Below are 288358 nucleotides of genomic sequence, written 5' to 3' on the forward strand. Positions count from 1 at the left end.
ATTCTCAGCTGTGTAGGAGAGCTGACTTCCTTCTAAAATGATAATTAACACCTAGACACATTCTCACAATATTGAATTTGTGAAGATAATTGGAACAGTTTCCTAAGGAGACAGATTATAAAACCACCTTCTGGGGACTGTATGGGACAGATTTGTTTGGCTGGGTTTTTTTGGTCCACAAGGTTCCTTGCAAAAATGTATGTATTTTATGATCAATAGCTTTGTAAAACTTCTTGTATTATAGAAAATATAATGAACCTTTACTTATTTCTGTAGGTTATTTTAGAATTCTGCTATTTTTACTTAACATTTAAAGATCAAAGTAAATAGGGATTGCAGAGAATCTTGTTCTTAGAGTATAATAAAGTAGCATTTCTTAGCCCTGTTTTATAGAGATTAATTTGTAAGCTTGTTGTATTAGTTAGGGTTCTCCAGAGAAACCAAATCAATAGAATGTGTATAAATATAGGTATTATAGACATCGATGTTTATTTTAAGGAATTGGCACACATGATTGCGGGGACTCAGTTTCTGTTTGAGTCCAAAGGCAACATGCTGGCAGAATTCCTTCTTGCTCTGGCGAGGTCAGTCTTTGATTTATGAAGGCCTTCAACTGATAGATAAGGCCCATCCACATTATGGAAAGTAATCTACTTTACTCAAAATCCACTGGTTAAAATGTTAATCTTATCCAAAAACACCTTCGACAGAACATCCAGAATAATGTTTAACCAAATACCTTGTACCACAGCCCAGCCAAGTTGATAAATAAAATAACCATTACAGCTGTTCTATTTCTTTACATCATAGTCTCAAAGTTGCAGGGGATCTATATGGTGAAATAGTTCAGCCCTCCTCCACTTGCAGCTGCAATGCCTGGCACAAAGTAAGTGTTTAGCAAATATATGCTGATTTGAATTCAACAGAATGTATGTGAATTGAATTAAATATCCCTAGTGGTGGCTAGGTTCTACCAGGTTTCCAGTGCAGTGCTGCGAGATAATGGAAGATAGAGGTTAAGCACAAGCTCTGGAGTCAGATTGCTCAGGTTCAAATAATGAGGTTCCCCTGCTTACCGTATATGTACCTTTGGATGAATAAATTTTTCTAAGCCCCCATTTCTTTGCCTGTATAAAAACAACAGCCTTAATAGCTATTTATGATACATACTGCTTTGTTAATCAATATTTACTTCTCTTTTCTTACTGGGCACACAGTGGAATGACTGTATTCCTCAGCGACCCTGCAATTGAATGGGGCCATGTGACTTGGTCTGGCTAGTGAAAATTGTAGAATTTATGTGTGTCACCTTCAGGATGTGGCAGTAAAAGGTCGATATGAAATTCTTTTCTTTCCTGACTGTGGCAATCATGAAAAAGGATTCATGTTAAGATGGCAGCACCACAAGGTTGAAGCTGTCTTGATTATCATGTCATCGCATGGAAGACAGTTGCCCCGAGAGTTGCCTGAAGCCAGAGCTAACTTTTTGTTAAACATTTACTTTTCCTCCCAACTGCAGCATAACCTAGACTATTCTCATGTATTGTCTCACAGAGTTGTTTTGAAGATTCAATCAGATATTTTTTCAAAGGAAACTGCTCATCTGACAAGCCATAAACACTCAAATGTTATAATTTGGTTTTTTTTTTTTTGAGACAAAGTCTTGCTCTGTTGCCCAGGCTTGAGTGCAGTGGTGTGATCTCAACTCACTGCAACCTCTGCCTCCCAGCTTCAAGCGATTCGCCTCCCCCTCTCAGCCTCGAATAGCTGGGATTACAGGCTCCTGGCTAATTTTTGTATTTTTAGTAAAGACAGGATTTCACCATGTTGGCCAGGCTGGTCTCAAACTCCTGACCTTGTGATTCGCCCACCTCAGCCTCCCAAAGTGCTGAGATTACAGGCGTGAGCCACTGCACCCAGCCTGTAATTATATTTCTTTGCCTTGATCATTATAGCAATTCAAAACTCAAACAATAAAATTAGAGTACCAGGTAACTTTAAAGCGTTAGTATTCTAACTCTTTAAACTTCTTGGAACACTGCCTTGCACACAGTAGTCATTCATAATTAAATAAACCATTTTTTTTTTTCTGACCTTCTGATCATTGTTATCATTCTTTGCTGGGATTTTTTTTTTTTTTTTTTTTTTTTTTTTTTTTTTAAATTTAAGACAGGGTCTCACTCTGTCACCCAGGCTGTAACACAGTGCTGCAACCAAGGCTCACTTTAGCCTTGGGCTAAAGCAATCCGTCGGACTCCCAAGACACTGGGATTGCAGGCATAAGTCACCACACCTGGCTTCTGGGATATTTTATTCCCTTATTGTTAGACTGGCAAGATTTAAATTTGTTTCTTTCTTCTCCTAGACCTAGGTTCTCATTAAACAACTACTTTTGGTTAGAGTTACCTGTTAAAAAATGTGTTACTATCCTATCATTAACGGGGCTTAGACAGTGATAGCTCCTCACACATCTTAACTATTCTCTGAATTCAGACCCAATTGATAGGAAGCCAAAAAGATAAAAGATCAACTTCTAGGCTTGGCACGGCGGCTCATTACTGTAAACCCAGCACTTTGGAAGGCCAAGGGTTGCCTGAGTCCAGGAGTTCAAGATCAGCCTAGCATAGGGAGACAGCCATCTCTACAAAATTTTTTAAAAATTAGCCAGGCATGTGGCATGTCTGTAGTCCTAGCTACTTACTTGTGAGGCTGAGGTGGGAAGATCACTTGAGCCCAGGAGGTAAAGGCTGCAGTGAGCAGTGATATTATGCCATTGCACTCCAGCCTGGGTGACAAAGTGAGACTTTGTTTCAAAAAAACTTCTTAAGATAAAGCTGATTGGATAGTATGAGTTCATGTATTATAATATGCAGCCACAACCAGGTTTTTCAGTATTTCTTTTTTTTTTTTCTTGAGACAGAGTCTCACTCTGTCACCCACGCTGGAATGCAGTGGAATGCTCTCAGCTCACTGCAACTTCCACCTCCCAGGTTCAAGCAATTCTTCTGCCTTAGCCTCCCGAGTAGCTAGGATTACAGGCACCTGCCATCACACCCAGCTAATTTTTGTATTTTTGGTAGATACCAAGTTTCACTGTGTTGGCCAGGCTGGTCAAATACTTCTTAAGTCCAAATGGGTAATGACTCAACATAGGAGAATTTGAATCTGCAAGATGGATAGACTTATCTATAATCACTGTTTCGCGCTTGGTAAGGTCAACAGCAGAAAGAATGAGTTAGGCTTCAGGCCTGTTCTAGAAGATAAGCATAGTCACTGATCCATAAGTTTTCAGTTTATGACATATATTGAGGAACTGAGCAGAATATAACTTCTTGGGGGTGGGAAGATTTGAAAAAGATGGCAAGAAAGGACTTGGGTTTTATGTTTTTCTCCCCAAATCACCAATTAAATACAATACTCCTTCCATTTGGGGAAACCGGCAGAAACAAAAATGAAATTTCCTCTTAACTCTATAGCTCTGAAAGAAACATATTTCTATTTTAAGAACCAGGTAGGAAAACTGTGAGGTAGAGAAAGAGTTCCTTTTAATATAAACAAATAAATTATTGTTGTTATGGTCTGAATGTTTATGTCCTTCAAAATTCATATGTTGAACTCCTCACCTCCAAAATGATGATATTAGGAGGCAGGACATTTGCGAGATAATTACGGGGCTACTGCCCTCATTATATTATGGGGTTACTGCCCTCATTAATAAGATTACTGCAGGCTGGGCATGGTGGCTCACACCTGTAATCCCAGCACTTTGGGAGGCCAGGGCAGGCAGACCACAAGGTCAGGAGACTGAGACCATCCTGGCCAATATGGTGAAACAGCATCTACTAAAATGCAAAAAAATTAGCTGGGTGTGGTGGTGTGCACCTGTAGTCCCATTTACTCAGGAGGCTGAGGCCAGGGAGTCGCTTGAACCCAGGAGGCCGAGATTGCAGTGAGCAGACATGGCGCTATGCACTTCAGTTTGGTGACAGAGCAATACTCCATCTCAAAATAAAATAAAATAAAATAAAATAAAAACAATAAGATTACTGCCATTATATAATGGGCCTGAGAGAAAATCCTCAGCCCTTCCACCATGTGAAGTTAGAATGAGAAGGCAGCTGTCCATGAGGAAGTAGACCCTTCCTAATAGATAGAGGAAGGGTTTATGAGGAAGGGTGTACTACCAGACACCGCATCTGCCAGTATCTTACCTTAGACTCTTAGCCTCCAGAGCTTTGAAAAACAAATCTCTGTTGTTTATAAGCCACTCACACTGTGGTATTTTGTTATAGCAGCATGAACGGACTAAAATACTTGTGATATTCTTTAAAGATTTTATATTCTGAAGTTACTTTTTTTTTTTTTTTTTTTTTTTTGAGAAGTAGTCTCACTCTGTCGCCCAGGCTGGAGTGCAGTGGTGCAATCTGGGCTCACTGCAACCTCCACCTCCCGAGTTCAAGCAATTCTCCTGCCTCAGCCTATCAAGCAGCTAGGACTACAGGTGCAGACAGCCATGCCCAGCTGATTTCTCTTGCATTTTAGTAGAGACAGGGTTTCACTAAGTTGCCCAGTCTGGTCTCCAACTCCTGAGCTCGGGCAATCTACCCACCTTGGCCTCCCAAAGTGCTAGAATTACAGGCATGAGCCACTAAGCCTTGTATAAGAAATAGAGTTTTTATGATATACTAAAAATCAATCAATTAGTATAAAAATTAAAAGTATCAACAAGAAGTCACATATGCTAACATTTTTAGAGATAATTTTTCCTAACTTTTCCTCCCATTTTTTACTGGTAATAAAGTTTTCCTAATTTTTTTACTCATAATAAACTGATCCACAAGAAACATTCAATTGTAAATCATGTACAAATACTAAGCACATACTATATGCAAAATACTTTGCCAAATAATGGGAACAGACATTTCAAAAATCAGTCCTGATCTTACAGTCTAGGAAAAAAAAAACAGATTTCAAAAAATACATTTATAATATGGTGTGTTAAGCTATTCAAAGTACAATGAACAGACTGTGACAAATTACCTAGTTAATATCCATTTTCTGCTTCTTCCTTAGTAACAGAAATCCAATTCAAGTTTGGATGACAATGTAAACTTAAAAATCCTGTCTCTCTTGCCACTAAGAGTGATTATATAGGTAGCATATTTCTTTTTAAAAGAGATAGAAGTAGAAATCTGCCAGGGATTTTGGAATAAGTTGTATCAATTCAAGTTTCTTGATACAGGCATTATCCTCCCTTTTATATTTAAAAAAATTGGGGGGTAAGAACACTTAACATGAAATCTGCTCTCTTTTTTGCTTTTCTTTCTTTTTTTTTTTTTTGAGACAGAGTCTTACTCTGTTGCCCAGCTGGAGTGTAGTGGCATGACCTTGGCTCACTGCAACCACTGCTTCTTGGGTTTAAGTAATTCTCCTCCCAGAACGTCCTAAGTAGCTGGGACTACAGGCACACACCACCACACCCGGCTAATTTTTGTACTTTTAATACAGATGGGGTTTCATCATGTTGGCCAGGCTGGTCTTGAACTCCTGACCTCGTGATCCACCCTCCCCGGCCTCCCAAAGTGCTGGGATTACAGGAGGGAGCCACCACGCCCAGTTGATCTACCCTCTTAACAAATTTTTAAGAAAATAATACGTTGCTGAAATTGTACAATGTTGTACAGCAAATCTCTAGAGCTTATTTACCTTGCTTCACTGAAACTTTATGCCCATTAATTAGTAACTCTCCATTTCCTCCTTCCCCCAGCCCTTGGAAACTACCATTTCACTCACTGATTCTATGAATTCGATTATTTTAGATGTCTCATATAAGTGGAACCATGCAGTATTTGTCTTTCTGTGACTGGCTTATTTCACTTAGCATGATGTCCTTAAGGTTTATCCATGTTGTCTCATATTGCAGAAATTCTTCTTTTTAAAGGCTGAATAGTATTCTATTGTATGTATTGGCCCACTTTCTTTATCCATTCATCTGTCAATGAACAGCGAGTTTATTTCCACATTTTGGTTATTATGAATAGTGCTGCAATGAAAATATGAGTGCTAATGTCTCTTTAAGATCTTGGTTCCAATTCTTTTGGACAAAGACCTAGAAGGGAGATTGTTGGATAAATGGTAGTTCTACCTTTAGTTTTTTTGAGGGACTTCCACACTGTTGTTTATTTTGCTTTTGTTGCCTGTGCATTTGGTGTTGTGTCCATTATGAAATATCACTGCTAAGACCAAAGTCATTAAGTTTTTAACCCTGTTTTCTTCTGGGAGTTTTAAGTACTGAATTTGTTTACTTTTCTTCTGGGAGTTTTTTTATTTTGAGTCTGATATTTTAAATCTATTTTTATTTTTATTTTTTTTAAGAGACAGGGCCTTTCTATGTTGCCCAGGCTGATTTTGAATTCTCGGGCTCAAGTGATCTTCCTGGTATAGCCTCCCAAGTAGCTGAGATCATAGACACCACCACTTCGGCCACATTTTGAGTTTGCTTTGTGGATGGTGTTAGATAAGTGTCCAATTTCATTCTTTTCATATAGATATCCAGTTTTCCCAGCATCATTTGTTTAGGAGAATATCTATTCCCCATTGTATTATCTTGGCACCCTGTCAAAGATCTGTTGACTGGGCCAGGTACAGTGGCTGATGCCTGTAATTCCAGCATTTTGGAAAGCCAAGGAGGGAGGATCACTTGAGGCCAGGAGTTTAAAATCAGCTTGAGCAACAGAGTGAGAACTCCATCTTCACAAAAAAATTTAAAAATTAGCTGGAGCTGGTGGCACATGCCTGTAGTTATAGCTACTGGGAAGGCTGAGGCAGAAGAATCCTTGAACTCTGGAGTTCAAGGCTGCAGTGAACCATGATTGTGCCACTGCACTCCAGCCTGAGCAAAAGAGTAAGACTCTGTCTCTAAAACAAAATTAAAAATAGGCCAGGTGCAGTGGCTCATGCCTGTAATCCCAACACTTTGGGAGGAAGAGGTGGGCAGATCGCTTGAAGTCAGTAACTTGAGATCAGCCTGGCCACCATAGTGGAACCCTGTCTTTACTAAAAATACAAAAATTAACTCTGCATGGTGGTATGCACCTGTAATCCTGACTACTTGGGATACTGAGGCAGGAGAATCACTTGAGCCCCAGGAAGCAGAGGTTTCAGTGAGCCAAGATTATGCCACTGCACTTCACCCTGGGTGACACAGTGAAACTCCATCTCAAAAAAAAAAATTAATTAAAAACAAATAAAGTTCTGTTGACTGTGTCTGTGTGAATTTATTTTGAGGCTTTCTATCCTGTCCCATTGGTTTATGTTTATCTTTATACCAGTACCTAAAGTGTTAATTACAGTAGCTTTGTAATATATTTTGAAATCAGGAAATGTAGTGTTTTCAGTTTTGTTCTTTCTCAAGATTGATTTGGCTATTTGTGGTCTTTTACAACTCCATATGAATTTTAGAATTATTTCTTCTATTTTTATAAAAAATGCCGCTGAGATTTTGATAGGAATTCAATGAGTCTGTAGACCATTTAGGGAAGAATGAACGTTTTATATAATATTAAGTCTTCCAATTCATGAACACGGGATGTCTTTCCATTTAACTGTGTCTGTGTAACTTTTTTCATCAATGTTTTGTAGTTTTCAGATTCATCTCCTTAGTAGGTTGTTCCTATGTATTTTATTATTTTTGGTGCTATTGTAAATGGGATTGTTTTTCTAATTTCCTTTTCAGATAGTTTATTGTTACTGTATAGAAATAAAATTGATCCTTGTTGATTTTGTATTCTACAACTTTGTTTTTGTTTTTTTCTTTATTTTTTTTGTTGTATTCTACAACTTTACTGAATTTGTTTACTTGCTCTAACCCTTTTTTTAATTTTTTAATTTAAAAATTTTTTCTTTGTGAGGTAGTTGCCAGCTTTATTTACCACCAACTAAATCAACATTGTGCTCTGTTACTTAAACTTATATTAATATAAGTATATAATAATATTTCTTGGCCTATATGCCACTATTTCCATGAATATTCAGAAAGAACAATATGTCGATATAGTAACATACTACAACCTTCTCTCAGCAAGCATTTACCTTCCCTGTCTACTATTTCAGGTTCTTTGTAGGTACTGGGTAAACAAACATGATTAAGACATGTTCCCTGACCTCAAAGTGGACAAATTATCTGGATATTTTCTTTTGAAATGTGCTGATATTGTTGCTACCCCAGAGTTATGGTTGTAATTGTGTTTTAACCTTTTTAAAAAGTCTTTGGGTTTTCTATATATAAGAGTATGTCATCTGCAACCAGGAACAATTTTACTTCTTCTTTCCAATTTTAAGCCTTATATGTCATTTTTTTTTTTGAGACGGAGTCTTGCGTTGTTATCCAGGCTGGAGTGCAGTCGTATGATCCTGGCTCTGGCAACCTCCGCCTCCTGGGTTTAAGCAATTCTCCTGCCTCAGCCTCCCAAGTATCCTGTCACTGCACCCAGCTAATTTTTGTATTTTTAGTAGAGATGGCGTTTCACTATGTTGGCCAGGCTGGTCTTGAACTCCTGTCCTCAGCTGATCCACCGGCTTCAGCCTCCCAAAGTGTTGGCATTATAGGCCTGAGCCATTGCACCCACCCTATATTTCATTTTCCTGCCTAGCTATTCTGGCTAGCATCTCCAGTACTATGTTGAATAAAAGTGGAAAGAATTGGCACCCTTGTCTCATTTATCTTAGAGGAAAAACTTTCAATTTTTTTACTAGAGTGTGATGTTAGCTGTGGGCTTTGCATTTATATTTTTATCATGTTAAGGTCATTTTCCTCTATTACCATGTGTTGGGAATGTATATCAACAAGGAGTTTTTATCAGGTTGAATTTTGTGAATGCTTATGTATCAATTGAGAGAATCATGTGATGATTATCTTTTATTCTGCTAATATGCTCTATCTGATTAGTTGATTTCATACATTGAAATCTTTGCATCTCAGGCATAAATCACACTTGGTCACGGTGTATGATCTTTTTAATGTGCTGTTGGATTTGCTTTGCAAGTATTTGTTGAAAATTTTTACATCAATATTCTTCAGGAATATTGACCTGTAGTTTTCCTGTGGTGTCTTTGTCTGTCTTTGGTATCAGCATAAAGCTGACCTCATGAGTTTAGTACTTTCCGTCTTCTTTAATTTTCCTGAAGAAGTCTAGAAGGATTGGCAATCATTTGTCATTAAAGTAGAGTTCACCAGGGAAGCCTGGTCCTCGACTTTTCTTTTTAGGCAAGTTTTTGATTACTGAATCAATCTCCATACTAGCTATTGGTCTGTTTGAGCATTCTATTTCTTCCTGATTTCAGTGTTGGTAGGTTGTATAGTAATTTATCCATTTTTCCCAGGTTATCTAGTTTGTTGTCATATAATTTTTCATAGTAGTCTCTTGTGATCTTTTGTATTTCTGTGGCATCAGTTGTAATGTCTATTCTTTTATTTATGATTTTACTTATTTGACTTTTCTTTTTCTTATTCTAGCTAAGAGTTTGTTAATTTTAATTATCTTTTCAAAAAACCAACTCTTTTGTGTGCTGATTTTTTTCTATTATTTTTCTATTTTCTATTTCATTTATTCCTAGTCAACTGTTTGTTATTTTCTTCTTTCTGCTAATTTTGAGCTTACTTTGTTTTTCTTTTTCAACTTCCTCAAGGTATAAATTTAGGTTATTTGAAATCTTTCTTATTTTTTAATGCACCTGTTTATCACTATGACCTTAGTACTGCTTTTGATGCAGCCCATAAGTTTTGATATGTTGTATTTTTGTTTGTCTGCAGGAGTTTTCTAATTTAACTTTTGATATCTCCTTTGACCAAGTGGTTGTTCAGAAATGTGTTAATTTCCATGTGTTTATAAATTTTCCAAATTCCTTCTGTTATTGATCTCTATTTGTTTTCATTATATTCAGAAAAGATACTTGGTATGATTTCAATCTTTTTTTTTTTTTTTTTTTTTTTTTTGAGGCACAGTCTCACTCTGTCTCCCAGACTGGAATGCAGTGGCACGATCTTGGCTCAATGCAACCTCCACCTCCCGGGTTCAAGCGATTCTTGTGCTTCAGCCTCTCCAGTAGCTGGGATTACAGGTGCTTCCCACACCTGGCTAACTTCTTTTTATTAGTAGAGATGGAGTTTTACCATGTTGGCCAGACTGTTCTCAAACTCCTGACCTCAAGTGATCTGCTTGCTTTGGCCTCCCTAAGTGTTGGGATTGCAGATGTGAGCCACCGTGCCCAGCCTCAATCTTCTTAACGATGTTAAAATTAGTTTAGTGATTCAACATGATCTAGTCTGAAGAAAGATCTGTATGTGCCTGAGAAGAATGTGTGTTTTGCTGCTATTAGGTGAATATTCTGTATATGTCTGTGAAGGCCATTTGATCTAAATTGTAGTTCAAGTCCTGTTTCCTTATTAATCTGTCCAGATGTTCTGTCCATTATTGAAAGTGGGTATTGAAATCTCCTATTATTGCATTGCTGCTTATTTCTCCCTTCAGTTCTGTCAATGTTTGCTTTATATGTTTAGATGCTCTGATATTGGATGCACATATATTTACAATTGTTATATATTCCTGGTGAATTGCCCTTTTATTATTATACAACACTGTGATGGTAATACTGAGTGTTAACTTAATTGGATTGAAAGATGCAAAGTATTAATCCTGGGTATGTCTGTGAGGGTATTGCCAAAGGAGATTAACATTTGAAATAGTGGGCTGGAGAAGGTAGATCCACGCTTAATCTGGTGAGCACCATTTAATCAGCTGCCAGTGAATATAAAGCAGGCAGAAAAACATGAAAAAGACTAGTATAGCCTTCCAACCTACATCTTTCTTTTGTGCTGGATGCTTCCTGCCCTCAAACATCAGACTCCAAGTTCTTCAGTTTTGGGACTTGAACTGGCTCTCCTTGCTCCTCAGCTTGCAGACACCTTAGTGTGGGACCTTGTGGTTGTGTGAGTTAATACTTAATAAACTTCCATATATACATATATATATGTATGGAAGTTATATGTACACAGATATATTTGCATTTCAATTATTACACTTAGGTCCTACATCAAAACCAATTGTAACATTTTATACATATGTCCAAATGTATTCCAATATTGAAGCAATGTTGCCTTCTGCCATGATTGTAAGGCCTCCTAGTCATATGGAACTGTGAGTCAATTAAACTTCTTTCTTTTATAAATTACCCAGGCTGAGTTATTTCTTTATTAGCAGCATGAGAACAGACTAATAGAATAAATTGGTACCAGTAGAATGGGGTGCTGTTGAAAAGATACCCAAAAATGTGGAAGTCACTTTGGAACTGGGTAATAGGCAGAAGTTGGAAACGTTTGGAGGGCTCAGTAGAAGACAGGAAAATGTGGGAAAGTTTGGAATTTCCTAGAGACTTGTTGAATGGCTTTGGCCAAAATGCTGATAGTGATATGCACAATAAAGTCCAGGCTGAGGTGGTCTCAGAGGGAGATGAGGAACTTTTTGGGAACTGAAGTAAAGGTCCCTCTTGCTATGCAAAGACACTGGTGGCATTTTTCCCTGCCCTAGAGGTCTGTGGAATTTTGAACTTGAGAGGGATGATTTAGGGTATCTAATGGAAAAAATTCTGAGTAGCAAAGCATTCAAGAGCTGATCTGGGTGCTGTTAAAAACATTCAGTTTTATGCATTCACAAAGATACAGTTTAGAATTAGAACTTATGTTTAAAAGGGATGCAGAACATAAAAGTTTGGAAAATTTACAGCCGAATGATGCAAAATTTAAAAAAAGACCCATTTTTCTGAGGAAAAATTCAGTACAGCTACAGAAATTTACATAAGAGGAACCAAATGTTAACTGCCATGACAATGGGGAAAACGTCTCCAGGGCATGTCAGAGGTCTTCACAGCAGCCCCTCCCCCACAGGGTTGGTGGCCTACGAGGAAAAAATGGTCTTGCGGCCTGGACCCAGAGGCTTGCTGCTTTGTGCAATCTTGGGACTTGCTGCCCTGCATCCCAACCATGGCTAAAAGGGGCCAATGTACAGCTCAGGCCATTGCTTCAGAGGTTGAAAGCCCCAAGCCTTGGTGGCTTGCACTTGGCATTTGTCCTGTGGGTGCACGAGCCAAGAACTGAGGTTTGGGAACCTCCACCTAGATTTCAGAGGATGTGTGGAAATGCACAGATGTCCAGGCAGAGGTGTGCTGCAAGGTCACAGACCTCATGGAGAACCTCTGCTAGGGCAGTGTGGAAGGGAAATGTGGGGTGAGAGCCCCTACACAGAGTACCCAATGGGGCAATTCCTAGTGGAGCTGTGAGAAGAGAGCCACTGTCCACCAATAGCTTGCACTGTGTGCCTGGAAAAGCCACAGACACTCAATGCCATCCTGTGAAAGCAGCCAGAAAGGGGACTGTACCTTGCAAAGCCACAGGGCAGAGTTACCCAAAGCCTTAGGAGCCCACCTCTCGCATCAGCTTGCCCTGGATGTGAGACATGGAGTCAAAGGAGATCATTTTGGAGTTTTCAGGTTTAGTGACTGACCTATTGGATTTCAGAGTTGCATGGGGCCTATAGCACCTTAGTTTCAGCCAATTTCTCTTACTGGGAATGGATATATTTACCCAATGCCTGTACTTCCATTGTATCTAGGAAGTAACTAACTTGTTCTTGATTTTACAGGTTTATGGGTAGAAGGGACTTACTTGCCTTGTCTCAGATAAGACTTTGGACTGTGGACTTTTGAGTTAATGCTGAAATGAGTTAAGACATTGTGGTTGGAAAGACATGACTAGTTTTAAAATGTGAGGACATGAAATTTAGGAGAAGCCAGGGTGGAATTATATGGTTTGGCTGTATCCTCACCCAAATCTAATCTCAAATTGTAGCCCCCAAAATTCCCATATCTTAGGAGGGACCTGGTGAGAGGTAATTGAACCATGGGGTTTGTCATTCCTGTGATGTTCTTGTGATAGTAAGTCTTACATGACCTGATTTTTGTTTGTTTGTTTGGAGACAGGGTCTTGCTCTGTCACCCAGGCTAGAATGCCGTGGCACGATCTTGGTTCACTGCAACCTCCACCTCCTGGGTTCAAGCAATTCTCCTGCCTCAGCCTCTCAAGTAGCTGGGATTATAGGTATGTGTCACCACACCCAGCTAATTTTTGTATTTTTACTAGAGATGGGGTTTCACTGTGTTGGCCAGGCTGGTTGGTCTCAAACTCCTGACCTCAGGTGATCCACCCAAAGTGCTGGGATTATAGGCATGAGCCACCATGCCTGGCCAATCTGGTGGTTTTATAAAGGGGAGTTCCCCTGCACATGCTCTCTCTGTTGCCTGCCACCATGGAAGATGTGACTTTGCTCCTCCTTAGCTTTCCACCATGATTGTGAGGCCTCCCCAGCCATGTGGAACTGTCAGTCAATTAAACCTCTTTCCTTTATAAATTACCCAGTCTTAGGTATGTCTTTATCAGCAGTGTAAGAACAGACTAATATACATTCCATGCAATCTCCTATAGGATATGACTTCTATTTACTTCTTCAACTTAATTTCCAGCTATGCCAGTTTCACTCACTATAGTATATATTTCAGTTTCTAGCATAACCTGATGCTCAGAAGATGACTAATAACTATTGAAAAATTAATGCATAGAGATTGAGTTAAGTTTTATATATTTTTCAGGTGAAATGTCTAACTGAAGATTATAATAATTCGTGATTATATACATGACTATGTTCTTCAGGAGACAGAACAAGGCTAGAGAGATCTGTTTAAGAGATTAACAAGAATTAGAACATAAAATGTATTCTTTTGTCTCCTCCCTTTTTTGGGAAAGAGATATAGAGTGAAAAGAAAAGACTGAGTATGGAATTGTGGGGCAATTAAAGAAATTGTAAACTTGCAAAGGAGACTGATAAGTCAGAAAGATAGGAAGAAAACCAAGAGGATACACAACTCAAAAACTAAAGAAGGAGGTAATTTTTGCCCAAAAGCAAGCCAAGAGACAAAGAAGCTGCCAATTGGTAAGGGCTGCCAAAGTGAAAAGGCTATGTGGATCTAGTGCTAAGGTAATCTTTGAGCCATGGGTAAGATGCATAAGGAAAGGAAATCAGTAGGCAAAGAGAGGCTTTGAAGAACAACCAGCTGGGCTGGTGCCCTGGCAGCCTCCCATGCTGGAATGTGCCAGTCTCATGTTGATGGTGATTCAGAAGCTACATCTTGGCTCAGTGAGAAATAGTGATTTTCTTTTCAAAATAACCTTTTATTATTATAAAACTGGCATATGTATGTAGAAAGCACCAAACTACACATAAGCAAAGTAGAAAAACAAAAACAACCATATTCCCCATTCGAGAGATTAACAGTTTACTGTATAGCTTTCCAGTCATTACGTATCCCTATATATGCATATAAATATGTAAATGTATTTTACCAAAATGATACCACAGTGTGTGTAGTTTTGTAACCTATTTAATTTTTAAAATTAACAATCTTTACCTTTCCAAATCAATACATTTTTTATCCTATCTAAAACCCAAATTCAGATTTTTCCATTGGTCTCCAAAATATATTTACTTTGAAAATTAGTAACTAAAAGCAAATAATTATTATTTACTTTTCCTTTCCAGTAGGAATCACATTTCAGGGTAACCAAATAATTTCAGGTAATAAAGGCAAGCTCTAGGTTACTGAAGAAAGTCGGAATGTAGAAGGAATAATATATTTATAATTATTTTACAATTCTTACTGAAATTATTGACTCATGTAAGAGTTTTCAACAGGTGTTAAACCACAATGTTTATGTTTGAACAAAACTGGACATCTGTATAGTAACAAAGCAATGCCATACAAATGACTTCCCGTCATAACTTATAGTGGAGGGATGAGCCTGTCATCATATTCAATTCGGTTGTCAGTCTAAATAACAATAATTGTGTATTAACCAAATAGCATGAAAGATACTATATAAAAATATATAACCTATAAGTATTCTATTCCCAAGTCTTTAAGTTGAATTCTCCCAAAGTCTTTACATCTATATGTTTCAAAGGAAGATTTCAAACAAAGATTTCAAAAAGCCATTTTTACACCCAAAATCATAGATAAGATGTTCTGGGTTGCTAAGCAACACTCTGAAGGCAAAAGAATAATAATAAGGATGTATGCATTACTCCATCATCCTTAGAGGTAAGTTTTGTTTTTGTTTTTTATTTTTAGAGCCAGTCCCCTCTTGCTCTGTTGCCCAGGCTGGAATGCTATGGCACAATCATAGCTCATTGTAGCCTCAAACTCCTGGGCTCAAGTGATTCTCCAGCCTCAACCTCCCAAGTAGCTAGGAATTACAGGTATGTGCTACCACACTTGGCTAATTTTTTTGATTTTTTTGTAGAGACAGGGTCTTGCTATGTTCCCCAGGCTGGTTTTGAACTTTTGACCTCAAGTGATCCTCCTACCTCAGGCTCTCAAACTGCTGGGATTATAGGCATGAGACACAGTGCCTATTAAGTTTTATTTACTGTAAGTTGTTATACTAAGAAATAAGTGTGGTAAGAGGAAACTGGCTTAGAATGCTAACTCCATGTATGGTAAGAGGAGATCTGATTGGAGATTTACTTGAATGGAAAACATAACTGAAATGTAGTGTTTCCTGGTTGTTAAGAAAGTGGCTTTCATTTTTATATCACATGAAAGATCCTGATATTTACATAGTAGGGGTTGTATAGATTATTACAATAAATCTGCATAATGGCCTGAAATTGTGCCTGGCCATGTATCGTTTATAAATCTCAGAATCATACCAGTTGCTACAAAAGCCTTGGTAACAATGAAAGGATGGTAGAGTGTATGGTCTGTGTGTAATTTTCCTCCAATTGAGTGTAGTGAAAATGCAGTTAGTAATATTGTGTAGAATATAATATTCCTAAAAGGTAGTAACCATAATAGTTTGTATTTCTTGAGTTTGCTAATTCTTTTAATATTATAAAAGAGGTTTTTGTTTTTTAACTCCTCTTTACAGATGACTTTACAGATGACAGCATTCGTAGTAAATGACGAAGCTAGGATTAGAACTGAGATCTGTCTGACTTTGGTGTGAGAGCTCAACCACATTGCACTACACTACTTCAGTGAATCAAATCTGTATTATGAACTTTGTAATATTGGTTGAAATGTATGTTGAGGTTTTCTGTGGACCCAGTAGTAATACTAACTTATAACAATTTCTGGGCTATCACTGCTAATTCAATGGACATATATATGTATGAAATGAAAGTACTTAGTTCTTGTCGAATATTAGCACTGAAGAAATAAAACATTAACAGAATATTTCAATTATTTTTTTAAACACAGTCACTGCTATTCTAGGCAAGGCCTAATTTTTTTTTTTTTTTTTTGAGACAGAGTCTCACTCTGTTGCCCAGGCTGGAGTGCAATGGCACCATCTTGGTTCACTGCAACCTCTGCCTCCTGGTTTCAAGTGATTCTCCTGCCTCAGCCTCCCAAGTAGCTGGAATTACAGGAACCCGCTACCATGCCTGGCTAATTTTTGTATTTTTAGTAGAGACAGACTGGTCTCAAACTTCTGACCTCAGGTCCTCTGCCTGCCTTGGCCTCCCAAAGTGCTGAGATTACAAGCATAAGCCACAACACTCAGCCCTAAATTTTTATTTGAGTTTTTTTCTTTTTTGCTACTTTTTAGGAATTTGACAGTTGTGCATTTGGAATCTGTTCAAATTCTATTTGTAGCTGAATCATGTGAATGCCTATGCCAAGGAGATCAGTACATCTGCTTCTTAGCATCTCTAGAGTAATCTGTATTTACAGAATGCTTTATATAAATTTGAACATGTTAGCATGTTCAATCAGATTTATTTACCACCAGTCTTATGATGTTAGGCATTTCATAGTGGTTTAACAGATGTTTGGAGCAAATACCAGGTAGGCAGCATGGCTTGCTTTTGATTCAAATACTTTTATGAAAAATAATCTTAGATATGATAAGGAAATGATGACTGTATTTTGTTAAGGGTAGAAAATAACAAGTAGTAGTTGTAGAGTACTTTCCCATGGAATTGACTGACAGGTATAAAAAAGAAAGTGACATACTCTGAAAGTTTTTTTTTTTTTTTTTTTTTTTAAATCTAAGGTAGGGACCCAGTTACGTTTTAGAATGTCTTTAGAAAATGAGACATTAAAAAAACAAAAACCATAATCATGTACTATTATCATACTTAAGACAATTAACAATAATACCTTAATATCCTGTAATATCTAGTTGATATTAAAATCTTCCTGATTCTTTCGTTATATCTTTTTGTAAGTTTTTGAGTCAGAATCTGATAAAGGTAAAGGTCCACATATTGCACTTGGTTGATATATAGGATGAGTCTATTATAAATCTCTAACAGTGCCCTCCCTTTTACTCTCTTGCCTTTATTTGTTGCATGAAGGTCATTTTTCTCTGAAATTTTCCCTGCCCTCAGTTCAGATAATTGTATTCATTTGGTGTACTAATTTAGCAACTTAAGGAAGGGGTGGAGGGTTAGGACACAAAGAATGTCAGGTCTAAGTCTATTTTCTGATTGCAGAAGAAAGTGGGGAGTAAGTAACAGTGTGGGATCACAGGGTGGAGTTGGTGGCCATGTCTGGAAATGAGTTGACATTCAAAGATAAAATCTTAAATAAAGATGTATCAATTCCAGCCCATTACCAGGAGGATATTACAGGAAATAAGGGTTAAAGGAAACAAGGGAATGAGACTGGGAGTCTGGTCTCAGCTGTACATGCAAGAATACCAGACAAAAGTAAGGCTCCTGAAGAACTGGACTGGAAACAATGGGGGGAGAATATTAACAGGGCCTAGAACAGAGGAATGAACCTGACAGGAATGTAGTGGACAGACGCTATTTTATAGAGGGTAGGCACCTTCCTTTTCTACCGTATCACTTCTGGGTAACAGTATTCTGTAGAGGTAAAAAACACTAAATACCTGGGAGATTTGGCAAAAGACATCTAGGTAGTACCTGTGGCTGGGACGAGTGAGTAGATGGTTGCTACCTGATAATGCTGTAAGCGAATGTGGCACCTTCACTCCCAGAACGGCAACAATGAGTTTTGAAATACTGTTGGTTTATAGGGTAAGGACTCTTGCTAGCTTTATACTCATTTCAGGAAAGAGGTAGAACATCATACAGATACTTGATACTTTTTTTTTTTTTTGTAAATGAGTATAGGACCCAGTACAAACTGATAACTTATTAAATTGAAAGAATTAATATACAACCTGGTTTATAAAAATTTAATTACTGTGACTTCTCAGGAATTTCATAGACTTGTATAAATACAGGTTGGACAAAGCTAACTGGAATAACCTTGTAATTAACTAGTAACCTAGTAGTATTTAGGAATACTAGTAATATATAAACTTTTACATATATTAAGAGATATTAATAACAGTCATCTGGACAGTCTTCAATGAAATTATAGATTTGGTTTTATCAAGAAAATATTCTATGGTGTGGTGGCTCACACCTGTAATCCTAGTGATTCAGGAGGCTGAGGAAGGAGATCACTTGAACCCAGGAGTTTGAGACTGCAGTGCATATCACTGCACTTCAGCCTGGCTGACAGAGTGAGACCCTGTTTCTAAAACAAAAATAAAGTAGTTGCATATCACTGCACTTCAGCCTGGCTGACAGAGTGAGACCCTGTTTCTAAAACAAAAATAAAGTAGTATATAAGTAAATATACTTTGAATCATCTCATGTGGTTGAGGAAAAAAGAGTCAAGCTCTTATTAAAAAAAAGTAAGGTATAATTTATTTGCAATATAGTTACTGCTTTGGAAATCTAAGGGATTATATGTTACATGCTTCCCATATTTAAATATTTATGATAAACTTAAAAAATATACTCTCCTAAAATTGAAATGAAAAACACATTTATGATTAGAAATTTGTAGTCTAAGTAGCAATCAGAAAGAAATGGGTTCTTCTTATTATCAGAATTTATTTTGAGTTTAAGATGTCCTCTGAATTGAGTTAAAACTCAGGAGTCAATCCATACACTTGGGCACAAATTTCTAGCTATTTCCAGAGATGCTGTTAAAAGTCATAGCATGCACCTAATTTTGAATAGGCAATGTGGGTGGAAAGAGTAGGCAGAGCTTTTGAATAAGACTTAATAGTCTTTAACCTGTGAATACATAATTACATAATTTGTTATGATGAACTTTCATTTATAGACTTCTCTGGAGGGAATCATTAATACTTCATAGTTAAGTGAAAACAGTACATAATTCTGCTTTTTATTACTCTAAATCATAATCTCCTAAATATATGCTACTTTCTTAGTCTAATTATATAATATATAATCTTCACTGGTACATTATATAAATTTGAAATAAGAATGTCATTGTGAAGAAAAACACTTAAAATGCTGTTATTTAAAAAGACAATACCAATAATATATTTACACAATTTGCCTCTATGGATGAGAAAAGAAGAAATGCATTATGTTTTTGCTTTTAAAGATACATATCAGATGGAGATAATAGTATAAGTTAGTAAAATACTTGGTTTAATGAGGTCTGTTTATAGTAGGCATAAAATGCACATTTGATTGGGCCTATTTCTAATGTTAGGTATGTGAATGATTATTTTTTTCTTTAAAAAAATCTTATTAAAATTATTTTAACAATACTTATTGTTTGCATTGCCAATTTTATTTAGATTTAGGCAAATATCTACTGCTCTTATTATCAACTCTCAGACTTTTCATTTGGGTTCATTTTCTCCTCCTTTTTTCTGAGACAGGGTCTCTCTCTGTCACTCAGACTGGAGTATAATGGTACGATCATGTTTCACTGCAGCCTTAATCTCCCAGGCCCAAGCAATCTTCCTATCTCAGCCTCCTGGGTCAGGACCACAGGCACATGTCACTACGCCCAGCTAATTTATTTTTAAATTTTGTGTAGAGATAACATCTCAATATGTTGTCCAGGCTGGTCTCAAACTCCTGGGCTCATGTGATCCTCCTGTCTCAGCCTCCCAAAATGCTGGGATTCACAGGCATGAGCCGCTGTGCCTGGCCTGGGATCATTTTCTTTCTGTCTGAAGAAAGAAATTTCTTTAGTCTTTCCTTGAGTGAGACTCTGATAGTAGCAAATTCTGCTTTTGCTTGTTGGAAAATACCTTTATTTTAGCCTTATTCTTGAAAGATTTTTTTCACTGGGAACTGAATTCTAGGCTGATAGTCATTTTCTTTAAGTCCACTGAAGGTATTATTCCAGTCTTCTGGTTTTCACTGGTGCTGATGAAAAGTCATTTACCTGACACTTTGAAGATAACTATATTTTTTCTTTGTTGCTTTTTAGGTTTTCTTTTTTGTTTTGGTGTTCTGCAGGTTTCACTGTGATGTATCTTAGTGTGGTTTTATTATTCTTTTTTTTTTTTTATTGCATTTTAGGTTTTGGGGTACATGTGATGAACATGCAAGATTGTTGCATAGGTACACACTTGGCAGTGTGCTTTGCTGCCTTCAGTCCCCTCACCCGTATCTGTCATTTCTCCCCATGCTATCTCTTCCCACCTCCCCACCCCCCCGCCCCTCCCCCATTTCCCCCCAACGGACCCCAGTGTGTAGTGCTCCCCTCCCTGTGTCCATGTGTTCTCATTGTTCAACACCCGCCTATGAGCGAGAATATACGGTGTTTGATTTTCTGCTCTTGTGTCAGTTTGCTGAGAATGATGGTTTCCAGGTTCATCCATGTCCCTACAAAGGACGTGAACTCATCGTTTTTGATGGCTGCATAATATTCCATGGTGTATATGTACCACATTTTCCCTATCCAGTCTATCATCGTTGGGCATTTGGGTTGGTTCCAGGTCTTTGCTATTGTAAACAGTGCTGCAATGAACATTCGTGTGCACGTGTCCTTGTAGTAGAATGATTTATAATCCTTTGGATATATACCCAGTAATGGGATTGCTGGGTCAAATGGGATTTCTATTTTTAGGTCCTTGAGGAATCGCCACACTGTCTTCCACAATGGTTGAATTAATTTACATTCCCACCAACAGTGTAAAAGTGATGGGGAAAGGACTCCCTGTTTAATAAATGGTGTTGGGAAAACTGGCTAGCCATGTGCAGAAAGCAGAAACAGGACCCCTTCCTGACACCTTACACCAAAATTAACTCCAGATGGATTAAAGACTTAAACATCAGACCTAATACCATAAAAACCTTAGAAGAAAATCTAGGCAAAACCATTCAGGACATAGTGTAGGCAAGGACTTCATGACCAAAACGCCAAAAGCAATGGCAACAAAAGCCAAAATAGACAAATGGGACCTAATCAAACTCCACAGCTTCTGCATGGCAAAAGAAACAGTCAGTAGAGTGAATCGGCAACCAACAGAATGGGAAAAAATTTTTGCAGTCTACCCATCTGACAAGGGGCTGATATCCAGAATTTACAAAGAACTAAAGCAGATCTACAAGAAAAAAACAAACAAGCCCATTCAAAAATGGGCGAAGGATATGAACAGATACTTTACAAAAGAAGATATACAGGAGGCCAACAAACATATGAAAAAATGCTCATCATCACTGGTCATCAGAGAAATGCAAATCAAAACCACATTGAGATACCATCTCACACCAGTTAGAATGGCGATCATTAAAAAATCGGGAAACAACAGATGCTGGAGAGGATGTGGAGAAATAGGTTTTATTATTCTTTAACTGGCTTGGGATTTGGGAGGCTTCCTAAGTCTGTGAGTTGGAGTCTTTCATCGATTATGGAAAGTTTACAATCATTACCTTGTCAAATATTGCCTATGGCCCACTGGCTCTTTCCTTTTCATCTGAAGTCATAATTAGATTTTAGAGCTTCTTACAATGTCCTTCATGTCACTTAAAGTCTCTTTTATTTTTTCAATTTATGTTTTCTTTTTTTATTGCATTTGAGATAACTTCATCTCTATCTTCCATTTCATTGGTTTGTACATCTGCTGTATCAAACGAACTATTAAATTTGTCCACTGAATTTCTAAACATTTATATTTTTCAATTCTTTCAGTTCTATTTGCTTGTTCCAAAATCTTCAGTACTACTTGAGTTTTTCGTTCTCTGCACATATTTTCAAACTTGTCTTTTATTCCTTTTTTTTTTTTTTTTTTGAGATGAAGTCTCACTCTGTCACCCAGGCTGGAGTGCGGTGGCGCAATCTCGGCTCACTGCTACCTCTGCCTCCCGGGTCCAAGTGATTCTCCTGCCTCAGCCTCCTGAGTAGCTGGGACCACAGGCGCCTACCACCACACCCGGCTAATTTTTTTTTTTGTTTTTAGCAGAGGCGGGGTTTCACTGTGTTACCAGGATGGTCTCGATCTCCTGACCTTGTGATCCGCCGGCCTCAGCCTCCCAAAGTGCTGGAATTACAGGCATGAGCCATAGCACCCGGCTGTCTTTTATTCCTTTACTCATATTTAATATAGTTATTTACAGTCTGTGATTTTTTTTTTTTTTTTTGAGGTGGAATCTCACTCTGTCGCTTAGACTGGAGTGCAGTGTTGCTGTCTTGGTTCACTACAATCTCTGCCTCTTGGGTTCAAGCGATTCTCCTGCCTCAGCCTCCCCAATAGCTGGGATTAGAGGTGCATGCTTCCACACCTGGCTAATTTTTTGTATTTTAAGTAGAGATGGGGTTTCATCATGTTGACCAGGCTGGTCTTGAACTCCTGACCTCAGGTGATCCGCCGTCTTGGCCTCCCAAAGTGCTGAGATTACAGTTTCGAGCCATTGCACCTGGCCCAGTCTGTGATTTGTAAATCCAGGATCTGAAGTCTTTTAGAGTTTGTTTGTGCTGTCTTAAGTCTGTACTGTTTCTCACTAACGGTGTCTTATACCGTGCTTGCTATTATTATTATTTTTTTTAAATGTGAGCTACTTATTTTCTTTAATATTGTATTTATAGTCATTCTTTATGGCTTAAGATGAAGGTGAGTTCCTCCACAGAGGATTGGCATTTACTTCTGCCAGGTGTCTGAGAACATTATCAGTCAAAAATTCTTAATTACGGCTGGCACGGTGGCTCCCGCCTCTAATATCAGCACTTGTTGAGAGGCTGAGTTGGGCAGATCACCTGAGGTCAGGAGACCAGCCTAGCCGTCATAGTGAAACCCTGTCTCTACTAAAAATACAAAAATTAGTTTGGTGTGGTGGCATGTGCCTGTAATCACAGCTACTCAGGAGGCTGAGGCAGGAGAATCGCTTGAACCTGGGGGGTGGAGGTTGCAGTGAGCCGAGATTATACCACTGCACTCCAACCTGGGCAACAGGGTGAGACTCCCTGACCAAAAAAAAAAATCTTAACTATTAACTTGAGGTTTTTGGGGATGACCCAGGTAATAAGAATTCAAGCTACATTTTTGTGTGAGAATTGGATTGTGGTTCCCAATTCTCAGATATGATTTTGCTTTTTTCCCTGTCTACTAGGTGTCAAGGTTTAAGATGGCTAATTGTCTTTGTAGACTCTGGAGGATGGTGCCTATGCTAGTAAGGGGTAAGTTTATTTCTAGTATATCCTTACCCCAAATGAATAATCCTTGGAATTACAGGTTTTGTGTGTGTGTGTATGTGTTTCTTTGTGTGTGTGTGTGTGTGTGTGTGCACGCACGCGCATAATGCAGGTCATGGGTTTTCTGTCTTTCTTACAAGGCCATGAAAGCTAAAGCTCCTAGTAATTGGGTTTAGCACATGCCCTTGAGATAAAGGTTGGCTGATTCTGCTAAACCAGGTGTCCCCAAACTTTTTACGCAGGGGGCCAGTTCACTGTCCCTCAGACCGTTGGAGGGCCGCCACATACTGTGCTCCTCTCACTGACCACCAGTGAAAGTGCCCCTTCCTGAAGTGCAGCTGGGGGCCAGATAAATGGCCTCAGGGGGCCGCATGCGGCCCGTGGGCCGTAGTTTGGGGACGCCTGTGCTAAACTCTCTAGGTTCCGACCTTCATTTAGTTTTTTAACTTAATAATTTCTTACCTTATTGTCAGTTAATCAGTATATTAAACAAGATTTAAAAAATGTTTTTTCCAGGGATTTTGTTTCCAGTGTGACCAGTGTGACCTAGTCCTTGATATTTCTAGAAACAAAATGCTATATTCTCCTTATACTTTATTATTCAAATTTTCCTCAAGGGATATTTAAGACAAATAATACTCAACAGAAATATTTAAAATCAATATGTAAATATCTTACATGCAAATATTTTGCATGCAAATCTATAGATTTTATAAAGACTACTTCTTAACATAAATTTTAGGCAGATGTTTACCAAACATCTGGTTGACTAGTTTGTAGTTTATTACTTATTTTGTTAAATAGACACTTAAGTATTATTGTTCCATATAGTACATTTAGCCTTTGACTCATGAATTTGTTGGCTCAAATTCACTTTAGATGATTTGCAAGATTCTGCTATGTAACAAACAATCTAAAAAATATTGTGATTTACAACAACAAATATTTTTGTTTTACTCTTGTTTCACATTAGTAGCTGTATGTCAGGAGATGCAAGTCAGTTGCTGCAGTTCTGTACAGGGTGAGAGTTTCAGGTCTGCTCCATATATTTTCTTATTTTGAGATCTTATCTGGAACACACCTTTCTCATGGCAGGCAGCACAAGAGTAAGAAATTGACCTGAATTTTGCAATCAGATTTAAAGCTTCTGCTTTGATTTAGCATTTAACATCTGCTCACAAAGCCCTGGCTAATGCAAATCACATGACCAACAAGAATACAACTCTTCAAAGCTATGTTGAACACCTTATTTATAGCTGAGGTTGCTCTTAATCTAAATTCTCTTCCAGAAAATGAGGATTTTAGTCTAGAATCCTGATTAGTAATTGTCAGCAACATAAATGTCTAACGGAACAAACAAAATGGAAAAAAGAAAACCACTTCAGGTCACATTTCTGTCATTCGAGGTCAGGGTTGAAATATACTCTGTGGGAAAGGCTGTCAAGCCTGTCAGTGTTCAAACTAATTTGGAAAGAACTTTTCATTCTTAGAAATGTATAATTAACTAAGCAGTAGGCAAAGGAGACGAATTCTCATTGGAGTTAAAATTGGATAGCTATAATAAAAAAGCTTTATTTCAAAATGTCATTCTTAAAATCATTTTAAGAGTAGCAAACTTGCAGGGGATCGCTGGGAGTTACTGAATATTTTTCAGTTACAGTGTAGGATCACTTATTAGTTTCTGTTTATGTTGTCATTACATTGAAAATGCTAGATTGAATTATCATTTCCGGGAATCACAATATTAGATTTGAAAGAATCTAAAAAACTGATTTTTGAACTGTGGCGCATTAACATATTTTTGTGTTGCAATCAGCTAAGTATGTCAAAATCATTAGTGATACATGACAAGTAACTATATACTAGTGATAATCATAGAAGACTGTGAAAGATATACTTACATTTGTTTTGCAATATCTTCACTTTCGATTACTTGCATTTTGATTTTCCTTTTTTTTTTGATTGGAGCTGAAAGGAGTTAAACCTAGGCGGCCAGTAATTTGCATAATCCTGAGTATACCATGGCTGTTTGTTTCAAATATGCTTGCAATCCACTGGAAAAAAAAAGGTTTAGTATCATTTCTTAAAGAGCATGTAGTCCTACCTTGATCAGAACTTGAAATGCAGAGAGTAATCTATCTAGACGGCCAGGTGCGGTGGCTCAAGCCTGTAATCCCAGCACTTTGGGAGGCCGAGGCGGGTGGATCACAAGGTCGAGAGATCGAGAGCAACCTGGTCAACATGGTGAAACCCCGTCTCTACTAAAAATACAAAAGATTAGCTGGGCATGGTGGCACGTGCCTATAATCCCAGCTACTCAGGAGGCTGAGGCAGGAGAATTGCCTGAACCCAGGAGGCGGAGGTTGCGGTGAGCCGAGATCGCGCCATTGCACTCCAGACTGGGTAACAAGAGTGAAACTCCGTCTCAAAAAAAAAAAAAAAAAAAAATCTATCTAGTCACACAACTCATTTGCTAAGTCTGTATCCCAGGCTTCCTTGCTTCCAGTACATTGCTTTTTCCAACAAAATGATCAAATTTTCAAAAGTAAATGCATGAAATTGGGGCTGAGGCAGAAGAGGCAATTTGCCACCTTTTTCTAATCTTTAGTCTCCAAAGTAAAAGTACCAGGGAAATGTCCAGATGGTGTATTTTGCATGTTATCTATGATCTAGAAACATTCTTTTTCAAATCTATTTGATTGCAACGCACAGTAAGAAATTGTTTAAACCACAACATAGGACATACTCTCACCTTCCACTATATTTGAAACAAAAAGGTTCATGAAGCAATTTTTGCCCTTACTAGATATTTTGCACTCTGATCTTTTATATTGTATTACATTCCAGCTAATTTCATATAAAAATAAAACGGATTTTTGAGTTGTAGTTTGAAAAACATGCAACTCCAAAGTTATTAGCTTTGCTGAAATAATGTCACAGAATAATAAACTTCCTTCACATTTATTTGTACTACAGTCTCTCAGGCTTCAGAACAGAACCTGGTAGAATCTTTTCCTCTTTGGAACACCAGTTCATGACAACATCTCAAGAGATTTAAGACTCATTGTTTCCCACGTTTACATCTCTGAATTCAAGATGTGTCTCAGGCCAGTCGCTGTGAGCCACCACTTTGGGAGGCCGAGGCGGGTGAATCATTTGAGGTCATGAGTTCAATACCAGCCTGGCCAACATGGTAAAACCCCCTCTGTACTAAAAATACAAAAATGAGCTGGGCACGGTGGTGCAGTGCCTGCAATCCCAGCTCCTTGGGAGGCTGAGGCAGGAGAATCGCTTGAGCCTGAAAGGAGGAAGTTATGATGGGCCGAGATGGCGCCACTGCAGTCCAATCTGGGCGACACAGTGGGATCCTGTTTCAAAAAAAAAAAAAAAAAAAAGCAATGTGGCTTAAAGGTGCCTTACATATCAGTGGTAGGGCAGTTTCATAGGCGGCCTTTGTTTACTTTCTTGGGTGATATACAACGGTAAGTCTATGATTTTTTAAGAACTACTATAAAATATATTAATAATGATTATATAGGTAATACTCTATTGCTTATTTATTTCAATGTAACCAGCTTATCAGAATGCCTCTGACTTCTTGTCAAGAAAATGTAATGAGATGAGAATTGCTTAAGAAAAAATCCTTAGTTCTGGGCTACAAGGGAAAATGAGTTATGAGCCCAGTTTAATTATTACAGAAAACTTTCTCATTTGCCTTCATTGTGATCAGGATGAGTATGATCTTTCACTAGTCTACCTCCCTTACTTCTGAATAGTTATTTCATTAGGTGGCTAGAGGGGTCTTCAGATCATGGCTAAAAAAGAAAGCAAAAGGTTAAGTCTTAGAGTTAAGGCATTAGGAAAAAAGCTAAGGCTTTAGAATAAAAAACAAAAACAAAAACAAGAATTCGGCTTTATTTTAAAAATGGAACGAACTGCCAAATTCCTGTGTACCCGTTTAAACTGTCACCAACCTAACACACTGTAAAACTTAAAACTGGCAGCAAGATCCTGAACATAACAAGGAACAAAAATAAATTTGCTAGGCTGTTTTCATCCCAGCGTGATTGAAATACACCACTGTTTCTACAAAAAAAAACAAAAAACAAAAAACAAAAAACCTCTCTAATGAGGAAAGCAGTAAATTAAATGCCACGGTGAATATGCTACTAGAAATAGGAACAAGTAGTTACTGAATGCTTCTCGGGCCAGAGTCTCTCCACACGAAGCGTTCGTTTTTCTTTGTTTCGCTAACGCTTTCACCAAGCCTAAGGGCTGGGGAGGGGGCCTGACTGAGCCCCACGCCCTACGGTGCAGTCTCCTCAGGTTAGGAAGGGCCCGGTACCACCGGTCCAGAAGGCCCTAGCCGGTCAGTAGGCGCTGGGCCGACGGCGGTGGGCTCGCTTCCCGAGGCCGCCCTTGGGTATGCGGAAGCGGACTGGCTGGTGGTAACACCCTGGCGAAACAAGGTGGACACCGGCTGCAGAGCGGTTCGCGCCCGCCTGGCAGGGGAAGCAACTCCACCGCCGCCTCGGCTCACCGTCACGTGACGGGAAGAGGGCGTGGCCGCAGCCCGCAAGCCGGGGGGCGGGGCCTCCGGGGGAGGGCGCTAGAATGTAAAGGATCTTGGCGGTTCTGGGTGCCCAGAAAGGCGGCGGCGCGGCGGATGACAACATTAGGCCGCGACACGCTCCTCGCCAGGCGGCGGCTGTAGTGTTAGGTTTGGCCGCAGCAGTAGCCGCTGCCGGTAGCGAGCAGACGGAGGGAAGGTGGGGGTCCGCCCTGGCCAGTGGGCCGCGGGGCTGAAAGTTCCCGCCCGGCTCGGGGGCCGAGCCAGCAGTGTGCCTCCGCGGCAGCTGGGCAGCGCCCTGCGTCCAGGCTCGCGCCCCAGCTGCCGCCGACTACAGCGGCCGAGAGAAGTTGGGGTCCGACTGGACGCGTACAGGGCCCGGGACCCCAGCGCCGCGGCGACCCCGGAGGAACTGGCTTCTTGCGTCCCGCCTCCCTGGGAGCTCCGCACTGGTGAGTGGTGCTCCATTCTTGAGGTGGGGGTGCTGGGTCCGCACCCCTCAGGGCGACTGCGCACCCTAATTGCCACGTTCTGAGCTCGGGCTGTCGGAGACTCCTGGCCACTCGCGCCGAGGAGTTCTTCGGCTCCTTTGTCCCCTTTTGGAGTAGGGGTTTGGAAACGCTGGCGGGGTGGAGTGTTTTGGGGCCCACAGTAGGTGCATCTGCAGCCTTACAAAGCCGCGGCAGAGGAACAGGGAGCGGGAGGCTGTAGGAGCATTTCGACCGCCGCGGGTGTCTGTCCGTCCCGAAGTTTGACAGGTCGATGGCAGGGTCTCGTGGGGAGCCCCCGCGCCCGGGAGAGCTGGCGCTTTGTCGCTCGGTGCGGTTGAGGCGAGGCTCCTTTTTTCCTGTGACAGCACCAGAGGAGGCTGTGCCGCGCACCGCAGACCGCACCCGCCTTTGCAGAGCCAAGCGACACGGTGTTGTTCCTCTAAGCTTCAGTTCTCCCAGCCTTCTTGTAACGTAGGAGGAAAGGCAAGCCTTTGCTGTGCTTTTAAATTTAATGTTTGTTTCTCTCAAGAGTGGAATTAGGTTCCAAGGAGCTTCACATGGAGCATGCTTTAGGTTCATTGAGCCGCCCACTCAAGACTGGTTGAGGCGAAGCAACAGTATATGCAGATTTTCCATTCACAAAAGTCATTTAATACTCTTCTTTATGAGAGACATGTGCGTTGCAGAACGTAACCTAATTTCATTTTATTTAAATGCTTTCTAAAATAATAGGTAACTTGGACTTCTACGTAAATAGATGAGTAAACTCTGGTAATGTAAGTATATGTGCGTTAAATAAAAAAATGTAATGATGTTTTTGCCTTTCTGCTGCTAGAAGACTTAAATGATGCCTGAGTAGTATTACAGTGTCTTCTGCATGGCAGTTAAGTTTTTCCCCAAATTAGTGCTGCTTTTGAAATAATCATTTAAAACAGTTTTGCCTCCCTTGGTATCTAGAGAGAGCAAGAATTGTGGAGAATAGTGGGTGAATTGATTGTTAGATTTTGCCAGTTTCCTAGGGTTTCATCTCAACTTGATCATGCTAAGAGGTTATGATCAGTGTCTATGCTTGCCAGAACCTGTTTTGCAGTGAAATTATTAAGATCATGGTAGTTTAATAAAACAGAAAAGGAAGAGTCAGGCCATGCAATTTAATATGTCCTTTATAAAAGTACAACTAATTTCAAATGTTTGTTACCTTTTCTTTTTTTGTATTAACTATGTATGGAGTGACTGTAACATGCCTGCTCAAAGGTTTGGGAAAGGGAATAGATGAAACTTAAGCTACCTTTAGTTCTTTAATTATGGAGATTGAGTTATTGCAGTCACATTCCATGTTAACCGTTTGAGCAGCAGTACCATGTGCACAGGTGCTTAGAAATGTCTGTTTAATTAAAAATGGTCTTGGTTAATTTGTCTTTGAATCATAATAGTTATTGGATCACTGATCTGTGGAAAGATGCTACTATATTTTTCAGTTAGAATGTTATTGCATTTTAGAGGCAGTCAAATATGTTTTTTTATAACACATTCAGGATACTTACACATTTGGCAATATTCAGTTCCTTGGTTCATTTAAAAATTGAAAGCCTTAAAATACAGTTTGGAGATAAATTTACTATTGTGTGTAATGAAGTTATGTTTTAGTTTGCTTTCAGAAAAATGATAGTATCAATTTGTAAAATATGAATTACAAAAATATATTTTTTTGAGACAGAGTTTCACTCTGTTGTCCAGGCTGGAGTGCAGTGGTGCAGCTTGGCTCACTGCAGCCTCTGCCTCCTGAGTTCAAGAGATTCTTATACTTCAGCCTCCTGAGTAACTGGGATTACAGGTACGGGCCACCATGCCCGGCTAATTTTTGCATTTTTAGTAGAGACAGAGTTTCACCACATTGGCCAGGCTGGTCTCAAACTCCTGGCCTCAAGTGATCCCTCCCGCCTCAGCCCCCCAGTGTGCTGGGATTACAAGTGTGAGCCACTGCACCCAGTGGTGGATCTTTTAAAGTATGAATTGCAGATTTATTTGTTTATTTATTAAGAGACAGAGTCTTGCTCTGTTGCCACAGGCTGGAGTGCAGTGGCATGTTCTTGGCTACCTGCAACCTCCACCTCCTGAGTTCAAGCCATTCTTTCTTCTCAGCCTCAGAGTAGGTGGGATTACAGGCATCTGCTATCATGCCTGGCTAATTTTTGTATTTTAATAGAGATGGAGTTTCACCCTGTTGGTCAGACTGGTTTTGAACTACTGACCTCAGGTGATTCACCCGCTTCCCAAAAGTGCTAGGATAGGATTATAGGCGTGAGACACCATCCCTGCCGAGATTTTAGATCTATCTTTCTTTCCACCTTGGTCTCTATCCCTCATAATATCCTCACAAAGTCATAAAATTCTCATGTGGAAGACATGATAAAAGGAATTTTTCTTGCTGAAAAGTGTTATCAAACTTGCAAGGGAGAGAGCTATTTTGAGAGACCTTATAGGGAAGAAATCCTAGTCCTAGAGCATCGTATTCTTATACCCTGTGTTATTTTTACCTTTGTTGAAGATCCAGAAAATGTAAATGCTCCATGATAGCAAGGACCTTGTCTGTTTTGCTCACCATTGATCTCCAAAGGCTCAATAGTTAATGAATGAAGAAAATCTAGTTCCAGATATATGACTGGAGAACAAAAAGAGTATCTGATAATGTAGTCCAAACTAATGCAAGCAGTGAAGTGATAAAGGAAGGATGTTAGCATGGGAGAAGGGGAACAGGTCATTTAATCTGGGAAACTTTCTTGAAGGAGGTGATTCTCGAGTTAGGTTTTGATGTAGGTTGTGTGTCTGAAGATAAGTGGTGTCTAAGGGGGTAGACAGTGTGCAGCAAAGCATTCAAATCAGACTGAATAAATTGTGTCAGATTAAGCACAGTGAATCTTTTTTTTGTAACATGAAGAATTTTTCTTCTCCCATCACAATTTTCAACTCTCCCTAGATAAAAAGATTAGCATGTTTTACTAGAGCAGACATTTAGAGTACTTGAGTTTTGGAAATACAATGAGGGTCAGAAAATTTGAATTGGCGTTCTGACTGAATTTTATATAAGTATTGTTTCCATCAGCAAATCACTTGGCCTTAGTTTTCTCATTTGTAAAATCAGGATGATAATCCATGGTCGTTGGGAGAACAGAATTACATAATGCATGTGAAAGTGCCTACCTCAATATGAATGTGCCTACCTCAGCGTGTGACACATAGGAGGACTTTAGCAAATACAAAATTATTTAAAATGTTTGTCTCTAGATCTTTAAAAAATATTTTGATTCATTTATCATAAACTCTAATATTTGTTTGACTCATCTAGCTGACTTATGGTATTGTGTTTAAATTGATCAGAATCAAAATTCTAGATAATTTCCTTTCAGTCAGTTTAATGTTTTCTGATATAAATGAGGCCTAATTGAATTACTGCTTAATGTTACAGATCACAAGGAATGCTAGAAGCCTCAAATTTTTGAAGCTTGAAGTAAGAGATGTATGTAGCTAAAAATCTGAGCCTTTAAGCTTTTTTTCTCTACAGAATTTGTTTTTGAAGAAATTGTCTTTGCTTGTAATGTCATTTATCCATTGTTGTGACGAAATAAGGGGTTTTCTAGTTAAGAAAAAATTTACCAAAAATATTTTCAATGTTTTTAGTGATATGACTGTAAGTCATGAATATCTCTACTTTCTGTATTTTATTATAAAATTCAGTATTTCTTGAGCAAACGAATAGAAATCTGCATTATTTCTTATCTAAGCTTTTTGTGCCAGTAGCTATTTGTTCATTTATGAATCTTAGAATTTCATTATACTTTGTGAACTCTTTGTAGTGTTTTTGATCCATGGAGCAGTCTGTCCTTTGTATAATATTTGGAAGAGAATTTTATTATAAAAAGACTAAGAAGAGTCTTGAGTCATCAAATGATAAGCCAGTTAGCTACTAATTTCCATATTCAAAAAGGACTGAACAAAAGAGGGAATGATTTCAGAGCTTGACTCTTTTCAAGTAAAAAGGGGAAGGCTTTTGATTTAGAGTTGTTGCAAACATGATAGATTCAGAGGGGAATTGTTATAGGTCATATTAATAGCTAATGTGTGTTGACTGCTGTATACCAGGTACTGTACTGTTCCAGCAGTACTTGACATGTCATCACATTTAATCCTTACAACCATCCCCCAAATCAAGCTATTTTCTTTTTTTAAACCTGAGCAACTGACAGATGAAATAAATGGTGGGGCCAGTATTTGAACTAAACCTGAGGCACAGAGAAGTTAAGTAGTAGGTGGTGGAGTCTACCGAAAGGATTTAAACCTGAGGTTTAACCTGACCTTTGACTTTGGAGCCTATCCTTTTAACCATCATATTATATACTGCCTTGTATAATTTATTTGCAATTGCTTCTTATGATAGATCTTGACCTTGTGATCTTCCTGAGTCTATTTTGGTTGGTGATTTATAAAATGCACTTTACTTTCTAAGAAGATGGAATATAGCCTTGATTTTCCCCCTTGTTTTACTTGTATTTGACTGACATCCTATTTTTAAATCTTAAAAATAATTGGAGTAAAGCAAATATTTATTTTATTGTTCATCTGGTTGCCATTTTCTAACTAGGAAATTTCAGAGTAACTGGAAATAAAATAACATGATTAATAACAGCATTTAAAGCTAAGTTTAGAATTAAAAAATTGTTTTAAAGAATAAGGCTGATTCATAGAATTGGCATGGATGTTTTTTTTTTAAAGAGGGAGTCTCACTCTGTCACCCAAGCTGGAGTGCAGTGGCATGATCTCGGCTTACTGCAACCTCTGCCTCCTGGTTTCAAGCGATTCTCGTGCCTCAGCCTCCTGAGTAGATGGAGTTACAAGTTCGTGCCACTACACCTGGCTAAATTTTTGTATTTTTAGTAGAGACAGGGTTTTGCCACGTCGGCCAGTCTGGTCTCAAACTCCTCCTGACTTAAAGTGATCCACCTGCCTCATCCTCCCAAAGTGCTGGGATTACAGGCGTGAGCCACTGCATCTGGCCGTTATTTTTGAGAAAAGGTCTACAGCTGTCACCAAGGATGGAGTGCAGTGGCACTACCATAGCTCACTGCAACCTCAGCCTCCCAGATTCAACGGATCCTCCTGTCTCTACCTCCCAACTAGCTGGGACAACAGGTGAACACCACCAACCTGGTAATTCTTAAATATTTTTTTTTGTAGGGACAGGGTCTCACTATGTTGCCCAAGTTGGTACTGAATTCCAGGGCCTCACTATGTTGCCCAGGTTGGTACTGAATTCCTACCCTCAAATGATTCTCCTACCTTGGTCTCCCAAAGTGCTGGGATTACAGGTATGAGCTGCCATGCCAGGCCTATTTAGTGATATTTGAGGGATGCAAATCTATATCGTTGAAATCTATCCTATTGAGATGACCACCAGTAAGGTAATTTTTGCTTTTTGGCTGCCAAATGCCCACATATTAGCAGGAATAGTTTATCAGTTTGCCTAATTTTTTACGGGAAGGCTGGGGACCATGTGGAAATCATGGAATCTGTATTGGTATATTTTGATGGGATGGAAGTATGGTAGATCTGGAAAGAGAGAAGTTCAGTCTAAGTAACGTTATTACTGGGCAGAGTAATGAGGTGGGATGTCATGGATGTGAGGGCATAGGTACATTGTTCAAGTGGAGAGTAGGGTGAGGGACTTCTGGAGACTAGCTTTTCTTATTTTGTAATTTTGCACATTGTTATGATTATAACATATAAGATCAGCAATTTGGAAGTAAAGAAAAGCAGTGTTGTGCATCATAGTATGGAGTTTGTAATAGTTCCTAGGCTGCTTTGCAAGATGTAGGTGCTTACAAATATCCATTGGTAGTAACAGAAGTGCGCTCTCTTATCACCTATTTTAGAAGACTGGAGAGGCAGAATAGCACAAGCCCTGGAGCTAGACTGCTTAAGTTCAGAACTGGTACAGCCGTTTACTAGTCTATTGCCCTGGCCCTATGCTAACTTGAGGTGGCCAAAAGGGAAGAAAACAGTGTATCTAAGCAGAGAGGGGGCCAGAGATAGCACTTTGTGAGTTTCCCATGGTTCTTACATGGTCTGAAAGAGATCTGGATGTTCTCACATATGCCTAGTGAAGGGAATAAGTTAGAGTGAGAGCCAGCAAGCCTGTAATGAGGCTGCTATTGTGAGGGAGGGACCATGTAGAAGATACAGGTTGTGGAAAAGGCAAATTCATTTCATTGCCCCACCAAAATTTGTGCTCCCTCTTGCTTGCAACTATTTTTTTCTTTCTTTCCTTTTTTTTTTTTTTGACATGGGGTATCACTCTGTTGCCCAGGCTGGAGTGCAATGGCATGATCTTGGCTCACTGCAACTTCCGCCTCCTGGACTCAAGTGATTCTTATACCTCAGCCTTCTGAGTAGCTGGGACTACAGGCACTCACTACCATGACTGGCTAATTTTTTGTATTTTTGGTAGAGATGGGGTTTCACCGTGTTGCCCAGCCTGGTCTTAAAACTCCTGAGCTCAAGCGATCCTCCCACATCAGCCTCTCAAAGTGCTGGGATTACAAGTGTGAGCCATTGTGCCTGCCATGACTGTTTTTCACCAGTGGAATGTGAGTTGAAATAAATTCATCACTTCTGGGTTGAGGTGGCAGAAAAGTGGGTATTCTTTCTTCACTTTCTCTTTTCTAATTAAAGGGCCAGATGCAGAGGCTTAGGCTCTAAGGGCTGGTAAAACCATAGGATTAGAAAGATCTGCAATCCCTAAATTTACCATGTGAAAGAAAACTGTGTACCAAACGGGAACATCCACAATGGATTGTAGTATTAATGAGAAATTTTAATTTTGCGAAGCTACTGAAAATCTGGGGTTTACTTGTTAAGCAGCTAGTGTTGCCTTAACTATAAGCCAGGGACTGGATAAAGGAGGTAGTTGAGACTGTAATAATAGCCTTACCAGCAGGAGCTGTGGTGGGTGGGGCCAAGTTAGGAGATCCAGTGATACTGTTCCAGTGTACTCATCAGCATGTGCCATTGTGACTCTGTGAGGGCCAATAGCCAAACTTCAGAGGCCTGTGAGGATCCCCAGGGCAATCCATGCGTCTGTATTCAGACTAATCATAAGACTCTGGATGCCCATAAGAGCTTTATCTTATGCCCAGTCACCATGATAAGAATGAGGAACAGAGAAAATCTTGAAAAGTCTGAAGAGTTCTCTTAAAGTAGGGTTTCTTAACTTGACTCTGTTGACATTTTGGGCTGGATAATTCTTTGTTGTGAATTCCTGTGCATTGTAGAATGTATAACAGCATCACTGGCCTCTACTCACTAGATGCTGGTAGCACCTCCCCTAATGGTGACAATGAAAAATGTCTCAAGATACTGCCAAATGTTCCCTGGGGGGCAAGGTCACCCTCAGGAAAGAACTATTGCTTTAAAGACAGTGAATCTGAAAGAAATGATTTTAAATGGAAAGAAACTATTACCCTTAATTAAAGAACATTTTCCTTTTTTAGGAGATGGGTAAGGTTCATGGGGAGAGGTTCATACCTGTATATCCAATAAAGGAAGCTATGTTGTTTTTTATAAAACATCCTAGTTTCGTGTGTGTGTGTGTGTGTGTGTGTGTGTGTGTGTGTATGTATTTTTTCCTCTCTCTTTCTCGATGTACTATATATACGTTTGTATTTTTTTTACGAGAGACTGTCTCCTCTTCCTGTCACCCAGGCTGGAGTGCAGAATTCCTGAGGTCAAGGGATCCTCCTGCCTCAGCTTCCCCAGTAGCTAGGACTGTAGGTATGTGTCATTGTGCCTGGCTACTTTATTTTTTGTACCGACAGGGTCTCACTATTTTGCCTAGACTGATTTTGAACTCCCACCTCCCAAAGCATTGGGATTATAGGCATCAACCCTAGTGCCCAGCCTTAATGTTGATTCACCTTTCTCTTTATCAACTTTAGAAATTACTTGAATTTTCCATTTATTACCTTATTATTTTTTCTTCTAAATTGTTAGCTGTACTTTTTATTGCTTAGACTAAGCTTGTCCAACGGATGGCCTATAGGCTTCAGGCCGCCCAGGACACCTTTGAATGCGGCTGAACACAAATTCATAAACTTTCTTAAAACATAATGAGATTTTTTTTTTTTAAAGCTCATCAGCTATGATTAGTGTTAGTGTATTTTATGTGTGACCCAAGACAATTCTTCTTCTTCCAGTGTGGTCCAGGGAAGCCAAAACATTGCATGGACATCCTTGGCTTAGACAAATAACGATTTTTTCCCCTGTAAATTTTTCCTAAGCTGTCATGTCCACAGGTTGTCTCTAAATGATAAAAACCTATAAATATTGTTGATATTATGACTGTGTAAGTATTATTTAATGCTGAGCCAGATAGTATGCTCAGATTGTGATTCCTTTTCTGTCTGGGCTACCAGGAGAAAAATGTTGATGATATAGAGGATTAATCGATTTTATTTATCAATTCTGACGATTGAATTAAAAAAAATTGGATATGACCAAAATCTAACTTTGAAATTAAAAAAAACTCTGAGTAGGACTTCCTGTTTTCCTTAGCATCTTAAATTATCCTCTTTTCTTGTACTATATGCCCTTATCATAGCCTCCCCTATACTCCAGCCCCCTATACCCCAACTCTTGAGCATACTGCCTTTTGTACTGGTTCTCTATTTCCCTGCAGTTGTCTGTAACTCTGCCTCCATTTGGACTCTTTTAGGTTTCTTCTTGTAACTTCTTTTCACTTTACTCTTGAATTGGATCCATTCTGTTATACATTTTTTTTCTTTTCATTTTTGTTTTTTGCATCTACTTAATCTGTTTGTTGGAGTACATCTTCAGGTAACTCCTTGAAAAAGAAGTAAGTATGAGAGGCAGATTTTCTGAATTCTGTGTAAAAAAGTATTCATTCTGTTCTCACAAATGATTGATAATTTGGCTTGGTACAATATTGTTAGTTACAAATAATTTTCCATTAGAACTCTGAAAGCATTGCTCTCTTCTAGCATCTAGGGATGCTGATTAGAAGTCATATATCCATCTGATTCACTATCCTTTTAAGCTGATTTGTTCTTCATTCTGTCTGAAAGCTTTTAGAATTCACTCTCTTGTATCTTCTACAAAGTCATAATGAGGTGTATAGGTCATTTTTTGTTTTGTTTGGTTATTTGTTCTAGATACTCAGTTGCTGCTCTTAGAGTCTGAATCAGATTATTTTTCCAATTCCAGGAAATTCTCTTCTGTCTTTAGTAATTTCCTCCATTCATCCTCTTTTTTGCTTTTCAGTAGACAATTGTTTTCTGTCTTGAATTGATCTTCCTTTTCTTATCTGTTATATTTTGTGGTTCTCTTTGCTTTATGTTCCGGGGATTTTTTTTTCCTCTTTAGTATTTTGACTGATTTTCTTAGGGGTAATCTATAAATTTTGTTGTTGTTTTTCTTTTCCTACCCTTTTAAAATTATGCTGTATTATCGTCCTGAGTCTTAGAATGTGTAAATTAGATTTTTTTAAAGATGCCTGTGTCTCCTCGTGTCTGTGTAATTTATCTCCTTTTCTCCTCTGGTCAGTTTTTATGTTTGTTTTGTAATCATTCTTCTTTGATGCTCAGTTTTCCTTATGTGCCTGATAATTCTTGGTTGTCCATTCATGGTTAAGAAAGACAAGACTAGGTTCCTGGTCAGTCTCCCTCCCCTGTTCGTTGGTTGTTTTTCCTGTTAGATTTTTTTTTCCTCTTTGAGTAGGAATTCTGGCCAGCGCACTTTGGGGATCAAGATAGTACAGAGTAGTATCTGTCTCTTTGCAGACTGTTTTAGGGTAAGAGAGAGAGGAGCTAACTGCCAGGCTATTTATGGGCTCTTTAAATGCTGGATGAGATGTGTTTACTCAGTGCCACACCTCCACTTAGCTTTCCCTAGGTGGTCATTCACCTTCTTTAGGGAAAAGCTGACTTATCTTTTTGCCTGGAGGTAAAATGTCAGTTGTTTAGGTGTAGCTTGGAAATAGGGGATGGGAGATACAGCTGTCCCTTATAGTTAGTCACTAAGTTCTCCTATTTTTAACCCTGCTATTTATTTCCACCCTCTGCTGTACCATTTATTTTATAATCATGCTTTTCTGGGGGTCTTGTCAGGTGTATTGGTTCCCATCCTTTCCGTGTCACTCTTAAAGGGTATAATGAGACTGTGGCTTGTTATTTCCGTTAATCTCATGTATACTTTCATCTCTCAGAAATTTGTAGGATTTTCTCTGTAGGCTCAATTTAAATTTCTTTGCTCTTATGGTTTTCATTCTTTAATGAATTGTTTTTATTTCAGTGGAGTATCTGGAATAATGGGAGGGGGAGTTTATATTTAGTGCCCCGTTTTTTATTAGAAGTCTTCTTCAATTTCTTAAACAGATGAAACAGAAACGATTGAACTGTTTTTTTTTTGTTAATTTATTTATTCAGAGAATAAATTTATTTATAGAAATTTATTCATAGAAATTATGATGATCATGATACAGTGTTAAAGTACACTCATGTCCCTTCACTATTGATTTGTGTAGGTGTTTGTGCCTTTATGCCACTTGGTCCTAAAACTTGAACTCTGATGTTTTACGTGCTTCATAATTTTTCTGTTTCCCCTTTCCTTGTTCTCTACCCTAACTTGCAGGTTATTATGATTATCTTGCCATTTCTTGTTTGCTACTTAGAAATGGAATGAGACTGTTTAGAATTGTGTGTAAAATAGTGACTTTGCTCCAGGGAATGACATTTAAGCTTTAAACACAAGACCCTTATTTAGACGTCTTTTGTTCTGTTTCTCAACTATATCTAGATGGTGAGGTGTTAATCTTTTTCATTTACTTCTCTGCCTCACTCTGGTGATAGCTATTTTGGTTTAGTGGTTGATATTTTTTCCTCCATTACTTTTCCTTCTCTTTGTTCTCTTCTCTTCTACTGTGTTATCTTTGGTACTTTAAATGTGGAGCTTAGTTGTCCCGCAAGTTCACTGAAAGCCTTAATTTTCATTTGATGCTTTCATTTTCTACTCATAAAAATTTCCTAGCATTGTTTTATTCTTTCTTATTGTTTTGTATTTTTTGTGTTTTTGGTTCCTAGCATTGTTTTAAACTTTTCTTTTACTTCTTTTCCCAGACTCCTTTCCATAATCTTCAGGCTCCATGTTGATTGAGCTTAGAATAGTATTTTAAATTAACCTGTTTAAATAAATTTAAATATATTCATCTCTTTTCTCTCTCTTCTGTGATATTTCTGCCTTGGCAGAATGCAAATCTTGTTTAATTCTGCTCTTAATCTTGTTTAATCTTGTTCAATTCTTCTCTCATAAGACTAAGAAGTTTTTCTCCCACAGCTGTGGTTTTGACTATTGGAATGTGTGTCTTTTGTAGTTGGAGTTACAATTTTCCTGCAATCAGAAGTTTTTACACTCCAGATTTTAAAAATGCTGACTACTTTGAAGTTGAAAACCCTGTCAGAGGGGTTGTGACTTGGAAGGCCTGATTATATATGATAGAACTTATATAGTTCTATAGTAAATACTGTACTTGTGTGAAATTGAAAGCTTAGAAAATAATTGACTCTTTTACAGGTTTTCTTTTATTTGCTCAATGTCCAGGAAGTCAAAGTTTTAAATATTTTTTACTGTAGTGGACTGATTACTGATGATTTTATGACCTTTCTCTGTAATCTATGAATGTCTTGATTTTAGAATCAAGAGACTTTTAGAATCAAGTGGTTAAATCTCTTGCTTTACCTTTTGGAGGTGTTCTGAGCATTTTCCCCTCTCAGGTATCAGTTGTCATGATTAATTTCTTCTTAAGTGAACCCTTTATTCCTTCTATTGTGTTTATAATTTTGTTACTTTTTTCAGTATCCTTGAAATTTTAAACAGAATCTTTAGACATCAAGTTGTACATCTTAAATATGTACAGCTTTTAATATGTCAGTGATATCTTAATTAATGCTCCTAGAGAATAGAATCTTCAGCATTATAGAGATAATACTTTGACTATTTTAAAATATTTGATTATTTGGGAAATTATGGCTCTTATTATTTTCCAAAGAATTTATGATTAGGTTGTAGGAATTTAAAAAAAATACCCTGTCATCACTGAGGCAAAATTTCTCTGTAAAACAGATCCATGTAAGAGATTGATTGTTTAACATAAATTTAACATGCATTTTAACTAGCAAGATGTTATTTATTTGGTTATTTTGGAGGAACTTCTTCATAATTCATTAATAGAGATTAATAGTAAATAGTAGTAATTAGTCTTTCCTGAGATTTTGATTATGCGGAAAATATAGTTGTTTCTTGCTATATTGGGCAAGAACCCAAAATCCATGCATGCAACTCCCATATTTGGCCCTGAGGAACCTGCGTATTGTAAATGTCAGCCCTCCACTTATGTGGTTTTCACATCTTACGAATCCACTGTTTTCATTCCTTGTTTGGCTGAAAAAAATCTGTGTATAAGTGGACCCAGGCAGTTCAAACTCCTGTTGTTCAAGGGTCAACTCTGTATGCTTTAAAAAATATTCACTAAAAGTTTTTTCCTTGTCATGTTGACCAGAGTCTTTAGAAATAAGCTTTCAATATAAGAGTTATCTCCATAGTTTCTCATTTTTTGGTAGTTATTCTTAATTCACAAATTATGTTGGTTTTCAGAGTTTCTGTTTGAATTGACACACAGAAGTGTAATTAAGTGTCTTGGTTACTTATATTGTAAATTAGAGATGATGACGCCTCTGATTGTGGTAATTTATACTTAGAATTCAAAACCCAGAAGCATCTAGGCCAGAGGTAGGCACTTAGATACTCATTTTTGTTTCATGCCCAAGAAAGAAAGCCGTTCTTAGTCTGTATTGAAATATGAAGAAATCGCTTTTGGAATTGAATATCAGTAATAAAATTCCTTGAGACTGTCTCGAATTTACTTTAGATCTTGGATTTCAAGCTTTGATCCTAAATAATGAACCCTCAGCTTAAGTATGGTGATGATTTTTTACTTGTAGAAAACTGGGTAAACCCTTCTGGCTTCTTATAACCAAATATCATACTTAATACATGAGAAATTCATTAATTTTTTTCTAATATCTTAATTTGGGGCAGTATTCATATTTTTCTTGGAAAATAACCTTTTAAAAAAACAATCGAAATTTATGTAGTGTCAGGGTGGTTTTAGCTGTAACGTAAAATATATAACTTTAAAAACAGACATTTAATACTAGGACTAAATTATTAATATATGTTTGCCAGTATCATATTTGCAAGCATTATCCTTAAAAGGCCTTGAGTTACTCTTTGAGACCCTTTGTCACAATGTGACCTAGCATTACAAACACCGACTGATTTAGAGAACAGATAGATGCACTGGGAAAATAAACCTGCAAGAAGTTTTGTCTTTCCTAGTAAGTGACTGTGTGACCTTGGCAAACAACTTCGTCTCTCTGGGTCTTAGTAAAATGCAGAGTTTGGAACCAATAGCCTTTTAGGTTCTTTTGAGAGGCTAAAATTCCAGTGTAATCCTTATAATAGCTCTGAAATAAGTAGATGGTATTCTAACTGTTTTACAGATGGAATTATTCCTGTTTTTTGACTCAGTGTTTAAGTAACATGTTCAGTCATGTAGCTACTAAAGAGCTAAGTGAGAAGTTGAACCTTGGCCTATTTCACTCTATAGCTATGTGTTCTCTTTAGTGTAATGTACTGCCACCCAAGCCATGTTGTTTATATTAGACTACCAGATCTATCTTATCCTTAAAATTTGTTGCATTTCTCAATCTGAAGTTTATAATAAATGTGCTTTTGCTTTGTAGCATCTGTCATTCAGGACAATCAGAAGTCAGATATCGGGTATGTCTATGAGTTGTGCCAAAGTAGAAATATGACCAGTTTCAAAATTATTATACTAGAACTTATGTGTCCTCTAAGGGACGGTCAGTGTATTCAAAGTTACCTTAAGTTTATTTCAGTAATATCACTATTCTTCTAGAAACACTTTTGGAATAATTCTTTTGATATTTCTTTAGTGTCTTCAACTTCATTCTTTTAGCCTACATTCTGTGGTGACAAATTATATCTTTTGAGAACGGATTTGGTATTTGGTATTTGGAAAAGGTGGCAAGTTTTTCTGAACCAAGCCTCACACATGTAATTAAGGATCAACACGAAGAATGTCAGTTTTAGTATAAATAAGCAGTGGCCAAGGGAATGAAACCTATTCTTTTATCATTCATAAGGTAGCTAAGAAATTGGTTAGAAAAGCGGAGTTCCGAAATTGTTTTGTGAAATGGCAACTTGAAGCTAGTCTCTGAAAGTGACTACTCTGAATGGAGATGACCTTTATTTGTATATTAATTCTGCTATGCTAAAGTTATATTCTGAGTGTTACATCTGTTCTGTTTTCCACTTGTTGGTGCTACCCTGATTTGGCACTGTGATGCAGAGAAAAATGTTGGTGAATGAATTCTTCTTTGTATTTTAAAGAAGATCAAAATCTATACAACAATATTTGCATATATTTAAATGATAATTTAATTCTGGTTTATATTAATATTTATTATGTGATTTGTAGTTATTCCTGGGTAAGTTTAATTCTGGGCAGCTATCCTAGCAGAGTATGCTCTTTGATGCAGACTTACATTTAAGTTGAACTTTTTGCAAATAATTATCTTAGCTTATTTAATTATTAGTTGTATTAATGGTTAGTATGTAATTTCTGGTTATCCATAGCTAGGTTTAATTCTAGGCAGCTGCTTCATTGGAGTGTACTCTTTGATGCAAGCTTATATCTAAGTTAAATATTTTTGCAAAAATTATCTTACGCTGCATTGTATGTGATTGAATGGCTTTTGGATATAAGTGCTATACTCGGTACAGATAATGAGCCGTAACATATTTATATGTCTTGTTGCAGAGGAGCTTGTGATAGGAAGATTTCATTTTCTCTTTTGAAGGTATTTTTCTTGATTTAAACTCCCAGATGGTAAGTTTAATGAAGTGTCCTCAATTTGTAAAAATCAAAGGAGACTGAAAAATGCCTCTAGCACCTTTTTAATAATGCTTTCCCCTTTGAGGTTCCAGAATAATGTAATGTTACAAGACCATTAATTCAATAGATTTGAGTGCAAGTCACTATGTAAGGGGCTGAAAATTCAGTAGGAGCTGGGCAGATGTGCTATCTGGCCTCTTTGAGCTTTTGTATGAGGAGTGGTAGAAAATAGACAGTAAACTCCTAATTGCACAATTCACTATGTCATCACCATTGTGGGAAGTGCTGAGAGGAAGAAATATAGGGCAATATAATAATATGCTGACCTAGTGGGGTAGGGGAGCTAAAGAAGGTGATGATTTGAGGGAGAAAAGAATATTCCTTGCAGAACATCTTGTTTAAAGATCTTGGAAGATCAAGGAACTTGGCCTTTGCTGGGCACTGAAAGAATCCATGGTGACTGGAGTGTTTTTAAAAATATGAGAAAGATAACCCTGTGGTACAGGAGGTAGGGACTGAATCATATGGGGCCTGAGACCATGTTAAGGATTTTGATTTTTGTCTTAAAGTCTCTTGAAAACTGTTAGGGAATTTTAAACAAAGAAGTGAAATGGTCAGGTTTAGATTGATTTCTCTGGATGCTAAGTGAATAGTGGTTTCAAAGGTGAGGAGGGTAGATGCTGGGAAACAGTTTAAAGTACCTATGGTTCATCCAAGGGGAGAATCCTGTAGGCAAGTGGTTCTAAAAGTGCACCACCTGGGAACTTATTAGAAATGCAGATCCTCGGACTCTACCCCAGACCCATAGAATCTGACACTTTGGGGATGGGTCTTAGAAATCTGTTTTGGAACCAGCCCTTCAGATAATTGTGATATATCGTAAAGTTTTTAAAACTTTCCTGTATGTCATTAGATACATGGTTTTTGAATGCAAGAGAAAGTTCTAGGCTGGTGATGTGGAGAGTACCTGCACTGAAGGTAGTAGTTGAGCATGTGGGGAAGAGAAGCATCTATACTAGAATGAAACCCTAGTGAAAGAGTCAAAGGATTTGTTAAAGAAATAGAAGAACTAGAAGTTCAGGAGAGTCTTTAAAGGGAGGGAGGGGCAAAGTAAGCATTATGCTCTTTTTTTTTTTTTTCTGAGACAGTCTCACCATGTTGTCCAGGCTGGAATGCAGTGGTGTGATCTTGGCTCACTGCAATCTCTGCCTTCTGGGTTCAAACAGTTCTCCCTGCCTCAGCCTCCTGAGTAGCTGGGATTACAGGCGTCTGCCACCAAGCTTGGCTAATTTTTGTATTTTTAATAGAGATGGGGTTTTGTCATGTTGGCCAGGCTGGTCTCAAACTCCAGAGTCGTTGAGGTGATTCGCCTGCCTTGGCCTCCCTAAGTGCTGGGATTACAGGTGTGAGCCTCTTTACTGGCCTATGCTATATTTTTAATGTGATAAAAACTGCTAAAGCAATATGCATTTACATCTAAATAATTTTATTTATTATTTAATTTTAATTTTAATATTTTTTGAGACAGTCTTGCTCTGTGACACTCCTGCCCTCATATGATACACCTGCCTCAGCCTCCTAAAGTGCTGGGATTACAGGTGTGAGGCACCGCACCTGGCGACATCTAAATAATTTTTAAATTGCAAATATTTATTTATTACAAATACTTTCTATTACTGCTGTAGAATTACTATTATGGTATAAGGAATTGTGCCATCTTCTTGCATTATGTGTATTAGAGAAGCTGGGGTACTAGGGATAGTAGCCATTGGTATGAATGAGACCAGGAGCTGTGCTCATTACTCTTGAGATATTTGCTATGCTGTGTTTTCTTTTTCTATTACTATTATGTATCTAAAGGAAAAATATATTTAAATTCATTTTGTAATTTAGACTATTACTTTTCTTAATGACTCTAACTTGTAAAATAATTTTAACATGTTAAAGTTTTGTTGTTCTTTTTTTTTTTTTAAAGACGGGGTTTCACCATGTTGGCCACCATGTTGGCCACCATGTCTAACACCTGACCTCAGGTGATTCGCCCACCTGGCCTCCAAAGTGCTTGGCGCCTGGCCAAAATTTTGTTGTTCTTAAGGGAAGACCACATTTGATGTGAAGACAAAGTAGTTTGAAGGTTAATCTCGATTACAAAATAATATATTTGGAGTTGTATGCATGTGTGTATGTGAGAGATACTTAAGCCATTTTGAGATAATTTTCTGGATAACCTGTGTTTGCTTATCTAAGTTTTTTAAAAAAATTTTATTTTACTTTTTTTCCTGAAAATTAAAGCAATTTTTTTTTTAAAGAAAAAATATGGTTATTGTATCAATATGTGTTCAGTGTAAAATCCAGCAGCCATAGAAACTCTTTAAGTTGGCTTCTGTTGCCATCGCTTTATGTCTGAAATAGCCCACCTTGTTAGCAATTTGGTGTCATTCGTCTAGGTTTCTCTGCACGCACACGCACGCGCGCACACACACGTGCACACGCACGCGCGCACACACACGTGCACACACACACGACTACATAATTTTTTAAAAAACAGAATTAGGATTCTATTATAATTCTGTTTTGCAGTTTTTCTACCAGTCAATACATCTTAAATCTAAAAGTCTGTTTTCTAAACATTCCTCCCACTTATTGTGTATTTTATTTTTAGAACGTTAGAATTAGACTCAAGAGACCTTGTTTTTGGTTTCTTGCCCTGTGATCTTTGGTAAGTCACTTAAGTACTCTGTGTTCATTTCTTGATCTTGAAAATATATGGTTATTGAGAGGTTGACTTGAAGTGTCTTGATAGCTCTAAAATGCAGTTAAGGAATGGCAGGATGTCAAAGGGTAGACATTTTCTAGAATTTTATATGAAAAGTAATGATCTCAGTCTAGCTGAGAACACTTAAGGGGTTAAGCTTTGAGAAGTTAAAAAAGCAATTGTGGGAGGAGGAAGGATGTTAGAAACAAGATTCAGAAAGATGATTTCTTATCATTTGCTAGTATACCCAACAGGCAAGCCTGCTGCTTTTAAGATAGTAGTGACTTCAAAAAAGAAGCTTCCTTGAAGCTGATTGTTTTCTGACCGAAAATTCAGACTACCTTTTTAGGGGATATGGGTTGTGTATGGGTCTATGTTTGGTTGTAACCATTGACTGTTCATGGGAAGTTAGACAAATGGGACTTATGGCCTGCTCAGCGTTCTTTGAGGGAGTATGCTATCTTCTTGCATAAGTGTCTTAGAAGAGCTGGAGAGAAAGGGGTAGTAGCCATTGGTATGACCAGGAGCTGCATTCCTCACTCTTTGACTTTTTATTGTGAGATTATTTGCTAAGTAAAGTTTTCATGAAAAAACTTAGGAGGGAAAAGCAGTCTTTGCTTAAGAGTCTTTGGGTAATCGTGTTCATTTTTTGAATTAGCGTTGCTACATTATTATTATGTTGATTGAAAGATGTTTGATTTAAAATGTTTCATAATTCTCACTTAAAAAATGATAATCTTTAGCTGTATCACATTCCTAAAGTCTCCTTTCAACAACAACAACAACAACAACAATAAAACAAACAAAAGTTAGTGGCAGGTCTTAACTAGTATTTTATTACTAATCTTATTATTAAGAACTTTTTTCCCAGTTTGTGTTTCTTAAAATAGGAATAAATAAGTATTTTTAGTGAGTATATAGTTAGTGCTTTTAAAAAGTATTTAATAGCCTAAAATATTATCATTTAAAGGAAAAATATTCATGATTCTGAACTATATAACACATCAAATTTTTTTTTTTTTTTTTTTGAGACGGAGCTTCACTTTTTGTTACCCAGGCTGGAGTGCAACGGCGCGATCTTAGCTCACTGCAACCTCCGTCTCCTGGGTTCAGGCAATTCTCCTGCCTCAGCCTCCTGAGTAGCTGGGATTACAGGCACGTGCCACCGTGCCCAGCTAATTTTTTGTATTTTTAGTAGAGATGGGGTTTCACCATGTTGACCAGGATGGTCTCGATCTCCTGACCTTGTGATCCACCCATCTCGGCCTCCCAAAGCACATCAAATTTTTTATGTGTTTGTAAATATTATAGTGGACTACATTGATGTATAATATATGGGTTGAGAAAAGCAAAAATCGGTAACGTTTTTCTTTAACCTCTACATTCTCTACTCTGAGTCAAGGTCTCTAATTGGTATGGCCTTGATGTAGATGGAGCAGTTAAAACCTTGTTAGTTAGCTGTCACTACATAACATCTTTCTTAATAAAGAGACTTAAATTAGTTTAATCCTATAGTTTTGTTGTCCTCAGCAAGCTCCATTGCTGCTACTGTGTTTAAAGGTCAGTAGTATTGTCCTTTATTTATTTTATTTTATTTTTTAGAGATGGAGTCTCATTCTGTTGCCCAGGCTGGAGTGCAGTGGTGTGATCTTGGCTCCCTGCAACCTCTGACTCCTGGAGCGATTCTCCTGCCTCAGCCTCCTGAGTAGCTGGGATTACAGGTGTGATTTTGGCTCACTGCACCCTCTGCCTCCTGGGTTCAAGTGATTCTCCTGCCTCAGCTTCCTGAGTAGCTGGGATTACAGGTGCTTGCCACCACACCCAGCTAATTTTTGTATTTTTAATAGAGACAGGTTTCACCATGTTGGCCAGGCTGGTCTCAAACTCCTGACCTTAGGTGGTCCACCTGCCTTGGCCTCCCAAAGTGCTGGGATTGCAGGCCTGAACCACTGCACCCGGCCTATTGATCTTTAATATTTTATTTCTTGGCCGGGCGCGGTGGTTGACACTTGTAATCCCAGCACTTTGGGAGGCCGAGGCGGGTGGATCACTCAGGAGTTCGAGACCAGGGCCAACACGGTGAAACCCTGTCTCTATTATAAAAAAAAAAAAAGATTATTTCTCATTGTGAATCTCTTTTTCTTATTTTATATTTCTGTATATTTCTCTCATTCAGAGAACTAAATTTATTCGAGTTATTACTACTTATCTTGGCTATCTCTTCCCAGAAATAAGACATTGAAAATAATACTTTTCTGTTCTGTATATGAAATAATGTTTTATGCAAAATCTTAATGAAGGTTTAAGTTTATACATCATAACAATGGTAACCCTGCATTCATTAACTAAACATGTTTAAATGTACAAATGTAAAAACAGTTTAAAGGCTGGGCGTGGTGGCGTGCGCCAGTAGTCCCAGCTACTTGGGAGGCTGAGGCAGGAGACTTGCTTGAACCCAGGAAGCAGAGGTTGCAGTGATCCAAGATTGTGCCACTGCACTCCAGCCTGGCACCTGGTGACTAAGTGAGACTCTGTCTCAAAAAAAAACAAAACAAAACAAAAAAAACACAGTTTAAAATGATAAATGCCCAGGAATCCTGATCTTGGTCATGTTGTCTTTTGAAATACATTTTAGTGTTCTGATACCTTTTAAGTAGTATACTATGAAATAATTCTTGTGGTAGCAATTAGTTATTTGGGTAGATTTTCTTTTTCTTTTTCTTTTTTTTAAGAGATGGGCTTTCACCATGTTGGCCAGGCTGATCTTGAACTCCTGACCTCAGGTGATCCACCCACCTCAGCCTCCCAAAGTACTGGGATTATAGACATGAGCCACTGCAGATTTTCTTATGTCTTGTTTTCCAAATACCAATCATTTGTAGAAATCAGACTTTGCAAAGTGTAAAGGCTTGCATAATTTCAGAAGCACAGAGACAGCTGCACAGCAAGTCCATATGTTGCTTAGGTATAATTATATCTTAATAATTATAATTATGTTTTTCTGTTGGGAAGAACTGTGGCCAACCTCCAAGAGACTGAAGCTGGCAATTGTAAGCATTCTCATTTTTTAAATACAAAGATAGAACTTTTTATTTTTCTCTGTTTTAAACAGTTGAATATATTTATCATGTATCATAGCATCCACTGGATGAAGTTACATTTCTGGGTTCTACTGTAACATTTAATGAATGTTTGAGTCAGATGGGAAGATTACCCTTTTTTTTTTTTTTGATACGCCCATATATGGATTTGCTGCCACAGGCATGCTAATTTTATCATCTCCTACATATGACTCGCTCCTTTCCGCCTCCGTTCTTCTGCACGTTACCATTCCTTCCACCTGTAGGTCTCTCCTGCCTTTCCACCCATTTCCTTTTCTCTTTTAAAAATTGGCATCTTAAGATAATTTCCTCTAGAAATTCTTTCAGAATTTATTTAAGTAGTATAGTATTAATATTAACTATCTCATCGATTTTTCACAGCTATCCTGTGAGTTATTCCCATTTTACAGATGAAATTACTTAAATTCTCTCAGTTACACTCTTAGTTTTAGTTGTGCTAGATTTTTTTTTTTTTTTTTTTTTTTTTTGGTATTTTTAGTAGAGACAGAGTTTCACCATGTTGGCCAGGCAGGTCTTAAACTCTTGACCTCAGGTGATCTGCCCACCTTGGCCTCCCAAAGTGCTAGGATAGTTGTGCTAGATATTTTACTTTTTTTTTTTTTTTTTTTTAGACAGAGTTTCGCTCTTGTTACCCAGGCTGGAGTGCAATGTTGTGATCTCGGCTCACCACAACCTCCATCTCCTGGGTTCAGGCAATTCTCCTGCCTCAGCCTCCTGAGTAGCTGGGATTACAGGCACGTGCCACCATGCCCAGCTAATTTTTCTGTATTTTTAGTAGAGACGGGGTTTCACCGTGTTGACCAGGATGGTCTCGATCTCTTGACCTCGTGATCCACCCGCCTCGGCCTCCCAAAGTGCTGGGATTACAGGCTTGAGCCATCGCGCCCGGCGATATTTTACTTTTTTTCTGATTTTAAACATTGTTACGTATGTTGTCATTCTGCCTTTCTCTCTTTATGCAGTCTTTCCTGCTTTGCACCTCTCACCCCACCAGTATCACTTAAAAAAACAAAAACAAATCCCAAACTACTTTATTCAGGTATAATTTACATCTAAATAAAATGAACCCATTTTAAGTGTATATAGTTTGATGCATTTTGACAAATGTATACACCCATAGAACTTTCCATCAGTCCCCAAAATCATCTTGTGCTCCTTGCACTTAATCTTTCCCTTTCCTACTCTGTGTCAGACAATGACTGATTTGGGTTCTGTCACTGTGGATTGCTTTTATCTGTTCTAGGATTTCATATGAACGGAATCACAGTGTATGTGCTCTTGCCTGGTTTATTTTGCTCTGCATATTTTTGAGATTGTTCCTTTTTATTTTTGGATAGTATTCCCACTGTATAGGAATGCTATTACAGTATGATAGTGAATATCCAATTTTTTTTATCCATTCCCACCTTTTGATAGCATTTGACTTGTTTCTAGTTTTCGGTTATTGTAAATGAAGCTACTATATATCCATGTACAGATTTTTGGATGGACGTGTTTCCATTTTCTTTGGTAAATACTTAAGGGTAGCTATAACATTTTTGCATCTTACCAGCAATGTATGAGAGAGTTCCAGTTGCTCTGCTTCTCATCAACACTTACATTTTTAGTTAAAAAATTTAATTAACATTCTAGTGGTTGTGTAGTAGTATCTCATTGTGGTTTTCATTTATATTTCACTGATGATCATGGTAGGAAGCATCTTTTCTTGGATTTATTAGCCATTTGTATCTTTTTTGGTAATTGTTTAAATTTTTTATTTATTTAAAAAATTGTCTCTTATTTATATAAGCTTTTTTATATACTAAGAATGAGTTGTTATGTGTTGTACGTATTTTCTTGCTGTCTGTCTCTTGTCTTTTTAAAATAAAACTTTTTAAAGAGGAGAATAATTTAATTTTTTGAAATTCAGCATATCAGTTTTTTCTTTCACAGTTTGTATGTTTTGCATTTCTAAGATTTTTTTTTTTGCCCTAAAGTTGCAGGGTAGACAAATTTTTATTTTCCCATTTTTATTCTAGAAGTTTTACAGTGTTGGCTTTTGTATTTAGATTTGTGATTCATTTTGAGTTAATTTTTGTTTAGTGTAAAAGCCAGGCTGCTGTGGTTGTTTTTAATGAATATCCAGTTCTTTCTTACTGAAAGTATTTTCTTTTTCTCAATGAGTTTCCTTGGCACTTTTGTTGAAAATTAATTGACCGTATGTTTATGGGTCCATTTCTAGACTCCTTATTCTGTTCCATTTATATATATGTGTGGTATGCCAGTACCACATTATTTTTGATTTTTATAAACTTTGAAGATAGTGTAAATCCTCCAAATCAACATCATCTCGAAAACAGAAAAAAAAAATCTTTTTATAGTTTACTCTCTTGATCTCATTGCTTGTGTGTATGTATTACTGATTTTCATTTTTCATTTGCTTCTTTTTGCTAGTTTCTGCTTTCAGAGATGTTGCCACCACCAGGGACTTCCTGCTTGTTATTTTTCAGTGAGATATTGTATATATTAAGAAGCTAAGTACTTTCAGCTAAGTCAGAAGGCGTTAGACAGCAATCAGTATTCTTCTTTAGCTCATTATTGGTAGTAAGCAACTCTAGATTTCAACAGTATAGGTATATGATTTTTGAAAAGGCCAGTATTGGGCTTGCAATAACAAAAGTGTGTACCAGAAGCCAAGTGTTTAAATACCAAGTCTGATACTTGACAGGTAATAAAATAGTAACACTTTTCAATTTAAAATTGTGTTTCTTTTCTTTTCTCTCTTATTCTTTAACAGAAATATTCCTATCCTTGCCTGAAGCAGTCTTTTGCAGGAACATTTGAGGTACTGTAATGGCAGTTGTCAAACTGTAGTATGTGCTAATTGGGAACATGTTGAATTGAAGAAAAATGTTAGATAAAAATTGTGTTTAATTTCTTGTCTAATTACATATAAATGAACATTAGAAAGATCTCAATAATGAGTACAGTTCTTGGTTTCAAAATAGCACTCAGATATTTTCCCCTTCTTAAACCACTTTAGTTTACTGTAAAAGTATTAGGAAAAAAGGTAAAATGTAACGCACATTCAATTATAATATTGATTATATATGAGTATTTTATTTGACGTGTATTTTTAGTCTTTCCAATTAAATTGTATGCTTTCCTAGATAGGGATTTTATCTTCTGTTTATTTTATCTCATTTCTCACATAATGGAAATGATGATGGATGTTGGTTATGCATTTGATTTAACTTGGTTTTTTTTTTTTTTGAGACAGAGTTTCGCTCTTGTTACCCAGGCTGGAGTGCAATGGCGCGATCTCGGCTCACCGCCACCTCCGCCTCCTGGGTTCAGGCAATTCTCCTGCCTCAGCCTCCTGAGTAGCTGGCATTACAGGCACACGCCACCATGCCCAGCTAATTTTTTGTATTTTTTAGTAGAGACGGGGTTTCACCATGTTGACCAGGATGGTCTCGATCTCTTGACCTCGTGATCCACCCGCCTCGGCCTCCCAAAGTGCTAGGATTACAGGCTTGAGCCACCGCGCCCAGCCGATTTAACTTGTTTTGGTGAATAATGTCCTAGGCTGTAAGAGGAATATATGTGTATTTTTTTTTTCTATTGAAATTACATTTCTCCTTTAAAAGACGTTTCTTAGCTTTGCACTTGACACAGCTTAGAATTTTGGAAAGTCGGTAGGTAATGAGGTGGAGATGAGGTTAATAGTCTTATTTCTGAGTGCTTGAGTTTCTCCCGCTTTAAGTTGTTGATATAGACTGCTTGTGGTCAAGTGTTTCTGGAGGGCTGGTCTTCACTTGTTTGTGTTTACTCCTGTATTTGCTTCATAAAGACTTCAGTGGATTGTAAGATCAGTCAGACAAATGGAAATCTCAGTCAGCTGCACAAATAGATATTTTTAGAAATGTTTCTCTTCTTAGGCCTACTCGTGTAGTTTACCACAAATCCTTCATTTGATAGTGAATAAGAAGAAATGAAGCAGGAGCTCCAGAGAAGGCAACTTGAATAGTAAGATCCAAATGAAAATTGAAGAAGAGATTATATTCCTGAGTAAACATTTTTTTTTTTCCGTAGGATTGTCAAAAAAGCCTGATATTAAAAAAACAAAAACAAAAACAAAAAAACCTGGTCTTATATATGGTTATAGGGATAGGTCTTATGTAATGGAGTTTAAAAACCTAGCAAGAAACACATAAATGAACACTATGCAATTGTATTTTTTTCTTGTTATAGCATATATGGTGTTTTAAATTTTTCTAGGTCTGGCATGGATTTTACTTTTGTAAATTCATTTAAAAATATTTTGAAGTTAATTTTTATTTTATTTCCTTATTCAAAGGTAGACTATTATGGTTACAAATGTCTGAAATAGTACCCGTATCAGTTTAGGGTTTTTTAGTTCAAGTAATAGAAAACTTTGGCTAACTTAAATAATTTACTGGAATGATAAGCTCATTTTCTTAAAAACTGAAGAGTAGAGTTTTAGAAATAGTAGACATTTCAACAGCTTTAGGGACCTAGACAGCAGAAAGCGATGGACAATCTTTACGGAGCCCCCATTAGGATAGTTTTTTGTGATTGTATTTGAAATTGACGTGGTCACCCTGCTCATGATTCACATTTCTCAGAGAGTGAGGCAGATACGGACTGATTGGCCTGGCTCAGTTTTTTTGGTCCATTTTTTTTTGTAGGAGAGGGTGGAGTACTAAGATTGTGTATTGTTGGAGGGAGGATATTCCTTTCCCAAAAGATAAAGATGCATGCTATCAGAGGAAGGGGAAATGGATCTGGACAGGTCAAAACAAAAATCTACTACTGCTGTAGTTTCTAGGTAGATATAATATTTTTTAAAAATCTTATAATACAGTATTAACTATTTATTGGCTGAACCCAAGCCTTTCTGCCTTTATAGATTTGCCATGAACATAATACATATAAGCATTCATTGTATTCATTATGAATTAGTTTGTAGATTCATTATTGTGTGATGAAGGGAGATGATTTTTAACAAATATAAAGTGAAGGAATCTAGTTTTGCTGTGTTGTTTGAGCAACATCAAATAGTTTTGCTTAAAATAGATAATTTATAGTGATTTTTTTCACTATAGTGTTTTCTGAAATATATGAAGTACTTTTCATTTTCTGATACCACCTAGTTTAATTGGGATGAATATCAGAGAAATTAGAATGTTATTTCAGCTTAAGGAGCATAGTTTTTTTTTTTCTCTCCTTAGAGTATATAGTGCCTCAGATACAGTCCACAACAAAAATTTTTGTTTAGGAAAGAAATATTTTAAGGAACAGATTTATCAATTTCTGTGTTATCTTTTGGTCAGTTTTTTAAAATGCCTGGTACTCAATTACTATGCCTTCAAAACTAAACAATTATTATACCTTCAAAACTAAACAATTTACTATACCTTCAGGACTACTGGATTTGATTTTAAGTTTTACCACATGTTCTACTAACTTAGTTATCCCTCCCCCCATCCACCCATGTTGAAGGCTTTCAATGGTTTCATGTTTGTATGTACACAATACTCTTTCCATATTGTCACAATTTGGTATGTCTTATTAATATTTTCCACTCTCCTCACTCTCCATTTGTTAAAATCCATGTAGGTTTGTCAAAAAGGTTCCTGTAGAAATGTGCAAGCAATTGGTCTGAAAGGACTAGTTTTTATATCCTGAATTGTACCTAACTTGAATGATGGAGGGAATACTTTATCACCATTGAATTACTGCAAGTCAAATTTAGCTTGCTGATCTGCTTGGAAGCTAACTTAAAAAAAGGAGAATGGTGTCACTTAAGTAACGCAATTTGTTTGTCTTTGTGCTTGCTTTATGATACTAATTGAGTGATAAAAGGTGATCCGATGACATTAAAAAGCACTTCTGATGGTTTTATAAGGCAGTTTTCCCTGCTGTTGCTCACTCTTCACTCTCCTGCCACCATGCAAAGGTCCTTGCTTCCCCTTTCCCTTTTGCCATGATTGTAAGTTACCTGAGGCCTCCCTAGCCGTGTGGAACTGTGAGTCAGTTAAACCTCTTCTCTTCATAAATTACCCACTCTCCAGCAGTTCTTTATAGCAATGTGAGAATGGACTAATACAATGGCACTATAAAATTTGAAGATAATGCTGAAGCTTCAGCAAAAGAAATTTAAGAAATTAAAACGAATCCTTGCTATTTTTTCCTTCTTGGGCACTTGTTACTATCCCCTTCCAAAAACAAATCAGTTACTGAGTGGATTTGTAGAAACTTAATAAAAGCTTAGAAAGTATGTCAGATTAAGTTGCCTTATGTTGTTCCCCTGCCACTCCCCTTCATTTATTACTCTAAAGACAGGTCCTAATACGGACCTTACAGTTGAGATGGTACCGTATAACTTAACATTCTCTTGCATTGCAGTGATTGTGTCATCGATATTTAGACAGCAGGTAAAACTGCTGAGTGTCAGGTTGTAGAATATTAGAATTTTAAGGAGTCTCAATAATTGCCATTTTAGTCTCATAATTTTACTTATGAGGAAACTGAGATCCAGAGATGTAAAGTAATCCACATTTTAAGCTCTGGACTTAAAATGAGATTTTACTGGTGGGGCATGGTGGCTCACACTTGTAATCCCAGCACTTTGGAAGGCCAAGATGGACGGATCACCTGAGGTCAGGAGTTTGAGACCAGCCTGGCCAAAATCGTAAATCCTATCTCTACTAAGAAGTACGAAAATTAGCTGACCGTGGTGGTGTGTGCCTGTAATCCCAGCTACTCAGAAGGCTGAGGCAGGATAATTGCTTGAACCTGGGAGGTGGAGGTTGCAGTGAACTAGGATTATGCCACTACACTCCAGCCTGGGCGACAAAACAAGACTTCATCTCAAAAAAATAAAATTAAAAATAAAAAATTGTAATTAGATCTCGAGTCTTGGTATGAATAAATTTTGATTTTTTTTTTTTCCTTTTTTTTTTTTGACAGAGAAACTTCATAGTGGTATATACTTTGTATCAGGAAGTGTATAATACCTGGTTGTTCTTTTTTTGTTTTTAAAACAAAAGCAGCACTCTTCAATTATTATACCCATTTTTTAGGATTTTGTGAAGATCAGTGATGATGTATGGAAAGCATTTGGGAAGGGCCATGCCATTATAAAAAAATTTTGTTGGTCTTACTACTCTTATTTGGTTTTCCAAATTAAATTTTTAGTTGTACTGTCAGTAGTTATAGGTTGCTAAAAGGCCAGCAGATTTGAAATTGCCACCTCCTAACAAATAACTTATAATCTTTTGAAGATTTAAATTAATCTGTACATAGTTTTGTCAGTGAAATTTTTGTGCTTGCTATTATTTTGCTTTCATAGACAGTTTTAAATTTAGGGTTATGATTTAGTGCTTATGGACATTTTCATTCCTTATATCTTATTTATCTCCAATTTTATTTATCATGACAATAGTCTGTTAACAATGAAGGATTTATTCACCTTAGTGCCATTGTTTTCTCTTTCTTCCGTTCTTTGTTGTATATGTATGTAATTTAAATGATTCTAATTTATAGTACTTAAATACTGTGTTTTGTTTTCTAAAAAAGTTAATATAATCTCTTTTCTATATTGCTTTATAGTCATCATAGACTTTTAGAGTGGAGTTATGCTTTTCCATTGAGAAGATTTGTCATATTCATAATTTCTTTGTTTTTTGAGTTAAATGAAGAGTTATATTGGCCTTTAAAAAATGCTATGTAAATTTTCTTTTTCTTGGAAGTGAGTACATGGATCTCTAAGTCTGCTTGGGCTTCTGTAACAAAATACTATAGATCAGATTGCTTAAACAACAGAAATTTATTTTCTACAGTTCTAGGGGCTGGAAAGTCTAAGAGCAGGGTACCTGTATGGTCAGGTTCCACTGAGGGCCCTCTTCCTGGCTTGTGGACAGGTGTCACCTTGCTGATTCCTCACATGGTGGAAACAGAGAAGCAAGCTTTATTGTGTCTGTTCTCATAAGGGCACTAATCCCAGCATGAGGGCTCCACCCTCATGGTATGATTATCCTCCCAAGGCCCTGTCTCCACATGTCATCACATTGAGGATTAGGATTTCAACATGTGAATCTTGGAGAGGACACAAATATTCAAATCCATAGCAATGAGGAATCGGCTTTTTATAAAATACTTGTTGTTTAAGAGCCCTAAATTTTCCCTTTGATTCTATGGATACCTGCTGTATTCTCTGTGAACTTTACCCTTATTCATCTATTAGCTTTGGTTTCCGGGAAGAGAAATAACTTTAGAAATGTGGAAAGAACAAAACAGTAAACTCCCCTTATTCCCCTTTAAATTTTGTTTTCCTCTAAAATATGTAAAAATAAGTTTATGGTTAATTTTTGAGCAGGTAATAATAATTTCATACTTGAAACTCTAGATAGGAACCTGGCTGGACATGGTGGCTCGTGCCTGTAATCCTTTTGCTTTGGGAGGCTGAGACAGGTGGATCGCTTTATCACAGGAGTTCGAGACTAGCCTGGGAAACAGAGCGAGACTGTCTCTACAAAAAATCAAAAATAAGCCAGGCGTCTTTCCAGCTACTTGAGAGGCTGAGGTAGAAGGATCATTTGAGCTCATTCACCGTGAGCTGAGATCATGCCACTGCACTCCAACCTGGATGACAGTGAGACCCTGCCTTTAAATAAATAAATAAATAAATAAAGATAGGAGTCTACTATATTTTAGTACTTTAAATACTATTGGCTTGAGATATTATCTGTCTATTATGTGTCTTAGTCCACTTTGTGTTGCTATAAAAGAATACCTGAGGAAAGAGGTTTGTTTAGCTCATTATTCTTCAGGCTGTACAAGAAGTATGGCATTGGCCTCTGCTCAGCTTCTGGTGAGAACTTTGGTGCCACATCAGAACATGACAGAGAAGCTCAAAGGGAAAGAGGGCACATGTGAAGAGGGACCAACTCACTTTCCTGGGAACTGATTTATTCCCTTGAGAACTCATCCCATCTTGCTAGAATAAGAACTCACTACTTGAGAGAATGACACCAAGATACTCATGAGGAATCTGCCCCCATGATCCTAATGCCTCCGGATGGCACGACCTCTCGACACTGCCACACTCTTTCAAAATGAGATTTGGGATTTGGTAGGGACAGACAAACCATATCTAAACCATAGTACCATATCACTTTTTTTCCCTTTCATTTTTTGGATTTTATTGAAGCACCTTTTTTTCTCTTTTAAAACTTTGAGTTCTAGAACTAGTTAATTCATGAGTTGTCCTTGTAGTCCAATATAGGGGTGACTTTCCACCTTATGACTTACTTGTATTCTCTGCTTGGAATGTGTTTCTTGCCATAGTTTTTTTAGCTAACTGCCACTTAACCTTTAGGTCTCAACTTAAACTTCATAAAGATAAACCTATTAGCAGGAAAGGTAGGTTCATTTATTCACAAATGAGATGAGATCATTAATTTTTAAGTGATTCGGTGTGAATAACCAGCACATCATAGAAGGGGATCACAGTGTTATATAATTGATTTCATTCTAATGGCACCAGGCCAATTTGTTGTGTTTGACGCAAGTTGATACGTCCTCAATCTGATCTCGAATTCTGTATTTCTAGACAGATAAAATATGCATTACTTTTTTTCCCAATCATTTTATTATGGTAAAATACATAAAATCATCTTAACCATTTTCAGTTAAAGTTCATTGGTATTATGTACATTTATATTGTACAAGCATCAATATCATCCATTTCCAGAACTCTTTTTGTCTTGCAGAATTAAAACTATATGCCCATTAAACAGTAACACTCCATTCTCTCCTCTCCTTCTCCCCTGGCGATCATCATTTTACTTTCTGTCTATAATTTTGACTACTGTAGGTACATCATAAAAGTAGAATCAGAGTATTTGCCTTTTTGTGACTGGCTTATTTCACTTAGCATAATGCCCTCAATTTTCATTCATGTTATAGCATATGTCAGAATTTCTTTCCTTTTAAGGACTGAACAATACTCCATTGTATTTATATACCACATTTTGCTTATGCATTCATTTGTTGATGGGTTGCTTCCACATTTTAGATATTATGAATAATTCTTTTGTGAACATGAGTTTACAAGTATCTCTTCAAGACTCTAATTTTGTTTTTTTTTTTTTTTTGTATACTTACCTAGAAGTGGAATTGCTGGATCATATAGTAATTCTGTTTTTTATTCTTTTGAGGAACCATCATACTGTTTTCCGCAGTGGCTGTACCATTTTACATTTCCACCTGCAGTGCACACAGGTTCCACTTTCTCCACATAGCATCCATCACTTTTTAATATACTTATTGTGGTAGGGAGAAACATTAGTCTTGTTATTTACACCCCTTTGTAGTCACAATATGTTTGCATAATTAGGAATTGAGTTTTGACTGTTGCGAAAACCCAGGGTATGTGTTTTGAACAGTTGAGAGTATTATTATTCACACTGTGCTGAATGATGAGTTAGTGGGTGTAAGAAAGATTTGGACCTTGCTGTTGGATTCTTAAAATACAAGCAGTGTATTTTAGGAAGAAAATGGCTGCATAACTAAGGTAATAGAAAGAAATACTTTGTTCTTTCTATCTGATACATTGTTCTTTTGAGTACTTTCTTGTTATAGAGCAGAGGAATGTTAAAATTTTATCTACTCTAATTGCTTTTCTTCCACAGGTAGGGTGTCTAGGTAGAGAGCAGTGAGGCAAGAGAAATAAAGGGTAACCAAATAGGAAGAGAGGAAGTCAAACTACCTTTGTTGACAAACAATTTGATTCTATGTCTAGAAAACCCTGTAACCTCGGCCCAAAAGTGTCTTCAGCTGATAAACAACTTCAGGAAAGTTTAAGGATGCAAAATCAATGTACAAATATCCCTGGCATTTCTATACACCAAAAACAGCCAAGCCGAGAGCCACAACAGGAAAGCAGTGTCATTCATAATTGCCACAAAAAGAAAAAAAGATACCTAGGAATATAGCTAACTAGGGAGGTAAAAAGATCTGTTTAATGAGAATTATAAAACACTGCTCAATGAAATCAGAGAAGACGCAAACAAATGGAAAAACATCCCAGGGTCACAGATAGGAAGAATCAATATTGTTGAAATGGCTTTACTGCCCAAAGCAATTTACAGATTTGTTGCTATTTTTATCAAACTACTGATATTCTTCACAGAACTAGAAAAAAATTTTCAAAAATTTACATGGAACCAGAAAAGAGCCCAACAGCCAAAGCTATACCAAGCCAAAAGAACAAAGCTGGAGGCATTACATTATCTGACTTCAAACTGTGCTACAGGGTTACAGTAACAAAAACAGTATGGTACTGGTAGAAAAACAGACACATTAACCAGTGGAACAGAATAAAGAGCCCAGAAATAAGGCTACACACCTACAACCATCTGATCTTTGATAAAGCTGACAAAAACAAGCAATGGGAAAAATCTCTATTCAGTAAACTGTGCTGGGATATTCACAATAGCAAAGGTATGGAATCAAACTAAATGCCCGTCAATGACAGATTGAAAAAAAAATGTGGTACATATACACCATGGAATGTTATGCAGCCATGAAAAAGAACTAGATCACATCTTTTCTGGGAATATGGATGGAGCTGGAGGCTATCTTCCTTAGCAAACTAACTCAGGAACAGAAAACCAGATACTGCCTGTTCTCCCTTATAAGTGGGAGCTAAAGGATAAGAACTTGTGAACACAGAAGGAAACAACAGACACTAGGGTCTACTTGAAGGGGGAAGGTTATATGAGGTAGAGGAGCAGAAAATATAACTATAGGGAACTGAGCTTAATTCCTGGGTGATGTAATAATATGTACAATGAACCCCTGTGACATGTGTTTATCTATGTAACCTTCATATGTACTGGCAAACCTAAAATACAAATAAATTTAACCAGTAAAATGACACTGGGATAATTGGCTAGCCATATGCAGAAGATTGAAGCTGGACCCCTTGTACCATATATAAAAATGAACTTTGTGTGTGTGTGTGTGTGTGTGTGTGTGTGTGTGTGTGTATAAAATATGTATTTATATATTATGTATTTTATAGTATATATGTACATATATTTATATATAAACATATTTTTTATATTACACACACACACATATATTTATTTTTTGAGATGGAGTTTTGCTCTTGTTGTCCAGGCTGGAGTACAATGGCGTGATCTCGGCTCACCATAACGTCTGCTTCCTGGGTTCAAAGGGTTCTCCTGCCTCAGCCTCCCGAGTAGCTGGGATTACAGGCATGTATCACCACACCAGGCTAATTTTTGTATTTTTTAGTAGAGACAGGGTTTCTCCATGTTGGTCAGGCTGGACTCAAACTCCTGGCCGTAGGTAATCTACCCACCTTAGCCTCCCAAAGTGCTGGGTTTGCAGGCGTGAGCCACTGTACCCAGCCATAAATAATATTTGATGAATGTGTTTTGAGCCCTACAAAGGACATGTAACTGATGGTGAAGCAATGATAGGTATTCAGGTTTATAAACCATAAATTTTAAGAATGGTTGATCCAGAGATAATGGGAAATGAAATTTCTTTTGTACCTTGAGAATTTTGGTAGTAAATGATTTTCTGTTTTTTATGGAACTTAGGTTAGAATTCTGATTTCCTCGGGGTAAAATGCTAATGATACAGTTTTGCCTGAACTCTACATAAGGAGTAGGTATTTATAAAACAACAGATCATGAAAATGTTTAGTCCATTTCTCTCTTGTGCATTTTTTTTTTTTTTTTGAGACGGAGTTTCGCTCTTGTTACCCAGGCTGGAGTGCAATGGCGCGATCTCGGCTCACCACAACCTCCGCCTCCTGGGTTCAGGCAATTCTCCTGCCTCAGCCTCCTGAATAGCTGGGATTACAGGCACGCGCCACCATGCCCAGCTAATTTTTTGTATTTTTAGTAGAGACGGGGTTTCACCATGTTGACCAGGATGGTCTCAATCTCCTGACCTCGTGATCCATCCGCCTCAGCCTCCCAAAGTGCTGGGATTACAGGCTTGAGCCACCGCGCCCGACTTCTTGTGCATTTTATTAGTAACTTGTCGCTGGTTTGGATGATTGTTGTATACATATGTATCTGTCTAAAACAGTACTTCTGTTTTAAGTTTTTAGTATTAATAGACTTGCCAGATTTGGAGATATAAAAAGTTTTTGGACACTCTTCTGGTTCAGAATTTAAGTCATTTATTGGGCTTTAATGTGTGGCTAGGCAGTCATGAAATAAATGGAAACTAAATTATGATGAGTTTGAAATAGACACCTGTAAGGACAATAATATATATTTATTTAATGTCTGTGAAATAAAGTGGCTTTTTATGCAGTGTTTTGGGAAGAGTGTTTTTGGATTGTCTACTTACCTCTGTGCTCCAGAGTAATCAAGATAAAGGGAGTTGTCTAGATTTTTTTCTCTCCTTTTACCTTTATATTTTTAGATAACTTGCTATGCTTTTTCCCCTTCCCTCTGATAGTTGATATTATTAGTTTACTTTGTTTCTTCTGTCTTTCCCATTGCATGTCTTCCCCGTCTATCTTCCTAAAGTTGCACACAGTGGGATAACTTGCATGGCACACCCCTAATCCACTTCCTTCTTGTCTGTCAGTGTCCAACTTTTTGTTTGCCTCCCAGTCTTCCATTATCATCATCATTATTTTTTCTATTTTTCTTACTATTATAGTAGTAGTATTAGAATGGAAGAAATATTAACATGATTCATAGGTGCCAAATATTAGTATACTCTAGGAAGCATATGTACTATACCATTTTGAAATAATTTTGATGAAAGCCATTTGGATAGACTGCTTTCATCAAGCAATTCACTTAGATTTTTTTCTTTCAAAGTACATATGAATAGGATGTTGGTACTAGCGTGATATGTGGAAACTCACATTTATATCATCTCTCATTATATTAGATTTTCTTTCAGGATTTAATCTATGTAGATACAGTCATGGGTCACTTAACGACAGGCACACATTTTGAGAAATGTATCATTAGGCAATTTTGTCATGTGAACATCATAGAATGTACTTACTAATACACAAGCCTAGGTGGTGTAGCCTACTACACGCGTAGGCTATATGCTATAGACCGTGATATAGTCCTAGGCTACAAACCTGTACAACTTGTTACTATACAGAATACTGTAGGTAATTGTAACACAATGGTATTTGTGTGTCTAAACATAACCAAGCGTAGTGAAGGTACTGCTTTGCACTGTGAACTTGTTTTTGGAAAGGGGTCCTGATCCAGACCCCAAGAGAGGGTTCTTGGATCTCATTGAAGAAAGAATTTGAGATGAATTCATAAAGTGAAAGCAAGTTTATTAAGAAAGTAAAGGAATAAATAATGGCTACTCCATAGGCAGAGCAGCAGCATGGGCTGCTCATCTGCTTATACTTGTTACTTTTTGATTATATGCTAAATGGGGTGGATTATTGAGTTTTCTGGGAAAGGGATGGGCAATTCCCTGAACTGAGGGTTCCATCCCTTTTGGACCATATAGCGTAACTTGCTGATGTTGCCATGGCATTTGTAAATTGTCAGACACTGGTGAGAGTGTCTTTAATGTGCTAATACATTATACTATAATTAGTATATAATAAACAGGATGACCACGGGTTACTTTCGTTACCATCTTGGCTTTGGTGGGATTTGGCCAGCTTCTTTATCACAACCTGTTTTATGAGCAAGATCTTTCTGACCTGTATCTTTTGCAGACCTCCTATCTCATTTTGTGACTTAGAATGCCTCATCTCCTGTGAATGCAGCCCAGTAGGTCTCAGTCTTACTTACCCAGTCCCTATTCAAGATGGAGTCACTTAACGCCATCTGCCTAGTGAGGCAATGGTAGATTTTCAGCTTCATAGTAATCTTAATGGGACCACTGTAACACATGTGGTCTGTTCTTGACTGTAACATGCGGTGTGGCCAATGACTACTATAGTGTAGATTAGTTCAGACTAGCTAAACCAGGTTGTTCTTATTTACAATCTGATTTCTTTTTTTAGTCAAAATTGCAGAGTGAAATTAAGATAAGTGATGTAAATACAATGTTATCTTCCAGTATTATTCTTCTTTAAAGGGGAGTGTATTCATGGCTCAGCATTTTTGCTTTTTTTTTGAGATTGAGTCTCACTCTGTTGCCCAGGCTGGAGAACAATGGTGTGATCTTGACTTGCTGCAGCCTCAGGCTCCTGGGTTCAAGCGATTTCTTCTGCCTCAGCCTCCTGAGTAGCTGGGATTACAGGCACACACCACCATACCCAGCTAAATTTTTTTTGTATTTTTAGTAGAGACAGGGTTTCATTATGTTGGCCAGGCTAGTCTCAAACTCCTGACCTCAGCTATCCACCTGCCTAGGTCTCCCAACTGCTGGGGTTACAGGTGTGAGCCACTGTATCTGGTGCATTTTTGCTTTTGAGAATCCCTTTTTTTTTTTTTTTTTTTTTTGTTATATATGAGTTTAATAAAACAGAAAAACTTCTGGGGCATCCTGGGAGATAGGAAGCCACAAATTTCTTGTATACAACTTGTTGCCATAAGAGACAACCATTATTAATTATTGAATAATTGAATGTTCAATATTCAGTCACTATCATAAGGCTGTTATGATTAGGCATGTTTAAAGCCATTAGCCTCACCTAGTAGGTGCTCCTTCCTTTTCTGGTGACTGAAATATCTATTTGTAAATCCCAAATAGAGAATAATTTTTTTAAAAATTATTTTCTTTAGGAACTTTGTTAGGGTAAGTATAGACAGTGAGCCAGGAGTTCCCCAGCATCTAGAGTACTGATAACAAAAAGAACAAAAGAGAGAACATTGTCTTCTTACACACTTCTAATTCAACTGGTAATTAAGTTTAAATTAGGATGCAGGCCTGGCTTTAGCTTGGCAGTTTTGAGAAATGAGTCATCAGGATTGTCAAATGGCATATTCTTTTACAAAAAAGTTATATGACTTTTTAAAAATATACAAAAGCAGCCGGGCGTGGTGGCTCAAGCCTGTAAGCCCAGCACTTTGGGAGGCCGAGGCGGGTGGATCACTAGGTCAAGAGATCGAGACCATCCTGGTCAACATGGTGAAACCCCGTCTCTACTAAAAATACAAAAAATTAGCTGGGCATGGTGGCACATGCCTGTAATCCCAGCCATTCAGGAGGCTGAGGCAGGAGAATTGCCTGAACCCGGGAGGCGGAGGTTGCGGTGAGCCGAGATTGCACCATTGCACTCCAGCCTGGGTAACAAGAGCAAAACTCTGTCTCAAAAAAAAAAAAAAAAAAAATATATATATATATATATATATATATATATATATATATATATACACAAAAGCAGTATACACTGTTTAAAATGCTTAAAACAGCAGAGACGACTATCTTTTTTTTCTCTAAGCCTATTCCTTAGTGCCTACTGCCATTAAGTTTGCTTTTAATTACTGTTTAAACTTTTAAAAAATGCTTCTATATTCTCAGATTTATTATCATTTAAATGTTTTCGACTTTAACCTCTAAAGGATGAAGAGATTGGTGTGCTTTTACTTTAAGCCCCCAGCCACCTTCTCCTTTCAGGATTTTTTTGTTTCTTAATACTGTTATCAAAGGTGAGGAATTTAGGGCATTTGTCATTAATTTTACCTTTCCGTCATCTTGCTTCCTTTTTGAGTTAGTGATTTTATCATTTTTTATTTTGTGTTTTCTTTGTTTTTTATATAGAGTAATTCTCTTTTTGTATAGTTATATAGAGCAATCCTGAAAGTTGAAAAAAAAGTCTGGATTTATTAATTCATTCATTTTATAAATATTGATTATTTAATATTGGAGTATCTCAGGGCTCTGATCTTGAGTTCTTTTCTGTCTGCAGAGAGTTCCAAAAAGATCTCATTCAATGTTACGGTTTTAAATTCTATTCATATGCTAACTCCTAGTTTACATTTTTTGGCCTGACCTCCCCACCTCAGCCTCATATCTGCATGTTTAGCTGCCTCCTAGATATCTGTATTCAGATGTCTAACTGGCATCTGAAAGTGACCAAGTCCAAGAGGAGCTTCTGATATCCATTCCTTTCTTCCCCAAGTCTTCTTACAATGTATTGCATACCTGCTAATGGCCCCTTCATTTTCTCAGTTGCTTCAGGCATAAACCCCTGATTAAGTTCCTGCCTCTTTTTTAAAAAATGCACATCTTATATCTGATTGATCAATAAATTATTTTGGCTTTATATTCAAGGTATAGAAGAATTTGGCACTATTCATCACATCTCCTACTACTCTTCTGGTGCAAGTCATCATTGTCTGTTGCTTGCATTATAGTGATAGCCTTCGACTTTGTAATCTCTTCTCAAGCCTGAATGATACTACTGAAGTAAAATCCTATCATTTCTCAAATTTCCTTTGAGCAGTAGCTTCCCATCTAATTCAGAGTAAAAAAATTGAAGTCCTTCTGTCCTATGAAGCTCTCTGTGATTTGCAACTTCATTATCTTTCGGTTCTCTTTGCTCATTACCTTTCCCTATTCCACTTGACACAGTAGTCACTTTGTTATTCTTTAGATACGCCACGTGCTCCTGCTTCAGAGTCTTTGTGCTTGCTGATTCCTTTTCTGCTTGAAAGGGTCTTCTGGTCATTTGGGCTACTCACCTTCTGATGTTACTAAGATCTTGACTCAGAGTCATTTCAGTGAAGCCTAAAGGCCTTTTCAGGCAGTCCTATCTAAAATTTTACCTTGTTTTTGTGACACATCAGACAACTCCTCTCTTACTATTTTTTCTTCTCAGCACTCATTAGTATCTGTTATAATATACAATATATTTTAATTGTTTAAAAAAATTATCAGGTCAGGTTCATTGAGGAAAATAAATTACTACAGGTACTTAAAGCAAAAAGAAAATATTAAGAGGAATTAGATGGTGATAAATTGATCGGAAAAGCTGGAGGAATGGATATGGATGGCTATTCCCAGCTTTCAAGTTAGTCACTGCTGCTGATCATTGTAGCTGCCTGTTGGTACTAATATAGGTAGTGGGCAGTGGAGTACTTGGTGATCACTGTAAAACCTCTTGACTGTCAAAGCTTACTGTCATTATAATTGCCCAGGGGGTTCTTCTTGCCCACTGCCCAGATGAAGCCAATCTATCAACATAAGGAAATTGCAAAAGGAAAAAAGTTTAATATATGTAGAGCTGGTTAAATGAGATACTGGAGTTTTATTATTACTCAAACCAGCCTCCTCTATTGGAGGCTAGGATTTTTCAAGAACAGTTTGGCTGGCAGGGGCATAGGGAATGGGGAATGCTGTGGTTAGTTGAGGAATGCAGTCATGGGGTGTGGACAAATAGCCCTCATGTGCTGAGTCCAGTCCTGGGTGAGAGCCGTGAAGGAGTCACTGATCCAGGTGAGGCCATTCAGTCATCAGAAATGCAAAAGCCTGAAAGACATCTCAAAAAACCAATCTTAGGTTCTATGATAATAATGTTATTTACAGGAGTAATTGGGGAAGTTGCAAATCTTGTGACCTCTGGAACAATGACTGGCAAAGGATCAACTGTGTCTGGATCTTATAAGAATTCAGGCCACTCTCATACTCCTAACCTTGTGACCTTTCATTAGTTTTACAAAGGCAGTTTAGTTTTGGAAAGGGCTGTCATAATTTAAACCATAGACTAAATTTTTCCCAAAGTTAACTTGGCCCATCTCCAGGAATGACCAAGGGCAGTTTGGAGGCTTAAGGCAAGATGGAGTTGGTTAGGTCAGATCTCTTTCATTGTCATAATTTTCTCACTGTTAAAATTTTTGCAAAGACAGTTTCACCATTAGAAGATGAATGGTGTGGTTTCTGTCTCTCTTCCACCTTCCAAATGCTGTGCAAATGCATTGCTTTGGCTGAATGTAAGTCACATCTCGAATCCCCGAGGCAAAGACATTTGCAAAATGTAGTTTCTGTGCTTTTAGCTTCTATGATACAGAGGAGAGCACAGAATGAATGATAAAATAAATTTATACATATATTGATAAGATACGAATGTATACATATATATTGGATTAGTCAGGGTTCTCTAGAAAAACAGTACCAACGGGATGTGGGGACACACACACACGCACACACAAAATGGGGACTAGGAAGTGTGAAATTTACAGGCAGGTCAACAGGCTGGAAACCCACAAAACTGCTGATGTTGCAGTCTTGAGTCTGAAGGCAGTTTGGAGGCAGATTTTTTCTTTTGAGGACCTCAGTTGTTTTTTTTTTAAGCCTTTAGCTGGTTGGATAAGATCCACCCACATATTGAGGATAACCTGCTTTACTCAGAGTTTACTGATTTAAATATTAAGCCCATGTAAAAAAAAGTCTTCACAGCAGCGTCTATACTGGTGTTTAACCAAACAACTGAGTCTCATAGCCTAGCCAAATTGATACAGTAAATGAACCATTATAATCTACCACTTGTTGCATTGGCACCCACCCATATCTCTTTAAAAACATACTTGTTATAAGCTGAATTGTATCTCCTTAAAATTCATAATGAAGTTTGAACTTCTAGCATCTCAGAATGTGACAGTATTTGGAGATAGGATCTTTAATGAGACAATTAAGTTAAAATGAGGTCATTAGGGTGGGCCTTAATTCAGTTTGATTGGTGGGCCCTAATTCAGTATGACAGATCTCCTTATAAGAAGAGGACATTTGGATACAGACATGTGCAAAGGGAAGACCATGTGAAATCTCTGGGAGAAAATGGCCATCTACAAGCTAAGGAGAAAGGCCTCCGAAGAAACTAAACCTGCTGAAATCTTGATCTTGGACATCTAGCCTCCAGACCTATGAGGAGATAATGTTCTGTTGTTTAAGCCAACAACAGAACATTTATGGTCTTTTATTATGGCAACTCTAGCAAGTTAATACAGTAGTTTATCTCCAAATAAAGACAATAATAAGGTCATGCTTCCACCCAACAATACAACTGTCTTGTGTAAAATATACCAGCTCTTTCCCCAGAAGAGAATGTAAAGTCCTTGAGTGATGTTCATTTTTCTTGTTTTTCGGTAGATTATTATAATGTAGAGTTAATACTTAAATACTATGAAATAAAGCAATATAATGTTACATGATAAAGGAATAAGAGGGAAGGAAACAAAGATAAACATATTCATAAAATAATAAGGAAGAAATACTCCCAGAAATTACAATTTTTGTCTTTGTAACTGATTACGTAATTATAGCAGGTATTTATACACTTTTTTTTTTTTTTTTTTTAATGAGACGGAGTTTCGCCCTTGTTACCCAGGCTGGAGTGCAATGGCGCAATCTCAGCTCACTGCAACCTTCGCTTCATGGGTTCAGGCAATTCTCCTGCGTCGGCCTCCTGAGTAGCTGGGATTACAGGCACGCGCCTCCATGCCCAGCTGATTTTTGTATTTTTAGTAGAGACGGGGTTTCACCATGTTGACCAGGATGGTCTCTATCTCTTGACCTCATGATCCACCCACCTCGGCCTCCCAAAGCGCTGGGATTACAGGCCTGAGCCACCGCGCCCGGCCGCAGGTATTTATAACTATCCTCTTCCATTCTCCCTTCTGTATTCTTTTACCCTCAGCAAGTACCTCCACTGGTCATGGTTTTTGACTTAGTCAAATGACCTGAAGTTTCTTTCCTGAAGAGTCTGGACAATTACTAGTCCTGTCTAGATTGGATTGTTATGGTTTTCTATTGATTTTAATCACAGAATGCTGGAACTGGGTGGCCATTTCAGTGTTGGCAGGATCAAACTCCACTCACTTAGACTTGCTGTGTTCCACCCCTCGCAGGAGGGAGTATGCAGGTGATCAGGTGCAGGAGCTAGAATGAGTGCTTTTGGGTACCAGCAGGAGTGAACTTCATGCAGGCTCTGCAGCAGCGTCCAGGTGGTGTGCCTGTGACTCCTGAAGCCCCAGAGGGCATATTACAGTGCTCTTTTAGCTCTGCTGTCTGTGGGCAGCTTAAGTGTTAACAACAATTCAGTGGGCCCTCTGCCTTTTTGCATGAGGTGGCTGCCTTCTGCCGATGAGGGCAAGGGGTCAGTGTGACAGTCTTTTGTATCTGCACTTGTGCTTCCGAGCTCTTGTCCACTGTCAATGAAGAAGAATGAGGCCACATGAACAAATTGAAAGATGATAAATGTGAGGGATTTTATTGCTATGAATGTGGCTCTCAGTGGGAAGGGGAGCTAAAAAGGAGATGGGGCAGGTTTTTCCCTGAAGCCCAGCCTTCTCCAACTAGATTCTTCTCCGAAGTTATGCCATCAGGCTGTCTCTCTGAAGTCAAACCTCTTCTCTCCAATGTCCAGCTGTAGTCCCCAGTGTCTGGCACCTTCTTCTCTCTTCAGGCTGAGTCAGGGGTCTTTATAGGTACAAAATAGGGTGGGGCAGGGCAGGACCATGGGTGGTTTGGGAAAAGGCAACCTTCAAGCAGAAAAACAGGGATATAAGTTCTCATTTCGGTCTGTGGTTTCAAGTTTTCGGCTTAAGGGTGGAGCTTTTGCCAGGGACTCATCCTTTCCTGCCTAGAATTTTCTGCCCCCTGTCCCTGTCAATTTCAGCAGTGTTCACAGCATCTTCACCAGGAGTAGGTTCTGTCTTCAGAAAGCACTTTCTTTGTTCATCCATAAGAAGTAAGTCTTCATTCATTCAAATTTTGTCTTAAGATTGCAGCCTTTCAGTTACATCTTCAGACTCACTTCTAATTCTAGTTCTCTTGTTGTTTTCGCCACATCAGTAGTGACTTCCTGCACTGAAGTCTTGAAGCTCACAAAGTCATCCTTAAGGGTTGGAATCAACTTCCAAGTTCCTGCTAATGTTGATATTTTGATGACCTCTTGTGAATCACAACTGTACTTAGTGACATTTAGAAAGTTGAATCTTTTCCATAAGGTTTTCAAACTTTGCTTAGATCCGTCAGAGGAAACATTATTTCTGGCAGCTTATGGCCTTACTGTATGTATTTCTTAAGTAATAAGACTTGCAAGTTAAAATTACTCCTTGATTCATGGGCCGCAGAATAGATGTGTTAGCAGAGGTGAAAACAACATTAATCTCTTTGTTTATCTCCATCAGAACTTTTGGGTGACAAAGTTTATTGTCAATGATTGTTAATATTTTGAAAGGAATATTGTTTTCTAAGCAGTAGTCTCAACATTAAGCTTAAAATGTTTGTAAACCATGCTGTAAACAGATGTGCTATCATCCAGGCTTTGTTGTTTTATTTATAGTGCACAGAGTAGATAAAGCATAAGTTCTTAAGGGCGCTAGAATTTTTGGAATGGTAAATGAGCATTGGCTTCAACTTCAAGTCACCAGCTGCATTAGCCCCTACCAAGAGTCGGTTTGTCCTTGGCAGCTTTGAAGCCTAGCATTGACTTCTCCTCTCTAGCTATGAAAGTCCTTAATGACCTCTTCTAATAGAAGGCTATTTCATCTATATTGAAAATCTGTTGTTTAGTATAGCCGTGTTCATTGATGATCTTAACTAGATCTTTTGGATTACTTTTTTTTTTTTTTAAGACAGAGCCTTGCTCTGTTGCCCAGGCTGGAGTGCAGTGGTGCAATCTTGGCTCACTGCAACCTCTGTCTCCCAGTTTCAAGCAATTCTCCTACTTCAGTCTCCCAAGTAGCTGGGAATACAGGTGTGCACCACCATGCCCAGCTAATTTTTGTAGTTTTAGTAGAGACGGTGTTTCACCATGTTGGCTAGGATGGTCTTGATCTCTTGACCTCATGATCTGCCCGCCTCGACCTCTCAAAGTCCTGGGATTACAGGCATGAGCCACCACGCCCAGTCCTTTTGGATAACTTACTGCAGTTCCTCTAAGTAGTACTTGGTATTTCACCTTGCATTTTGATGTTATAGAGATGGCTTCTTTCCTTAAACCTGATTAATTAACCTCTGCTGGTTTCAAACTTATTTTCTGCAGCTTTCTCACCTCTCAGCCTATATAGAATTGAAGATAGTTAGGGTCTTGCTGTATCATAAGGCTGATATTCTAGCCAGATCACTCAAACTTCCTGTATATCAGCAATAAGGCTGTTTTGCTTTCTTACCATTTGTGTGTTCATTGGAATAGGACTTCTCATTTCCTCCAAGAACTTTTACTTTGCATTCACAACGTGACCGTTTGGTGTAAGAGGCCATGCTTCTTCCTTTTCACATGCCTTTCTCACTAAGCTTAATAATTTTTAGCTTTTGATTCAAAGTGAAATATGTGGCTCTTCCTTTTACTTGAGCACTTAGAGGCTATTATAATATTATTAATTGGACTATTTCAATATTATTGTGTCGAGTGGAATAGAGACACCCCCGGAGAAAGAGAAATGGGAGATTGGCAGGTGGATGGAGCAGTCAAAACCACATACATTCATCACTTAAGTTAGTTGTTTTATATGGCTGCAGTTTGTAGCACCCCAAAATGGTTACAATAGTAATGTCAAGGATTACTGATCACAGATCAGTGATACAGGTATTTTAATGAATAGGTCTGAATTATTTTAGAGTTACTAAGCTATGACACAGAGACACAAAGTGAGCACATACTGTTGGAAAATGGCACCAATAGACTTGATTTCTGCATGCTTGTCACCAATCTTCATTTTGTAAATGAAGGTGCTAAAAGAGGCAGTATCTCTTTGTGCAGTAAAGCAAAGCACTATAATAAAGCAAGGCATGCTTGTAGAAAAGTAATACATATTCATGGTAAAAATGGAAATACACAGAAGCACAAAGAGTATCTTACATATAATGTTCTGTCACTCACGTTTCCCACCTCATGTGGGAAACTGTATATACCATTTAGTATATACAGATCTACTTCATTTCTTTAAATTGCTGCATGATATTTTATTGTATGTCTGTAGTACAAGGAAGCTTCTAGTCATCAACATTAAAGTTGTTTCTAGTTTTTTTCATCAAATTTATTACTTTATTGGATTTGTTTATATATTTCTGTGCATTTATATATCTGGGAAAATTTCTAGTTTTGAAATTGCTGAATAAAAATATATATTTTTTTAATTGTCAAAAAAATTTTCCTGATTTATATACTCATAACAAAAGCACATGAGAATATCTATTTTCCCACATTCTCTCCCATGTTGGATTTTAGCCTACTTTTTAGTTTTTACCAATGTAAGAAAGAAAAACTAATTTATTTCATTAGTTGTAAGTAGATTTATACATCCTTTCAAATTTTAGGCAATCTCATGTTTAACCATGCTCTTACTATTTTCTTCATTTGAAATATTTTTTTCTTCTTTCATTTTTCTCTGAAACTTTACCATCTTCAAGCCCATGTCAAAATTTGTTGTTTTTAATTATTGAATTTCCAAATAACCTCAGAATAAAATAATGTTTCCCTCCTAATAAACTCAATGCTTTATTTCTACTTGTCACAATTTTATACCAGTCCTAATAAATATGATTTTTTAATTCTAGGATTTGCAGTTTTACAGGATGACTGCACATTAATGGAAAGAGAAGCATAAACCTATTTGGGTTCATTATGGAGGGAAGTTTGGCAGACGGAGAACCTGATAGAACTTCGGTGAGTAGTTCAAATATGACATAGTAAGATTCTATCATCCATAATTGTGAAGTGTTTGGATGTAAACCAGGGTTTTGTTTTTAAAATATATTTCTAAAATAATGCTTTAATTCCTTGAGAATTACAGTTAGTTTAAATGATATGAAAATTACAGATAGCCAGTTGGGCGTGGTGGCTCACACCTATAATCCTAGCACTTTCAGAGACTGAGGTGGGTGGATTACCTGAACTCAGGAGTTTGAGACCAGCCTGGGCAACATGGCAAAACCCTGTTTCTACTAAAAATACAAAAATTAACTAGATGTGGTGGCACATGCCTGTATTCTCAGTTACTCGAGAGGCCGAGGCAGGACAATTGCTTGAATTCGGGAGGTGGAGGTTGTAGTGAGCGAAGATAGTGCCTCTGCACTCCAGCCTGGGCGACAGAGTCAGACTCTGTCTCTAAAAAAAAAAAAATAAAGAAAGAAAATTACAGATAGCTTAAAGCTTGTTGGAGCACAACCCAGTTTTCTAATATTTCTGCTTCATCTCCTTCTGTTTTACCTATCCTTCCAGCCATATAGTGAAAGACATATTGAAATAATTATTTGCTTTCTCCCCAAACCTCTTTGTCTTAAGTGAAATCAAGAGAATGTTAACATTTGAGGAAATTAAATGCCTCCAAATTTCATATCACATGGAGCTATGAGTAATAGTGGGAATGAAACAGTTAAAATAGGAGCAGTTGCCATATATATTCTTTTTATAAAAATATAAAGATGTAATAAACATTTCTGCCCTGTGATCATAATTGAATTATATTCTGAAATTAAACAAGTAGTAGGTAGACGGGAAAGTATACCTTACCCAATACATTTTAAAAAAAATCACTAGTAGGGTGGACTAAATGATGATTTGCCATTTTTTGTCACTGTACAAAAAGACTTTCCTCCAGAATAATTTCATTTTCAATTCTCCTATTGCATTCTGAGTGACTCCATTATATATTGGTTTATAGACTCTTAGAAATGTTTCTGTTACCTAGAGTAAAGGTGCCCCCTTCAGTAAAATGTAGTCAGCTGGTAGCTTTATCATTAGTTAGGTGGTAGATTCTTTAACAAACTTACATTGTTGGAATAAGGAGAGGCCAACTTTTCTTTCATATCACTATGGAATTGAGAGTCACTATTACATTGAGGTGTTTGTAAATTTTAATTTAGTGAATGTCCTTTGTTCAGGCTCCAGTGTAGGAACAGTCTTAATGATTGATAGCAAAATGCAGTTTTGCTGACTTGTATTAACTTGGTCCCAGCCTTTCTCGGATTTCTGGTTCAGTCTTGTTATGGGTTCTTAAATGATCAAAAAAAGTTGAACTTTAAAATAAGTTGTTAGTAGAGAATAAAATGGGTATGGGAATAACTTGGCTTATGAAGAAGGCTGTTGTCATGTTGATTTGAATGGAAAATGATTGGTAAGTTACCTTATTTTTACTATAATTTCGGAAGGAAAGTTAAGATTAAGCCTTGTCTGTAGAACTTAATGTTTATTTTACCATAAATCTTACCTCTAAAAGCATAACAAAACAAAACTAATGGACTGTCTCAGGTTTTTTCAACTCAAATACTTTTGGTCTTTTAGTGAAGCTAAAAATATCAGTAATAACTACAGTTGCTGTTTTTAAGTATATGTTTTGTTAGACTGTCCTCATAACAGCTATTAAAGGTAGATATTTCTTTATCCTCCTTTTACAGATAGGGAAATAGGCTCAGGGTGATTAATTATCTTCTTTAAGGCTCCACAGCTTAAGTGATAGAACTGAAATCTGTCTCTGAATACTTTACTACTAAGATGTTAACTGCATACCTATGTTTCTGAATAGAGTTTCTTAAATGTTGTTATCTTTCAAAGTATGTATATAAGTAAATGTTACTACATTTTATTACCAGATTCTTTGGGCTGAAGTAATAAAGTTTTAGTCATTTTCTATTCCAAATTTTGTTGAAAAGTTAAGTTGTTTAGAAAGTAGTGACCAGGTATGGTGGTTTACACCTGTAATCCCAGCACTTTGGAGGCTGAGGCGGGTGGATCACCTGAGGCCAGGAGTTCCAGGCAACCTGGCCAACATGATGAAACCCTGTCTCTACTTAAAATACAAAAAATTAGCCAGGCATGGTGATGATGGGTGCCTGTAATCCCAGCTACTGTGGAGGCTGAGGCAGGAGAATTGCTTGAACCCGGGAGGTGGAGGTTCCAGTGAGCTGAGATTGCACCACCAGCCTGGTTAACAAGAGTGAAACTCCATCTCATGAAATAAAAAAGTCGTGAGACCAGTTTTTCTTTTCTTTTTCATTAGGTTTCTTCTATCAAAGATGGTAGCTAATTTTAGAGAGATACCAGTTAATTTCAGTGTGAACTACTGAAATGTTTATTTGAAACTAACATCGAGGTCCACTTTTGAGTGAACTATAAAATACCCTCTTTGAACTACTTGGCCTATGCTAGTTAGTGTTTAGATCTGGGAAAAGTGGATAAGAATGTGGGCTCTGTAAGACACTTAGCTACATGTTAAAATCTGAGCTCTGTCACTGAGTTGTATGACCTGGGTAATACATTTTTCAGGTTTTCAGTTTCCTTATAAATAGAGATAATTGTGCTATCTATCTCCCAAAGTTATTTTCAATATTAAGTGAGAAAACATGTCTATAGAGTGCCTATTAGAAGGCTATACATATTGTAAATCTGTTAAATAAAAGCAACTATTTTTTTTAACTTTGCTACAATATTAACCATTAATACTGAAAAAGCAACTATTTTTATTGTTAATGTAACTATTAAGCCTTCTCTCCAAAAAGATAAATAATTAAAAGTCAGGAGAAGCCTATGAAGATTGAATGGTTGCTCTAGACTGGAGTAGTTGGAGAAGCTTTCTTAGGAGAACATAAACTTTGAATTGCATGTGAACGTAGGGATAATAGGATTGAAAAATGAGCAAGGAAAGCATGCCAGATGAGAGAATACCAGCAGACAAGGCTAAGCAGGGAATTAATTGCCCAGTTTATTCAGATTATAATTAGTATTAAAAAATAAGGTAGGATGGAAGGAAGCGAGCGATGTTCAGAGGAATGATGATTGATGTGCCTGATAGAGACCCAGTTTATGCAAGGCTTTGAGTGCTAGATCAGGGATTTTGAACTTAATTCTGCAAGTAATGGTTTCTTATTGAGTATTTTTATGTAGATGAATCTGAAAACAGTATAAAATTATTTGGAGGAGTGACTATTAAGAGACTATTACAAGGCCGGGTGCAGTGACTCACACCTGTAATCTCAGCACTTTGGGAGGCTGAGACAGATGGATCACCTGAGGTCAGAAGTTCAAAACCAGCCTGACCAACATGACGAAACCCCATCTGTACTGAAAATACAAAAATTAGCTGGATGTGATGGCAGGCACCTGTAATCCCAGCTACCTGGGAGGCTGAGACGTGAAAATCGCTTGAATCTGGGAGATGGAGGTTGCAGTGAGCCAAGATTGTGCCATTGCACTCCAGCCTGCGCAACAAGAGTGAAACGCTGTCTCGGGGAAAAAAAAAGAGACTGTTAAAGTGATCTTGGTGTGAGGTTGTGAAAAAATCTGACTTCATTATTAATTTGATTTCCTTCTTGCACATAATACTTTTTTTTTTTTTTTTTTGAGATGGAGTCTGGCTCTGTTGCCCAGGCTGGAATGCAGTGGAGTGCAGTGGTGCCATCTCAGTTCACTGCAACCTCCACCTCCCTGGTTCAAGCAATTCCCCTGCTTCAGCCTCCTGTGTAGCCAGGATTACAGACACAAGCCACCACATCTGACTAATTTTTTTGTATTTTTAGTAGAGATGGGGTTTCACCATGTTGGCCAGACTGGTCTTGAATTCCTGACCTCAGGCAATTGCTGGGATTACAGGCATGAGCTACTGTGCCTGGCCAATACTATATTTTTTAAAAACACATATGCTCATTTGTTGTTCTAGTTGCATATGGTTCTGTTTTTCTAGTAGTGCTTTTTGTCTTAGATGGCAGTTACTAAAAGGTATATATTAAGTCTGCCTGTCTATATGTGATACTTTTATGCCACAGAGCACGAGAATACTTTTTAATATGTCTTAAACCATCTTTTGAAAGTTTACAATTTTTCACTCTAGAAATTTACTGCTGAAAATGCAGCAAACCACCACCATGGCACGTGTATACCTATGTAACAAACCTGCACAATCTGCACATGTACCCCAGAACTTAAAGTTAAATAAACAAACAAATAATAAATTTAAAATGCTTTAAAACGTAAAATTTTTATGACTAGACTGAAGTAGACTAAAGCAGTGAAATATCCTTCTAGATTAAAAAAATTGAATATGTTCCTTACCTTAAGGATAGTCACTCTGTTTTTTGAAGCATTTCTGAATTATTATTTCCTTTATCTCTTGAAGCAAAGGAAACTGCTTCGTAAGCTTTATTAGAGGGCAAAATCTTATATTGTATTAAAATGATTTTATAAATGGCTTTTTAGAAGAGAATAACAATTTAAAAAATGTATATAAATCTTTGTTGAGTGTATAAAGACTCTCAATTGAGAAAATCTTTAGGATTCTAATTCACGTTGGATATCTTGAATCCAAAGACTTTCTGAAGTGGAAGGAACTGCAAAAATTATTTAGTAATTCAGTAATTCTTAGAATATACTCAGTGATTGTCTTCCTGGAGAGCCTAGAGATGCTCCAACTTCCTGTAACTGATTTTTACATACTAGGTGAGTTATTCATAATTTAGATTTGGTGATCATAAAATAAAATTGCTATGTTATTAAAGTTTATTCAAAGCCTTAAATTATAGTCTAAGAAGTCCAACTATCTATAAAAATTGGCTACATTTTAGAACTTGTGCATCTGAATTAATGGAATTACATCACTTTTTGCTACAGCAAGTATTATTTTGAGTAGGTCACAGTGTTTAAATATTGCAGTTTTTGTTCTGTTATAAATACTATCTGATTAACTTCATCGATATGTTTATTGATTTAGTATATTATGTGGTGTTAGTGATAGTACGTTTGTGGTGTTAGTGATAGCATCTTTGTAACAATAGTATTCACATTGTTTTTTAATTTTGAAATTTTTTGTGGAGACAGGGTCTTTCTCTGTTGCCCAGTCTGGTCTGCAGTGATGTGATCCTAGCTCACTGCAGCCTTGCATTCCTGGGCTTAAGTGATCCTCTTACCTCAGCCTCCAGAGTAGCTTGAACTACAGGCAGCCCCATTGTGTCTGGCTAGTTTCTAAAAAATTTTTTATAGGCACAGGATCTTGCCATATGTCCCAGGGTATAACAACAGTAGTTTTTTATGTACAGCTTCCCAGTAATTGGCCTCTAAGGCATTTGTGTATTCAAGTTCAATGATAAATTATCTATATGCCAATTACTAATTCTCTGAAAGTATTGTACAGAGGCACTTAAAATTTTACCATTGGTCATTGCTACTCGTATCCTATTGCTACTGTAACAAATTGCCACACATTTAGTGGCTTAAAACAGCACAAATTTATTTTCTTAGCAATTCTGGAAATCAGAAATCTAAAAGCAAAGTATTAGCAGGGTTGTTTTCCTTCTGAAGACTCTGAGGGAAGAATCCATTTTCTTGCTTTTATCAGTATCTATAGAGTGCATTCACTTTTGAGCTCTTGGCCCCTTCCTTGTATCACGTCAGCCATTGGCTTTTGTTATCACATCTCCTGCTACTTACTCATTTAGACCCTCTTGTCTCCTCTTTATAAGGACCCTTATGATTCCATTGAGTTCACTTACATAACCCACTCAGATAATCAGATAATGCTCTATATCAAGATCCTTAACCTAGTCACATCTGCAGAGTCCCTTTTACTAAAGTAACATTCACAGCATTCAGGGATTAGGGGGTGGACATCTTTGGGAGGCCATTATTCTGCCCTCCAGAGCCAGTACTAACCTCTGGAGCAACCAGAGGAAGTAAGTCCTGTTGCTAGATAACCCAAAGTCTGTGGTTTGCCCAGGCATCTCACCTGAGGAGTTGTCAGCTAGATTGAAGTCCTAAATAATGAAAATTCTTAGGTTGCAGGGATCTCCTTATGTAAAGTTAAAATAACTGAAAATTTTAGTTACCAATTTATTACTTAAATGCTTATTTTCCCATGTTAAAATAGTTTCATCTAACCAGTAGCTGCTTGCTAACTCTAACAGTTTGTATTAATCATACATACAAAATTGTTAATGGAAGTTATTCTTGAACTGAAATGGAATAATAGAATGTATCCCAATGTACCCATTACTCATCAATCTGAGATAAATCATTTTATTCATAAATATTTACTGTTTGCATATATTTCTAAAATATACTTTTCTTTAAAACTCTGATCATAAATACATTATGATTCCTAAAGATTAATAACTCTTGAGTCAAATAATTATCCAGTGCCTATACTTCCCTGGTTATCTCATATCCTTTTTATAGTAGGTTGTTGTGTTGGACTTGGTTGGTAAGTCACAAGTCTTTTTGAATCTTTTAAATCTCTCCTACATCTGTTCTTAATTTTACCTTTCAATTTATTGAAGACACAATATAGTTTATGTTGTGGAGTTCTCTACAGTATGGGTATTCCCCTCATGTTGATTGTTTAAGGTGTTCATCAGTCCCTTAAATTTCTTGCAAATTGGTTGTTAGAGGCTTGCACAGATTCAGGTTCAAATTTTTTTTGACAATAATGTTATATAAATGATATGTATAACTGTCAGGAGGCACATAATGTCTGATTGTTTCTCTTCATGTGATAATAACAACCATTGATGATCATTTTCTAGATCTGTTAGTTCAATAGGGGTATAAATTAGAATTCTAATTGGGTTGGAAAGGTGGAGGCTGGAAAGAATGATTATTATGACTAATCTATACCTTTTGAGCAAGCAGATCAATCAACATACTTTTTTAATACAATAAAAATTTATTTTTTATTTTAATTAAAAAAATTTTGTGTGTGCATGTAGTGGGTATATATATTTATAGAGTATATGAGATGTTTTGATACAGGCATGTAATGCATAATAATCATATCATGGAAGATGGGGTATCCATCCCCTTAAGCTTTTATACTTTGTGTTACAATCCAATTATACCCTTTTAGTTATTTTAAAATGTACAGTCCAACAGCCTTTTGTTAGGTATTTTGTCTTTTGCCACTTTATAGCTTTATTGAAACTTCTATTAAAAGGAGACATTTAGAAAATGTCAAAATAATTTGATAGGTATACTTTGTTTACATCTCTGTTAGGTTAACTTCTGAAAGTTCTGTTACTTTCAGAAGTAAAAAGTAAACTTTTTCTGAAAGTTTTGTTACTTTCAGTACTTAAATATTTGTGATTGTTTGAACTTCCTAAGTGGGAAAATATTGGTCCACATTTCCTATTGTGTAAGTACTAAAGACTTCATCTCATTATATCATTTTTTAAAAATTTAACTTATTGGGTGGTTATTCATGTTAGAGGCTTGAGTAATGTAAAAATCATGCAGGTATATGATTGGACTCTGTAGTAAATTTGGGGAGCCTAGTTGGAGAAAGTGTTAGCTTTGAAAAAGAAAGAGGAAATAACCAGTTGCATACAAAGTGTAACAGCAGAATTCCCAGCCACGCATCTTTTATGTTTCTGTTATTCCTGGAAATCTTCTTAAAGTGGGTTCCCAGGACTCTGAGACTCTCTAAGACCCTTTCAGAGAATCTGTGAGGTGTAAAAATTATTTTTTTGTAATAGTACCATGGTACTTGATATTATTTGTCTTCTTCTCATAAGTGCACAGTACAACTTTCCAGAGACCACATGAAATATGATGTCATTGCCCTGCTGGCTACTGGAGGGTGTGCCTGTGAATTATTTTGTTTTAATTTTTTTTAGTTTAATTTTTTCTAAGAGGTAATTTTTAAAAATAAACTTTGTTTTAGAACAGTATTAGGTTTGCAGAAAAATTATAAGATAATAGAGTTCCCATATATGTTGACCGACCTTCCCATATTAGGAACATCTTATTTTGATGCGGTACATTTGATACAGTTGATGAACCCGTGTTGATACAATAGAAATCTATACTTGATTCAGATTTATTTAGTTTTATTAATTAATTTAGTTTTGACATGATGTTCTTTTTCTATTCCAGGATCCAACTCAGGATGCCACGTTACATTTAGTTGCTGTGTTTCCTTACGTTCCTCTTGGCTATGACCGTGTGTCATTTTCTTTGTTTTGGATGAACCTTGACTGTTTTGAGGGATACTATTCAGTTATTTTGCATAGTATCCCTGAACTAGAATTTGTTTGATGTGTTTTTCATGATTAGAGTAAGTTTAGTGGATTTTGAGAAGGAAGACCACAGCGATAGAGTACCATTTTCATCACATCATACCAAGAGTATATTCTGTCAGCATAACTCATTTTTGCTGTTTGCCATGATCAACTGGCTGAGGTAGTTAGTAAATTTCCCATTAAAATTTTAATTCAGAAACTATTACTAGGTATAATCCACATATAAATAGCTCTTTGGAGTCCTCAACAGTTTCTAAGAGTATAAAGGAATCTGGAGACCCAAAAGTTTGAGAGTTGCTCATCTAATTCTTAAACAGCTAACACTTTGAGAAAGAACGGTTGACAGCTGCCTGATAGGACAAAAGGAACCTAGAGATGAGGGTTGGAGCTAGAAGGGGGAAGAAAGAATTGATGGCCTTTAATAATAGGGGAGTGATACCAAGATAAACTCTGGCTACTTTATAACCGTACTTTGCGTTGAGACAGGACCTCTACCTTTCAGTAGTTTTTGACTTTGTTTCTTTCTTTTCTCATTTGGCCATTTAACAGATATTTGTTGAATGTCTGCTTACTTTTCATTAGTTTCATGCATATCATCTGCAAATAATGTTTTTTCCCTTTTTCTTCCATTCCTTATGCAGCTGAGCATATGGTTTTATGACTGTATGTCTGGGGATTAGACTTGGGGAGTCTTTTCTAGAAGAGTATTCATTCTGTTTAGGTTTTCAAAATTATTTAAAATTTAACATTATTATTTAAATCTTTTATGTCTTCCTTTTGCATATCTCATTTTGTGAATGTGGCATTTCTGTTTCATTCTTCCATCTTGCTTAACTTATATGTTTTGCATCTTTTTTCTTCCTGATGCCTTCTTATTGAATTCCTTGGTTATTATTCTAGCTCATTAATTTGTTATTGGATTACATTCATTTTGCTGTTCAAGCCTACTATATTTTATTTCTCTATAATATTTTTATACCCAGTATTATCAGCTTTAAAAAAATTTGCTTTTTCATGCTTCAGTTTTATAATATCCTCCTTTATCTTTTCAAGCTTGTTTATTAAGTTTTCGGTAAGTTTGGTTCACTGATTTTCTTTTCTTTGACCAAGATTGTTCAGTTTGTTGTCCTTCCCAGCACTTGGGCTCCTTAGAATATTACTTTTGTTTGTGAGCTTGTATTCTCTTAATAATATTCTTCTGGGAATATTAACTGGCTTGTCTAAGAGCCCAGGGACTACTTTTAACCATTTTGGTCAATCTAGAGAATATATGTCTTTGGGTAGAAAATCTTTTTTATTAAAATCATAGCTTCCCCAATCCTCATTTCCCCCTACCACTTACCCATATTCTGTTTTTTAGGAAACTTTTCTGTATCTCTATTCTGAGCATACTTCTTACTCATAAGCTGTCTCCTTAGTTGTAAATAGCCCATTTGAAAGAAAGCGCAGTGGAAGGTAGTAGTTGGCCTCTCTGCCCGCATTTGGTATGTGTGTACTGCAACAGTACTGCATGTGTGTACATGCACAGTTTAAAAACAAAATTGCTTACTTAGGATTGTGATTGCCTCTATTTGGAATTAAATCATGTATTGCGCTCATAGTAAATACAGGTTGGTCAGCGATTAGAGAGAAAAGAGCATAGAAAGATGGCTGGCTTCCAACCCTTCCTCCTGTTCTCTTCCTCCTGTTCCCTTCCTTTGGCCTTTCCTTTTTCTGTGATATTCCACTTTATCCATCTCCAGGTATGGGTTCAGGGGCTAGGGTGGGGTGGGGATGTGTTACTTCAGTAGTAATTCAGTTATCACTTGCAAAAGCAATTGCCTTCTTCTTTATTGGCTTTGGATTCTCTGTGTATAGAGAGGCTGAAAGTGGACTAGAGATTTAAAAGAACAGTAGAACTGTTCGACAGTTAATTTATATTAAGATCTTTGTCACATGTGATATGTCTACAGTTTAAAAATAAAATATAGAACTATTAAGGGACCACCTGAAAAAACAGACTGTCGTTTACTCAGTGTAGACAGTGAAATCATTTAACAGAAGAATAGACAAAGCTATTTGTTTTACTAAGCTAGACTTGGGGAGGAGAACTGGCTTTAAAGACTTCTTATTTCTTTCAGTATCCATAAATAATGTAACTACTCAGCTTTTAAACATAAGATTTTTTATAAGCATTGTCATTTGCTCTTTCTTTCAAGTTTTAAGACATGCCAGAGCTTCTCATAAGCAGGATATAATTAAAGCTTAGACACCCACAACTCCACATTTAACTCTTAAATAAAATGGTGTATGTTAAGAATCTTACATTTAAGAAGAAAATAAATTTATGGGAGTCCCATAAAACCTCAGAAAGAAATGTAAAGAATTCAAATTTTAGCATGTTAAAGATATGTGAAGATAAAATATAGTTAAAAGTCCAACCAAATCTCAACCTATCTTTCTAGTGACAATAGAACAATAAAAGGATTTTTATCCATACCTCAGCTTAGTAGGTTTTCATTAACTGTGGCTGCTTCAGAAGTTACTGTTTCAGAAGTCAACTTAAGTTTAATATGGTGAAAATAGCAGCAATGGAGCAAGAGCAAGCTTGGGAATTGGACAATGAATTTATATACACGTGTCTGGCTGTGTACACACATACCTATACACATAATATTTAATTTTGGGCTGGGTGCAGTGCCTCGCATCTCTAATCCCAGCACTTTGGGAGGCTGAAGCAGGACTGCTTGAGCCTGGGAGTTCAAGACCAGCCTGCGCAACATAGTAAGACCTTGTTTCTACAAATAATAATAAAAAAAATTAGCTGGTTGTGGTGGCATGCACCCGTGGTCCCAGCTACTCAAGAGGTTGAAGTGGGAGGATCACCAGAGCCCTGGTGATTGAGGCTGCAGTGAGCCAAGATCATGTCACTGCACTCCACACTTGGGCAACAGAGTGAGACTCTGCCCCCTTCAAAAACCTTAATATTATTTTCATACATATACTCACAAAATTAAATTTTAGTGTGTACATAAACACGTAAATGCCTGTATATAAATGTATCCCCCCATCCCAAGCTTGCTTTTGCTCCATTGCTGCTGTTTTCACCATATTAAACTTAAGTTGACTTCTGAAGCAGTCACAAGTTAATGAAAACCTACTAAGTTGATATATGGATAAAAATCCCTTCATTGTTCTACTGTCACTAGACAGACAAGTGGAGATTTGGTGGGACTTCTAGTCAAAATATTTTTTAAAATTTTACATATTTTAAATATATTTTATTTAAACATTTATTGAAGTCAGCAAACTAACCTACCTTCATTAAGCATATTCTACACATAGTATACCCTACTAGATTCATGCCTACACTGTGTTTAGAGCAGGTTTTATTTAGGTCTCATTGGTAAAACTGTTGACTGCCTTAGGGGAATTACTAGAAAATAAAGCAAATAGAAGTGAGTAATGACTAATGTTTATTTCTACATGTGCCAGCAGCATGCCCTGCCCATAAACTCATTTAATCTTAAAAATAACCCTATGAGATAGATAGAATTATGAGGATACAGAGCAAAGACAACATACCTAGTAAGTAGCAGAGCTGGGATACATTTTGGCTCCGGGGGCGAGCCTTTAATCACTTTCCTATGCTGTGTCTCTTTGAATCAGATTATACAGGGCCTTCAATACTGTTTTACTGTTTGGGATGTTTGTTGTTAACACAGTATCAGATTGTTGAAGATTTTGGAGCAGGGAACCAACCTGTTCAGAGCTGTGGTTTAGGAATATCACCACAGCAAAATTGTGGAGTATTGGAGAGGCAACCAACTAAACTTTAGAGTTATCTGGAGTGTTTTGAAAAACTGATGTACAGCTACATCCCTATTCAATTGAATTAGAATCTCAGAGAGTAAGTTACATATATCAGTACCTTTTAAAGTCCCTTAGTTGCTTTTGATGTGCAACTAAGGTTGAAAACCATAGAAATAGAGGTGGTTAGTTCAGGGAACAAGTTAGCATGCTGTTGTGAAATCTAGATAAAAGGCAATTAAAACTTCTATGGTAGTGTTAGCAGAATAGAAAATAAGTGAAAGGAATTAGAGTTGCAGATCAGCAGGACCTGGTTATTGATTGGATGTGTGATTTCAGGATGATAGTAAGACCAATTTTATATATTTTAAACATGTAGAATGTTAAAAATGATGTTAAGATGGTGGCATTCTCTTTTTACAGATGCAGAAACTGAGATTAAGGGAACTTATATAGCTTCTCCCAAGTTATACAACAGGTAGACAATGGAGTCAGGACTTGAACTCAGGCCTTTGCATATCAAGTTACATTTTCTTTCTGTCAGTCTTAGGGCATTAATATGTTTAGCATTGATTCATACTGGAATGGATAGCATTGCTATAGATGAGCATATATGATGCAGAGGGGATCAGAAGAGTCAGTTATTTTAGAGGAGTTGAAAAGTCAGTATCAGGAAAGTTTTTTTAGACAAGGTAATGCTTAACCTGAATGTCGAAAGGAACTTAGGTATTTATTTGCCTGGTGAAGGGGAAAATGGCATTGTAGACAACCAAGTTGTGAGAGTAACAAACAACGTGGTGTGTTTGAAGAAGTAAAAATAATTTTGAGTTTGTTACATTTGTGAAGTGCAGGATTGATGGGTGTTTGGAGGAATGCATGACATAAGTTTGACAAAATTGTGAAGAGCCTTGAAGATGGGGTTAAATGTTTTTCTCTCCAGTTTTGGTAGGATGTGGGAGCCTACCAAGTGCAAAATCATTGAAGTGGTTTTTTAAGCTTCAGAGATCTAATCACATATACATTTTAGAAGGCTCTCTGTGATATCAGTATAGAAGATAAATTGCTTAGGTGTAAGAAATTCAGGTGGCAGGTAGTTGCAGTAACTATGGACATGGAAAATAAAGGATAAATATGAAAGACTATGTAGAACTTTAGGACCTTGTCCTGAAATTAATATTAGGAATGAAGGAGAATATAGGTGAGGAAAATAAAAGTGAAGGAGAAGTTTAGAGTGACGTCCAAGTTTCTGTGTTGTGTGATTTGGTGGGAGGTACCATTTGTTAAGGGAGAAAATATAGGAAGAAGAGCAGGGGTGGGGAATGGGAAGATGAAGTCAGTTTTGGACATGTTGACTTTGAGATGTGTATCCAAGTGGAGGTGTACAGAGGCTTGGAGTCCCATGCAGTTTCTCGTTTAATCCTTTCTATAATACTGTAAGGTAGATGTTACTGTGTTTTTAAGAGGTGAAGAAACTGAGCCTCTGAAAGGGTAATTTGCATAAGGTCAGTTAGCTAGACTGTGGGCAGCACTAAGATCTAAATGTAAATATTTGAATTCTCAAAAGTAGGGTGAATTTTTTGTTATAAACTCATCTATATTACACCTAGACTTATAAGCATTCTTTTAAAATTTTTATATTCATTCCCTAATGTAATGTGGTATACATTGAAAAATATGTGATACATGATCTATTTTATTTAATCCAAAACTTTATTTTCCTGTAACTATTAATAATTTTGACTTTTCTGTCTAGGCTGAATATTTTGACATTGGGCACCATGTAGTTCCTGAGACATGAGGAACAGTTGCTAATTGCATTCTTACATGTGGTAGATTTATGAGTCATGGGGGTTGACGTTTCCATGTTATTATTAGCAGTCTTGCCTGTGGCTTGATGCTGTGGAGTGTAATATACTAATCAATAGTTTGTTAGAAATGGAATAGAAATCCAGAAGGAATGAAGGTATTTTTTATGCAGCTCTTATGTCTTAATTCAGATCTCAGTCATGATTTAATCTAGAATGTAGGTTTACATATCTCTATATAAGAATGCAAGGAATTGGCCAAAATATAATTTCAAGTAAGATAAGCATTTACTTCAGATTGACAGTTGAAATGAGTGAAATAGGTCATAAGATGAAGCATCAAACACTGAAATGTTTATGTATATGCCGTCTCATATAACCAGTTCTCATATCACCTGCCATGATGGTGATGTGATAATATGGTTTCAGTTGTGCAATTTTATGACCTTTTCAGGCAACTGTGGCTAGGCTAGATTTAAAGGAAAATGTTGATGAGGTGGAAGCCCAAGGTTATGGCTTTAAATCTTTTGGTGGGTAGTAAACTTCTGGTTTCCTAACCACAGAGTCCACCAGCAGTCTCACCATATGCATGCCATTAGTTACAAGTGAAAATCATATTGGTTAATTTTGACCTGCTCTTGTGTGTGAAACCTTGTTGAAGGAGGTTGGATTAATCATGGCAAGAGACCACCAGTGCGAAAAGAAACAATTTATATTTTGTTACCAAAAACTGATAGTGAATCTGTAACAATGTTGTTTTGTTCAGGACAGAACTATTTAAGGAAAAGAATGGGGGAATTCCTATTGGAATTTGGGTTTATCAGATGGCCAAAGACTTTGCTAGGTATTAAGGTTATAATCACTAAGCCTTTTTTCCCCATTCTTGTATTTATTCATTCAGTATTTGTTGAGTGTCTATAATGGTCAGGCTTTGTTCTAGTTTTAAGGGATATAGCCGTTAACAAAATAGACAAAATTCCCACTCCAGTGGAGCTGACATTTGAGTAGAGAAAGACAGAAAAATATATAAATATGAACTGTGTTATGAGATGATTGCTGTGATGAAAAATAAAGCAGGGTAAAAGGATATAGAGTAACAGAAGAGGGAATGAGTGCTGTTCTTGGGACTACTGTGGAAGTATTCTGATGAAGTAGCTTTTGAGCAGAATCCTAAAGGAAGTTTTCTAAGCAGAAATAACAACTAAGTGTAAAGCTTGCATATCCATTGGACAGGCAGTGGTAGTTAGACTGTAAGCATTCGGGGTTGTGGGAAAGGCTGCGTGAAAGGTCTTTCCTCCTACCCAGTCAGTAAGATGGAAGTACAGAGTCAGTGTTGCTGGGAACACATGGAGCTCTGTGGGCTTTCCCCTGCAATCTGACCTGATAATAGAAGGATACAATGACAAGGCAGGTGAAATATCTGTTTGTTATGCCTACAGTGGGAAGTCAGGAAATCCCTTACCAAGGATGTCATGCTGTATATAAGAAGAATGAATTCACTTAGAGAATCATTGGAATGGCCTTGAGGGGCTGCAGCCCCGCAAGGAGAGGGTAAGGTAGGAAACTGATCTGAGGAGTTAGTGGTGAATTGATCCCTTTAAAAAATCAAGTCAATAGAATCATATGGGGAAATCATGTTGAATGGAAACAAGAGATTCTAGGATGCAAAGGAGCCAAGTATAGAGAGGGAGGAGAAAGAGAAAATAGCTTGGAAACTAAGAAAGGGCAGAATTTTCAGAAAATGAATGGTCAGCAGTGACAAATGTTAGAGTAGTGGTCAGTGTTAGGTTGAGCTAGGGAAAGGGAAAGGTTGTGCTAGACCTGAGTTGTCTGATGGTGTAGCCACTTTCCACACATGACTAATTTAAAGTTAACCTAATTAAATTAAAAGTTCCTCCTTAGTTTTACTAGACACATTTCAATATTTCAATAGATACATGTGGGTAGTAGCTACCCTGTTGGACGTTACAGATGCACACTATTTCCCTTGTAGAAAGTTCTATTTGACAGCGCTATACTAGACCATTATAATAGTGGAGAAAAGTTAAATGACAATTGAGTTATTTATTTATATACCAAGAGTCAATACTATGAGATAACTAATTATGAATTATCAAAGAACTCGCATTAGAAAGTCAGAGCTGGAGAACAATAACTTCACTTTGAACATAGGTAGCAGAATTGGCAATTTGAGCTTTCAAGGTAAGGGGTTTGTTCATTGTCTGCAATGGTGCCAACCTCTGTTCTAGTTTTAAGAGATAGGGCAGTGAACAAAATAGACAAAATACTCCAGTGGAGCTAACATTTGAGTAGAGAACGACAGAAAATACATATTAAAATTTCAAGCTATTGAGTGGGGAAGCAAAAGGAAAGTAGGGAGAAAATTACAGATCACTTTAAGCAGCAAGCAGTTTTACTAAACAGAATTTTAGCTAAGTGGAGTTTGAGTTAAGTGGAGACATGAGACCTTCCTGTAGAAAATCATTATTTCTATGGGATGGATAATTAGGCCAAATTGTAAAATATTTTAACTCTCAGTGTTTGGGGATTATTTTTGAAAGACTAGGGAGTGCCACCAGACATTCTTGAGTGGAGGAAAACATGAGGCCAGAGTGACTCCCTAGAAAATTAAGTTGGTAAATTAATCACTTCTTTCTGGATCCTTTCTTAGTCTTTATAATTTGTTGTAATACTAAGTAATTCTGCCTTATGTCTGTATACTGATTTTCAAAACAAATTTATATAGAATACTCATTCTATTCCATTCCGTTCTATTCCATTAGTAAACCATTATTAAGCCTCATAACAATTCCAGAGGCATTATTAAACCTCATAACAATTCCAGAAATTGGTAAGGTTTAATAATTACAAATTTGTAAGGTTTAATAATTAGTGCATTTACAAAGGAGAAAACCTCACAGAAAGAAGTTAAGTGACATTGATGGGATAGCTTGAAGAATGAGTAATGTTGGGTAGACCGGAGATAACTTACCTCAGTGTTGACTAAATTATAATACATACTGTCTTCTATGTATGGTGATCTTGGCAGTAGGGACTGTGTTTAGTCATGTTTTTGAATTCCAGTATTTAGCATAGTAAATGAGTAAGTGGGCTGAGACTACATGCAGGGACATGGACTGAAAGGGAGATGCAGAAGTTGACACATGAGCTGATGCAGGTCAGACATGGGGCCACTAATGGGAAGTGAAGAAAAGGACTGAATGTAAAATAGACACTGGAGGCAAAAAGAATCAGAATTTAATAATCAGTTGTTGGGAGAAATGTCTCAGATGAATCAACAGTTTATGCCTGTGTGTTTGAAAGAAAGATGGGCAAATCAGCTTGGAAGCTGGTTTCTGAGAGAAAGCTGAGTACTCTCTCTGATATGAAGATGTAAAGCCCTTCCTTTGATAAAATTTTAGAACTAAAATTTAATACGCAATAATGTCCAAACATACAGGTAGAATGTTTTGAAGTTTTGGAGATATGCTAAGGATGAAGAGCAAACTAGGAAGTTATCTGAATATAGGTAATAAATAAGCCTTGAAGCATCAATGGAACCTTCAGGAAAAGAGCAGATAGAGGAAGAACAACAAATAGTTGAGGCTGAGCCCTGGTAATGGCATTCACTTGTTGAATGGGAGGAAAAAGTTTGGAGGCAGGAAAATGGAAGGGAAGCCAGAGCAGCGGGCTGTTAGAAACCAAAAGAGGCTTACATGAAAACGCTGACAGGATTGAATATATAAAAGAAGGATATAAAGTGTGAAAAACTACCAGGCCAGTACCAGAGAGGACACCACAGGTTGGGAAATTAACTGTAATTTCCTGATGCCTCAAGATTAAAAGAAGATTATTTAAAAAGGATTCAGTTTTCAGTGTAGAAGTAATATTAAACCTTTTGAAAAATAACTATGACTTAAAAGATTATTGCACCACTTAATTGATTTGATAAATTCTGGGTGCTCTCCAGGTTTAATTCAAGTGTATGAGATTTAATCACTCCCGAGAAAATTTGTTTTCTTTTTAGATCTTGCCATACTCAGAAGTTGCTGAAGTTCAAGAGACAGTAGTATATGGTGCTGTGTGGAACATGTTAACATTTTTGTATCTTTTTAGGATTTCAAGTTGGATTCTTAAAATATGCTTCCCACTGTACTCAATCATAGATAATTATGTCATAAGAAATAGCTAGTGTAGATTGAAAATGTCAGTTAAAAACTGTTTATATTTTTTCCAAAATGTAAATAAGTTCTTTTTTTGACTGTAAAAATAATGCATACTACTGTACCATACTTAATAAAGAAAAATATAGGTAAAATTCTACCTCGTAAACTACTGTTAATATTTTGGCAGCATCTCTCCTAAGTTTGTATGTGTATAAGAAAATTTATAAAAGTAGGGTCATATCATACAAGCTCCTTTATAACCTACTTTTAAAAGCCAATATATATAATGGATGTTTTTTAGTAGGTGAAAAAAGAAACTTTGTGTGTGTGTGTTTTGTTTTTTTTTGAGACAGAACCTCACTCATTCACCCAGGCTGGAGTACAGTGGTGCAATCTTGGCTTATTGCAACCTCCACCTCCCAGGTTCAAGCAATTCTCCTCCCTCAGTGTCCCGAGAATCTGGGATTATAGGCACACACCACCAACCCTGGCTAATTTTTGTATTTTTGGTAGAGATGATTGGCCAGGCTGGTCCCAAACTCCTGACCTCAAGTGATCCTCTTGCCTTGGCCTCCCAGAGTGTTGGGGTTACAGGTGTGAGCCATGTACTGGCTGGAAAAAGAAACTTTAATGACTATATGCTATTTCACTGTGTGAAGGTATTTTATTACCTTGTTTAAAACAAATTCTTTAGATTACTGTAAATGGCGTTGTGGTAAATATCCATGGACACATCTTTTTGAAAATTTTATATGATTCTCTTATTAATATTCCTAGAAGGGGAATTGCTAGATCAAAAGTGCAATTAGATTATTTTAAAATAACTGCTTGGCAGGCCAGATCATATTCTTTATCCAACAGTATTAAGCTGTAGTTCCCAGAAACGTAATTCTTTAAAATCTCTCCCATGAAACTCAAGGGTAAAATGTACACAAGTGTGTTTTGCAGATGATTACAGGAATATTAAACATTCAGCTAAGTGTAGAGTGATGACTCCTGTTCAAAGAACAAACAGTTCTCAGCTGCACTATATAGCTCTCTCTGAAGTTTCTTATTCTAAGGGCCTATGATAACACTAAATAGAGCACTTTTCAGATGTTTCGTATAATCTATCTGAATTATTGTTTTTCGGAGCCAGCTGCAGCAGGATTGCTTCTGTAACAACTTGATCAACTTTACTGGGTGAAGAGGTGCCACTAGCTACATCAGTGCTTGATGAGCTCTTTGTCATGAGTCAGATGACTTAAATCAAGCCATGATGCATATTAAGAGGGAAGTGCTGTGCCCAAGGGAATGGAATCAAAGCTGTAGATTGCATGGGAATACTTCTGTATTATTAGGGTGACCTTCCATCGTGGTTTGAGACTGAGACATTTCCCAGGATGAAGATGTTTATATATATCCTAAAGATTACATGTTTCATGCTAATTATAGATGAGGTAGCAAATATTTAGACATATAGTAAAATCATGTTTTTTGTATAGTGCTCTATTTCTGAAAATCAGCAAAGATTTGGGTAATGGCTATAAATGTTTCATGCTTTTAAATACTTTGATAGTATGATGTCTGAAATTTTAATTATTGATATACTTTTATGTAACAAAATTAATGAAATAACTGTATGGACACTGTCTATGGGATAATGGTAAACATAAATTACTCTAAATAGAGTCAATTAGAGAAACTGTTTTTTTTTATTCTTTTGAGACAGGGTCTCACTATGTTGCTCAGGCTGGAGTGCAGTGGCTGTTCACAGGTGCGATCATGGATCATGGTACACTTCAGCCTTGAACTCCTGGGCTCAAGCAATCCTCCTGCCTCAGCTTCCCATATAGCTGGGGCCATAGGCACCCATGATGACCTTTTTCTGAGCAAACTGAGAAGCTGTTCTTGGATTCTCTGAGATTCTAGCTGTATTTAAGTTCTTTAACAGAAACCAAGAAAAGTGCCTAGCTTTTTAGTTTTTAAATATTGTACAAGGTAATTGTGTAGACTGTTTCTATATCAATTTTACATTGTTTTTATTTATGTGTAATACAACATGATAATGTACAAATTTGACCCAGGTCCTAAAAATGGTAAGAATAAGAAATTAGTGTGCAGTTTAGCCATGTGCAGAAGACTTCAGTGATGTATGTTACTTTGGAGATTTGATATATAATCCTCAGGTACTTATGTCCTGTTTCCCATTGGCATCGTTTACAAGCAACTCTGGAAGGATGATTTCAGTTGATTCCCAGTTTAGTGCTTTTGTATCCATCCGTATCCTTTTGAGGAAGGTTTCTGAGGCCATGCTTATTTTTCATTGTGTTCAGCTTTGCATTTGCAGTGCTTGAGTGTGATGCTTAGTTTTGTTGTCCATTATAATATCTGTTTTTCTAGGACTTGTTCTTTTATCCTATAGCATTTTTCAATGTCTTATGATTAAACAATTCAAGTCATATAATGTAACTCTCATATATATCATAATTCATATTTTTCTTATCAGCCTGAACCTTACTCTGTATAGGTTTATATCTCCAACTGCTTACTTGACATTTTTCACTTGGATTCATGTCTGACATGCATTTCAAACCTAATTTGACCCAAACTGAGCTCCTTATATTTCTCCTTGTATACTAGTTGCTCTCACTATCTTTTCTATATCAGATAATGGTAGTCCCATCCTTCTAGGTGCTCAGACCCCAACGCCTGATGTCATTTTGTTTCTGCCTTTTTTCTTTTATCTCAGATTTGGTCTATTTGGAAATCTTGTTTGCTCTATTTTCAAAATATATTGGAAATTTAACTACTTCTCATCACCTTTACTGCTAACACTTTGGTCCACATAAGTACCAAGGGCAGGTTGTTTGTCTGTTTTGTTTACTGCTGTGTCCCTTAGTGTCTAAATGATGTATGTCAGCAGTATTTACTAAGTAAATATTTGTTAAATGAATCAATGAATGAATGGAAAAAACAATGTTTGTTTTGATTATTATTCAGTGCCTCAACTTGAAAAAAATAGGATTGATCCAATAGAATCAGATTTATATAACATGGACATGCTTGAGGATAATGTCATGAGTAACTGTGCTTGAATGCTTTTGGAACAAATATTCAGTAGCTGTTGTATGCTAGGGATTATTTTTTGTGAATAAACAAGGAATACAGCTGAATAGCAGTTGACATAGTGCTGTTAACTGACAAAATATGAGAATAGAGCTGTACAATGAAAGTTGAGCTTATTAATCTTTCACTCTAAATAGAAGATGAACTATAAAACCTTCAAACATGACTGGCCTTGTGAAATTAAATACTGTCAGCTATGTATACATATGATTAGAACCACCGCTTTTCTTTAGGAAGTTAATGATAAATCTAGGGAAACTACATACTTATTCATATCAATTCAGGAAGATCTTAGAGGTTGCCTGTGAAGCATTTATAAAGTTTGCCGCAGTTGTTTCTGTTAGCTTAACTTTATTCCAGTTTTCCAGTGTTATGTTAGTTATTGGTACATAACAAACTATCTAAAAATTAAGTGGCATAAAGCAACAGGCATTTATTATCTCAGAATTTCCATGGATCAGAATCTAAGAGCAGCTTAGCTAGAGGTCTCTTAGTCTGTTATGTAGTTGCAGTCAAGATAGTGGGGATATTGAGCACTGTTGCAGTCTCAACTGAAAGACTGACTAGGCGGGGCATGGTGACCCACACCTGTAATCCGAGCACTTTGGGAAGTCAAGGCAGGAGGATCATGAGGTCAGGAGTTCGAGACCAGCCTGACCAATATGGTGAAACCCCGTCTCTGCTAAAAATACCAAAATTAGCTGAGCATGGTGGCATGCACCTGTAGTCCCAGCTACTCGGGAGGCTGAGACAGAATAGCTTGAGCTCAGAAGGTAGAGGTTGCAGTGAGCCAAAATGGTGTCATTTCATTCCAGTCTGGGCAACAGGGGAGACTCCACCTTGAAACAAACAAACAAAAACTGACTAACTGAGGAGGTGGGAGATCTGCTTCCAACTGCAGTTAGTGGTTTTGGCTGACCTCACTAACACCATAGTTCTTTCACCTAGTGTCCTCTCTACAAGGCTGACGTGTGAAGTGACCGTTGACTTTCCCCAGGGTAATCTATCTACAAGAGACTGAGAGACTGCATGCAAGATGGAAGTCACAGTCTCTTTATAATCTCAACTCAGAAGAGACATCCCATCACTTTGACTGTGTTCTGTTCATTAGAAGTGATTTAGGGCCTGGTGTGGTGGCTCACATCTGTAATCCCAACCCTTTGGGAGGCTGAGGCTGGAGGATTGCTTGAGCCCAGGAGAATATAACTTTGTTAACTTTAGTTTGTAAAACTAAAAGAATGAGATTAAATGGGATTACTGTACTAACACCAATCGAACAAATGCCTTCAACATTAGAAGACCATTTCAAGTATTGTGAAAAGCCACTACTTAAGGAAGAATAGGTCCAAGATTTTCTTCAAGGAGGTGACAAAAGCCCAAAGCAAGCAGACAACTGCTAACTTGTTTTGTCACAGCCAATTAAGATCCTCAAGTATCTTTAAGACCAACAAATAATGTAATTCTTGGGATTTTTTTGTTTCTGTTATTGCATTTGTTTTGATATGTTACTGTATTTGGTATTTAAAATGAAGGAGAGCTGAGAACTCTGTTCCTACCAGAACCAAAGCACCTGTCTATAGGCAACATTTAGAGTAATTTATGTTAAAATAGTTACTAAACAAAAGATCAGCAGCCTTTTTCCTGTTTCCTTTAGTTGATTGCAAGCTCTTCATTCAAGAGTTGGGTCTTTTGACTTCCCGAAGACCAGTAACTTGACTTCCCAAAGACCAGTAACTCCAAATATTGTGCTTGATTTGTAGCGGGCCCTAAGAAAATTTTGTCCGACTTAATAAAACTTCTTTCTAATGAATATTTCCCTCTCTTTTTTGCTATTTGAGAAAAAATTTGTTAGTTTGTTGATGTCTCTGTAGAAGCTTTTCACACAACGCTTGGCATGTAACAAACACTTAATAAATGTTCCTTACTCTTTTGTGGAAGAAACATACTAAATCTCTATGTAGTGTTAAGTACTTTCCGGCATGCAGAACTAATCTTTAATAGTGCATGGGTGTTATATATTTTTAAGCCACCTTAAATTTAAGAAGTGCATAAGTTGGCTGTCGCTTAAATTCCTACATATTTTTTACCATTACTAACTCTTATCTTGATTTATAATTGAAAGTAATTTTTGACTTAATTTTAAAAACGAAATACTTAGGTGATTCTGTTTTTCTCTTACCACCTTCATTTTCCAAAAACAAAACAAATATTTGACACTGCTTAATCCAAGATCTTTTTTTGTGTGTGGAAAAGGAAGTTTCTTGTAAATTACTACGATTATTACTATTGATGTGCATGTGCTTTCTACTTATAAACTAATGCTATTTTCCTTGTCCTTTTGTTTCACTGCTGTTTCCATCCTGATGCATTTTGCTTCTTCCTGATTTGGACTGTATTTGTTTGCTGCTCAATTACCCTGCATTAAAAGCTTCTTGGTGATAGCAAAGATGTCCTTGGTCCATCAAGTAAGTAGCTAAAGTTTGAACGGCTTGTTTGGGGACATGATAATATTTTGACGTGTAATTATGATGAAAGCCAAATGGTGTTTCAATTTTGAATTATTAAGTCTTCTACTTTTCTTTCCAGGTATTGAAATACAAAGTAAAGAATATAAATGGTCATTTAGTACCCAGTGCCCATCTGTTCTTATTGTCCATCTGAAATTTACAGGCAGTGTTTGTATATTTATGTCTTAATTAAAGATGCATTATTTACTTAATTATCTAACTTAATAATTCGGGACTCTTCTTCATAGTATTTCTTCCTACAGTTATTACAAGGCATAGATATAGCACAAGGATTTCACTGCCATTTGAAAGGGAGAAACGCTTTTGTCAGAATTTTTACATAATCATTTGAGTGTGAAAATTGTTTTATACTTGGGTATTTTAGAAGTGAAACATGTTTTACCTTAGGGATTTAGAAGATGTGTCCTTGAAAATTATATTCAAATCACCTCAACAGATTTTACTGAGCTTTTTGGGGCAGGGAGTGGCAGACACTGTGCCAACTTTTGGAGATACATAATGAATAAAACATGATTCCTGCCCCTAAAAATTTTTATAGTCTAGCTAGGGAGTAAGAGGGGCAATTTTTATATTAAAAATCATAGAATTGCTGAGGTGAAAGGAACCTCAGAGATTATCTAATAAAGCATTAATTTTGTAGAGGAGAGCCTGAAGCTAGGATAGCACAAATATCCGAGAAGTTAGAATTGGTTACTAGTGCAGTGTGTCTTCCTTCTAGGGTTATTCAAAAATAGAAGGAAATTGTTTGCTGCATTCAGGTATAACTAAACAGTTAAAATTTGACTATCATTAATAAGGTGAAGATTTTAATTTTATTGATTAGCAATATAGGAAATTATATTGATTTAGGAAGTTTTATTATTAATTCTTAATTACCTGATTATTGCAAGTCAGTTTACTGTTCTGGGACTTATATTTCATTGATCTAGGAAGGGAACTGAATGAGATAGTGGTAAAGGCTTCTTCTAACTATAAACATCTTTAATCTAGATCAGTTGCTGTTTCTCTCTAACTGGTTGTAGTATGTATGTATTTTGTTTTCCAGAAAGAGAGGATTTAAAGTAATATGCTAAATTCCTTTTTTTAATTCTTATTTTTTAGAGATAGAGGACTCACTCTGTCACTCAGACTGGAGTACAGTAGCATGATCATAACTCACTGCAACCTTGAACTTCTGGGCTCAAGGGATCTTCCTACCACCTGAGTAGCTATGATTCCAGGCTTGTGCCACTACACCCAATTAATTTTTAAAATGTTTTGTAAAGATGTGGCCTTGCTGTGTTGCCCAGGCTGTTCTTGAACTCTTGGTCTCAAGTGATCCTCTGCCTTTGTCTCCTGAAGTGCTGGGATTTACAGGTGTGAGTCACTGTGCCTAGCCCATTTTTCATTCTTAAATTCAATAATTCACAATATTTTATAAATACTATTATACAAACATCATTAGGAGTAGAAATCTTTAAAAAAAACACCAGAAATCTCAAAATGTTGCTTTTGGTTTTCTTGAGACAGGGAGTGCAGTGGCACAATCACAGCTCACTGCAGCCACAACCTCTCCCAGACTCAGGTTATCTTCCCACCTCAGCCTCATGAGTAGCTGGTACTATAAGCATGTGCCACCACATGCTTGTTTTTTAGAGACAGAGCTAATTTTTTTATTTTTATTTTTTGTAGAGACGGGAGTTTCCCTGTGTTGCCAAAGCTGGTCTTAAAGTCTTGGACTCAAGTGATCCTCCTGCCTTGGCTTCCCCAAATGCTGACATTGTAGGCATGAGCCACTGTACCAAGCTTCAAAATATTTTTATGTTTTGTTGTTCAACCTTGTGATACTAGGCATTATGATTTCAGTGGATTCTTCAGCTTAATTACCTCGTATATTTAGACATTAACTCAGGTGAACTGAATGGCACTGCTGAGCTTTGTAAATAATAGCATTTTAAATATTAACTGAAGTATTTTATCTTAGGAACAGGGTTTTTATAAATGGAGATCTTTTTTACTTGGAATAGAAGAAATTTACTTAAGGTTATATATTTCAAGCATATATAAATAAAAATAGACAACATAATATTAGAGATGACTTCAGAATGTACTCTCCCAAATATTAAAAAGCTGGAGCTGTATAGTCATTTATTAGAGACCATATGTCTTTTAAAATGAAGTGCAGTCGACCCTTGAACAAGACAACTTTAAACTACACGGGTCCACTACTGTGTGTATTTTTTAAAATAAATGTATTGGAATTTTTTTCTGAGATTTGTGACAATTTAAAACTCACAGATGAACTGTGTAGCTAAGAAACAGAAAAAATAAAGGTTTGGTGTATCACGAATGCATAAAATATATGTAGGTACTAGTTTATTTTCTCACTACTATAAAATATACACAAATCTATTACAAAACAAAAATTTATCAAAACTTTCACACAAACTGTACATCATGCTATTCCCAGTTGAGAAAAATGTCAGCAAACATAAAGATACAGTATTAAATCATAACTAGATAACATTAACTAGTACATGTCATACTACTATAATGATTTTCTAGCCACTTCCTGTTACTACAATGAGCTCAGGTGTTGCGAGTATCTACTTAAAATGCTGTGTGATGCTAATCATCTCTGCATGAACAGTACTTTGCTCCAGTAAATTACATATTGCTTTAGAAAGTCATTTCTTATGGTTCTTACCTATTTTCATCATGTTTTGTGCAGTATTCTAAACCTTGAATAACACTATGAGACCCATATGAAGTACCACTAGTGATGCTTCAAGTGCTCCCAAGAAGCAGACAAAGGTCATGACATTACAAGAAAAAGTTTAATTGCTTAATTTTTTTTCTTATTTTGAGATGGAGTCTTGCTCTGTAGCCCAGGCTGGAGTGCAGTGGTGCGATCTTGGCTCACTGCAACCTCTGCCTCTCGGGGTCCTGATTCAAGCAATTCTCCTACCTCAGCCTCACAAGTAGCTGGGATTACAGGCACGAACCACCATGACCAGCTAATTTTTGTATTTTTTAGTAAGACATGGGGTTTCACCATGTTGGCCAGTCTGGTCTTGAACTCCTGACCTTGTGATCTGCCTGCTTTGGCCCCCCCAGAGTGCTGGGATTACAGGCATGAGCCACCATGCCTGGCCTAATTGCTTAATATTTAGCTGTAGATTGTGGTCTGCAGTTGCGGTTGCTGCTATTTCAAACTGATGATTCATCTTGTAAATAGATGGCATAAACATGGTATCAGTAAATACAGTATAGTACTGTAATTGTATTTTTTCTTATGATTTTATTTTTATTTTTATTTTTTTTTCCTTTGAGACGGAGTTTCAGAGTTTCACTCTTGTTACCCAGGCTGGAGTGCAATGGCACAATCTTGGCTCACTGCAACCTCCGCCTCCTGGATTCAGACAATTCTCCTGCCTCAGCCTCCTGAGTAGCTGGGATTACAGGCATGCGCCACCATGCCCAGCTAATTTTTTGTATTTTTAGTAGAGACGGGGTTTCACCATGTTGACCGGGATGGTCTCGATCTCTTGACCTTGTGATCCACCCGCCACGGCCTCCCAAAGTGCTGGGATTACAGGCTTGAGCCACCACGCCCGGCCTTATGATTTTCTTAATAGGATTTTCTTTAGCTTATTATGTATATACTGTATTACATAATATAATATGTAATGCATATAACCTACACAATATGTGTTAATTTGACTCTTCGTGTTATGTATAAGGTTTCTGGTCAACAGTAAACAGTAGGCTATTAGTATTTCAGTTTTTGGAGAGTTGAAAGTTAAATTCACTTTTTTTTTTTTTAGGCACAGAGTCTTGCTCTGTCACCTAGTGCAGTGATGTGATCTTGGCTGACTGCAGCCTCTGTCTCCCAGGTTCAAGCAATTCTCAAGCCTCAGCCTCTAGAGTGGCTGGGATTACAGGCATGTGCCACCATACCCAGCTAATTTTTGTATTTTTAGTAGACATGGGTTTCACCATGTTGGCCAGGCTGGTCTTGAACTCCTGACCTCAAATGATATGCCCGCCTCCCAAAGTGCTGGGCCCCCAGAATGCTGGGCCTCTTAAAGTGCTGGGATTACAGGCGTGAGCCAATGCACCCAGTCCCTAAATGCACATTTTTGACTGCTTAGAGGTCAACTGTAATTTCATGGTACTTGATTAGTATCTGTACTATTGAGTGGAAAAAACTACATGCTGTATACTGACATTTAAATTATTGGAGTATTTAAGAAAAGGTACACCTTAGAAGAAAAAGAGGCATTGGATTTATATCCAGATTATTATTTATGACTTTAAAAAATTACTTCATCTTGTTTTAACTTTCACTTAAATACAGACTTTGAGACTTGTAAAATTCTTCAAATTTTATATTGATGAATTGAATTCAGAATGTAAAAATGTTAGTTTTGGATTCATGTTCTCAGAAGATGCAGCAGGTATGTTAATTACATTTACTATTTCAGTGTGATTTCTACTTTACTTCTACTTGAAGTAGAAACAGCAGAGGGCACTGTAATGTTATCTTTGGTAGGTGAGTCAGTGAAACTGCACTGGAATTACACAGTGATTCATTTGCCAAATATCTATTCAGTCATTTAGAGAGTATTTAGTGAGTATCAGTTATATGCCAAGGGATACAGAAATAAAAATCACTGTCCCTCTTAAACTTATATTTGAATAGTCTACTATTTTATAACTGAAACAGGACATCATCATGATTTTTATATTCCCCAGCCTCTTTTGTCTGTATAGCTGTTAATGCTTGTGAATGGGGTGAGGGAAAACAAATAGACAGATGGGCTGTCTGGGTTTTTTTGGTAAAGAGGTGTACTCTGTGTATTGCTGTTTCTGTGTGCTCTCTTACCTCATGGTTATCAAAATGATGAGTGACTAGAGCTAACTTTACACTTCAGACTGTTTTAAAGTTATTCAAGACATAGACACCTATGTTTTACTGATAGAATACTAAAACCTACATTGATTCTGATAATGGTTCTTTTAATGTATTTTAAATTAGCATTAGATGTTCTGTCTGATACATACAAAAGAATGTGTCATATGTAAATGGGAGTGTAATTATACAATGAGCACTTACTGACCTATCACTCAGCTTAAGAACTAGAATCTTCTATGTATCTTAGGTCTTTCTATCTGCTGCTTTTTTATCCCTGAACCTTCCCCAAGAGAGCATGACTAGATTGTATTTTTTTTTTTCCTTTTTATTCTTTGCTTTTTAAAAAATACATTTTTATTTTTTAATTTTTTTTGTCACATGTATTACTAGATTTTGCTTGGTTTTTAATTTCAAAAGAATGGCATCATGGTTTGTATAATTTTCTAGGACTCGATTTTTGTAGTTAGCTTTTTTTTTTTTTTTTTTTTTTAAAAAAAAAAAAAGAGATGTGTCTTGCTCTATTGCCCACGCTGGAGTGCATTGGTGTGATCACAGCTTACTGCAGCCTTGAACTCCGGGGTTCAAGTGTGCTCACACCTTAGCTTCCCTAGCAGATGGGACTACAGATTCCTGCCATGCTGGGATTGCAGCGTGAGCTACCATGCCCAGCTAACTTTTAAAAAAGTTTTTTGTTTTTTTTATTGAGACAGGTCTTGCTATGTTGCCTAGGTTAGTCTTGAACTCTTGGCTACAAGCAGTCCTGCTACCTCAGCTTCCTGAGTAGCTGGAATTACAGATGCAAGCCACTATGCCTGGCTCTAGTTAACATTTTATTTTCAGTATTCAAATATGTTATTTATAGAACTAGATCATTCCTTTTTAGTGCTATATTTTCATTATATGCATATACCACAATTTGTTAAAAATCTTTTTTTTTTCAGTTGATGAATATGCTGTTTTGGTTTTTGCTATTATGAGCAGGGTTGTTGTGAACATTCTTATTCTTGTCTCTTGGTACACACCTGTAAGAGTTTTTCTATATACCAAGAGTGGAATTGTTGGATCCACAGAGTATTCAGTTTTATATAAGAAGCTCAAATTGTTTTCTTAGTGCTTGTATCAACTTATACTCCACTGACAGTGGTTAAGGCATCTCGTTGATCCCATCCTCTTCAGTATATGGTATTATCAGACATTAATTTTTGTTAATCTTACTGAGTATAAAAATTGATTATTATCTTGATTTGTATTTGCCTCATTCCTAAAGAGGATGAACATCTTTTCATACATTTATTGCCTGTTTTCATTTTTCTTCTATGAATCACTCCAAGTCTTTGCCCTATTTTGCTATTATGTTGTTCTTTTTCTATTGATTTATAGAAGTTATTTTTTTAAGAACATTCTAAATAATAACTTTTGTTAATTATGGGTGTTGGAAATATCTTGTTTTGTGCTTTTCAGTTTATGACACCTTTAAATAAATTTATGATTTTAATATTGAACTTACTGATTTATTACTTTTTTGGTTAGTGCTTTTTTGTGTCTTTTTAAGGGAATCTCTGACTCAAGTTTATGAATATATTCTCTTATTCTAAAAGTTTTCAAGTTTTGCTTTTTATATTATGTCTGTAGTCTTCATAGAACTATTATTTGTGTGTGGTAAGAAGTAGAGTTCCATCTACTTTTCCAATATTGATGACCAGTTGATAACCTCATATCATTAACTGAGTAATTTATTTTCCCTATTTCTGTTGTATATCTGGGCTCTGCATATATGTATATGTGTCTGTTTCTGAAAGCTATCTCCTATGCTCTTTAGCTCTTTAGCTCTCTCTGTATCGGTACCATACATTTAAAATTATTTTTTTGTAATTATCTTTAGGAATCAAATGAATCTTGGATTTAGTAACTGATAGAGATACCCAATGCTTTATGATGTTTTATAAAAATATAAAGTTGGTTGATTAATTTATTCAACAGAATTTTATTGAGTATCTTTAGTATGCTAGGAAGCAACACCTTCAATATGGCAGAAAGTTTACCAGGACCTGAGAATTTATGGGAAAATAAGGCAGACAAAACTTCCTTTCCTCATGAAATTTAATGTTTAATAGAGGAAGACAAGCATAAATAAACTATATCATTTCTGATACTGATAGGTGCTACAATGAAAATCATGTAAAGTGATAGAGTAACTGTAAAGTGGTTGGTACTAACCCTAAAAAAAAAAAATGCTAAATTGTGCTGTGTTAAAATTAAGAATGTATCAAAAAGCATCATGAAGAAACCAAAGGGCTTTTCTGAAGAGATGACATTTGAGCCCAGACAACAAATGAGAGGAACTAATAATGTGATGACCTGGGGAAGGAGTATTCCAGGTAGAAGGAGCAAAAGATATAAAGCCCTGTGACAGGGGCAAGATGGCCTTTCTTGAGGAAATAACAAGATGATTATGGCAGGAGCCAAGCAAGTGACAGGAGAGTGGTAGAGAATGAGGTTGGAACAAGAAGCAGGCCAGACTGTGCTGAATCTTCAGGTTATGGATTTTATTGTAAATGTAATGGGAAGCCAGTGAGGATATTTCTGCATACTGGAAATCTAATTTGTGATTTAAAAAGATCACTTGATAAGAGAGAGAAAAATAAAAACATGTCTAAGGGTTTGGCTTGAGAAAGTAGCGGGAGGGGAGTGGTGATGGCACAGACTGAGACTGGGGAGAGGCAGGTTTGGAGGATGAGCAGAATCAAAAATTATATTCTAGATAGATTTGAGATGCCTATAAATAATTAAGGGGTGATTATAAAGCAGGTGGCAGTTGGGTATGTGAGTTTGAGTTTAGGGGGAGATAAAAAGTTGGGAGTCATCAGTCTATAGATTTTTTTAAATAGTGCTTTGGAAAAATGATTTTTTATATTTTGGATGAAAAGTGTAAGTGTTTTCATATTTTTACTTTGGAATCTAAGGAGCTGAAATAAAATTTTCAAAACTTTATTGTAGAAAACATATTAAACTAATTTAATTTAAAAGATGTGGTTATAAAAATGCAAATGTGAAATTATGAATGTCTGTTGAAAAATAGGGTCTATTGAGATGGGATTTCACCATGTTGACTAGGCTGGTCTCAAACTCCTGACCTCAGGTAATCCACTTGTGTTGGCCTCCCAAAGTGCTGGTAAATCAACCTTTCTTAAGATGAAACTCAAGCTTTTATAGGCTGAAATTACAGAAACATAAAATGAAAGAATGTGGAGATCCTCAGGTACTTGGAACTTGCAGTTCGCTCTAGTTCTTCATGGAGTGTTTTCACTTTGTTTCCTCTCTCTGAAACTGGGAGTTGCTCTCCTGTATTAGATTAGTAAGTTGGCCAAATGGGTGAGAAGCAACTTCAAAGCACTACTTAAATTGGTTATTGGGGCAGCAAGCTTTAAGAGGCAGACTTTGGGACCAAAAGATTCTGAGTTAGAATCTTGTCTCTATTACTTTCTGTTTAGCCTCAGGCAAGGCAATCTCTGACTTTCAAGTTTCCCTCTCTCTAGAACAGTTATCATACTGATTTTCCACAAAAAATTAGAAATTAGAGTAGACATTCTGGTGAATGTCAACTATTATTTTATACTGCTAATAATTTGTAGTCTTTCTGATTACTAATGAGGCTGATATCTTTGTATCTTTATTGAGCATTTGTAATTTTTTGTGTGAAATGACTGTCTTTTGCTTATTGTTTTGTTGGTAAATATAGAGAGTAACTAGCTCAATGAAAGGCACACAGAAAACCTTAGGGTGCCTTTCATTATCAGCTAGATATATATTTTCATTTTTATAATGTTTATAATTTGTATATTTGACTTACACATACCTGTCAATTTTTCATGGATCAGTGACAAACTAACATGAAAACAAGATGACTATGAGAATTTATTAAAGGGTTGAGTTGGTAAAATGGATATAACCATCAAGACCATTTCAGTTTTGATCTTATTCCATGTTATTAGCTCTACTATTATGTAAATCTATGGCATTAGTACTAATTATTTTTCTCTTCTTTCCTTGAGCTGTTTTAGCAAATAGTGATGAATCTCAACTTCTGACACCAGGAAAGATGAGTCAGCGCCAAGGAAAAGAAACTTATTCAACGCCAACCAAAGATTTGCATCAGCCATCTCTTAGTCCAGCAAGTCCTCATAGCCAGGGTAGGAAGTTGTGGTTTTCATGTTTTGTTTTGTTTTTGTTTTTGGAGGGAGGAGGGAGAATGACATTTTGGGACTATCTTATTACTATTTTTTTAACTATTTGATTTTATAAGGGGTTTTGTTTGTTTTGTTTAGGTCATCTGTAATACTCTTGAAATGAGTACACTTTCTTTTAGAATTTTAATATTTTTAGTATTCTCCAACATACTTCGTTAGTTATATTATTCATCTAATTTGGTGATTCTCACACTTTTTGGTGTCATGGTTCCATTGTAGTCTTAAAAATTATTCAAGATTGTGAAATGCTTAAGTTTATGTGAGTATGTCTATTGATATTTATTATAAATTAAAACTAGAAATTAAAAATTTTAATTCATTTAAAGTAATAAGCCCGTTACATGTTAATATAAATAATGTTTTTATTAAGAATTACAATATTTTCTCTCCCTCTACCCTCCAAAAATTTGATTGAAAAGGTTGGTATTGATTTCTCCCAGGATTTCTCAACCTTGGCACTATTTCTTAACCTTGGCACTATTTTGACCTGGACAATTCTTTGTTGTGGAGGGCTGTCCTATGCGTTATATGATGTTTCACACTATCCCTGGCCCCTTTCTAGTAGATGTCAGTAGCACTTTCCCCAGTTGTGACAACCAGAAATGTTTCCAGATATTGCCAAGTATCCCTTGAGGGACAAAAATCATCCATGATTGAGAACCGCTTTTTGATAGTTTTCAGAAATTGTTTTATGTCTAGTACTGCATTTTTGTACCTGATGTGATGATCCAATTGAAGTATATGAATAAAATCTGGCCTCACGCATATGTGTGTGTGTGCGCACGCGCGTGTGTGGCTAGAAAAGGAGGATTACATTATTATGTTTTGTACATAATTATAGATATTCTTTGATAATATGCCAAAACTTGACTAGTAGTAATTTTCTTAATGTTAATTGCAATCTGGAATCTGAAATAATATCAGTACCCTTTCCTTAATCTGTTAAAATTCACTGGCCTGTCTCGAATTTTGAATGGCTCTTTACTCATGCGTGATTTTGTAACATCATGCAGTAGACATTTGGAAAATATTTGTTCAGTGAATTATGCAGCTCTTTCAAGTGTTGACATGTTAAAAAATACATTATAGAGAAGGGCTTTATGCACACTTCTCTTTTTGTTGCACAGAATATTAATATCATGTGTACTAAAGGTTCAAGAGCAATAATTTTTACTTCTTCATCAAGGACATCTGTAAGTGAAACTGTCATTCTTCTGTGAGTGTGTGTCTGAAGCATTCAGTGCCTACTACTCCAGTTGGTGCCTCTGCCTTGATTTGTGCTAAGGTGCCAGCAGTTTTACCCAACATTGCTTTTGCTCCATCAGTGAAAATGGTAACATAATGACAAAGTGTTATGAAACTAGTTTTCACCTTGTAGACCCTCTGGAAGGGTCTTTGGGTACTCCCAGGGATTCAAAGGTCACACTTTCTAATTCATAGTTGGTAAGTTTTTTATAATAGATTCTGCTTCTCAGCTGAAGTTTATTTAATCAAATGTACTTAAATCTCCTGTGGTACTACTCGTAGCTGTGGTGGAAGGACTTCTGTTTTTAAAACTGAGAAATGAAATCTGGTGTTTTGAAAGTTAATGTCTACTTAGGTTATTGAGTATTTTGAAAAATTAAATTTAGAGTTCTGTCATACTTTGAGTAATTAGGTTTGATGATGTAACTTTATGAATTATCTTTTGAAAGTTGGCTTTAGTAACTTTTAAAATGAGTACTACCTTGTAGATAGTAAGTTACATGGTAATTTTCTACTATATTTCAATAGATGTTTTTCTAGTCATTTATTAGTTGGAAACACTTTCATATAGCATTGTAAGAACCATAAAAATTTTATGTAACAAGATGAAAATAATTATTATAACATATATTGCTTAGTTGTTGATTGTATTTTTGGAAAGTTAGCAATTTTGTTGCCAAAATGCTTTTTGAAAGACCTGGAAATACACACTCTGGTATAAATAAGCTTCATTAAGATAAAATTCTGAAAGAATGCAACAAACCTGGTTTTTTTCACTGTGCACCAGAATTTTCACAATAATAGATATGGTTTCTCTGATTCATTTATCTGTGCACTAGAATATTTAGAGGAATTCTTTAACTTAGGAGTTAATGAACCAACAAAAGGGTTAGTTACTAATAATTAAACCTACATTTGTTTATATTTGTCATGAATGTTTTCAGGCAAACAGGAAGTTAAAGAGTACAGTGAACACTAATATACCCATTGTGTAGATTAAGCAGTTACTAACCTTTTGTTTTGTTTCATTTATTTGGGGTAGGCTTAAATATTTATAGTAAATTACAGACTTTATGATGTACCCCCAAAAATGTGTCTCTAAAAAATTAGCACATTTTCTTGTATAACCTTTATTACATCTAACAAAATTGATGGTAATTACTTAACATAACCTAGCATCTACTGTATATTTAAATTTTGCCTGGTTTTCCCCATGTCTTTCTACAGTAGGTTTGTTGAAATCAAATAAAATCCATACATCTTATTTGGTTATGTTATTATATCCTTAATGCTAAAGCATCTCGTTTACTTCTGTTTTCTTTTGTGCCTTTGACTGTTTTAAGAAACTAGGCCAGTCAGGCTAGGTGGCTTACTCTCACCTGTAATCCCAGCACTTCGGGAGGCCAAGGTGGGGAGATCACCTGAAGTCAGGAGTTCAAGACCAGCCTGGCCAACATGGTGAAACCCCCTTACCTACTAAAAATGTAAAAAATTAGCCGGGCATGGTGGCCGGCACCTGTAATCCCAGCTACTCGGGAGGCTGAGGCAGAAGAATTGCTTGAAGCCAGGAGGTGGAGGTTGCAGTGAGCTGAGAGTGCGCCATTGTACTGCAGCCTGGGCAATAAGAGTGAAACTTTGTCTCAAAAAATAAAAAAAGAAAAAAAATAGGCCAATATCCAACTGTTTGGCTTTTTCAGATTTGTTTGATTGCTTCTTTGCAGTATTACTTCATTTGTTTCTCTGTCTTCTATATTTTCTGTAAACTAGGAGTTAAATGTAAAGGCTTGATTACATTTAGGTAGAGCATTTTTGGCAAGAACTTTGTAGGGAATGTGTAGTACTTCATGCTGCGTCACATGAGAATTCACTTAATATCTGATTGTCCTGCTGCTAGTGATATGAGATTGATTGGTAGATTTAGGTGAGGATAGCCTGATTCTCTTTATTGAAAGTTGCATCTTTTCCTTCCTTATGACTTGAAAGTGAAGATAAAGATATATTTAGCACCTTGCAAAAATCCTGTTCCTAGTCAACTTTTTGCAGAAAGGTGTTTGAATCCTTTGATGATCATTAATTGAATCAGTTACAATATTAGGAGTTGAAAAATGGTGATTTTATAATTCTGTCATGTTTACATTTGTTAATGAAATTTTTCTTTAAAGAAGAGATCATCACTTAGAGTTACTTGGTAAATGTGAAATATAATTAGTTCTTATAGAAAAGGTAGGCTATGTGGGTATTTGTTACTGCAAAGTATTAATTTTTTGATTGAAGGCATAATGTGAAGTCTGCTTCCAGTGGTGACAAATTCTTTTTGCCTTTTAAGTATTTTTAATATCATAATAAACTCACGGATTTTAATATATTCATTGTTTCAGTCATTGATAAAATGAAGATAATAGTATTTAGCACATAGGATTTTAATATGGTTTAAAATGGATTAATATGTATGCATTAATCCTGGTAGATGATAACCACCCACGATAGCTGATATAATAATAATAATTGTTATTATTACTGTGATCAGTATCTTAAATAAAAAATATCCCATTTGGGTTGAAGGCTGACATTTCAGGCTTTGCTATACTTCAAGATCTTTGAGAGGCTCATTTAGAACTTCTTTTAGTATGGATGGCCCATGTACAACTTTCTCATTTTTGCATTTAAGACAGCCACAGTGTTAGTCATGTCTTCATTTTCACTTAAATGTTCCTAGGTAAGTTTATGAATAAATTAATATTTGTAGAATCAATTACATAATAGATGTACTTCTTTGTTAAAGTCAATACATTGGCTTTTTGTAAAGCAAAATATCTTCGTCTAGTTTATCCACTGAAATTCCATATCATGTTTTTAACATGTGGGATATTTGTCTGAAATAAGATTATTTGTTAGCTTTTGGTTATGGTAAAGATTAACCACTGGAGGAGATAAACAAATGTCCAGCAAACCTCTGATGTATCTGCCATATCTCAAGTACTAATGACCAGTATTTTACCTTCTGAATGGAAAGAATTGAGTCTCAAAAGCTTATTGATAATAATAGTGAATAACATTTAAAAGTCCTCATATCTCTGAGGGCTTTTGTACGCATTAGCTCATGGAATTCTTACGAGGACTTTATGGTGTATAAATCATTGTTCTCCCCATTTTACAAATGAGGAAACTGAGCAGTTGGTAAGGTTTACAACATGTTTTCATAGTATATAATAGAGCTAAAATTCAAACTTAGATAAAACTCAAACTTTTTAAGTTACAGTCAATTTTGACACGTTTTTGGAGGTTCAAATTTTTCAGACTTTGACTCTTGAGTATTTTGATAGAATTACATTATGCGTACAATGCTTTGGAGATATTTTTTTGGGGGGTAGTACCTAGGAGTGCAATTGCTAAGTCATATGGTAAGTGTTTATTTTACTTTATAAGAAATGGCCAAACTGTTTTCCAAAGTAGTTGTAACATTCTTACATTCCTCTTAGCAATGTGTGAGCAGTCCAGTTGCTCTTCATCGTTGATCTCATTCCAGTAGATATTTAGTGGTATCATATTGTGGTTTCAGTTTACATTTCCCGCATTGCTAATGCTTATTGGCCACCTTTAACATCTTCCATTTGCAGAGTATCATTTCATATTTTTGCCCAATTGAAAATTGTCTTCCTTGTATTATTACATTTTAAGGATTCTTCAATACATTTTAATATCATTTTGATAGCCATGTGTATTGTGAATACTTTCTTCCAGTCTTGGCATGCCTTCTTATTTTCTTAATGATTTCTTTCAAAGAGCAGATGTTTTTAATTTTATTGAGGCCTAATTTACCAATTTTTTTCTAGGATTTAAACTTTTTTTCCTATTAAATAAATTTTGGCCTAATGTTGCAAAGGTTACTTTCTGTGTTTTCTTTTAGAAGGTATACAGTGTCAAGCTTCTGATTTACCTCTTTATTTTCATTCTTACTTTTGCCATCCTAAGTTAGAGTTCTCATTTTATGCCTGCATTACTGAGTGGTACCATAGCCTCCTAACTGCTATTAGAACCTTGCCTTACAACATACCAGTTCATTTTTCTTAACAAAACAACTAAGCATGACATTATTTTTTTTACATATTTTGCTGAGATTATGATGGGTTCAGGGTTCTTACAGGTGTATATGACCAGAGAATACATGGGTCCTATGAAGTAGATCTCTGAGGAAAATAATATGAATGAAAAAGAAATATAAAATTTTAAATGAAAGTACCACTTTTTATTATTAAAGCTTTTAATTTAAAAACTAGTGAGATGCCTACGTTTATGTCACTCTCATTCTCAAAAAGACAGTGGCTTACTGTTGCTTAGAGCAGTGGCACCTAAGTCTGGCTGTGTCTGAGTCACCTGGGAGCTTGCTTAGATACAGATTTCACCCCACCCTTTCAGAATCTCTAGGGTGAGGCACAGTAACATATGTGTTTATAAAGCTCTCCAAGCGTGTCTGTTGTAGCAACATTTGGACCAGCAAGTGGAAACCAGCAAATGAGAGCATAAATGTAGGCTTCATAATCTTTGGTAGTCAAGGTTCTTAGTATGACTGATTTTACTCTACTATTCTATTTTCATCTTGTGTTTCTCATCATCATCAAAGTCCCTTCACTCTAAATGCTTTAGCAGCGCTAAAAATATGATGAGTCTATATCCACTACTTAATAGGAAACTTCAAAGGAGATTTTCTTTCATACAATTTACTAATGCAAAGATACTGTACCAGATTCCCCAGGGTGACAGTGTTAGACATTACTGGTATGATCTCGGGTGACTAACACAGAGTACCTTCATTTAAGTGGTTCACAGATCAAAAAGATCTAGAAATCACCTTCCTCCATGAATCGAAGCAGTTCCTCCTGTCTTGGTGAGACATATCTAGTGTCAGTTCTGAACATATGTGGGACTGTACACATATAGCAAATGTGTTTCTGAATATGTTGCATGTTGGAAAATTGTTTTGCCTGAAAGAGGACTTGTAGTTAGACCCACCCCTCCATTATCTTTAATTTCCACCCCCAAATGCTGTGCTTTGATTTGCAGCCAGAGGTTGTTTTCCTTAGAAATAGTATAATTACAGATTATGCTTATTTTCTTCTGAGTTTTAAAATTCTTAATGCATTAAATATCTGTAATTTAGATTTCAAGTTATTTTTTAAAATATGGTTGTTTTCTGTTTTGAAGTTTCTTGTCTTTGGTAGTTGCTTCATAGAGCTATGAAAATATCTCTTGAATAACGAAAGAGAATATAATATATTTGGCAAATTCAGAAAATAAAAAATATTTTAAAATCTCTTATAAAATGTTATGGTATCTTTGTTCAATTGTTCCTATATTCCTACAGGAGAAACTGAAATACTTTGAAAGGCTTTTTGGAAAAGTAAGAATGAATAATTCAGCTTTGTTTTAAGTATCTTTACAAAGATGGGATATAGCTGTCTTATTCTTGCCAGGCTTTATCAATTGCCTATTTAACAAAGCAGAAACGTGAACATTAAGAACACCAAAGAAGTTTTTAAAATAATTTTTGTGAGTACATGGTAGGTGTAAATATTATGGGGTATATGAGATGTTTTTAGACAGGCATGCAACACCTAATCATCACATCATGGAAAATGTGGTATGTATCCTCTCGAGCATTTATTCTTTATGTTACAGACAATCCAATTATATTCTCTTTTAGTTATTTTAAAATGTACAATTCAATTATTATTGAATATAGTCACCCTGTTGTGCTATCAAATACTAGGCCATATTCATTCATGCTCTTTTTTTGTACCTATTAAGTGTCCCCAGCTGCCCCCACCCTACCCTTCTCACTACTCTTACCTCCTGTAACCATCCTTCCACTCTGTATCTGCATGAGTTCAAGTGTTTTGATTTTTAGATGTTACAAATAAGGAATATTTTTTCCTTGAAAAAATGTTCTTTTATTTACATATTTTAACTTAAATAATATAGCATTTAAAAATTATCAGATATTATCTGTACTCATTTCTCAGCTCTTTTCTGTTGGGATTTAACCTTCTTTTGCAAGTCTAAAAGTTTTATCTGTAGAGTTGACTACTACAATTTTCTTCTTCTTCTCTGAGGCCTAGAGAGGACTGTCTAAATTTTTAATAAATATACAACCAAGTAATATCAGTAAAATTTACTAAGTAATATTTGCATAATTTCTGAGAGAAAATAAAGTTTCATAGAAAAATTCACAGAAATTTTTTATATTTTTTTAGTTGTTACAACTTTGAACATATATACATTTTATTTACAAATGAAACAATGAAATTTTAACAAGTTGATCTCTTTCTAGGTAAAGGAAGGATTTTTTTGACAGATGGCCAAATATCCCCTGGGAAATTCAGTATTTTTTGAGTCTGCTCTATTAAGCTGGTTTTCATTTAGCCTGCTTGTAAATAGTCCTGCGAGACCAAGGATGATTTTTGCAGCTCCTGCCTTCATGAGTTTAATTTGTAATTGGGAAATTTAGGGGAAAGAAATAGGGAAACAGTGTAAGGATATATGAAAGCTTAATGTAAGTGAATTTTCAGTTTCAGTAACATAGCAAAGTAGATGTTCAGAGAAAGTCCTTCTAGTAAGAATATCAAAATACTAAGTACAATGTCTTAAATTTTAAAATGTGAATTGTCAGTAAAATAAGGGAATTAATAGGATGGACAGAATTATTGAGAAAGTGGGATTCCAGAGATAATGAGCTCTGGAGCCAGCATCTGCCAATTTCTGAAGGCCTAAAGCTTGGGTTTTAGCAGGAGAAAGGAGTGAAAGACTGTGGTGCATTCATGAAGGAGATTTGGATTGAAAATCTGTCCTCATGAAATTAGAAATCCTGAAGGGTAACATACTTAGTTAATGAATTGGAAAACATGCCCACAGAGGAAGACTATGTTTGCCTATCTTGGTCTTGATTCTAGGTGAAATGATGGGAGAGGAGAGTCTTCCTTGAGAAATTGTAAGCACAAGCACATATTTATATGGTTTTGGGGTCAAAATCTATATTATCTCTCTGGCAAAAACACCCCTCCATTTAGTTTAAAATAGTTTTGGGTTATTAGTGTACGCAGGTGCCTGAGAATTGACACAGATACTCTTTAGAGAAGAGTATTTTAAACACAGACCTCGATGAAGTATACATGAGCTCATAATTTAAAATCAGTAATTAAATCAAGATAACATTATGCACCGTAAGAAAGAATAGCTTAAAGTCCAAAATGCTATCACCACAAGATACTGGCAATGATGTGAAAAAAAGAAAATCAACACATGGGATAACAAACCATTATCAGAGAGAATCCACATAAAGTACCTACTGTGCAGTTGTATAAAGTCTGCATCAGTTGGAACTGTCAGTTACAGAATGAAATTTAATAGTTGAGAGTCATTATTAAGAGAGAGAATGCTGAGGATCTTTCAGAATTCATGAAAGACAACAACTGTCTGATAAAGGAGACCCCACAGTTCCCAAGCAGGAACTCTAAAAAATAATAGTCTTGATGCTGATGTTTGGTAAGGAGAAAGGCTCAGAAGTAATAAACTAGAAAAAGAATAATAGAATAAATCCAAAGTAAACAGGGGAAGGAAAAAATAATAAAGACAGAGATAATAAGTTAGTTGAATAGAAGGCAGACACAGTTGAGATCAGGAAAGAGGATGGTTTTTTGAAAAGGCTGATAAAATTATCAAACCTTTGGCAAGCTTAAGGGGAAAAAGAAATGGGAATGAAAAAGGGACACAACTAAAAATATAATTAGAAGTTTAAAGGATATTATAAACAACTTTAAGCCAATACATTAAAAAAATTAATGAACAGATTTCTAGAAAGATTATTTCCCAAAACCAACTCCGTAATTAGGAAATTTTAGTAATTGTAAAAGTAAACTAATTTGTAACACAGATTACTTATACAAAGAAAATATGTAACTCAGATAGGTTTAAAAACAAATTCTACCAAGCCATTAGAGGAAAAAAAAATATTACTTTTACAGTAGTACTCCATTAATTCAAAAAACACTCTTCCCCTCCGACACGTACATATTTTGGCATCTCTGAAATTGAGTTGAATCTTTAATTGATGGTGTTTTACAGTCTCTGTTGGTTATTGTTGTTAAATATTTTTAAAATCAGTCTGAGTTTAGGATGTGTGCTATATATCTTATAATTGTCATCAATCTCTCCACCTTCTCCCATATTTTATGACCTCTCTGAAGTCAGGAGTATACCATGTAGTTGGTGACATCTTAAAACTGTTAAAATTTAAAAAGTAACATTCCTTAAATCAGGCTTTTATCTGAGAAGCAGACAAGGACATTGCAAGAGAAAAAATTATAAGACATTACTTGTTCATGAACCTAGATGCAGAAATTAAAAAAGTATTAGCAAACTGAATCTAGCAAGGCAGGCATTGTACTCACATCAGGGTTGTTCCAGGAGTGCAAGGATGGATTTGATACTAGAAAGTCTATGATTTCCATTCAACACTTTAACAAAGAAGAAAATCTGTATCATCCTACTAATAAAGAAAACATATTTGAAAATTTTAACATGTACTCATGATAAAAACTCTTAGCAAACTAGGAATAGATGGGATCTTTCCTAACCTTGTTAAGTTAGAATCTAGAACAAGAAAAAGGTGAGGACTATTTACACTTCATTTCAATTATTTTAAATTTAGCCAGTAAAGGAAGAAACAAATTCTTCTCTATTTGCAGCTAATAACTGTTCTGTACAGACCCCCATAATTGACAGAAATTATTAAAATTATTAAGAAGTTAGCCAGGCATGGTGGCACACACCTGTAGTCCCAGCTACTTGGGAGGCTGAGGTGGGAGGATTGCCTGAGTCCAGGAGGTCGAGGTTTCAGTGAGCCATAATCACACCAATGCCCTCCAGCCTTAAGGACAGAGTGAGACCCTGCCTCAAAAAAAAAAAAAATTATTAAGAAGTTACAGGATATATGTGAACTACAGTTCTGTGTACCCAAAACAAGTGGTTAGTAAAATGATTCAAGATATATTACTTAAAATAACAGAAAATAAGGTACACAACAATAAGTCTAACAAGAGACATGAAATTATTTTATGTAGGAAAGTATGACATTAAGATTATGTGTTCTAAATAAATAGATCATGTTTATGATAGGAAAGTCCAACATTATTCCAGTGTGACATCACTTCTCATTGATTTTATAGGTTCAATGCATTTTGAATCCATATCTCAACAGGATTTTTTCAAAGTACTTGAAAAGACTATTCTTAACTCTCTAGGGAAAGCCAAGAGCAAAGAAGAGTCAAGATACTCCTGAAGAAAAGCAGAACCAGGCAAGGGTGTGAGTAGAGATGCATTGCAGTGCATGTAACTGACAAAGGATTAATATCCAGAGAAAGTTAAGTACTCTGTGGATTAACCAAAAAGATCGAAAAGTTCACCAGAAAGATGTACAAAAGGCATGAATAGATATTTCATAGAAGAGGTAACACGAATGGCCAATAAATGTGAAAAGCCCCTCAACATCATTAGGAATCACCAAATGTAGTTAATCACCGAATACTAATGAATTACTGTTTCATACCCACCCACCACATCAAAAAAATTTTCAAGTCTGATAAGTACAGGTGTCAGTAAGCCATATGAATTCCCATTTACAACTGATGGAAGCATACATTGGTAGAACCATCTTTGAAAAATAGTTTGGCATTACCTAGTAAAGTGAAAGATGAACAAATCCTAATCCTTTGCTTTTATGCTTCCAGAAATACTCTCAACACATGTACCAGTAGAATTGTTGGTTATGGAAGAAAAACACTTGAGAAAAACCCCAAATGTTTGTCATGAGTGGAATGAATAAATATTACAAGGTATTCATACAGTAGAATACCATATAGTAATGAAATGAATGCCTTAGAGCTACAGGAATCAAAGTGGAAAAATTTATGAAACAACTTAAGACATTTATGTAAAGTTTAAAAATAAATTTATCATTGCATTATAGGGAATAGCGATAGATATGTGACAAAAAAATGTAATGAGTAAACAGAATTGGGGATAATGGTGAACTCCGACTGGAAGAGAGGGAGATGTTTATAATGCACATATGTTACATGAATTGTATATATCATATTTAGATTAAATGCTTGCTTTCTTTTTAAAGGTGTAGTTTGTGGACTGTTACTGGTTTTTGTCGTGTTTCCCTAGTTCTGTAACTAGATGAAAAAAATAAGTACACTACCATGAGTTTTTTATTAAGTTAAATTCCTTCAATTCAAAACATTGTCCTTTAATGTAAGATTATTATTTTTCTGACATATGGTATTTAATGTCTCTTTATGAATTGATGGAGATTGTGAGTTATAGGTTTTCTTTTCTTTTCTTTTTCTTTCTTTCTTTTTTTTTTTTAAGAAAATGTCTTACCAAGATGGAAATCCAGATAACTGTTGTGGGGTACATTTTACTGGTCCACAAATTTCAAAATTTAGTTACCACAAGTTTATATTATTTACCATATGAGAGGATTGTGGGTACAGGATAAATACGTGAAAAATCTTATATTTTTAGATGAAGTAATGAACCATGAAGTTAGTTTGAAACATGGTTACAACCATGGAACCAAAAGAACCTCTTAAGGACAATGTTAGGCTCATCATTGAGGAAATTTCTGGAGTGGGCAGCTGGTAATTTATATCCAACTACAAAGCCCATGAGGATGGATAGAGTCTCTGGTGGGTAAGTAAAACTATGCAAGCATTGGCACCAGTATATAAACAATCAGCTAGGAAAGGGAGTGGAGAGACCAGTATTCATGCTTGTGATTCCAAAATAAGCAATATTCTTTCCTAACTTGGTTTCCATGCCAAGACTCCAGTTACCTTTGGAGCATTTGAATGTGTATGGTGGGGAATGAGATTTTCTTTGTGTTTTGAGAGCTTAGTTACAGAGAAGAAACAGTGCCTGGAAAGAATAGTAGGCTTTTTCTAATATGATATTTGCATAGATTTCTAGTGGTGGAATTCTTTAAACAATGATATTTTAAAAGTTTCTGGTTGAATCTCTGATTTACAAACTGCCATTATATGTAAAGGAAGACCCACTTGGGTGATTTAGGTTGTATAGGCTCTCCTTTCTTTACTGTCATTGTGATGTCACTCATTTTTTCCCTTCCCACCTCAGATCATATTGTTTGCCTGGAAAGATCTTTTTATTTTTTAGCTTTATTGGCATATAATTGACAAATAGAAATAATATATATTACTTGTACAACTTGGTGTTTTGTTACACATCTACATTGTGACATCATGACAGTCAAGCTACTTAACATTTCTGTCACCTCACCACTACTGTTTTTTGACATGTGTTGTGAGATCACTTGAGATCTCCCCTCTAAGCAAATTTCAAGTATTTAATACAGTATTAACTGTGCATACGTTAGATCCCCAGAACTTATTCATGTTGCATACCTGAAACTTGTACCCTTTGACTAACATCTCCCCATTTTCCCCACTTCCCAACCTCCAGCAACCACCATTCTAATTCTGTTCATCTGTGAGTTCAACTATTTTAGATTCTACATGTTAGAAGATCATGCAGTATTTGTCTTTCCATGTCTGGCTTATTTCACTTAGCATAATGTCCTCCAGCATCATCTTGTGTTCTAACAAATGGCAAGATATCCTTCTCTTTCAAGGCTGAATAATATTCTGTTGTATATATGTATATACACCACAGTTTATCCAGTCTCTGCCAGTGGACATTTAGGTTGTTTTCATATCTTGGGTATTGTGAATAATGTTATAGTGAACATGGGAGTGCAGATATCTCTTTGAGATATAGGTTTCATTTCCTTTGGATATATACTCTGGAGTGGTGGTGTTGTATCATGCAGCAATTCTATTTTGAATCTTTTGAAGAACCTGCATACTGCTTTCCATAATAGCTGTACCAATTTATTTTCTCACTAGCTATGTACAAGAGTCCCTTCTTTCCTACATCCTAGTGAAAAGTCTTTTGATAATGGCCATTCTGGCGGGTATGAGGTGATATCTCATTGTGGTTTTCACATGTGTTTCCTTGATTTGTGATGTTAAGCATTTTTTCATTAGGCCATTTGTATGTCTTCTTTTGAGAAATGCTGTTCAGGTCCCTTCCTCACTTTTAATTAGGTTATTTCATTTGTTTTTAATTTTAAAATTTTGCATTTTTAATGTATTTTGTATATTAGCCCCATATTAAATACATGGTTTGTAAATATTTTCTTCTGTTCTGTCAGTTGCCATTTCTCTATGTTGATTGTTTCCTTTGCTGTGCAGAATCTTTTTAGGTTGATGTAGTCTTGTCTATTTTTGTGTTTGTTGCCTTTGCTTTTGGTGTCATATTCCAAAAGTCATCACCTAACCAATGTCAAGAAGATTTTTTTTTACTTTTTCTTCTGGTAATTTTATGGTTTTAGCACTTACATTTAAGTCTTTAGTTCATTTTGAGTTGACTTCTGCATATGATGTGAGATAAGGGTCAAATTTATTTCTCCTGCATGTGGATATCCAGTTTGCCCACCACCATTTATTGAAAAGAATATCTTTTCCCCATTGTATGTTCTTAGCACTTTGGTTGAAGATCAGCTGACCATAAATGTGTGGGCTTATTTCTGGGCTGTCTATTCTGTTCCATTGGTGTATATGTCTGTCTGTGTGCCAGTGCTATACCATTTTGATTACTGTTGTTTTGTGATATATTTTGATATAAGGAAATGTGATACCTCCAGCTCTGTTTTTTTCTTCTTCTAGATCAAGATTTCTTTACCTATTCTGGGTTTTTGTGATTTCATATGAGTTTTAGGATTATTATTATTATTATTTTTTAAAGAGTGGCACTGGGGCTAGGCATGGTGGCTCATGCCTGTAACCTTCGCACTTTGGGAGGCCAAGTCAGGCAGATCACCTCAAGACTAGCCTGGCCAGCGTGGTGAAACCTTGTCTCTACTAAAAGTAAAAAAAAAAAATTAGCCAGGCGTGGTGGCAGGCACTTGTAATCCCAGCTACTCGCGAAGCTGAGGCAGGAGAATGGCTTGAACCCAGGAGGCAGAGATTGCAATGAGCTGAGATCACACCATTGCACAAGATCCAACCTGGACAACAGAGCAATACTCTTTGTCTCTAAATAAATAAACAGAGAGACAGATAGATAGAGAGAGAGAGAGAGAGAGAGAGAGGGAGAGAGGGAGAGAGAGGAAGAGGGAATGGCATTGAGATTTTGCTAGTGACGGCATTGAATCTGTAGATCTTTTTGGGTAGAATGGACATTTTAACAATATTCTTCTGATTCACAAAAACGGGATGTCTTTCCATTTATCTGTATTTTCTTCCCTTCATTACTATTAATTTTCAGTGTATAAATTTTTCACCTCTTTTGTTTATTTCTAAGTATTCTTTTTGTTGCTATTATAAATGGATTGTTTTTATAATTTCCTTTTTGGGTAGCTCATTATGTATGGAAGCACCACTAATTTTTGTAGCCTGCAACTTTACTGAATTTGTTTATTAGTTCTAAAGGTTTTTTATGGAACCTGTAGGGTTTTCTATGTATATGATCACGTCATCTGCAAACAGGGAGAGTTTTACTTTTTCCTTTCCTATTGGACATCTTTTATTTCTTTTTCTTGTCTAATTCTTCTAGCTAGGACTTCCAATACTCGGTGGAATGGAAGTGGTGGGAGTGGTCATCCTTGCCTTGTTCTGTATCTTAGAGAAAATATTTTTGTTTTTTCTCTATTGTTTATTATGATAGCAGTAGGCATTTCATACGTGATCTTTATTATGTTTAGATAACTTTTTTCTATACCTATTTTGTTGAGAGTTTCCGTTACAAATAGATGTTGAATTTTTTCAGATACTTTTTCTACATTTATTAAAATGATCATGTAGTTTTATCTTTCATCCTGTTAATGAGGTGTATAACATTGATTGATTTGCATATGTTGAACTATCCTTGCATACCATTTGACTGTAGTGTATGCTCCTTTTAGTGTGCTGTTGTATTCTGTTTGCTAATATTAAGTATTTTTGCTCCATGTTCATCATGTGTATAGTTGCTCATAGTCATAATATCTATTTTTTCTGATTTTATGTGAATACTCTCTTTTTTTTATCTAGCTGTTGATTTTATCTTCTCAAAAAAACCTCCTTTTTCTATTGTTTTTCTACTTTTTTATTTATTTCTGCTCTAACTTTTATTCTTTCCTTTTGCAAATTTTGGGCTTAGTTCGTTGTTATTTTTCTAGTTACTTGAAGTGTAGTGGTAGGTTATTTGAGATTTTTAGACAAAGTTTCATTCTGTCGCCCAGGCTGGAATGCAGTGGCAAGATCATGACTCACTGCAAGTTCAGACTCCTGGGCTCAAGCATTCTTCCTGCTTCAACATCCCAAGTAGCTAAGACTACAGGCATGTGCCACCACACCTGGCTAATTTTTAAATTTTTTTGTAGACACAGGGTCCTGCTGTGTTGCCCTGGCTGATTTCAATCTCCTGAGCTCAAGCAGTTCTCCTGCCTCAGCCACCCGAAGTGGTGGGATTACAGGCATAAGCCACTGCACCCAGCCAATGTAATTTTTAAATGTTGGCATTATCATCATGAACTTCCTTTTTAAATGTTGGCGTTATCACCATGAACTTCCTTTTTGTACTGCTCTTGCTACATTCCACGAGTTTTGGTAAGTTCTGTTTTTTGTTTGTCTTAAGGTATTTTCAAAATGTATTTTTTAATTCCTTTTTGACCTAATGATTGTTTGAGTGTATTGTTTAGTTTTTGTTTGTGATTTTTCTGTTTTCTTACTGTTATTGATTACTTAACAGTAAGTACTTGATACTTACTTGATTACTTACTGTTTCATTCCTTTGTGGTAAGAAAAGATACCTGATATGATTTTGATCCTTTAAATTTGTTCAGGCTTTTTTTTGTTACCTAACATGGCCTCTATCCTGAAGGATGTTTCGTTCTCACTTGAGAAGAATATGTAATCTTCTGCTGACGGGGAAATTCTATATGTCTCTATTGGGTCCATTTGGTGTGTAATACTGTTCATTTCTTTTCCTTTCATTTTCTGTTTGAATGATCTATCCATGGCAAAGAGTAGGGTATTGAATTGCTGTTATATTGCTGTCTATTTCTTTCTTCAGATCTGTCCATGTTTGCTTTATATACTTAAGTGCTTTGAAGTTGGGTGCATACATATGTGTAATTGTTGTGTCTACTTATTGAATTAGCCATTTTATTATAATATATAATGGCCTTTGTCTCTTGTGACAGTTTTGACTTATAGTCCATTTTTCCAGATATATAGCCACTTACTTTGTTACATAGAATATCTTTCTCCACCCCTGTCCTGTCAGCCTATGCATATTTTTAAATCTAAATTGAGTTTCTTGTAAACAGCATATAGTTGGGTCTTGTTTTTTTATTCATTCAGCAACTCTCTTTTGATTAGGAAGTTTAGTCCATTTAACATTAAAATAATTATTGATAAGTAAGAACTTATTCTTGCCATATTTTTCATTGATTTCTATGTCTTTTGTAGTTCCTTCCTTTCTCTCATTGTCTTTCTTTGTGGAGGTTTTTTTTTTGTTGTTTTTTGTTTGTTTGTTTGTTTGTTTGTTTTTGCAGTGATGTGCTTGCCTTTCTCTTTAGCTTTTCAATCTATGTATTTTTGTGTGTGTGATTACTGTGGCATTTACACAAAATGTTTTCTAGTTACAACATTCTAAGTTGATAACAAACTGCAGCTGTCTACAGGTACTCCACATTTTACCTCCTCCCACCCCATCCTTATGTAATGATGTCACGTTTTACTTCTTTCTGTATTATGTTCTTATTAATAAGTTTATTTCATTATAGTTATTCTGACTACTTCTGTCTTCTAATTTATATACTAGTAATAAAAGTGATTTATTTACAACAATTACAGAATGATAATGTTCTGTATTTATGTTTACCTTTAGCATTCAGATTTATATATTCATATGCTATTATGTTGTTTAACACTTTCTCATTTTAACTTGAAGAACTCTCTTTGGCACTTATTGTAAGGAAGGTCTAGCGGGAATGAGCTTCATTCATTTTTTGTCTGGGAAAGTCTTTACCTTTTATTCTTAAAGGGCGGTTTCATGTTGCAAAGTGTTCTTGGTTGGCAACGTTTCTTTCAGTGCATTGAATATATCATTCTACTCTCTTCTGGCCTGCAAGATTTCCATTGCAAAATGTTGTATATAGTCTGACAGTCTTTCCATTTTATATGACAAGTTGCTTTTCTCTTGCTGATTTCAGAATTTACTCTTTTTGTCTTTGGCTTTTGACAGTTTGATTCTAGTGTGTCTCAGTGAAAATCTTCATGTTTAATCACTTTAGGGTTCTTTGGACTTCTTGGAGCTGCATATTCATTTCTCTCTCAAGGTTGGGAAGTTTTCTATCATTATTTCTTTTGAAACTTTTTGCCCATTTCTCTTTTGTTGCTCTTTCTGAACCTCTCACAATGTGTAAATAGATTTGCTTGATGGCATTCTATATATCCTGCATGCTTTCTTCACTCTATTGTTATTTTTTTGTTTTTGTTCCTTCCTCTGGCTAATTTCAAATGAACTGTCTTCAATGATGTTCACTGATTTTTCTGTATGACTTAGTCTTTTGTTGATGCTATTGTATTTTTTCATTCAGTCATTGCATTCTTCAGCTTCTGGATTTCTGTTTGGTTCTTTTTTTATGGTTTGTGTCTCTTTGTGAAACGTATCATTTTGTTTATGTATTGTTTTCCTTAATTTTTCTATCTATATTTTCTTGTAGCTCACAGAATCATTGAAATATCATTTTGAATTCTTCGTGAAGCAGTTCATGATGTTTACTTAGAATTGGTTACAGAACTTTATTTGCCTCTTTTCATCATGTCCTGTTTTCCTGATTGTTTATGATTCATGTAGACTTAGTGTCTGCATTTGAAGGAACAAATGCCTCCTCCAGTCGTTATAGGCTGAATTCAACAGATAAAGACCTTCTTTTGCCATTTTCCTGGACTCATGGTACTACCTCTGACATTGTGATTGAGTGATGACTAGAGTTGGTTCTGTCAGATCTGCTGTTGTTGAGGCTGTTAACCTGGGTCATGGGTAGATGTGGTTCCTGCCTGGTTCTTGGTCAGGCAGGCATGTCTCTGGGACTGCGGTTGAGCAGGGCTGGAATCATGTTATAGGGCCACTTTCAGAAGGGCCTCAGTCAGTTTTGTAGATGGTAGGCCCATTAAGAGGAATGTGGTTGGGTATATTACCTCTGTGTTCCCCAGATAGGTCACTCAGGGGACAGGATTGCCCTTGAGGTCTAGCGTGGGGCTGGAGCTCGGTCATGGCTGTTTCAGGAGCTGTAGTTGTGTTGGAAGTCAACAGGCCTGTTTATCAGGGGTGCCAGTGGGCATGGTTTCTACCAAGTGAGTTTCTGAGCAGGCAGGACTCCCTCTAGACTATGAATCAGTAAGGCTACAGCCAGGTCACAGCTGGTACCATCTTTTTTAAAAAAATTCCCTTGTCTGTGAGTCTCACCTTACAAAAAAATGCTTGATGCTGGCATTTGTGTTGGCTGACTTAGGGAAAGGGGAGAGAAAGTAAGCACTATTCCCATGGCTGAATTCTAATTTTGTCTCTGTTACTCACTTACTGTGTGACCTTGAATATGTGCCTCTCATCTAGATTACCTTATCTATAAAACAAGGATACTCCTTTTGTATGTCACATTGTTATTTGAATTTATTGAGAACATAAACAAAAACACTCAGGAAAATTATTTAATTATGAGGTAGTATTTTGATGGTTGCATGGATAGGTACTACCAGCACATTTTTAGTTAGACTTTTGTGAATAGTCTATTCACAAACCTGTGAACAGATTTTTGTTATATGAAACCTAAGCCTTTCATATAACATTGAATACTTAGTGGGAATAGTGTCTCTGTGTTTCAGTTAACATATAATGAACATGTACTCATTCATATTGAAAGCTCAGCAAGAGCAGAAGAAACTAAGGTGCCTAACATAGTTGTGCCTAACATAGTTCTCAACATGTAGTAGGTGCTCACTAAATATTTATTAAGTGATTTTGTTTATATATGCAAAATTATAAAGAACTTTTTATCCAGAGGAAAGTATGGTCTTACACTTCTTGCAATGAATATGGGTACATGGATAAGAATGTTATCTAATCTAAAATTGCTTTAAACTATCCTTTTATTTTTGTATGTGTATTTACATGTGCTTTCATGCTGATAATCTACAGTAATGTTTTCTGAGGAAATGTAGGATGATAAGATTGCTTGGTATAATTTTCAAGCCATGAAATTATTAGTAAGATTTTGCTAACTACAGCTAAGAAACTACTCTGCTCTATTAGAGGGTAGAAATTGACAAGAGATCCTTATCATTGTGTTTTCTATTTTAAAGCAAAGGTCATTATCTCCCATCTTGATTTATATGCTCCCATTTTGGTTTATATGCTCCCATCTTGATTTATAGATCATTTTAAGGTTATGAATAGACTTGTTTACTAAGCCTGAGCTGCTCTAATGTGTCAACTACATTTGACTCTCATGTTCTATCAGGAAACTTACTGCTGAATTTGTATAGTACAGTCTTCAGATGTTTAGTTTGTTTTATAGAGTAGTGGTTCTCTATGTGTCTGGACATAGTACTTAAATTCTTGTTGGTTGATTTTTGTTCTTAATCATTTGATCTTTCTCAAACTTATCCTACTGCTTTAAGGATTTTAAAATCTCTTAAAGCCTATGTTTATTATCTTGAAATTAAAGATAAAATGTGTAACTTTTACAGTGCTTTCATCCTGATGTAATTCAATGTATTTTATCATGAGTGTGCACATGGAATTTTAGAGATTTTGAAAGGCTTTTCCCCCCAAATACTAATTAGGTTATTTCAGACTGTCAGCTATACTTGCCATTCTTTTTTTTTTTTTTTTTTTTTTTTTTTTTTTTTTTTTTAATAGAGATGGTCTGGAATTTGTCCCAATACCTCGTTAAAGTTCTAGTTTTCCAATGAAATATCTTCCTCAGTCTGAATCTTTTATCTTAATAGAAAGAGACATAGGCTGGGTATTTTCTCTGGGCTTTTAGCAGATTCTGGAGAATCTTGTTATGACCTTTTATGGTATTTGCCTCAGTTTGTCTACCATTTTCGAATGGAAAAAGAGCCAATAGACCATATATGATATGTGTAGTTGGTCTCTTAAGTGGCAAGGTGGCAATAACATTTTATAACGATTTATTTTTTAATATTAAGAAATTTCAGAAGAGACATTATTTACATCGTTTTCTAATTTGGACCATGATCTCTTGTAAGAAACACATTTTATATCACTACTTATAACAAATAGTTATGTAAAAAGTCTAAAACAACATGAAACAACTTGCCCTTTAATATCAGAGTAGGATGCACTTTGATATTTTCTATGCTGACCTATTCTATTTAATTTTCAAAGGCACTGTTTGTGTCCCACCAAATTGATTTTTCAACTTACCATTATGTGGCGACTTACATATGTTTACCAGTAGACCAGAATCCATTTCTAACATAAATGCCTCAGGTAACTTTGAAAACTATCATGATAATCTTGTAACATTGATGCTCTTTTGTCCTTAGTATGACTTTAAAATTACAAAAATCTGTAGTGATTACAAGTAATTCTAAAATTAAACTGAAATCACAGAGGTATATATAATGTTTAAAAAATACGTTTTTAGCTTTTTAGAGTAATCTAGATTTTGGTTTTGAACAAACAATTGCCATTAAAATTTTAGTTTTATTTTTTTATTGAAGAAAAGAGCATTTGCGTTTTTCTTGTGAAATTAATCTATAGCAATTACATCTTGTCTTGAGATTATTGCAATATAATGGTTTCCTTTGAATTATAGATTCAAAATGTAATTTATCATGTTATTACTACTTTACATTTGTGTAACATTTTATACTGATCAAAACAATACATATATTAACATACGTGCAAGTATACATATATATAATTTCATCTTCATAAGTCTGTGATGTATAGGCAAGGCAGGTTGTAGAGAATAACTGAACAGATTTAGGATCCAGAAATATTCTATCATATAGTATTGTTTCCTCTGCTTCTATTGAAATAATACATTTTTAGTTTGCCAAGTAGTTTCCTAAGTATTTTGAGATTACCAAATATTTAAAAACCTTTAACATAAAGAATGTTAATGGAAGCTTTATGAAGTTGGTGTAACTGTGGTACATATTTGGCTAAACCACATGTATTTTACCACCATTCAGATGAAGTAGGAAAGATGGCATTCTTATTTGAAGTTCTAGATCAGGTGTCCCCAAACTACGGCCCGTGGGCCACATGCAGCCCCCTGAGGCCATTATCCGGCCCCCCGCCGCACTTCAGGAAGGGGCACCTCTTTCATTGGTGGTCAGTGAGAGGAGCACAGTATGTGGCGGCCCTCCAACGGTCTGAGGGACAGTGAACTGGCCCCCTGTGTAAAAAGTTTGGGGATGCCTGTTCTAGATAATTAAACACCAGTGATTACCTCTTGGAGGAGAAGGAGTACAGATGACTCATTTGAGTTAGGATTACTCAAAGAGTAGAAGAAAGGATAAAGTGGTAACAGGTGGCTAACAGGGAAGGGAAAATAAATCCTCCTATTATAGTATTTAGTAATATTTTGTTTTTCTTATCTGCCTTTTCTGAACCATTGAATTAAGATTCTGGAGGTAATAATAGCTTACATTAAAATGTTTTGTATGTATCCAGCAACAATCTGAGAACTTTGTTTTAAGAAAAAAAATTTACATGTATATGTACTGTGAAATGTTTCATGCAGTTATGAAGAGTACATAAAATGCATTTACAGTTAATAAAAGAATAATAAAACCAATACTTATGTACCCAGCATCCCAGGTTTAGAAGAGATCATTGGTAGTACTTTAGAAGTTCTTATATATATCTATTGATCCTCATCTTTTCCCCTTGATATACCTTCTGCATGCTCTAGGTAACCACAGTCCTCACATTTGTGTGCCTTTTCTTTTTTTCTAGTAATGTTACCATGTATGCATATCTAGACAATTTATGTTTTTTTAAACACTATTTAGAGTATGTTTAAATAAAAAATATAGACAAATTTAACAGAGTTCATTTCAGTGAGAACAGTTCATGGATTGGGCAACACTCAAAACCAGAACAAGTCCAGAGACCTGCAACATAAGCAGTGAATATTTATAGACAGAACTCAGAAATACAGAATTAGCTTGATTGGGTACAGCTGGGCTTCTCTGCCTTATTTAGGCATGATCTGATTAGTTTATTGCCTGTGATTGTCTGAGCTCAGCTGCTTGTGATTGGCTGAGATCTGCCTGTTACAAATATTAGACTGCTAAGTTAGGTTTCTGTTCATTTACATACCAAAGTTAGCTTGCATTTTTATTAGGAACTAAAAGAGCAGAGACAGCTTCAGGCCATTGGCCTCCTGTTTATTTAACAGTAGTAGCAAGCAGAAACCTAGTTGAGTAAGGAAAAGGCAACATTGCTGGAAGATAAACTGAGCAAGAGTCTCTGAGCCATAGTTTGGCTATGATTTCTTTGAGAGTTTAACAAAAGTCTTCTGAAGAAAGCATTTGGCAGGATACTTAGTAGGTCCTGGAAAATACGGGATTCTTCATTGCTTGGGGGTTAGGTACTGGACACCTGGCAGTAATATGATCAGGAAAGGTATATTCTGCTTTGTAGCTCACCATGTTCTACCAGGAATAGGTAAAAAGTAGAATGCTTCATTGTATTGGAAGTATTCTTGGGTGATCCAAACATTAGCTTGGAAGAAAAGAGAAGCTTTATCAGCATACAGTCAGACAAGCCAGTGTCAGCAAAGAACTTGGGCAAAACACACCCAAGCAGTTTACCCATGTGTCAAAAAAGATGGTGCGGTGGTGGGGGTACTTTTTGGTATGAAAGCTCTTTTATATTGGATGTCCTGTTTCTATATCCCATCCATGCTTGATTTATAATTTTTTGGTACAGTTTATCTTCTAGTACAGCCTTTCTTAACTGAGGTCTCGTGACAGAAGTAAGCCCTATAGGATTATATTATCAGTTATCCCAAAGATACAGTGCATGGTTGGAAACATAGATTAGATAGATTACAGATGCATGGGAGATAAATTTTATTTATTTTGAACAATGGATGCCTTAGTATATTAAGCTTAATTCTATTGCAGAACCTCAGCTGAAAAGGGCTGCTGTAGTAAATTATTTTAAAAGGTACATAGAAAATAAAATTTTCAGACCTTGCATGTCTGAAGATATCTTTATTTTACTCTAATATGTAATTGATAGTTTGGCTGGGTATGGAATTCTAAATTGAAACTAGTTGTCTTTCATGTTTTAAAGATAATGGTTATATTTTTGGCCTGCTTCCAGTATTGTTGATGTCAATAGCCTCTCTGATTCATGATCCAGAGGAACTTGGTGCTTTGAATTATGTGAAGAAGGGTTCTTTGGTGTAAATAATGTTGATTTTCTGGTTTTACTACTACTAGTTGTGATTTGGCCTTCTTGGATCTGTAAGACCATGACTACTTGCTCATCTCAAGCTTTGCAGTGTCAAATTTATGTTGTTAGTATATCTTCTCTTGGATACCCACTTTTGGGATGTGTATGTGTGTGTATGTGTGTGTGTGTCTGTGTATAAAAAAATAAATGTGTGTGTGTATATATGTGTGTGTATATGTACATATACATATACACACACACACACACATATTTGTTTATTTTTTTAAATACCCCTTTTCTGTGATTTTACTTGAGTTTTAGGAGGGAACACATTTGTTCAGTCTGATCTTCATTTTGCCATTTTAACTTGGACTCTTTTAAGACTTTATGTGTCTTGTCTGATTTAATTCTCGTAACAATCCCATATGAGTACTACTATTAGCATTTTATAGATGAGGAAACAGAGACTCAGAGAAATTAAGTAAACTGTTTAAGTATATTTAGGTAAGATAAAACTGATATTTGAATGCAATTTAATTTCAGATCCTGCTTAACCATTATACTAGTATAATTCTGTTTGTGATGTTATGTTCTTTATACCTTCAAAGGCAAGCACCATTACATTAATTATAATTATTTGTTGTCTACAGTTAATAATCATGTACATTTTATGACATGGAGCAAAGCAAAAAATAATAAGCCAGCCTCCAAAACTCACAAACTTATTGCATTTGTGTAAACTTATTCTCCACTTATTGATTTTGAAGTGCCTTTGCCCAAGAAAGAATATGTCATATACAAGAAATTGAGTTTTGCCTGTTGTGGTGGCTCATGCCTGTAATCCTAGCACTTTGGGACACCGAGGCAGACGGATCATCTGAGTTCAGGAGTTTGAGATCAGCCTGGCCAGCATGGTGAAACCCCATGTGTACTGAAAATACAAAAATTAGCCAGGCATGGTGGCGGGTGCCTGTATTCCCAGCTATGTGGGAGGCTGAGGCAGAAGAATCACTTGAACGTGGGAGGTAGAGGTGTTAGTGAGCAGAGATTGCGCCACTGTACTCTAGGCTGGGTGACAGAATGAAACTCCATCTCAAAGAAAGAAAAAGAACAAGAAATTGAGTTTTTTGTGTGTGTGTCCTTTGTAGTAAGGGCAGAGTCTTAGATTATATGACATCTTGTTGTGTAGGAAGGGAGAACCAGCCTTGAAGTGTATGCATGGTAAGGAAGGAAACTGAGATTTTATGGTAAGGTACCTATGAAAATGAACCATTAAGTAAATGGTAACTCAGTTGTCCAGTTGAGTGAGTATATTTTTAGATTGAAAGAAAGAATTATAACCCAAAATAATCAATCTACAGCATATAAAGAGAGCAACTGACTAGAGCTTTTAAATTAGAATTAATGTAGGGTAAGTTATATGGATTTTACTATAAATGGAAGAAAATTTTTTGAAATTTCAAAGATTAGGTATAAAGAGATGGTATTATTATAAGGATAGGAAAGTACCTGTTAGATTTAATGACAGGTCAATACAAGTCACTTAGTTTTAAACATAGTACCTTTGTCACTGTGTGATAATAAAGTTGCTTTAAAAAAAAATTTAAGTGGGAATGACTCATTGATAGATTGTACATTTTGAACAGTTTAAATGTAATTAAGAGGAACAGTAGTAGCTCATATTTGTTTCAAGGAACATGTTAGAGCACAGCATTATGGTGTGGTTTTAATCTCCTCTTTTGATTGGTTTGCACTAACACTGTCTTAATGATTCATTTATCCCTGCTGGAGGTAAAACTTAAATGTTTATTCTCTGCTTTAACTGTTGGAATCTATCAGCATTGTGCTTGAAAGAGTATCTTTCCTTATGAATTTTTAATCATGGCTGAGGCAAGCTCTAGATTAGATATAAATCTAGAAGCTTCAGGGAAGGTAAGAAGCGTTATGTTTATATCCATCTTTGAAGTAAGCAAAAGCTGGGAAGGAAGGAGTGGAAAGAGGTGGGAAGTGTGGCCAGATACTACAAAAACATAATGGATGTGATAGAAGGATTGCATTTTTGAGAAGAGACGAGAAAATGACTTTATCTTCATCTTGAATTGCTGAGTATTGATCTTGCTTTGTTCCTAAAGCATCAGGGTGGTTTGGTAAAAAGGTAAAACATTAGTGGAATAGCCTTTCATGTTCATCAGTTCCATTTTTAAAAAATCAGTAGCATGGTTTACTGCTTTTTCTGTCAAGCTTTCTCTGTTGCTGATTTGACAGCCTTTGGTCCTCCTTTGCTGTTAAATGTGTGTGTTCTTTGTTTGTGCTGGTGGGTTTTGCTACATTTGGACCGTGAGAGAAAAGCCTGTCTTTGCCATATTGGTCTAATTAGCCTCTGGGTGAGCATATACGTTAAATACGTTAAATAGACCTTCTGAGCTATGAAAGAAGAGAGCTCACAACAACGTAGATTTTCTTCATGTACTGGGGTTTCGCCTGTTTTATTTCCTCCACGGATTGATGGCCGAAAGCTTATTCGGAATGCTTCATTTGGAGGATACAATGAACTTTCTCCTTCATTGCCAGGTTTGTGTGCTTAATCTTGCATTCTTTATTTCTTACAGACTTTTAATTAAAATAAACCAAGCATTTTAACATTTTAAAGCTGCTTTCATTTAGACAGAATAATTCTGTAATGAAAACTTAGGTTTTAGTAACTGCTGCTAAACAGCTTGGCTTTTCTGTATTTTCTCTTAGCGTCTCTTCAGCTAAAACTTGAGAAGTAATGATTCAGTCAAGTAGGGATCTTGAGTGCTTACGGCATAAATTTTTGCTTTAATTATAGAAATATTATGACCCTTTGACAAAATTAAAGCCCTTCTAGACTTGAGATAAACACAAAATTATATAAATAAACAAATTGCTCTGAGGGTTTACCAAATGAAACCCAGATATTGATACTGATATCTGTTAAATTTTTGCAGAATAGTAGCTATATTGAAGTTGATTTTTAAAGTAAGCTTTAATCGTACTACTTTATTATCTTACTCTTTTTATTTTAAATTCTCGAATTTATCTTAAATTCTGACTAAAGTGAAGCTTTCTGCTCAGGTATAGTTTTTGAAATACCTTAGTTTCTTCTTGTTAGATGTGTGTATGTGTGTGATTAATTTTTATTGTGAAAATTTACGATATTTTTAGAGTTATATTTATTACATCAGGCATTTAACAGCTATGATTTAGGTATTAAACAATTGGTGAATGAGATGTAAACATATATTGATCTTTTATTATTTGAAATTGTAGCAAGTATTTGAATATGTTTAAATAATCTTTTGTTTTCCTTTCCGATTTTTAAACTGCTATATAATTATATCTACTCTTTTAAGGTTATATTTTCTTTTAAAATAAAAGTATTCTTTAATAATGTTGGCAAGGAAATATTGACTGACACTGATGCTTGCATTTATATCTTTTTTCCTGACCCTACGTTTTGCTAATTAAATTCCCTGTTTTTACAATAACCTTTATTCTTGGCTTTCTGAATATTCTTGTTGATAAGTGGTATGTCTGTTCTTTTGAGATAGTGAAACACCTCATAGGAAGCGTTCATCTGGGTAATTAAATAAATTATTATAAATTCACTGATTTCATTCTTTTCTAATAGTGTTTTACAAAAGAATTGGAAACCATAGTCCTGAACTGTCCCTAAGTAGCATAAGCTTTAAATAGCACTCATAATCCTTATTGAGTCTTCTTAGTGTAGCAGGGTTACTATCATGCTTCTTTCTTACGTTTTGAATGGTGTAAATTTTAGTCATTTGTCATTCAGAAGTGGCTTTGCAAATACAAAATATCAAGTTTTTTTTTAGTGTTAAGTATTTTTGCTTTTAAAATGAATTTCATTTCTGTATTTGTTTCTGTCTCCTTGTTTGCATTTTTTAAGACAACAAGCTTGCTTGTACATATTGTTTGCTGACCTTCACGCCACAAGTCCACTTAGCTTTACAGAATAATCATGTGACATTGATGAACAATAGAAAACATGGCTTTTTAAGTTTGGTACTTAATTATTTAGGCAGTTAGGGCAAAATTCTCGGTTTATCTTGTCAACGAAATATTCAAAGTCATCTTGGATGGATTTGTTTTCATAGAAAAGTAAATAGTTTGCTTTTTCTAATTCTTGAAATAGAGAAAATCATATTCATAGGAATGATTCCATCATCTCCTTAAAACAACCAGTTGTGATAAAAAGCTCTGTAAAATATCTGCTTTTATCAACTAAGAAGTAGAATGGAATTAAGTACTTCAAAGTAGTGAGCTTTTGTTGTGTATTTACAGTAAAAGTAGAAAGTACATCTAATATCTCCTGATAGACTTCATTATTGTATTGAAGAAATTATTTTAGATGCATTTGCTTTTATCTGACATCATTAGAGAAGGAAAGATTTGTTCTAAATTAGTGATATTTAAAGAAAGCTTCTTCTTACTGCTTTGAGCATAACCCTTTTTTAATTTTCCTGAAAAAAATCTTTTTTCTTTTAGTCACTTCTGCCTTAATAAATATGTCAGTATAGCCTTTTTATTTATGATTAGCTTTAACATGAATGTGACACCCCTGCTCCTGTACCCATAGTGATGCCATGATGCAATGTGTTTTGTTTTATTTAGTTCATATCTGATTATTGATCTCTTGATATCAGCTGTTACTTCTAGATATGCTTATTTTACTAATCCCTAGAACAGCACCTCAAATTTGTTGTAAATAGTCTATGAGCAAAGAAAGCATCTATAGGCATCTACAGACTGTACACTTTCGTGCATAGTTTTTGGTATATTTTGACCTCTCAGATTTTTTTCTTGGTGCTTGGCTGTATTCAATATAGTTAATGTAGCAATTCTGTATGTATTTTGTAGATACTTACAAAATTTTTATTTGTAGATTTGTGTATATAATTTCATTTTAATAAGACCAAAGCAACATAAAATTTGCTTTATTATATCACAGCATTAATGAACCAGGTATATTAAAAAGATAATGCCTTATCAGTGATGATAGTACTTGCATTTTGTGAACAAATTAGAGGTTAAGGGCAGAAGGCTAATTTATTCAGGGATGATATTTCATTGCATTACCAGGAGAAAGTAAACCTATGTACTAAAGATTATCTAATGTAAAATTTACTGTAGATGAGAAACTGAAGTCCCTGGGATTTAAAGAATTTCACCATGGTTATATAATTACTTGATGTCGGAAGAGTTATTATATGCACTCGAATTACTGAGTCTGTGACTACTTCCAAAATGAAAAGATTAGAAGAAAGATATGACAGATTTTTTTCTACCAAGTTGAATGTCATTAATTTTTTGTTTTGGGGTTGAGTTATAACTAGGAAATTCTTTTTTATTTGCCTTGATGGTTAAGAGCATTTCTGTAAAGCATTAGTATGTTTCTTTCTTTTCATATGAAGAGAATATTATAAAACTCTCGCTTCAGTCTTCAGTACTTTATCACTTTAATGTCTTTTCCCTGTGAGAGAAACTGAACCATTGGGAGTTAGGTATTGTGCCTACTGTCATAAAGCTAGTACATGGTGGCGCCAGGGTTGACAGATAGTCTGACTCCCTAGTTTATTCTCAAATATCCTTCTGCCTTCATTATAAGCAGTTATTTTTCTGTATTGCAATTTTTGTTTGAATACCTGGCTTCTCTCTAGACAATAACCTGTTTAAAAGAAAGGAATGATAGGGAACAATGTTTTTTCATGTTTTTTATCCCAAAATGCAGTGTGTTACATAATAGGTAGGTACCCATCTATTTTATTTTTTTATGTGTGTGTGTGTGTGTGTGTGTATATATATATATATATATATATATACACACACTCACCTATTTTGTTTTTGTTTTGTGTGCGTGTGTGTGTGTGTGTGTGTATATATATATATATATATATATATATATATATATATTTTTTTTTTTTTTTTTTTTTTTAAGATGGAGTCTCGTTCTTGTCTCCCAGGCTGGAGTGCAGTAGTGTGATCTCAGCTCACTGCAACCTCTGCCTCTGGGTTCAAGGGATTCACCGGCCTCTGCCTCCCAAGTAGCTGAGACTACAAGCATGTACCACTACGCCCAGCTAATTTTTGTATTTTTAGTAGGGACAGGGTTTCACCATGTTAGCCAGGCTGGTCTCGAATTCCTGGCCTCAAGTGATCTGCCTGTTTCAGCTTCCCAAAGTGTTTGGATTATAGGCATGAGCCATCATGCCCGGCCTAATATTTATATTTATAAGAGATGTTTCTTAGTTGATTGAAAGGATTGCAATCTGTCAATCTAAATACTCATTATTCTGAACATCTGCTTTTTTGTTTCTGGTTTTGTTTTGAGACAAGTCTCACTCTATTGCCCAGGCTGGAGTACAGTGGCGCAATCTTGGTTTGGTGCAATCTCCGCCTAGTGGCTTCAAGCAATCCTTTCACCTCAGCCTCCCAAGTAGCTGGGATTACAAGCCTGCACTACCATACCCAGCTAATTTTTGTATTTTTAATAGAGACAGAGTTTCACCATGTTGGCCAGGCTGGTCTGGAACTCCTGACCTCAAAGTGATCTGCCCCTTTCAGCCTCCCTAAGTGCTGAGATTATAGGTGTGAGCTACGGTGCCTGGCCTAAATATGTGCTATTGTTTTATGTTCTTTAACCTCAGAAAATGTGGAAGTCAGTCTGAATGTATGTCACAGAGTGAAAATGGAGGTAGACGACCTAGTTTCTAATCCTCTCTTAGCTACTTAATGACCATTTGGAGGGAATTTGGCTTCAATAAAATACCCCAAAGATACTCTTATTACTTTATGTAAGTTAAGAGACAGAGTATTTTCGAGAAAGGCTATTAAGAAAGTAGTGAAAATTGGCTGGGCGCAGTGGCTCACACCTGTAATCCCAGCACTTTGGGAGGCTGAGGAGGGTGAATTACCTGAGGTTGGGAGTTCAAGACCAGCCTGGCCACATGGTGAAACCCTATCTCTACTAAAAATACAAAAATTATCCGGGCTTGGTGTCATGCACCTGTAATCCCAGCTACCCAGGAGGCTGACGCACAAGAATCGCTTCAACCCGGTAGGTAGAGGCTGCAGTGAGCCGAGATCATGCCACTGGACTCCAGCAGCCTGGGCGACAGAGCGAGACTCCATCTCAAGAAAACAAACAGAAATTAAACTAGAAGCCTCCAAATTCAAGTAGATATCAAGTTCTGCCAAACATTAAATGAAGAAATAATTCCAATCTTGCACAACTGCTTTCAGAGAATAGATGTGGAGAGTGGGAAGAAAACTAGTATTAGTATAACTTTGATATGAAATTCAATTGAAAGAGACTGTCCTATAATTTTTCTAATCAGTAATGAATGTAGATTACAAAACTCCTTAATGATAGTAGCAAAATCTTTTTATAAAGAGAATAATGCATTATTAATAAATTAGATGAAAATCTAAGAAAGCAGGATTGACAACATTAGAAATTAATGTGATTCACTACACTAACAGATTAAAAGCAGAAAAAATAATATGGTTATTTTAATAGATGTGGGAAAAGTTTTCATGAAATCCAAATTTCGTTTTGGTAACTCTCAGAAAACTAGAAGGAGTGAACTTCCTTAAATATCTGTATCAGTACCTGTTCTAGCTGGACACAGTGGCTCATAACTGTAATCCCAGCACTTTTGGAGGTCAAGGTGGGAAGATTGCTTGAGCCCAGGAGTTCAAGACCAGCGTGGGCAACATAGTGAGACCAGACTGGGCAACATAGTGAGACCATGTCTCAGCCAAGCCTAGCGACATGTGCCTCTTGTCTCAGCTATTCAGGAGGCTGAGATTGAATGATCGCCTGGGCATGGGAGGTGGAGGCTGCAGTGAACTGAGGTCACACCACTGAGCCCCAACCTAGACAACAGAGCAAGACCTGTCTCAAAAAAAAAAAAAAAAAAAACCCTTTCTCAAATATCTATATTAGTATCTGTACCAATATTAATATCTGTATCCAAGTATATGTAAATATATATAAGTAAAAATATACCCAAAAATCTACATTAAACATTATACTTTAATGGTTAAATATTGACAGTTTTGAGATTAGAAACAAGACAAGAATGCCTGCATTTACCATTTCTAGGCAGTATTGTACTTTCAGTGCTAGATGAATAGAACAGAATAGGGTGTGTAGAAACAAACCTACATGTATATGAACATTTGACACATATGGATAAAAGAGAGTCTTTTCAATAATTGGTGGCAAGTCAGTTGGTATCTAAATTAAAAGAAAGTGAAATTGTACCTGTATATCACACTATACTCAAATGTCAATTCCAGGTGGATTGTTGATGTAGATGCAAACAATATAACTATATTATTGGAAAATATTTTTATGATTACTGCAGATTTAGGGAAGAATTTCTTAAGACCCCAAAGCACTAACCTATAAAGATTGCTAAGTTTGCTAAAAATGAAAATTAAAAGCTCTTCACCAAAGGAAACCATGTAGCCTATAAAAAGCCACAGAATAAGGAGATGTTTGCAACAAATACATTTGGAAAAGGACTAGTATCTAGAATATATCAGGAATTCTCACATAATAAGAAAAGGCAGATGAGTTTTTTTTTTTTTTTTTTAGTATACAAAAGATCTGAAGACATTCTTCACAAAGACGAAATGAGCCAATTAACATGAGAAAGTTTTCAACACCGTTAATAATCAGGGACATGCAAACTAAAACTTCACTGACAGACTCAATAAACTGGAAGAATAGGGAAAGGGTGTGTTTTTAAATTATTTTTATTGAGGTATAACTTACATGTAATTAAATGCGCAGCTTTGAATTTTTAGTAACGTATAGACAATGTGTAATCACTTCCCAGATCAGAAGGCTGTCTCACACCCCTCTAAGTCAGTGTTTCCTCAAGGAAGGTAATCTGCTGTTCCAACCTCTAATGCCATAGATTAAGTTTGTAAATAGAATCAAGTGGTATGTACTTGTTTTAAATAGGGAGAGTTGGCTTTCACTCAGTATTTGTTGTTCCTTTTTTGTTGCTGTCTTAATATTCCATTGTGTGGCCATACTATAATATATTTATTAATTTTACTCTTCATAGCCATTTGAAGTGGTTCCAGATTTTGGCTATTGTGAATAACGCTTACGTGGACATTCTTTTTTTTTTTTTTTGAGACAGAGTTTCACTCTTGTTACCCAGGCTGGAGTGCAATGGCGCGATCTCGGCTCACCGCAACCTCCGCCTCCTGGGTTCAGGCAGTTCTCCTGCCTCAGCCTCCGGCGTAGCTGGGATTACAGGCACGCGCCACCATGCCCAGCTAATGTTTTGTATTTTTAGTAGAGATGGGGTTTCACTAAGTTGACCAGGATGGTCTTGATCTCTTGACCTCGTGATCCACCCACCTCGGCCTCCCAAAGTGCTGGGATTACAGGCGTGAGCCACCGCGCCCAGCATGAACATTCTTATACCTCTCTTTCGATGGATGTACACACTCATTTCTATTGGGTTTGTCTAGGATTAGAATTCCTTTGTGTTAGAGTATATGTACATTTGACTTTAATAGTTACTGTCAAATACTTTTCCAAAGTTGTTATGCCATTTTGTGTTCCTACCAGTAGTGAACAGTTTTAGTTGCTCCATGTTTTCACCTGTAATTGGATAGTGTTAGTCCTTTTAATTTTAGCCATTCTAATAGGGATGTAGGTTTCTATCTTATTGTAGGAGTGGGGAGGATAGTTGGAAGAGAATTTACTACCCCAAATCATTAACTAATTTCATTCAGAATTTCATGTTGAATTTGTAAAGGTTTTATTTTTATTTTTAGTATTGGGATTTAGTGATCTTTTTTCTTACCAAAGAGGGGGGAAAAATCCATTTTTTATATTATATAAAATTTTCAGTAGAATATCTGGATTAAGAAAATAGAACAGATTTTTTTTAGCTGTTGTATTAACAAACCAAATATAGAATCAATGATATTATCCTTGATATGCTAGAAGTGATTTTAAAATACTTCAGGCACTGGTACTACTTTATTTATTTGTTTATTTATTTGTTTATTTGAGACAGAGTCTTGTTTTGTCACCGAGGCTGGAGTGCAGTGGTGCAATGTCAGCTCACTCTAACCTCTGCCACCCAGGTACAAGCAATTCTTCTGCCTCAGCCTCCTGAGTAGCTGGTACTATAGGCATGCACCACCACGCCTGGCTAATTTTTGTATTTTTTAGTAGAGATGGGGTTTCACCATGTTGGGCAGGCTGGTCTTGAACTTCTGACTTCGTGATCCACCTGCCTCAGCCTCCCAAAGTGCTGGGATTATAGGCATGAGCCACCACATTCAGCCACTTGATTTTTTTAAAGTGCTGCTTTTTGAATAATTGTACATATGTTTTTAAATATAGGCTTTAATTGGACTCTGAACAAATAATTATAGGGAAGAGTTAATAGTACCTGTCCTAAAAAAATAGAAAAACCTCATTAAAATTGAAATGTATACTGCTTCTTTTATGCCTGCCGCACAAGTCTTAATATTGAGGTTTCTCTAATTGTACCTTTGTAATTGTAATTTGTTACTTGGTTTTGGCATAGTGCTGTATTAAAGTGTTATATGATTTCAGGAGTATATTCATGTTTGTCCACTACACTTGTGCATTTTAGGTTCATGCTTTTAGAATAACAATAGATAATGATGATAATAAGGGTGAACATTAATTGAATGTATGCTTTGTGCAAAAACACTATGCTAAGTGCTTTATATGTATCCTCATCTAATTCTTAAAATAAGCACATTATAAGATTTAAAAAAGTCAATCCGGATTTATTCCCCAGTCTTTTATCACCTAGTCCAAAATTGTTTTCCATTTTGACCAAAGGTATGAAAAGTATGTTGAGTTAGAATTTATTGCTAGAAACCAGCTCACTAGAATAAAAGCTCTATGAGGGCTGAATTTATGTGAAGTTCATCAGGAACAAAGAAAAGAGATCTATTTCATGATGTTGGTGGGTTCAGGGAAATACTTTATTGTTTCTAAGCCTTAATTCTAAAGGGTTATACTATATATGACCCTTTAGAGGTCTTTAATAGTTTAAAACTATATGTACAGGCTTCCTGCACTGATTTATATCAAATATAATCTATACTTGAAATTGAATGACTTGTTATACATACTCAAAAGTAGTAATTCTGAGATACTGACTTTTTTTTAAGGTTTTGAAAGAGGGAAGGAAGATATTTCTCAAAACAAAGATGATTCTTCACTTTCTATGTCAAAGAGCAAGGTAAGCATATATAAGCAAATACATGATCATGACATTTCCTTAATATTTGAGATGGGGGAACTAACACTGAAATCCTGTGAAGCTTTTATGGGATGTTTTTATGTTGATATATCTAAACCATGTAGTGCGTATTAAAAAACTGAAGTTCCATTGGGGCCGACATAAATATTGTTGGTTACTTAGCAATACAGCCAATTGTTAACCACTTTTCCTGACACAGTAATACTGTTTCTAGTATCTCAACTGTAGCAGCACTCTCAAACTTCAGTATGAGAATTGCATTCAGATATATTCTCAGGATTTATGTCTTACAAAAAAGTCTTAAGTGTTTTGAGTTCATTTAGGTGACAATCAAAATACATATATTTACCAGTTAAAAGCCAAATCTTTGCAGTAATAATTACTTACGATTGAAAGACATTTTCTTAGAATAAGTCATAGTTTATGAATCACTATTTCTCAAACTGGGGTACTTAGACACATACTTGAGCATTTTTTCTTTAAGAGTACATATTCAGATTTGAGAAACACTATATGATGCAGTAACCAGTTTCCCTATGGGTCAGTAGTTCACTAGATTTTCTATAGTTTGTGAAGGGATTCGACCTTTGGCTGTTTGTTCTGGTAAGATTTTTGTGGCAGGGGGATCTTTTATGTTTATGAAGTCAAACTTCAATGACTGTAAGACAACCTGTTTCTAAAGACTGTGAATTCTCTGCTATTCTCAGCAATAGGGCTGGCTCTTTCAACCTACATTTTTTGTTTCTGTTCTTGAGAGTGGTTGAGAGGATTGCACAGTATGTTTTTATGTATGATTTTACACAAATATTATTCCCACTTTTCATGTATACATTACATAATAGTAGTTTAAAGGTTAAAGGATAGTAGTTTAAAAGTACTTTATATTTATATGAGAAATGCCTGGATCACCAATGGGAAAATATTTCTTTTCCCATTGCAAGGTTCATGGCTGAGATCCCCAAAACAAAATAAAGATTAACAAGGGAAAACCATATACATTTATTTAGTATAACTTCTGTGTGACAGGAGCTTTCAGAAATGAAGACCCAAAAGAACAGGGAAATATGTGTATTTTATGCTTTGGTTTGATGAAGAGCAGAGAGTCACAGAAGTATGATTGGACAAGGGTTGGAGAGTATTATATGATGCTAATACACTGAGGGGAATTTAGCAAGGTGTGTTTGTTCAGATTCTTCTTAGTATCTCTGTGTCTTTGGATTCTTTCTTCTAGGGACAGGTAGAGCACCTGCTTCAAGGGGAGGTCAGAGAATTATATTGTGGCCTGCATCAGAGCAGAAAGGGAGAAAGTCAGAGAGTGTCCTTTCTGCTTTTCAAGTTTTCTCAGTTTCTTTCAGCTTAAAAGAGTCAGTATGCCCCTGTATTTTAGGATAGTCAGTTTTGAGACCTGTCAGTCATTTTACATGGTCTGTATAATTAAAGAAAGTAGGAAATAATTTATCTTAGGTCTGCCACAGCTAGAAATGCAGTGACATTTATAGAGTTTTTTCTTTAAAAAGACCTATTTTCAAGAAATTAATACCAGAATTGGTGAATATATAGTATAATGATAGTCCTACTAAAAAGCCTGAACACCTAAATACAAAGACTTACATACCACAGCTACTTATTTGCCATCTATACGTACCCTTTAAGAAGGGAGGTCTGAAAAGGAACTTTGCATACGTTAAATGAAGTTGCGTGCCTTAATGGGGGAAAATGTGTGCAGGCACACACACACACACGTTTTACAACTATGCTTTGGGTACAGTAGCATCTAGTTATATGTGGATCTTTAAATCAAAATAAAATTAGAAATTTAGCTCCTCAGTTACACTAGCCATGCCTCACATGCTCAATAACCACATATGGCTAGTGGCTGCCAGACTGGACAGCTCAGATGTAAAATATCTGTCATTTAGAAAGTTCTGGGCAGCACTGCTTTAAAGTGAAAAGTCAGTTTGAACCTTGACTCCTATTACCGATAAGTTTTTAGCTACTAGTTACGATGATATTAATAGCTACTTTTTTTTAAGAGATGAGGGTCTCACTATGTTGTCCAGACTGGATTCGAACTCCTGGGCTCAATCAGTCCTCCCACCTCAGCCTCCTGAGTAGCTGGAACTGCAGGCACATGCCACCATGCCCAGCTTAATAACTGCTTTTTATTGAGAGTTTACGTGGACCATCTTAAAGTTCCTAACAATACTAGGAGACAGGTATTATTGGCTCCATTTTATGAATGAACAAACTGAGGCTCAGACAGATTAATTCCCCAGTACTCAAAATAGTAAGTCTTAGAACTAGAATTCAGAGTGGCTCCAGTTTTCCTTTTTGTGCAAGGGAGGGGATAAGATCTATTCTGATTGTGATGCAGAAAGTACCTGACAAAGTAGCTGGTTAGTAATAGTTAAGAATTTATTTTCTTATGAATAAAGCATTAGAATGAATGAATGGGATTATTACATAACTTTGGTATAAGTACAATTATACTCATAATGTTATTTTCCAAGAGCTGAAATGTACTGATTTTCTCATATTTTCTTATAGATTTAATCTTAGTTTATTCTGTTAGCTTAAGAAGTTTATAGTTGCTACTTTATCTTGAAATATTTTAACATGCAGCTGGGCACAGTGGTTCATGCCTATAACCGCAGCACTTGAGGAGGCCGAAATGGAAAGATTGCTTGAGTTCAGAAGTTTAAGACCAGCCTGGACATGATAAGACCCTGTCTCTACAAAAAATACAAAATTAGCTGGGTGTGGTGCCACATGCCTGTGATCTCGTCTTTCTGGGGGGTCTAAGGCAGGAGATGCTTGAGCCCAGGAGGTTGATGCTGCAAGTCAGCTGTGTTTGTGCCACTGCGCTCTAGCCTGAGAGAAAAAGTAGACCTTGTTTCAAATATATAATACATATATACATATATGTGTACATTTTTGTGCTTATATATATATATATATATATGCATGCAACCAACTCTCTTGTTTTTCAGAACAGTTGTAAAATTTATACATTTATCATTAAACCTGAGATAATTGTGGAATTCTGAAGATTTTTATTCTTACCTGAGTAATTTTGGAAAACAAAATTTATTATTCCTTTTATGATTGAGTTGTATGACTGAGACCACCAAACAATTTTAACTTTTCCCAACTTGATGCAAAAAAATATGAGTACTCTCATTTTGGTCACAGGATTTTAGGTTAAATATTATTTCTTAAAATTCATAATTGAGCCTGATTAGCACAATGAAATACACCTGCCTCATCCTCAAGACATTATTTAAAAATAAAGTTGCTGGGTGAAGTGGCTCACACCTGTAATCTCAGCACTTTAGGAGGCTGAGGTGGGAGGACTGCATGAGCCCAGGAGTTCGAGACCAGCCTGGGCAACCTAGTGAGACCTCGACTCCACAAATCAAAAAATTTGCCAGACATAGTGGCATACTCCTGTGGTCCCAGCTACTCAGGAAGCTGAGATGGGAGGGTCACTTGAGCCCAGGAGTTGGAGGCTACAGTGAGCTCTGATCACACCACTGCATTCCAGACTGGGTGACAGAGTGAGACCTGTCTCAAAAAATAAAACAAAACAAAATAAGGCAATTCCTTTTTCTCATGCCTCTTTTCCTAGGCTTTGTCATTGTATGAATGAGTGAACTGGAAAAGTCAGTTAATCAGATTATTCCAAACAAAGTAGCATTTTAAAATAAATTTTTAATTATCCATCTCAACAAAAGGAAATACAGCATAACTAATATATCCAGAGGGATAAAAAGAATTCTGTTAAAAGGATAAAGGGTTTTTGAGCTCACATCTCTTACGTTGATTTTTCAACCACCTATCTACTTGCCTTGTAGGTTTGCTAAGTCATCTATTACTTGCTTTAAAATATAGATTTACCTGGAGATTTAACCTTTATAAACCAAAATGTCTGATGTGATCACAGTAACTTATCATTAGCCTTGTTATAAGCATTATGATAATAAGGTCTATCTTTGTTGTCTTCATCCTTGTTATCTTCTTTATCCCTGTTATAAGGATAATGATAATGACTACTCCTTATATCTGTAGTATTTTGTAATTTTCAAAGCAAGTTGCGAAGTATTTTCATAAATAAATACCCTATTATCTGAATTTCTAAAGGTCAGATTTTTGATAGCACCTGCAATCTGAAATATACCTGAAACAATATATACCAAGTACTGAGTTAAACACTTTAATTATGCTACCTCATCTAATCCTCAAAGCAACCCTATTAATTAGTAGTAGTATCTTCATTTTACAGATGAAGAAGCAGACTGACGGAGATTAACTGCTCAAAGTCACAGAGCCTATAAAGGGACAGCAGTTAAAGGAGAAAAGAAAGAAAACAAGAAGGGAAGAAGTAAAAAATATAACATGCTAAGCATTCTAATGCCATTTAACAAAGAGGCAAGCAGTAATATACATTAAACCTGTCTATCTTGATGGTCATCATTAAGAGAGTTTCAATAAAGTTTATGAAGGAAGGGTAACTTAGTTTAGTAAAATATCTCCACCAAAAATCATTTACATTTTTGGCATTTGAAAGGTGTTTTCATTTCAGAAAACCTAGGTAGTAATGTAGGAAACGACTGTAGAACTTGGTCACTCCTTTTTTTGATTTCAGAACTAGACTGCACATTATGGCAGAGATTCCTTGGGGTATGTGAGAGATTCCTTGAGGTCAATTTACCAAGCTCATGTGACACTGTCTGGCCTGCTGCTCTCCTATGTACTGTAATCTTTTAGGAATAACCAAAGCAGATCTTACCGTATGGAATTGTTAGGGAAACAAATTTGACTTTTTAAAAAATAAGGTCTCACTTTGTCACCCAGGCTGGAGTGCAGTGGTGTGATCACTGCTCATTGCAACCCCAAACTCCTAGGCTTGGGTGATTCTTCCACCTTGACCTCTCTGATAGCTGGGACTGCAGGCACATGCCACCATGCCCAGCTAATTTTTGTATTTTTAATGGAGATGGGGTCTCACCATGTTGCCCAGGCTGGTCTTGAACTCATGGCCTCATGCAATTCTCCCATCTCAGCCTCCCAAAGAGCTGGGATTACCAGCATGAGTCACCACACCCGACCACAGATTTCTCCTTGTTCATAAAGATAGAGCTTAACTTTAAGTCTAAAATACCATATGAACAGTTTTAAAAGATAAGAAATTAATATAGTGAGATAACTAAGAACCTGAAGCTGGGAATTAGACTAGGGTAAAAATCCCAGCTCATCTACTTTGTAGCTTTGTGACTTTGGAAAGATATGTAATCTGTTAGTTTTAGTGTCCTCATTAGTGAGAGAGGGATATCACTACTATCTCATACGTTTGCTTTGAGTATATAGATGTTTAACATATACAGTTGATCCTCGAACAACACGGAGGTTGGGGCACTGACCCTCTCCTTCCCTGTGCATTTAAAAATCTGCATATAACTTTTGACTACCTAAAAACTTAACTACTATAATTGTGTGCTGTTGACCAGAAGCCTTACTGATAATATAGTCAATTAACACATATTTTGTATGTTATATGTATTGTATACTGTATTCTTACAATAAAGTAAGCTAGAGGATATGTTATTTAAAAAAACATAAGGAAGAGAAAATATATTTACTATTTATTAAGTGGAAGTGAATCATCGGAAAAGTCTATCTTTGTTATCTTTACATTGAGTAGGCTGAGGAGGAAGAAGTTGGTTTTGCTGTCTCAGGTGGCAGAGGCAGAAGAGGTGGAGGAGGTGGTAGGTGAGGCAAGGGAAGTAGGTGCACTCAGTGTAGCTTCTGGAGAAAGAAAATCTGCGTGTAAGTGGACCCACACAGTTCAAACTGTGTTGTTCAAGAGTTAACTGTACTTCGTAAGTAGTAAACAACCATAAATGTTCATTAACTTTTAAGCTAATACTATTAGTATTTTTTATTCACTAGTTTCTAGAAAGTACAATACTATAAACATTATCCTATTAGGTTGTGGGAAGTAGAATCTCCTAATAATTTTAAACCATCATAATTCCTCTGACAATAGCCATGCCATTTTGTGTTCCCAGGGCCAAGGAGAAGACAGAAACCTGTTTGGCTTGAGGAATGTTATGAAATTGTTTTGGTATAACAATATATGCCATCATCATTGGAGTACTTAATGTGATGTTTCAACTCCACTTCTTAAACTTTAACAAAAGTTTAGGTTGATTTCTGCCTTCCACATTGAGAATTGTTTGCATTTCCCTTCTGGTTCATCCAGTTAATACCATCGCCGTAATAGCCCATATTTCATACCAAGTAGCAGAAGTGTTCTTAAGAGAATGAGCTGCAAGTGCCTATTTTATTTTCATTTTATTAATTCATTAGATATTTACTGAGTTCCTTTTCTTTGGGTGATACACAGTGGGTATCATTGAAAAATAAACATGTTATCTGCTCTCATTAATCTAAAAATTGAGGCAGTTGTATACAAGGGTATGTATCGTTGATCATGTCTAATGATATGCACATCTGGCCACTCAACATTTGAAAGCCACCGTTTGGACCAAATTCTGTATACTTTCTTAGCACTGCCTAGGGGTACTGCTAAGAACTTTAAGTCCCTTCTCCTATGTCTAACAATAGTTAAAAATAAAAATTCTGGACACTAAATATGTTTAATTTTGTTTTTCCAAAATAAGTAGAAACAGCTTTTAAGTTTTGTGCTTTTCTACTCTGGTGAACCTGTGTTCACCAGAGTTGATTGTTAATGATTGTTAGTTTTGAAAATCAACCTTCCTGAGCTTCCTTTTCATGATTTGTAAAATGGAGATAAAACCATCTGTTGTGCCTATTTTTTAAGATTCTTGTGAAGATTAGATAAAACTGAAGTACAAACTGAAAGTCTGGAAAAAGATTTAAGACATCAGTAATTTAGTGAGGAATTCCTACTCACTCGATAGGTAGGAAGTAGTAGATCCTAGAAACATTGGTGTTTACATACTGTACAAATTAGATAGAGTGGCTTAATACTAGTTTGTAATGGTGTTTGTATTTCTTCCTGTTGAAGGAGGAGTAGAAACAGGGCAACATGTGCATCAGCTTGTTAGAATTTGTGTCTTTTTTCTTTTTTTATTTATTTTTTGAGTATTTCAATTGTTAAAAGATAACATTGCTTTGGCTACTTTTGTCTTAAGAATAACTGATTATATATATGTTCTTAGAAATACTCTCAAAATAGAATGTAAAATCTACAAATGATCTTATTTAACTTCACATTGTAGGTTTATATACTGTATTTGTGGTTTTAACACAGATTCATTTTTAAAGGCAAATACTATATAGGGAAAATGGTATTTGAAAATTGACATTTACTTAAATCACAGCAATGAATGAGAAGAATGTCACAAACATAGTTTTAACATTAATTTTTATGTGATATGTAGAAAAGCTGAAGGATTTAATTATTTCTCTTCTGTTCATTTCTGTATGATTTCAGTCTGAATCTAAACTTTATAATGGCTCAGAGAAGGACAGCTCAACTTCAAGCAAACTCACAAAAAAGGAATCTCTTAAGGTTAGTTTCCAGTTATTTCTGAAAGGTAATTTTCATTGGGCTTTGCATGTGTGTTTGGAAGTAGGCTAGTAAGATAAATATATATATATGTGTATTCCTAAAGAAAGAAAAAACATCCAGAGGTACAGACAGTCAGGCACACATAGAAAATGTTAGTATTTGTATGGTACACTGTGGTCAACTGATAAGGCTGATTGATGACTGTCCCAGGGCAGACTGCTTCAGGCCTCAAATGGCCACTGCAGAGGCTGAGGACTTAATATCTCTACACAGCTCTATCCAAGCGAGATATATCATCACTAAGTTGTGGAACTCCTGATGGGAACTCTGGCACCCATTGAAATTAGAGTTTACTAACTCCTGGCTCATGGCCTGAACTTGAACTGCATAATGTTTTAAATTTTTGACGCAACAATTAATTAAAAGTTCAGATTTCCAATTTCTCTGATAAATATTTAGCACTGGACTTACCTTCCTGAGTAGCCAAGAATCTGGAGCTTAAGAAACCCATGTTTTCCAATTGGCTCTGGTTCCTGTCTAGTCTATTTTACCATTTGTGTTCCGTACCTGGTCCTACATACGTTTGCATTTGTTTCCCATATTAAATCTGTTAGTTCAGGTAGATTAATATTGACCAGAAATTTAAAGTTTGGGGGCATAGAATTATTAAAATTTTACTATGTCTAGTCTGTTTATCATTAAATACAGCTTTTCTGGTGGAAGATTTTGTTACATTGTTTAAAAATGTAATCACTACTAGGTTATCATCACTGTTCCCCCATCCAAATTATAACAACAAAGCAATAATAAGACTGCCTTATTCCACTGCTGCTTCCCCAAATTATCAGAATTAACTTACTGATGAAGGCAAAACTTTGATGTTTTGAATAAATTAATTTCATAGTTATGGTTTCTTAATTATGTATAACTTACATATTATTGAGAAAGAGAGCAAAACTTCCAATTGCAAAACAGTTGTGGAATTCTTTGTTATCTGAAAAAATTGGTAACAGAGAAATTTTTTTTTTTTAATCAGTAAGAGAATATATCAATAAATACTTCAGAAGCAGTGTAGGCCATTAGTTAAAAGAATAGCTTTGGGAGCTAGTCTGCCTCTGTTTGAATCCTTATTCTGCAATTTCCTAAGTGTATGATCCTGAGCAAGTTACTCTCTCTGCCTCAGTTTTCTTGTCTGTAAAATAAGGATAATCGTAATTCTACTTCACAAGGTGGTTGTGATGATTACATGAGGTAATGGCAGTACAAGCAAAGTACTTAGAACGGTGGCTGGTTCATAGAATGCTCTCAGTGTTAGCGTTCTTATTATTTTAATTTGCAGTAGGAATCCTATGTAACAGTTAAAAGAATAAGAATGAGATAACGTTAATACTCTTCAAAAAACGCTTATTCGGGGAACTTTTTGTGTGCTAAACACAAAATCTACATGTTTCTGTAGGTTGTTTACTTAGAAAAAGTCTGAAAAGACAGTGTTTTCCAGAAAGTTAACAGTCATCAATTCAGAAGATTGGAAGAGGATGGGATATAATGAAAATGGCTTCTAGCTTTATGTTGGAAATTTTTATTGTGAGCTTGTATTAATGTATTGTGTAATTAAAAAGAGGTAAAATTGGCCAGGTGTGGTGGCTCACACCTGTAATCCCAGCTACTTGGAAGGCAGAGGTAAAAGAATCGCTTTAACCCAGGAGCAGAGGTTGCAGTAAGCTGAGATTATGCCACTGCACTCCAGCCTGGGTGACAGAATGAGACTGTCTCATAAGAAAAGAAAAGAAAAAGGTAAAATTATTTAAAAGATACGTAGAACTGGATTAGTGGTCAGAAAAACTAGATTATAACCTTGGTTGTCTAAGACTAACTCATACTTTAAAAAAAAAAAAAAAACTGTAGTAGTTTTATTGTAAGATTCTGGAATTCTAAAGAGGTTTAGAATTTTATACTATACCCCACCATTATAGGATGAAACTCAACCTCTTTAGAATCCTAGCATATTAGGATAAAAGACAGTGTGCTGATTCCTCAAAAACCTAAAGACAGAACTACCATTTGACCCAGCAATGCCATTGCTTGGTATATATGCAAAGGAATATAGTCATTCTGTTATAAAGACACATGCATTTGTATGCTCATTGCAGCACTATTCACAAAGCAAAGACTTGGAATCAACCTAAATGCCCATCAGTGAAAGACTGGATAAAGAAAATGTGGTACACCATGGAATACTATGCAGCCATCAAAAAGAATGAGATCATGTCTTTTGCAGAGACTGGATGGAGCTGGAGGAGATTATCCTTAGCAAACTAACACATAAAGAGAAAAAGAAATACTGCATGTTCTCACTTAGAAGTAGGGGCAAAATGATGAGAACAAATGGACACATAGAGGGGAATAACACACACTGGAGCCTTTCAGAGGGTGAGGATGGGAGGAGGGAGAGAATCGGGAAGAATTAAGTAATGGGTACCAGGCTTAATACCTGAGTAATAAAATAATCTGTACAACAAACCCCCATGACACAGGTTTACCCATGTAACAAACCTGCATATACACCCCTGAACTTAAAATAAATTGCTCATTTCTGTTGAGTTTTTAACTTTTCTAATATTTCTATATAATAGGTACAAAAGAAAAATTACCGTGAAGAAAAGAAAAGAGCCACAAAGGAGCTGCTTAGTACAATCACAGATCCTTCTGTTATTGTTATGGCTGATTGGCTGAAGGTCAGTATGTTTTGAATCATGAATTCAGATGCTGGATGTTTACCTACTGGAATGGGAAAGCCCAGAGTATACCTAAAACCCATGAGGCAAAAACAACTGCTAAGATTATTGTTTTTCACTGGCAAAGGAACTATTATTGTATTCCCAGAGGTTCTGTGTTCCCATCTGAATGAAGAGAAGGAATCTTAATGCCTCTCTTAACAGTAGCATCAATTACATACAGTATAGCAGTTCTTTTAAAAAAGCATTGTGGTTTGTGTGATATGTTGTCTACTAAAATATTCCGTAAAAAATATGTTGCTTGCTATTTCAATTATTGTTAAGTATTACTGTATACTTGGCATATTATTAAAAAGAGATGAGACAAACAATATAAAAGTTACTTGAAAATGATTATCATCAGTTGGATACATAATATATTTTATCAAATGGAAAGTATCAATTATCAGATAAGCACACATTGCTGTTTCTATACCCTATTATTTTGGCCTCTGGTTATTTTTCTTTTCTTTTCTTTCATCCTGGTCACTCTGTCCTCTTTCTCATTCTTATCTGAAACACAGCTGGTAGGAATCCCAACTTGAAGAGTGATCTTGTAGGACTCTGACCCACAGAAAATTTTAGTACCTTGCATGTACCTGAGAATCATCCCAACCCTGAAAGCTTTCCATTTTTCCAAGAGTTACTGAGACCTCTGACCTCATAAACCTTAAGAGAACTGTCATAGGACTCCTCTCACTAAAATGAGTGTCTAGATAGTTCCCCTGACAATTCAGGTAATTAATCCTGACAATTCAGGTAATTAATCTTCAATCTTGTGCCCATAACACCTTCCAACTTGTTTTGACTCTACTTAGAAGTGTATTAGCTCAAGGTCTCACTTAGGTTTTTCAGAGTTAAAATATTAAGTCCTCAACACATTCCCTGGCTGACTTTCTCTGCCTTACCTTCCTTCTGATAATTTGTCCTTCGTGTTCTGTTGCATCTCTGTGATCCAAAATGTTATTTCAGAGGATCTATCTTCCTTTCACATCTCTTGTCTTACCATTCTTTTACATATACACATATCTTAAGATTTTCTCTTTTCTTCATGCCTGGCTCCAAACTCCTCCTTTCTAAATGTTTCTTGTTGAGAGTTACTGTGGTATGCCTATTTGGGGGGTTAGGGAATCCTGTATTATTTCACACATCTTGTAGGTACATTGAAATAGCAGATGTTTTACAGTAAATAAAAGTGTAATTCTTATCTTTTTTCTAAATATTAACATCCTTTCAATATTTTGAATTCACTGAATTGCACAGAAACAATTTAATAGATGATGGAAGTAGAAATTGATAGAAAAAGTAATTTTAGACTTATTATTGACATAGCATTAAACCCTAGGATGAGGAGCATTTTATGACAGTATAGGGATTCATGTAACTTGTATTTTAAAATATCCTCCAGTAAATTTATATGATATATTTTATGTAATTACTAGGAACAGAGTAATTTAAATAACGTAATTTTAGGGGCTAGGAGGAAGTTGTTTTCTCTTCCTTCCACTCACCAAATACTTAGGGAATGCCTAGTATGTGCCAGCAGTGTTTTCTGCACTGTTGATGTGGTGAAGGGGAAAAATTGTTTTAAGCAGAAGAATCATCATATACACACAAATAAGATTATAGCCATGGTCAATGTTACATGAAGAATCTCAGTACCAGGAAAGTATATTTTAAAATGGCCCCTGACTTGGTCAGGAAGATTAAGAAAATTATTCTACTTAGTACACTATTTTGAAACTGTTGGCTTGTGTCCCACTAAAATTTAAGTTTCTTACAAATAAGAGCCATATCATTTTCATGTCTGTTTGCTGTGCTTGCCATGTAGTAGCTTTTAAGCAAAATATCTCTTTAAAGTGTACATGTTACGGAAATTTTAGATTAAAACATCTTGTTTGCAGTTTTTTGGTTTGGACCTTGTGGAATAGATCTTCATTTTTAAAATAAACTTATTTTTCTGTAGATTCGTGGTACTCTAAAGAGCTGGACCAAGTTATGGTGTGTGTTGAAACCTGGGGTGCTACTGATCTATAAAACCCAAAAAAATGGTCAGTGGGTAGGAACAGTTCTTCTGAATGCCTGTGAAATCATTGAGCGTCCATCAAAAAAGGATGGCTTTTGTTTCAAACTTTTCCATCCTTTGGAGCAGTCTATTTGGGCAGTGAAGGTACGTAAGTCCTTGTTATATAGGTGAAAGGTAAAGATGGTAATCTGTGAGTGGAAATCAGATAAATCAATCAGATGAGTTTAGTCCTCTGTCAGGACTTACGAATCTGTTCCGCCTTTCAGTGCATTATTCCCCATTCTGCCTCTACCCATAGCAAAATGTGCACCAAAAAGCTTTACCTTTGAGGTATAACTTTGTATATGGCATCTTTTTATCTCTTTTGCCCTTGGGTGTTCAATTGTACTATGTTGTTTTCAGTTTATAATTACTAACTCAGCTTTGTAACATTGTATCATATTTATTGTTGTTTGTTTGTTTTCTCCTGTGTTTTTTCTCTTTATCAAAATGGTAAGAAGGATTCCCTAGAACAGAAACTGCAATTTATTTTTGTGGTCTTTCCTTTAGTGATATAAATGTGTGATGGGAAGCCTACAAGCTTACTGATTCTTAAATTTTTTTTTAACTACTTACTCTTGAGAAAGAGGCAGGTTTCTTTAAAGTGAAGCATTAATGTTTTTTATAACTGAAAAGCATTACTGTGGCTGGGTGCAGTGGCTCATTCCTGTAATCCCAGCACTTTGGGAGGCCAGCGTGGGTAGATCGCTTGAGCTCAGGAGTTCAAGACCAGCCTGGGCAACATGGTGAAACCCCATCTCTACAAAAAAATACGAAAATTAGCCAGATATGATGACATGTACCTGTAGTCCCAACTGTAGTCTGCAGTGGGAGGATCACTTGAGCCTGGGAGGTTAGGGGCTTCAGTGAGCCATGAGCATGCCACTGCACTTCAGCCTGGGCAACAGAGCAAGACCCTGTCGCCCCCCCCCAAAAAAAAAAAAAGCATTATACTGATTGAAAAATGAGCCTAGTGTAAGTAGTTTTGTGTGTATATGTGCGTGTTTTTTTAGGCAAGATTTTACTGTCACCTAGGCTGAACTGCAGCAGCATGATCATTGCTCACTGCAGCCTCAACCACCCATGCTTAAGCAGTCCTCCCACCTCAGCCTCCCGAGCAGTTAGGACCTACAGGCATGTGCCACCATTCTCAGCTAATTAAAAAACAATTTTGTAGAGACAGGGTCTTTCTGTGTTGCCCAGGCTGGTCTTCAGTTCCTGGGCCCTCCTGCCTCAGCCTCCCAAAGTGCTGGGATTATAGATGTGAGCCACCATGCCTATCCTAGTTTAAGTTTTTACAAAATGATCATTGCTTTAGTTTCTAAGGCCAGTTATCCTATAATAAAGAAGTTAGGATTTCTCCTTTAGGGAAAACCACCTAATTGAGATTACTGTTAAGTAAAAGTAGCTTAATCCATTTTTTTTTTTTTTTTTTTTTTTGGTTGGGGAGTGGATATTGCTTAATAATGCAATATATGTATACCCAGGAAAAGACTTGAACTTTTTAATCTTTATTTTAGTAGTGTGAAGTCATAGCAAGAATAAATTTGGGATTACCAAGTTAGTTCCATTCTGGGATTAGGTACTTCCTGTAGGGGAAAGAATTTAACCCCCCAAAAGTCTGATATTTATTTATTAAGCAATTCTCAAGTGGAGAAAATGATTTTCAAAACCTTTTTTAAAAGAATATATATAGACGCACACGCGCGCACACACACACACACACACACACACACACATAGATACAGTATTTTCATTTACTCTTAGGAATTGCAAGTATTATAATGAATTTTAAAATTATTATATTAATGATTCTAATGTCAATTAAAATCAGTATTTTAATGTCAAATTTATAGTATTTAATTCTTAATATTGGAAGAAGAGAGAAAGCTATATAAATATTTTCCACAAGCAAAACCTACTTAGGATATTGTTTAAACATTTTGGTAACCAGTGTTCGTGATTAAGAAATAGTTAACAGGGGCCGGGCGCAGTGGCTCAAGCCTGTAATCTCAGCACTTTGGGAGGCCGAGGCGGGTGGATCACGAGGTCAAGAGATTGAGACTATCCTGGTCAACATGGTGAAACCCTGTCTCTACTAAAAATACAAAAAATCAGCTAAGCATGGTGGCGCGTGCCTGTAATCCCAGCTACTCAGGAGGCTGAGGCAGGAGAATTGCCTGAACCCAGGAAGCGGAGGTTGCAGTGAGCTGAGATCGTGCCATTGCACTCCAGCCTGGGTAATAAGAGCAAAACTCAGTCTCAAAAAAAAAAAAAAAAAAAAAATAGTAACAGATGTGAGTTCTTTGTGTCGGGTACTCTTGAGTATTTTACATGAAATCATTTATTTAATTTTCATACCTATAAGGAGGATACAGTTTCTTCCCATTATACACATAAATTGAACCCTGTTTTTCTTAGCACAGAGCCATGATTAAAACCCAGGCAGTCTGATTTCATGTCTCACTGTATACTTGTTTTAGGAACTGGCCCATAAATTGTAAAGCTGTTCAAAAATTCAGAATATTGCAGTATTTGTTAAAGCCATATTAATTTTTCTTTCTGTTTTCATTTTGAGTCTTCACTTTACTTTCTGATATTGTATACTTTTTGAAATCTTTTGTTCTTTGACCTGATAACTTTAAGGAACCCTTACAAAACAACTTAAAAATTACGCTTTCATACCAAAATTATACTTTAAATTCAGTACTTAGTTTTCTTTTCAGATTTGTATCTACCTAAGCTTAGCATTGGTGATACTAATTAGTGTTGGTATTATATACTTCTAAAACAAATAACCCTAGCCAACAACAACAAAATTTATTTTTCTTTCAGGTTTCTGGAAAAATAAAATTAGCTTATATAGTTGGTGTTTAAAAACAGGTATATGTCATGGGTTACAAAGTGGAGATGTATTTTTCCCTAGACCCAGTTAAAATTCATTTCTCTTTTTCTTTTGAGTTATAATTCTATTTCCAGATGCTTTCTTTAGCCTTCTAGAAATTTAGTGTTGCTTATCTCGTTAGTTATGTCCATGGGATGGACATTGTTAAGTTAAAATTTAGTTTGATATGGTAAAATTTAGGTTCTCTTTAATATGTGAACAATATGTACAGATAATATTTAAGTGATAACTGTCATTTGTTTAGTTTTCTGCTAAGGATGTACATTTGTTAGAAAAGAAAATTTTTCTTAATACTTAACATTTGCATTCTCAAGAATGATGAAATTAGAGCTTGTTTGCTTTTAAATTATAATCCATACCTGATTTAGATTATTACAGATAATACTGGATAATATAAAGTTGAGATCTCATAATACTTACTCTATACCATTTATTTTGTTTATTTTGTTATTAAGGGTCCAAAAGGTGAAGCAGTTGGATCCATTACTCAGCCCTTACCTAGCAGTTATTTGATCATCCGGGCTACTTCAGAATCAGATGGTAAATATAGTTTTTGATGGATTGGGTTTTGGTCTTCATTTTTAAGGGGTTTTTTAATGCTACTTTGCATTATTCTGGGGAAATACGTTGTTGATACAGCATTTGCAGCAGAAGCATGGTAATCATAAATTGGTTGGAATACTAAATATATGAGTATCTTAATAGACAAATAGGGAAATCTGTTAGAAAGGAAGCTTGTATTATTTACTGATGAGTTAGCAGTTCAGAGTTTTTTTCTTTGTGCTCGCTCCATGGACATATTAACACCTTTTACTTGTTAGTGGTCTTTATGGTAACTCATTAAGTTTTATCATTTTAAAGATATATTTAATACTTTATATTTTATTGCTAAATGTTACCATTTATGAGACATATACACTGTTTTGGATTTTTTTTATATTAAGACATTTAAGTACAATCTTTTTAATTCCTCCTTTTATACTTAATTCATGAAACCTATATGGGGAGAGAAAAACTTATATGATATCAAGGTAACTTTAAAATCTTAATAATGGATTTCATCCTCACTTTCATACTTTAGTGATTCATAGTTTAAACAAGTTTGGTATAGGGAATCTTGTAACCTTCCAAAGTTTACTTTTATCAGATGATTTTTTGTTTTTTTTGAGACAGAGTCTCGCTCTGTCACCAGGCTGGATTGCAGTGTGCAGTCTCAGCTCACCGCACGCAATCTCCGACTCCCTGGTTCAAGTGATTCTCCTGCCTCAGCCTCCCGAATAGCTGGAATTGTAGGCACGCACCACCAAACCCAGCTAATTTTTGTGTTTTTAGTAGTGGTGGGGTTTCGCCATGTTGACCAGGATGGTCTCAGTCTCCTGACCTCGTGATCTGCCCGCCTCAGCCTCGCAAAGTGCTGAGATTACAGGTGTGGGCCACCACACCTACCCTCAGATGATTTTTTGAAATATAAGTATGAGCTTTCAATGTGAAAAATGCTTTACTTGGCTGATATTCCCAGCAAATCTTGAAGTGATATATGTGAAAATTAAGAGCACCAAACAAATATAAAGTTTTCTGCTAATACACTTGTAAATTTTAATTAAAAAAAAATGTTTCTCTTAACTAAATATGGCAGTTAATGGTAGCCTTATATAGGCATTTTCCTGACTTAAAAATTTTCATACATATATTAGAATGGATGTTAATCCTGAGGATAGACTTCCTATTAACAAAGATAGTTTGTTTATAGTAGAACCATAAATCTTCCAGTATATTTTATGTACCTTGCTTGTCTTCAAATTATACTGCATGTTAATGTTCTAAGATTTGAAAAATAAAATATGCTTATTTTAGATTGAGTATACTTTCTAATGCATACTGTATACTATTCATTTATCAGTGGTTTCTAGCTGATTACTATGTGAAAAGCCTTTGAAAAACTGAAAGATTTCATTAAGAATGTTACGTTCAGATTTACTTTAACATTGTATGTTTCTCAGAGAAATAGTGGTAACCGAGTAAGTTAAGATGCATGATAGTTTCATGATTTTAAAAATTATATTGCTTATGAATCTGTGTTCTTGTAGGAAGGTGCTGGATGGATGCTTTGGAGTTGGCTTTGAAATGTTCTAGTCTTCTTAAACGTACAATGATCAGGGAAGGAAAGGAACATGACCTGAGCATTTCATCAGATAGCACACATGTGACTTTGTATGGCTTATTACGTGCTAACAATCTCCACAGTGGGGACAACTTCCAGTAAGTAGATATTGCCACTGATTTTGTAATGGTTTCAGAAACATGCTGTTCAGAAAATTAGTTGGCAGGCCTGGAATTTTAGTAATATATCTAGGACTGAAATTTGCATATCTTCTCCTTATGTGGCCCAAGGCCTGGTTTAAGATTTGTTCAGCTGCTATAATCAGGTATAGAAATCTATTTCCTTGATTCCAGCCAATGTGATTTACTTTATCGTTCCCAAATATAGCCATGTGAATTATTCACCTTGTCTGTGCATGTTGTCCCTTCCATTTAAAATTTCTTTCTTCTACTTGCTCTTTTCTCCTGTCTATATATTCTTCAAGATCGGTCTCGAGTATTACATCATATGTGAAGCCTTTCCTGCCTCATAACTATAAGGCATTAGCTGTCTTTCTTTTTTGGTAACGGCACTGGACTTACTCTACCTGGTATTTGTGAAATTTGTTTATATCCTATTTGGAATTGGTACTGTATCCTGTTTGTGGTTTTATTCCCTGAAGCTTCAGGGAATAAACAGTTCCTGGAAAAACTATTTCTCCAGGGAAACTGGGCAGCGGTGCAAAGACTTTGTTGAGATTCAGGTCTTGTTGTTGCTTTGCAGGAAAAACATTAGACTTTCCTCTTTCCTCCCTTTCCCCCGCCTCAGCTTCTGCTCTGTACCCACTTTTATCAGCACTGAGGTTGCTCTTCTCACAGTTAGGCTGCTATTCTCTTCTCCGTGTAGCCCGATTCAGACATTTCTTCCCTATCCTTTTGCCCTTTTTCTTTTTTTTCTCCCTTTATATTACTTTTAAAAATTTTTTAGAGCCAAGGTCTCCCTCACTCTGTTGCCCAGGCTGCAGTTAAGTGGCACAATTATAGCTCACTGTAACCTGGAACTCCTGGGCTCAGTCGATCTTCCAGTCTCAGCCTCCCCAGTAGCTAGACTACAGGCCTGTATTACCACACTCGGCTTATTTATTTATTTATTTATTTATTGTAGAGACGTAGTCTCACTAAGTTTCCCAGACTTTTCCCCCAGTCCCCACTCTCTTTAAAACCTCCATTACCTGACCTTTTATATTATTTCTTTGCAGACCTACGACCTGGAGCTTTATCTTAATCTCAAGTACCTGGTGCCTAAACGAGATAGAATGGAATGGGGTGGGCTACTGATAGAGGAATGGATATTTGTTGGAACCTCTTTCTAACACTTTCCCCATTTTGTACAGATTATTTACCCTAATCACTTTCAGAGAGAATAGGGTAGATTTAGCAAAACTTAATTGATTTTAGTCTATGGGTTCATTTCCTTCAGCTGAAATTTCCATTTTTAATTATCTCTGGGTTTTTTCCCAGTATTAAACCTTTCAGATGAATAGAATTTAATATAATTGCTTACCATTTACCATTTTCATATCTTATGCTTAGACTCATGTGAGGTGACTCTGGAAACCTTTATGACTTATGGAAAGTCATAATTTGTTTGAATTCAGCTGAGATCTGAAGACTTGTATTTTTTCTTTATACCATAAGTGACAGTGAGATTGATGCAGGTGATACTGTTTGAAAAACTAAGTAGGAACAAAATTCTAGCAAGAAGTAGTCTAAAATTTTGGTTTTGGAAGATTTTAGCCTCAAATGGTAGAGAGGCAAAGAGCTCAGAGTTTCATCTTTTCACATTTACCCAAGTTCTTAACTTTTCTGTGCCTCTGTTTACTAATCTGTAAAATGATAATAATAATATTACCTATCTTACAGGCTTATTTTGAAGATTAGGTGAATTAACACTATGTATAACACTCAGAACACTGTCTGGCACATAGTAAATTATCAGTAAATGTTGTATATAATTATTATTTATGAGTTGAGCATTCTCAATATCCTTTATTCTTCTTCCTGAAACTTCTTTCCTTTAAGGTTAAATGATAGTGAAATTGAACGACAGCATTTTAAGGACCAAGATATGTATTCTGATAAATCTGATAAAGAAAATGATCAAGAACATGATGAATCTGACAATGAGGTGATGGGGAAAAGTGAAGAAAGTGACACAGATACATCAGAAAGACAAGATGACTCATATATAGAACCTGAGCCTGTTGAACCTTTAAAGGAGACTACCTACACTGAACAAAGCCATGAAGAACTTGGGGAGGTAAAAGTCTGTTATTTTCAGAGATTCTGGATTTTCATATTCTTGGAAATTTTCAAATGAAATTGAAGATATTATTTGCTTGATCTATTGCCTATTTTTTGTGATAGAATATGATACATATTTTTAAAGTTACATACATAAGAAATATATTAGGATTTATAAACAACTAAACACATATACTCACATAAATACCAATGTATTCTATTAAATTTAAAGTTTACATTTTCTTCAAGCTTGCTTTTAAAGTAGGGTATTGCTTGATGTCATTGCCAGGTGCAAAGTAAGTTGCAAGGAAACACGAGTTTATAACTCTGTTATTGCCAGTGTATCATAGAAGTAAATGTAGTGTAAAGTAATAGGCTATAATATTTTTGTAGTAAATTTCTTACATATATTGTTCACTTGGTGTCTTTTTCAGCTACCCTTTTTACCTAAGTTTTATAGCTATAGATTTTATTTATAACCTTTTGTTTCCGCATTTAAAGAATGCTTGTAGTAGTCCTGAAAAGAATTCATATTTCAACATTAACTGGCTTGTTTACATATTGTTGAAATAAATATAATGTTTTGGTGATTTTCATTAATTGATAAAGGCAGGTGAGGCTTCTCAAACAGAAACTGTGTCTGAAGAAAACAAAAGCCTTATCTGGACATTATTGAAACAAGTCCGTCCTGGCATGGACCTATCCAAGGTGGTTCTGCCTACATTTATTTTGGAACCCCGTTCCTTCCTGGATAAACTTTCAGATTACTACTATCATGCAGATTTCCTATCTGAGTAAGTAGATTCTTGTTTCTTAAAATAGACAATACTTTATGATTTTAGAAATTCTCAAGAGTGCTATTTTCAATTCCTGTTCCTTTCCAAAATCAGGCTCTAATGAGACATCACTCTCTTCTCTACCACTTCTATGGTTGACTCTTAGTAAGAAGCATATTTAATAATTTGCTATAATAATACAATTTATAAAATTAAATTGAGATACCATAAGCTTGAGGAAAACAAGAATTCTACCATTTACTCAGTAATACTGCTGTTATAGGCTCCTTAACCTCAGTTCACTAACCTAACACAGTGAGAAATGATTGGCAACATTTGCTCTTCTCTGTGAAAGCCCTTGTTCAGTCCCATCCTGGGGCTTCTACTTTTGCTCATACTTATCTGTCTGCATGCTTGTGAGCTTACCAGAACTAGAATGACCTGCCAGTTGCTAGCTTCTGGAACAAATCTGTATTTTCTTTGCTTTTCTTCTGAAGCTATCAGCTGATCCTGGGTGTAATTCTGAAGAAGGCACAGCTGATGGAGGCAGAGGAGGAGCTGTCCACCTCTGTCCCAGCAGTTTCTAGGAAAACCAGTAAACTTTGCAAGGAACAGCAACTTTGTGTCCGTGCTTCCAGTTCTTACCTGCTGCCCCCATTTCAGCAATAATGGTGTTTGAAGGCACTGTGCTTTCTGTGCCACTGACATCTAGCCCTGGGACATGATTTGTAGCATCTTTATAGAGACTTATTTTCACTTTCTGTCTATAAATTGTATAAGTGAACGTTGAAAATACGTAATAAGCTGAATCAAAAGATAATTGATAAACTGGGAAATTTTTGCAAATTTCATCATAGGCAAAATGTTACGCTTCCTAAAATAAAAAGCTTTTAAAAATTGAATGAAAATTATTAACAACCTGTTTTTAAAAAAGGGGGGTGGAAGAAATGACAGGGCAGTTCAAAAGTTAAAAAATAGGAACAGTCCTCAAATGTGTAAAAACCTCATGCAAAATAAGGAAAATATATACATTTGAATTATGTAATATATTGTTTATCTATCACATCGACAAGAAGTCAAAAGCTTTTATATCCTGGTTCTGTGTAATATCTTCTGCACTTTCTTTTATCTGTCTAAAAATTCACTTCTCTCAGAATGTAAGGCAGATTCCTTTGAATCACAAGATCTTCTTGAGAGATGTTCCTTGTCCCAAATACATAGAAAGATTATACTTTTCTGGCATTACACATTCTTGCCAAGGTTCTGTTGGCAACCAGGCACTATCATACACCACCATGGGCAGTGCAGACTAGCACAGGACCCTGAAGGTAATCTGGCAGTATTTACCAAAACTATGCATGCATTCATCATTTGATCCACTAATCTCACTTCTGGGAATAACTCCTACAGATATAATGCCACATATGCCTAAGATTGTTGCAGAATGGCTTGTAATAATAAAACATTAGCTGTAACTCCAGTGTCCAGCATAGTGTACTGGTTAAATAACGTATGGCACATGGACACCTATAAGAAAGAATTCCATAAACTGATCTGGAGGGACCTCCAAAATTGTGTAGGAAAAAAGCAAGGTGTATAGAAGAGTATGTATAGTTTACAACCCTTTTTTTCGAGAAAAAACAGGATTGTTTGTTTATATATGCTTGTTTATGCCTAAAACTTAAAAGGAAGCTTTTTTAAAAAGTTACCTGTAGAAGGTAAGTAGGAACAGTGTAGAGAGATGAGGCAGTACCAAGACGTGTACTTCTTTATATGCTTTGACTTTTGAACTATATATTTAATTTTAAAATGAAATTGCCTAGTAAGGGAATTTAAACCAAAATGGGAAGAGAGCAACAAGAGGATTGTTACTCCAAAAAACCTCAAGCTTTCAACTTTGCACAATTGTCAGTAAGCCTAGGTTTATGCTCTTCTGTCTCATCTTAAAAATTCACAGCATTGGACTGTCAGACATGCATGTGAAACATAAACGCCTTTTTTTAAATAAGGGCATGGTAGCCACATTACAAACAGGAAACAATAATAAAAAACAACTTCTCAGTAAAATATACTTCAGACATACACAATCAGGTTTTTGCAATGTTTACAACAATAGCAGAATTGTATGGGGGCCAGCTGAGTCATGACTCCTACAAATTTCTTCTTTAAAAATGAAAATTACTCTTTGATTATCCATTATTATGGTTGAGTTTATTAACTCTGGAAAATCAGTTGATAGCACACAAGAGCTGGTTGAAGGATAAAAATAGGTTAGAACCTTCTGGATTGATTTAGTTATTTTAACTCTGCTTCATATTTGTAATTCGAAATTTCTGTGTTTTGTACTAAGGACTGCAAACCCATAAAATCCTATATTAGGAAGGTGCTTCCTATGTCCTCCCCGGTCCATGTACTATTATACCCACCAGTTATCACTGGTCTCCTCTAACATCAACAACTGAGAATGGACTCAACCAAGTAAACATTTGTCCTTCACTGACATATGAGGCTGAAGACCTCTAACAAAATTGTTAATGAGACTGCTTGGCCACTGCCTATCATTGTGAATGCTAGAAATCACACAGTGCATGAATCCAAAATCCATGTTTATTTTTTTCAGTGACAATTTTCAGAGTCCCTAATATCTCAGATTCTGCAGAGTCCCAATTCAGAAACCTTGGTTTGGAGAGTTTCCAAAAACTACTTTAGCAAAGACCTGGACAGTGTATCAAATAATAGGAAAATGGGGGAAAATGTGACCAGGTTAAGAAAAACAGAAATTTATTTACCTGGTTGAAAATTGATTACATGGTTGTTTTAAAATATGAATTATGTTTTCCAATCCTATTTCATACTCAGTTACTAGTTAATAAATGTGAGAGAGAATTTATGATATATTTTGTAAAATTTTTGTTTACCGTTTTGTGTTTTAGGGCTGCTCTTGAAGAAAATCCTTATTTCCGTTTGAAGAAAGTCGTCAAATGGTATTTGTCAGGATTTTATAAAAAGCCAAAGGTAATGTTTGTTTATATTTTATAGTCTTTAGTGTTTTATGAGTTCTTTATATTGTATGTAATCTGTTATTTATTAACAATTACATTACTGGGCTACTTTGACGTAGCAAAATTGCAAAATACCTGATCATTTAGACCTTATTATGATTGAAGTCATTTAATTTTATTTAATGTAAATTTTATTTACTTTGAAATTTTATAAGGATGGTCCCTAGATGTTACAGTTAAACCCATTTTGACTAGTTTAAACTATTTCGAATCCTTTGTATGTAATTTGAAACTGCATTTCTTTTTTTTTTTTTTTTTTTTTTTTTACTAGGGACTGAAGAAACCTTATAATCCTATACTTGGTGAGACTTTCCGTTGTTTATGGATTCATCCCAGAACAAACAGCAAAACTTTTTATATTGCTGAACAGGTATTAGAAATGCATGTATGGAAACAAAACTCATTTGGAAGTTATTGGAATATTTTTATAGAAAATATTTACTCAGTAAACTCACTGTTATTTAGCCTTTCTTATTTGTGAACATTTGGTAAACACTTAACATTTTAGTATTTAATACTACTAAAACTCTATAAAAATACCATACTGATAGGTATTATTATTACAGTCATGGAATCCTTTGACCAAAAATAAATCTTTATTTTTCCTTTGCCATATCCTCTGTCCTTGTTTTAATTAATTTTTTTTTTTTTTTTGCTGAGCTCATATTTTCAAAACAACTTTTGATCATGTACAAAATTATTCAGTGGTCTGGCATTCAAAGTCCTCTCTATCTTTCCAAATTTATCTCAAATTAATACCTTTCTTAGTTCACCACATCTGTGCAGTTCATGACTAGATAACCTGATCTAGCACTTTATTGCCTCATTTTTAAATTTAATTCTCCCACTCCGGTATTTCCTCTTAGCTATTCTTTATCTAAACAAACCCTGGCCCGCTTATCCTTCATGATCCAAATGACTACAGCTCCCAGTGATTTTTTTCCTTCTCAAACTTCTGTATTATTTTTGTGATTATCCATTAAGCTGTTATTTTAACATTTATATCATTTACCATTTTACAGAATATTTATTTTCCTAATTGAATTGTTAGCTTCTTTAATTCCCTCTGCTCCCCGATGATACCCCACTTTTTGTTATATACAGACAGAAAATATTTTCGTTTTTAAACTTTCATTAATTTGAACTCATGTACATCTGTAATCATGATTTTCAGTCTTCTCTGCTGCATAAACCTGAGAAGTACGACATTTTCTTTCAATAACAGTGGCTTCTTATTATGGCAATTCTCATTTTGAGTATAAGGAGAATGAGAAGACCATGTGTTCTTTGAAAAATCTTCTTCACCTAGAGGTTTTGATAACCCCTTCAGGTCAAAACAACTTGTCTATATTAATTTTTTTTAAGTCAGTGATTATACCACCTTGCATCTAATTCTTCATGAAATTAAGAAGCTTGAGATGCTGATTTTAGTTTGTCTCATGTAAGAGAACATAAAATGTAAATATATTATTGAAAGCATTATATTATTAAATAATACGTTGTTTTGTTTTTGTTTCCTACAGTCATTCAGTAATCCATATGAAGAGTAATCACTGTGTTAGTTATTCATTGCTGTCTAACAAATTACTGCCAAAACTGAATGGGTTAAAGCAGTATTTATTATGTCATATGATGAGGTTCAGGAATCTGAGAGCTGCTTAGATGGTTCCAGCTCAGGGTTTATAATGGGCTTGCAGTCTGTCAGCCAGCTTTGCAGTCATCTATAGGCATGACTGGGCTAGAAGATTCATGTCCAGGTTCATCACATGGCTGTTGACAAAAGAACTCAGTTCCTTCCCATATAGGCCTCTTTATAGCATTTTTCACAATCTCAGAGCTGGCTTTTTAGAACTAATGATTGAAAGAGAGGCAGATAGACAGCCCCCAACATGGAAGGGGCTTAGTAACCTAATCTCAGAAATTACATAGTATCACTTCCATACAAACCAACTTCAGTACAATATAATTGGGGCCTATGTGAATACCAGGAGTGTGTGTCTCATTAGGAGACAGGAGACTGGTTATTATAACCATCAGTGTTTAATTTTACTACTTACCAAATGTTTTCTCTTACTTGAACTTTTGATAATGGCACAGTAATATGCTTATCTTTTTATATTTCATATTTTTACTTGTGTTTAATAGGTGTCCCATCATCCACCAATATCTGCCTTTTATGTTAGTAATCGAAAAGATGGATTTTGCCTTAGTGGTAGTATCCTGGCTAAGTCCAAGTTTTATGGTGAGTTTTCCCCTGTCCCAACCTTTACTCTCTCCTAGGAGGTATTATTTTCTGGTGAGCTTTTATGTAGGTGGTGTCATGGGCTATTTTCTGCAAGGAATTTGTCATTTTAAGTGTCACATTTTTTTTTTTGAATAATGGCCTTTTTCTGCCCACTCATGAATAAATGGCTTATGTATTCATCACATATGTGTAAATTCATCACAGGCATAACTTACGAAAAGACAGAATGCCCATTATAGCGCTTGAGTGCATCAAGTGTTTTCTTTTGCCTTTGGTCTGGCCAGTTTTTTGTGTTTCATCTCAGTGTATCTGAGGGATCAATCTTTCTATTTTAGTCTTTGAACAGAGAGGAAGAATCCAAGTATAGTTAGGAGACCTGATCCAGGGACAATCAATATTTAACCATGGACTAAATAATGTACCATAAAATCTGTTTGCAGGTACAGGGAAAGTAGAGAAATGGTTATAGTAGGAAATCTTAATACAAAAACTTTGACAGTTCAAACAAATCGTGGCCAGAGCTATATACTGATAAAACATAAATAACCTTAAAATGTTTTTACATAGTTTAAAAAATGTTTAAATGAAGAAGAACAATTAAATTTCAACCAAAGAATTATAAACTTGAGCAAAAAAAAAATTATGATAAAAAATTAAAAAATAAAAAATAAAATTTTTTATTTATAAAAATTAAAAAAAATAAAAATAAACAGAAATCCAACATCTGATTACCTGAGTGTGTGGTGAGCCATAGATAAGTCTGCAGCAGGGATGTCTAAGAGTTTGTAATCAGGAACCTGGTTTGTGTTGTTACATTTCTTCAAGGTGTCTTTTATTTCTCTTGATGTTCATTTTGGTTTGGTTTTTGTTGTTGTTGTTTTAATCCTGTTTAAGAGGGCGATTGCTTGTTTTTTTTTTTTCCCTTAAGTTTGTATATGTTTCACATTTTATATATTTCTTCCCTGTTTCACCTTTCATCCCTCCATTCTTCTACCCTGACTATAGTATAAATGGCTTTTGTGAGTGTGTGTTCTACCCTTACAGAAATTTTTATTGAGTATGAGGTGCATGGCTCACTTTCTGGGATTGCTTCATCAGTGGACTTTTTTATTTCTGTGTTATAGTACAATTTACGTACATCAGAGCAATCTGTTACTTTATAATTTGATGAAATCCAGAATGAATTTAAGATTTCAGAATTGGTAAACATATGGGTAAATTCAAAGACATTTTTTCTTATTTTTTTTCCTTTTAATACATGTTTTATAACATATGCAGGTTTAATACATGTAACTATAGTACAAAAGCCTGGAAGGGAATGGACCTAGAAGCAGCAAAATTTTCTGTTCTATACAAAGTGGTAAAAGATTAACTGTGAGTGAGTGCAGTGGCACAATCTTGGCTTACTGCAACCTCTGCCTCCCTGGTTCAAGCGATTCTCCTGCCTCAGCCTACCGAATAACTGGGATTAAAGGTGCCCACCACCACACCCAGCTAATTTTTGTATTTTTATTAGAGACAGAGTTTCACCGTGTTGGTCAGGCTGGTCTTGAATTCTTGACTCCAAGTGATCCACCTGCCTTAGCCTCCCAAAGTGCTGGGATTACATGCTGAGCCACTGTGCCCGGCTGTGACATTTTAAAGATAAATATTATAATCCCTAAAGCAGTGGTCCTCAATTTGGAACAGCTTTTCTCCCCAGGAGACATTTGGCAATGTCTGAAGACATTTTTGGTTGTCACAGTTGTGAGATCCAGTAGATAGATGCCAGGAATGCTGCTAAACATTATTTAAATAATTTATAAAAGAAACAGGAAAGCCTAGTCAAGGAACAAAAATCAGAGGGGACAGATAGAAAACGCATAGCAATATGATAGACCAAAGCCCAACAATATTATATCAGTCTTAATGGCCCAAATAATCTCATTTAAAGGCAGTGATTATCATATTGAATACACCAGCAAGGACCAACATACCTTAAATGTACACACACAAATAGGCTGAAAGTAAATAGAAAGTAGGCCAGGCATGGTGGCTCAGGCCTGTAATCCCAGCACTTTGGGAGACCAAGGTAGGTGGATCACCTGAGGTCAGGATTTGGATACCAGCCTGGTCAAAATGGAAAAACCCTGTCTCTAGTAAAAATACAAAAATTAGCTGGGCATGGTGGCATACACCTGTAATCCCAGGTACTCAGGAGGCTGAGGCAGGAGAATCGCTGTTGCAGTGAGCTGAGGTCAGGCCACTGCACTCCAGCGTGGACAAGAAGAGCGATACTCTGTCTCAAAAAAAGAAAAAATAAACAAGAAAGTAAATGGAAAGTAAAAGTTAAAAGCTAAACTGTGCAAGTATTAAGTACAAGTATGGTTGAGTGACTATATTAATAAAATAGATTTCAAGACAAAAACTGTTAGTGGAGATAAAGAACATTTCATAATGAAATAAAGAGGTTAAGTACATCAGGGTAACATAATAATCATAAATGCCTATGTACCTAATCACAGAACTTCAAAATTTACGAAGCAAAAATAGACATAATTAAGAGACAGCAATTTGAAATGGGCAAATTTCTTAAGAGACACAAATTACCACAACTGACCCAAGAATAGGTGTAAAATTGTAAAATAGCCTTACAGCAAATTTAATTGATTTGGTAATTTAAAATCTTTCTTTGATGATATACCCCAGGCCCAGATGTCTTGAGTTCTTCTAAAGATTTAAGGAAGAAATACCAGTTCTACATAATTTTTGGCAGAAAATAGAAGAGGAAAAAACACTTACCAGATCATTTTATGAGGCCAGGATTATCCTGATCCTCAAACCAGAGATTACAAGAAAATAAACCACAGATCAGTATCCTTTATGAATATACATGCAAAAATTCTTAACTAGTAACAAATCAACATAGGAAGGCTATTATACGGACATATACATATAAATAAAAGTGTCATGATCAGTATATTAGAAGAATAATATATCATGATGAAATGGAGTTTATCTGAGGAAAGCAAGGTTGGTTTATCATCTGATGAACAATGTAATTTACACTATTAATAGAATAACAGAAGGAAAGTATGATTTCAATACATATGGAGAAATGATTGACAGAATTCAATACGTATTTATTTCTTAGTCCTCAAGAAAGTAGGACTAGATTAAAGGCATCTATGAAAAATATATAGCCAACTTCATACTTTTAAAGTGAAAATTGAATAATTTCTACCTAAAATCAAGAACAAAGCAAGGATATTTACTCTCAATTACTTCTATACAAAATTGTATTAGGCAATGCAGTAGGCAAATTAAAGGGAAAATAGCATACAGATTGGAAAGGAAGAAGATAAGCTATTTATATACCAGATTACATAGAAAACCTTCAAGAATATACAAAAAAAGCTCATACAACCAATAAACGAATTTAGAAAGGTCTCAAGATGCATATAGAATTGCATTTCTATATACTAGAAATGAATACTTGCAGAGGAAATTTTCTTTCTTTTTGCGACAGTGTCTTACTGTCTTGCTGGATTCAAACTCCTGAGCTCAAGGGATCCTCTCACCTCAGCCTCTTAAGTAACAGATTACAGGCACACATCACCATGCCTGGTTAAGAATGAAATTTAGAAACAAGTCCAATTATAATAGTATCCAAATAACATATTTAAAAATAAATTTAATATACAATGTGTAAGTCCTGTATACTGAAAACTAAAACATTGCTGAGGAAAATTAAAGAAGACCCAAATAAATTGATAGATATACTGTGTTTATTTATTGAGATATTTAATATATAAATATGTCAGCACTCCCTTAATTGAGCCATAGACTCAGTGCTATCCTAATCATAATCTTAGCAGGCTCTTTTGAAGAGTTGGCTAAGTTGTTTCTAAAATTACGTTGAAAAGTCAAGGACCCAAAACAGCCAAACAATTTTGAAAAAGAACAAGATAGGCCTTTTACTGCCTGTTTTAGGATAAAGCTAAAGTAATGAATAAAGTGTGGAATTGAGATAATGATAGGTGTATAAATTAATGGGATGGAACAGAGTGCAGATGTAGACCTGTACACATGGTCAAATGTTTTTTGACATGGGAGAAATAATTGCCCAGAGTTAAACATATATTTATCATAAACTCAGAAATTCTGTTCCTAGGTATTTACCTATGAAAAATGAAAATAGATGTCTACATATAGACTTGTACATAAATGTTCTTAAGCATACACAGCATTATTCCTAACAATCCAGGACTGAACACAACTTAAAGACCATCAACTAGAATGGAAATATCACAATTACAGAATTCTCACTCGCAATAAAAAGGACTAGAATTCTGATATAACAGTGTGGATGAGCCTGAAAGACATTGTGCTAATTAAAGGAAGTAAAACACAGCAAATTACATATTCTGTAATGCCATCTGTTAAGAATTCTAGAATAGGTAAAACCAGTGATTGAAAATGCACCAGTAGTGTCCTGGGGCTGAGAGAAAGGATTGACTGCTCAGGAGCAAGGAGGGACTTTTTGGGGATAATGGGAAGTTCTATATCTTGATAGTGGTGGTGGTTATATGACTCTGCAATTTCAAAAACTCAAATTTCAAACTTAAAATGGGTCAGTTACTATATGTAAATTTATGCTTCAGTAAAGCTGAGAACATAAGGAGAGAAAATGCATACAGGAGAAAACTTAGAAGACATTACCATAATATTTTTGTCGTCAACTGCATTTTGGTGCTTTATAAATTTTTTTATTTTTCTAAATTGTCTATACGATTATTATATCAATTATAAGCATTTAAAGCTTGAGATTTATAAGTAATATAACTTACAGCTAAAAAATAATGGTTTTATTCAAAAAAGAAAATTAGGCTATACAGTGAAACAGTGTTTTATTAATATTAAGTATTCTACAGGTTTTCTTACTTTCTTATAACTTTCAAAAAATAGGCTGGGTGTGGTGGCTCATTCCTGTAATCCCAACACTTTGGGAGGCCAAGGTGGGCAGATCATCCAAGGTCAGGAGTTCAAAACCAGCCTTCCCAACTTGGAGAAACCCTGTCTATACTAAAAGTACAAAAATTAGCTGCACTTGGTGGTGCATGCCTTTAATCCCAGCTACTCGGGAGGCTAAGACAGAATTGCTTGAACCTAGGAGGTGAAAGAGCACTCCACTGCGCTCCAGCCTGGGCAACAGAGTGACAGAGACTCCATCTCAAAAATAAACAAACAAACAGAAAGAACATAAGTGTATCTTCTAAAAGTAATCATTTTGTAAAACCGAGAATGTGGATGAAATATATTTTGGATATAAGGTAACGAATACACGTTTGGCACACTGAGATTGAGACATTTCTAAGACTTTCCACTGTAGATGTTTGGTAGGTGTTCTAAATATATCTTGTTTGTTTTAAATTGGTTGAATACATTTTGTGAAATCTAATAAACAATATTTCATTTCAGGAAACTCATTATCTGCAATATTAGAGGGAGAAGCACGGTTAACTTTCCTGAATAGAGGTGAAGATTATGTAATGACAATGCCATATGCTCATTGTAAAGGTAAGTATTTTCTATCCTTGAGTTAGATATTAAGCTTTCCTTTTAAGTAAATGTATGTAGCTGTGATTTGTTATGCTTTGTGATTGATAGAGTCAGACTTACATTTTGTTTGAAAGCATCCTTGATTTACAGATATTTAAGATTATTGCTGTCATTTGCTGAATATTTCTGTGGTGAATTAATTCACCTGTAATGGACCTTTTTATGATATATACTTTTGTCAGCAGAGACTGATTTATCATAATGGAATTTCTTTACATTTGCCTGATGTGCAAATTTTCAAATTTAACCAAACTATTATTTCAGAGTCCTTAAAGATGATTTAAAAATTTTAATTTACTATTTTTTAGTGTACCAAGTTGTTTTAAAGATTTTTCCCACTTTAATTTGGCGATTTCTTAATGCATTATGCTTTTTACCCCATTATTTAAAATATAGATAAGAGTATTACATAATAATTTTCATTTACATTACAACACGCTAGGCACCCAACTATTTAATGCAGTTATTTAATCATTTCAGCAGCTCCTATAAAATAAAGTATTATGATTCCTTTTTTATGGAAGAGGAAAAATGAAGCACAAAGAGGTTAATATGCCTGAGATCACACAGCTAAGATGTGGCAAGTCAGGATCTGAACCCAGGCAGTTTACCTCTGCATTGAACTTTCAGCTATTTTGCATCAGTTTAGTGTGGTCATGATGTGTACCTTTCCTTCCAACCAGTTTCTTAAAATCTTTAAAACAACTTTTTTGGTAATTATCCTCTATTTTGGGAACTGATTTATGAACACATAGAAATTAGTTGATAGGAAAAATGGGCAAAGAATATGAACGGACACTTCTCCCAAGAAGACATTTATGTGGCCAACAAACATATGAAAAAGAGCTTATCATCACTGGTCATTAGATAAATGCAAATCAAAACCACAGTGAGATATCATCTCACTCCAGTTAGAATGGGGATCATTAAAAAAGTAAGGAAACAACAGATGCTGATGTAGAGAAATAGGAGCACTTTTACATTGTTGGTGGGAGGGTAAATTAGTTCAACCACTGTGGAAAACAGTGTGGCAATTCCTTAAGGATCTAGAACTAGAAATACTATTTGACTCAGCAATCCCATTACTAGGTGTATACTCAAAGGATTATAGATCATTCTATAAAGATACATGCACACGTATGTTTATTGCAGCACTATTCTCAATAGCAAAGACTTGGAACCAACCCGAATGCCCACCAGTGATAGACTGGATAAGGAAAATATGGTACATATACACCATGGAATACTATGCAGCCATAAAAAAGAATGAGTCCATGTCTTTGGCAGGTACATGGATCAAGCTGGAAACCATCATTCTCAACAAACTAACACAGCAACAGAAAACCAAATACCACATGTTCTCACTCATAAGTGGGAGTTGAACAGTGTAAACACATGGACACAGGGAGGGGAGCATCACACTCCAGGACCTGTTAGGGAGTGGGAGATAAGGGGAGAAATAGCATTAGGAGAAATACCTAATATGGATGATGGGTTGATGGGTGCAGCAAACCACCATGGCACATATATACCTATGTAACAAACCTGCATATTCTGTACATGTATCCCAGAACTTAAAGTATAATTTAAAAAAAGATTATTTTGATATGACCTTATTTCACAGATGAGAAACTTGGGAGGGTTGAGTCTTATACAAGGTCAACCCAGCATATACAAGAAGCTAATTTCTGGCTTCTGTCTAGATTATTCTTAGAGCTTCAAGTATACTTGAAGTAAGTAAGCATGAAGTGAAATATCTTTAATTATGAATTGATAAGAACAAAATTTTTTTTAAAGCATGCTAGTACAGAGAAGGAACACATATTTTTAAATTTTCTATCATTTAGAACAAATAGGCCAGGCACAGTGGTTCACGCCTGTAATCCCAGCACTTTAGGTGGCGAGATAAGTGGACCACCTGAGGTTGGGAGGTCGAGACTAGCCTGAGCAGCATGGAGAAACCCTGTCTCTACTAAAAATATAAAATTAGCCAGACAAGGTGGTGCATGCCTGCAGTCCCAGCTACTCAGGAGGCTGAGGCAGGAGAATCACTTGAACCCAAGAGGTAAAGGTTGCAGTGAGCTGAGATTCCACCATTGCGCTCCAGCCTGGCAACAAGAGTGAGACTTCGGCTCAAAAAAAAGAAAAAGAAAAAAGAAAATTATATTCCATGTAAATATCCATGATCTACTTAGCTCACAATAGGGAAAATTTTTTATGGCAATATTTTTATTACATGGAAAAAGAAAAGAAGTTATAACTGTTTGTGAATGAGCATATGAAATGATTGTTTTAATAAGATGTTTCACCATGTGTGTTTTCTAAGGTATGTTCCCACAAGTCACTAGTCTCACAAATTGTTTTATAAAATAAGAGTTCCATAGCCAGATAAGTATGAGAAACATTGTATAGTCTGTTCCCCTCTCAAAAGATAACATTGTACATTGCCTATTAAAGGCTGCCTTAGGCTAGGTGTGGTAATTCCAGCACTTTGGGAGGCCCAGTTGGTGGATCATGAGGTCAGGAGATGAAGACCATCCTGACCAACATGGTGAAGCCCCGTCTCTACTAAAGTTACAAAATTAGCCAGACATGGTGGTGTGTGCCTGTAGTCTCACCTACTCAGAAGGTTAAGGCAGGAGAATTGCTTGGACCCTTGAGGTGGAGGCTACAGTGAGCCAGGATCACGCCACTGCACTCCAGCCTGGGTGACAGAGTGAGACTCCATCTCAAAAAAAAAAAAAAAAAGTAAAAAAAGAATAAAAAGGCTGCCTTAACATTTTAGACCAACAGGAGATACATACACAACCTGTTTAGCTTTGTTAAACCCAGAGTTTCCCCAGCTTTTAACCATCAAACTTACTTTGTAGTTTTTTTTTTTTTTTTTTTTTGAGATGGAGTTTCGCTCTTGTTACCCAGGCTGGAGTGCAGTGGTGCGATCTCGGCTCACCGCAACCTCTGCCTCCTGGGTTCAGGCAATTCTCCTGCCTCAACCTCGTGAGTAGCTGGGATTACAGGCACGCGCCACCATGCCCAGATAATGTTTTGTATTTTTAGTAGAGACGGGGTTTCACCATGTTGACCAGGATGGTCTCGATCTCGACCTAGTGATCCACCCACCTCGGCCTCCCAAAGTGCTGGGATTACAGGCTTGAGCCACCGCGCCCGGCATTTTGTAGTTTTTTGTTTGCTTTGGTTATGCATTTGATTCTTCTTATTTGCAGTAGTTATGTTGTATAAAGTCACCACTGAGTTAGCAAATACTGAGCCATTGTTCCTAGGGGAGTATGAGATTAGGTTTCTATGAGCCTCTTGTCCTAGCATTTTCATCAACCAATCAATCAGGTACATAAGCTTGGTTTATATGTACTTCTATTTAAAAAAACCTGATTTAATTATAACATTAATTACATATTATTGATTCATTAACATTAAACTGTCAACCAACAGAACTAAAGCTCATGCCTAAACATAGCTTTTAAGATACATTTTCCCTGTAAGTTACATTACAGCCTTCTTACACTTAGGAACACTAGACAGCACTGCAACACTACATGTGGGTCCATTTTAAACAGCAAAACCACCAACGAAAAGTACAAAAATGTGAAAAATATGGTATTAAATACACTGCAAAAGGACACTTTTTTTTTTTAAAACAATGTGGGCACTGAAACAATAAAGAGTGTTGCCTTGCTCAGCCTCAGCTTGGAATGTGTGCATCGGGTGATTCAGATTTATCTCTACTCTGCACATGTCTCCAGATGACTACAGAAGTGCTGTGGATATTGATATTTTATTGATTAGGTGAGGTTACAAATATGGAATCTGCATATAATGTGAATTAGCTGTTATCTATTTATATCGTATGGAACCAACTTTATGTCTATATTACAGATTTTCATTTGATTGGAACAGAGTGACCTTGAACTATGTTTCTTTTAAAAGGAGATTAGATTACTAAACTGTTTATTATGAGCCATATACTAGACTGTCTTCAATTTTTTGTCAAATCTCTCTCCTTTAGGAATTCTTTATGGCACAATGACACTGGAGCTTGGTGGAACAGTCAATATTACATGTCAAAAAACTGGATATAGTGCAATACTTGAATTTAAACTAAAGGTTAGTAGAGAATATAATATGTATCACCCAATTAAAGGAGAGTTGTACAATAAATATTGAATAAAGGGCACCATGCATTTCCTAATTAGGAACTAAATGTTAAGAACACAATTATGTCAGGTCAAGGACAAGTGCATCTAAAGAATAAGGGCCAACCTGGCTGACTATCTTTGGATAGTCTAAGATAGCAGCCTTGGAAAATTCAAATTAACACAAAGACATCATTTTTTGTTTTTCATTTTTATTAATAAAACTGTGGGCATTATATAGAAAATGAGATTTAAGAAGTGATTGGATAGAAATTTCCTAGTAAATTAAAGTATTGTTTTACCAAATGCCAGAAGCTATGTATCATGTGGCAGTCTAGCTGTGTAAACTAAGGCACAGTTGTATTAGTCACTGTTTCTATGTAACAAATTACTCTAAAACTCACAGACTTAAAAATAGCTGTGTGCTGTTCCCCATGAGTTCTGTGGGTCAAAAATTTGGACAGGGCATATTGGGGATGGCTTGTCTCTACTTCCTGTTATTTGGGGTCTCAGAAAGACTTTGTAGGTGATAGGTGACTTGACAGTTCGGGACTGGAATCACCTGAAGGCTTATCATTTACATATCTGATACCTGGTCTAGGGTGACTGAAGGACTAGGACTGCTAATCTGAGCACCTGTATACATGGCCTTTCCATGTGACAGCCTCAAAGTAGACTTCTTACTTGGTAGTGTAGGGTTTCCAAGTGCAAGTGCCCTAGTGAGCCAGGCAGAAGCTGCATTTGCTTTCCATGACCTAGCCTGAGAAGCCAAATTATATCACTTCCACTGTCTTCTATTATTTGGAAAGTTGTAAGACCACCCAAATTCAAGGAGAAGAAATATAGACTCCACTTCTCATTGAGAAAGTGGCAAAATCGCCTTGAGGAAGAGCATGTGGGCTGGAGAAGAGAGGGTACATATTGTCAAGGCCATCTTTGGAACATTTTGTCTGCCTCAGAAAGAAAGGGAAATTTGAGATCCTAATGTGAATTAATTGTTCCTAAACAATAGTATATTATGTTCAGATAAAAATATTTCTGGACTGGGCATGATGCTTCACGCCTGTAATCCCAGCACTTTGGGAGGCCAAGGCGTTTGGATCATGAGGTCAAGAGATCGAGACCAGTCTGGCCAACATGGTGAAACTCCGTCTCTCCTAAAAATACAAAAATTAGCTAGACGTGGTGGCTCATGCCTGTAGTCCCAGCTACTCGGGAGGCTGAAGCAGGAGAATCACTTGAACCTGGGAGGCAGAGGTTGCAGTGAGCCAAGATTGCACCATTGCACTCTAACTTGGCAACAGAACGAGACTCCATCTCAAAAAAAAAAAAAAAAATTTCTGTGAAGTATGTGGTATTTACTACTAAATTGCTCCTATGGTGATAGCCAGCTGATAAGCAATTTTGCTCTAATAAAAAAGACTTCTTAAATATTATTTGATGCAATGCCTTTTATTTTATTTTTCTTTCCCCTTGGCAAATTTTTGCTTGTGTGGTGATGATAATGTTTGGAGATGATGTTGAATGAGTTCTTAAGTATAGATGATGCCTTTATTACATTGGAGCATCAAAATTTTGTCTCCAAAGACAGACATCAGTAAGGCATTATAGTAACTCAAAATATATTCCTTCCAGTTTTATTTTTTGGAAGCTTTTTTTAGCTATGTATTTTCCTTTTTTTTTTTTTTAAGGAAGGAGTGTCACATATTTCACTAGATCGTTAATTCCCTTAGGTTTACTGAGTTGGTATTGTTTAAGATAATGTCACATTGATAGGGCACTGCCTTGACAGATGAGGATGCAGGATTTGAGAGTACACGAGACATGAGTCAGTTGTATCAGTGTCATTTTTCTTAATATGTTTAGTTTGATTTAATATAGTCTGCTTGTTTTTAACCTATTCTTTTCCATAGCAGCAATTCAGATGTCTTATTAAACATTTCTAATTAAAATTTGAGTTAGTATTTTTTACTGCTTGTGCATTCAAGAGCACTATAACTATACAAGTGATTTTTGTTTTTTTGTTTGGTTTTACATTAGATGTAAATATAACTGAAAAGTTAAGTGTTTAACATTTTCTCCCTTAAAAGCCATTCCTAGGGAGTAGCGACTGTGTTAATCAAATATCAGGAAGACTTAAATTGGGAAAAGAAGTCCTAGCTACTTTGGAAGGACATTGGGTAAGTATTTTATATATGAGCTTTACAAAAAGAATTTTATTCTGTGGGAAAAAAATAACAATCACATTTAAAATTTAAAACTTACTTGATTGCTAAAAACATTACTATTTAACATAAGCTTCAGCTTATAATAGCGGGTTTTTGGTGTTGGTTTGTTATCAACAGTAATTAATTTTATGTAATATTTTCTCTTTCCAAAACTTTAAAATCAGTAGAAATAGCTAATACTTAAATATGACTTATTATGTAATGCCTTATTTAAGAATGTTACTCATTGTAACTCATTTAATATTTATAATATATAACCCTATGAGGTGAGTTTATAGGTGCCATGCCCATTTTATTATTGTTTATTGTTGTTTCCATTTTACAGAAGAGAACAGACACTGAGGCACAGAGAGTTCACATAATTTGCTCAAAGTAGGTGGTGGAACAGGAATTAAAGCCAGGGCTCCAGGGCTGTGCTTTTATGCATAGCACTCTACTGCCTCTCACATAGAAGAAAGAGGCATAGTTCCAATTAGAGTTATATTCCTTTCAGTGGAACATGGAAAGGATATAGTGGTGTATGAGAGCAATGGCTTTTATTTACTTCTTTGCTAACCTAGATTAAAATTTATGTAATTTTGTTAAGAGCAGCTTAAATGAATAAAAAGAATCGTGGCACTGCATGGATATGCCCTCACTGTGAGCACTGGGTATATGCTCCTTTCTGCTTACAATAAGCAGAAAATGTTGAGAAATATGAGAAAGTGAAACTATATTTAGGGACTCCACTAAGTGGCCACATACACTCTGAAAAAAAATTAATTGCCTTAAATCTGAACATCTTCTGGAAAAAACATGAAACAGCAGTCATTTTAAAAATCTAAAATTTTTGGCTTGGTGGGGTGGCTCACTACTATAATTCCAGCACTTTGGGAAGCTGAAGCAGGAGGATCATCCTGGGTGACATAACGAGACCTCTTCTCTACTAAAAATTTAAAAAAAAAAAAAAATTAGCTGGGCATGGTGATACATGCCTGTCCTGATTACTCAGGTAGCTGAGGCAGGAAGATTGCTTGAGCCTGGGAGGTGGAAGCTGTAATGACCCATGCTTGTGCTACTGCACTCCAGCGTGGGTGAGAGAGCAAGACCCTTTCTCAGACAGACAGACAGATAGATAGATAGATAGATAGATAGATAGATAGATAGATAGATAGATAAGATAGAGATGACAGAAAAAAGATAAATAGACAAGTAGATAGATTAGATAGGTAAAATAGATAGATAAGGTAGATAGCACCACTTCAGCCTGGGCAAGAGAGCAAGACCCTGTCTTAGATAGATTATTCGATAGAGATAGACCTCAAATTTTTAATGCTAGGAAAGGCTCTTTCAGGGTGTGTGTGTGTGTGCGTATTTATGTGGATGTGTGTATTGAATCCATGGATAGTCAACAGCATTTCATTTTAGTTATAACAAATATTGTGTTCTACTTTTGATAGTTTGGAGATGCTTATTGAGGTTTTGCATGTAATGATTGAAATATATTAAGTAAAACTTGTGAAATTGCACAAACTGGATAGTCAACCAAATTATTTATATTGACTAGTATTTCATATTTGATCTTAATGTTTTCATAAAAATTATAAGAAACTTGGGGCTTTTGGAAAAGTTCTATTTATATTTGTTTTAAAAATATGTTTAACTGGAGGATTAAGTAACCAGAAGAAATTATCACCATCATATTGCTGTAGTATACGGTTGCCTTCTAAATATAATTCTCTAAATTGATTTTTAATTTCTTTACATATAGGATAGTGAAGTTTTTATTACTGATAAAAAGACTGATAATTTAGAGGTTTTCTGGAATCCAACACCCGATATTAAGCAATGGAGATTAATAAGGCACACTGTAAAATTTGAAGAACAGGGAGATTTTGAATCAGAGAAGTAAGTATTCTGTTTTTCAGCTAACTTCATAAGGATCAGAGAGTAGTTTTTCAGTTCCTTAATGATATGGTCATTTTGTTACCTTTCTTCTGTCATATCTTAATTCAGCAAAATAGTTTATCATTTGTGGAATGTGACAGTATTCTGTTTCTGTGTATGTGAATGTCAAATAAATATAATACAAATCATCTTGCTTTTCTGTAGCTCAAAACTATAACTTCTCATTTTTTTCTTTCTCAGCTGCTCCAGTACCTTAAACAAAAAAAGAGAAAAGAACATTTTTGTTGCAATAAAATTACAGGACTAATTAGTGACTCTCAGTTAGTACCTGGCAACTATTTTCTAACCTGGTTTAGGCATTAGAACTCTAGGTAAAGGGAGTGGTACAGAATCTACTTCTGTTCCATTCTCTGAGACAAAAATAAAGACACTGGATGTACTGATTCTAAAGGACTTATTAGTTGGGTAATAATTAAGGCTATCATTTCTGTTCTTAAGTCATGAAATTCTTGCTAGATTACTTATATTTTTGAATCAAAAATATTATATACACATTTCCGATTTTATTGTTATTATATCTTTGTGTTAAGAGAAAGAGACTTCTGTATAAAAGATACTTTGCTAGACACTTAACACACATTATGCAACTTAGTCATCCCACATATGTATCATTCCCACATCATTCTCTTGCATGGGAATTCGAGTATGTGTGTGCCTTCTCTTCTACACTCAAAATTGAGGTTGTCAAAGATGGAAGAATATATACATACCAGTTCTAAAATTCTGCTTCAGTCATAACCACATGATATTGTTTATCCAGAGATACGCTTTGCCAAGGCATATGATAATTTTTGAGGGCATATAATTCAGCATATTTAAAGATGAGGAAATGAGACTTACGATAAATATCTTTAAGTGCACCAACTAAGAAGTGGCAGATCTAGGACTCAGGTCTATCTGATCTCAAAGCCTTTTCTTCTGGCTGGCTTTATTGCCTTCCCAGATGGGTGAGATATAGATATACCTTTTTTTATTTTTATTTTTATTTTTATTTATTTTTTTTTTTTTGAGACGGAGTTTCGCTCTTGTTACCCAGGCTGGAGTGTAATGGCGCGATCTCGGCTCACCACAACCTCCGCCTCCTGGGTTCAGGCAATTCTCCTGCCTCAGCCTCCTGAGTAGCTGGGTTTACAGGCACACGCCACCATGCCCAGCTAATTTTTTGTATTTTTAGTAGAGACGGGGTTTCACCATGTTGACCAGGATGGTCTCGATCTCTTGACCTCGTGATCCACCCGCCTCGGCCGCTCAAAGTGCTGGGATTACAGGCTTGAGCCACCGCATCCGGCCAGATATACCTTTTTTTAACAGAAGAAAGAACTAGTATCATTTTACCTCAATAGTCTTTTCTGTTAAAGTAGTTGTTCTCAACACTAGCAATACATTAAAATATTTTGGGGAAACATTAAAAAATATCAATACTTGGGCCTGACCCCAGAGATTCTGATTATAAAAATTCTATGATAATTTATGGATCCAAAGTTGAGAAGCACTGCATTACAGTAATGGATCTTTATGAAGCCAGCGGATCTTAAACAGTGTATGAATCATCTGGAACACTTGCTAGAAGTATAGATCCCTGAGCTTTACTTTTATTACGTTCCTATCATCTTGAGTCAGCAACACTTACTATCATGAGTTTAAGAGTCCATGTAATAAGTTCCTCTTGCCAAGTAAAAAAAATTAGTCTACACTTATGAATAGATCTCTCTACTCGAGGGATTGGATTTATATCTTGACTCATTTCTAAGCATATGAGAATACGTATTGTCAAAGCCAAAAATCCATGTGAATGTTATTTTCTCTCAAGGGGATTGAAGTCTATTCTATATAAATTCTATTTTTGGTTTCATTTTTAATACTATTTTTGCACATATATTAGACTCTGGCAGCGGGTAACTCGAGCCATAAATGCCAAAGACCAAACCGAAGCTACCCAAGAGAAGTATGTTTTGGAAGAAGCTCAAAGGCAGGCTGCCAGAGATCGGAAAACAAAAAATGAAGAATGGTCTTGCAGATTATTTGAACTTGATTCACTCACAGGAGAATGGCATTATAAGTTTGCGGAGTAAGTAATTTAAAATAGTTTATTTCAAACAGTATATTAGCATGACTTGTTGCCTTTAGAATATTTGTTGCTGGAGTAGTTTTTAATTATTTAAACCATGTATATTAGTGTGAGATTTTTAAACTTGATGTTGTGTTTATTATAAGCTTAACTCTAGACTAGTAGTTACGATCAGAAGATTAGATATGGAGAAATCTCAATATTAGAACTGTGTATATAATTATTAATAAAATTAAATCATGGAATAGAAAGTTTTAAACTTTTTGTTTGGTTATTAAGCAACTGGTATTTTTTTTTTTTCATTTATTTAGTACCCGACCATGGGACCCACTTAATGATATGATACAGTTTGAAAAAGATGGTGTTATTCAGACCAAAGTGAAACATCGTACTCCAATGGTATGTAATAAAAAAGTAACTAGATACACTAGGTATATAAATTTGTTAAATCTTTAGTATCTATAGCAACCAACATTTAAAATGTGGTTTCAAAATTCAAAATTTTGAGTGAGCAAAATAGACAGCTCTGAACTCTTGTTACCCCAGGGAAACATCAGAAAACAAGCAAAAACTGTCAACCCAATTTGCCAGAACTCTGAAAACAGCCAGAGGTGTTCAGCAACCAAGTGAACACTGGATCAAGAAAGGGCAAAGAGAGGAAAGCTTTGTGGCATTTTACCTGCACTTGCCCCAGGTCCATCCCAGTGCAGTAGCGGTCTTGAAGGGCACTGCAGTGCCAGTGTAAGTCCCTAGTTCCAGAAGGAGCAGAGCGGACCTCATACATAATTCTGTATGTCTGTTCTAACCAGTCAGGATACTACCTGAAGGACTTACACAGGCACTCATCTCTGAGAAAATAAATAAAGACACATTATACAAAGAAGCCAAACAAATTCTGGAGCTGAAAAGTGTAATAAAAATGAAAATTCACTAGAGATATTCAAAAGCAGATATAAACAAGCATAAGACAGGATCAGGAAACTTAGAGATAAGACCATTGAAATTACCTAGTCTGAGGAGGAGAAAAAATGAAGTGGCATGAACAGAGAGCCTAAAGCACCTGTGGGAAACCATCAAGTGGGTTATCGTTGCATTATTAGAGTTCCACAAAGAGAAGACAGAGGAGGAATATTTGAGGAAAGAAAACCCCTACATTCCCAAATTTGGTGAAAGATATAAATCTACAGAATCAAAGGTCAACTAACTCCAACTCCAACTAGGATGATCTGAGAGAGACCTACACCACGACAGACTGTCAAAAGCCAAAGACAGTCTTAAAACCAGAGAGAAAAGCAATGTATCACATACACTGGGGATCTTCTGTAGGTTTAACTGATTTCTCATAGAAACCTTGGAGGACAGAAGGCAATGAGATGACATATTTAAAGTGCTAGAAGAAAAAAACTTGTCAATCAAGAATTCTGTATCTGGCAAAACTGTCATTCAAAAATGGAGAAATTAAGGCATTCCCAGATAAAAACTGAGGGAGTTCATTACCACTAGACCTGCCCTACAAAAAAATGCTAAGGGGAATCATTCAGAATAAAATAAAACTCAAAGCTGTATGAATAAATAAAGATTTTCATTAAATAATTGGGCGAATATAAAAGCTAGTGCTATTGTAATTTTAGTTTATAACTCTTTTTATTCCCTACAGGACTTAAATGAATGAAAAATAATTTAATTACATATCTATTATTGGACATACAATGTATAAAGATATAATTTGTTACAACATAAAAGCAGGGAGATGGAACAGTATAGGAGGAAAGTTTTTATGTACTACTGAAGTTAAGTTGGTATCATTTCGAACTAGATGGTTGTAGAGATAGGTGTAAATGTCATCCCCATAGTAACCACAAATAAGATACCTAAATATACACAAAAGAAAATGAGGAGGGAATTGAAACAGTTCTCTACAAGAAGCAAACATACAAGCAGGCACTAATAGAGTAAAGACGGGACAAAAAATGTATATGACATATGGTAAATAGCAAAATCAGAAGTAAGTTTTTATCAGTAGTTACTTTAAAATGTAAATTAAACTCTGAGCAAAAGGCAAATTGTAAAAATTGATTAAAATAAACATGACCCAACTATATGCTGTGTATAAGAGATTCACTTTAGATACAGAGGCAGATATAGAGTAAAATGAAAGGTGGAAAAAAATATTATGTGCTGATAGTAACCAAAGGAGACTGAGGTGGTTATCCTAATGTCAGACTAAATAGACTTTAAGTCAAACATTGCTACAAGAGACAAAAACCATGTCATATTGATAAAAGGATCAATTTATCAAAATATATAGCAATTATAAGCATATATACCAATCAACAGAGCCCCAAAATATACAAGGCAAACTGACAGAATTGAAGATAGAAACAGTTCTACAACAATAGATGGATAAATCAGTACACTACTTTTAATATTGGATAGAACTTGTAGATAGAAGATCAAGAAGGAAACAGATAACTTGAACCACACTGTAAACCAACTTAACGTAGCAGACACATAGAACAATCCACCCAACCACGGAAGAATACACGTTCTTCTCAAGTGTACATGGAAAATTCTCCAGGATAGACCATATGTTACACCATATAATATGTCTCAATAAATCGCAGCTACTCGGGTGATTGAAGCATGAGAATCATGTGAACCTGGGAGGCGGAGGTTGTAGTGAGCCAAGATCATACCACTGCATTCCAGGCTGGGCAACAGTGTGAGATTCCGTCTCAGAAACAAAAAAAAACAAAACGAGACCTCAATGCGTCAAAGAAAAACACAAGGGAAATTAGGTACTACTTAGACAAGTGAAAACAAAAATATAGTATACCAAAACTTACGAGATGCAGCAAAGGTAAGGAAAATGTATAACTGTGAATATCTACATTAAAAGAGATCTCAAATCAATATTCTTACTTTATGCCATGAGAAACTAGAAAAAGAAGAGCAAACTAAACCCAAAGCTAGCAGAAGAAGAAAATAATGAAGATTAGAGTGCAGATGAAATAGAGTAGGAAAAAAAATAGATTTTGTGAAACCAGACCAAAAGTTGCTCTTTGATAAAAATCAACAAAATTGATAAGCCAGCTAGACTGAGGAAGCAAGAAAGAAAACACAAATGACTAAAATCAGAAATTAAAGTGGGGATGTTACTACTAATCATAAAGAAATAAGATTATGAAAGAATACTATGAATAATTGTGTGCCAACAAATTAACCTAGATGAAAAGGAAAAATCCCTAGAAACAAATTACATAAACGGACTCAAAAAGAAATAGAAAATCTCAATAGAGCTGTAACAATAAGGAGATTGGATCAAGTAACCGAAAACCTCCAAAGAAAGGCTACACTGGTGAATTCTACATAACTGAAGAACAAACACCAATCCTTCTCAAATTTTCAAAAAATAGAATAGATGGCAACATTTCCTAACTTATTCTCTGAGGCTAACATTACCTTAATGGCAAAGCCAGAAAAAGACATCACAAGAAAAGAAAATTGCAAATAACCTTTATAAATAAGATCCATACATCCTTAACAAAATACTGGCAAACAAAATTCAGTAGCATTATACACCATGACTAAGTGGAGTTTATTCCAGAAATGCAAGGTTGGTTTCACATAAGCAAATCAGTGTAATACATCACATTAAGGAGGGGGAAATCACATGGTCATCTCACTTGACATAGAAAAGGCATTTGACAAAATCCATCACCCGTTCCTGATTCAAAGAAAGAATGAATGACCTCATAAAACTAAGAAGAGATGAGATTTCCTCAACATGATTAAGGGCATTTATGAAAATCCCACAAATAGTAGATTGATTGGCAACAGGCTGAAAGCTTTCCCCCTAACATCAGGAACAAGACATACTTTCCCACTTTCACCACTCCTGTTTACCATTTTACTGGAAGTTCTAGCCAGAGCAAGAAAAGAAAGAGAAGGCATCAAAATTGGAAACAAAGAAGTAAGACGATCAATCTCTAATTAACACATGACATTATCCTATATATAGAAAATCCCATTAATCCCAGCATCCATTAGCTATTCTTCCTGATATTCTCCCTCCCCTCCCTGTTTCCTCGGACAGGCCCCAGTGTGTGTTGTTCCTATCTTAATGATGAGAACCATGTTTCCATGTGTTCTCATCATTAAGCTCCCATTTACGAGAACATGTGGTGTTTGGTTTTTTGTTTCTGTGTTAGTTTGCTGAGGATAATGGCTTCCAACTCCATATATGTCCTTGCAAAGTACATGGTCTTGTTCCTTTTTATGGCTGCATAGTATTCTGTGGTGTTTATGTACCACATTTTCTTTATCCAGTCTATAATTGATGGGCATTTAGGTTGATTCCATGTCTTTGCTATTGTGAATAATGCTGCAATGAACATATGTGTGTAAAAGCATTCCTTTTTCTCTGGAACCTTGCCAGCATCTGTTTTTTGACTTGTTAATAATAGCCATTCTGACTGGCATGAAAAAAAAAAAAAGAGAAAGAAAAAGAAAATCCCAAAGAATCCATAGAAAGCTATTCAAGCTAATGAATTTAAGAAAAATTGCAGGGTACAAGATCAACACACAAAAATCAGTTGTGTTTCTAATGATGAAGAATCTCAAAATTAAGAAACCAATTCGATTTACAATACCATCCAAAAAAACAAATTTAACAAAGGACCTGAAAGACTTGTACAGTGAAAACTATAAAACATTGCCAAGGAAATTAAAGAACGTCTAAATAATGTCATTTTCTCAGGTAGGAAGGTTAATATTGTTAACATTTTGGCCAGACATATTGGCTCATGCTTATAACCTCAGCATTTTGGGAGGCTGAGACAGAGGGATTGCTTGAACCAGGAGTTTGAGATCAGCCTGGACAACATGGCAAAACTCTTGTCTCTACAGAAAAAAATAGAAAAATTAGTTGGGCATCATGGCACACACCTGTAGTCCCAGCTACTTGGGGGGCTGAGGTGGGAGGATCACCTGACCCCAGAGAAGTTGAGGTTGCAGTGAGTCGTGACCGTACCACTACACTGCAGCCTGGCTGACAGAGTGAGATCCTATCTCAAAACAATAGAAATAAGAATATAACATTACTACTCAAAGCAATCTGCAGTTTCACCACAATCCCTGATAATATTCGAAGCCTTTTTTTGCAAAACTGGGAAAGCAGATCCTCAAATTCACATAGAATTACAGGGGGCCACAAATAGCCAAAACAATTTTGAAAAAGAAGAGCAAAGTTGGAGGAGTCTTCCTTTTTTATTTTGAAACGTACTATAAAGCTACAGCAATTGGAAAAATGTGATATTTATGTCAGAAAAGGCATATTGACCAATGGAATAAAATTGAGTGTCTAAATGTCAAGCCAGACATCTGTGGTCAGTTTATTTATTTTTTTAAATTATATTTTAAGTTCTGGGTTACACGTGCAGAACATGCAGGTTTGTTGCATAGGTATACCTGTACCATGGTGGTTTGCTGCACCCATCAACCCATCATCTACATTAGGTATTTCTCCTAATGCTATCCCTCCCCTAGGCCTCCACCCATCAACCGGCCATAGTGTGTGATGTTCCCCTCCCTGTGTCCATGTGTTCTCATTGTTCAACTCCCATTTATGAGTGAGAACATGTGGTGTTTGGTTTTCTGTTCCTGTGTTAGTTTGCTGAGAATGATGGTTTCTGGCTTCATCCATGCCCCTGCAAAGGACATGAACTCATCCTTTTTATGGCTGCATAGTATTCCATGGTGTATATGTGCCACATTTTCTTTATCCAGTCTGTTGATTTGGGGTGGAGAGTTCTGCAAATGTCTATTAAATTCACTTGGTCCAGAGCTGAATTCAAGTCCTGAATATCCTTGCTAATTTTCTGTCTTGTTGATCTGTCTAATATTCACAGCGGGGTGTTAAAGTCTCCTATTATTATTGTGAGGGAGTCTTAAGTCTCTGTGCAGTTCTCTAAGAACTTGCTTTATGAATCTGGATACTCCTGTATTGGGTGCGTATATATTTAGGATAGTTAGCTCTTCTTGTTGAATTGATCCCTTTACCATTATGTAATGCCCTTCTTTTGTCTTTTTGATCTCTGTTGGTTTAAAGTCTGTTTTATCATAGACTAGGATTACAACCCTGCCTTTTTTTTTTTTTTTTTTCCTTTTGCTTTCCATTAGCTTGGTAAATATTCCTCCATCCCTTTATTTTGAGCCTATGTGTGTCTTTGTACCTGAGCTGGGTCTCCTGAATACAGCAAACCAATGGGTCTTGACTCTTTATCCAATTTGCCAGTCTGTGTCTTTTAATTGTCTGTTTACATATAAGGTTAATATTGTTATGTGTGAATTTGATCCTGTCATTATGGTGCTAGCTGGTCATTTTGCCTGTTAGTTGATGCAGTTTCTTCATAGTGTCGATGGTCTTTACAATTTGGTATGTTTTTGCAGTGGCTGGTACCAATTTTTCATTTCTATATTTAGTGCTTCCTTCAGGAGCTCTTGTAAGGCAGGCTTGGTGGTGACAGAATCTCTCAGCATTTGCTTATCTGTAGAGGATTTTATTTCTCCTTCACTTATGAAGCTTAATTTGGTTGGATATGAAATTCTGGGTTGAAAATTCTTTTCTTTTTAAGAATGTTGAATATAGGCTCCCACTCTCTTCTGGCTTGTAGGGTTTCTGTTGAGAGATCTGCTGTTAGTCTGTTGGGCTTCCCTTTGTGGGTAACTTGACCTTTCTCTCTGGCTACCCTTAACATTTTTCCTTAATTTCAACCTTGGTGAATCTGATGATTATGTGTCTTGGGGTTGCTCTTCTTGAGGAGTATGTTTGTGCTATTCTTTATATTTCTTGAATTTGAATGTTGGCCTGTCTTGCTAGGTTGGGGAAGTTCTCCTGGATAATATCCTGAAGAGTTTTCCAGCTTGGTTCTATTCTCCCCATCACTTTCAGTACACCAATCAAACATAGGTTTTGTTTTTTCACATAGTACCATATTTCTTAGAGGCTTTGTTTGTTCCTTTTTATTCCTTTTTCTCTAATATTGCCTTCACACTTTATTTCATTAAGTTGATCTTTAATCTCTGATATCCTTTCTTCTGCGTGATCGATTTGGCTATTGATACTTGTATATGCTTCATGAGGTTCTCGTGCTGTGTTTTTCAGCTGCAGCGGATCATTTTTGTTCTTCTCTAAATTGATTATTCTGGTTAGCAATTCTTCTAGCCTTTTTTCAAGGCAAGAAGCTTCCTTGCATTGGGTTAGAACATGCTCTGATAGCTCAGAGGAGTTTGTTATTACCTTCTAAAGCCTACTTCTGTCAACTCATCAAACTCATTCTGTGTCCAGTTTTGTTCCCTTTCTGGTGAGGAGCTGTAATCCTTTGGAGGAGAATAGGCATTCTGGTTTTTGGAATTTTCAGCCTTTTTATGCTGGTTTCTCCCCATCTTTGTGGATTTATCTACCTTTGGTGTTTGATGGTGGTGACCTTCGGATGGGGTTTCTGTGTGGACGTCCTTTGTGTTGACGCCCTTATGCTATTCCTTTCTGTTTGTTAGTTTTCCTTCTAACAATCAGGCCTCTCTGCTGCAGGTCTGCTGGAGTTTGCTGGAGGTCCACTCCAGACCCTGTTTGCCTGGGTATCACTAGCAGAGGCTGCAGAACAGCAAAGATTGCTGCCTGTTTTTTCCTCTGGAAGTTTTGTCTCAGAGGGGCTCCTGCCAGATGCCAGCTGGAGCTCTCCTATATAAGGTGTCTGTCGACCTCTGCTGGGAGGTGTTTCCCAGTCAGAAGGCATCGGGGTCAGCGACCCACTTAAGGAGGCAGTCTGTCCGTTAGCAGAGCTTGAGTGCTGTGCTGGGAGATCCTCTGCTCTCTTCAGAGCCACCAGGCAGGAGCGTTTAAATCTGCTGAAGCTGTGCCCACAGCTGGCCCTTCCCCCAGGTGCTCTGCCCCAGGGAGATGGGAGTTTTATCTATAAGCCCCTGACTGGAGCTGCTGCTTTTCTTTCAGAGATGCCCTGCCGAGAGAGGAGAAATCTAGAGAGGCAGTCTGTCTACAGTGGTTTTGCCGTGCTGCTGTGGGCTCCTTCCAGTTTGACCTTCCATGCAGTTTTGTTTACAATGTGAGGGGAAAACCACTCACTCAAGCCTCAGTAATCACAGACACTCCTCTTCTCATCAAGCTCCAGCATCCCAGGTTGACTTCAGACTGCTGTGCTGGCAGTGAGAATTTCAAGCCAGTGGATTTAAGCTTGCTGGGCTCCATGGGGTGGGATCTGCTGAGCTAGACCACTTGGCTCCCTGGCTGCAGCCTCATTTCCAGGGAAGGGAATGGTTCTGTCTTGCTGGTGTTCCAGGCACCACAGAGATGAAAGAAAAACTTCTGCAGCTAGCTTGGTGTCTGCCCAAATGGCTGCCCAGTTTTGTGCTTGAAACCCAGAGCTTTTGTGCTGTAGGTACCCGAGGGATTCTCCTGGTCTGCTGGTTGCGAAAACTGTGAGAAAAGTATAGTATCTGAGCTGGAATGCACAGTCCCTAATGACGTCCCTTGGCTAGGGGAGGGAGTTTCCTGACCCCTTGCACTTCCCAGGTGAGGCGTTACCCCACTCTGCTTCAGCTCACTCTCTGTGGGCTGCATCCATTGCTTTCTGCATTGATCCTGCTGGGAGCAGCAGACCGGAGCTGTTCCTATTCAGCCATCTTGCTAGCCACCGGTTTATTTTTTACAAAGATATCAAGTCCACCCAGTAGGAAAATAACAGTCTTCAACAAACAGTGTTGGGATAACTATCCACATACAAAAGAATGAAGTTGGACCCTCCACCTAAAAATTAACTCAAAATGGGTCTGCAACCCAAAATTGCAGCTACAATCCATAAAACTCTCAGAAGAAAACCGGGATAAGTCGTTACAGCCTTGTATTTGGCAATGCATTCTTAGATATGACACTAAAAGCACAAGTAACAACAGCAACAAGTAGATAAATTGGACTTCATGAAAATTTAAAACTTCGTGCATCAAAGGGACACTGTCAACAAAGTGAAGAGCCAACCTATAGAATGAGAGAAATATTTACAAATTATTTATCTGATAAAGCCATGATATCCATAATATCTAAAGAATTCCTGACTTTAAAAGACAACCTGATTTAAAAGTGAGCAAAGGACTTGATAAGATGTTTCTCCAAAGAAGATATACAGATGGCCAACAAACACATGAAAAGATGTTCAATATCATTAGTAAGAAGGGAAATACAAATCCAAACCACAATTAGGTACTATATCATACCTACTAGAAAGAGGAAAATAAGTGTTGGTGAGGATATGGAGAAGTTAGAATCCTTGTACATTGCTGCATTGCTGGTGGGAATGTGAAATAGTGCAGTCACTGTGAAAAATGGTTTGGCAAGTCCTCAAAAGCCAAACATAGAATTACCACATGACCTGGCAATTCTACTCCAAAAGATTAAAAACAAGTGCTCAAATAGATTCGAGTACAGCAATGTTCATAGTAGCATTATTCATAATAACCAAAAGGTAGAAACAATCCATGTGTCCATCAGCAGATGAATGGATAAAGGAAGTGTAGTATATACATACCGTGAAATATTATTCAGCTGCAGGAATAAAGTTCTGTTAATATGCTATAACGTGGATGAACATTGAAAATATTCTAAGTTAAATAAACCAAACACAAAAGGACCAATATTGTGTGATTCCACTTACATAAAATATAAAGGATAGCAGATTCGTACAGACAAAAAGATTAGAAATGGTTACCAGGACCAGAGGAAAAGGAAATGCTTAATTGTTATACAACCTTTCTTGAGGAAGATAAAAATGTTTTGGAATTGTGGTGATGGATGCATAATATTGTGAATATAATTAATGCCACTGAGTTGTACACACAAAATGGTTAAAATAATACGGTTTATTTTATATATCTTATGAAATTTAAAAATTCAAAAACTTTAAAAATTGTATTCTTTTAACAACCCTAAATAGATACACACAGGCTTCTGTATTTTTCTCTAAAGGAATACTCTACTGATCAGAGTAAATCTTTGTATATCTCTAGTTGTATTTCTGACTTCCTTTGTTATTTTAAATAAGCTTCTCACTAGTCTTCATCAATCTCTAATTTGAACCTACTCTAGAAATGCGGATTTCTATTTTAAAAGTTATAAAATTTTTAAGTCTCCAGCATTTGACACAGGAGTATGGGCCAAACCTGCTTGCTTGTTGCATATTATAGAAATTTTATTTTTAAATACATGAATAAGATTTTGCAAAATTATTTCAAGAAGTAAGTAATTGGGAATACTTCCTGTTAGAATGGTGAACAAGAAAGAACCAAGTTGTTGACCACTTGTTCTCTGTTTTTTCAAGCATAAAGATTACCTTGTGATATGGTTTGGCTTTGTGTCCCCATCCACATCTCATCTTGAATTGTACTCCCATAATTTCCACATGCTATAGGAGGGACATAGTGGGAGATAATTTGAATCATGGGGGCGGTTTCCCCCATACAGTTTTCATGGTAGTGAATATGTCTCATGAGATCTGATGGTTTTATCAGAGGTTTCCACTTTTGCGTCTTCCTCATTCTCTCTTCCTGCCACTATGTAGGAAGGGGGGCCTTTTGCCCTGCACCATGATTATGAGATCTCCCTAGCCATGTGGGATTAAACGTCAACTTAAACCTCCTTTTCTTCCCAGTCTCTGGTATGTCTTTATCAGCAGTGTAAAAAGGGACTAATATTGCAAATTAGAGTGAGATGCTGCTGAAAAGATACCCCCAAAATATGGAAGCAACTTTGGAACTGGGTATCAGGCAGAGGTTGGAACAGTTTGGAGGGATAAAAAGAAGACAGGAAAATGTGGGAAAGTTTGGAACCTCCTAGAGACTTGTTGAATTGCTTTGACAAAAAATGTTGATAGTGACATGAACAATAAGGTCCAGGCTAAAGTGGTCTCAGATGAAGATGAGAAATTTGTTGGAAACTGGAGCAAATGTGGCTCTTGTTATGTTTTGGCAAAGAGACCGGTGGCATTTTGACCCTGCCATAGAGATTTGTGGAACTGTGAATGTGAAAGAAATGATTTAGGGTATCTGGTGGAATAAATTTCTAAGGAGCAAGGCTTTCAAGAAGTAATTTGTTTTGCTGTTAAAAGCAGTCTGTTTTAAAAGGGGAGCAGAACATAAAAGTTTGGAAAATTTGCAGCCTGATGATGCAGTAAAAAAGAAAAACCCATTTTTTGAGGAGAAATTCAGCTGGCTGCAGAAATATGCATAAGTAACAAGGAGTCAAATGTTAATTCCCAAGACAGTGTTATATCTCTACCGCATGTCCTAGGTCTTGATGGCAGCACCTCCCTTTACAGACTGGGAAGCCTAGGAGGTAAAAATGGTTCCATGGGCTGGGCCCAGGGTCTCCATACTGTGTGCAACCCAGGGACTTGGTGCCCTATATCCCAGCCACTTCAGCCACTGCTAAAAGGGGCTAAGGTACAACCTCTGCTCATGGTTTCAGAAGGTGCAAGCCCCAAACCTTGGCAGCCTCCACCTGGTGTTGAGTATACAGGTGCACAAAAGTCAAGAATCGAGGTTTGGGAACCTTTACCTAGATTTCAGAAGATGTATAGAAATACCAGGATGCCCAGGAAAAAGTTTGCTGCAGGAGCGAAGACCTCATGAAGAACCTCTGCTAGGGCAATGCAGAAAGGCATTGTGGGAGCAGAGCCCCCACACAGAGTCCCTACTGGGGCACTGCCTAGTGGAGCTGTGAGAAGAGGGCCACCATCCTCCAGACTCCAGAATTATAGATCCACTGACAGTTTGCACTGTGCACCTGGAAAAGCCACAGGCAGTCAACGCCAGCCCATGAAAGCAACCAGGAGGAGATATCCTGCAAAGCCACAGGGGTGGAGCTGCCCAAGACTGTGGAACCTGCCTCTTGCATCAGCATGACCTGGATCTGAAACATGGAGTCAAAGGAGATCATTTTGGAGCTTTAAAATTTGACTGCCCCACTGGATTTCAAACTTTTCGTGGGCCTCATAACCCCTTTGTTTCCAAATTTCTCCCATTTGGAATGGCTGTATTTACCCAGTGCCTGTACCCCCGTTGTATTTAGAAAGTAACTAGCTTGCTTTTGATTTTACAGGCTCATAGGCAGAAGGGACTTGTCTAAGTTGAGACTTTGGACTTTGGATTTTTGGTTAATGCTGAAATGAGTTGAGACTTTGGGGGACTGTTGGGAAGGCATGATTGGTTTTGAAATGTGAAGACATGATACGTAGAAGAACCAGGGGTGGAATGATATGATTTGGTTCTGTGTCCCCCACCCAAATCTCATCTTGAATTGTACTCCCATAATTCCCACGTTGTGGGAGAGACCTGGTGAGACATAATTTGAATCATGGGGGCAGTTTCCCCCATACTGTTCTCATGGTAGTGAATAAGTCTCTCGAGATCTGATGGTTTTATCAGGAATTTCCACTTTTGCGTCTTCCTCATTCTCTCTTGCTGCCACCATGTAAGAAGTGCCTTTTGCCCTCTGCCATGATTATGAGACCTCCCCAGCCGTGTGGAACTGTAAGTCAGATTAAACCTCCTTTTCATCCCAGTCTTGCATGTGTCTTTATCAGCAACGTAAAAATGGACTAATACGTCTTGTCTTTCTGATTCTAGTTTCGTCTCTTGTATTTAGGTTTTTAAGTTTAATACTGAACACCAAAATTATAAACCTATTAGTAGCATAGAGTCTAAAGTTTATTATTCTAAGGAAAATTTAGTCATAATTGATGATTTCATATACTTTAGAATCTTGTGCATCCACTTAAATGCTTTCAGTAAGTTTAAATAATGCTCTACAAAATAATACCATTTTTATTTATTATAACATGCTTTCTGTACTACCTAGATGTGATTAAAAGTAAATAAACAGTTTTACTGGAAACCCAGCATCATTCAATGGGAATGTTTCTAACATTGGGAACAAGCTAAATATGATTTATACAAACTGTTATTTAACATTCTACTAGAGATACTAGCTGGTGTAGTCAGAGGTAGGGGGCTCTATATTCATGTTTGTTTAAATGGGTACCTATTTAGTGGGAGAGAGACTGGATATACTCTTCATTGTGTATTTTACTTTTTGACGTTTGTGCCAAATTACTTTTATTAAAATAAGATCATTTGATTGTGTATCTTATCTTATTTCTTAAATTTGAATTAGACTATTTCATCATTGTCTTTATTTCTGAATATCATGCCTATCTGCAGATAATTTTGACAGTTGTACACCATTGGTCTTTAGGCCAAAATACAGTGCAAATTCACAAAATAATTATTTTTTTTCTTTAGGTTAGTGTCCCCAAAATGAAACATAAGCCAACCAGGCAACAGAAGAAAGTAACAAAAGGCTATTCCTCCCCAGAACCTGACATCCAAGACTCCTCTGGAAGTGAAGGTAAAAATATTTATTGCAGACTGTTCACTGTGAGAGTCTAATTTTTTTTTTAATTACACAATTTGATATGAATATGGTTTTTCTTATTAATTCAAGAAGTTATATGAGTTTTGGTAGGGGTAGGGTTGAGGTACAAAATCTATTCTAGATCATAGATAAGTTGTGAGACCAGAACGCAAAGTAAAGGAACAGAAAATGAAAAAGGGGAGACATCCAAATAAGAACCATACTCTAGGCCAGGCGCGGTGGCTCACTCCTATAATCACAGCACTTCGGGATGCTGAGGTGGGTGGATCACTTGAGGCCAAGAGTTCAAGACTGTCCTGGCCAACATTGCAAAACTCTATCTCTACTAAAAATACAAAAAAAATAGCTATGTGTGGTGGTGCACACCTGTAATCCTAGCTACTTGGGAGGCTAAGGCACGAGAGTTGCTTGAACCCAGGAGGCAGAAGATGCACTGAGCCAATACTGCACTACTGTACTCCAGCCTGGGCAACAGAGCGAGACCCTGTCTTAAAAAAAAAAAAAAAAAAAAAAAAAAAAAAAAACACGCTCTAGTAGTAACTACCTCTTCTGTCTTGTTAGCCTCTGAAAAATTGTTGATGGTTCCCTAGACTGAATTCAGAAGCAGTTTTTTGAGCTTTGAGCTCAGTTCCATGCTTCAAAAAAGTTTTATTTCCAGAATAAATTTCTGTAGTGTTTGGAAGTCACAGACAGTAAAAATATAAAACTTATTAACTGTTAAATTGTATGTCATTCTTATGAGAGTCAAATAATGTGTAAACTATCTTGAACTATATTGAGATATAATCAGGAAAGGATTAAAGTGATGTTTGTGACATGATCCAAAAAAAAAAAAAACTTTAAGCCATAATCTCTAATGAGTTTACACTAAACTGGGGAGTCCATTTTTACCTATAAAGATAGCACTAGAGATGAATAAATGGTAGATAATAAAAAATTAGATGGCACATGATAAAGAGTTTAAAGAAGAGGGAGTGCAGTTCAATTTGAGGGAAAGTTCTTAGAATCCTGATGAATTATTAGGATTTCTAATGGATTATAGCAAACTAGGCTTGGGGAGTGGGGTAGGAGTAACATACTGGAGTAGTTAGAGGAATGAAACGAATACAGGTTTAAAAGCAGGAGTCACATGGCATACGAGTGTGTTAGAAGAGAGAACTGGTTGTATTGTTGTTATTCCCATTTTGCGAGTAAAGAAACCGAGACACAAAGTAAACTGCCTGAGGTCATATATACCCCAAAGGTATATATGTGTTATATATGCAGATTTTTTGGCTCCTTAATTCACACTGTCAACCACTTTACTATATTACTATGATGTATCAGCAGACATTTATTGAGTGCCAGACTGTATGTTAAATATACCTTCCAACAATCTTGTAAAGTCTGGTATTATTATCACTATTTTTAAAGCGAGAAAGTTGATACTTACAGAGAGATTAAGTAGGATCTGAACAAAAATGGAAAGGAAAGAATGCATATGAGAGGGAATTTGGAAAAACATATACAGCTTGCTTATTGGCAGTAAAAGTTTGCAAAAACAGTATCAAAAGGGATTTAAAGTTTGGGTAACTAAACACTAAAAATAAAAAATTGAAAAAAAGGCTCAAGAAGCTGACTTCTTCAGATGCAGGCAAATGCGCAAAGAACAGAAGGGAGTAATACCTTCCCCAAATTAATATATGTTCTCTAATGAATTATTTCTGTTTTAATTAGTTAAAAAATAAAACTGGTGCCATCCAAAACTAAACTAATGTGTAGTAATTTAGATATATTTGTAGTGTTCTAGTGTTGCAATGATGTGTTTGAAACTTCAAAAGTGCAGAGTATTCATATTATTATGCTAATCTCTAGGCCACAAAAGCAAATGCCCAGGAAAATTTTTATTACATGAGATACATTAAATTGAACTGTAGATCATTTTTATAGTGTCAACTTCATTCTAAATGTCTTTTTAGCTCAATCAGTAAAACCAAGTACAAGAAGAAAGAAAGGAATAGAACTGGGAGACATTCAGAGTTCCATCGAATCTATAAAACAAACACAGGAAGAAATTAAAAGGTAATAATATACTGACAGTGACTATTCATTTGAGACCAAGGAGTAGTTAAGAATCCTGTTATGTGGGAAACTGTATGCAGACTTCAATTTTTATAACATTTAGCTAGGCTAAAATAGAATGTTAGTCTCTGTCACCTGATGTTTGACACTTAGGAAATTCCTCTAGCACTAAAATACTCGAAAGGAAGGAGAGGTTTTTTCTCTGAGGGTGGAATTGGAATCACTTTATTTTACTGCTGTAGCATGCTAGGAATGTAGCTGGGTTGCATGTGGAGGTGGAGTTGTTTCTGAGAAAGTCAGTTAACAAAGGCTTCTGCAGTCCCCTCTGTGCATGACTAATATTTCATTGGAATGTACCAGTTGAAATATGGAAATACATCCATAACAGTGGATAAATATTCACTCCCTGAGACCTGTTAAGTATTCCTCTTTGCAATCCCAGACCCTTCCCCCTACATGCCACTCCATGACCCAGCAACTAAAAATTATTAACATTAAATGCTCTGTGACTGTTTAATATCAGATTATGGTTTCTATGCTAGCATTTCTGGTAAATCATTATAAAATCTGTTGTTGCTTATTTTTGTAGAAATATTATGGCTCTTCGAAATCATTTAGTTTCAAGCACACCTGCCACGGATTATTTTCTGCAACAAAAAGACTACTTCATCATTTTCCTCCTGATTCTGCTTCAAGTCATAATAAACTTCATGTTCAAATAGTTCTCTACCATTGAATCAGTGAACTAGAAAGATCTGATTTGGCCTGGGACCAGTGTTTAAGTTGGTTTGGTCTTTATTAAAAATCACAGTATTTCTAAAAACAGAAAAACCTAGTAGATAAATGTAGAGGTATTGACTTTTCATATCTTTTATCTTCACACTGAAACAAGAGCTATCTTATTTGATTATTAAAGTGAGCTATGTGTTAAGTGCCAGGACATTTCTAGCTTTTGTGAGAATGTGTCTACATGTGAGTATAATAAACCCACATGTATACACAATTGTCTCTTATGTACTCTTACCTGACAGTAATCTTTGTATTCTATAGTATGTTCTGAGATGTAATGTTAACATTGTTCATAACAAAAAAAGCTATCAATATTATAAATATATGTAATCTATTTTCTTCATAAAACAGGCACAAAACTTTTATCAGTAAGGAATTACAGATTGAGAAATCATGGAATAATAGACATAATTAGTTCAATACACTACTGTTAAAATCATTTGCAAAGTACTGAGCTCAGTTATCTTCTTAGAAAGAAATAGTATGAATGGTCAAAATGAATATATTGAGAGAGATAAATGGAAAATTGCTTTTTTTTTAAAGTTTACACAAGATTTTTTTTTAACCCCCAGAATTTAATATATAGAGATCCAGGTAAATATATATACTTATATGTATATCAGTATAAAAACACTGGTGTGCAACTACTTGGATTGATTATAATACCACTTTAAGCACTTGCTGAAAAAAGTGTTGTCAAAATTGATTGCTGTCCTTTTTTCTTCCTTTCGTTTTTCTTGGGTCAGCTGGTTCATAATATAGGCCAAATTCTAGAGATGTTTATAGGGCGTTTGAAGTGCTGGTAATTCATGTTTTCTCATTATGAAAACCTGTTTTAGCTTTAGACCCTAGTGTGTGTTCAGTGAGTAAGTAGAATACAAAAAATTATAACCAATATTTTACTTCAAAAGCCAAAAAGAGAAAGGCAGTAAGAAAAGACACTGTGTGGTGGCCTGTACGTGTACCTTAAGATTGTTTTCTGTAAAACATGCAGTAAGTTGAGTATCTACGAAGAGTATCAAGTTCTGAAGTTTGATTTTTTTTATTATCCCCCTCTATTTTTAGTAACTTCTTTCTGTGGCAAAACCACAATTCTTTGAGATTCCTATTATTCATGTTAAGAAAAACTTAAGTTTTTTTTGTTTTTTCAGTTTAATATTTTCACTTTGTATTTTTATATAAATATTTATATTCCTTGAGAGCAGTTTTTGCCAAGGTAAAAATGTTGTTCTAAAATATGTCTTAGAATCCTGAAAGTATAGATTTTGAATTTTTTTTAATAAAAATGAAGGTCAGAGAGAATAATTGCCCTAACCACATATGCCTTTCAGTAGGAGGTGGCTGTGAAATAGTAAAATTACAATCAGTTGTTTATGCCATGATAAATACAAGGGCTGATTGCTAAATAATGGAAATCAAAATGATTATAAAAAGAGCCTGCTTTTTTCCCTAACCAATGTAGCTATCTTAAGTATTCTTAGGTTTCTGTGAAGAACCATTTCCCATGTTTTGTTGGCAAAATAATTCTGTCTTCTATATTACATGTGAATTGATGTTTTAAATTGATAAAAGCATAAATAAGACCTACCTATGCCCATTATTTTCATGACATTAGATCAAATGGATTTTTGGTTATATTTCATATTTGTCAATGTAATTTTTGTATTTACATTCTGTTACATTCTGCCTATTCATTGATATATGATATTCTGTAAATATTGTACAATTTGATCTTTTTTTTTTTTTTTTTTTTTTTTTTTTTTGAGACGGAGTTTCGCTCTTGTTACCCAGGCTGGAGTGCAATGGCGCGATCTCGGCTCACCGCAACCTCCGCCTCCTGGGTTCAGGCAATTCTCCTATCTCAGCCTCCTGAGTAGCTGGGATTACAGGCACACGCCACCATGCCCAGCTAATTTTTTGCACCTTTATTAGAGACGGGGTTTCACCATGTTGACCAGGATGGTCTCGATCTCTTGACCTCGTGATCCACCCGCCTCGGCCTCCCAAAGTGCTGGGATTACAGGCTTGAGCCACCGCGCCCGGCCAATTTGATCTTTTTTATGGTTTAAATTAGTTAATTACAAGTAACTTGATTGGCTTATCACACAAATCATTTCATCATTAAACCTTGATAACATTTTTTATTGGTGACCCACCTCTTAGGACTTTGGTCTTATCCACGTGTATGTTGTTTTCATTTGGTCCAAATAATATTTCATCTGTATGGGTATAATCTAAAACTAAATAGGTAGTTGTTTTCTTTATTTTTAAATTTTCTTTTTAGAGCAAATGTTATGGGTTCTTACCCAAAGAGTCAAAAACTATTTCTTAAGAAAGAGCAGGGTTATTCGTGACTGTTTCTTGTACACTAAAAGCCTACATCTAATCTAATAGTCCTCTTACGCTTTTAGTTGTATGAGTTTCTTTCTATGAACTAAACACAAACTCAGGAATTGGTGGCTTAATTTTAGATCAGTGCTTGTACTAGGCTTAGTTATACGAATCTTTAAAACACATAATTACTAACTTTGTAGCCATACTATGTAATTGACTTTGAATGTTATTTACCTGAAATTAATCTTCTTTCACACCTGGATTCATAATGTGATTTACAGTTCCTCGTGGTCTGAGAGCATCAAGAGGGTTTCTAGAACTTATGACTTTATGACCAGTTTTTTTCATTTATCAAAATTTTCTTACATGAAAACTTAATTGAGTAATAATTATTCACATGTGCATTTTCTTTTTCGCTGTTAAATGTACCATACCATCATCAACCATTTAGTAAGATGTAGCTGGCCCAGGACATGTAAAAGAAAACAATAAATAGGACATTTGAAATGTTAAGTTACAGCAATAGATATTTCACTTGTATTCCATTGTTTTGTATCACTTAGGTGCAGTGTAGTCTTGGTCACAGCACAGTTGGCAACTGCGTTCCATTGAAAAGTTGGCCTTGTAAAATACAGTTTTCATTTAATATTCATGCTGTTGTGCCTTTAAGAAAATATGTTTTGTCATTTTTGTGTTACAGAACTAATATGATTCAAGGTGTTTATAGGCTTAGTTGTCATAAAAGGGTCATTTCTGTGTCACTTTATTTCTTTTTATATAGCTATAGTATATTTAAACAATAATGCTATCTTTTATAAAGGTTTGTCTATTTACCTATTCTTTACTCAGACATTGATGTAGACTTGTCAGATTATTCTGAGTATTGTTAACAGTGCCTTTTCGATGGAATTCACACTTTTTTGGCTGTCAACTTGTGCCATATACATACAAAATTTTGTGGAAGGCAGTTTTAACTTTTTGAAGAATATCTGTCAAAATTTAAGAAAACAAATGTATAAAATTCCATTTTTTCCAGTATTTAGCATTTCTAGTAAGCAGTGAGGTTTTTTTGTTTGATATACAGTGATGATGGCATTACTGATAAGCCATACATGAGACTGCAGATTATACTGAATCATATTAAATGTACATAAATAAAATATTAGATTTATATCAAATTTTCCAATCTGATCCAGTGGGCAAAGCCCCACAGAAATCAGTAAGTTTACATTTCAATTTCTATCTTATTTGACTAAGTGGAAAGAGAGTCTTTAAAATGTATAACCTGCCATTATGTAATTTGGTTTCATTTTATTCTATCCGTTGTGTGAGTTTAGTATATTTAATTTACTTTTTGTTACTCTTACATACTGTTTGTTTTTGTTACAGGTTTTAATTGAAGTGGACTGTTAAAATTGTATAGGACCAGTGTCTTATTAATATGATTAATATATTTAGAAGAGCCACATGAAACCCATGACAAAATGAATGTGAATATTCTTTCTAAAATTTAGAAAATTTTATCTTTTTGCATTTGTTATGTAAAATTGTTTGGTTTTACAATATCAAATTTTATCATTTAAAGAAAAAAATGCCATGAAACATTTGAACTGATGAGCCACAGAACTTCAGTTGAAATTTTTTTTCACTTTTTGGCATGCTAAATATACATCTGAGTTTAAATATTTTGTTTAATGGCCATTTATAAATTCAAGCACTACCACTGGTCAGTTTTGTGTGATAGAATAAAAATATGTTACCTGCAGTGTAAGTACAGCACACTGTCAAATTCTTTTCCTTAAGGTGCATAGTAAATGTACAGGTAGTTATAGGCCACTGTTTTGTAATGTAGTACATTTCTAATCTATTATTCCTAACCTATTATAACTGTTTGCAGAAAGAAAATAATTGAATTTTTCTAATAATCTGTAAAATTATGCTAACTTCTATAAGTAGGCTTCTAAATAAAATTTTGTAAAAGAACAAAGTGTGATCAAGTGACTTTTAATACAACATGGTGACTAAATTAGTGTTAATTTTTTGTAATCCTCCCTTTTGGGGGTGTAGAGATAGCTGCAAAGGATGGCAGAAAACTTGAAAGGGATTCAACAGTGGGAATCCCTGAAGTATGCTTTGCTTCGTGCTTTATATTCATTCTTCTTGAATCCTCTATGAGAACCTTAAGTGGAAGTAAGCTAGATTTTATGCATGAAGACACTGAGGCTCGGAGAGGTTGAAAGTCTCCAAAAGCTTCAGAGTAAGACTAGTAGCCCACTCTTACTTAAGAGTTTGAATCTGTATATCCATTGTACACTTAAATAGAACGCTAGCCGTAGCACTTCACTTCCCAATGTCAGAAATATAATCCACTGCTTGAATCTCTGTTGAATAATGTAACCCTTTTGTTATGAGTAGCACCAGAAAAAAACCCCTACTATTAAACAAACATACCAAATCCGTATGAAAGGTTTTTTTTTTTTTTTCCTCCTCAGATTACACCTATTAGTCCATACTGAGTCAATATCAGATGAGTTCCAAGACATCCTTTCTCTCTGGTTTTCCCCCCACTCTCCTCTCTTCCCATTCTTGCCCTCTCAGCCTCCACTGGCTTCTGGCTGTCATTTGATTTGGTTTCATAGTTCAGGAGAAAAAGATAGGAGGGCCTGCTAGTTCCTTCTATCTTGGTCATAGCAATAAGGAGTAAGGAAAACAGCCCCTCATTGTCCAACCTCAGTGAAATATCTACAAGATCATTTTCTTGCTAATATTGGCATGTTTTGGCTCTCGCAGGTGATGTATGTTGTGCTATTATGCTAGCTGAATCTTCTGCATCGTACAAAATACCACTTGTGGGAATAACGAACCAGGAGAGTGGTGACCTACCACAGTAATTTGGTGGGTGTATCAGGCATCTGAACCAGAGCAAGTCCATCTTGAGTAGGGGCTGGGTAAAATGAGGCTGAGACCTACTAGGCTGCAGTCCCAGATGATTAGGGCATTCTAAGCCACAGAATGAGATAGGAGGTTGGCACAAAGTACAGGTCATAAAGACCTTGCTGATAGAAGAGTCTGCAGTAAAGAAGCCAGCCAAAACCCACCCAAACCAAGATGGCCACGAGAGTGAACTCTGGTTGTCCTCACAGCTACCCTCCTACCAGTGCCAGTGACAGTTTACAAATGCCATGGCAACATCAGCAAGTTACCCTATATGGTCTACAAAGGGGAGGCATGAATAATCCACCCCTTGTTTAGCATACAATCAAGAAATAACTGTAAAATTGGGCAACCAGCAGCCCTCAGGGCTGCTCTGCCAATGAGTAGCCATTCTTTTATTCTTTCGTTTCTCAATAAACTTGTTTTCACTTTATGGAGTTGCCCTGAATTTCTTTCTTACATGAGATCCAAGAACCCGCTCTTGGGGTCTAGATTGGGACCCTTTTCCTATAACAGATGTACTATAAATATTTTAATTTTGAGTGCTAACTATGCTAGGCACTATGCAAGGTATAGTGAACATTCCACCTCCTCAAAACCTTGAGATTTTTCTTTTATTTATGTTACATCCATTGGTTTTTTTGGAGAGGGGTTGTTTTGTTTTGAGACAAGGTCTTGCTCTGTCACCCAGGCTGGAGTGCAGTGGTACAGTCTCAGCTCACTGCAACCTCCCCTCCCAAGTTCAAGGTATTCTTATGACTCAGCCACTAGAGTAGCTGAGATTACAAGCATGCACCACCATGCCCAGCTAACTCATATTTTTAGTAGAGACAGGGTTTCGCTATGTTGGCCAGGCTGGTCTCAAACTCTTGGCCTCCTGTGGTGGCCTGCCTTGGCCTCCCAAAATGCTGGGATTATAGGCATGAGCCAGGCCCATTGCTTTTAAAGATTAGAAAAGCAGAGATCAAAGAGGTTACTTGGTAAATGCCACAGGTAAGGAAATAACAGCAAACCCAGGTGTGAATCCAAAGCCCATACTCTAAAGTGTGTGTGTTTTAGGCCAGGCAAGGTGGCTCATGCCTGTAATCTTAACACCTTGGGAGGCCAAGTCTGGAGGATCACTTAAGGCCATGAATTCAAAACCAGGCTGGACAGCATAGGGAGACCCTATCTCTACTAAATGAAAATAACCGGCCTAGCAAGGCACGAAGTGACTTGGAGGTTAATGCAGAAGGATCACGAGCTCAGGAACGCAGGGTTGCAGTGAGCTATGATCGCTGCACTCCAACCTAGGCGGCAGAGTGAGACCTAGTCTCAAAAAAAAAAAAGTATTGTAATATAAAAGACAGCATTCTGTCATTGGATTATATACAATAATCCCTGGCCAGTGTGTTTTTAAAGCATACTGTTGATCACCAACGTGACTAATGGATTTAAATCTTCACATCAGCCAGACGCAGTGCTCACACCTGTAATTCCAACACTCTGGGAGGCTGAGGAGGGGGGGTGGATCACTTCAGGTCAGGAGTTCGAGACCAGCCTGGCCAACATAGTGACACCCTGTCTCTACTAAAAATACAAATATTAGCTGGGCACACTGGCGCATGCCTGTAATTCCAGCTACTTGGAAGGCTGAGGCACAAGAATCGTTTGAACCCCGGAGGTGGAGGTTGCAGAGAGCCAAGATCACACCACTGCACTCTAGCCTGGGCGACGAGCGAGACTCCATCTCGAATGAATGAATGAATGAATCTTCACGTCATTTCTGCTAAAGAAAAAGTAATGTATTTGTGGTGTCTAGAGTTTTATTGTGATACCTAAGTCTAGGGAATGTGGTAAAACCTCCGCAGCAGACATAAAGCCTGCAATTCATGGCTGTGGCCAGACCCTTCGCACCTGTCCTACATCTAGAAATTATTTCCGTGACGATAAGGAGAGCAACTGGTGGAGAATATGGACAGTGAATCCAAGGCAGAGGTTTTGCCCACTAACAAGCAGCTTCTAGCAAGGGATGAAAGCCAGCCGAGTTCCAACCCGGGTGCCCTCTCCACGCAGGCCCCACTACCGCGTTGATTCCGGAAGAAAGTGTCTCGGGACACTAAAGGATTTGGGGGCAGCTGACGCCACTGGAGGAAAATGAATTCACCTGAGGAACAGGGGAAGGGCTTAAGGGTGCCGCTCCAAGCACAGCTGCCGGAAATCCTGGCCTTTTTTTCTGTCTTCGCGGACAGCGGGCTAGTTGACGCCAGCTGGCAAAGCGGCGGGGCATTTCCTCCCAGCGGACGGAAGGGCAGCGCTTTCGCCCAACCAAGAAGCCCTGCTATCCCGGCTTCTCAACCTGGCTTCCGGTTTTCTCCCCGCCTATTCCGTTTCCGGCCGTTCCCAGGCCTCTTATCGTCTGCCTTGGTGGTCCGCAAGCTGGCAAAGAAGGGAAAGTGGCCCAGAGGCTAAGTTCTATGGCCGGCGCAGGATCTGTGAAGGCGGCGTTGCCGGTGACCGAGGCGCTGGAAGCCATCGTGAGCTGCTGTGTGGGGCCCGAAGGGCGGCAGGTTTTGTGTACGAAGCCCACTGGCGAGGTGCTGCTCAGCCGGAATGGAGGCCGCCTCCTGGAGGCGCTACACTTAGAGCATCCCATAGCCAGGTATCCCCGTCCCGTACGCTAGCCCGTTGCTGGGCACCCCAGGCAGCCTCTGTGGTCCTCTTGTCCCATCCTGAGGCTATTCTTACTTGGAAAGACTGACCCCGGGTGAAACCGCTGGATGCTCGGAATTAGAACCCTGCCCAAGGGAACACTCCTGTACCCCAAATCTTAACCAATTCCCAAAAACACTTTTTCCCTCTCCACCCAACTGTGGAATCGAATCTTGGGATAGAGCAGAGGTTTTTTCAAGAAAAGAAAATAAGAATGTATCAAATGAACAATATTCTTATTTTATGCCTATAGCTGTGGTTTTAACTTAATTTAGATGTGGGAAGCCAGCCTTCTGAAAATGAGTTGCTTTATTTCTTTTTTGTACAGGATGATAGTGGACTGTGTTTCCAGTCATCTCAAAAAAACAGGAGATGGTGCAAAAACATTTATTATCTATCTTTGCCATTTACTTAGAGGACTTCATGCAATCGCAGAGAGAGAAAAGGATTCTTTGATGTGTGAAAACATTCAAACGTATGGAAGGCATTGGAAAAATTGTTGTCAGTGGAAATTTATTTCCCAGGCTCTCCTAACGTTTCAGACACAAGTATTAGATGGTATTATGGACCAGTACCTAAGCAGACACTTTTTGTCTATCTTTTCATCTGCTAAAGAGAGGACATTGTGTAGGAGCTCTTTAATGTTGCTCTTAGAAGCATACTTTTGTGGAAGAGTGGGAAGAAATAATCACAAATTTATTTCACAGTTGATGTGTGACTACTTTTTCAAGTGTATGACTTGTAAAAGTGGGATTGATGTATTTGAGTTAGTGGATGACTGTTTTGTAGAGTTGAATGTTGGTGTCACCGGCTTTCCTGTTTCAGATTCCAGGATCATAGCTGGGCTTGTGCTTCAGAAAGATTTTTCTATGTACTGCCCAGCAGATGGTGACATACGAATGGTGATAGTAACAGAAACCATTCAGCCTCTTTTTTCCACTTCTGGATCAGAGTTTATTCTAAATTCAGAAGCACAGTTTCAAACATCTCAATTTTGGATTATAGAAAAGACAAAAGCAATAATGAAACATCTACGTAGTCAGAATGTAAAATTGCTCCTATCTAGTGTGAGACAACCAGATTTAGTTATTTATTATGCAGGAGTGAATGGTATATCAGTGGTTGAGTGCTTATCATCAGAAGAAATTTCTCTTATCCAGAGGATTATTGGTCTTTCCCCATTTGTACCACCACACGCCTTTTCACAGTGTGAAATCTCTAACACTGCTCCGGTGAAATTTTGTAAACCTCTTATCCTTAGATCAAGAAGATATGTTCATCTTGGGTTGATTAGCACATGTACATTTATACCACACTGTATAGTTCTTTGTGGACCAGTTCAGGGTCTCATTGAACAACATGAGGATGCTTTACATGGAGCATTTAAAATGCTTCGGCAATTATTTAAAGACCTTGATCTAAATTATGTGACACAAACCAATGACCAAAATGACACTGCAAGTCTTTTTATTTGTAAGAACAGTGGAGAAAGTTCTCAGGTACCAGATGCTGGTAATGGCTCACTACAAAAGCCTTATCCGGACACAGTTGCAGAGAACAAAGATGAATTGGAAAAAACACAAACATATTTAAAAGCATATTCAAATTTGGCAATTTCAGATGTAGAATTAGAAACATATACTCCATATTCAACCCCCAAACTGACACCAGCAGATACATTCCGAACAGATGAAATGCTGAGATGTTTGTCTTTGGAAGAAAACAGGCTAATTGGTGATTATGAAGCATTACTCAAGAGCAGTTCCACTGCTTATTCAATAAGAGGAAACAGTAGAATAGAAATTTGTTATGAAAATTTACAGGTCACAAATATTACTGGAAAGGGAGGCTTGTTACCAGTGAGCTGCAAGTTACAGAATATGGGTGCTTCCCAGAGTTACCTTTCCTCATCTGTGCCAGCTGGTTGTGTTTTGCCAGTAGGTGGTAATTTTGAGATCTTGTTACATTACTATCTTCTCAACTATGCCAAAAAATGCCATCAATCAGAAGAAACCATGGTTAGTATGATAATAGCTAATGCACTTTTAGGCATTCCCAAAGTCCTTTATAAATCTAAAACAGGAAAGGACAGTTTTCCACATATGTATATAAGAGCTGTCCATGCACTGCAAACCAATCAACCCATAGTAAGCAGTCAGACAGGTTTGGAATCAGTAACTGGTAAATGCCAGCTGCTAACTTCAGTTCTCCAGTGTTTGACAAAAATATTAACCATTGACTTGGTAATCCCTGTTAAGAGACACCCTCAGAAAGTTCACAGTCAAGATTCTGAAGATGAACTATAACATCGGAAGTTTTTAATTAACCAAACTTTTCATCTTAACTCAAGCCAAGTAAAGCAGGCATGTGACCACTGATTCTGAAGTCAGTTCAGTTTACTTAGGAAAATACCATAACTTTAAAAGTCTTTAGAAGAAGCACACTAAGGTCACCAGACGAGATGCAAATATTACATTACTTTATGGGACAAAACTAGAGAGGAAGCCAAGATTTGGCTAAGTGTGTCAGTTTTTTCCCTGTTTTATTCTCTGTGTCTCAGCTCTATGTTAGCCTATATGTTTAGAGGAGGGTGTTCCTTTCTTGCTCCTTTTTTATTCTTCTGCATCTTTTTCGCTCTAGCCCCCCTTCATCTTTATATGTTTAGAATCATTTAATCTCTGATTTGGATGGGCTTAGTCTAATTGTCTGTAATATTGAATATGTTATTTGCTTTATTTAATTTTCCTTACTCATACTTTATAAAGCAGTGAGTAAAAGACTCATATTTTTTTTTCAAAAAGCATAAAATTAATTTTTACTTTTATATGGTCATTGGTTTATTGCCACTTCATTTGGAAAACCTTGGATAGATTTTCACCTTCCATATACCTTTGGATATATGTTAGTTAAAATATAACTATGTATTGTGAATGCTTTCATTTCTTTAATAAAAGGTTAATACTAGAAAGGATATACAATTAATACTTTCATTTTCTCCTGACCCAAGAGCTTGTAAGGATATTTTATGTATTTACTGTTTTTTCTTATATTTGGTGAAAAGCCAGAGTTCCACAGTAACAAATAATTTGGCAATTTATATTTCTAATGTTTATTTCTAATTTATTTCATTTAAAAATGTTCATATTTTATTTTAAAAGCTTATCAGTGTAATACTATGCATTTTGCCATGGACAAGGACAGTGTCTTCTACATTTATTAGATTAATAAATGTGTTGACTAATGTATTTGAAAACTATAATATCACAATTTTTATACTAAATATAATTCTGGCTTTTTAAACATTTATGCTATATGATACATTATTTTGTTTCTGTGAATATGGAGAGAATAAATTAGCTCTTTTACCAAATTCATGGATGAATTTAAAATTGCTGCATAATTTTTTTCATTCTTTTTTTAAATTGTTTTTCAGGTTATTTGGTCACTTTGCTTTTTGTGTGGTTGTTTTAAACACTCCTCCATTACTGTATGCATTTAATGACTTCCAGACATGCCCAGTGCTTTGCATATGGTAAGCATTTAATAGGTATAAATAGTCACTAGTCCCGGAGCCCTTTTGTGAGGCCGGACTGGGTCTTTGTACGTTTGGCACTTGTTCTAATATCTTACACACAATAGATGCCTGTTGAGGGCCTATTTGTTGAATGAATTAGTTATTTGGTCCTCATAGATGAAATTATAATTTCTATAAACTTTCATGGGCAAAGGGTCTATTTTGGGGAGGAGCAGAAAGTGTAGAACAGATCTACAGAAAGTAATCCTTTTTCTTTTCCTTAAAAGAAATCTCTCAACAATAGTGATAACACTTTCATGGATTTATCCTTATTTACAGAATAACAGTAGGGAGTTTACATTCCTGAGTTAGACAGGAAAGCTTTTTAAAAAATGTAATTACATTGTATTTATACCCTCCACCACAAAGGATGTGAAGTGACCTGCAATAAGAACAGACCACCTCCACCCAAGAAAAGGAACAGACAAAATTACAGTAAAATCTGAATAAAAATTAAAGAATCAAGACCAAGGAAAATGTAAAGACAAGTTAAAATCAAGATCATGTTTCTATTTTGTACTGCTGCATAATGAATAATCCCAAAACTTAATTTTTTGAATCATCATGTTATTTACTTGTGGTTCTGGGGGTTGACTGGGCTTAACTGGACAACTTCCACTGTATTCTATTTTTGGAGCAGTCATAAGTATCACCTGAGGTTCAAGGGAGACGTATGCAGGCCCTACCACTCAATGGGAACAGTGTCAATGTCACATCATAAGAGCATGTGGGATGGTATATATTAAGGCAGCTATCTTTGGAAAATACAATCTGCTACACCATGGGAGGGAAAAAACAAATACACATTAACTTCTCAGCTGCGTTTCTTTTTATTATTAAGTTACATGTCGATCCACCTCCCACAAATAGATTTTCTCCAGTAACCTTTATAGACCTTCTTAATTGTTTCTCATTGGGCCAGCATAAGCATTTTTATTTTCAAAGCAATAGACACTAAATAGTTAAACTTGAACATCTTTAGACTGATTCAGCGCGGGATGCTATTTAATCATGTTATACAGAAAGTGCCATGTTACCCACATTTCAGACTAAAAGGAAAAGGGAAGAATGCAGTTTGAGCCTGAACTTTTATCAGAAATTGCCCATCCCCTCCCAAAACAAGTAGAATATGTGTTTCCCATCATCACAGCTTAGCAGAGAAAACAAACTACAGTTCACAAACCATGTATATATATGTATATGTAGTTATTAGTTACAACTTTGTAATAGCAAAAGATTGCTAACAGCCTAAAGGCTAGATGGATTCACAAAGTGAGAGAAGCAGTGATTTGGAGGGTGGAGGTTGGCAGGGAGATCCCAATCTGGAGGAGGTGGGAAGATTTCTCAATGTCATTTTGATTTTTGAACCAATTGAATATTACCTATACAAAAATGAAATAAAATTTTTAAATATATCAAGGGCAAGCACATAGAGAATACTCTCCAAATATTAATAAACTAATAAGGACCCTGATCTAAGGAAATACAAGATCATGTGGAAGGAAAACTATGTTAGAGACACCATGGCACATAAATAGAACTTTGACAATATAAGGTATACACCTAAAAAAAGGAATATTCTCTTAGCTATACCTGGCTCAGGATTGTCTCACCAGTTGTGGAAATATGAGAACATTTTCACTTGGCAGGCCGCAAAGAGGCGTGAGCTATGGAAGAGTGCCAGCAAGCAGTGTAGCATTTATTCTCTTGGGGAGTTTCCACAGTGCAGGGTCTGGCTCTCCCTTACGCAGACTCACCATCAGATTTTTGTCAGCACACTGATTATGGTTTTGTTTCAGGGACTAATTCAAACTAAGCTTGTGAATGTGATAAATTTATTTACAGTGAGAACTCTCCCAGGAACCAGAATATTCCAAGTCCATATGGCCAGTCTTTCCTTTACGTGTGGTCCTGTATGGGAAGTCAAACAATAATCAGGTACTTGCTGAGTAAGCATGGAATCAGAACAAGAGAAATCAAATGGATTGTATGATTCTCTTTCCAGTCCATTCATGCTCCAGTTCCCCATGGCACAGTCCTTGCCCTCCTCTACCTACACTTGGTTTCTAGGAGAGCCTATCCATCCGTGGCTTGGGTGCTAGTAGATGCTGATAATTCCATATTACGTATTTCCAGCCTAGACCTGTTTGAATTCTCAACTCATTTATCCAGCTGCCAACCCAGTCTCCATTTGGATCCTCACCTTTAATGTGCCCCAAATAGAATTGCTGTTTTCCATATCCTAACCCTAGCCCTCCCACTGTCATCCCCTCTCAATGGCATCACCCACCTCATGCCTGCTCAGGACAAAAACCTAAGAAACACATCAACTTCTTTTCACACTCCACAGCCAATCTATCAGCAAATCCTGCCGGCTCCAAATACAAAATGGGTTTCAGATCCACCCATTTTTCACCACTGCCACTCCAGCCCAAACCACTTCACACCTGCAGCAGCTCATAATGGTCTTATAGTTCTCTAGAGTGGTTCCCCCAACTTTATTTAAAAATTTATACCCACAAAAAAGTTGAAAGAGTACAGTGAACCTTCATCTAGATTCACCAATTAACTCTTTTCCCCCTTGGTGAATTTATGCACATGCACACACACACATTTTACTGAACCAATTGAAGTAAGTTGTGGAAATCATTATACTTCATCTTTCAATACCTCAGTATGTGTTTCTTATGAATAAGAAGTTTCCTGTACATGACTGATTCTTTTGAAATGCAAATCATGTCATATTTCCCTGCTCAAGGTCCTCCAATGGTTTTCCTTCACACAATGCAATCCAAATTTGTCATAATCTACAAGGCTTAGCATGACCTGCCCTCCACCTATTCCTTAGATCTCATTGTCTGCCAGTCTCCCTCTAGCTTGCTTTCCACCAGTTACACTTACTGTCTCCATCAGGATAGGTTACACCATACTGAGATATCCCCAAACCTCACAGGCTTAAAACAGTACAGTCAGGCATCATGGTGTGTGCCTGTAGTCTCAGCTACTCAAGAGGCTGAAGCAGGAGGATCTCTTGAACCCAGGAGTTTTGAGTCCAAACTAGGCCAACATAGCGATAACCTATCTCAAAACAAAAAACAACCACAATACTAATATTTCTTACTCAAATTATGTGTCTGCTGGAAGACAAGTGATGATTCTTTTTCCTTCCTTTCTGCTAGATCTAGGCTGATGGAGCAGCCACTATCATGCATTAGCAATCATCAATCATACCAGAGAGGGAAAAGCTCTAGAGCATCTTAACATTGCTCTGTCTGTAAATGACACATATTATTTCCACTTACGACTCTCCAGAACTAGTCACATGGTCCTATATACAACTACAGAAGAACCAGGTAGTGCAATTCTGTCTTGTGCCCAGAAGGAGAGGGAACCAGAATATTTGGCAAACAACACACAAATGCCAAACTGGCCTTTCTGTTTCCACAACACTAGTTTATTCCAGCGTCTGAACTTGCCACTTCCTCTTCTGTCATCTTATAACTTTTTTTTTTTTAACTCTGATCTTTGAATGGCTCTCTTCCTCACTTTGTGCAGCTATCTCTGCTTAAATATCACATTCTTATCAGTGCCTTCTTTGATGTCCTATCTGAAATAATACCTTGTTTCTTCCCCAAGACCTCCCTCCTTCACTGTATCTTCCTACCTCGTTAAGCCTTTTTTGAAGCACAAACTTGATGCTATTGGTGTGTGGTTTATTTTTTTAACCAACTACCTTCTGCACCAGAATAGAAACGGGATTTTGACTTATTCACATCCGTATCTCCAGCATGTAGGCTAATGCCTGATTTAGTAGGGACTGAATAAAGTTCAGTGAATAAATGAAGGAATTAATGGGTCTAGACCAATTGAAAAGCCTGACTAAAGTTGCCTTTTCCTGAGCAGATGGATCCCACCACCATTTGCCTCAGTGACTCCATTTATGTATACTTCCAATGCTACTTAAATTCTGATGGACACAATTTTTAAAAATACCAAATCTCTGCAGAGTCCCACCAGCTTGGAAACCATTCTGTCTTCTACAGGTTACTTAACATGTCTCTGTTCTAAACAATTATTTGTTAATTTCAAACAGTATGTCTCAGTAAGAAATTTTATTTCCAAATTCTTGCCAAAAGCGTCACTGTAGTCCCGTGTATTGCTGACATATTGTGGTTGAATCACACTTTGCTTAGGTTAATGATGTGGTAAAATATGCATAATTCTTACAGTCTCTGTCATTCACAACCATTTTTTGGAAGCTCGTATTTAGCAACAAGGAAAAGAGGTGGGGGATCCTCATCCCTGCCATCACCACCTGCAGATCTTATAATGAAGAGAGATTTGGGTGAGAACCTCCCTAATCACTGCAGCCGAGGTTCTTGTGCCTCAGCACCTACTTACTGATGGGGTGTATGCAGTGAACTACTCATGGGGGTTTCTCATGAACTCCGTTCACTGTGTCCTAACATAGGGAAATCTGGCTGCAACAAGAGAAATGTCTTTTTTTTAAGCAGAGAGCTCCCATGGTATATTTAATCATCATATATTTCTGAAGAGTACATTTATGCAGACTTCTTGAGACCACTTATTTTTTCTTCACAATTCTTTTTTTGTGCTTAATAGACTCCCATACTGAATTCCTCTAATTTGTATCATATGTGTTACAATTTAATTTGCAAAGTTAGTCTTAATAATTAGTTTGAGGTTCTTATACAATCTTCCAGATAGTGATTCCTACATAAGCATTAACCAGTGATAACACGGGCATGAATTGAGAAGGGAGTTTTCTTTTTTTTGAGACGGAGTTTCGCTCTTGTTACCCAGGCTGGAGTGCAATGGTGCGATCTTGGCTCACCGCAACCTCCGCCTCCTGGGCTCAGGCAATTCTCCTGCCTCAGCCTCCTGAGTAGCTGGGATTACAGGCACGCGCCACCATGCCCAGCTAATTTTTTGTATTTTTAGTAGAGATGGGGTTTCACCATGTTGACCAGGATGGTCTCGATCTCTTGACCTTGTGATCCACCCGCCTCGGCCTCCCAAAGTGCTGGGATTACAGGCTTGAGCCACTGCGCCTGGCGAGAAGGGAGTTTTCTAATGTGCTCCTTGAAGAGACTTTGTTGGTTATTTGGGGGAGTAAATTTATGTCATTTGCAGTATTTTACTCTAACTCATTTGAGAAGTGAGAGAGACAGATCTTTTATATATGTATCAGAGTAAATAGAATGAACTGCATTGTTGAAATAGGGACATTTTACAGATTGTATTTATGTTTTACATTTTGAAGCATGGTGTAGTGAAAAAAAAAGTCTTAAGTCAAATAAATCAGTGTTGCCATCCTGGCTCCACCACTTACCAGTTGTGTAACTTTGGACAAGTTACTAAATACTTCTACTAAATACTAAATAAATATATAATGAACATATAATGGTTAATACTGTCAACTTCATTGGATTGAAGGATACAAAGTATTAATCCTGGGTGTGTCTGTGTGAGTGTTGCCAAAAGAGATTAACATTTGCTAATGCCAGCATGGACTATGGATGTTACAGTTGTAGTAGAAATGTGTTTTGGCAGACTGTGTTTTTCCCGTATTTCCCTACATGGTCTTAACAGTATGACTTAGACAACACTCCTCTCATAGAGCAGTGGAGTCTACGTCCCCTCCTGTTAAACCTGGATGAGACCTTGAGACAGCCTTGCCTGATAGACTATAATGGAAGTGATACTGTGTAATTTAGATTATGAATGGTAGTACTGAACCTCCTGAATCCGTTGAACTCTTGCTCTTGGAACTCAACTACCATGCTGTAAGGAAGCTCAAGCAGCCCAAAGAGAGGCCCACGTAGAGAGGAACCAAAGTCCCAATTCATAGTCCTGGCAAAATTTCCAACTAATATCTAAGCACCAAATTTCTAGTCATTTGAGTCTTTGAAGTGGCTCCTCCAACACCCAGAATTTACAAGTTTTCTTCATGTGAGTTCTGCCTATTCCCACCTAAAATAAGTATATTATTATAGAGAGAAAACTTTCCTGTTATATTTTAAGAATTTGATCTTATGAGTAAGTCAGCAGGTATGTTATTCAGCTGGAATGCACAGGTAGAACTGCACATGTTGTCAAAACATTAACATACTTTCGAATTGGTTTCGTAAATAGCTGCTGTCTTGAGCCTCCCAAGTGCCACCATCCTTTCCGACATCTTTTCCTGCCATCCTGGCCTTATAGCCCCTCTCCCTAGACCAGGCGTCCCCAAACTACAGCCCATGGGCCACATGCGGCCCCCTGAGGCCATTTATTCGGCCCCCTGCCGCTCTTCAGGAAGGGGCACCTCTTTCATTGGTGGTCAGTGAGAGGAGCACAGTATGTGGCGGCCCTCCACGGTCTGAGGGACAGTGAACTGGCCCCCTGTGTAAAAAGTTTGGGGAGGCCTGCCCTAGACCCTTTGGGTTACCCCACAATTCAGGTTAATGCCTGGCTCAACTGAGGGACTTCCAGGGAGTCTGCCTCAGTTCTTTGGTGTCCGGTTTAAGAATTTGGGGTATCATTCTTTAACACTGTGTGTGCGGGCATGTGTGTGTGTGTGTGTGTGTGTGTGTGTGCGTGCGCATGCTACATTTATGTGATCATGCCATATATACTATTTCTCAGTGCTTTTATTATTATTATTTTTTTGGCCTTTCTGCTTATCTCTCCACTCTCTTCTGCTCCTCCCTTCTCACTGTGCCCCAGCCACCACTCCTTAACCCAAGTAATCCTGTGAAATACCAGGTATTGTTCCATACATTTCACTATGCTGCTTATAAAGTCATATACAAGCATGTACATATTCATATCTTTATATGGATGGTTTTTGTCTTACTTGGTTGAGATTCCTCTTTGCTTCTTGTCACACTCGCTGCCCCAAGGAAGGCAAAGGGACTTATTTGTTGGGTTGGGTGGAGGAACAGCACATGTTTGGCTCAGCATTCACTTCTTTCTCTCTCTTAAAGAAGGAAAGCATGGTCAGCTTTACTGTCAAAGGCCTGAAACAGGCAGGAGTCAGTGCTGTTGGGGACCGTGACTATATTTGGTCTGACTTAGAGATGGGGCATGGACCAGCCAGTTTGATTTGGCATAAGCATTATCTGAAGTTACTGTAGTTTTTCCAACTCCCTCAGCTTGATTCCCCTGTCTACCTCCCAATGCGAGTAGAGTTATTTATTGGTTCCTCTAAAACTCTATAGTCAATAGACATCACCAGCCTTATTTTTGAGACAGGGTCTGACTCTGTCAGCCAGCCGGCAGTGCAGTGCAGTGCAAACACAGCTTGAACTTTTGGGCTCAAGTGATCCTCCACCTCAGTACACACCACCATGCCTAGCTAATTTTTAAAAATTCTTTGTAGAGATGAGCGTCTCGCTATGTTTTCTAGGCTGGTCTCAAACTCCTAGCCTCAAGTGTGAGCCACTGTGCCCAGCCAGTAACCCAGTTTTAAACGTATTCCCTGGAATGGCCTTAATTCAGCCAAAAAAAAAAAAAAACAAAACAAAAAAAACAAATGCTGTTGTTTGGCATAATATTAAATTTTTTTCCAGCCCCAGAATGAATTGAGACTCTAAAAAAGCCAAATTATTGAAAGAACCAGTGTTCCATGTTCTGTGCTACTGAATAAAAAGTCCTTGATTAAACCTACTGCACGTATAGGAAGATGAAATCAGAGACAATATCTCCAGGTTGCAATCCCAAAGCTTGTCAAGGCCCAGCAATATTCCTGCTCTTGGGTGTCATGAAATTCCTTTACTTAAGTTAGCTCAAAGAGCCTAATACTTGTAAGAAAGGAAACCAGTGAAAATGCTTTAATAAAATAAAAAGTATTGGGGTGATTAGATGGGAGGAATATTTTATTAATTTGATTAGGAAAACAGAAGGAGTAGGGTAAGAAAGTGGAATGAGATATTCCAGTGTGATCTGATTAAGATACTAGGTCTAATTAGGGTATATGAGAAAACCACGAAGCACCAAGCATGTAAATAGCTTACAGTGGCTAATTAGGTATGAATAGAAGCTACGTCAAAACACTCATTAATTAAATGCTGCCAGGTTCCATTATGATTGAATATGTCCAAAAAATGCATATGTAATCAAAGTAGTAACAGAGAATACAAATTTTAAATTCAGTGTGTCTCGTGTTCTGTTTAAGAAATCTTTGCCTACTCCAAAGTTTGGGCCTTTGAAATGGTAACTAAGAAATCTCAGAAAAATACTGAATTTTGGTAATTTCTTCATAAATACAAAATAAAAGTATTTAAATATATTCTAAATAATGTATATTAATGCATATAAATATTATTTGTAAAATCGAGCAATCTAGTATAATCCATTCACACCATGAAAACTATTTTACAATACCATAATGATGAACTGAAGAAAAAAGTCATTTTCAAGTTATCTCTTTTCTAACTCATAACAAACTTGATTTGATCTGTTCTTCCAACAAAACGTCTTCATGGAAATTCTTTAAATAGAAAAGCACAATTAAAACTCTTCATTAGAATTGCCGTTTTACTCACCATTCTCTCAAATTCCTCCAGTCAGCAGCTTCTTTGGAAATACAGAAAGCAACCTCCTGGCACTGTAACATGAACCAATCTGCAAAGATTTTATAATAGCACAGCGAAATGACTTTTGCATTTGCCGTACTAAGCATCTTTAGTATGCCATACTTAGTACTGCCGTACTAAGTAAATATGTATGGCATGGGAACATAGGCTTTAGATTTGGAGCCTAGATTTGCCATTTACCAGTTGTGAGACCTTAAACAAGTTACTAAAATTTGCTGTACTTTCCTCATTGGTTCTTCCAGTTCTGTATTGTGTAACAAATAATCCCCAAATCTAGTGGCTTGAAATAGCAAATGTTTATTCTCTCACACAGTTTCTGTGGGTCAGGAATCTGAGAGTAACTTCAGTGAGTGGTTCTGGTTCAGGGATTTTCATAAGGTTGCAGTCAAAATACTGAAGACCTGAGAGGCTAAAAGATCCACTTAACTCACTCAGCTGCTGGCAGGAAGCTTCAGTCCCTCACTCTGTAGGCATCTCCGTGGGGCTGCTTGATGTGTTCACATGATATGGTAGCCGGCTTTCCCCATAGTGAGTGACCCAAGAGAGAACAATGCTTTTTTTGTTTTGTTTTGGAGACAGAATTTCACTCTGTCGCCCAGGCTGGCGTGCAGTGGCACAGTCTCCGTTCACTGTAACGTCAGCCTCCCAGGTTAAAGCGATTCTCCTGATTCAGCCTTTAGAGTAGCTGGATTACAGGTGCACGCCACCACACCTGGCTAATTTTTGTATTTTTAGTAGATATGGGGTTTCACCATGTTGGCCAGGCTGGTCTCAAACTCCTGGCTTCTGGTGATCCACCCACCTTAGCCTCCCAAAGTGCAGGGATTACAGTGCCACTATGAACATATGTGTGCATGTGTCAAAAAAGGACACTTTCGTGCAGGCACTTTAACAGAGGAGTATCATAACATAGTGAATTTTTCTGTGATACGGGTTTTGGATTTCATCAAACAGCTGTAATTCCTGTCATATCAAAAGAAGACTGTCTTCATGAGGTTTAACCTGTCTAATGGTTATCTGTAACTAAAACTCCCCAGTCAATGATAGCCGTGTGTGTGTGTGTGTGTGTGTGTGTGTGTGTGTGTGTGTGTTTTGGTGGGAAAGGTAAACACATCTCAAAGTAAATTAAATTTGGTAGAGTTTTGGGTATTAAAATATTTTCATAACCTTGCAAACCATAAAGGAAAGGAACATTTTAGCGGTAATGAGTCAAGTGACTATATAATATAAATGCTCTTTTTTGGTTGCTTTGTTTTTATTCTGAAAAGGGTGCTGTATGAATACAATTCTAAGATCAACAATGATGCTTAACAATAGAATTTAAAAGATTATTATTTTGTTACCAAACCTTTAACAGATATGAAGCAAAACAGTTTTTCCTAACTCAGAAGGTGATAGAGTACTTGAGGTACTATCCTTAGGTAAGACACTGATGTCATTAAACTCTTGTGAAATTAAATATTTGAGAGGAGCATTGATCATTGCAGCATTGGACTTCAGCAACTGAGCTCTCAAGGTTTTCAATTAAGATGTTGTTAATGAAAATGAAATGTATACTATTCCACATATAAATATGCCACCATTGATTTATTTATAACAAAGCAATGGGAGTGACAGACTACAACTACACAGAACACTGTGAATGGATTTCACAGATAAAAGAAGCCAGGTACAAAAGTGTATACTGTATGATTCCACCTATGAAAAGTATCAATCCTGGAAAAAGTAGTCTGTTCTATTGCAAGCTAGTGCAACAGTCCCCCTTGAAGGGCAGTGGGGGAAAGAGACTAGTGACTGAAAGAGAGCATGATATGGATTTCTTGGTATGAATAATGTTCTGTTTCTTTTTTTTTCTTTTCTTTTTTGGTTAATACTCTTGACTGAATTCCAGAGTTCTGTTTCTTTATCTGGGAGCTGGTTACATAAATGTGTTCAGTTTGTGTGTTCATCAAGCTGTACACTTATATGCATTTATATATATGTATGTTATACTTCAATAAAAATGTATTTTTAAATAAAAAAGAAATACATGGCACAACAGCAGAAGACCGTGTCATAAAACAGGAAATTAGGGCCAGGTACAGTGGTTCACACCTGTAATCCCAGCACTTTGGGAGGCTGAGGCAGATGGATCATGAGGTCAGGAGATCAAGACCATCCTGGCCAACATGGGAAACCCCGTCTCTACTAAATACAAAAAATTAGCTGGGCGTGGTGGTGTGTGCCTGTAGTCCCAGCTACGAAGGAGGCTGAGGCAGGGGAATCACTTGAACCTGGGAGACAGAGATTGCAATGAGTTGAGATCATGCCATTGCACTCCAGCCTGGGCAACAGAGCAAGACTCCATCTCAAAAGAAAAAGAAAACAAACAATTAGGATATTAGCCTATTCTTTATGATTATCACAGATTCCTCTAACAAAAGGCTGCTGTACATTTGACAACAGAACTGTCCTCCTGTCTGGGCAGATGCCCTCTTTGGTTATTTAAAAATTTTTTTAAATTAACAGATAAAATTGTATGTATTTACTGTGTACTACATGATGTGAAATATATATACATTGTGAAATAACTAAATCTAGCTAATTAACGTGCATTACCTTACAGAACTATTTTTGAGATGAGAACACTTGACATCCACTCTTGGCATTTTTCAAGAATACAATATATAATTAATTATACTCATCCGGTTGTACAGTAGATGTTTTCAGCTTATTCCCAACCACCTTATTCCCTGTAACCATCATTCTACTTTCTACGTCTATGAGATTACATAAAAGTAGGCTCCACATCTAAATGAGGTCACGCAGTGTTTGTCTTCCCCTGCCTGGGTTATTTCACTTAACATAATGTCTTCCAGTTTCATCCATGTTGTCACAAATGACAGGATTTCTTCTTTTTTATGGCTGAATAATATTCAGTTGTGTACGTATACCACATTTCTCTTCATTCATTTATGTATTAATGTACACTAAGGTGGATTCCAAATCTCAGCAATTGTGAATAGTGCTGCAGTAAACGTGGAACTGCAGCTATCCCCTCAACATGCTGATTTCATTTCCTTCGCGTGTGTACCCAGTAGTGGGATTACTGAATCATATGATAGTTCTAGTTTTAATTTCTTTGAAACATCTCCACAGTTTTTCATAATGGCTGTACTAATCAACATTCCCACCAATTGTATACAAAGGCTGCCTTTTCTCCATATCTTTGTCAACGCTTATTAACTTTTGTCTTTTTGATAGTAGCCATTCTAACAGGTGAGAAGTGATATTATAGTTTTAATTTGCATTTCCTTGATGATTAGTGATGTGCAGCATTTTTTAATATATCTGTTAGCCACTCGTATGGAAGATCCTCTACCCCTCTCTTTGAGAAGGCAGCTTCAGGAGGGGTTCAGGAGCAAGGAAGCATGAAATCAAGCCTAGCAACCAGCAAGGTGACAGATATCATAGCCCAATAACCTTCAAGTTCACATTATGATTTGGGACTTTTACATAACAAAATCACTTGCTTAAAAACTGAGCCAGACATTAGTATGTGACAGTGTTTGGGCATAGCATTTCTATAGGGCTTGGAAGTTTGAAAATCTGTTTTCTTGTATTTCTCCTGCTTTCACTATTCATAAGCAAATTTATCAAGCACAATTTTATGCAAGTCTCTTTGCCAGAAGCTGTGGGGGATGAAAAGATATACAGTTCTTGACTTCAATAAGCTTGTGATCTCATAGGGAGAAAGCCTCACACCATGAAAAGATTAACCAAAAATACATAGCAGTATGTAAAGGTTGAATGGGGGAGTGCTGATTAAATGCGGCTTTTATCATGTGAGGTGAGAGCTTACTGTGGGCAATAAAGCACAGAGAAAGCTTATCAAAAGAAAGTAAACTTGAGTTGGAATTTGAAGGAAAGGATTTAAAGGAATAAGCTAGACATGGAAATAAGCTAGAGGGGAAATTTCAAGAGAGAAATAATGTAAATAAAGATGCTAAGGGATCAGTACACAAAGGATGTTTAATTGGGATTGCCTTGTGTCATAGAGTCTGAGAAAATATATTCAAAGAAACAGTCCAACAATTAAAAGTAATTCAAATCTTTGCTGGAATCTTTCACAGGCTGTCCACAGGGATCCATCCAATTGGTAATACCAAGCAGCATTTCTTATAATATCCTTTTCTACATTTCTTGCAGTCTAATATCTTTCACGTATTGCAGCTATAACTAGACCAAGGGTTGGTGATTTTTTTCCATAAAGAGCCAGATAGCAAATATTTCAGTCTTTGTGGGCCAGATAGGCTCTGTTGTAACTATATCACTCTGCAGCTGCAGCTGCCAAAGCAGCCATAGACAATATATTAATGATTGATATGGCTATGTTTCAATAAAATTTTATTAGCAATAATAGATGACAGGCTGCATTTGGCCCACAAGCCATAGTTTGCTTAACCCTGAGCAAGAATTATCCCATACCCCTGATAAAGTCACCCCCTCCTCACGACCTAAGTTCGCCTTTTCTTGTTTTATCCTTCCCCTGTCCTTTTTCTTCTCTCTCACAGTTAAATTTCATTCCTTAGGTCAGTTCCTGTTTTACATTAAGAATCAGGGTCAATGGGTAGAGAAAGACACAACTGTGACTATGACTGCTCAGCTGATAATTTTCAAATCTGTTATCTCTAGCGCAAATGTCTCTGGTGACCTGCAGACCTATTTATTCAACTCCCTAGCTGGTGTTTCCAGGAAACAGGAAGACCCCAAGGCCCTTCAACTCAGGGTCCAGTAGACTTTTGATTTTATACTACTTTTAAGCAAATAAGTTAGCCTGTTACTATTTTATGGAATCACAGACATACCAGGGAACTATTGACCGTTTCTAACAAGGAAGAGAGAGTCAACCCAAGGAATATTTTAAGAAAATTAATCTGGGAGCACTGTGTGGGATGGACTGTAGCGGGTATTAACAGAAAGCTAAGAGACCTATTAAGACATTATGGGAAAGAACTGATGCAATAGATGTGGAGTCTAGACTAGAATGTCAGCTAGGAATGGGAAGAAGGGATGGGTGTGGGACAAAGTGTGATTCAAAGATTAGCTGGAATTGACGCTGCTGAGACGCTGGGGAAGGAGTCAAAGTCAGTAAGTGAAAGATTCCTGAGATAACAAAAGCTGAGTCAGTAGGAAAATATTTGAATCATTTTTGTCTACTTTTTGAGTTCTTCTTTTTGCCCCACAAATGTCAGTTTTCCTCAGGTTTCTTTAGCCCCCTCCCCTCCCCGCCCCTCCCTTCCCCTCCCTTCCCCTCCCCTCCCCTCCCCTCCCCTCCCCTTCCCTCCCCTCCCCTCCCCTCCCCTCCCCTCCCCTCCCCTCCCCCCCCCCTCCCCTTCTATTCTTCTCCTCTTTTCACTTAATAAAATTTTCCTGGGTAGCAGGATTTAAATTCATGGCCTTAAGTATGACTGCTCAGCTGATAATTTCCAAGTCAGGCCAAATGTCGCTGGTGAGCTGCAGACCTATTTATTCAACTCCCTAGCTGGTGTTTCCAGGAAAACAGGAAGACCCCCAAGGCTCCTCAACGCAGGGTCCAGTGGACTTTTGATTTTATACTACTTTCAAGCAAATAAGTTAGCCTGTTACTAATTTTATGGATGCAGGCAGAAGAAATAAAACCGAGTCAGAAACAAAAGTCCTTCTTACTCACAGCAAGCAGCATGAGCATTAGCATGTTGGCATCAATTACCCTTGCAACCCAAATTCCATGAGGATGAAATGGGGGGCCAGATGGAGGCCTGCACTTGCAGTCGATTGTGTTACAAGAAAGGGACAAGAAGCTTGAGGAACCTACTCTTTTATAGCAAGCAGTGAGAAAGCCTGCTGCCTGTTCTCGAAGGAATCCTTAAAGGTTGCTCACTGCAAAAAGAAGCTGGAGAAATGGCCTAGGTAAAGAATGGTCAAGGCCAGCCGGGCACAGTGGCTCACGCCTGTAATCCCAGCTTTTTGGGAGGCCAAGGCAGGTGGATCATATGAGGTCAGGAGTTCGAGCTCAGCCTGGCCAACATGGTGAAACTCTGGCTGTATTAAAAATGCAAAAATTAGCCAGTCTTGGTGGTGGGCACCTGTAATCTCAGCTTCTCAGGAGACTGAGGCAAAAGAATCTCTTGAACACAGGAGGCGGAGGTTGCAGTGAGCCGAGATCACACCACTGCCCTCCAGCCTGTGTGACAGTGAGATCCTGTCTCAAAAGCAAAGCAAAACTAGAGTTGTCAAGGCCTTGAATTCTTAGCATATTCAGCAGGATGTAAAGGATCACAACAGACCCATGGAAGATTGTTCTAGTACTCAGCATGTCCAGTACTCAGTTCACCAACTTCTTTCTTAAGCCTGCTCTTCTATTTCCAAACTTGGTAAAGGGCACCATCTCCTACTATAATCACTCAAACCCCAAATTAGCAGTTATTTCAGCGTCCTCCCTGTCACTGTATTTGTCTCCTGCTTAACAAATACACCAGTCATGGTGGCATATGCCTATAATTTCAGCTATGTGGGAGGCTGAGGCATGAGAATTGCTTGAGCCCAGGAGTTCAAGACCAGCCTGGGCAACATAGTGAGACCCCATGCCAAAAAAAAAGAAAGAAAAAGAAAAATTATCACGAACTGGATGGCTTAAGACAACGTAAACTTATTCTCTCACAGTTCTGAAGGCCAGAATTCTGACTGAAGGCACTGGAGGGCTGTGTTCCCTCAGAAGACTTTTGAGGAAAATGTGTTTCTTGCTGCTCCCAGCCTCTAGGGGCTCCAGAAGCACGTTACTGTGTGGCCATATCACTTCCGGCTCTGTCTCTATGGCCACATTGCCTCAGTCTCCTCTCCTGTCAAATCTCCCTCAACCTCACCCTTATGAGACACTTGTCATTGGATTTAGAGCCTACCTGGATAATCCAGCCTAAGATTATCCTCTCAAAAGTTCTTAATTTAATCACGTTTTGCCATATAAGGTAATAATCACAGGTTCTGAAGATTCAGGTGTAGACATACTTCTGGGGGGCCGCCCTCCAGCTGACTGCAGCCACCGAGTCTCTAAAGGCTCTGGCAGTCATTTTTATGCAATAAATATCCATTGAATTTAGGAGTTATCTTCAAAGAAGTAATAGTTAAAGCTGTGAAAATACGTGGGTCTCACTTCAAGAAAGAGAAAAGAAGGAACTATTATTTATGGAGCTTACTGTTCATATATATATATATATATATATATATATATATAGACAGAGTCTGGCCCTGTTGCCAGGCTGGAGTGCAGTGGCAGGATCTTGGCTCACTGCAACCTCCACCTCCTGGGTTCAAGCGATTCTCCTGCCTCAGCCTCCTGAGTAGCTGGGATTACAGGTGCGCACCACCACATCTGGCTAATTTTTGTATTTTTAGTAGGGATGGGGTTTCACCATGTTGCTAAGACTGGTCTCAAATGCCTGACCTCGTGATCCATCTGCCTCGGCCTCCCACAGTGTTGATATTACAGGCATGAGCCACTGCACCCAGCTCTCATATACCTTTTTAAAAAAATAATCACGACGAGGCAAGGTGGCTCACGCCTGTAATCCTCACACTTTGGGAGGCTGAGGTGGGAGGATGGCTTGAGTCCAGGAGAGCCTGGGCAACATAATGAGACCTATCTCTATTTTTTTAAAGAAATAAATAAGATAAAAATAATCCCATAATTTCTATAAAGGAAATATTTTATTCCCATTTTACACACTATGAAACTCAGGTTCACAGAGGGTGAGGAATATTTGAAATCATTCTGGTAATAAGTGACATGGTCAGGATTCAGATCCAGATCCGAATAAAGAAAAAAAAGGTCCATGATTTTTCTACTGTATTACTCACAATTCAGCAGCCTACCTTTGGGGACATGGTGGTTTCTCAGTGCATTTGTCCAATATGTGAGTTGAGTGTAGAGTAAATGTGGATTTTCTACAGGAACTGGAGCATGAGAAATTCTCAAAAGAATACTTGCGGCTTAGGTGGCAGGACAGGCCAGATGGGGAACACCTCGGACCTAGCGTCTGGGTCCATCTGGAAAAACTGCTTGGCACAGCAACTTCTTGCAGGCAGGCTCTTAGGCGTCTGTGTGGAAGGCGATTTGGACAAGTGGGAAGGATGCAGAGTTGGAGTGGGGTGGGGAGAGGAACAAAGCAAGGCTGGAGGGACACTGGGGACCAGGTGGAAAACAAGGTAGACACTGGAGACAGCATCAGCACCGTGAGGCCGGGATGCTGGCCCAGGAGCTTGAAGTAGGCTGTGTATGATGTTAAATGACTTGACGGTGGCGATTGGATGGGGATAGCAGGAACCTTGAAGGTCCTGACACTTGCTAAATGAAACTTAAGTATTCGCAGGAGTGATCAAATTGGAGACTGAACATCAAAAGCTATACCTGATATTAAAAGCAGCAACAAAAATGTTGATGATGATAATCATGATGATGATGACAGATTAAGACACACACACACATTCTCACAGAGAAAGAGATGATGAGAAGACTAGATAGATTAGAGATCTATATGGATACATTAGAAAGATAGATCTTTCTATATATAGGTAGATTAGATAGAAAGATAGATACATAGATTGAATCTACTGTGCATCTATGTGGCAGGCACTTATTAAACATTATCTCATTTAAGCAAGCAATAGGCCCAATGAATGAGATACTAGTAGAATTATTTTATAAGAAACCCAGGCTCAGCAAGGGGAAGTGACTTGCATGATGTCATAGATGTAGCTATGTATAAACAGCTATGCCAGATTCAAACCCAGACTGTATGTCTCCAAAGTCATGAACTTAATCAGTAATTTGCACTATCATCTACCCTTTTAAATTTTATTAGACAATATGTTCAAAAATCAGTAGCTATAGAAAGGAAGCAATATTCACTAGGCCCTTGGGCTGGCAAGGGTTCCATGGATCATAAGAAACCCTTTGCACCCTCATTGGCCCCAAAAGCCTCCCCCTACTGAAAAATGAATGTGCTGTATGGATGATCTGTGACTCAGCAACCAAAGAACTGAATTCCCTTTCTTGCCAGTTCCTTTGGATTTTCAGTTCAGTGCCCAAGTTCAAGCCTGGGGAGTAAAAATGTCTGTGACAATCATCTGTGTTCCCAATGAGTTCTCTAAGGGGTAGTTGGTGCAATCTAATGAGAGTCAGCACTGATGAGAGGCGTTGATATTCAGCTTCTCATTTTGCCAAAAGAACAATGATGCAGGGAAAGGAGGCAGAAGCAGAGGACCTGATATCAGCAGTCCCGTCTCTAATGCCGGCTCCACGATCCTAGGAGAGGTGCTGAACCTCTCTTACCTGTTCGATGGTGATAATAATTGCAACGATTACATGCATTCTTGGGATGACGAAAGGTGACGGTATACACTGAGTTCTGGGCACAATGCCTTGTAACAAGTGGTGGCGTTTCGTTTGGAATAGCCACAGCTCATTCTTCCACAGGAGCCCCTGAGCTGATTTTGCCCAGTTCCAACTTGGATAGGTATAAGAGCCCTCCTTTCATGTCAGTACCTCACTTGCAAGGGTATGGGACCTCACTTTCCATTCCTGGGATGTCCTGCCAGTGCATGGGTGTTTCTCACACAGACAAGTACAAGCACAGAGGAACACTATTTCTGCTGGACAAGGGACAGGCAAAGTGCTGGTGGATGGAGTTTTCTCCTCCAAAGGCTCATCACCAGATCTTGCCCTCTCTTATCTTAGTGATCCCTCCTCTTCCCCTGTGTGAGCACCAGATACGTTTTAGCTAGGCTGCAATTGAAGAAACTAACACCACAAATATATATCCTCTCCCAGTCTTAGATTGGCAGCTTTAAAATTTAGTAGCTAGGAGCCCAGGAACTCTACTGGTTAAATCAAAGGCCCTGGAACGGCACCTGCAAAACTCGCGATAGAATGACGACCTCCCGGTGTGATCAATTTTCTTTCTAGATTTTGTATTCTGTGGCCTTGTTCATACTTGGGCAGGTGCCCTCAGGCTCTTGTAAAGCTGCTTCTATAGTTCTTCAAGTCATAAACTTAGAGCTCCTTTGAATTATAAACAAAATGTAAATACAACAGGGTTCCAGTTGAAGATGTTCAGGATGTCAGACAGGGAAATACGTCAACCTGCTCTCCCTCCCAAGAGCCCATTGAAAAGACAGAAATAATTTTAAAGTGATAAATGAATAGCATTGAAAACTCATTGGAGACTAGGAAAAGGTCTTTGGAGGGCCAAACATGTTAAGGAAGAGCTGGAGGAGAGGGATTGGGTTGACTGAGAAAGCCCAGGAACCTTGGAGAAATGTAAGCCCTGAGTTAACATGAGTACACACTACTGCTATTTTTTTTAATTCGGTTCTTTGTTTTCTGATTGTTGAGTCTTAAAAGGTCTTTTTATATTTTGGATACAGTCTTTTATATGACATGTGTTTTGCAAATATTTTCTCCCAGTCTATGGTTTGTCTTCTGATTCTCTTAACAGTGTCTTTTATAGAGCTGAAGTTTTTATTGTTAACGAACTTAATTTATGAAGTTTTTCTTGATGGTACTTTTGATGTTGTAGCTGAAAACTCATTACAAAATGCAAGGACACAGATTTTCTCTTGTTTTCTTTGAGAAGTTTTATAGTATTGCATCTTATATTTAAATCTGTGATCCAGTTAGAGCAATTTTTGTGAAATCTATTTTTATTAAAGAAGAAAAACATAGGAGGAGGAGAAGGAGAAGCAGAAGAGAACGCTGTCCTCCAGACCTAATGAGGACATCGGAGCATAAATCCTTAGGACTTATGAAGCACTTTATATTTCATAAGCACTTACCTAAATTCATCATGTAATTAATCTCCAAGGATGGTAAACAAGTGATTTCTGTTAAAAACTATCATTATTTATTAATAGATTAGAAAGCTGATGGAGAGTTTTGCATAAGCTTCCGCAGGGGAAGTTGGAGTCACTGAAGAACCAAATTCCAATCTCTTCAAAGTCTTGCAACTGAAAAGCAACAGAACACAAACTCACTGCAGCCAGTGGGACCCATGGAGGTGGGAGACTGGAGTGTGCCCAGTCACACTGTGTGACAGTCGTAAAGAATAACTAAACCCCGCAGGGAGTCCCTTTCTCTGTTGTTAACCACGAGAATCCTGCCCTCGCTGCCCTTGCTGAGCTGAAAAGGCGAAGTCTTGATTGAAATGAAAGTTATTTATGCTGGGAATGTTGATTAAATTGCATATTAAATTAATATGAAATAAATTATAATTAAAAACAAGAATGCTTTGAAATCATGGATCCCTGAACTATCAGTTATTACATAACTGGCTTTGCTAGAGTTACAGCGTATCGTGTTGTAGTTGAGAACACAGGCTCTGGAGCCAGATTGCAGGATTTTGATCTCATTTCCCACCTGGGTGACTTTGGTCAAGTTACTTGCCTCAGTTCCCCCTCCACCCCATAAAATGAGCATCATGATAGTACCTGCATGACAGGGTCATTTTGAGAATTAAATGAGTCAAATATGTGAAAGCATTTAGCCCAGGTCCAGGTACATGGTAAGTGCACAATAAAGTTTAATATCTACACAACCCATAAAGGACTTGGAAATTTTATCATAACAAAGAGGGAACTTGGATATGTCACCACATTTCTTTTCTGTCCCCACAGCCTTTAATTAGGTGGGTCCTGACCAAGAGTCCTGCAGATGCACTCACCTGCCCAAGACCTGCTTCTCTGTTCCTAGCCTCTCTTTGTCTCTGTCCCTGTCTCTGTTTTCTGTTATTCTATCTCCTTCTCTTCTCCTTCCTCCCCTTTTCTTTTCATCCCCCCCCTTTCTTTTTCCTCGAATCCAGGATAAGGAGGGACCCTAAAATTGGTTGGGTTGGCTTGTGGGAATTATTTTATCTCATGGAGCATCAGAGAAAAACAACCACCCCTGTGAAGGCCTCTGAATGATCTCCCTCTGTGTCTGCGTCTCTACCCCACTTCTTGGGAGATGTTTGGAGGTTCTAGCAGAGGAGCACAGCTACTCTTAGCCTTGACCAGTCCTCTATCGGGATGGTTGTCCTCTTTCAGGGAATGTGCAGCTTCAGGAGGGACACACATGGAGCAGTGAGGGAGGAAGGGGACACCCGCCCAGGCAGCCAGATCAGCCGAATCAACCCTGGAGATCAACGGGGTGACACGTCACAGCCAGATCACCCTCACAGCTCCCACTTCTTATATCTCTCTCTCTGTCTGTGTGCCTCCTCTACTTGTCTCTGCTTCTCCCTCTCTTGATGCCTCTTACATCTTTCTGGCTCTTTCCATGTCTCTTGTCCTGCATGTCTTTCTATTTCTCTCTTGTGTCTCTCTGCTATTATCTTATGATGTGTGTGGGGGGTTGGGGCAGGGGGCAGTGGTTGTGTACCGGTGTGTCCTATCCTTTTAGCTGCGTGTGTCCCCTCAGCTGTGGGAGGTGAGCTCCCTGGGCCCTCTGATATCCTCTGGGGATAGGAGAGGAAGAAGGGGGAGAGAGTATGATCCTTTCTGTCTCTCCTGCATTGGGATGCGGTTGAGAGGGCTTTCTCAAACTACAGCACCTGTGGATACACCCTGGCAAGCAGTTCTGGAATCTGGGGCATCAAGTCCCTCTTGATAGCCCCTGAAGTAGCAGGAACTTGAAGCAATGTGTCTGTGAATGAGTGTCCAAGCTGCACATGCCACATAATGTAAAGTCTGAGCAAAGCATGTAAGTAGAGCAGAGCCCATCATTCTAATCAAGACAACGTATATGAAAGTTAACTGGGCACATTTAATGATATGCATGATTATGATTGTGCTGCATGGTAATTAAGCCTAAATGGTGAGGGGCTCATGAAAATGACTGTAATTAGTATTACTTTTTCACAGCTAAGCCAAATTTTATTTTCCCTTTCTACATTGCTAATTTGCCAGCATCTGTAATCAGTGTCAATGTTGATAATTTCTGATGTCACATACTGTTTAATCATCACATCCCATGAAAATACACAGATCCAGGCACACAGATGCACATGGATGCACACACATACCCCCACGTGCACACAGGCTCACCCACACCCCTGCCTACACACACACACACACACACACACACACACACTCACCCACACCCCTGCCTACACACACACACACACACACACACACACACTCACCCACACCCCTGCCTACACACACACACACACACACACACACACACACACATACCCCTGCCTTCACACACACACACACACACACACACACACACACACACACAGCCTGGACCCAGCACTGAAATGATGCACCTGGTCCCTGGTCCACTTACCCCATTATTCAGGGCAGAGGTTTCCTGTGTTTCTTTTCTTTTGTTTTCTTTTTCTTTTTCTCTTTTTTTCTTTTTTTTTTTTGATTGAGTATTGCTCTGTTGCCCATGTTGGAGTGCACAATCTCGACTCATTGCAACCTCTGCCTCTCAGGTTCAAGCAATTCTCCTGCCTCAGCCTCCCAAGTAGCTGAGATTACAGGCACCCGCCACCATGCCTGGCTAATTTTTGTATTTTTAGTAGAGACAGGGTTTCATCATGTTGGCCAGGCTGGTCTCGAACTCCTAACCTCAAGTGATCTTCCTACCTCAGTCTCCCAAAGTGCTGGGATCACAGGTGTGAACCACCACGCCTGGCCCTGCAATGTTCCAATTTTCCTGCTTTCTGATCCTGGAGCAATTGAGAACACTTTAGAGAAGTAACAGTTTGACCATCACCTCAGATCATCTGAGCTCCTAATCTTAAATTTCTATTCTACAAATCCTAATATTGGGAGTGGTGATGGTGGTAAAAACAGAAATATTTGTATATTTCTAATATATACAATTTTAGTTTATTAGTTACTTTCACGTTCTCACCATAATTTTTATAATCATAAAAATTACCATAATTTTGGATTTTAATACGTCAGACACAATGGCATGTTCTTTACATGCATGATTCCCCTAAACTTTGAAGTACATGTTATTCCCCATTTCCTAAATAAGAAGCTGGGGCTTATTGAAGTGAATGTGCCCAAGGTCACGGAACAAGGAGGTGGAAAGCCAGGACTCAGATTCTGTGGATTTTGACTCTAAAGTCCATGATTGTAACTACTCTGACTTTCTGGAGAATGACGAGGACAGATATTTCCTTTCCCAAATCTTAATTTTTTTTTTTTTTACCAATAACTATGTTCATAGCCCACATCTGTCTTATTTTTTATAGAGAAGAAGTGGTTAATGGGTACTGGATATTTGAAAAGAGTTTTTCTGCCAAAAAGAGGAGAGAGAAAAGAATGAAGAGGCAGTCAGCACTGCCAATGCAGCGGTGAAGCCAAACCCGTTTGTCTTGCCTGGTACACAGAGTGACCACAGGGATCATTTTTAAAGCTCTAGAGAGTTAGAGTTCAGAAGAAGAAATCTGGGCAGCAGGACTTCATCCAGCCTTTCAGCAGTTCGCGCTGGGAGCTGCTCCCCAACGAGACTTTCACCTCATCTGGGTTTGCTCTCCATACTCCCTGGGCTGAAAGTTCTCTTTTTGGTCTCCCTGGAAAAGAGGGGTTTCATAGACACAAACGGGGAGGAAGGCGAGGGTTGCCCCGTTACTGTGTGCCCTCATCTGCCAGGTCTGGGCTGCTCCCTCTTTTTAAAGTGTGCCCCCGCCCCTCCCCACACTGTTCTAGCCTTCAGATCTGACCAGAAAGTCTCTTCTTTGATTCTGCCTCCTTGACCACCAGGGATAAGCAAGTCAGATCAATCAAAGTGGGGGGAAGACTCTCAAAAGTCCTGAGACTGTAAGGTATAAGAGGTAATGAATAAATGAAAATTTCCTTCTGTAACCGTCCATGTCCTTGTCCACTGTAGCTGTTCCTCCCCCACCACCGCTCCCACATGACCTGAGCCCCTCACTGTTCCTCCCACTCTTCTTGGTTAAATCCAAACGGCCTAAACAGTGACCACTAATTGCAAAAGATGATTCTTCCCTTTTCTGGGAACCATCTTTGGACAAATATTCCTAAAATGAAGTGAACTTGAGTTGACCCTGCCTGCTGAAAGCCTATAAAAAATTCCACCCTACTTCCCAAGTTAGAATGCTCTTTTTCATGCTGGCATTACTGAAAGCCTTATGCTAACGGTGCTCTTGTTTTTTTCCACAAAGGATACTAGTTAAGAGATATTGAGATGTTAGCAGCAGATCTAGAGCTTGTGGAGAAGCCAATCTGGGAGAATGAAATTGATGTGCTAACTGGTTAAGAAATAAGTGCTAGAGGGAAGGACAGAAGGACCTCCTGGTGTTCAATAGTCCACCTTGCTTCTCTAAGACCAGAATTGTTCTTCCCATCTGGGGTTGTGTAAGTGAATTAGTTAAAAATATAAGATTTTAAAAAAGGAGAATCACATCTTCAAATGTGGCTGTGCAAACATAATGTTATAACCGTATACTGAAAGCAATTTGAATTTAGTGCCTCTGTGTCCAGGAATAAGGGTAAACATTATCTTATTGTTTCACATAACTCTGTCAACTCAAGTCTCTTCTGGGTAAATCATGAGTCAGAAACTCAGAGCTCTCTCATTCAATGCCACCCTCACTTCTGGGAATGAGTAAGTTGCTGGAGAATCAGGGTGTTGAAGAGTAATTTTAAAAAACCACACATGCAAATGTATAATGTCAATAATTTTGTTTCACTTATTATTTAACAAGGAAACCAGTAAAAAGTAAAAATTGTTTGAAAGGAGAATCCAAGGACAAAACACATATATAGGCAATCAGAAATATTGACTTAATTTTGCCTATAGATGCAAAACTAGCCTCTTCCATAGAGTGGAAATCAATGCACCTTCATTGGACAAAATTCATTTGCCTTTCTAAGAGCAGGAGTCATGTGCAGCACCTCAACCTTCCACCACTTAACTTCAATTTCTACAGATTTGCAAAATACTCAAGGACAATGAGAGACACAGACCCTTGTAGAATTAGATAACCCCGGAAGGGTCCTTTCTCCAGAAAGTTTGTCAAGAATTCAATCTATGCAATTTGATCCCCTGCACAAGATCCACAGACTGGCTTCAGTAGATGTGAGATTTGAATAACTGAATTTGAGAAATTGCCTGAAAATACCCTATATATTTCCATCAAGCCAGGAATATTCCTCTGTTTTCATACAGTCCCACAATCAATTCATGGTCGTTATGACAACATAATTTCTAGTTTTCCCCATAAATTTTTGTTATGACAGGTTAGCCAGGCACACCAGAAAATCTCTCCACCAGCCCTTTGCTCCCCACCACGAGATGCATGTGCAAATGGAGAGCCATTGCAAAAACTAGGCCTTCTGTGGGGGGAAGGGGAAGGTTTACAGATTTCAAAATCAGAGGAAACACAACAGCTGAATATGGGCTTGTAGCTCCAATTAGGAAAATCTGAAAATCAGGAGGGAAAGACTTTAAAACCAACACCTCTGTTATGAGGCCCCCATCTGCTGCTTGGACATGATATATTTACATTTGGATATTCCATCCTGACTTTGTGTAAGAGAAAATACGATGCACATTCTTCCTTAGGCAAAGGTTCAAGAAATAAAAATACTCAGTCTGGCGCAATTGTTCCTCAGAGCTTATGGTGGATTTTTTTGCTTCTTCCTAGGAGAAAAAGAAATGGTCAAATAAAGCAAGTTGATCACCTCACAAACAAGCAGAGAATCAGCCTTGGATAGTTTCCCTATTCAGAGCTGTGAACGAGGTAGACACAGGTGCCAAGAGTCAGTCACTGCAAAGGCAAAGCCCAAGGAAGCATCAGGGCAGGCCCAGGTGAGGCAGGGCTGCTGTAGACTCACAATTCCAGAGCAAGTCTAAAACCTCTCACTGTGGTCTATAGACCATGACTCATTTATTTTGCATGGTCTGGGATGCTCCCCTTGACTTAAATACCAAAGATGATATTGTACCAGGTGGTACAGTCTGGGTTCATTCTTTCATCCATTTCTTCATTCATATACAGGCATACCTTGTTTTACTATTTTTCACTTTACTGCACTTCTCAGATACTGCAGTTTTTCAAAATGGAAGGTTTGTGGTAACTGTTAAGCAAGTCTATCAATTCCATTTTCAACAGCACGTGCTCACTTGTGTCTCTGTTTCATGTTTTGGTGATTTGTGTGGTAATTTAAACTTTTTTGTTATTGTTATATATACATGGAGATCTGTGATCAGTTATTATTTATTTATTTTTGAGACAAAGTCTCTCTCTGTCACCCAGCCTGGAGTGTTGTGACAGGAGCAGGGCTCACTGCAGCCTTGACTTCCTGGGCTCAGGAGAGCCTCCCCTCAGCCTCCCGAGTAGCTGGGACCACAGGTGCACATCGCCGTGTCTGGCTCATTTTTAAGTTTTTTTGTAGAGATGGGGTCTCACCATATTCCAGGTTGATCTGGAGCTCCTGGGCTTAGGCCATCTTCCTGCCTCAGCCTCCCAAAGTGCTGGGATTACAGATATGAGCCACTGTGTCCCACCTATGATGAATGATTTTTGATGTAATTATTATAATTTGTTTTGGGGCACCATGATCCATGCCTGTAGAAGACAGTGAACTTAATTATAAATGTCATGTGTATTCTGGCTGCTCTGCTGACCAGCTATTTCCCTGTCTCTCTCCCTGACCTTGGGTCTCTTATTCTCTGAGACATAATGGTGTTAAGTTAGGCCAATTAATAACCCTACAACGGCCTCCAAGTTTTCAGCTGAAAGGTATAGTTACTTGTCTCTCACTTTAAACAAAAGCTGGAAATGATTAAGTTTAGTGAGGAAGGCATGCCTAGAGCTGAGATAAGCCAAAAGATAAGCCTCTTGCACCAGTTAGCAAAGTTGTGAATGCAAAGGAAAAATTATTGAAGGAAATTAAAAGTGCTACTCCAGTGAACACACAAATGATAAGAAAGTAAAACAGCTTTCTTGCTGATATGCAGGAAGTTTTAGTGGTCTGGATAAAAGATCAAACCTGCTGCAACATTCCCTTAAGCCAAAGCCTAATCCAGAGCAAGGCCCTAACTCTCTTCCATTCCATGAAGGCTGAGAGAGGTGAGGAAGCTGCAGAAGAAAAGTTTGAAGCCAGCAGTGGTTGATTCATGAGGTTTACGGAAAGAAACCATCTCTACAATACCAAAGTGCAAGGTGAAGCAGCAAGTGCTATTGGAGAACCTGCAGCAAGTCATCCAAAAGATCCAGCTAAGATCATTGATGAAGGGGCTGCTCGAACAACAGATCTTCAAAGCAAATGAAATCGCCTTCTATTGGAAGAAGATACCACCTAGAACTTCCATAGCTGGAGAGAAGTTAATGCCTGGTTTCCAACTTTTAAAGGATGGGCTAACTATCTTAAGGGATAATGCTGCTGGGAAGTTGAAGCCAATGCTCATTGACCATTCAAAAAGTCCTCGGGTCCTTCAGAACGATGCCAAATCTACTCTAACTGTGTGCTATAAATGAAGCAACAGCCTGGGTGACCCCACATCTGTTTATAGTATTTTTTTTTTTGCGATTTCAAGCCCACTGTTTATTTTTTAAAATTTTTATTATCTTTTATTTTTTTGTAGTGCTGGGGTCTCCCTATGTTGCCCAGGCTGATCTTGAACTCGTGAGCTCAAGTGACCCTCCCCCGTCAGCCTCCCAAAATGTTGGGATTACAAGTGTGAGCCACTGTGCCTGGTCAAGCCCACCCTTTAAAACCTATTATTCAGGAAAAAAATATTTCTTTCAAAATACTACTGCTCATTAACAATGCATCTGGTCACTCAAGAGTTCTGATGGAGGTATACTAAGAGATTAATGTTGTTTCATGCTTGCTAACACAATATCCATTCTGTAGCACATGGCTCAAAAAGTAGTTTCGGCTTCAAAGACTTATTCTTTAAGAAAAACATTTCTTAGGGCTGTAACTGCCACACCTAAGGATTCCTCAGGTGGATCTGGGCAAAGTATATTGAAAACATTCTGGAAAGAATTTATCGTTCTAGATGCCACTAAGAATATTTGTGATTCCTGGGAAGAGGTCAAAATATCAACATTAACAGGAGTTTGGAAGAAGCTGATTCCAACCCTCATGGATCATTTGGAGAGGTTCATGACTTCAGTGTAGGTAGTCACTGCAGATGAGGTGGAAATAGCAAAAAAATTAGAATTAAAAGTGGAGTCTGAAGATGTGACTGAATTGCTGCAATGTCAAGGTAAAACCTAAATGAAGGAGTTGCTTCTTATGAATGAGCAAAGAAAGTGCTTTCTGGAGAGGGTATCTACTCCTGGTAACGATGCCATGTACAATGTTGAAATGACAACAGAAGATTTAGAAGGTAACAATTTAGTTAAAACAGTAGCAGGTTTGAGAGGATTGTCTCCAATTTTGAAAGAACTTCTACTGTGGATAAATGCTATCAAACAGCATTCCATGCTACAGAGAGCTCTTTCATAAAAGGAAGGGTCAACTGATGCAGTGAACTTCATTGCTGCCTTAAGAAATTGCCACATCTACCCCATCCTTCAGCAGCCACCACCCTGATTAGTCAGCAGCCATCAACATCAAGGCAAGGCTCTACCCACAAAAAGACTGCTGAAGTCATTGAAGGCTCAGATGATCTTGAAAAATTTTCAGCAATAAGCCATTTTTAATTAAGTATATACAGTGTTTTTTAATACATAATGCTATTGCACATGTAATAGATAATGTATAATAAACACAATTTGATATGTACTAGGAAACCAAAATATTCTTGGAACATTTCGTGATATTTGCTTTATTGTGATATTTGCTTTATCCCAAACCCACAATATCTCCAAGGCATACCTGCATATACCAAGCACACACTGTCATCTTGGTGTCCTCATGTCTTCCAGCCTTAGGTAGTGTATGTACACATTTAATGTTAAAATTAAAATGGCAGCCAGGAGTGGTGGCTCATGCTTGTAATCTCAGCATTTTGGAAGGCTGAGGCAGGAGGAACATTTGAGCCCAGGAATTTGAGACCAGCCTGTGCAACATAGTAAGACTCCCATCTCTACCAAAAAAAAAAAAAATAGTTTTTAATTAGCTGGGCATGGGCTGGATGTGGTGGCTCACCTTGTAATACCAGCACTTTGGGAGGCTGAGGCAGGTGGATTACTTGAGGTCAGGAATTTCAAACCAGCCTGGCAAACATGGTGAAACTCTGTCTCTACTAAAAATACAAAAATTTATCTGGGTGTGGTGGAAGATGCCTGTAATCGCAGTTACTTGGGAGGCTGAGGAAGGAAAATTGCTTGAACCTGAGAGGCAGAGGTTGCAGTGAGCAAAGATCATGGCACTGCACTCTAGTCTGGGCAACAGAGCGAGACCCTGTCTCAAAAAAAAAAAAAAAATTAGTAATAAGAGTACCTGCTTGTCATCCCAGCTATTTAGGAGGCTGAGGCAGGATAATCACTTGAGCACAGGAAGTTGAGGCTGCAGTGGGCCATGATTATGCCACTGAACTCTAGCCTGGGTGACAAGGAGACCTTGTCTCAATGTCTAAAAAAAAAAGTCTCAAGTCATCCTAATCATCCATACTGTGGAAAGCTCAGTGCCTTTCCCATGATTTCTGCAAACTCTAAGGTGCCTCTGTTGCTGGGGTCACTCCTGCTTAGATTTCCTGGTCCCATTAAACTCTCAATCCACCTCACATTCCACTTCTGGTGGTTCTTCTCTTCTCTGTGTTACAGTCCAATGCGTTCTTCCTGCTCACTGCAAAACAAAATCAATTCATGGAGACCATGGCATTGCAGTAAAGAAAGAGTTCAGTTAACATGAGGCCAGCCGTGCCCTGTGGGAGACAGAGTTATTTTTAAATCAATCTCACCAAAGGCTCAGAGGTTATGGGTTTCTCAAAGACTGATGCTCAGGGGGATAGAGTATGGGTACTGCTGATTGGCTTGGGATGCAGTAATAGGGGTGTGGAAAACAGTCCTCATGCAATGAGTCCATTTCTGGGTGAGGGCTACGGGATTGGTTGAGTCATGGGTCTGTGTGGGGCCATCCAGTTGTCTAAAATGTAAAAGCCTGTCAAACGGCCAGTCTTAGTTTCTACAGTACTGATGTTACCTACAGGAGGAACGGGGGTCACATCTCGTGACCTCCAGAATAACGGCTGAATGCAGGCCTTTTGCATCCTTCTAACTTGGTGGCCTTTCATTCATTTTACAAGGGTGGATTAGTTTTGTAACTGTTATCATTTATGCTATAAACTAAATTTCTGCCAAAGTTAGCTTGGTCTATGCCCAGGAATGAGCTAAGACAGCCAACCTGTGAGGCTAAAAGCAAGATGGAGTCTGCCATATCCGATTTCACTTATTGCCACAATTTTGCAAAGGTGGCTTCATCTCCATCCATTGTCAATTTACAAGGGAAAATCAGCACCATTTTCTCTGATTTCCTCAGCAATGCAAGAAGTTCATGTGTATCAGACATTTACCAACGTTTGAAATATACCATATTTGACATTTACCGTAGTTTTACAAGGCCAAGGAGCACAGAAGATAATTTAAAATAACAAGCATGACACTTCTTAAAAAATCCTTGGAGACATTAGATGAGGCAAATTTGCCAAAAAGAAACAAAGTCTAAAACTAGATAGTTACACAGGGTTATCTTGCTATTTTCATTTGATTTTTAATATTTTATTTATATAGTTTTTATAAGAGGAGTTTAAACAACGTTAGTCATGGGGCCACAGGAGGTATTATGCTGTCTGTGTTAGGATAAAAGCAAAACTGCCATAACAGAGAGTCTCTGGAATGCAAGGGCTAGTGATACAGAAGTTTATTTCATCTTCACACAACAGTCGGGGGTGAGTGGCCAGGAGGGTCAGATGACTCCACTGCCACATAGGAATCCAAGTTGTTTCATCTTGTTTCCCCACCATCCCACAGGGCCTTGTCCTTTGCTACACAGAGTTGGGCTGCAGACATGGCCATGTTCTGTTCACAGATAAGACAGAGTGAAATGTAAGATGGTCACATTTTTTTTAAAGCCAGTGAACAAAAATTACATGCATCACTTCCACTTACATTCCATTGTCAGGTGGCCGCACCTAGCCACAAGGGTGACTCAGAGGTGCAGTCTCTAGGTAAGTAGCCATAGGCCCAGCTAAATGCTATTCCTCTGGAAGAAAGGGAGAATGGTCTTTGGGGAATTCATGGCAGGCTCCACTTGACTGTCTGTCTCCCTCTATGGGAGCCTGGCATTCCTCCCTGGGTTGGGGCTCTTTTGCCTGAAAGGGAGTGAAGCCTTTTCTCATGAAATAAGATTTAAACAGATCTGAAGGCGGCTCTGTGTGGGTATCTAAGAATATTCAAGTGCAAGGAACGACAAGTGTCAGAGACATTTAAACAAGAGACTCCATCTTGAATAGGGGCTGGGTAAAATAAGGCTGAGACCTACTGGGATACATTCCCAGGAGGTCAGGCATTCTTAGTCACAAGATGAGACAGGAGGTTGGCCACAAGTTGCAAATCATAAAGACCTTGCTGATAAAACAGGGTGTGGTAAAGAAGCCGGCTAACACCCACCAAATCTGAGACGGTGATGTAAGTGACTTCTGGTCATCCTCACTGCTTACTGTGCTCTAATTATAAGGCATTAGCACTCTCACCAGCACCATGACAGTTTACAAATGCCACAGCAACATCAGGAGGTTAGCCCATATGATCTAAAAAGGAGAGGAACCCTGAGTTCTGGAAATTGCTCACCCCTTTCCCAGAAAACTCGTGAATAATCCAGCTCTTGTTTAGCATATAATCAAGAAATAACTATAATTATGCTCAGTTGAGCAGCCCGTGCTGCTGTGCTGCCTGTGGAGTAGCCATTCTTTTATTTCTTTACTTTCTTAATAAACTTGTTTTCACTTGCTCTGAATTCTTTCTTGTGTGAGGTCCAAGAACTCTCTCTTGGGGTCTAGATCAGGAACTCTTTCTGGTAACACAAGTACCAAGCGCATCCAGACACTGCAAGGGGACAGAGGTCCCACAGAGTGAAAGGAAGGGATGCCCATGTCAGCCATGGCCAAGCAGTTGGATGTGATTCTGAGACAAGGGGTCACTGGAGGGCTTCAAGCAGAAGAGTAATATGATGTGGTTTATACTTTTTAAGGATTATTTCAGCTGCTGTGTGAAAAATAGCCTGTGGGGGTTAAAGTGAAGACTGAGAGGCTCATCTGAGGCTAATGAAATAATCTAGGACAGAGACACTGGTGGCTTGGGTGTGGAGGTGTTGTGGAGGTGGGGACAAATGGGCAGGCTCCAGACACATTTTTTTTTTTGGATGGAGCCAAAAGGACTTATAGAAATGCATGTAGGATGTGAGAGAAGTAGAGGGATCCAAGATGACTTCAGAGTTTTGTCCTGAGCCACTAAAGGGGTAGCATTGCCATTGATAGAGCTGCATAGGGCTGGAGAAAGAAGGAGTTGTGGTGGTGGGGCAAGGAATAGTGAGCTCATTTGTAGATATTTGTAGATACATTGGCAATGCCACGATGCAAAGTGACTGGCTCTACAAATCATGGGAGGGATCCAGCCTGAAGATACCAATTTGGGAGTCATTAGTATATAAATGGCATTTAAAGCCATGGGCTTCGATGAGATTCCTAGGAAGTGAGTGTGGCCAGAAAGGGAGAGTGACCAAGGTTGGAGCCCTGGGTGCTCCAATATTCAGATGTCGGGAAGATGCAGACGGAAGGAGTTTGAGAGGAAGCAGCTAATGAAGTAAGACGAGAACCCAAAACGGCACGACAGTCCATTTTCACACTATGATAAAGATACTACCTAAGACTGGGTAATTTATAAACAAAAAATGTTTAATTGACTCACGGTTTCACATAGCTGGGGAGGCCTCAGGAAACTTACAATCATGGTGGAAAGCAAACGAAAAGCAAGGCAAGACTTATGTGATGGCAGGAGAGAGTCCCAAGGGAAATGCCAGACACTTACCAAAATATCATATCTTGTGAGAACCTTCTCACTGTCAGAAGAATAGCATGAGGGAAACAGGCCCTAAAATCCAATCACTTCCCACCAGGTCCCTTCCTTGACATGTGGAGATTACAATTTGAGATGAAATTTAGGTGGGGACACAGAGCCAAACCGTATCAACACCCGAAAGGGGAATTGCAGAAAAGGCCTCAAGGAGGTGAGATGAGGACTCGGAATTGACCACAGGGCTGGGCAATTGGAAGCACATGGTAATAGCACTGTCAGTGAAGTTATGGATCTGGCGGCCTGGCTGGAGTAGACTCATGAGAAGAGCTGGAGGCAGAAACTAAAGATATGGCTCATGAAGTTTGGCTTAAAGGAGATCAGGGAAATGGGGTGGTAGCTGAAAGCCGATGTGCATTCAGGAGAACATTTCTCTTTTCTCTTTCTATTTAAAAAAGATTAAGAGATATGAAATGCTGATGAGAATGACCCAGTAGGAAGGAACAGAGAGGGCACAATTGCAGGAGTTAAGGGCCTGAGTGGCGAGAGGGGCTGGGACCTACTTCACCTGATTTTAAGGAGAGCCCCGTGGTTGATGGTAGCAGGACGGTTGAAGACCAGGTGTGAGGCACAGGCACGGCCCCTTCAGGAGAATCGCTGGTGGAACCAGAAGAAGATTATCCTCTGATTTTCTCAGTAAACTAAGAATTTGAGGCTGGGCACCCAGTGGCTCACACCTGTAATCCCAGCACTTTGGGGAGACCAAGGCAGGAGAATCACTTGAGGACAGGAGTTTAAGACCAAACTGACAACATAGCAAGCCCCTGTCTCTGCAAAAACTCTAAAATAATTAATAATAATAATAATAATAATAACCAGGTGTGGTGTTGTGTCTGTAGTCCCAGCTATTCAGAAGGCTGAGGTGGGAGGATCACTTGATCCTGGAAGGTTGAGGCTGCAGTGAGCTTTACCATTGCACCCCAGCCTGGGCGACAGAGCAAGACCCTATCTAAAACAAAAAAAAATTCAGGTAGGAAGCTGTGATTATCACAGGGGAGGTGCCATCTGAATTTGGAGGAGAGAGGAGAAGTATGAAACTGTCTCGAGATGGGGAGAGTAGCTGACTAGGGAAGCGGCTCTCAAACTTGAGGGCACATCAGCATCACCTGGAGAGGGCTTGATAAAGTGAACTGGTAGGCCCTGCCTTCTGAGTTTTTAATTCAGGAGGTCTGAGCTGAGGCCTAAGAATTTGCTTTTCTAACAAGTTCCTGGTGTGATATGGTTTGGCTCGGCGTCCACACCTAAATCTCATCTTGAATTGTGATGCCCTTGTGTTGATGGTGGGAAGTGATTGGATCACTCCCCCATGTTTTCTTTGCCTTCCTCTCACTTTCCTCCTGCTGCTGTGTGAAGAAGGTGCCTGCTTCCCCTTTGCCTTCTACCATGATTGTAAGTTTCCTGAGGCCTCCCCAGACATTTGGAACTGTGAGTCAATTAAACCTCCTTTCTTTATAAATTACTCAGGTAGTATTCATTATAGCAGCGTGGACTAATACATGGTAATACCGACACTGCTGGACAAGGAAACTCACTTTGAGAACCCCTGGACTAGGAAATGTGGAGAGATTCCTGAGGAGCAGGAAAGGTTCCTGTGAGGTTAGTGCCCTTAAGAACCATAAGCAAGGGTGAGTGTTTTTCTCCAGCCACATGCAACGTCTCAGATGCTGGCTTGGATTTAATCAGAGTGGCGTTTTTGCCAGATAAACAGAAGGGAGGCACTGGGAGTTTATTATAATGGATCATATTATCTAGCTTAGGAAGACGTAAACTAGACTGGGGCTAGAGTGAGGCACAGGCCCGGTGCCTAGGGTGTACCGTTTAAGGAGACAAAATTTGCAAGTGGCCACCTGCTCCCGCAGGACCCTGAAAGCGTGTGTCTCCTTCGATGTTGCACTCATGCTTTCCCTTGTCTCACCCAAGTCCTGGCCATGGAAGTGAGGGCTTAGGGGATTTCGGGGAGTGAGACGGTAGAGTCAGTAGATTAGAGATTTGCATTGGGTTGAAGAATTATTAAAATTGGGGTACTAAAGCAAGTGACTAAAAATATGAGATAGTTTAAGAATTAGATGTTTGAGTGTAAGACTATGGAGTAAGTGTGGGCAACGTAATGAGACCTTATCTTTATAAAAAATTTAAAAAATTGGCTGGACACAGTGGCTTATGCCTGTAGTCCCTGCTGGTTGGGAGGCTAAGGCAGGAATATCTCGTTAGCTGAGGAGTTTAAGGCTGCAATGAGCTATGACTGTACCACATCCTCCAGCCTGGATAACAACGCAAAACCCTGTTGTCTTAAATTAAAAAAAAAAAAAAAAAAAAAGACTGTGGATGGTGGCTCATGCCTGTAATCCCAGCACTTTGGGAGGCTGAGGCAGGAGGATTACAAGGTCAGGAGTTTGAGACCAGCCTGGTCAATATGATGAAACCCTGTCTCTACTAAAAATACAAAAATTAGCTGAGAGTGGTGGCACACACTTGTAGTACCAGCCACTTGGGAGGCTGAGGCAAAACACAGGTGAAGGTTGCAGTCAGCTGAGATTGCACCACTGCACTGCAGCCTGGATGACAGAAGATTCTATCTCAAAAAAACCTATGGAGTAGAATGAAATAGATATAATTCTTGCCATTCACGAAGTCTAGATGAGTATATGACTAAGGGAGTAAGTGGGTGGCTAAGGAGTGGAGGACAACATTATTGAAAGTGAAGAAGCTGAGGAAATTTAAAAGGCCAGGGAACTAGAAGAATCATCTTCATGGACACTAAAACCCCCAAGAATTATGACTAGAGCAGTAGAAACAGAACTAGTAAACCCGGACCTAAAATTTTCCAGGAATGACAAAGAGTAACTTCAGGTCCCATATAACTCAAACTTCTGTGATTCTGAGATAATCTCTTAGGAATTCTGTCCCTGCTGGAGAAGTCCCAGTGTGACAGCTGGTGTGACACAATGCTTGCTTACTGGATCAGGCCTCACTCAGGAGGACGCTGAGATCTACAAACAGGATATATTCAGAGTTCAGCCCAGTTGTTGCATGGGATTCTTAACCAGAGGTTTCATGTCCAGATTAAGTGCTGCTTCTATTCCATGTTTAATGTTTCTGACACAAAAGCAAGAATTCTCTCCTTGCCCTCCAGCTGTCAATAATTATAAAAGATGATCAGGAAGAACATAAGTATAAAACAGAAGGTCTGATCATGGCCCAGTGTGAATTCTCTTGAGTTTTCATTTGCATAGAACCACAGCCACCAAACCACACTCCAGGTTTCTGCTGTTTGAGCCAGCTCATGGGTTAATGTTTCTCAGTCCTGGTCATGTGGAGTCAATAGTCTAGAGTGCATACCATGCATTTTCTTCTTGATCTGTTCCCATCTGAATCCCTTCTGATCACCCATAATAAAAAAATGTGTAACTATTTTCAGTCTTCATTCTTCTCGATGATATTCTTATAATTTGCCTGATGACTGTCCACTTTTATCTTGAAACTGCTTTTCTAGTTCTCCTCCCACCCCGTTTCTCTGGCTGGTCCCTTTTCTTGCACCCTCTTCACTCTGTGATCTCATGTCCCTTTTGCCCTGTAAGGGCTCACGTGTCGGCTCAAACTCATCCCACACTGGACTGAACTAGACAATTGGGTAATTTTCTGAATTTAGAAATTTTCGAACTCAGTAATTAGCTGATGTTGCTGGTGGTCCTGTTCTGGCCTTGTTACCCTGGGAGTGAGACTAAGTTTCAATCTGTGCTTTCCAGAGGCTGAGTCCTAAACACACTGGAGGAGCCTTGTCCCTCTTAAGCTGACAGGAGGCTCAGAGTGTTTCTCTCCTCTGTCAGATTAGGTCAAGCGCTTACCACCCGACATCCTGGTTAAGACAACAGACATGTTGCTGAATTATTTGGCTCTGGATCTTCCCTTCTCTATCCCCTTAGACATTGCTGCCAGAACAGTTTTTCTAAAGCACGCGTCTACAGGAATGACATTCAAAAAAATCAATAACTGGGATGGCAAGTGGCTCATGTGAGCCACTGTGCCTGGACCATAATTTTCTTAATAGTATTCTCTTTTATCTAGCTGACTTTATTGTAATAATACAGTATATGATCTCTATAACATGAAATATGTGTTAATTATTATTAACACAGGCCAGGAACGATGGCTTGCACCTGTAATCCCAGCACTTTGGAAGGCTGAGGCCTTTAGATCACCTGAGGTCAGGGTTTTGAAACTAGCCTGGCTAACATGGTGAAACTCTGTCTTTACTAAAAATGCCAAAATTAGCCAGGCATAGTGGCAAACACCTGTGATCCCAGCTCCTTGGGAGGCTGAGGCACAAGAATCTCTTGAACCCGGGAAGCGGAAGTTGCAGTGAGCTGAGATCATGCAACTGCACTCCAACCTGAGTGACAGAGTGAGGTTCCGTCTCAAATATGTATATATAATTATCAACACATATTACTATGTTATCAGTAAAACTTCTGGTCAATAGCAGGCTATTAAGATTTGGGGGAATCAAAAGTTACATGCATATTTTTGCTATATGAGACTCAGCACCCCAATCCCTGCATTGTTCAAGGGTCAGCTGTATGTCAAAATTCTAACAACTGCTATAGTCATATTGATATACTAGGTGAACTCTAGACTTCCATAATAGCATTTCTTTTCTCAAGAAAATTCAATAATAGTCCATCTTCAAGTACTGGATCAATGGGTATGCATCAAAGTTCATTGTATCAGATACCAATATACATCTTTTTTTTTTTTTTTTTGAGATGGAGTTTCGCTCTTGTTACCCAGGATGGAGTGCAATGGCGCGATCTCGGCTCACTGCAACCTCCGCCTCCTGGGTTCAAGCAATTCTCCTGCCTCAGCCTCCTGAGTAGCTGGGACTACAGGCACGTGCCACCATGCCCAGCCAATTTTTTGTATTTTTAGTAGAGATGGGGTTTCACCATGTTGACCAGGATGGTCTCGATCTCTCGACTTCGTGATCCACCCGCCTCGGCCTCCCAAAGTGCTGGGATTACAGGCTTCAGCCACCGCACCCGGCCACCAATATACATCTTTAGGAAGGGGGCTCTAACACATTGCTTTGCAAGCAAACCTTATTCCTTGAAAATAATTTGGAGTGGCCTCACCTGAACCCTAGTATTTGCACTTTGCCTGCAATAAGACTGTTAACACAGAGGTGTGTATTACACAAGGGCATTTGGGTAGAGGACTGTGCAGCAAAGTTACTGGAATTCCAACAGAAGGGAGTATCAAATGGGGATCCAAAGTGGCTATTCAAGACTGGGCATGGTGGCTCATGCCTGTAATCCCAGCACCTTGTAGGCCAAGGCAGGCAGATAGCTTGAGCTCAAGAGTTCAAGACCAGCCTGGGAAACATGGTGAAACCCTGTCTCTACAAAAATATACAAAAATTAGCTGTGCATGGTGGTGCATGCCTGTAGTTGCTAGCTATTCAGGAGGCTGAGGTGGGAGGATGGCTTGAGCCCAGGAGGTTGAGGCTGCAGTGAGCCATGATTGCACCACTGCACTCCAGCTTGGGTGGCAGAGCAAGACCCCAACTCAAAAAACAGAAAACAAACTAAAAGAAAAAACAAAAAAACCATAGTGGCTCTCCAGCCAGCACATAAAAATGTATAAAGACAAAGGAAGATGATATTGACACATGGAGAGAAAAGACGCCAACCCATTCCCTTTATTAGAAGGCTGGGATCTATAAGAAGCAGATTATAAAATGAGTCCAGCAACCAATACACAGGGTAGGTTCCTCCCTAAATGGGGGGTGAGGGGACATGGAGGGGAAAGAGTCGTGTGAATGGGATAAGTATTCAGAGATAACATTTCGGGGCTCAAGCAATTTGGGCTTCTACAAAAACATTGACCTGATCTTTGTTAACGTGCTACTTGCAAAGGTTGGATTCTTCTCCAGAAAACTCTTTGGTAATAGTGTCTATTCTGCAGTTCACATATTTTCTGAAATTCTAGGAAAAGGGAATAAGTCCGCAACAGCCAAATTCCCAGAAATTAATGGCAAGGAAATTGTTGAAACCAGTGCCCAGAAATAAGAGTAACATCTGTTTATTCCTCCTTTCAGATTTGATCTTAAGACATTCCTATTGCATCTATCTCTCACAGTTGCATCCTCAGACTTTTGGCATCCCCCACTTGGTTATTCTGGGCGTCATCATGCCAGTCTCAAGTTTCACTTGTCCACTTGATTCTTCTGGTCCCTTCAGTGATGCTCATCTGTCTCAATCCTGCATTAGGAGCTCACAACAGCAGCATTAGTAACATGGCAGGGTGGATAATTCCCACTTCCATATTTTTATTCATTTTTTTGAGACAGTCTCGCTTGGTTGCTCACCGAGGCTGGAGTGCAGTGGTGCAATCTTGGCTCACTGCGACCTCCACTTCCCAGTTCAAGCAATTCTCATGCCTCAGCCTCGGAGCAGCTGGGACTGCAGGTGTGCACTACCACGCCTGACCAATTTTTTTGTGTTTTTAGTAGAGATGGGGTTTCACTATGTTGGTCAGGCTGGTCTTGAACTCCTGTCATCAAGTGATCCACCTGCCTTGGCCTCCCAAGTGCTGAGATTACAGGTATGAACCACCATGACCAGCCATATTTTATTAATTTATTCACTCATTCATTGATTCATTCAGTAAGCATTGAGTACCTCAGGACTGGCTGCCCAGCCCGCAACAGAGACCCTTCTTCCTAGAGCTTTCCGGGGAGTTTTTGAACAAAGAAGCACACCTGGAATTTCTACCTAGCCTGTGTGCGGGAAAGTCAGACAAAGAACTTGACATTCCCGGATGGGGGTGTGAATGGAGGCATGGTGCTGGGAAATTTCTGCCTTTGAAACCACGCCCCTTGTGAACTCGGGAAGAGAAGTTTTTTTCTTCTTTAACACAGTCCCTCAGTCCCCACTCTGAACAGGAAAGTCCAACTGCTGTTGGGACACGAGCAGCGATCACTCTTTAGCTACTTCCTGCTGAACTGGGGCGTAGATGGGGCCCTGCAGTTGAGGTCTCATCCAGAGGGGAGTCTTCCACAGGTGCTGGTTGACCCAGAGGTCCACAATAGAACTCATGAGCCAAGGACATCTGGGGTTCCATTTGCAGGACCATTTGTGGCCTTATGGCTTTAATTCTAGAAGAGATAAATTTGACAAGAAGGTTAAAGATGAGAGGCCAACAATAATAGAATGGTTATCAACGAACCTAGGAGAGGGTAGAGCTGGAACAGCCAGTTGTTAAGCTCCACAAAACTGTTTTTTGTTTTGTTTTGGTTTTTTTTTTTTTTTTTTTTTTTGGAGGTCTCTAGCTCTGTGTTTGATTCAGTCCCTGAGTTTTTTAACTTTAAGACAATACCTGATTGGTTTCTAGAGTAGCAGCATTTTTTTCTCCTAAAAAGAGAGGTTCCTTCTCTCCCTGCTGTTAGCAGATCCAAGCCCCTTCTGTTTTGAAGAGCCACAGGCAGCTAAAGAGTTACGCTGCCTCTGAAGAGAGAATTAGCAACCTTTTCCATGTATTATTTAACTCCTGAGATAGCTTATAGTAAAACTGAGTAGAGGTAAAACTCTTCCAATGCGAGTACCAAGTCCTCCTGTTATTCTACCCCCCATGAAAGGAATAACTGGGGTTCGAGTATGGCATGGCCTTGGCAAGAGAAGACTCTGCACCTGAGAGTCAGTGTAAATTGTCATGGGGGGGCACTAGGAAGGAGAGGAGGAGAGCTATTAGGCCAAGTCTGTAGGGGGATTCACATAGAATCTGGTCACAGATGTAAAGTTAAGAGTGAGAGTCCTGTTAATGCCAGGATGTAAGTCAGACTTAGGAGTAGTTACTATCCTGGGGATCTCATCAGAAGAGCAAATGTAGATCCTCTAAAGGCTTGCAGGTGTATGAAGGGTCATCTCCTGGAACTTCAGGCTGTGGAATGGAGGGCCTGTGATTTTCTTCAGGAGGTGTCCAAGGCTTCAGCCGAGTATGACGAATCCATGAGTCAGTTCCCAGCACCTTAACTGTGACTGGGGTAGTCAGAATAACTGAAAATGGTCCTTCCCAAGATGGGCCTAGAGAGGGAGAGTCTGAGGGGAGGGACTTAACAAGCACTAGGTCTCCAGGCAGAACAACTCTTTCCCCTTTTCCCTAGGGTGTCCTTCAGGGAAGGCCCTAAGAGACTGTTGGTACTTAGCCAAGGGGGTTATAGCTTTTATTAGATCTGCTGTTTCCTTGTCTAAAACAAGATCGTTAGTAAGAAAAGGCTATCCATAAAGCATCTCATAGGGGCTGAGTCCTATATTCTGAGGATAGTTTCAAGTCCTTAAGAGTGCTATTGGTAATAGAAAAGGCTATGGGAGGTGGGTTTCCTGTGCCAGTTTCTTTAGGTATCTCAAGAATTTCATTTATTTTTTGCACCTTCCCTGAGGACTGAGGCCTCCAGGCATAGTGGAGATGATACTGTATTTCTAATGCCTTGGAAATTCCTTGGGTCCCTGCAGCTTTGAAGGCAGGGCCATTATCGCTTTGAAGACAGCGTGGGAGCACAAATAGAGGGATTATTTCATTAATCAGGACTTTTATTACCTCTTGGGCTTTTTCTGTTCTACAGGGAAAGCCTCAACACAGTTTGTGTAGGTATCCACACTTACTAACAGATGTCGATATCCCTGAGACTTAGGTGTACGGGTGAAGTCCATTTGCCAGGCCCCACCTGGTTAATGACCAGCTCGCTGTTCCCCAGGAGGAGCTTTGCGATGTGCCAAAGGATTATTTTTCTGGCATATTTCACATCCTTCGACTATTTGTTGGACAGCCTTGAAGAGACCTTTCTCTGCAAATATAGAGTTGGCCATTCGATATGCATTCTCTATACCAATCTGGAAGGTTTGATGCGGCGTTTTAAGTCCTTTCCGCCGGCTGGCAGCAGGTAGGAGTACTCAGTAGCTAGCCATCCTGAAGGAAGAAGAGTATGTCCCTGGGAGACTTCCCACTCTCTCTCTTCTAATGACTATTCAGGTCTAGTTCCCTGGAGAGGGTTTTCCCATATTAAAAGTCCTTCTATAAATTCTTGTCTAGTTGCCCTTTTTGCCTCTAGGTCAGCTTGGCGATTGCCCTCTGCTTCCTTCTCAACTCTCTGGTGACCCCGGCAGTGTAAGACTGCTACATCTTTGGGTTATTGGACAGCTTGTAGCAAGTCTAAACTTTCCTTATGATATTTAACGGGAGTTCCTGCTGAGGTTAGGAACTCTTTCCTTCCATATGGCAACATGGGCCTGCAGAACCAGGTAAGCATATTTGTAATCTGTGTGTGTGTTTATTCTCTTTTCTTTTCCTAACTTTAGAGCTTGAGTGAGGGCTACTAGTTCTTCCAGCTGGGCACTAGTTCCAGGAGGAAGAGAATTACTTTCAAGCACTGTTTGATCACTGCCTACTTTACATCCTGCCTTTTGAACTCCGTTTTCTGTAAATGAACTTCCTTCAGTGTATAGGTTAAGGTTGCGATTGGCTAAAGGAGTTTCTAAGAGATCCTCTCGAGCCGCATAGTTCTGGGCTAACACCTGCTGACAGTCATGCTTGTTGTCTGCCCCTTCCTCAGGAAGAAAAGTAGCTGGATTGAGGGCTGCACATGTGTGCAGCTGAAGTACAGGCCCTTGAAGCATTAAGGTCTGATATTTGAGTAAGTGGTTGTCGAACAGCCGTAAGCCTCCTTTAGAGGCCAGAATTCCAGCTACATCATGTGAAGTCCATATATTTAGATCTTTCCCTTGCACTATTTTAACAGCTTCTGAGACCAGGATAGGCACTGTGGCTATGACCTGCAAGCAGTGTGGTCAGGCTTTGGCTACTGCATCAATTTCCTTACTTAGGTATGCCACCAGTTGTGGTGTGGTCCCCCATGTCTGGGTGAGAACCCCCAGTGCCACTCCTGACTTTTTCATAACATATAGGGAGAAGTTGTTCCCTGTAGGAAGGCTTAGAGCTGGAACCTGCAGTAGTGCCTGCCTCAGGGTCTGAAAGGCTGCCTCAGCTATAGAGTCCCAGTGTATTAGATGGGTGTTAGCCTTTTGGTTTTCCTTAATTAGAGCGTATAGGGGTTTGGCTATTTCACCATATCTGGGAATCCATGGCAGAAGTCAGTTATTCCTAAAAATCCCTGCAATTGTTTTGAGGTCTTTGGACGGGGGAAGGCCAGTATGGGTTGGAGACGTTCTCCATCAAGGGCCTGAGTGCCCTTAGACAAGACAAACCTTAGGTATTTTACCTCTTGCCTACAAAATTGGACTTCTCGTTTGGAAACCTTATATCCACAGGTGGCTAGAAAGTTTAGGAGGTCCTGGGTGGCCTGCTGACACTGAGTTCTGAGTTAGTTAAAAGCGAGTCATCCATGTATTGAAGAACCAGGAAACCTGGATGTGAAAAATGACTAAGGTCCTGAGCTGGAGCCTGGCTGAACAGGAGGGGGCTATCTCGAAAGCCCTGGGGTAACACAGTCCAGGTGAGCTGAGAATTCCGGTCTAAAGAGTAAAAACTGCGAGTCAGGACGTAATGGAGTCCAGAAAAAGGCTTCCTTAAGGTCCAGGACTGTAAACCATTGTGCCTCTCTGGGTATTTGAGAGAGCAAGGGGTATGGGTTGGGTACAGCTGGGTACAAAGGGATCACAGCTTCATTAATAAGCCGGAGATCTTGCACCAGCCTCCATTGTCCATTAGGCTTCTGTACTCCTAAAATTGGAGTATTACAAGGGCTGTTACAGGACTTCACTAGACCCTGAGCTTTTAAGTTTCTTACAATATACAATAGCCCCTTTTTGGCTTCTGGTCTTAGGGCATACTGTATTTGGTAAGGAAAAGAAGTGGGATCCTTTAGCCTTATTCAGACTGGGCATGCATTCTTTGCCTGTCCAAATTGTCCGTCCATTGCCCAAACCTCGGGATTAATCCCTTCTTTAAATAATGGGCAGCAGAGAGGGATTTCCTCCCTGATGATGTTCATATAGATAATGTCTCCTGCTCTGGCCAGCAGGTCCTGCCCTGGTAAGGGAGTGGGACTTTCTGGCATGATGAGGAAGGCATGGGAGAAGATTTATCTTCCCAGTTACACCTTAGGAGCTGTGAGAAATATCAGGAGACTGCTTGTCCTAGGACTCCTCAGACAGTTACAGACTTGGAGGACAACTGTCCAGGACAGGAAAGGAAAACTGAGAAGGCCACACCAGTGTCCAGGAGGAGATTGGCCTCCTGGCCCTCTATGGTTAGCTTTACCTGGGGCTCAGTGAGGGTGACGGCTTGTGCTGGCACTTGCCCGGGGCACTCTCAGTCCTGCTGTTGGGTCATCCCAGCCACCTCAGGCCCTGGGAACCTTCATTGCCTGGGACAGTGTGCCTTCCGGTGACCCCTCAGCACAGTGGGCAAGGACGAGGAGGTAGTCTGTTCCTTTGGGGACAATCTCTATTAAAATGTCCCGTTAGGCTGTAGTGGTAGCAAACTCTGTCGGACTGGTGGCTAACCCAAGCCTTCCCCTCTTCTGAGCCCCTTGGGTCTGCTTGCCTGAAGGCCATGACTAGGGCTGTGGCCTTTCTCTTGTCCCCACTGTTTCAGCTTGTTCCTCCTGGTCTCTATTATAGAACACCGAGGTTGCTAGCTTTAGCAATGATTCTATGTTCTGTTCTGGCCCCAGGGCCAGTTTCTGGAGATTCCTTCTAATGTCTGCTGCTGACTATGTAATAAATTTGTCTTTTAGTATTAGCTGACCCTCGATGGAGTCTGGTGACAGAGGAGTATACTTTCTTAAGGCCTCCCGTAACCGCTCAAGGAAGACTGTTGTGTTTTCTTCCTTTCCCTGAGTTATGGTGGATAACATTGCATAGTTTATGGGCTTTTTCTAGTTTGCCTTAATCCCTCAAGTATGCAGGTTAATAGGTGCCTACGACTCCAGTCTCCCTATTCTGAGTCAGGATCCCAGCGAGGGTTCATGCTAGGGACTGCTTTTCCACCTGTAGGGAATCTACCCTTTTCCTCTGGTGTCATTAGGTCATGTACTTAAGGTAACAGGCGTCCCCAAACTCTCGAGCTGCTGCTAGAGCAGCCTCTCTGCCATTGCTGGTTAGGGTTCGACTGAGCAATAACATGATATCTTTCCAATCTAGTTCAAAGGACTGACCCAGGCCCTGCAGAACATCGATGTACTTGTCTGGGTCATCTGAAAATTTTCCTAAATCCGCCTTGATTTGCTTTAAGTCAGAAAGTGATAAGGGGTATGTACCTTGGTTGGACGAGATTCTCCTTCAACTACCTGTAGGGGGCAGAGTTGGGGCACCTTAGTAGCTTGAGGTGCTAGTGACTCCTCTTGGGTTGTAGGAGCTGAGGCCTGGTCAGCATTGGTGGAGGGAGGAGTCACAGGGAGTCCTAAATGTGGGGGTAATCCTGAGGAGGGGTCAGTAGAGTATAGGTTACAGGCTTTACATAGCTGAGGATTATTCCTTAGAGAAAAGAAAACTTGCACATAGGGGACCTCAATCCATTTACCTTCACTCTTACAGAACAGGTCTAATTGAAGAATGGTGTTATAATTTATACTTCCCTTAGGAGGCCAGGTTTCTCCACTCGGCAAAGGGTATTGCAGGCATACTGTTTGGCAGAGAAATATGAGTCACTTCTTCAAATATCGTGTGTCAAATTGGTCCCAGTTATCCAGGATACACTTTAAGGGTGATTTTGCCTTGGGAAAAGTAGCGCCTATCTGAAATTGAACATAGGAATGCCCACATCCCTGGTTATTCCTTGCAACTGCAAGCCCTGGGGCATCCCCCAGTTATAGTGCTAGCCCTGGGGTGGCCCCCAGTTATAGCACCTTTTAACTTCCTTGCACCCTAGATGCATGATCATCTTCCAGTCCCCCCATGTGCCAGGTTTAATCATGCTTACCAGAGTCATGGGCATACCCTCACTGTCTAAATGTCCTTATTGGCCACCATAAGGACATGGGGACTGCCAGGATTAGTGGACCTGTACTGGCATGTTTTTGAAGAACTATGCCAGTGAGGCTTGGGTGATGGATGCCAGTATTCCCCAGCAAGAGCTTAATTAACATAGGCCTGATCATAAAACTGCCCTAGGAGGATAAACACCTTGTGAGGGACCTCTAAGCACAACAATCTTAAAGAAGATAATGGGTGGCCACATGGCTGAGGCCCAGAACAATGCTCTTGGGGCCCAGGCCTCTCCCCCACCACATCTTCCATTATGGGAACATGCCCTAGGGTTGTGGGGCCTTCGACCAGATTTGACTATGGTATTCTAGGTGGAGAAGCTCTGCCGTATGGAGAGCTGATTCTAGGCAAGACAAATCATACATCATTAGATTCTGGCACCATTCAGTTGGATTGGGAAATTTGTGGGTGACAAAAATAAAATGTCCTATAGCCTCCAGTACCCACTGATAGACTCTGGCTCCATTAGGACATAACCTAGCACTGTGGACTAAGGGAACTGGCCCTGTGCATTTATACTGCAGGAGGTTCTCATAGGCATAAGCCTGAGGGCACCACGGGCATGGGCTCCTGACTGCTGCTGCCTAGCCTGGGGGCTGGGGCCACCAATGCTGTGCCCTCTGTGATGCCACTGTTCCCATGGTGGCTGTCTGAGCCATGTGTGCACATCAGGGCCCCTCCCTGCACTGACACCCCCAGGACACCTGCCAGCTGGCGCAAGTTAGCTTACCTGCTCTGCTCCATGCGACTCTGTGGCCAGGGCAGCAGCAGGGGCGCCCAGGGGCAGCTGCAGCATGTGGAGCACCTGGGCCTGGCCTGGCCATGCCCCTCCACCTCCCCGTTGATCTGCCGCAGCCGCAGCCTGGCTTTTGACTTGGCCCTGAGAAACAGAGAGCAGCAAGAAAAGGAAACTGGTGTGGAGAAAGCTTGGTGCCAGTGTCTTTAAGTCCAGCTGCTGCACTATTAAAAGGCTGGATGGGGCTCGTGGTGGCTGCAGCTTTAACAGCCCTGGCCCAGCCACCCCTGCTTTCTCCTTAGCGAATGTGAAGGAAGCGAATAGAAAAGATTTTTGGAAGCAAAAGGGGATCTGGTATGCTCACCACTCTGACGTTTACTCCTGGCTGGCTCACCAAAGATATAACTGAAACAGGGCACAGGGGCTCAACTCCCTCTCCGTGCTCGCCAAAGATATAACTGTGAGACCGGAGCAGAGCTGTGAGGATGTCCCAAAGACGCTTCCAGTTCTCCAATCCGGTAATTTCCCTGATGTGCCCAGGTCCTTGGCCTCTCTTGCCCCAAGAATGGGGGAAGGGGCCTCGGAGGTATGCTGAGCTTACCATTCAAATAATATCATGGACCCGAAGATTTTAGCAGAGAGAGATTTATTAGGCAGAGAGGGAGAGAAGGAGAAAGAGAGCTCCCACGTTGCAGTGAGAGGGGATCCAAGGAAGAATCCATAAAGGTAAGGAGCTGTGGGTTTTTAACCTTGGAGTTATTCCTGCCCCATTCATGTTCTTGTCCAATGAGAGGAATTCTTTCAAACTTCCACTGGAGTGATTGATCTTTGACTTTGATATCAGATTGGCCGCCTGCCGGCAACAGAGGCCCTTCCTCCTGGAGGTTTCTGTGGGCTTTTTGAACAAAGAAGCATACCTGGAATTTCTACCTAGCCTGTGCATGGGAAAGTCAGACAAATAACTTCACATTCCCAGATGGGGGTGTGGATGGAGGCATGATGCTGAGAAATTCCAGCTTTTGAAATGACGCCCCCTGTGGACTTGGAAAGAGAAGTTTTTTTGTATATGACTTCTTAAAAACTGCCAATGTTTTCCTGTCACTGCCAAGGTAAATACAAACCTTGACTCACATTCAAGCCTCACCCAATTTCATTTCTCATCTCCAGTCTCCCTATAGCATCTTCCATGGATGATGATAGTAAACTGCTTCTATACCATTATTTCCCCTGACTCTTCCAACTCAGAGGTTTTCCATGTTCATGGCACAGTTGATACTACTGCTCCCTTTTCCTGGGATGCCTCCACATCCCAGGAAAGGGATGGGATGGATGGATGGATGGAAGGAAGGATGTTAGGAAAATTCGAGGCAAGGGATGGAAGGAAGGATGGTAGGAAAATTCGAGGCAAGAGATGGAAGGAAGGAAGGATGGATGGTAGGAAAATTCGAGGCAAGGGATGGAAGGAAGGATGGTAGGAAAATTCGAGGCAAGAGATGGAAGGAAGGATGGATGGTAGGAAAATTCGAGGCAAGGGATGGAAGGAAGGATGGTAGGAAAATTATTGTAGGACTTTTCATAATCATTTTGGTTTGTTACAGGCAAATACTGGTATATAAGGAATTACATTTTGACTGCTTGGGGGAGGTATTTTTAAAACATCTTTTGTAGTGTATGTACAAAAATGAAGCTGCTTCTTATATTCAAGTACTGGTCAACTTTCTGGCACTTTCTGCCTTTCTGAACCAAGAAATTTCATATATTTTCTACCCTTGTTTGTGGGGAAAAAACACAGTGTTCCAGAAGAGCATGAGAGAAAATAGCCTTTCCACCCAAACACAGGCTTCATTACAAACCAGGCAGTTGCGGGGTTGGGGACCCATCAAAGAGGAGGGTTGAGACCTTAGGTTGCAAGGCTGGGCAGAAGGTGGTGGGTGGGACCCAAAGGCAGACTCTGCAGGGGCCTGGAATTTAACCTTGTGACCAGAGAAAGTGTTTATGTTTGCATTTGCAACATGTTTTTATTGTACTCATTAGAAAAGAATCCTGACTTTATGCCTGTGTTCTCAGAGTGTGGTCCATGGACCATCTGTATCAGAATCAGCTGGAGAGCTTGTTTAAATGCAGATTACTGGGCTCATGGGAATTCTACCAATCAGGACTGAGGCACTGGGACCCTGACATTTCCATTTCCAACAAGCCCACGCACCTCTCAAACTTGGGAGCCCCTGTAGGCTGTGCTCTCCTCACAGGCACAGACACTCTGGAGAGGCCTGGGGTCCAGAGCTATTTGTCTACTTATAACAAAATCACTGAAGCCCCCAATTTCCACTCCCTGCCCTTTCTGACAGCACATCTTCCCAGAACAATGACATATTTGTTCTTTATTAGTTCCTGATTTTTAAACTCTTTTTTTCTTTATTCTTCCTTCTATTTCTCCTACTTCCTACTTGTTGAGACCTTTTCTCCCTTCCTTCTTTCCTCACTTCCTCCCTGCCTTCTTCCTCCCCCCTCCCCTTCTTCCTCCCCCCTCCCCTTCTTCCTTCCCCCCTCCCCTTCTTCCTCCCCTCTCCCCTTCTTCCTCCCCCCTCCCCTTCTTCCTCCCCTCTCCCCTTCTTCCTCCCCCCTCCCCTTCTTCCTCCCCCCTCCCCTTCTTCCTCCCCCCTCCCCTTCTTCCTCCCCCCTCCCCTTCTTCCTACCCCCCTCCCCTTCTTCCTACCCCCTCCTTTTCTTCCTACCCCCTCCCCTTCTTCCTCCCCCTCCCCTTCTTCCTCCCCCCTCCCCTTCTTCCTCCCCCCTCCCCTTCTTCCTCCCCCCTCCCCTTCTTCCCCCCCCTCCCCTTCTTCCTCCCCCTCCCCTTCTTCCTCCCCCCTCCCCTTCTTCCTCCCCCCTCCCCTTCTTCCTCCCCCTCCCCTTCTTCCTCCCCCCTCCCCTTCTTCCTCCCCCCTCCCCTTCTTCCTCCCCCCTCCCCTTCTTCCTCCCCCTCCCCTTCTTCCTCCCCCCTCCCCTTCTTCCTCCCCCCCTCCCCTTCTTCCTCCTGTTCTTTTTCCTTCCTTCCCTCCTTGTTTCCCACCTTGCAGTGGCTACTGTAGTGAAATGCACAGCTGTAATAACTTGCCAGGCCTAATACAAACCTCTACAAAGGACCACGGTTGAAGGCCCTGCTCACACACCCTAGTCAGAGCCCCAAAGGCATCAAAGTCCTCTCTACAGGTATACAATATTTCTTTCAATCAAAAGTCCACCACTGTATTTGCTCAGTTAAATGCTGAGTGGGCAGTGACATTGCTCAAGGACCAAATTATTTTCTGAGCAGTCAGGCCTCTTCTCATCTGAGTTCTTAACTGAGAAATAAAACCAAGGGTGACAGAAAGAGGCCAGCAACTCTGAGGCAGGAATAGGGATTTGTAACTAAATTAAACAGAGAGTCAAAGCAGAGCCAATTCCCTACCAGGAGTCAGTGAAGCTGAGTGGAGCATGCCTGGTTTGTTTTTTTCAAGGTGGCCAATCTGGGTAATCACTGTCCTCATGCCCCTCTCACAAGCTTCGTGCAGGGCCACAAAGGGAGGGCCAAGAGTAACTAACAGGAAGCCATTCATTTGGAAGTAAACATAAATGAAAGTTATTTCTCCTGCAAAGTTATTTTGTGAGCCAAATTGTTATTACAAGTCCATAATTATCAAAATCAAAAGAGCTGTCAAAAAATAGTTTTAAGTTTGCAAAAAAAAAAAAAAAAAAAAAAAAAACAACAACAAAAACGTGGTGGCAAAATCTGACCTAAAATGATATGAGATTACCTAAGATCTTTATGTGTCCTATTTAATTGAATATTTATATGCTTTGGTACTAAAATATAAAAGTTTGGATTATGAGGTGCATACACAGTTGGGTATGCTATTTTAAATGCATAATGTGCCATGTTATCTTTCTAAAATGTGTACAATTCTGAATCATGAAATATAATGGTGGAGTAGCATATGCATAGAATCATAGGTAAAGTGAAAAGGAGGAGGAGGAAAGAGAACATACATTCTTTCTTTATCCCCCATCAATTCTGAGAGGTGGCTGTTCTTCCCATTTAAAAGTCAGAGAATGGAGGCCCAAAAAAATGGAAAAACTGAGGCCTGATAAAAGGCCAGGGTCAAGACTCAGGCCAAGGACTCAGTCAGTTTGGCTAACTCCCCTTCTTCCTGACCAGACCCCAGAAGTATATTTATCAACACCATCACGTGAGGATGAGGAAACACGAGACCAAAAAGCAGAATATCTTGCCCTGGGACTAGAATCCTGCTGTGTTCCCAGCTACAATTTGCCTCCTCTCAAAATAAAATTTCATACCAACTCCTCCCCCTTCCCCATAAAAGCAACGACTGAACAGAATGAAGGATTTCTAGATCCTTGCTTTCATGTATAGACCTCCTTTATAACAATGCACTGTGAGTGTTCATTTGCATGGCCGTCTTCCCACTATATTGTTTGTTCCTTAAAGAGAGGACCAGGTCTTTCTTATTTCTATCCCTCAGAGCCCAGCACAATTCTCTGCATGTAGCAGGTGGTCCATCACTAAACAGAGAAAATTAGTGAATGAATGAAAAGTTTGAGGTCTCTGTGTCTGCAGTATTAATCTAGGTGGGGCAACTCCTATCCCACCTCCACCTTTTCCCCATCCTTCAGACCTTAGGATATCCCCCAGCCCCAGATTCCCACCTATAGAACAGCAGGTACATTGCAACACAAACCTCTCAAGGGGTACATGTCACAGAAGATGTGAGAACCTGTTCCTCCAAAGCATAGATGGGTCTTACCAGAGTTCTCTGTATATCAGGCCTCTCTAGGATATTTACCTTTAGAAACAACTTAGAAAGCAAGAGAGGTAGAGAAGATGGTAAAGAAGACAGGATTTTTAAATTCTGGGTCAGCTTTCATTTATTTATTTATTTGAGACAAAGTCTCACTCTGTTGCCAGACTGGAGTGCAGTGGTGCTATCTTGGCTCACTGCAACCTCAGCATCCCAGGATCAAGTGATTCTCCTGCCTCAGCCTCCCAAGTAGCTGGGACTACAGGTGTGTGCCGCCACACCTGGCTAATTTATTTTTAGTGGAGACAGGGTTTCACCATTTGGCCAGGCTGGTCTTGAACTCCTGGTTTTAAGTGATCCACCCAGCTTTTTTTGTTTGTTTGTTTGGCTTCCCAAAGCATTGGGATTACATGCATGAGCCACTGTGCCGGCCCATTTTCCCTTATTCTAAATGTCTTGGGAGATTGCCTAGGATAAAGGAATGATCCTGAGAGAATGTTCTGGCAAAAAGTCCCACTCATTCCTTGATCATACCTGCTAGAGAGGTGACTTTTAAATTATTTATCTTTGAGTCTGAACATTTGAGATACTTTAAAGAATCTATTAAAAAATAGATTATGTTGCTAGAAAATGTGTGTTAGTATGTGTACACACATGAAGCACAATTTTGAATTCTTAGACCCCTAAGAATTAAGACTCAGCCCCTACGTAGGTGTCTGCCCATCTGCTGACCTTCTCCTTGCTGTTTTCCCCACTCTTCCCAGCCTTGGTCTGTCTGGAACACGCTTGGGCCTAAGTGACAGAACAGCTAAGGCAGGCAGGAACCAAAGGAAAAACCAAAAGATCTGCTTTTCCAGTCTCCCCTGGGTTGAAATCCTGGACACAGCTTTTCATAGACGTCTGCTTCTGCCTGAGATCGCTTTCTAGGGTGTCATTAGGTTCATATTTCTGGTACCTTGTGCATTAAAAGGCTGTGGGCTATCCTGAAGAAAGATCCACTCACTTTCTTTGGGAAAATGTGTTTAATTTGTTCCATCCAACCAACTTCTGAATGCAGCTTTGGAACTTAGCAAGTTGGATATTTAGTAAGTTGGACACAGCCTTTTGCTCCATTTATGAAAGGAAAAGATATCCTATAGACAACCATGGAATTAGGCTGCAAGCTCAAAGACAGAAAAGGATACAGATTATGAGAAAACATTGTTTTCCATTTTAAAGATGGAAATATACATACCTATAACATTAGGACTCAATTTCTTTTTCTTTTTTTTTTTTTTTTTTGAGATGGAGACTTGCTCTGTTGCCCAGGCTGGAGTGTAGTGGTGAGATCTCGGCTCACTGCAATCTCTGCCTCCCAGGTTCAAATGACTCTCCTGCCTCAGACTCCCAAGTAGCTGGGATTATAGGCACCTGCCATTATGCCTGACTAATTTTTATATTTTTAGTAGAGATAAGGTTTCACCACATTTTACAGGCTGGTCTTGAACTCCTGACCTCAGGTTATTCACCCACCTCAGCCTCCCAAAGTGGTGGGATTATAGTGAGCCACCGTGCCTGGCCAGGACTCAGTTTCTTTAAGCTCCTTGTATTCTCTGAGGCCAGATGCATCACCTTGGTGCGTAGGTAAGTGTGGGGAAGACTGCTACTTCTTCCAGCTGGCCAGACCTTTATGGAGACATAGATTTTAAAAAAAAAAAAAACTTTTCTGCAAGGCTGGATAACCAGCTATTTTAATGATCTGAAATCACCTAAGATTAAAGTACTTTGAATTTGATTTTGATACATAGTGTTCTATAGAAAGCACAAGCAAAAATAAATAATTCATGAATTATGTGGTACATTTATGATTTATTTACAGCTCAGAACTCATGCTAACTCAGAGAACATCAAAAGCCCTACACCCTGGCCTGCCATTTAAAGCAGCATTTAGGGGGATGAAGGATAAGACAGAATACAGGAGATGCACTGTAAATTTGTATATGGCAATAAATAAGAAATATTTGCTGAGAAATAAATTGAACCATGATGAGCATAAAAGGTGGCCTTGAGAAAACTAGAAGAATCAAGAGATTGACTACTGATGCCATTAAAGAAATCAGGCTGGGCACAGTGGCTCAAACCTGTAATTCCAGAACTTTGGGAGGCCTAGGTGGGTAGATCATGAGGTCAGGAGTTCCAGACCAGCCTGATCAACATGGTGAAACCCATCTCTTCTAAAAATACAAAAATTATCTGGGTATGGAAGCACACACCTGTAATCCCAACTACTCAGGAAACTGAGGCAGGAGAATCGCTTGAACCTAGGAGGCAGAGGTTGCAGTGAGCTGAGATTGTGCCACTGCACTCCACTCCAGCCTGGGCAACAGAGCGAGACACTGTCTCAAAAAAAAAAAAAAAATAGAAATCATAGTCGACCCTTTAACAACATGGGGATTTGGGGCACTGACCCAGGGCAGCTGAAAATCCACAAATAACTTGACTCCCCCAAAACTTAACTACTAATAGTCTACTGTTGACTGGAAGTCTTACTGATAACATAAAACAACAAATATTTTGTATGCTCTATGTAGTATATACTGAATTCTTACAGAAAGATAAGCTAGAGAAAGAAAATATTTTAAAAATCATAAATGGGAATATGTTTATTGTTTATTAAATGGAAGTGGATCATCATAAAGGTCCTCATCCTCATCATCTTCACATTGAGCAGACTGAAGAGGAGGAGGAAGGAGGAGGAACTGGTCTTGTCCCAGGAGTGGCAGAGGTAGAAGAAAATCCGCATCTAAGTGGACCTGCACCTTCAAACCCAAGTTGTTCAAGGGTCTACTGTATGTCTGTCATGTTACAGCCTTCTCTCTAGGCTTTTTTCCTAGTTAATTCTTCATAACATCTTGTGATTTTTTTTTCAGTCTTTTCTTAATATTTTCATTTCCTAATAAGATTCTACCTATTAAAAAAAAAAACTAAAATACCTACAATGATCAGGAGAGGATTATAGTTTTGTCAGTTTCCAGTGTATTTACTAGATCATCGTTTTGCAAACATTTTGTTAAATAGCATAAATCCCCCTCACCAGCCATTGTCTCCCTTTCTAACCTGCAGAGTCTCAGCTAGGAGGCTGTTTCAGGCATGACTCCTTCCTGCTGGTATGTTACATTAACTGAGTTACCTTATGGGTGATTAAACAGAGTTGTAGAGGGAGGGGGTGACATAGTATCTTCCTTCAGTTAAACTGTATTTTCTTTCGTTTTTTGTTTTTAATTATACTTTAAGTTCTGGGATACATGTGCAGAATGTGCAGGCTTGTTACATAGGTATATACATACTATGGTGGTTTGCCGCACCCATCAATCTGTCATCTACATTTGGTATTTCTCCTAATACCATCCCTCCCCTTGCCCCCCACCCCCTGACAGTCCCTGGTGTATGATGTTCCTCTCCCTGTGTCCATGTGTTCTCATTGTTCAACTTCCACTTATAAGTAAGAACATGCAGTGTTTATTTTTCTGTTCTTCTGTTAGTTCACTGAGAATGATGGTTTCCAGCTTCATCTATGTCCCTGCAAAGGATATGAACTCATCCTTTTTTGTGCTGCATAATATTCCATGGTGTATATGTGCCACATTTTCTTTATTCAGTCTATCATTGATGGGCATTTGGATTGATTCCAAGTCTTTGCTATTGTGAACAGCACTCCAATAAACATACATGTGCATGTGTCTTTATAGTAGAATGATTTATAATCCTTTGGGTATATACCCAGTAATGGGATTGCTGGGTCAAATGGTATTTCTGGTTCTAGATCTTTAAGGAATCACCACACTTCCTTTCACATTGGTTGAAATAATTTACACTCCCACCAACAGTGTAAAAGTGTTCCTATTTCTCCACATCCTCTCTAGTGTCTGTTGTTGCCTGACTTTTTAATGATCACCATTCTAACTGACGTGAGATGGTATCTCATTGTGGTTTTGATTTGCATTTCTCTAATGACCAGTGATGATGAGCATTTTTTCATGTTTGTTGGCTACATGAATGTCTTCTTTTGAGAAGTCTGTTCATATCCTTCACCCACTTTTTGATGGGGTTGTTTTTTTCCTTGTAAATTTTTTTAAGTTCTTCGTAGATTCTGGATATTAGCCCTTTGTCAGATGGATAGATTGCAAAAATTTTCTCCCATTCTGTAGGATGCCTGTTCACTCTGATGATAGTTTCTTTTGCTGTGCAGAAGCTCTTTCATTTAATTAGATCCCATTTGTCAATTTTGGCTTTTTTTGCCATTGCTTTTGGTGTTTTAGTCATGAAGTCTTTGCCCATGCCTATGTCATGAATGGAACTGTATTTTCACAAAAGGAATTGATTGTATCAACTAAATAGAGAAAAATAATTAATGAAAAATAAAAATTATCTTTAAATTTTTCATTAGTTCTATAAAATGGAATCCTCTTTGCTCTGGGGGCATCAAGGCTAATGAGCATCTTCCACCTGGGCTCCAGCCCAGGGCAAAGTGCATGTGTCCTGAGCCAGGGCAGGGATCAGATGGGAGGTCTTGGCCACCTCAAGCTGAAAGTGACCCTACAATTGCAGTTGAGGTGAACCCCCAATGATGAACAAGCTTGTAGTGAAAAGAGGTTTATTCTCACCAAGTTCTGCCTTTTTCATGAAGCCACCTCAGTTGCAAACACCATCTCACTAGTGTCTTTGTCTTTATTACAGATAAATATCAACATTAACATGTCATTCTGAGGGGGCATTGTCATGCGTATAATACCCTCCCTCCCCTCTGTACGGATGGAAATAATCTCTCTCCCTGGAAAACCAGTCCTTAGCACAGGTTTTGTCTCTTTCCTTCTCTTCAAATGTAATTAATGCTTGTGTGAAAGTTTTAGACAGTTTTGGCCTGCTATAACAAATTACTATGTACTGGGTGGCTTATACACAATTTACTTCTCACAGTTTTGGAAGCTGGAAATTCAAGATCAAAGTTCTGGCAGTGTGGGGTCTGATGAGGGTTCTCTTCCTCATTTGCAGATGGCCACTGTCTTGCTGTATCCTCACATTGTGGGGACAGATCTTCTCTCTCATGTCTCTTATCAGGCACTAATCCCATTCGTCAAGGCTCTACTCCCATGACATAATTATGTTCCAAAGGCCCCACCTCCAAAGACCATCATATGGGCAATTAGGGCTTCAACATATGAATTTAGCAGGGGAGGGGGCATTCAGTCCATAGCAGAATTTATCCCTAAGTTGAAAAAGAAATAAAAGAGACCCAGGAATTCTGAAAAGATAAAAGATACTTGTAGGCTAAGGCCATGGAGGTCTGTGAGATTAGGGCTGCCAGTTGTGATGCAGCATTTGATGACACCAAAAATTAACAGTCATACCTGCTGCATGACTAGCTGTGGTTGCCCAAGTGACCCAGTCATTCTAAGGCCTTGCAAGAGGCGGGTTAACCTGTGTAGGCAATCAGGGTGGCATTTAGGGTGGCATGTAAAGCAGACCTCCATCGTATTAAGTTTTTGCCATATTTAAGCCTGTCTTTAAGGCACGATATCCACACCAACCAAGTGTGATAGGCACCGTGGCAGGTACCAGGCTGCAGATCTCTCGAGAGGATCATAAGACAAACTGGCTCCATCAACTATAAAATAAATGGTTCTTTTCTCTACTTCCCCTCCCTTGAATTTTTGAGTTAGTCTATGTGACATTATTAGCATCTGTCTTACTTGCTCTTTTAGAACAAATAAGACAGTTACTTTAGGAGAAAGAACAAGTCTTGCCAAACAGAGAAAGAACTGGGCTTTTTGGAATGTGTAGGCCCCAATGGAACAGGAAAAGTAAAGTGGACCCCAAGTCATTGAAGGAATGCACACAGAGCTCCTCAAAGGGAAATCCTGCTCCCCACTCTGTGTGGCATGGCCACTGTAGCATGCACATCTGCCGTAAGCCGCACACACCACCGTGCCAATCCCAAGCAGCAGCCTAGATTATGAGGCTTTTAAGGAGCTTGAACATAAGCAAATGATGTTCACAATTGCCATGAACAGACTGGATGTTGTGCACCAGTTTTGTGAGTAGGTTCATTTAAAACAGTAGTGGCAGCAGGGGTAGGGTCTCTCAGAGATCAGCCCCCAGCATTTGCCTCTGCAGGGGTCAGGGAGGGGCACAGGAATCAGGGGCTTATCATGCAATCTGCTTTAGCTATGATGAGACCCTTATCCAAGCCTCTCTTTGGAGCAAACTAGCAGGATCAGGATCAGTCTCCTGCCATGGCCTGAAGTGACTGGGGGAAACTCACCTAAAATGGGACTGAGCCTTCAACAGAGGAGCCTGTGAGGTAGCTGAGAGTGGGTCAGTGAGAATAGCTAACCAAGGTGTTTATTTCAAAATGCTGAAGTCCTCTGGTCTGTATGACAAGCACAGTACTGTGAACTCAGGGGAATTCAGCCTGGGCTGAAAGTGACCAGATATGAGCTTGTACACAATGGCAAATAGGTTTTAATGGCTACATTGAACACCTCTGTCTCATAGCTGCTCTTCTGGGGAGGACTAGAGGCTGTATCTGAGCCCAACAGTAAAGAGGACCATGATTAGTGGTCTCATGATTGGTGGGACTATCTTCCGTGGACCAGGGATGGAAGTATGGTGGTACACATACCCTATACATACCATCTCTGACCTACATATTGACATTAAAAGTTCCATGTCTGGAAAAGTAAGTTGGAATCTAATCATGGAATCTAATCTAATCATGGAAAGCTTTAAGTGTTAGACTGAAGACTCTGGCCTTTATTTTGTGGAATGTTGTGGTTTGTCTGGTCAGAATACTAGCTATAAAAATACAGACAGGAAATGCCTTCAGCAGGATTCACACTCTACACTCGCCAGAGGAGCTACACAGCACCCTGGTGTCTTCCGCTCAGTCGTGTGTCACATTTAAATCATCTGAAGGTCTTCGAGTTTGCAAGCCTGCTGCAGGTATTAGAAAACTACTGATGAGCTGACTGTTGGAAAATGACATTGTCAGAGGATGTTTTGGGCGGGGATGTGAAAGTTGGGTTGGAGAAGAGATAAAAGAGTAAAAGCTGCAATACTAGTTAAGAAGCGTTGGAAGTCTCCATGTAAGAATCAGACATACCTTAACTAGAACTGTGAGAATAGAAAAGAGGGGAAGAGCTAAGAGATGGCCCCCAGGGATCTCAGATGCAGAAGTGTACCATCTTCGCTTAGCTTGGCTGTGGGGGACAGAGAGAAGAGAGACTTCAGAAGTGATAAAGTTTTAAACCTAAGGGACTGGGAGAAGACTGCTGGTCCTACGAGCAGAAATAGATAATTCAAATAAACGAGCCAGTTTAGGCTGGCCTGTGGGGAGGAAGGAGATGAGTGGATGCATTTTAGAACCCAGTTATTTTTTGGATGATGCCACTGTTACAGATGAACCCACTCACAGCACTTCCCCAAGAAAAGCTGTGAGTTGGACATTGTGTCTTGTCCTGTCTTTCCCAGACTAAGGGAGGACATCCAATCAGGACAGCTGGCTGGGTTAAAGGTTCAGTCTGTGGCCATGGACTAAAGCCAAATTAACTGGGATGGAATCTGTGCCCTTGACCAGAAGAGCAAAGGACTAACTGATAATCAGCTTGGGCCGTTTCTGCTGTAATATCTAATCAGATATTGGCTTCCTGTCCTCAGTCTTCTTGCCAGCTGGATGGTTGCCTTGCCTTACTGCCTGTCCCAGCTATGGGTAGATGTCACGCTGAACGTGCTCATCTTTCAGCTCTCTTCTCATCTCTCTTGATCAAGGGTGAGAATGGATCAGGATGAGCGTGACAGAGAGTTGGGAGAGTTTGGCTGGGTCAACAAAGAAGCATGTGAAATGTCATGCCGGATGCCTGGTAGTGGCGCACTCTGCCTGCCCATCCAGTTTCTGAGTCCTGCTTTATGGTGCCAGACTGGGGTTTGCAAATAGTAGTTGCTGCACATCTTCCACCTCACATTTTCTTATAGATACTTGATGCCAAGACCCTGTCTCACCAGGACTCACTGGTGAGACAGTTATCAGTTAGCTTAATAGCTTGATATAAGCTTGATTATTTTTTATGATTCCATGGGTTGACTGGGCTCAGATGGATGTCTCACAGGACTCTCATGCAGCTGTGGATGGGGCTGGAACATCCGAGATGCTTCATTCATATGTCTGGTCCTTGGCAAAGACAGCTGAAAGCCGGGCTCAGCTGGGCTATCGATGACTGAGTCTTGCTCTCACTGTGTAGTCTCATGGCCTCTCCTTTTCCATGTGTCCTACTCACAGGGTGTCTCTAGTAGGGTAGCTGACATCTTAAATGGCACCCAGGGATCTGCAAAGCACAAAAGCAGAAACTGTCATGTCTTCTGATGACTTAGGCCCCAGACAGACACATTGCCACTGATCCTGTGTTGCTCTGTTGGTTAAGTGGGTCGCAGAGCCCACCTCGATTGGTAGTTAGGAAAGGACTATTTAAGAACACTGAGGATTTGAAAACTTCTGTTGTAGGGTTAGAACTTAGAGTAACTATTGGGGTATTGTGTAAGGTCAGACAAAACAGACAGGGAGGAGCAGGTCATGAGGAAAATGATATACCAAGCTAAGGAATTTGTTTGGTTTCCTAGACACTGAAGGGGTATAAACAGGGAAGACTTGATCAGATTTGCATTTTAGAAAGAGCACTCTTTGGCAGTTTGGGAAATACACTAGAAAATGAAGAGATGCCTGTAATCCCAGCACTTTGGGAGGCTGAGGTGGGCGGATCATGAGGTCAAGAGATTGAGACCATCTTGGTCAACATGGTGAAACTCTGTCTCTACTAAAAATACAAAAAAAAAAAAAAAAAAATTAGCTGGGTGTGGTGGTGTGTGCCTGTAGTCCCAGCTACTCGGGAGGCTGAGGCGGAAGAATCGCTTGGACCCGGGAGGCAGAGGTTGCAGTGAGCTGAGATCATGCTACTGCCCTGTAGCCCGATGACCCAGCAAGACTCTTAATAAATAAAGAAATAAAGAAGCAGGGACACCAATTAGGACCAAAGACTAAGCAAGACATGATGAAGGTTTTAGCTTAACATGTCCCACACCCCTAGGGTATGTGAGTCTATGGGCAAATTTGGGGTGGGGGGTGGATGTCTATATAATCAATTTGATTTGAAAGGTATTAAAAAATTTATGAACCCATGAAAGATGATTAACTGATGAAGATTTAGAAAATGGGTAGAGAGTACACATAGTCATTTTCTATCCAATCAGTGCATTAAAGAGTCTTGGTAATGTCCAAGCCCCATCAGCTCCTGTTCGGGTCTAGGAGCTATCTTCTCATACTCTTTATTGTTAAATACTCTGTTCCTGGCTGATTCATATCTCCCACTGAAAGAAAGAAGTAGCACTGCAGTTATTACTCACACTGGCATGGCTCTTTGCAAGCTGTTTGTGTAGGAACACTGTAGATCTTTTTCCTCTTGCGGTTTCCTAGTACCAGTTACTTTGTGCCAGTTCCACTCTTACTCATGACATGACATCATCCATCATGCTGCCTGTGAACGCTGGTTTCCAATGACTCTCTCAGAGGTTGTTACGGTGCTTCATTGATGTTGACCACAAATGCACCTGTTACCCAGGGTATGCAGGAAAATGTGAGCAATCATCTGACTTTGTGCTCATGTTAAATTTATTGTTCAGACTTTTGTACCATAAATGTAAATTAACATGTATTCCAATCATGTCTTCTTTTGAACTCTTGAAGCCATAATCATTGCACTCCTAGAATGTCATCTCTTTTTAATGTTGGACCCACTCCTGTCTCCCATGCTGCTTTTTGTAGGGAAGAGAGGAAAGAAACCTGTGGGCCTGGCAGGAAAAGTACAATCCCCTTCATCCAAGGAATATCCATCATCTGTTAGACTTTAAGACCAACCTGGGAGAGCACAGCATCACCATATCAATCAACCAGAGGCAACACTGTGCAGCAACAGCCTCAGAGCTCTCAGAGGAAACAGGCCTGGGGTCACCCCTACAGGACTTCCCAACATGTGTGATCCTAGCCTGTAGAAGATGTGGCATGATCATCTTGGGTACCCATGGCCTGGGGCTGGCAGTAAAATACTCTGTTAACAGTCTCTTTACCCTTGGGTGCTAGAGACCAGAGATGGCATTGCAAGGTAACAAGGACCAATGCACAGGCCCATGTATGTCACACTGGCCAGTAGGAGCAGTCTGCTTCCCTCCTGGAACAGGAGCCCGGTCACAGGACCCCAGAACAACCCCACAGAAGCATGTTCAGAGTTTCTTAGGGCAACTGGTTGACCACGCATGTCAGGCAGAGTTTCACGGATCACTGTGAAGCAGTGAAATAGGGACTGGGAACCATGTGGACTGGGGTGGCCTGCCTGGATGCCACTGAAAGATCAGTCAGTCCCAGGCACTGGAGAGACTTAGAAAACATTGAGGAGTGGGCCAAGTGTAGTGGCTCAGGCCTGTAATCCCAGCACTTTGGGAGGTCGAGGCAGGGGGATCACTTGAGCTTGGGAGTTCGAGACTAGCCCAGGCAACATAGTGACATCTTGCCTCTACAGGATATCAAAAATTAGCTGGGTGTGGTGACATGTGCGGTAATCCCACCTACTTGAGAGGCTGGGATGGGAGGATCACTTGAGCCCAGGAGACTGTGGCTGCAGTGAGCTGTAATTGTGCCACTCCACTCCAACCTGGATAACAGAGTGAGATTCCCCTCCCCTGCAAAAAAAAAGAGAAAGAAAATGTTGAGGAAAGCACTCTGAAACACAGGGCTCCCTTTTGCTTCAGCACCTTAGACAGGTGCCCTACTTGCCCCAGTCTAATTGTGGTATTAGCAGTTTGAAGGAGCCGTGAGTTCAAGAGCTGCAGGTTCATTTTAGAGACTCTGTGAAGATGTTTAGGGAAATAATGCATAATAAAAATTTCCAGTCTCTCTCTCTCTGACTTAAATTTATTTTAAAAATATATCTTACTGTAAACACCATTTTTTTTTCTTTTTTTAAGATGGAGTTCTTACTCTATTGCTAGGCTGGAATGCAGTGGCACGATCTTAGCTCACTGCAGCCTCCGCCTCCCGGGTTCAAGTGATTCTCCTTCCTCAGTCTCCCAAGTAGCTGGGACTACAGGCACACACCAACACGCCCAGTTAATTTATGTATTTGTAGTAAAAACAGGGTTTCACCATGCTAGACAGGATGGTCTTGATCCCTTGACCTCGTGATGCACCTGCCTGGGCCTCCCAAAGTGCTGGAATTACAGGCGTGAGCTACCACGTTCGGCCTGTAAACACCAGTATTAAAGCAGATACTAGCACAGCTGTTGTGGTTGAAGTGGAAGATGCGAGTTCAGAGTGTAGCTGATGGCCTGAGTTCAGTACCACAGCACACCTCTGTCTCCACTAGATCCCAGGAAAACCTCAGGGACACACAACACAGCCTGAAACTATGCATCTAAAGAATATGCACATAGGCTAGAGGCAAAAATGAAGGCTGAATTACCGTTCATCCAAATATTAATATTGTAGCTATCCACTAATATTTCCCATACGGTGCAGTGTAACCTGCTTTGAAAATTTATTGGCTGGGCTCAGTGGCTCATGCCTGTAATCCCAGCGTTTTGGGAGGCTGAGGCAGGCAGATCACTTGAAGCCAAGAGTTCAAGACCAGCCTGGCCAACAGGGTAAAACCCCCCGACTCTACTAAAAATACAAAAATTAGCCAGGTGTGGTAGTGGGCAGTTGCACTCCATCCTGGGTGACAGAGTGAGACTCTGTCTAAAAAAAAATAAAGTTTGTTGTTTGTTGAAGAACTTAGTCCATTTTCTTTAACTTTTTCAGTTTTTTCCTCAAAAATCCAGTTCAAATCTTTATTCTTTGTAGTTCTCCCATGTTTCCTACTATCTTCCAAAGACCATAATAAAATTTTAGAAAAGGAAGTTTCAGAAAACACATTATAAAGAAAGAAAAAAGAAATAATAAAAGAAAAAAATGGCCTTCCCAAATCCTCACAGTGCAAGATGAACTGGAACAAAACACGTCACTGAGTGTCTCATACCTGTGCTTGGTTCTGTGTTGAGTGTCCCTGCAATTCCATTTAAAACCCGCTAGGAAATTATTTTTTCTACTGGAAAATCACATAATGTTTTTAAAAGAAATCCTGTTACTAAATGGCTCCAGGAGAGTTTTGCTGATCTCTAGAGAACAGTCATGCTCTTTGTCTTGAACTGAATGGCTGACAGCAAAGGAGACCAGCCTCGGGTGCCCTCGCCGCCAGACGTAAAAGGGTTGCTTTGAAATTCTTGCCAACTGGTTGACAGTATTTTCATTATTTCTGTGTAGCCTGACACTGAGATCTTTTAAAGAAGCCACAGTCATGTCTCACTGGCAGGATGAATTAGCTGAAATGGTGCATATTCTACCTGTCCTGATGTTCCCAGGGCTAAAGGCTCACGACCTACAGAGGTGAATTTGCTGAAGATGTAAGAAGGAAGCCGAAACAGGTTGTAATAGCAGCTCAAACCCAACGCCTGGAGAAAATATACAGCAATTGAGAGGGGTCTCTATTTCAGCTGGAAACTGAGGGGAGGGAGAAGAGACAGGACAGCAAGAGTCAGAACAGGGGTGGGATCTCTTCCACCAGGGGATGGAGTAAATTCATGATAGGGGAACTATCTTTCCATCCCCTTTTCTCTTTGCGTGCTGCCAGAGTGACCCCTGGTGTTTCTAGCCCCATGTCTTAACAATCATTGAGAAGGAACCACTTTGGGAGGATTGTCAGACTTGCTCCTATAGTCCTCCTTCCCTTCCCACCACCACTAGCGCCCCCTGCAAGGCCCCTCATGTCAGGAAGTACAGTGTCAGCCCACTCATGCCCATCCGTGAGGGCACAGCTCATTTGTGACCTCCTCTGTAGACTCCTTGTTTCTTTTTTCTCACTTAAGCTATGTTACCACCATGTGCTTCAAACCTCGTCTTTACGCTAATGCCTTGCACTTTATTACATTATCTTTCCTTGCAGGCATAAACACTGTCTTGTCTATAGTTGATTATCTGATAGCATCAGCACAGTATTGACTTTGCCGGGTTTTTTGAATCTTGGATGTTAGTTGAGAATTGTACATACTTGATGGATATACAAGCAACCATTGTGTTTTATTGATCATCTTAATGACCTCTTTTGTGAAGTACGTGTCTGTCTTTTGTCCACTTTACTATTGAGTCACTTAACTTTTTCTTATTGACTTGTAGGTTTCTTCATAGATTGTGGCTAAGACACCTTTGTTGGTTGTAAATGTTGCAAGTATCTTTTCCTTTTTGTGTGTGTGTGTGAGATAGGGTGTTGATCTGTTGCCCATGCTAGGGTGCAGTGGCATGACATCAGCTCATTGCAGCCTCTGCCACCCAGGTTCAAGCAGTTTTCATGCCTCAGCCTCCTGTGTAGCTGGGATCACAGGTGTGTACTACCATGCATGTCTAATTTTTGTTTTTCAGTAGAAATGGGATTTCGTCATGTTGACCCAGACTAGTCTTGAACTCCTCGCCTCAAATGATCTGCGTGCCTCAGCCTCCCAAAGTGCTGGGAATACAGGCATGAGCCACTGCACCTGGCTGCAAATATATTTTCCTATTCTGTGGCTTCCCTTTTCATTCTCTTAATGTTATCTTTTGCTGGAAAGAAACTTATGTATAAAGTCCAACTTGTTTTATTTATGGCTAACATTCTTTGTGTCCTAAGAAATCTTTGCCTAGCTCCAAATCATAAAGGTATTCTCCTAAATTTCCTTCTAGAAGAATTATTTTCCCTTTCACATTTAGGTAGTCAATTTATTGTGTGAAAAAAAGTGATCATTTTCTTTTTGAGACAGCTGTGTAAATATTTACAGACCTCAAAGTCACCATCATTCAGCCTAATTTGACAAAGATGTAACAATCCTTTGTGTAACCTCTTACCCTTACCTCTAATATCTTAAAAGAGAGTACTAGGCAAGAAAGTTGGCCAGACATGGTGGCTCATGCCTGTAACCTCTGCACTTTGGAAGGCCGAGGCAGGTGGATTGCTTGAGGCCAGGAATTCAAGATCAGCCTGGGAAACACGAAGAGGCCTTGTTGCTACAAAAATAAAAAATTAGTGGGGCATGGTGGCACACACCTGTAGTTCTAGCTACTCAGGAGGCTGAGGCAGGAAGATCACTTCAAGCCCGGGAGGTTGAGGCTTCAGTGAGCTGTGTCTCCCATGACTCACATGTTTGCCTGGGTGACGGATACCATTTTCTACACCGTACTTACTTCCCTGGAAGCCTTCTGAACAAAGATCTAGACTAAAAAAGACAGAAAAGCAGTATAGTTAAAAAACAAAATAAAAAAACTTTGGTTTAAACAACAGGTTTAAATCCCAGTCCTATTTTTCAGTTTTCTGTGACTTAGAACAAGGCGTATACTTGCTTTCAGCCTCGGTTTCTGCTCTGGAAAGTGGTCATAATGGTAGCTGAGATTTTTTAATGTTTGCCATGTGCTAGACTCTATGTCAAGTACTTCGCCTGCACAATCTCATGTAAATCTCAGAACCACTCTGTTACGTATGAACAGATAATATATCTTCTTTATAGATGATAAACAGAAGCCATACAGTAAGTCGTCAGTGGATCCAGGATTTAAGTCTGGGCAGGCTGACCCCGGGGCTCATCTATCTAGACACTGTCCTTCTTTCCTATTAAAATTCAAAAGCCCTGTGGTGGCAGTAAAGTGAGATAAGCCGTGTAAAGTCCTCAGCTCAGCACATGGGTCCTGTTAAGTGCTTAATAAATACTAAAGTTTGTGAGTGTAGCGACAAATAACTAATTTATATTGTCCCCATCCCCGGGCACTTTAGAAAAGCTGGAATCCTTAGCCATTGCAGGAAATGACACAGGAAATCTTTCGAGGTACAAGTAAGAAAATCATAAAAGTTGCATGTTAGTGTGATTGGGGTTGAAAATACATACTGATTACCTGACCAGTATTATAATCTTCATTAATTCATTCATTTTCCTTACTCTCACTCTATTCTTCCCTTCCTTCTTTGTCCCCTCTTTCATCAAGTAAATATTTACTGAGTGCTTACTATGTGCCAGGTCTGTTCTAGGAGCTGGTAACACAGCAGTGAACACAACAGTCAAATTCTTTGCCCAAAGATTTCACCATGGTTTTCTTGTCTGGTCTATACATAAACAAATCGGTAACTATGTAATTAGTAATAAATGCTGTGAAGGTAAATAATGCATGTTAAAAGAGTAGAGGGTGAGGAAGGAGGGGGTAAAAATGAATTCATTTATGAATAGAGAGATCAGAGAAGGCCACTTTGTTGAGTTGACATTTGATTAGACACCGGAAGGGGTGAGAAGGATGTCATGAGGCTATCCGTTGATAAGGAGAGGAGAGGACAGTGGTTCCAGAGGCCTGGAGTGGGGGTGTATTAGAAATTTCAAGGAACTGCAAGGAGTCCAGTTCAACTGGAGCAGAGTGAGCTTGGAAGAAAATGAGACCAGAGAAATGTGAGGGGTCAGATTGCGGAAGGCCTCAGAGCGCTTGGCAAACTAGGGTTTTCGTGAGAAGCAGTTTTGCGCAATGGCTAAGAACACAGTTTCTACTGGTGAGTTCCCTAAGTTCAAATCCTAGCTGTAATATTTACATAAACTTGAGCCTTGTGTTCTGCCTCTTTATGCCTTTGTTTCTTCATCTGTAAAATGGGATTAATAATCTCAAATGAGGCTTGAGAAAATCCTGGCAATTTCTTGGCATCCAGGTAAAAGGCTGAAATTAAAGCAATCTCTTGCTTGAACCTGTAATTCACAGAAGGTATTAAACCTTGGCTTACACCAATAACAAAAATAGATTTCAATTAATTACATAGAGGTGGCTTTTCACATTACTATCCTAAGTTTTTATCTTTTCGGTTTTCCTCCCTTCCCTCCCTTCCTTCCTTCCTTCTTTTTCTTTTGAGAATGGGTATTGCTGTGTTGCCCAGGTTGGTCTTGAACTCCTGGGCTCAACTGATCCGCCTGCCTTGGCCTCCTAAAGTGCTAGGATTACAGGAATGAGCCACTGCATCTGGCCAGCTATTGTAAGATCATTGAACAAAAGAATATTCTTGGCTAATCATTGATAGAATTTCAATTAGCAAATGGCTTTGCATATTACCAGTGAGTTTCCAAAGAGACTTGTGAATAGGTCTGGATCAGATCACATAACAAAATAAACTTTCTCCTAGACATATTCAGAGCATTTCATCAAGATGACTCAAGTAACATGAATGAAGACACATCTGGGCCAAAAGAATGTAGCCTGCAAAGTATGACAGGGCTTGATGGAATAACATCAATATTTGTGTTCTAATATGCAATATAATTAGATTTCAGGTCTAGACTCTTCTAAAAATAATGCAGACAGAGAAGTGCATCAGGTCAGCATTTTACTTCAGAGAGTAAGATGAGAATGAGTGTTTTGTGGTGGCGCTCTTTCTTGCTGAAGGATAACCTTTACTACAGAGTACATGTTGAGGGCTGATGTATTTGCCGGTGCCACCATCTTCAATGCCTCTGATTTGCTTCCCAAAGTAGAGAAGGGAACAGAAGTGAAAAGAAAGTTGGGATTTATTTAGATCCCAGGTTTCCAAAGGCAGCATTTACACCTCTTACTGCCTCAGTTAGCCACAGCCCAAAGCTGGAGAGATTTGATTCTCCTTTAAGGTAGCAAGGAAACAAATGACTTCAGTGGCATCTTTTTTGCTACATTCTGAGGTAGAGGATGATGGTGATTATAGAAAGTTTTGTTCCATTTTAATGTATTCAACCATCTCTTCATAAAGCATCCCTAGGTTGACCATAAGCAGCTCACAGTTCTACATTCCTGCTCCCTTTGCTCTTCCCTCAAGAACAGGATCAAGGGCAAGAAGGGTCACTGAATCAGGTTTCTGGGGATTACAGTCTTAGTGGAAAGCTTTTAACTAGTCAGTTCAGGAAAAGTGTTCTGCTGACACAGACTCTTTGGGTACTTTTTATTCTAAGAGATCAGAGAAGATGGATCTGGATGTTAAGCCTATTGGCTAATGGATCAAAGATGAAAAAACACAGATGCTATTGACAAGACTTTAGCAGCTCCTCCTGCTCCCTCCACGTCCTCTCATTTCACTGCCGACAGGGAAGAGTGTAGCCATGCTGTAGGCTTCAGGATGCCTTTTCTTTTGCAGGGCCAGAGGCTGAAACAAAAGCCTAAGAGCTCAGCCTGGTCTAGGCAAAATACATTCACCAAGTTGCATGTGTTTTACTCCAGGTCACGAGTCTACACTGGGACTTGAGTCAGAGCCCAACTAAACAGAATGTGCCTCTTTGCCCACCATCTTTTTTCGTGTATATAGTTTACTGCAGGACAGACAGAATTCAGGTGTGCAGGATCTCTTAGCTATAAATCCCTCCATGTCCTTATATTCCTTCCAGATGGCATAGATTTGGTGGACTAAGAAGGCATATTCACTGGAGACCAGCATTAGGGCAATAGACGCTCTGAGAGAGTGAGGAAAGCTCTTGTAAGACTTGGTATTGGTAGTAAAAAGGACTCCTTTTGGGTACCAGCTTATCCCGAACTTAAAATGTTGGAGCAGCAAAGAGCTGAGAGTTCCATGATAAGCTCATCCGTCAGCTCTGCCCAATGTATCTAGAAACCCTGACGGCTGCTTCTCTGGAGTATGAGCCAAGGAAGGCAAGCCAGGAGGATGAGCTCACAGTTGCCTCATTAATGTCCTACATGTAACACAAGTGGGTGGCAAGAGGAGCTCTTGTTTCAGAGAACACTTTGTCTTAATGCTTAGTCAAACAAGGACAAGTACATTTCAAAATGTGTGACATTTTTGCAGGAGGCAGGTACAAATTCATAATCCTTTCTCTATAATTATAAAATTTAAAAGGCTCTGAAAAACAAACTCTTTTGTCAGTGTAGGGGAACAAAACCCACACAGGGGCAACAACAGTTTTGACTATTGATTATGTCTCAGAGCCCCTACCCAGCACTATCACATCTACTGTGTACATTTTGTTATTTTGAAATCTGGGGTTAATTTCACTCTTTGAGGAGTTAAAACTGCCCTTATGGGTAACAATGAAGAGAGGCAAAGGAAGAAAAGAAAGTGCCTGTTGAAATCAATAATGCAATAAGGAAGGTTATTACAGAAGATCATGCTATCTGTCTTGAAAAATACAGTATCAGAATTAAAACAATATCTGACTTAAAAAAACAGAATGGCAAGTTGTAGAAGATTTCCTGTGCATCAATGACTAAGAACTAATGAAAAATAAGAAAACAATCCTAGCACTTTGGGAGGCTGAGGTGGGCAGATCACAAGGTCAGGAGATTGAAACCATCCAGCTAACATGGTGAAATCTTCTCTCTGCTAAAAATATAAAATATTATCAGGTGATCAAGACCATCATGGCCGACATGGTAAAACCTGTCTCTAATGAAAATGCAAAATTTAGCTGCGAGTGGTGGCACGTGCCTGTAGTCCCAGCTACTCAGGAGGCTCAGGCAGGAGAATTGCTTGAATTTGGGAGGCGGAAGTTGCAGTGAGCTGAGATTGTGCCACTGCACTCCAGCCTGGGAGGCAGAGCAAGACTTTGCCTCGAAAATAAATAAATAAAATATTAGCTGGGTGTGGTATCTTCTGATGACTGAAATATCCTCTTCTCTAAGGAAATTTGTTGAGAGAGAGAGAGAGAGAGAGAATGTGAGTGTGTGTGTGTGTGTGTGTGTGTGTACACTTAGCTAAGTAGATAGATCCTTTAACTTAGTTTTAGCATGTGCACAATTGGAATTTTACAAAAAGTATGATTATTTTAAATCTATATTTACCCCACTATTTTGTTTATCAACTATCATGTAAATTTTTTTACCACATTTAGTTTGAATAGTCATATGTTTCATTGCAAAAATATTAACATATTTGATTTTGGGGATCTGCTCAGACTGCCCTATCAAAATACCACAGACCGGGCAGCTTAAATAGTGGACATTTATTTCCCACAGTTCTAGAGACTGGGAAGGCTAAGATTAAGATGCCACCTGATTCAGTTCCTGGTGAGCAGTATCTTCCTGGCTTGCACACAGCTGCCTTCCCATTTTGTCCTTACACAGTGGAGAGAGAGAGAGAGTGCTGGTATTTCTTCCTCTTTTATAGGCACACCAGTTCTGTTGAATCAGGGCTCGACCTGATTTAAAGGTTCTATTTCTAATGTAGTCACAAGGTGGGGGAAGGGTCCGTTAGTCAAGGTTCTCCAAAGAAACAGAACCAATGGGAAACAAAACCAGTATTAATGAACAGAAATTGGCTCACATGATTATGGAATCTGAGAAGTCCTATGATCTTCCATGTCTATGTTAAAGACCCAAGAAAGCTGGGGGTGTAATTCCAGTCTGAGTCTAAAAGCCTGAAAACTAGGGTGGCTGATGGTGCAAATCCCAGTCCAAAGGCAGGAGAAGACGAACGTTCCAGCTCTAGTGCGCAGGCATGAAGGGGACAAACCCCTCCCTCTGCTTTTATTCTATCAAGCTTTCCATTCGTTGAATGAGGCCTGCCCACATTGACAAGGGCTATCTACTTTCCTTAGTCCACCAATTCAAATGCTAATCTCATCTGAAAACACTCTTACAGCACACCCAGAAATAATGTTTGATCGGGGCACCCCATGGCCTAGTGAGTTTGACTCATAAAATTAACCATTACAGGGGTTGAGGGCTTCAACATACAAATTTTGAGGGGACACAATTCAGTACCTTTCATCTGTAGACTCCACTGATGGTATTATGTAAAATACAATATACGAATGTATAACCTTTCTTAAAAAAAATCTCTAAAATTCCAAATTATGAATTATCCAACCAAAAAGGTTTCTGATGAGATTGTTGATCTATATAAAACATCCTATAACCTCTTTCCTTAAAAGAGTTGAGATTATAGGACTATTGATCTAGAAAATAATAAAATTTTAGAAAAATGGAAGAATATTTATTGTTTGTATCTCCCTTTAAGCTCCTTTTATTCTAGGGAGAGTGGAGGCTTTTAAGAACTTGATGAAGGGGGTGTAGATTATCTCAACTCTGACTGCATTTCAGCCCTGCGTCTATTTTGTGTGAAGCCATGCAGGTCCTCAGAGTCTCACTTACCAGTCAGGGACAAGGCAGGACTGCGACTCGTATGCCAGGGACGTGTTCTTCCCAATACAGCACTTCTATCTACTCCACATCTGCCACTTGCTGGTGAAGTGGTGGGCAATCCTCGTCTCCAAAATGATAATAATGACAGTGCTAACCTCGAGGGTTATTGTGGGGATCTGATGAAATGATCCCTGTAAAGTGCTTAGAACAGTGCCTGCTGTGTAGTGTGCTCTCGATAAATCTTATTTGTTATTATTATGAAAGGTTAGGAAGAGTAAAAGTTACTTTGGTCTTTTCCATTAAGGTGAATTTTCCTCTTAGGATAACATGATTTTATATGTAGAAAACTCTAAAGACCTCACCAAAAATCTATTAAAACTAATATATAAATCTAGTAAAGTTACAGGGCACAAAATCAACATACACAAATTAGCTGCATTTCTAAAGGCTAACAGCCTATCTGAAAATAAAATCAAGAAAACAATCCCATTTACAATAGCCTTTTAAAAATTTAGTACTGGATGGAGTGGTTCATACCTGTAATCTCAGCACTTTGGGAGGCTGAGTCAGGAGGATACTTGAGCCTAGGAGCTCAAGACCAGCTTGGACAACATGGTGATACCTTGTCTCTATAATTTTATAATTTGGCCTGGCAATGGGCGCAGTCACTCACAGCTGTAATCCCAGCACTTTGGGAGGCCAAGGCAGGAGGATCCAGAGGTCAGGAGATCGAGACTATCCTGGCTAACACAGTGAAACCGCTTCTCTACTAAAAATACAAAAAGTTAGCCAGGCATGGTGGCTTGTGCCTGTAGTCCCAGCTACTTAGGAGGCTGAAGCAGGAGAATCGCCTGAACCCAGGAGGTGGAGGTTGCGGTGAGCTGAGATTGCACCACTGAATTCCAGCCTGGGCAATACAGCAAGACCTCATCTCAAAAAAATAAAAATAAACAGGAATAAATTTAACTGACATGAATGATCTGTACAGTTAAAATTATAAAACACTGTTGAAAGAAATCAAAGAAACAAATAATGATACCCCATGTTTACGGATTGGAAGAATTATTGTTAAAATGTTTATACTATCTACATAAAGCAATCTACAGATTGAATGCAATCTCTATCAAAACTCCAGTAATATTTTTACAGAAATAGAAAAAATAATTTTAAAATTCATATGGGACACTTAATGACCCTGAGTAGCCAAAGCAATATTGAGAGAGAGAGAAAAAAGCTGGAAGCCTCATACTATTTGATATCAAAATATACTGCAAAGCTATAGTAATCCAAATAGCATAGTATTGGCACAAATCCAGACATGTAGACCAGTGAAACAGACATCTAAGTAGTGAATCCATGCATTTACAGTCAACTGATCTTTTTTTTTTTTTTTTTTTTTTTTTCTTTTTTTTTTATTGCATTTTAGGTTTTGGGGTACATGTGATGAACATGCAAGATTGTTGCATAGGTACACACATGGCAGTGTGCTTTGCTGCCTTCCGTCCCCTCACCTGTATCTGTCATTTCTCCCCATGCTATCTCTTCCCACCTCCCCACCCCCCGCCCCTCCCCCATTTCCCCCCAACAGACCCCAGTGTGTAGTGCTCCCCTCCCTGTGTCCATGTGTTCTCATTGTTCAACACCCGCCTATGAGCGAGAATATATGGTGTTTGATTTTCTGCTCTTGTGTCAGTTTGCTGAGAATGATGGTTTCCAGGTTCATCCATGTCCCTACAAAGGACGTGAACTCATCGTTTTTGATGGCTGCATAATATTCCATGGTGTATATGTACCACATTTTCCCTATCCAGTCTATCATCGTTGGGCATTTGGGTTGGTTCCAGGTCTTTGCTATTGTAAACAGTGCTGCAATGAACATTCGTGTGCACGTGTCCTTGTAGTAGAATGATTTATAATCCTTTGGATATATACCCAGTAATGGGATTGCTGGGTCAAATGGGATTTCTATTTTTAGGTCCTTGAGGAATCGCCACACTGACTTCCACAATGGTTGAATTAATTTACATTCCCACCAACAGTGTAAAAGTGTTCCTATTTCTCCACATCCTCTCCAGCATCTGTTGTTTCCCGATTTTTTAATGATCGCCATTCTAACTGGTGTGAGATGGTATCTCAATGTGGTTTTGATTTGCATTTCTCTGATGACCAGTGATGATGAGCATTTTTTCATATGTTTGTTGGCCTCCTGTATGTCTTCTTTTGTAAAGTATCTGTTCATATCCTTTGCCCATTTTTGAATGGGCTTGTTTGTTTTTTTCTTGTAGATCTGCTTTAGTTCTTTGTAAATTCTGGATATCAGCCCCTTGTCAGATGGGTAGACTGCAAAAATTTTTTCCCATTCTGTTGGTTGCCGATTCACTCTACTGACTGTTTCTTTTGCCGTGCAGAAGCTGTGGAGTTTGATTAGGTCCCATTTGTCTATTTTGGCTTTTGTTGCCATTGCTTTTGGCATTTTGGTCATGAAGTCCTTGCCTACACCTATGTCCTGAATGGTTTTGCCTAGATTTTCTTCTAAGGTTTTTATGGTATTAGGTCTGATGTTTAAGTCTTTAATCCATCTGGAGTTAATTTTGGTGTAAGGTGTCAGGAAGGGGTCCTGTTTCTGCTTTCTGCACATGGCTAGCCAGTTTTCCCAACACCGTTTATTAAACAGGGAGTCCTTTCCCCATTGCTTGTTTTTGTCAGGTTTGTCGAAGATCAGATGGTTGTGGGTATGTTGTATTTCCTGTGAGGCCTCTGTTCTGTTCCATTGGTCTATATCTCTGTTTTGGTACCAGTACCATGCTGTTTTGATTACTGTAGCCTTGTAGTATAGTTTGAAGTCCGATAGTGTGATGCCTCCCGCTTTGTTCTTTTTGCTTAGAATTGACTTGGCTATGCGGGCTCTCTTTTGGTTCCATATGAAGTTTAAGGTGTTTTTTTCCAGTTCTGTGAAGAAGGTCATTGGTAGCTTGATGGGAATAGCGTTGAATCTGTAAATTACTTTGGGCAGTATGGCCATTTTCACGATGTTGATTCTTCCTAACCATGAACATGGAATGTTTCTCCATCTGTTTGTATCCTCTCTTATTTCGTTGAGCAATGGCTTGTAGTTCTCCTTGAAGAGGTCCTTTACGTTCCTTGTTAGTTGTATTCCTAGGTACTTTATTCTCTTTGTAGCGATTGTGAATGGCAGTTCGTTCTTGATTTGGCTCTCTTGAAGTCTATTACTGGTGTATAGGAATGCTTGTGATTTTTGCACGTTGATTTTGTATCCTGAGACTTTGCTGAAGTTGTTTATCAGTTTCAGGAGATTTTGGGCTGAGATGATGGGGTCTTCCAGATATACAATCATGTCATCTGCAAATAGAGACAATTTGATTTCCTCCTTTCCAATTTGGATACCCTTTATTTCTTTTTCTTGCCTGATTGCTCTGGCTAGAACTTCCAGTACTATATTGAATAGGAGTGGTGAGAGAGGGCATCCTTGTCTAGTGCCAGATTTCAAAGGGAATGCTTCCAGTTTTTGCCCATTCAGTATGATATTGGCGGTTGGTTTGTCGTAAATAGCTTTTATTGTTTTGAGATACGTTCCGTCAATACCTAGTTTATTGAGGGTTTTTAGCATAAAGGGTTGTTGAATTTTGTCAAAAGCCTTCTCTGCATCAATCGAGATAATCATGTGGTTTTTGTCTTTGGTTCTGTTTATGTGGTGAATTACGTTTATGGACTTGCGTATGTTGAACCAGCCTTGCATCCCCGGGATGAATCCTACTTGATCATGGTGGATGAGCTTTTTGATATGCTGTTGCAATCGGTTTGCCAGTATTTTATTGAAGATTTTTGCATCTATGTTCATCATGGATATTGGCCTGAAATTTTCTTTTCTTGTTGAGTCTCTGCCGGGTTTTGGTATCAGGATGATGTTGGTCTCGTAAAATGATTTGGGAAGGATTCCCTCTTTTTGGATTGTCTGGAATAGTTTCAGAAGGAATGGTATCAGCTCCTCCTTGTATGTCTGGTAGAATTCAGCTGTGAACCCATCTGGACCTGGGCTTTTTTTGGGTGGTAGGCTCTTTATTGCTGCCTCGACTTCAGACCATGTTATTGGTCTATTCAGGGTTTCGGCTTCTTCCAGGTTTAGGCTTGGGAGGTTGCAGGTGTCCAGGAATTTATCCATTTCTTCCAGGTTTACTAGTTTATGTGCATAGAGTTGTTTGTAATAATCTCTGATGATGGTTTGGATTTCTGTGGAATCTGTGGTGATATCCCCTTTATCGTTTTTTATTGCATCAATTTGGTTATTCTCTCTTTTCTTTTTTATTAATCTGGCTAGTGGTCTGTCTATTTTGTTGATCTTTTCAAAAAACCAGCTCCTGGATTTATTGATTTTTTGAAGAGTTTTTTGTGTCTCTATTTCCTTCAGTTCTGCTCTGATCTTAGTTATTTCCTGTCTTCTGCTAGGTTTTGAGTTTTTTTGATCTTGCTCCTCTAGCTCTTTCAATTTTGATGATAGGGTGTCAATTTTAGATCTCTCCTTTCTTCTCATGTGGGCACTCATTGCTATATATTTTCCTCTAGAGACTGCTTTAAATGTGTCCCAGAGATTCTGGTATGTTGTGTCTTCATTCTCATTGGTTTCGAAGAACATCTTTATTTCTGCCTTCATTTCATTGTTTATCCAGTCAACATTCAAGAGCAAGTTGTTCAGTTTCCATGAAGCTGTGCGGTTCTGAGTTAGTTTCTGCATTCTGAGTTCTAACTCGATTGCACTGTGGTCTGAGAGACTGTTTGTTATGATTTCTGTTCTTTTGCATTTGCTGAGGAGTGATTTATTGCCAATTATGTGGTCAATTTTAGAGTAGGTGTGATGTGGTGCTGAGAAGAATGTATATTCTGTGGATTTGGGGTGGAGAGTTCTGTAAATGTCTATTAGGTTTGCTCGTTCCAGGTCTGTGTTCAGGTCCTGGATATCCTTGTTGATTTTCTGTCTGGTTGATCTGTCTAATATTGACAATGGGGTGTTAAAGTCTCCCACTATTATTGTGTGGGAGTCTAAGTCTCTTTGTAAGTCATTAAGAACTTGCCTTATGTA

The 288358-nt window shown here is 37.9% G+C and overlaps 2 protein-coding genes across 6 annotated transcripts; both read left to right on the top strand.

Annotated features, from left to right (window-relative positions):
* Positions 1-28216: 28216 nt before the first annotated feature.
* Positions 28217-203403, top strand: OSBPL8 (oxysterol binding protein like 8). Of its 5 annotated transcripts, none has more exons than XM_003927818.3 (24): positions 28217-28614; positions 74072-74180; positions 97810-97846; positions 106859-106996; positions 142106-142176; positions 149678-149755; positions 152389-152490; positions 154496-154699; positions 157955-158039; positions 159587-159758; positions 161661-161898; positions 162492-162676; positions 165592-165673; positions 165992-166090; positions 167866-167962; positions 173426-173524; positions 177591-177688; positions 179808-179897; positions 181696-181832; positions 183775-183960; positions 184272-184359; positions 197329-197434; positions 199420-199522; positions 200112-203403. In XM_003927818.3, exons 2-24 carry the CDS (start codon positions 74139-74141, stop codon positions 200242-200244), a joined length of 2670 nt encoding a protein of 889 aa, XP_003927867.1. In that variant the 5' UTR covers positions 28217-28614; positions 74072-74138; the 3' UTR covers positions 200245-203403. The 5 variants fall into 5 exon arrangements, with proteins under 5 accessions (XP_003927867.1, XP_074258632.1, XP_074258634.1 ...); XM_074402531.1 differs by having other exon boundaries at positions 106868-106996; XM_074402533.1 differs by lacking the exons at positions 28217-28614; positions 97810-97846 and adding an exon at positions 61791-61863.
* Positions 203404-207926: 4523 nt separating this feature from the next.
* BBS10 (Bardet-Biedl syndrome 10) lies at positions 207927-211687 on the top strand. The gene is made up of 2 exons (XM_010338447.3): positions 207927-208220; positions 208599-211687. Exons 1-2 carry the CDS (start codon positions 208036-208038, stop codon positions 210574-210576), a joined length of 2163 nt encoding a protein of 720 aa, XP_010336749.3. The 5' UTR covers positions 207927-208035; the 3' UTR covers positions 210577-211687.
* The last annotated feature ends 76671 nt before the right edge of the window (positions 211688-288358 follow it).

The sequence above is a fragment of the Saimiri boliviensis genome, chromosome 7 (assembly GCF_048565385.1).
Source record: "Saimiri boliviensis isolate mSaiBol1 chromosome 7, mSaiBol1.pri, whole genome shotgun sequence".
Lineage (NCBI taxonomy): Eukaryota > Metazoa > Chordata > Mammalia > Primates > Cebidae > Saimiri > Saimiri boliviensis.

Bases quoted from the DNA above. Each gene is read 5' to 3' on its own strand.
- OSBPL8 (XM_003927818.3), top strand. From the start codon at position 74,139: ATGGAGGGAAGTTTGGCAGACGGAGAACCTGATAGAACTTCG. The intron at 167,963-173,425 runs GTGAGTTTTCCC...ATTTCATTTCAG, and splicing joins GGCTAAGTCCAAGTTTTATG to GAAACTCATTATCTGCAATA. The intron at 173,525-177,590 runs GTAAGTATTTTC...TCTCTCCTTTAG, and splicing joins GCCATATGCTCATTGTAAAG to GAATTCTTTATGGCACAATG.
- BBS10 (XM_010338447.3), top strand. From the start codon at position 208,036: ATGGCCGGCGCAGGATCTGTGAAGGCGGCGTTGCCGGTGACCGAGGCG. The intron at 208,221-208,598 runs GTATCCCCGTCC...TTTTTTGTACAG, and splicing joins TTAGAGCATCCCATAGCCAG to GATGATAGTGGACTGTGTTT.